The sequence below is a fragment of the Pogona vitticeps genome, chromosome 3 (assembly GCF_051106095.1).
Source record: "Pogona vitticeps strain Pit_001003342236 chromosome 3, PviZW2.1, whole genome shotgun sequence".
NCBI lineage: Eukaryota > Metazoa > Chordata > Lepidosauria > Squamata > Agamidae > Pogona > Pogona vitticeps.
The window spans coordinates 103,804,777-104,076,830 of NC_135785.1; the positions used below are offsets into that span (position 1 = coordinate 103,804,777).

Below are 272,054 nucleotides of genomic sequence, written 5' to 3' on the forward strand. Positions count from 1 at the left end.
AAAGGACTCTGAGAATTTTATCTATGCCAGACACTTGATCCAAGCCACTATATCCTACCCTAGAACATATCCAGCACTGTCTTGTGACTTTGCATTGCAGAGAAGGTCAATAGTACCAGGTAATCTGTCTTTAAGGAAGCTTTCCCATCATTTGGGCTCACTGAAGAATCCCCAGTAAATGCCAAGAAACCCAGGATATGCTGAAGAAAACGGTGAAAAACCTCTGTACCAGATGAAACATAAAGTGTTAACGGTTTTGCTGGATCTGAAAAAATAGAGCTAAAATACACATGAGTCCCAATTAAGGTACACCAGTAGAAACAAATGGGATGTTATTAGTAATACATAATGTAACTGCCATAGATTTGCCATTGGTTTGCTTTAGTTGGAATTTATATTGAGTTAGCCCATGAACAGCTCAGCATAATAGCAGATACTAACAATTTCAATGCTAACAGAGTGGCTGCAATGATATTAATAAAAACGATGTGCAATTTTTAAGTGGAATGGTATTAATTTTGTCCTCATAAAAGCAGCCTGCTTTGCAAGAAACAATGAAAAATTTCCTCGGAATTTCAGGCTAGACCAATAGCTAATTATTTAACATTTATAACCCTACAAACTCCTTTTTTGTTTTAGAGCATACATTTGCAAAATTAAATGCTAAGAAAGCTGTGCGGGAAAACTGTATTATTTTATTAAATTACACATTTTTTTCTGGCTCTATCAGCAATTGATTGGATTTAAAACAAAATGTCATGAAAATAAATTGGAGTAATGGCATGTATTCCTCCCCCTCCATTTTCCATCCAACAAATGCTATTATTAAATTTTGTGATAACTCTGTCTTCAGTATGTTCACACTACAAAGTAATTACACTGCTGGAATTTAAGTCATTATTTCTGCTCTTGCCTGAGGAATTTTCAGCATACATAATATTCATAAGATGCCAGGAGTCTGGATTTCTCAACTTCATCATTGTCATAAATGGCATTTTCATTCATAATTTCTTGACCCTCTACAAATTCAGGTTATGAAGGACTGTTTTATTTTTCTAGTCCAGGGGAATTTGAGACAGGAAAATGAAAGCAAAAGAGTCTTAAATATATTTCTGTTCAACTTTTAACACCTTTTACATGAGAAAAAGTATTGTTTTGTTGTCCCCCACGTCGTAGCACAGTGGTTCACAACCTTTTTCAAGTCATGACCCCCTTTTCTAATAGCAAAGTAACTTGCCCCCCCCCCACCATGTTTGCATAAAAAGGCATTGTTAATGGGTTAAGGTCATATCCCTCCTCAGAAAGTAGGGGCTTCTTTCTTCTCCAAAGGATCTGTTTCTTCTTCATACACGTTAACTTCAATATCTCATTCAGAAAGGTCAAGGATGAAATTACTTAACAAGGGCTATAACACATATAAGGCAAGCCATGAACCCACCCACCCACCCCCAGAAAACTTCCTGACCCCCTTGGGGGTCACAGCTTCCAGGTTGGGAAACTGCTATAGCAGAAGACAACATGGAGATAGCCATGAATAATTTAAGGTTGCACTGTAAGGTCACAACCTGTGTAGAGTAAGAAAAATGTAGACGTAAACATTGCTGCTTCTGAGGGCAATAGAATTTGAAACAGCACAGGGACAAGGGATGGAGAACAGAGATCTGGGTTTGAATTTTAAAAAGACAAAGCTGGTAGCTAGATGAGCCAAGAGTCAAACAAGATGAGATTATGAGCTTATAATTACAAACTCTGCTTTCCCTCTAAGGACATTCGTGTCTAAACTAACGCCTCCTGACCCAATCTGTGTCCAGATACGTGTTACATGGATTGGGACTGTCCTGCTCAAGCTGTTTTGGAGGCGACCTGAACCAGTAATTATGACAGGAGTATTAGAGGTTAGATATTGTAGAATGAAAGCATGTGAAATACAATAAGCACAGGTATTCTCCTGTTTGTGTGGGTATTTGTTATGTTTCAGATCAGTGGTTTTTTTTTTTTTTAAATCCACAATGGAGGAGTGCTACACAGCACAACTTTTGGAATGACTTTCTTGGGGATTGGCAGTAGTTCTGTGTTTACTGCAGCTTGCATTTCTCTTGCTTTCATCCTATCAATATCCAATGCTCCTTTCTTAATTATTTTCCAATAGAGTTCCATCTTCTTCTCCTCTTTGTATTTATTTATTTATTTATTTATTTATTTATTTATTTAAATCTCTGTGTTGGTCTTTATGCTTTAGTATTTATTTATATAATTATTCCTTCCATACTACTTTCACTTTATTGATTTAGTATTATTCTTATTAAGCAATGACACTTCCCTTACTGCATTACATGCAAACCCTATTTTCGTCTCGTTTTTAAAGTTATGGTTGATTTTGATTTAAACCTGTTACCTGAGGGGTTTTTCTTTACACAGTATGTGTTAGTGCTTAAGCACCACATACAAATCAGTAACAGTACTCTAGTGCAGAAATGCAGCACACACCGGCAAACACTAAACATATTAAAGCAAACTTTAGCCATCCCTATTCTACATCTCTCTGCGTAAAGTCAGGAATCACCAACTCGGAAGAGGCTGCAATGATCCCAAAAAACATGTAGTAATGTGGAAAAAGTTATGGCTAGTTTGAAAGTATGAAAGTGAATAGCACAAACTTAAATGGATTTATTTGCCTGGCAAGAATAATTTTCCCTGAAAAGGGCTACTATACCTCCAGATTTCATGACATTTGTGAAAAAGCCATTTTAATTCATGAATTCACATCAATGAGAAGAATGAAGATTCTGATTTCCAAATCCTGATGTAGATTTGATTTGAACCAAATACATCCTGTACTTGAATAGCCAAATCACATAATAAACTGAATCAGAGGACCTTTGCTATTCAATGATTTTTTTTTAATATTTCACTGATGCTGTTAAAATTTCTATTAATAGTAATAAGCCAGGTTTCTAACTGTCTGAATAGGTTTTAAAATTTTTGTTTTACTGGGTAAAACATTTTAAAAATAGTGTTGGTGCTTACTTTTGGCAAACAAGCAAGAGTCTTATTTAGACATATTTTGAACAAAGGTGCCTGAAGAGAAGTGTCAAAATTGCTGATTCAAACAATCTGCTCTGACATTTTCGCTATAATATGGGACCGGTGAAGCAAATGTAGTGTGGAAAAGATTGTTGGCAGTCTAGCCACTTCACTGCTTGTTTGAACAGCACCCTGCTATGATTCTGAAACTACTGCTTTTGTTCTGAAGGCATCTATCAAGATTTGAGATATGTCTTCCCCCCCCCCTTTACTGCCACCCCAGAAATGGCTTGCTGCTTGGAATCTCACACAGAGCCAATATCATCTCCCTTGTTCCTTTTGCCTTTCAATATAACACATATATGTCTTGTCTGTTTGTCATGCCCTGGTGAAAACAACAACTAATGTTTTGATGATTCATGTTACACAGTGGGTGGTTAAAATTTCCAGAGTTCAGTTTTCTTCTGACATCCAAGAGGAAAAATTATCAAAACACAGAAGGCAGTCTTTCACACAACCTGCCCCATTTCTATATCCTTTGCTTTATTCAAGCCTGCATTTAATATTTTCTTTCCTGGCATCATTAGTCCTGCTACCACCAGAAAATAGAAGTGTGATCCTAACTCCAGAGAGCCACTAGGAGTCTGGAATAGGATAAGGCCTCTTCTGCCAGCAGAAATTCCCTTGTATCCAACAGAAATGTCATTATGCCAGCATAACCCCACTCTGCTGGCTCATTATAAGGTCAAATAACATATTACAGCAAATGTGTATCTCATCCTCTTAAAATGTAATCCCTTCAGAGATGCAACTCTTTCAGTCATGTACCCAAATCACCTGACATGCAAATGAGCAGTCTAATTTCCCAGCTGACAAATTACAAAAGAAATATAGGCTAATTTGCCAAATGCAAATTTAAGCAAGGTAATATTAGACTAAACACACAGTATTTTCCTAATTAAGGCAGCTCTGCTCCCAATGATGCACTCATTTGTACTGTCTAGTTTGGCTCTCCAAGATCTGCCAGAAATAATGCTGTGTTGGCTCAGATCTACAGGAAAACTGAACTCTGGAACTCTTAGCCACCCACTGTGTAACATGAACCAAAAAGGAGGTGGAGAAGGGCAGAGTGAGTGAGTAGATGAGTTACAGCAAGTCCAAACTTCCTCCAGCCCAGGGACACAGCCACTCTGCTGGCCTTAATGTTATGCCGGTGTGAATATAATTGTATGGGGTTTCCAATATTCCTAGACTGGAATTAATTTAGTACCACTTCAGCTGGCCTAGTGTCAGTTCATCTGGCCCTTAGCCATCTTGGCTAGTTAGGATTCCGCTGTAAGATAATGCTTATAATAATAATAATTATATATATAATATATATAATAATATGTGGACGCAGTGGCATTCTTCTCTGTATATAAGCCTGTCTTATTGTTCTGTTTTTTGTCATCACACTGTTTAGCTTTTGATTGTACACAGTATCCCAGTGCTCACAAGGCATTTTCCACTTTCACAATGGGGAAAGGTTCTAGGAACAGAAGTCCCAGCAGCAGCATGCGACTGGGTTTTGCCTTCCTTTGCAAAGAGCGATCACTGGCAATTTTTTACTGCTGCTGTTTTTTAAAAACTGGAATGTAGATCTACCACCCAGACCCAGCCACGAAAGGATGGCCCTGGGGTAGAATCAATTATTTACTATACCACATGAACTACACACTGTGGTAATATACGTATGCATATGTGAATAGCCAGAGATCAGAGAATATAACTCACCAGTCTTACGAAGACCAGGTCAAACAGGATCCGTTAGTACTCCTGTTCCAAGAACACTGATGCTGACAGAGAACCAGTTCAGGATGAGGCAAGCCCTGGTGGTGTTTTATGGAAGTCACTTTGTTCTTGCTCATCAGAAATCCTCAACAACCTAACTGCAAATCAAGCAAACATCTACAGTAAACATGATTCAATATTCCCCCCCCCTTTTGCAGGTTTTTCTGTAATATTTGACTAGAAGAGAAAAGAGTAAGTAGGGCATGTGATACCCAGTCATATTTAAACATATTATTTATATGACTTAGTACAGTAGTTAGTAACCTTTCCTTTAGCACAGACTTCCTTTAAATATCTTTCGTTGTCACAGACCACTAAGGTGTAATTCAAGATTCAAAACCTCAAAGTGCATCAAACATTCATTTAAAGTTTTCTCATGGTCTTCAATGCATTTCAACCAATCGATATAATGAGATGTTATACATTTGTTTAAGTTGTCAATTACTTCTTAAGCTGTATTGTGAACCAATGAGGAGATGAACAGTAAGTATGTCTTCGAAAACATTTGTCTCGTGCTCATATCTAATGCAGCACAGTAAGATCACTTTGTTTGTGATGTCTGTGCTTTTGTCCGATTGCAGTGCAAGGTGGGGGGGGACATGCAAATTCTTTCTAATAATTGTTCCTTGATATTGGCTGACAAACTGTCGATTTGCTTCTTAACTATGTCATTTGACAAAGGTACTAAGGAAAGGTCCTTGGCAGCTTTTGAATTGATCAGTGGAGAAACCATGATTTTTGCAGCAGGTAATATAAATTCTTAATTCTGATTTGCTGCCCCCTGATATACTCAAAATGAGAGCGGATTGGTGAGCACCAATCCTGGCTGGGCTTTTGACAGCTGTGGACAGGTCTGGGCTGATACCCAAGGCCTGGACCAGTCCCTAATCCTTCCCATAAATAAAAAGGATGACAGGAAATCTCTGGACAACTATAGACCAATTAGATTGCTATTGGCAGTGACCAATCACCTACTGAATCGGCTTATTTCCTGGACACTGATAACAATATTCTAGGCCCTGAACAGGCTGGTTTCTGGGCAGGCAAATCTACAATAGATCACTGTTTGGTACTGTCCCATCTTATAGCCAAGCAGATGGCCCATGTTTTGTGGCCACCAATGACCCCTTACTTAGGGGTGTCTTGTCTGATTCTTTATATTATCCCAGTTTAAAACTATACATACAAATGCCTCGGACCATGGGCATCTCCCTCAACCACCTGGGTGCTCTACCTTTTGCTCAGTCTTATAGACCACTCAAAGAGAGACTCCTGGATATCGAAATGCAAGAACTCTTTGCGGCAGTCCACAAAGTATGCTCACCTTTAAATCTACAATTGTCATTATATATCATTAAATTAGCCTGTTATTTACATCTCATAAAGAGCCCACATGAACGGCGGGCCTTCACCATAACTAGATGTAATGGACTTCCATCCAACATCTTATATGCTGGATTTAATTTGCAACCTCTGGAAACACACCTCTGTCCTTGCAACTCCGGGTCCATAGAGTCCCTGGGGCACATGCTTCTCTACTGTACCATGTACAATGACATTCACTCGTCAAACCTGGAATTGATCCTTATTAGTTTTACTGGATGGGAGGAGGAGGCAATCTTGTACAATCTTCTGCTCGGTGTGAATAAAACCTACACAGACAGACGGCCACATTTATTAATTAGTACAGCAGCAGAGAACTCAATTTTCAACAAACCCACCTGTCTAATCCTATTGGATACAATTAATTATTCCTTTCTGTATAAGTTACAGATTATGAACAATGGCTAGGTGTTACCTTGAAACTAACTATGTACCATTACATTCTGCTTGTATTGAGGCTTTTTGATCTGTTTCATATGGGATATATATCCCCCATCTGTTTGAAGACTGCTGTTTGCTGTACATTGTTATGCCAATAAAGGTTATGATGATGATGAATTCTTCAGCTATTGTGTGTGGTTTCCCACTTTTTGCTATTCGTTGAGAAATTTCAAATGTAGCCCTCATTGTATTTGAACTGTTACAATCAGTTGCAGTTTTTTTTAAAACCCATTTTCTTACTTTCCTGAAGCTCATGCTCATTACTTTTGAAAAAAATCGATGTTGCTGTATTTGTGGCATGTTCTTTATGTTTAGTATTGAGAAATCTCTACAATGTTAATGCTTTCATGACCTCATTGGACAATATCTTGTAACATGACACACACTGTGGTAGTTGCTTGTCTTCAGGCCCTATACCTGTGAAGCCAGTTGACAGATATTCCTTGCTATAATGGTGACACTTTTTAAGATGACTAGAAGAAGCATCATTTTGCTTTGAACAGAGTGCACCCTCCTAATAGCATCAGTTCTTTTATGTTTCAGATTCAGCCAGTGATTCATTCTGAGGCTCAGCCAAAATGTACTGTTATGAAATTTACTGCAATATTATTGAAAACTTTACCCAATAACCAAATTGTTTTATTGGCAGGAATCAAAGAAGAAACATGATCACAAAGTCTGCCCGAACAGCCACTCATACTGACTGACTCTGACTATCTCTTCTCATGGCTTCTGACTGTCTGTGCAGTACTAAGAAATGTCATGTGCTGTTTCTCAGCCATTCACTGTCATTCACATGTGCAGAAATATCAAACAGTTATTTGCTAACAGTTATTTTCATAACTGATTTTTGGAGTGGTTTGTTTTTAATGGTTGGGTAGAAAAGCCAAGTTCCACACAAACAAGCAAAGAAAATTAAGATTTTGTTCTAGATTTCCTTTTCTTTCTTTCTTTCTTTCTTTCTCTCTTTCTTTCTTTCTTTCTTTCTTTCTTTCTTTCTTTCTTTCTTTCTTTCTTTCTTTCTTTCTTTAACTGGAAAAGATCATAAAATTTCTTCAAGCCTTCAGAGTCCCTTTTGTGATGACATTGTGGCCCCCTGTGGCATGTGGACCATAGGTTAAGAACCTAGGGCTTAGTACTTAAATGTCCTCTGAAGATGCCGGCCACAGAGACTGGTGAAACGTTAGGAAAAACCACTTTCAGAACACGGCCAAGAAGCCCGAAAAACCCACAACAACCAATAAACAACATTCTTTTAAACACTCTTGTTTTATTAAAAACATATATGTTCTACTCAGATTGGTTGATACTGAGTCCAGTACCTGAGCACTGACTATGTGGAGAGTGGTATAAGGGCCTGAGCAAAGGGTTAAAGATACACATGCACGAGCAACTAAAGGTTGATGGTGGCGAAAAAGGAAGAGAGTAAATTAATGAAGATTATTAAAGAAAACACATTTATTCCTGTGGTGATTTCAAGAGACCGTTACTCAATAGTCAGGCGACATGAGAAATGGAGGTTTGTCATCAGTATCAGAGAAAAGGGGTGTGACAGGACCAAACAGCAGAACCCTCTTAGAAATTGAACCAACCACCACACACATCAGAGACCCACGGAGACACCCCTTCACCTCAAAATGTTTCCAGAGACCACAACTACATCTATTTTTCTCTGTGTGTCTTTGTCTAAAAGTATGATTTCTTCACACAGTTATCAGCTCATCTTCAAAGCACTCAAGACACATTTCCAGTCATTTTCTTGCTACCTGGCTCAAATAATTTCCTTTACAAAAGATGTGACTGACCAGTGAGAAATATTACTAACCAGTCATACTAGACCTTGCACACCTTTTCCCAATCCCCAATTCATCCTCAGAGGATCAGATAGTAAACTAGCAATAATATGAGCACTCAAGTAGTCCCTGCAACAAACTGTTGCAGTAAGGGTGTTATTCACCAGGCGGGTCCTCTTCCTGGATATCCATTCCCACTCCCTGATTTCACCACAGTTTTTTTAAAATCACTGATTAAAAAAAAAAAAAAGCTCAGTGCTCATCAGGTTATCTTACCTCCTGCAGATACTCCCTCCTCAACAAATCTTGGTGTTTGGCCACAGCAATGGACATTTCCTCCAAGATACTAATAGTTAACTACATAAAACCGGTCTTGGGGAAACATGTTTAGTATTATTACTTGGATAATGTAAAGAATGACATTTTAAAGACAGCATATTAGATCACTGTCCAGTAGAGGGCAATGGCACAATACAAATAATTAGTACAGTACTGTCAATACTCTTCGTTATTCTTTGTTAAACCAAGGCAGCTCTGCACCCACTTTCTCAACAACCTGAATGAAATTTGAGGTTTCTGCTTAAATACGGAGCACACAGCTCCCATGATACTTCGTAAATTTGTAGTTATACACATTCTCAGACTGTTAAGCAATTACATTTATACCTTTTATAAGGGTCTCTGTGATACTCTGAGGCTTCCTGGGTGGATAGAGTGAGGGACTAGGACTCCAGACACCTGTGTTCAAATCCCTGCTGGGCTACAGAAACTCACTGGGATGTGTGTGACTCTGCTGAAACTTCTCGTTGTGTATCTCACATATCTTGAAAACCGTACTTTAAAAAGGTAAAGGCAAAGGTTCCCCTTGACATTTTGTCCAGTCATGTCTGACTCTAGAGCGCCGGTGCTCATCCCCATTTCCAAACCATAGAGCCAGTGTTTTGTCCAAAGACAGTTTCCGTGGTCATGAGGCCAGCGTGACTAGATACAGAACGCTGTTTACCTTCCCACTGTGGTGGTACCTATTTATCTACTTGCATTTGCATGCTTTCGAACTGCTAGGTTGGCAGGAGTCAGATGTGACTTGACATAAGTCATGATGTACCAGAATTTGTGAAGGATTTTGTACGGTTGTAGTGTTTTTTTTCATACATTAACATTCTTCTACAAATTGAGATCAGCCCATAAAACTAATCAAATATTGATTTTGACGCCACCATAAATGGTCATAAAATTATATTTATCCTGGAGCTAGTAATGTGCCTTGGTGATATCCTTTTAAAACAGCAGAAAAATCACATGATCAGAACTCTCCTAAAATTAAGGAACATGGAAAGAGGATTTTAGAGATATAGAAGATTTTTAAAAAGTTTTCTTTTGATCTGTTAATAATTTTCTGCTTATATAGATGCTATCATATATACATGGAAGTAAGAATATGAAATCCTTCAGCTGTATTACTAAAATGAAATATAAGGTTTAGAAAAGGAAGATTGAAAAATAAGAGATTTGGCTGCAAAGAAAGAAATAATCTTTGCTTCTAATGTTTTGAATCAGTAAGGAACAATATAAGATACAATCAGATAATGCACACAAAAAGCGGTTCGAAAGCATGCAAATGTGAGTAGATAAATAGGTACCACCTCGGTGGGAAGGTAAACAGCATTCCGTGTCTAAATCACACTGGCCATGTGACCACGGAAAGATTATCTTCGGACAAACGCTGGCTCTATGGCTTGAAGAGCGGGATGAGCGCCGCCCCCTAGAGTCGGACACGACTGGACAAAAATTGTCAAGGGGAACCTTTACCTTTACCTTTTATGGTGTTTTACATTTATTGATTACCTTCACATTGAGTAAATGATTTCAATTACTGAGATATTTTTTATAAAGTTTCTTCTGCAGTATTTGAATATGTATATATAGGTTTGTAAACGCAACATATTAAGATGTAGAAACAGCTAGGAAAAAAGGAATCATATTGCAGTTTTTGATTTGGCATCTTTTAAAATTAGCTAAGAATTTTTACAAATGTTTAAGTAGCCTTATCCATCATATGACGAAGAAAACCATGCAATGGACTGTCAGATTCCTTACTTTACTATTTGTTTGCTTGCACATTTTATGAGAATTTCAGACTTATTCTATTTAAAGATTTACCTTTATCACCTGCCAGATCTGTTGGGTAATGAGTAAACTCTCTACTGCTGGATTTGTTGTTCTTACATGCCGTCAAGTTGCCTCTGACGTATGGTGAACCTGTGAATGAGTAACCTCCAAAATGTTCTCTTCTCCACATCCTCGATTAGTTTTTGCAAACTCAAGCCTGTGGATCCTTTAGGGAGTCAATCCATCTTGTATTTGGTCTTCCTCTTTTCCTGGTGCCATCCACCTTTCCCAACATTATCTTTTCCAGAGAAACTTGCCTTCTAATGATGTGCCCAAAGTAGGACAGTGTCAGTTTCATAATTTTTGCCTCCAGAAGTAGTTCAGACTTGATTTGGTGTATGATCCACTTCTTTGTCTTTCTGGCAGATCAGGGTATCCTCTGGAATCATATTTTAAACAAATCATTTTTTTTCTTGTCAGTTTTCTTTATTGACCAGCTTTCACACCTGTTCATGGTGATCAGAAATACAAGAGTGTGAATGATCTTGGCTTTGATCTCCAGTGGAAACACTTGATGTTCTTCTCTAATTTCTTCATGTTTGATCTTCAGAGTTTTGGTCTTCTTCTTTAGATTTCTTGGCTGTAATATTTAATTTTTTCAGTTTCTTCATTGTCAATGTTAAAGTTGTGTAGTTATTCTACAGTTATGAATTTTGTTTTCTTAATAGTTCCCTCCCTCCCCCCCAATTACTGAAAGTGTGTCCTGCTTTGCTTTTAGAGTGGCCATCTTAAAGAAAAAGGTTTGTGGCAATCATAAATTAGTCTTTAAAAATGAATACATTTTACTTGTTAGAATGCTTGTTTTAATTACAACCCACCTGAATATCGTATTTGTTCAATCAGATTGCTTTTGTAATGGCTACAGCTAACCAAATCAACTTGTCATGTAATGCACCCGATGAGGTGGCAGTCCCTGAAAGCTTAAGCCAAACAAAAAAAATTTGGCCCTCAGGATGCTACTGCAGGCTTCATTATTTTAATCCAGTCCTGTGTAGGTTTTCTTCCTTGTTAGTGGAGCTTTCTGTTTACGTGCCTACAGCCAATTGCGTTTCTTTAAATCTGGGTTTTCTTTTGGATCATCTTTCCTATAGTACAGCTAAAGCCCTGTAGTAGCCAGAGCTGTATGTAGCCTTGGCACCCAAGGCAAGCAGTGTGAAATGTGCCCCCAAATCAACATTGTAATTCATGGTGTGAAAGTATAAGAGATAATTTCTGACCGTCTTGCCAGCATCTCCCATTCTCCACAGATATCAGCAGCATTATCAGAGCTACAAATACAAATTGGAAGTGTGCTGCATGCATTCATGCACACAAACATACACCATTTAGGATAGTATGTATATAAATAAGCTAGCTTTCTGCCTCTCCAACCCAAAGGCCTGGTCTACCAAGAGCAAGATACGTTTTCTTCCAGTGGAGGACATTTGTTCTGTCAATGACACAGTTAAACTGGACCTTCATCTATGCACTGCTGTTGGAATTAGTGCAACCTCACATGCTGCCTTTAGTAGGTGAGTCTGGGAGGGACCTTTCTGGCCTGGGGTGACCTTTCATCTATCCAACAGTAACCAATTGTTCCTTCCTTGTCTCTGAATTCAAAGAAAGGTACATCGCTGTACTAAGATCTCTTTCTCTCTCTCCTTTGTCTCTTGGGAGCAGTTAGTCTGTTGAAGCCTGTTGCTCAAAGCAGTTATGTTTTTATCTTGCTGCTCTCTGTTCACTGTAAGTAAATGAAACCTTTTCTTCTTTCTCCTCCTAATAATATCTAACAGTGAGTTATTGAGACAGTAAGTGCCAATTGAAGTAGAAAGGAGGTGGATTACTTTGGGGAACTTGAAGCTAATTTTGCTCTATGAACCAAAATTCAAAACTCTGCAACAACTGTATCTCGGGATTGACCTGCCCTCCACTGCCTCAATGTGGAATGGTATACTGACCACCTTTTCTCTGCTCTTGTCCACTAGTGTGGTGTACTGCAGTCTTTCTTGGAGATAGAAAAGGTTGCCAGGCCAATCTTGGAAGTCTAGAGAAAAGGACAGACCTTCTAAATTTGGTTTACAGGGGCTAAGCCCCAGTTGTTCTGTCTGGTTATAGCTTTGGTAGCCTTAATTTCCCTTCATTCAAGCATTCACTTGTTTGAACTACTGAGGCATCAGCATTTTGCTTTAATTTGTTTTGTGATTTAGTGGTATAGGGGGAACTGTGTGTTTCTATGGCGCCAAGAAAGATTTCCTTTGCAGGAAAGGCAGTTAGTTTGCTTTTCTAGGCTAGGCAGGATGAAAAGGTTTAGGAATGGGCGTATGGCTGATCTATTTCATGGGCAAATTCAGTGGGTTTTAAGTCTATGATAGCCTAAATATGACTGGTTCCCCCAGAGTTACTAGCAGCTGAGGTCAATTCTACCACATCAAGCCATAAATATTATTAAAATAGCTAAAATAGTCTAAAATAAGTACATAAAACCTACTAATGCAAAGTTTCTTCTATCCTGCATATCTTTGTATGTCTATATTAGTAACAGTAGTTTATGGTACAGGGAAAGGTTATTAGGTCAGGTGGGGGAGAGAGCTAAGTCTTCTATAATTTAAAAATGTTTCCCAGCCTGATCATCTCTTTGCTGTAGGCTACCAGGAGGGAATCTGTATTACTAAAAATAGACAGAGATTCTTAAAACTGTAAGGCTATGAAAAATTACAATGCAAAATGAACATATGGACTAGAATATGAACAAATGAGTGTGTTGTGTCCTAGTGGGTAATTAAAACCAACACGACACTAATGTATTCACAGTGTGGATGGAACAGTCACAAATCAGAACTTGGTAAGTGCAAAGCACTTCAACACTTGTGTGTCTTCAGCCATTCCCCCCCTTCCAGGGCATCTGTAAGCTCCCCTGTCTTCTGATGCAAAGCCCACGCCACCCCCCTGGTGATACAGCTCCTGTCTAGTCAGTGATCTCAGCTCTGTCTTGAAAGATTCACCCTGTCTGAAGGGAGAGTCATAATTCAGGCTCCCTATTAGCTTAGATGTAAGCCAGAAAGCAGTGGATGACAGACTGTGCCAGTTATGCTTGGTGGCTTTATGATATTGAATGACCTGTCAGCCTCAGACATTTCATTGTAGGGCAGGGGCTGGCTGCAAGCCACAGTCCCCACACTGAGAGTTAAATGTTTTCTGCTGTGAGCCAGGACTCTTCTTCCTGAGGCATGTAATGCAGTAAGGAGAACAGAGGTAATCCCAGGCTCTTCCCATTTCAAGTATAAAAAAATGGATAGTGTGGTTGATTTAACATTTGTTCATTTCATATCCTCATGGTAAGGGTCTCTGCAATTTTGTTGACTAGTATTTCATCAAATACAAAACAGCCATGAAACAGTTGTTGATTCCCCCCCTCCCCTTTGTCCATCACCCCGCCTTCACTAATACAGCCTTTATTGTTTGCAAAGGCCAGGAGGCGATAATATAAAGAGCACACATACTGGATTCAGTTTCAGAAACTAGGAGGGTTGTGGACTGCCTCAGGCTAGACTATTTCCAACGTAGTCCACTCAGCTCTGACATGGGGCATGTCAGATTGTGAGGACCACCCAGCCAGCTTCCTACCATGAACAGAGAGATATTCTAGGGAAAAGGAAATCCATACGATTTAGTTCATATCGTACGACATTGTGCTTATCTTCAGGATTCCAGATAGTTATTCCTGCTTTTCCCCAGGACAAACCATGTCACCCCTGTCATCTCAGACTGTCACTCAACAGTCAAGCCACCACAGCGCACCCAAAATCTTCACTACCTGTAGTCTGTTTAGGGTTTTTTTTCTGTCTCTCATTATCTGCTCCCAACCCTCAACATTCCATCCCTATAAATATATTTTTAATAAGTCTCAAAACCTCAGGTTTTGCCTAATATCTTTGCTAATATATTTTTCATAAATGACACTATTTTTGGCTACATAAGGATCACAGTCAGAGAACTGAAACTGATGTATTGGTATTACGTTCATGGATATTGTAATATACCATAATTAAATCAGTCTTTAAAAGTAAATAAATATACCCTTGTTTTTCAAGCTCATCAATTACTCAACAGCCTAAATCCAACTCTTAATCCAAGCAGAGCAGTCCTACTGGCCAATAGGAACTTGTAATACAATCTGTATGTAAGGTCCACTGATTCAATAGCTCAAACCCTACAAAGGTAAACTGGGTGTTTACTTTTGGCAACCGTACAGCAGGTTTCCTTCTTATGTGGGAAGAAGGAAGAGGAGGAGCTATTTTGATTTTCTATAAATAGTTTATGTCAGCGACACCACAAGTACCACTATGAGAAAAGCAACCGGTTACGACCATTGGGGGGGGGGGAGAGAAAAGGAGGAAGTGATATGTGTGCTGCTATAAACTATCCCCTACCATTCACCCAATTTGTCTTTTTAATGGATTCAGTATCTACTAGGTGAGTTGTTTGACAACCTCAACTGCTTTATATTAACCATTAAGTGTGATGTGGGAGGAAGGTGTTAAAAAGGAATTGCAAGCTATCTACCCATACAAGAGGTTTGGAGAGTGGCTTCAAAGCATTCCATTAAAAAATAGATATGGTGCAAAGAACAAAAGTAAACAGAAGAGCTGTTTAGTGCGTGCAGAATAGCCCAGTGGGGGCATTACCTCTGAAGAGAACTTTAGCTTGGAGACACAACATGGTGTTGATTAGTGCAAATAAACCTCTAAAAGAGGCACCTTTTTAGCAATTGCAATCAGAGACTGCCACTGGGGCTTCAAAAGCTTCATTAGCAAAAAAAAAAAAAAAAAAAAAAAAAAAAAAAAAAAAGGGGGGGGGGTGGAATCTCCCAAACTGAGATATGCTTTTCAAAATACCAAAGTCTAAAGTACCTACTTGTTCATATTTGGTCATTCTCTTGAAATAGAAAAAGCTAAGAAAGATGCACATTTTAAACAAATCGTGAAAAGTGATACTCTATATTTTGGAGAAGAAAACATCACACAAAGACTATGTAATAGACATAAAAATGTTTCTAAAAGTACAAATTTTCCTTTTGCCTAAAATGTAATACTGACTCTAACTCCCATAGATTTCATTGCAGGACTGGAGCGCTGCTGGAGAAGGAGGACCTTGGTGGCGCACAACACAGGGTAAGTGGCCCAGCTGGCCTGGGGGCTGGAGGGAGGATCCGTGCAGTACCTGTGGTACCACTCCAGTTACTTTGTACCAAGAAGCACAATTTAAGTCATGCCCATCTCTGGTGGGAAATAAAATAAACAGGACTCAAATAGCCCTTTCAGTTCACCCTCTTGGTCTGAAATAGAGTACAGCATGTAAAGATCAGGATCTGTCAGAACACAGGAAGGAACTTGTCTTACTGTCATAGCATTTTTACTTGTGGCAAAACATCAGAGGATTGTTAATACAACACAATAATACTCTCTGTGCAGATTTGAGGGTTTTCTTCACTTGAAATTTCTGTGTTCTTTCCCCTCGTCCCATGCCTTAACTACCCATTCAAATCAAAAGAAAGAAAGAACAGGCTAGTCTAGTGGGTGGGTGAATGCATGAAGAAACAGGACGATGACTGTAAATAGGTTTTGACTTTATAATAGTGCATTTATCACTATATGAAGACCCGGTGTGGTGTAGTGGAGTGTTGAACTAGTATTCAGGAGACTTGGGTTCAGATCTCTACCAGACCATAGAAACTCATGGGGCAGCAATGGTAAACTACTCCTTGAACATCTCACATACCTCACAAACCCTATTAATGTTGCCATAAGTTGGAAGGGACTTGACAGCACATAAAGCCCAGCATTGTATAACCAGAATCATTTTAGACTGTATGAGCAGAGATGATCAATCATTTAAATATTCCTCCTGGCAAATTCTATTTTGTGTCCCCCATTCCCCATTGGTTGAGAGAATAGTCATGCAACCAGACACTCAACGGGGAGCTGCCAGAGTAAGGAAGCACTTATATGATTATCCTTCTGCTCCGAATAGAATAGAGGCCTATGTACTGTACTATGTTTCCCTGAAAATAAGACAGGGTCTTATATTATTTTTTGCTACAAAAATGCATTAGGGCTTATTTTCAGGGGATGTTTTATTTTTTTCATGTACAACAATCTATGTTTATTCAAATACAGTCATGTCATCTTCTTCTGGTTGCTGCACAATGGTGAAGGGCGGGCTTTCACTGAACTGGGGCTTATTTTTGGGGTAAGGCTTATATTACCAGCATCCTGAAAAATCCTACTAGGGCTTATTTTCAGGTTAGGTCTTATTTTTGGGGGAACAGGGTATTTATTAAATCACTGGGATTCAGTTGCTATAATTACACTTACACAAACTACACAGAACATAAAGGGAGAAAAGAAAGTAAGTACAATAAAACTCAAGAAATCTGGGTTGCAGAATTGCTCAGTTCCCAAAATGCTTTGTTAAAAAATATGAGTACTGTACTGTATTCCACAAACTTGAAAGTAGGGTGTAATTATCTCTCCCGCACCCTATTACAAAAATATATTCCTAAAGTCAAATTAGCAACAGAAAAACGGTTTATGTGATATTATGATTCTAATCTTAGTTGCATCATTCTAATCTGTTAAATTATAGGAAAAAGCTTTTCCTACTATTTCCCCTTTGAAAATTTGTCACAGTGGTCAATCTGATCCTGGTAAAGCAATGTGTGTAATACACTTGCTCACCTAAATAATTTGCAGCTCCTGCATTCCCGTTGTTCCTTTCTAGGTCAAACAATTTCCCTTCTTTTATTCCAACTGCATTCCAATCTCAATACAAATTATGATACATGTTGGTCTTTTCGCCACAGAATGTGACAGTTTTAATCAGTTCTACAGATGACAGACCTTGGTTGCAGTTTGCTGTGCTCCAAGAAGTCCAGCAAAAACAGCAACTAATGTAATCAAAACAAATTTGTAGCCTGGGAAAAAAAGCAAGGGAAGAGGTGTGATGGGAAGTTAAAAAAATAACACAATCTATGTTGCAATGCTATGTTGCTGTCATGTTTCTGTATATTCTAGCAGAGAACACAGGGATAATATTTATCTTAAATTAGGACTTCAACTATTACCAGTCTTTTTGTCAAGATCTAATATATGCTCCTTTTGTTGTGTTTAATATATGCAGTGAAAAAGTGGGAAAGTGATGTCCATTCTCGTCATGAAAGAACTAAACGTTGCATGATTATGAAAGCAGCTTTAAATCAACTTTTCCACAAAAACAAAAGAACCCTACACTACTTTATCCTATCTGGATTTCTCTCATAGTATAGACAAGAGAATATTGCATATGCTTTAATCTAATTATTGTCAAAAGGCCTTTCTGTCTAGTATTATTAAGATATATACTAGGTGGGAAGCAAGGAATTTTGCTACTGCATTTCTTTGTTCAGTGGCACCAGGAACTTGGGGTCTGAAAATAAAAACAAAACCCCCAAAATTGTTTCTTTCACCAGGGCTGACACCAGACTTGAGAAGGCTGTCGGGATGTTGCTGATGCCACTGTTGCCATTTCTGTTTTGCTCCTTTCCCATCGCTACTGTGTGCTGCTACCAGTCACTAAACATGCTATCCCCAGATGCATTTATCTAGTGGGTGCTAGTATAATGGAAGGGATAAGAGCTAAGGTATTGCTCAGATCTGGGAATCTGCAATTTTAGTTCACAGTACAAATCAGGTAAAAGAAGCATCACTCATTACATGTGGGGGATCTACGCAGATGATTATTATGTCTGAGAGCAATATGCTCTTTTGAGTACCAGGACTGTGTGTGTGTGTGTATGTGTGTGTGAGAGAGAGATAGTGCTCTAAGTCCATTCAGTCTAAGACCTGAAATTTGGCATGCATACTACAGGGAACCTTAGAATGTGTATCTCAATGTATTTTTATTCAAAAAGAGGATTAATTCAATTACCTTCAAACTACTTGTAGCGTGCAGTATCACACTGGACTGGAATCTTATTTATTTATTTAATAAAGCTTGTATACTCCCCAAAGCCTATTCAGGGTGGTTTACATAACATAGGACATAGAACAGATGATAAAATATAATAACATAATAAACCAAAAAACAACTAAAAGGGCAATTACCAAGTGACACCTGAAATAACATAAACTTTAGCTAAATTACAAAAGACTGTAGCAAAATATAATAAATATAATATAATTAAAATATTGTATTGTAAAACACTGAAATAAGAAAAACAAAAAGCAACAAATGGGGGACAAGATAAACTAAGAGAGGATGTTGCCTCCCTAAACAGTTCAGTTTTCACTGGCTCTAAAAGTTGTGGAGGGGAGAGTGCTGTTTAATTTCTATAGAAACCGTGTTCCACAAAGAGGGTGCCCCTCTTGAAAAAGTCCAGTTTCTAATACGTGTTTTTGTTGCTTCTCTTGGGACAGGCACCCTCAGTAATAAAGCCTGAGAGGAATAGATTGGTTGGATAGATATTCTTGGGTAGAGATGCTCTGACAAGTAGCAAAGTCCCAAACTATTAAGAGCTTTATGCGTATTAACTAACACCTTAAATCTGACACAGAAGCTAATAGGAAGCCAATGGAGATGAGACAGGATTGGGAGAGACATGATCAAACCTCGTTAGAAGACAAACATCAAGCCCCTCAGGCCTAAGAAGGCTCTCAAAAGTAGAAGACCTTGAGATTTAATTTAAATACTTATGTGCTGTTTGAGATGGGGTACAGCCAGCCTACTTAAGCCTTCAATATCAGCCTTTCTCACTGCTAGAACAATACACATCTCACTTATTAACCCATCTGTCTGGTGAAACTTCTCTGTTCCTTTGTGATTAGATTCGTTACATATATCTGGAGCAGTTCCTCTTTTTTGGCAGGAAACAACAAGGGAGACTCCTTTTGAACGTTACCAACTTTATAGATCTTAACATTTGGAGAATCAACAATCACTTCAACCAGTTCAAATAAACTAATATTGTGCAACTGTCCATAATGAGGTAACAATACTTCTGCCTTTGAGTTGATGGGGTCTAAGAAGGGGCTGGTCCAAACCGTTCGCGATCTGTTGGTTTCCTCAGGGGTGTACTTCTCACTGCACAGATGGTTCCACAATAGGGATGTCTCGCCCAGTTGCCCTCCAGAGGAAGATGGCTGAATGAGGAGTCCGGCCAGACCACCTTCTTCCAACGAGCCTGTCCTCTCGGATACACCACCACTGTCCATTCTAATGGATCCACTGGTATCTCTTTTTGTTTGGCGACGTCTGGATTAGGCAGCAACCCTCCGGTCTTTAGATTAGGAAAATCCTCTAGTAATCCTCTCGTTCTTTATTATTCAACTTCCTTTTCTCCTTCTCTCTCATCTTTTTCCTCCAGTGCTCCCGGAATTCTAAATTGTCTCCTCCCACACTGATCCTTTATATCTTCTTCCCATACTGGTAAAATTAACTCCTCCCTTCTTCCCCCTCTTTCTCTTCTACCAAACAAATCCCAGTCTTTTCCTCTTTCTCGCCTTCTTCTACATTCACCCCTTTTTCTAATGTCTCACTCTTTCCACTTCATCCCTCACGGATATCTTCTATTGAAGGGACGGCTCACTCTCCACTTTCTCTTTTTTTCTCTCTCTCTTTCACATCCTTTACTCCAACTTTCCTTCACACTCTCAGTATAGACCTTGGAGCCAAGGTTATACATTAGTGTATTGTAATAATAAAGACCCCGGTTGTGAAAGTACCCGTTTGGTGTGTGTTGTCTGGAGAGCAGATTTTTAGAGGAACTGGAGCAAAAGCAGGTAAGCTCACTTCTGTATTAACTTGGAATGGCTTTTTAAGACTATTTACATTTAAGCGTCAGGGTATAATATTTGATGCTTGAAAATCAATCCATTACTTAGCATGCAAGGATCACATTTCTCTTCGTGATCTGAGCACTGCACAGTTATCCTGGAAAACACAAAAAGCCATAACGGCATGTAGGAAGAAACATGCCCCATGCTGTACATAAGCTAAGGTTTGTTTAGTTATGAGTGCAGACTTGGCTTCTTCCTTACTAGTAATATTGAACATTTATCTAGTGCTTTCAAGAGTTTGAAGCACTATCCCATTACAATGCAGTACAAAAAAGTCAGTATTCCCATTCCTATGCAGTAAAGGGATGGCAGCAAGAATGCCGCCTTAGGAAACTGAAGATAGAAACAAAATTCTAACGTGCAGCTTCTTGATTCATTGCTCATTCCATCAGCCATAATGCCTTCATACCCTACTGATGTTTCTTTCACAGACTGACTGTGAAACACTATATTGGGGTGGGAAAAGTTTTGCCCTCCCTATAATTTGGCCTGCTGTTCCAGCCAACCTGGCCAATGTCAAGGTGGATAGAGACTAAAACTCCCAAAGGGCTAAACATTCCCCACTCCTAAAATGAACCACTGGTCAGGACATAGTCTAACCTAGGCACTTTAAAATAACAGAATAGCCCTTCACCTATTTGCTCTTGTCTGTAGGCATCCTTCAGCCCCGAGAGATTATAATAACATGTCTAGAGTGGCTGAGAAGGCCAATTTGAGAATGACAATCCCTACTACACTGAAGACAAATCCAATCTGTCCCCTGTCCAGCTCCCTGGTTTTTCTGGTTTTGGGACTGCCTCTTTGCCTCGGCCTGCTGGACAAGTGTCTCTTCAAATTGGGAAAGGCCATGCTACACCACCTGCCTCCAGGCTGAATGCTCAGATGTCAAGGTTTCCCATCTGTTGAGGTCCATTCCTAAAGCTTTCAGATCCTGCTTGCAGATATCCTTCTATCGCAGCTGTGGTCTCCCTCTGGGGCGATTTCCCTGCACTAATTCTCCATACAGGAGATCCTTTGGAATCCGGCCATCAGCCAGTCTCACAACATGCCCAAGCCAACGTAGACGTCACTGTTTTAGTAATGTATACATGCTAAAAATTCCAGCTCATTCTAAGACTACTCTATTTGGAAATTTGTCCTGCCAGGAGATACCAAACATGTGTTGGAGACAACACATATGGAACATGTTCAGCTTCCTCTCCTGCCATGCACAAAGGGTCCAGGACTCACTGCAGTACACAAGTTCTATAGACCTGGATCTTGGTATATGCCGTCAGCTTCTTATTAAACCATACTCTCTTTGTGAGTCTAGAGAAAATGGTAACTGCTTTGCCAATGCATTTAGCCAGCTCAGCATCTAGGGAGAGGGTGTGGGAGGTTGTTGAACCAAGGTACACAAAGTCATGAACAACCTCCAATTCTTGTGTGGAGATGGTAATAGAGGGAGGTGAGTCCATGCCCTGGCCCATGATATGTGTTTTCTTCAGGCTGATTGTTAGTCCAAAGTCTTGGCAGGCCTTGCTAAAACGATTCATGAGTTGTTGGAGGTCTTTAGCAGAGTGGGCAACAACAGCAGCAGCATCGGTGAAGAGGAAGTCCCGCATGCATTTCAGCTGGACTTTGGTTTTCGCTCTCAATCTAGAAAGATTAAAGAGCTGTCCATCTGATCTAGTCTGGAGATAGACACCTTCTGTTGCAGTTCCAAAGTCGTGCTTCAGCTAAAAAGATCTCAAACAGTGTCAGCGCAAGGACATTGCCCTTTTTCACACCACTTCGGATGTCAAAGAGATCTGATGTTGAGCCATAAAAAACTACAGTGCGCTTCATTTCCTCATGAAAGGACCTGATGATGTTAAGGAGTCGAGGTTGACATCCAATCTTGGAAAGTATTTTAAAAATGCTGTCCCTGCTAACCAAATGAAGATCTACGAAGGCCACAAAGAGTGGCTGTCATTGTTCCCTACATTTCTCCTGCAGCTGTCAGAGGGAGAATACCCTGTCAGTGGTGGATCTATTAGCTCAAAATCCACACTGTGATTCTGGATAGACTGTCTGCAAGCACCTGGAGTCTCTTCAGCACAACACGGGCAAGCAGCTTCCCTACAATGCTGAGAAGAGAGATGCCATGGTAGTTATTGCAGTTGCCCCTGTCTCGTTTGTTCTTATACAATGTGACTATGTTCGCATCCTTCATGTCCTGTGGTACTCCACCTTCCCTCCAGCAAAGACAAAAGATTTCATAAAGCTCAGTGATGATGATCTCTTTACAGCACTTCAGCAGGGATGTTATCCTTCCCAGGTGCCTTGCTGGAGGTGAGGGAATCCAAGACCACTTTTATTTCTGCTAAAATTGGTTTGTTGTCCAACTCTTCGAAGACAGGCAGGCACTTTATTTTATTTAGTGCCTCTTTGGTTACTACATTCTCTCTGGAATATAGCTCAGAGTAGTGCTGCATCATGGCCACTGGTCCCATTACCTCCTGGCAAATAGAAGGGGAAGATATAGAGGCAGTGACAGATTTTACTTCATGTCGGATGCTGCATTTGGATGAGTGGTCTTGTTGTCTGTTCTTCTGACGTCCCTCCTCCGGTCAGGTAAGCTTGTTAATACCCATTAATGTACATTCACAGAGACCACAAAGAAGAAAGAAAGGTTACTTACCTGTAACTCTGGTTCTTTGAGTGGTCATCTGTGAATTTATACTTCCCGCCCATCCTCCCCGCTGTCCGTGATGTCTGTTTCATTTTATTCAGTGGTGGGCAGTTTGGGAACTGAGGCACTAGCCAGGATGGGCAGACCACATGCCCTAGGGGAGCAGTCCTGGCGAATGAGTGTTAAAGCTCTAGAAGATTCTGGAAGCCTCTGCACAAGCGCAGATTAACCCATTAGTGTGAATTCACAGATGACTGCTCGAAGAACCAGTTACAGGTAAGTAACCTCTCTATATCCTGCCATGGGACAGCTTGGGCTGGTGCTGATAGTGAAGCAGAAAAAGGAGAGGGCAGATGGTGTGTGAAAATTTCCCTATTAATGATGCACACCACAACTTTTCCTGACATGCTGCAGCCTGATATAACTCTCATGGGAAGCAATACAGGTATGGTGTTACTTTTGAAAGATGCACAACAATAGATTGGTGGTACCTATTTATCCACTTGCATTTTGCATGCTTTCGAACTGCTAGATTCGCGGGAGCTGGGACAAGCGATGGGGGCTCACTCCATCATGTGGATTCGATCTTACAACTGCAGGTCTTCTGACCTTGCAGCACAGAGGCTTCTGCGGTTTAACCCGCAGCGCCACCACGTCCCTTGGGAACCCCCACCCTAAATGGTGTCTCCTAGGTCAGGTATGGCCTTAAATACAGAGAGAGCAAGGTTGGAGAAAGCTGGACCATGGAACTGAAAGGAAGTGACTGCTTCACATGCCATGGAAAAGAAGACATGGCCCAGAAAGGAACTGATGGATAGTTCAGTGGTTTAAGTCTCCGGCTGCAGAGCCAGAGGTTAAGAGGCTTCTTTTCCATGGCATGTGAAGCAGTCACTTCCTTTCAGTTCCATGTGCCTCCTCGACAGGACCTGGACTCAAGGATCTATTGGGTCCCTTCCAGCTCTACATTTCGGTGACGATGATGATGACAAGCAGCAGGCTGAAGGGTTAGTGTTCTTTTGTGCTTCTGCTTTGCAAAACAGTGATTATTTTTCTCCTACTGCAAAAAAACAAGAAAGAAGCCTAGCGGCACTTGGAAGGCAAGTTTTGTTTGGCTTTGTAAGCCTTCAGGCGGACTGGAGTCCACCTGAGGAAGGCCACGACAGTTTATGCCAGGTCACATTCGCCGCGAAGGCGCCGCCCAACTTCTACTTTTTCCAAGCGACGAGGCTACCAAAGCCGCCCCGGTGGCGAGTATTCTCGCAAGCGAGGAAGCAGCCGCGACGAGCGACGTAGGTGGGTTTCACACCTTCCTTTGAGCGCACGCCTCCCCCCCCCACCCCAAAGAGGGAGGGAGGGGAAACCGCTGCCTCCCTTTGTGAGGGGGCGCGGACACGCGCGCCTCTCACGGAGCCGCGCCCGCGGCGGCCCTTCTTTCGCTCCAGCACCGCGTCGCGGGCGGACAGCGGTTTTTTTCCCCGGCCCCTCCCCCAGTCCGATGACCTCAGCGCGCCCAACCAGTGACAGAAGCGGCCTTCTCCTCCTCCTCCTCCTTCTCCTCCTCCTCCTCCTCGCAGATTCTGGCCGTTCCTCCCGGCCGAGCTTCGTCTCACTCACGTGATCAAGCAGGTATCGCTGTCTCCCCTGGCCCCGCCCCCTGCCGCGCGACCACCTCCCGTTCAAAATCCTCCCCGTCACCCGCCCCCGCCCGCTGGATTGGAGGGCAGGAGAAGGCACAAGGTCTGTTCACCTGCTCTGAAGGCGAGGGGTGGGGAGGGAAAGGGAGCGCTTGTTTCTATGGCAACAGACTGAGGGGTGGGGAGGGGTGGGGGGTTCGCCAGGGGACAGAATACCGGAAGGTGGGGGAGGAAACGGTGGTCCTGAGGAGGAGGAGAAGGCCAGGCTGGGCATGCCTGTCAGCAAATGGGCCTGTGAGAGTTTTCCGCAGGGGTTTTTTTTTTGGTGGTCCTGAGGTTGCTTTGTTTAGTCCTGCTGCTCCCGAGGCAATAAACTTTTTTTTTTTTAAGCAGACACTTGAGAGGTCATGGTGACAGTTTATTGACTTCTGTCTTGGAGACATCTTTCACCTCTAGTCATAAAGCCCCACAGATTAATTGAAAGAGGCCTAGTTCCCTCGGGGAAGGGTCACCTGCAGGGCGAGATGGCCTTCAGGTTGTCCTTAGGGAAGGAGCCTGTTTAGGACAGTTGTTTGTCCGCATCATTATTTAGCTGAAATGTTTTATTTGAGAGTTGGAGTTGTAAGGATGGAGACAAAAGCTGCCAGGTTATCTTTTATACAGGCCACAGTGCTCAGAGCTGCTGCCCCTGTTTGAATGCTATTTAGAGAAAGGAGAGAATGTTAACTATGATGGACCACATATGATGTAGTCTAGCCAGGCATGTAACCTAAATGGATGGGGTCATCTCTGCTTTAAAAGATGCGTAAATTTTGTACTAATTTAATATGGCTGGGATGTGGCTTAATGATTCAGGGCCTTGCAGTTCTTTTCTGCATCATCTGATCCTTGCAGACTGGCTGCCTAAAGAAAGGGAGCTAAATAGATGGGGGAAGGTATATAATGATACAACCACTAATTTAAGATGGTGAAGAGACAATACATTTATTAGGTGTTTGTTCGAGAATACCTGCTGGTGTGCTTGTGTACATGCTTGCGTTGCAGAGATATATTGACATGTATGAAATATATTACTTGCTATTTCATGCCATACCATAAATTCTTATGGAAATACTGAAATATTTGAAACCTGTATTTACCAGCTCTGTCTTACAAATGTGGGCAATAATGTCATCTGGTGTATGCAGATTGTGTGATTTTATATCCACTTTTTTCTGAGAATTTTTTTTATTCCAATGTAAGTGCTAGTGTAACTTTGCTTCTGTTCTGATACAGGATTGTTGAACAATATATTGTTGAACAATATAAGGGCCTGTGAGGAAAAAAGTTATAATACAGTACTGCTTTGCAGATAATTCTACTGATCACAGAACAGGTAGAATTACCATACCTTTGTACAAATGCAACCTTTCCTAATATTTCCAAACACAGAATTTGCCTCTTTTATCATGACCACACATGAATTGACATTTTCAATAAACTACCTGCCACCACCTCAGTTTTTTTCCCCTGGAAGGTCATAGCTTGTCCAGGTGCTGTCAGTGTGTATGCAATCCTGCTGTTTTGTCAGTACCCACAAATTATATTTACTTGCATTTAAAGTGGTGTGCTATTTTGTTTCTCATTCACACAAATCCAGAAATGAATCTGCACATTTCACAAAAATTAATATTCTACTGATCAGATGTATAACTCTGTATGAATAACATGTATGTTATTCTAGGTACCCGATCAAAATAAGCATATGGTGGTATTTGTTTATGTTTTGGTGAAAGAAAACTGCTACTGACATTGGCCTTTTCAGTGTAATAGAAAACATTGGGTCTTATAATGAATGAGTCAAAACCTGGAGTGAGTCTTGAATTTCTGCCACTGCTTTACCTTTTCATGTACCAGAAAATGTGATCAGAAGCTTCCAATTTTAAACTAAGCACAATTCCCCATGACATCCAAACTGAGAAGAAAGTGATTGGCTTAAACTGTGGTTAGTGAGAACAAGTTGGCCTCAAAACTTTGTTGGCCTCAAAACCCTCTAGATTTTTCTTACTAATCATAGTTAAGCAAACCACAGCTTCTTCAATTTAGACATGTGGTTTAGTGTAAAAATGATCTCTGTTTCTGATGCATGAGGAGAAAGCACCGAGTATCTTAGCCATAGGCTCAAGCAGAGTCATTTATGTGGCAGAAAAATGTTTCCCATTATACATGAAACATTATGCTAAAATCACTAGAGTATTTTGCCCTGATATAGCCTAATCTTAAAGAACTATTTGGAAGAAATCACTTATTCATAGAATTTTTCTCAAATAAGTTGAAACCATATTTCTGACTGTTTTTGCAAAATTCTTTTGTAATTCATGAATGGATATTTAAGTTGGGAACAAAAATCAGTTATTTTTATGGAATAGATTCTCTCGCCCCTAAACCTCCTTATGCTCCCAAAATCTGTTTTGGAATGTTGGGACACCCTGGGGAATAAAAAGAAAATTATATAAATGTTTTATAATGAAGAAATATATTATTCCTAACAGTAAGGTAGTGCTGTTATCAGAATTTTTTTAATTGGTTGCATGGAATATTTTGGAACTGTTGCCATTGCTATAGAACATGCTTTTTTGCGTTCAGTTCTGAAAAAGCTAAACTTTCCAAAAACATGCACCAGGGCTTTGTGTAAGGAATTGTCCAAATTCCTATCATTCAGGGAAACACAGTTTTCCTGACTTCTCTTAGTCCGGGACCAGGTTTTATGCAATATTAGGTGTTCTGTGTATGTGTGTTCTGTGCCTTCTGAACTGACCTATAGTGACCTTAATAGGGTTTTCAAGATAAGTGAGATATTTAAGGAGTGGTTTTACCAGTTCCGTTCCCCTAGTGAACTTCCATGGCTGAGTGGGGATTCAAACCCTGTTCATAAGAGTCCTAGTTTATAATTCTACGTTGCATTGCACTCTGAATCCTATTAGGGGCTCTGGGCTCACCTTTATTAAAAGATTTGAAGGGATCCAAAGGACCACAAGAAAACATATTCTGTGGTATTTAAATTATCTGCAGTTCCTTCATCTTAGAGCTTAATGTATGCTTTAAGCCCATGTATTCTACTCATTATTCAGATAATAAGCAAATACAGTGATTGAAGTCCTATTAACAGGGCTCCCTGTGTTTGGGTGGACACAAATACATGAATGACTTTCCATGATGTGATTTTTTTTTTGTGGAAAAAATCTATATGGAACAGTGCGTCCTGTATGGATTTGTCCTCCATTTGTTATGTTGACTATGTGACAGTGAGACACAATGGGTGTATGCATTTATAACAGCCAGTTAAACCTGCACTTTTTATCATACCAGAAGTTAGCATATTGTGAAAATACAGCCTTAATGAAGCCTGCTGTGTTTCTTTCCCTATACTCTCAGTTTAGACGTTCTCAGATTTTCCAGAGGCATTATCTGTCAGTCTGTGTGGAACAACTGATACACTTAGGAACCTGGTTTTAGGGAATTTATTGACGTATGGTGTGTATAGTTGCCTTGTTTGACCTTAGTTCAAAAAGGATTAGATCATTCAAAGATTAAACCTTGTATCTAAAGGCGTTTGTCACAACCTTCTCCTTTGGAGGGCATAGGCTAAGAACAAGATGCTAAATGCAAGTTACACGTTGATAAGATCTTCTGTGTCATCAGATCATGTACTGAGCAGGGTGCAATTGAGTCTTGCATTACTTAGTAGTTTTAAGGAATGTTACTAATGCACATAACACTCGCAGCTATTTGCTGCCTCACTTTACAGGAATCTTTATTATTTAGTAAACACATTCACCTTCTCTGCTCTGTTCTCTTGAATAAACCAGAAGAGATTTTTAAAAAATCAGTAGTGATTGCATATGTCTCAGTTTGCTAAGTTGCTAAGAAGCAGTGAAAATTACGAAGCAAAATGTATGTCCTTCATAAACAAATATGATTCTTGTTTACTATACTTGACTATTTCTGCTTCATGTTAACAGAAGATTGAACCTGAAGAAATAGTTAATCACTGTCTCCTTGTGTGCAGTACTAACGAAGGTCTCAGAGCCAACACTGCTGAACAACCTCTATCAATGTCCCTTCCACTACTGCTGCTATGCAGTAGCAGTCCCTCTGTCCCCTGTCACAATTTTGCCCCGCCCCCCAATTAGGATTTGGATTCAACCAAATCTCTTCTTCTGATGAGACAGCTAATTCATGGAGAGAGTGAGTGCATCTTAGTCTGGTCTCCCAACTTTGACCCTTCTACCTTGGAGGACTCTAGTAGGAGACTAGACTCTTTATGGGGTTTCCAGGTCATATGATTCTCTGCTTCTGTAACATGCTTATACACCCTTATCACATAAAGCTGTGCATCCAAGCAACATATTCATGGATGTTGGTCGATAATTATAATACTGTATTGAACATGAACAAGTCTGTTGTTTGTAGGAAAATTATCTTATCATGGCAGCAAGATTTTCTTGAAGGTGGTTAATCATGGTATTTTGTCTGTAGAGGGATAAAGTCTGCAATTCTGTTGTCATGTCTCATGTGGAATCTAAACTCCAATATGCTTTATAAGCAGTTTGGCTACATGAGCCAGTGGCATTACAATCTTTGAACTATTTGCCTTAAGTCCTTCTTTTGTGCTATCTTCAACTCATCATATTTGTATCTTTTTAGTAATGCAGTAAAAGTATTGCCCAGCCATAGACTTTGTTTCTGGGACTAGGTCACATGACTGTTTTTTGCATCTGAAATCTTAGTTGTTATTAACTATGATGTTTCAAATTCTGACTTCTTGGCTACTTTACATGACTTGAAAAAAACTAAGAAATGTGCATCAGAATCAGATAATTTCTCTAGTGTGTTTGAGCTTCTATTGCTGTTTCTCATCTAGGTTTATATTTTTTATGAAATGTTCCTTTAGGTATGAAAATTACGTTATTGTAGGACAGGTGCAGAGTTTAACATTGCTGCTTTAAAAAAAACTTTTTTGTAATTGTAAAAGACTTTTGGTTGGTAGCACTATGGAACAATAGACTGTGCTTGGAAACTTGTGTCACTGTAGTATCTGCTGGGGATAAATTAAGGATTAAGCAGGAGCAATGACAGCACTTTCTTCCTGAAACACTAATATTGCTGAATTAGATTGCAAGTGTAGTTTCCTGCCCGTAGGAAGCTGTGCACTAATAATTCTTGTTAGAATCAATAACTCTCACTGGTAAGTGTTTCTTAGGAACTGGCTTTTTGCCATAAGGACAAGATCTTGCTTCAAGCATAAGTTCCGTTAAAAGAAAAGCTTTTAATTGCAAGATATCCATTCAACATTGGCTGCTTTTAAAATTCTTTTCTAATGCTTTATTTCAATAGATCTTGATCTAAGAATACAAAAATGAGTCACTTGCGGCTGATTGCTGCTAGCCTGAAACATCGTGGCATTTGTTCTTTGGTGAAGAAAAATGTAGACAGAAAAATGCTTCTGCCAAGTCGGAGTTATGTTTCATCAGGACTCACAGAACCTTTCTTGAGTGGAAGTAATTCAAGTTACATTGAAGAAATGTATTATGCGTGGCTTGAAAATCCAAAAAGTGTGCATAAGGTAATGTTGGAGGTGGGGAGGTTTACGTGTATAGTATATATGTATTGATTATGTAGATAAAAGTTATTGGGGGTTTTCTTCACCAAGACATCTGAAATATGGTACATATAATGGCTCCCAACTGTTCTGAGTAGACATCATATAATGGGCTTGTAACGTTTCCCCGTTTTCTACTTCATCTCTTTGTGTATCTCATGCTTACTGAGAAATAAGGTCAACTGCATTCATTGGAACTTATTGGGCTAATAGTTGGGAGAGTCAGGTGGTGATTCCCCATGACCCATGAAGCCCACTGCATGACCTTAAACCACCCGTACACTCTCAGCCAAATCTGCCATACATTGTTCTGAGGATAAAGTGGCGATAATGGGGGTAGGCATAAAGTCATGTAAGCCATCTTGAGCTCATTGGAGGGAAGACTCATGTAAATGTAACTAACAACTAACCTACTGGCTAAATAGTCCTTTCTGAGTGTTTTTAAATGAATTAATGAGTGAGCAAAATCATTTCTGCAGGTATTCATTTGCATACACTCAAGGGTTCGTTTTTTTAATATTTTAAAAGAATATTGCAAAAAAACCCAAACCCACTTCTTTGAATGAGGAACATACCACCCTTCCCCGTAAGATGTAGCTGGGGAGTGTGGTTAAAATCCAGTGTATATTGTATATTGATAGTAATTTGTGATGTTTGTGTATTTTTAAAAATTGTTTTGTCATTGTACATTTTCTTGGGTGCCTTGTATTAGGTAATTAATAGAATTTATAAATAAATGGCTCAAGATTATAAACCTAGGATATATCAGGTAAAATTCAAAGAAACGAAACAAAAGACAAAATAAAAAAAGACAAAGCACGTGACACCTTACAGACTATTATATTTTAATGTGAGCTTTTGTGGATATGTCCACTTGTTAAGATATATGGAAACAGAATGAAATGTTGGATGAAATATCAGTTTCATAAATAGAAAATTCTAAATAGTCACTGGCTATAGGAATCTTAAGTGTGAAGTACATCGAAATGCAGCAATTCATGGCTCTGTTGTAAACATTCCTCCAGTGAGACAGAAAACAGAAACCAGGTCTGAGGAAGGATGAGGGAGGAAAGAGGTGTGTGTGGTGGTGGTGGTGATGGTGGGGTTGAAGGCTGGGTATTCAAGAGTGGGGGGGAGAAAGGATATACAAAAGTACATATAAAAGTGAAAGAAGATGGCCGAGGAATCATGTGTGTTAATGTAGGAAATATTGACAGTTATGAGTGTTAGTGCTGCAAATTATATAAAATTCTGTATACTGTATTATAAATCATTCTCAGCAAGGCCTATAATCACATGGAGCTTCAGGGATAAGCAACATTCTGTCACCAAGCCTAGATTACTAGATTTATTGAGACTGTTAACACAGAGGATTCTGTTCTGCCCTTGTACTTGAAAATAATTTGTATATGAAACCAAGTAGTGGTACAGTTCTGCAATGGATGAAAGAGACTAGGAGTGCAGAGGCTTGTATGAAATAAGCAAACAAATTATGTTTAATAACACCATAAATACATCTAACTCTATTAACATTTGCTTTTCTGACAGAATTCAATTATATATGTTATGAACATTTCTGTTCTGACATATAGTTGCACCTTTATGTTCTCATATTTGTACTCATAAAATGATAAAATATTTACCTAATGATGATATTTATTAGCCATGTTAGCAGTGTTATAATTCATAGTGATATGCTTGATCTCATATCCTGTAATTTCTGGCACTGTGAAGACATGTTTGCTAAATTTTGGGAATTGTGTCTTGAGAGATCATTCTACAAAAATAAGAATTAAATTACCATGTGCAGAAATAATTATGTGAATACAGAAAATAAGACATACACTTTTCCAGTGCCTGAATCTCTCTTGAGATCTAATTTAGATCTGTTAAAAGATCTAATTAAAATTATGTTTTGGTATACCTGAAAAAGTTGTCCATGTGAGGTTCCATATGCTCAAGAACAATTTTAAATGAATCAGTGGCATTTGATGTATGTAGTATTAGCATTTGCAGCCTGTAGAGAACTAGCATGCTAATTAAGTGCACATCAGAGCTGGTACAATGTGAAGTTTCCCATGCTCTGCTCAGGTTCACAATATACTTCCCACATCACGTTTACCAAACCATAATTTATTTAAACTATTTATGTCTCATTTTTCTGGAAATGTACCGCCTTCCAGAGTGGCTGAAAGAGTTCAATAAAAACAGTAAAACACAACAGTCAGCCAGTTACATAAAACAATGCCACTGAGAAGGAATTGTAAACCAGGTAAAATAAGCATTAGGGAGAAGAAATCTAAAAAAAAACTTGGACCAAGAATTTTGGTGTCAGGGAAAAATTTCTTGAGAAAAACATTCCATAGTTTAGCCAATATAACCAAGATGGCTCTGTGGCACATTCACTGTGATCTGCTAAAAAGCCTCTAAAGAAGATATTATTAGGCAGGTGAGTTCATGATTAGAGATGGGGGTATTCCTATTTGTATACGAATGTGAATATCTCCACGCAGCTGAACTCAATGAGGGTCCAGCCCCTGGGGCCAGACCGTCCACTCACATGTCCTGTGGCAGCAGCAGACCCACTCAAACTTCCAATCGCACCTGGAGTTCCACTCTCTTCCTGCTTGGCTGACCACTCAGCATCCGTGCAGGAAGACTTGCCCTTCCTCCCCCCCCCTTCGCCTGGAGTGGCCAGCTCAGTGGGAAGAGAGCGGTGGGTGCTCCAGGCACACTGAGAAGGATGAATGGAGCTGCCGCCTCCCGTGGATGCACGAGTGGACCCCCCAGGGGCTTGACCCTCATTAAGTCCAGATGCGCGGGGATATTCATATTCATATATGAATACGAATACCATACCCCCATCTCTGTTCATGATGGAGCTTCCTTAATGTGCACAATACTGCCATCTTAAGAGAGTAGGAATATATAGTGAACACTGACAGAGGATATAACAATTATTTTGTAAAACATAAGACATAATATTGAGATAAATGTGTTGTTGTGTCAGAAGCTACTTGAGATAGGATAAGTTATTACATGCTGAGATAATACTTTCAGTTGCTGTTAATAAATTAGTTATCAATTCTTTAATCCACATTCTCAAATATTGATAACAAAGCGATCCCAGGATTCAATTCTATGTCTTTTCCACATATATCATTTAATTCTTTAAAAATTTGTTTCCAAAATCTTTGTACTTTTTCACATTCCCACCACATATGAAAGTATGTACCAATTTCCTTCTCACATTTCCAGATAACTAGCATTAATTTTAATTAATTTTGTTGGTGTTAAATTCCATCTTAGACACAGTTTAAAAATGTTCCCTTATTCTCACTGACATAAATCTTAAAACCCTCATATTCCACATCTTCCTCCATTCTTCCTCGTTTATCCTTTTTCCAAGGTCTTGTTCCCATACTAGCTTCATCCCTTCTTTATCATTTTCTTCTAATAATAGCTAGACAATGGAAATCAAAATCTGAATTTCAAATGGATGAATGGTATAATGAAATACGGAATATAGCTCTAAATGATAAATTGACTTGTAATATAAAGGTTAAGAAAGGAGAGTTGAAAAAGAATAGTTTTTATGAAATATGAGGCAGATTCTTAAAGTATGTATTAACAAGAGGAAAGGGGAAAGCTCCAAATCAAGAATCAATTCAGTTCTGGGGAAGAGAACAATAAAAGAAGAGGAAGAATATAGATGGAAGAAGAAGATTATAGCAAGAGATCCCATCTACGGTGGTGGGGAACACAGTTATATTGTATTTTGATTTGTGTACTGTATTTTATGTTTATGTGTATGTTTTAGATAAATATAAATAAAATAGAATTTAAAAAAGAGATAATACTTTCAGTATAAGTTGTATGAATAACAGATTACAAAAAAAATCCTTACAATGTTTCTTTTCAAATGTAAGAAAACAGCAGTCCCAAACATTTTATCAAGAAATAAGTCCCAAAGAGAACAGTGTGTGAGTAAATTTAGCTGACTGCCAGAGATTGAGAGTTCGATTCTCCACTGTGCTGCTTGCGAATAAAGCCTGCCTGTGTGGCCTTGGGCAAGCTGCACAATCCCAAGAGCCCCCCCAAAAAGGAAATGGTAAACCACTTTTGTGTATTCCCTACCTAAAAGACCCTGGAAAGGGATGTCATAAGTCGGAATTGACTTGGTTGCAAGCTGTTGTTATTATTGTTGTTAAATGAGTTTACGATTAAATTTTAATTGTCCAGCAACAATGTTTCCTCTCTGTCTCTCTGTTGTGTGAAGGTGCTCTTTGCTCTTTCTATGTTCTTCCCTAATAATTGTTTGCTCCACTAGTGCAAAGTAGCATCTGAAACAGCTGTGGGAATGAAATGACACAAGCTCTGAGAAAAGTGTCATTATTTTTGCTCATAGAGAGGTGTCAGGGCAATAGATCACAGGCAAAAGGCTTGACAAGGCTTTGTTATTGCTCTCACAAGATTAATTGAAAAATATCTTGGTTGCCTATTGAGTACATAGTAGTTGCCATGTTTTCTAGAATGCAACCAGTCTACCATGATTGCATAATAACTTCCATGATTTTCTCTGCTTTGAGATGAAGATTGCTTTTCCTTTTCCTTTTTAGAAAACGTTACATTCCCTGACAATACTAGAAAACCACCCCCCTAGGATCATAGTATTCTACTAATCATTTTAATGGTGGTGGTAGAAATAGTTATAATTATAATTATGATAAAAATGGCAATACTTTTCTTCCATTAAGTTGTTTCTGTCTTATAATAATTCTCTCAGGGTTTTCAAGGTATCAAGTGATTAGAAGTGGTGTAGCAGTCTTTTCTTCTGGTGACAATCTGGGACGGTGCAGCTTGTCCAAGGCTACACAAATGTACACATGACCCTATGAGCCATATATACTCTGGGTGGTCTGGCCTAGCTTCTCTACCAGACGACATGGTGGGAATTTGAATCCCAGTTATAGCAACAGTACTTCAAGATGTGCTCAAAATGTGATAGCCTCAGTTAGTCGTTTTTGTTTCTAGAGAAAGTTTAGACTTGATTTGTTCTAGCACCTATTTATTTTTCTCTTGATCTAGGCACCCATAAAGTTCTCCTTCAGCACCATGTTTCAAATGAATCAGTTTTCTTTATATCAATTTTCTTCCCTGTTCAGCTTTCACAAGTTTATGTAGTAATTGGGGATATCATGCCATGGATGACCTTGTTCTCCAAGACACATCCTTACATTTCAAGATCTTTTCTAATTCCTTCACTGCTGTCCTACTGAATGAAGGACTTCTTCTAATTTCTTGACTGCAGTCTTCATTTGAATTGATGATTGAAGTGAGATTTGGAAAATCTTAGCAGTAAAGTAATGTATTTCTTCTGCAATTATGCTTTTTGTCTTCTTGATATTCAGCTGAAACCTGCTTTTGCACTTTCTTTGTTCATCTTCATCAGTAATCATTTCAAGTCATTGCTGATTTCTGCCAGTAATGATTTCACTTGCATATTTTAAGTTATTGATGGTCCTTGTTTTTCACCACTCCTCCTAAATTTAATCCACCCTTCTTCAATGTGGTTTCTGTGTGTCACACATATGGGTTAGTCCTGAGCATGCACAAACCATTTCAGAGTCTTCTGGAACTAAGGGAGAGCATTGTGGCAGAGGGCCTATCTACTTGTTAGCAGAAGTGACAACACATGACAACCTCCTTCCCTCAGTTGCCTTCTTTGTTATCTCTTTGTTTTCTTTGTTATCTCTACTGACGTTGACTTTCTTCTGTCCTTGACAACTCTTATTTATTTATTTATTTATTTATTTTATTTCTATCCCGCCTATCTGATCGTATTCGACCACTCTAGGCGGCTTACAGTAAAAACAATATTATAATTTTTACAACATTATAGGTAGGACATAGTAAAGATAGAGAACAAATTAGAAGAAAGAATCGTCAAGGGTTTTCTGTTGGGAAGGCCTGCCTGTACATCAGTGTTTTTAGTTGTTTCTTAAAAATACCCAGCGAGGGAGCTGCGCGAATCTCATGGGGTAAGTTGTTCCAAAGGCGAGGAGCCACCGCCGAGAAGGCCCGGTTTCTGGTCTTTTCCTTTCGGGCCTCTCTCGGCGTTAGGCTCCTCAGCCTCACCTCCTGGCTCGCGCGAGTGACACGGGTAGATCTTGGTGGGAGAAGGCGTTCCGCCAAGTATCGAGGTCCTAAACCGTTTAGGGCTTTATAGGTAAGCATTAACACTTTGAAATTGATGCGGAATGAGATGGGCAGCCAATGCAATGCGGCCAGAGTGGGTGAGATATGTTGGTATCTTCTCAGTCCACTGAGTAGTCTGGCCGCAGCATTCTGCACCACCTGTAGTTTCCGCAGCAATCTCAAAGGTAACCCCACGTAGAGCGCATTACAGTGGTCTAATCTTGAGACTACAAGCGCATGCACCAGAGTGGTGAGAGACCCCACATCAAGGTAGGGCCGCAGCTGGGCTATCCGCCTAAGATGGAAGAAAGCGGAACGGACCACGCACGCCACCTGGGTCTCCATAGTGAGCGCTGGGTCCAGATGGATCCCCAAGCTGCGGACCCCATCCCTGGCGGGCAGAGTCACCCCCCCAAAAATGAGGGAGTTTCCCATATCCCCAGGTGTGGGGGCGCCCACCCTCAGTACCTCCGTCTTGTCCGGGTTCAGCCTCAGCCCGTTCTCCTGCATCCATTCCAATACAGTCTCCAGGCAACGCCGAAGGGACAGAACGGCATCTCCTGCAGTTGGAAAAAAGGAGATGTAGAGCTGTGTGTCATCCGCATATTGATGGCACTGTGCTCCACATCTCCTGATGACCCCCCCCCCAGCGGCCTCATATAGATGTTAAACAGCATTGGGGAGATGATCGACCCCTGTGGGACCCCGCAATTGAGGCTCCATGGGGCCGAGACATTCTCCCCAAGCTGTACTCTCTGGGGACGGTCCTCCAAGAAGGAACGGAGCCAGGCCAATGCCAAGCCACCTATTCCCAACTCAGAGAGCCTCCCCAAGAGGATACCGTGGTCAATGGTATCAAAGGCCGCTGAGATATCGAGGAGGACCAGCAGAGACACTTTGCCCCTATCGGCCTCCCTCAGTAGGTCATCACACAGGGCGACCAATGCCGTTTCTGTTCCATGGCGCGGCCTGAAGCCCGATTGGAACGGATCCAGGGCATCTGTATCATCCAGGAACGCCTGAAGCTGATCGGCCACCACCCTCTCGACTACCTTGCTTAAGAAAGAAACATTGGCGACGGGCCTGTAATTGCCAATTTCGTCCGCCACCAAACTAGGTTTCTTTCTTATGGGCCTAATGAGTGTTTCCTTGAGGGCAGAGGGAAATCTGCCCTCAAGGAAAGACCCATTAATTATTACAGTAGCCCATTCCGTTGTTGAGGGCCTGGCTGCCTTGATTAGCCAGGCCGGGCAGGGGTCCAAAGAAGAGGTGGTGGCACGACAGCGATCAAGCGTCCTGGCCACAGTGTCGGGCGATACGGGCTGAAAGGAGTCAAAAGACACCGGGCAAGGCGGAGCGCTGGACATCTCAACTCGACTCACTGTATTCAAAAAAGGAGCAAGGTCCCGGCGGAAGACCTCCACTTTAGATTTTAAAAATGCTGCAAATTGGTCCGGGGTAAAACTAGGGGGAGGCCAACTCCGGATAGGTCGCGTACTATACGGAATAATTCCGCCTGCTGGTTGGACGCCTCACTTATCCGGTTAGCAAGGTAAGTTCTACTGGCAGCCTTTACCTTAGTCTGGTAAAGGTTAGTCGCGACCTTAACAGCTATGCGATTGAAAACCGTCGGGACCTTTCTCCATTTGCGCTCTAGCCGTCTCCTGACCCGCTTCGACACCCGAAGATCCTGGTTAAACCAGGGCGCCGGGCGATCTCTGCGGCGGAGAGGGCGTTTAGGTGCGATCGTGTCTACAGCACTAGCTGCGACGGTGAACCAGCCATCAACCAGAGCCTCGACAGGAGCGCCAGCCAGGTCAGCCGTAACCCCTCTCATGGCATCCTGGAATCCAATCAGATCCAGTAGCCTACGAGGGCGGACCATAACAATAGATCCCTGCTCCCTGCGAGGGGGGAGAGCCATCTTGAGGGAGCATTTTATTAGGTGGTGATCCGACCATGACAAGGCGACCGACTCAAGGTCAGTCACCATCGGTCCACTCTCACTCCCGTTGGTGGAAAAAACCAAGTCTAATGTATGGCCGCCCACATGTGTAGGGCCGTTGACATGTTGGGACATGTTCAAGAAGGCCATGGTCTCCAAGAACTCTAGAGCTGGCCCAACGGGCTCTGCCCCCGCATGCACGTTGAAGTCCCCCAAGACCAATAGTCTCGGGGAACCCAGTAGTGCCGCGGAGACAAAGTCCACCAGCTCCGGTAGGGAAGTGGCTGGGTCGCGGGGAGCACGGTAACCCAACTCTCTGCCTCATCCTTCAGTTCTTCATCACTTTTACTGGCTTCCAATCTGCATCTCTCAGCACCCATTGCTTCATCTTTCAGTGACCAATACAATCACACACATGGCTTCCAAAAGCCTCCTTTAAAATATGTGTCCTCTGCAGCAGCAAGTTTCCCCAAACAGATAGTTACATCTAAATGCCTTGTTTGCTTTCGAGAGGGCAATATTGTAAAAATAAAAGTACCATCACTGCCAAAATCTTTCCAAGCCTGCACTTCAAAATGTAGACATTGAGTTTCCTTTTCAGGAGAAGGCTCTAAAAGCCTTCACTTTTTGCCTCTCCTCATATGTACTACTTCCTCTGAAGACATCTCCTCCACAGATTTCAGCCATTTCATCTAAGAACTTCTACCAGTTCTTTCTTTGAGGAGGATGAGCAGTTAGTTGCTGATTTTGGTGCTATAGACTGTATAGATATTATACATTTAGTTGCTTTGAAAAACCTAGAGCTTTTTTACCTACCTGCTGGGAAAGCAGTCAACACTGATCACATCATAGGAAAAGGATACTCCATACAATTTGCTACAGTTCCTCCTACTGGCCACCTTTGTGTCATCCCACAGTGTATGAATAAAATTCACAGTGGAAATCTCACCCTTCCATCCAAAGGAGTGATAGAGTGGCTGTACCCCACAATTTCTTTTCCTAGTATTTCATTGTTGCCACAAATGACAGAGATTGCTGCCCCATTCTTGACCTTTGAGACATCAGTGCCGTCATTATCATCCCCAAATTCCTTACAGTGATTCTAACTCTCCTCCAGCATGGGAACTGATTTGCTCTGGTAGAGTTCCCGGATATATACAGTAGGACCCCTGTATCTGTGGGGGATTAGTTCCAAGCCCCACAGCAGATGATGACTGACAGTTTATGGCTGTAGTGAACAGCCCAGCCCTCACCTGTCAGTCACCGCAGAACCTTGAAGAAGGAGCCTATGAGTGGACGGAAGGCGGAGCCAAGGGGGGAGGGAGCTGGATCTAAAGGCTGGTATATGGAGTCTGAGAGAGCTTCTGGTAGAGAGAGACTGTGTGAAACTTAAAAGTGAACTAAGAGTGAGATAGAGATCTGTAAGAACGATGAATGGAACAGAGAGTTAAAAGAGTTTAGAAGTTGTAAGTAATTTGATTCAAGTATAAGTGATTAGCAACCTGTGATTTATCCATTGAATATTAATCATATATTAACTTCCCTGATCTAATAAATGACTTGAGTTTTAAAAGCACACCTGTCTCTATGATTAAATGGTGTTAAAGTAGTAATACCTGGTGGCAGCGAAGAAAGAAGAGCAAGAACCTCATGAAGGCCTGGGGGGATAGGGGCTTCAGTGGAGATCACCACAAATTGGTGATCAGCGGCAGGATCCGATTTAATCCAGTAATGCCTAAGAACAGAAAGGTTCCCAGAGCAGAAAATATATTTTAGTCAGGGGATCTGAAGTGAATGGAGTGGATAACTTCCTAGAGCTTTTCAGGGGGAAAAGCTTAGTGGGGAGGCTCCTAAGCAGAAACTGGGACCAGTTGGCTAGCTTGTCCTGAGCTCAAAGGACAGAGTTCTGAGGGACTAAGAGGATGCCAAGGTCAGAGAAGCTGAGGTGACTCAAATCAGCAAAAACTGGAAAGAGTTAAAGCTAATATTTCTGTTTATTTGGTGCCTAGAGGCAGTGAGAAACTTTGTCTCAGGAAAAAGGCCTGGCTGGGAGCCAGAGGTCTCAACACAGTATCTTCCCAGTGAATATTGGCAGGGGAAGCAACTATATTGCTCAGACTTTAACTCACAAAAAAAGGAGAGAGAAAAAATTGTACCTTTTAAATTTGAGGCTTGTAAATTGAAGCAGAAGCCTAAATAACTAAACATGCCTTCCATGCGGGGGAAAAAGGCGGCATAGTTGCCTCTTGAGGGTGCAGATGACTCAGATCAGGAGAGGGAAGAAACTCAAAAAGGGATTGCCTCAGAGGGGGAAATGGAGACCTCAAGGGGGGAAGACAACTAGAAATTAAGGCTAGAGCTGAGGAAAAACAGCTAGAAATTCAGGCTTGGGCTGAGGAAAGATAACGGGAGATAGAATTGGAAAAGATAGCCCTGGAAAAGGAAAGCTAAGGAGGTTGGAGCTGACATCCCAGAGTAGCAGCAGCAGCAGCAGCAGCAGCAGCAGCAGCAGCAGCAGCAGCAGCAGCAGCAGCAGCAGCAGCAACAACAACAACAACAACAACAACAACAACAACAACAACAACAACAACAATAATAATAATAATAATAATAATAATAATAATAATAATAATAATAATAATAATAATAATAATAATAATAATAATAATAATAATAATAATAGCCAGTCTAATTCTGAAGAGAGACATCTGTCCAAGGCAGACCTTAAAAGATTCCCTGTATTTAGAAAAGGAGATGATCCTGAATCTTCCATGATTCTGTTCGAGCATGTGTGTGAAGATTTTGAAGTGAGGGGATCATAACATATGATTGTAATGAGGTCCCAGATAAGTGGTGAGTTAGTGGATATATACACCCAGATGCCATTGGATTTAGTGAGCAATTTTGAAGAATTAAAAAAGTTGGTATTCTCACGGTTTGGCATCAGTGCTGAGCATTTGGGACGAAAGTTCAGGGCACTGACAAAAACAAACAAACAACCCTGAAGAATCCTACTCTTAATTGGGGGCAAACTTGATCAAACATCTTGATAAGGCGGGATATATATAAATAAATAAATAAATAAATAAATAAATAAATAAATAAATAAATAAATAAATAAATAAATAAATAAATAAATAAATAAATAAATAAATAAATAAATAAATGGCTTCAGCAGGAAGGAATTGAAACTGTGGAAGATATTAAGATCATGGGGCTACAGAAGTTCTATTCACTTCTACCGGGAGACCTGAGGTACCTAGTGAGAGATAAAAAGCCCAAAGATGTTCAGGAAGCGGGAGGAGTCACACATTTTATTTCACACATTCAAAACCCAAATTTTTCTGAGGTAAAAGTTGGGAGAAAAACCTGGGAGGACAGTAAAAAGGAGCACAAAGGTTACTTCAAGAACCAGCAGGCAAGTGGCGGCCATTTTGTAGGCAAGCCCACAGAACAGAGCCAGCCAAAATACAAGAACTGGAAAGGGAAAGGAGATAAGACTCCAGCTTGCTTCTAATCTTACACTCCAACTCTGGCACTGGTAGTTTGCCTGCAAAGTTCACCTAATTGTAATTCATATTCCAGGATACAGCTGTTACTTTATGTAGATTCTTCTTTGCTGAAACTCCTCTGAACAGTCATGCAGACTGACCCCCTCTCCTCCCATACCACTCATCACCAGAGCACACATCAAGCCATGAGACAACAGTGCACATTATATTGTCACAATACCTTGGTCTCCATGACAGCCTTCATTCACCCATCTAGTTCACCTCTCCAAGTTTCTGTCTCTTACACTCTCTGGACTTCCTCACTTGAGGCTCACAGCAGGATCCTTCCACTCTCTGCCTCTTTATGTGGTATATCATTCCTCTTCACCCTGACTGTAGTAGCCTACTGATAGCATTGCTCTGAGCTACCCTGACTCATTAAAAACCCGTCATTACATTAAGGTATGAATCCAAGAAGCAGGGAACAGTTCATAACCAGAAGTTATTCAATAAACTTAATTGTTGTTTTTTGGGGGATTGGGCATACTAATGTATGTATATGTACCACAACAATTGGTTGGGAGGGAAAGTCCTCTAATTTATTTGTGAGCTACTTGTGTCCATAAGTAGTGCTAACAGAGTTTAGGGAGGCTGTTTTGGGTTTTAAATATTTGTTTTCTTTTAGCTTATTAACTAAAGTTATTAAGTTAAAAACATTCTATTTTTAATGGCCCCTTTTTTCTTCTGAATGGATAAACATTCGGTCAACTGGGTTTAGTACCAGAAATAATAGGTTAATCAATTACATTCTTTTCTCTCTTTCTCTCTCTTTTCACTTTCTCGTTCTGACACTGTTTTATTTCTCATTTCTCTCTCTGCCTTTCTCATATTCTGCCCTATTTCTTTAAAAAAAGTGAGAAAAATGATGTCACTGCTAGTATAGATTGCCTCCCATCAGACTGCTGGTGGAAGTGCCTTGCCTGAAAATTTTGGAGTAAACTTTCCTCTACTGTGGCCATGAGTCACCCGGCTACTGGTGTGACTGGTATCAGGGCACCATTAAATTTAGGGTTATGCCAGTTTTCCTGTTGATTCAGCTGATTTTGACACATCTTTGAGAACTTACAAATAATTGAAAAAGTGTTATTCTTTCTAACAGTATTTTTTGTTAGTGAGAAGCAGATGAGAGTTGTAGAAAACAGGTTTTATCTTTGTATTGATATGCTTCATAGTGGCATTGATAGATGTCTTTTGCTTTGCTGAGTATTCTGAAATGTTCTACCTTTTCGCCCTGAGGATTTATAAATAGAGATTGGGGTATTCGTATATGAATATGACTATCCGCCCACAGGTGCAGATAACAAGGGTTTGGCCCCCTGGGGCCAGACCACTCATGATTCTGCCGCTGCCTTGAGCTCCACGGTGCCTTCCTATTGCTTCATTGCTCATGATGGATTAGCCAATCCTGGCAGAAGGCGGGATGACAAGCCTCTCTGCCAGGTCGCAGAGTGGCTAATTCATTGCAAGCTCCAGAGCGATAGGAAGGCTCTGTGCAGCCGGCGGCAGCGGCGTAACCATGAGTGGACAGTTATCTCCACCTGTGGGGGGATATTTGAATACAAATACCCCCATCTCTGTTTATCAACTCATAAAGCTGAGTCATTTTAAAAGTCAAATCAGTATGTATTTGCTTACTACCAGTTCTGTTTGCCACCTATCAAGAACTGTGCATATTTCTCTATGCAGTTAATCCATTATTTTAAAATATGGCATAGATTTTAAGAATACTGTATAGCACTATGAATTAACAAAGAATCTACATGAATCTATTTAAACAATACAGTGGGGTCTTGACTTGAGAACTTAATCCGTATTGGAAGGCGGTTCTCAAGTCAAAAAGTCTGTAGGTCAAGTCTCCATTGACCTACAGTGCATTGAAAACCAATTAATCCCGTAACAGGCCGTTTTTGTTCCATTTTGGTTTTTTTCTGGTCTGTAAGTCAATTCTCAGGCTGCAAGTCAAACCTAAATTTTGCGGCCAGAGAAGTCTGTAACTCAAAAGTCTGTAAGTCAAGCTGTCTGTAAGTGAAGGGTCCACTGTACGTACATATAAGAAGGGAATGAAACATCACCATTTAACAAGTCAAGTCGAGATTTCATTAAATTTGCAAAGGAAATTAATTTTTCTTCTTCTGACAAATAAGCACAGATGATCGGTAGGTAGCACATTTCTCTAGAAAAGTTCCACCAGATTGAAGTCTTGGTCCTTGTTTCCATTGACACTATTTTGTAGTTGGATTTCACTTGAAATACAGCCTCTGTAATTATCTTGATGGTAAGGGGGAACATTTTTCAGCCATATGGAAAAATCTTTAGTTAACAAACACCCTTTTTGGTTTTGTCCTAAGTGAATCTTCAAGTATTGGGTTTCCTCAAGCCATCTGCTAAAGGGCACTTTCCTGCGGGGTGGGGATTCACCTTGTGGGTGTATAACTTGGATGTCTGAAACCTAATCTTTACCAAACCTGGACAGACTGTAGGGGAGAGCCAGGGGAAACTTTACTTTTATTTTGGTGTCTCTAGGTGCCTTGGGGGAACTTTCCTGGGGGCCCCTACTTGTTGATGTATAATTTTGACATCCCAAACCCAAACTTCACCAAATCTGCAGGGTTTGTAGAGGTGGGTCAAGGGAAGCTTCCCAGTGAATTAGGTGTCTCTAAGTGCTTGGGGGGGGGCTGTTTTATAGGGTTAAGAGGAAAAAAACAAATTGACATCGATTCATTGGTTTGTCAGATCACTATTTTTCTGATTCGTGCCTGTCTCTAGTCATGATTAATCCTTCCATTGGTTTTATTGAAACAGAAGTATTTCTAACTTAGTCTGGATTCAAGCCATTGACTTTGCATCTGTTGAAAGAGGTACAAGATCTGTGTTAAAATTCTAAAAAATTGCTTTGTGTGTTCATCAAACATTAAGAAGAAGACTAGTGCATATACCAGGTTGGTATCCTCCTTTGTATGTTCTTCTCCTGTGTATTTACTGTTAATGTGTGATTTGTGATAATACAGTGGAACTGCTTAAAGGCTTGATAGGGATAGTGGACTGAAGAAGAGTAAGTTGTAGTAGGAACAGAATTTTGTAACTGCTGCATTCATTAATGTAATGAGTAGGCCTTAGAATTATGCTGCCCCTCTCCTCTCCCTCAATTTCGTTTACACAGTTTAATGCTTACACTAATCCTGGGACATTTGGGGTTTAGCTTTTGGATCTTAATGCTGTTGGATTGTGTTAGCAGTGGTTAATATTCGTAGTATTGCTCACAATGATTACGAGAAGAGGCAATTTGAATTTAAAAAGTTGAGCATTGGGAAAGGAAGCATATAGTGCCAGAACATTTGATCCTAGTCTAACCCCAGCAGAATATTTTACCTGTACAGGAAGGCAATAACTTTAGTAGTTCAGAAGGGTCTTGGTAGAATGTCCAGGTGTTATATTAATAACAAGATGGTGATGTGGGATAGTAAAAAGAATTGGAAACAAGGGCCTGAATTTATTACCTTTGTTGTGTTGCTGGCTGAACTTGATTGTGGCCCTCTTTTCTCTCTCACTCCTTTTTTTGTCATTTTGTCTAGTCTTGGGATTTGTTTTTCCGAAATGCTACTGCTGGGGCTCTTCCTGGACAAGCCTTTCAGACTTCTTTACCTGATATCTCAGATGGGAAAACATCACTTATCCAAAGCCATGGGCTGACTCAGTCACCAGGTAAAGCTGAAAAACTGGTTGAGGATCACCTGGCTGTGCAGTCATTGATCAGAGCATATCAAGTAAGTGCATTTATTTTTTATTCATTATTTATTTTTTTTCATAGAATTCATATTCTTTCTCCCCAAAGTGAGGTTCAAGTGAATTGCAGTTACATGTTGTTTGCACAAGATGTTTCCTTATAACAGTGTTTTGTAAAGAGAGATAAGTTAGGTTGTCCCCATTCACACAATTGCAATTCCCACATTTTACTTTTGGAAAGGGATTTTAAACTTGTGTAATGTAAATATGTTCATTATGGATTAAAGGTCTTATTGTGAGAGAGACAGCTCTAATGAAATGCTTTTGTGACCTTAATTCTTGGCCCTTTTAATGAAAAAGAGCCTAGAATCCAGATTTACCACCATGAATATGTAATCAAAAAGCTAGTTTTTTCTTCCTTCAGTATTGCAGTGTGTAATTGCAATAGAATGATTGCTTATTCACATTTTGTATGCATTTGAAATATTCTTGGTGTATGAATCCCTTTGATACTGCTAGATCAAATTATCCTAATAAATTCTTTATTCATTTTGATCTTACGGAACAGTTACAACTAGATATTGCCAGTTGAATGATTTACATATGTCCCTCTCAGTAAATGTCTTCAAAATAATTGAACAGTTTGCTAACTGTTGAATGCATCATATTCTGTTGCTAGCTCTGTATGATCGGTGTGGTGCAGAACTTGCTGTAACACACTGTTTTTAACACATATATATCTTTTGTCACTGTGTATACTAATTGGAGAGGTTTTGGTAGGCAGATACTTTTTTAAAAAGTGGTTACATATCAGAGCCGAAAACAAATGGCTTGCCCTGTCTTATCTATTCAAAAGATGAATTAGCAGAAAATTGTTCAACATGTTGTAGTAAATAAAGAATCATTGTTTCCTTTGCTTTAATAATTTTTCTTTTGTCCATTCTGCTTGGTCAGGATAAAAGCTGATAGAAAATGAAAAAGCAAACGAAATTCTTAAATTCATTTAAGAAATACCCCCCTGGTTTATGAATGTGGGATATTTTGCTTCTGTACCCATGCCAGGAAATGGCCCACTGCTGCTGCACAATATTGTTGCTGGCAGGAAAAACAATACAAAACTTTATATAGCAAAGGCAGCCTTAATATTGACCACACCAATGTCAGCAGTCAAGATGATCTTCAAGGTACTGTCTTGTTGGCAAAAATAACCAAGAGGATTTTGCCCATTGTATACTTACAAAGCAGTCTTCACTGTAGTCAGGGAAGAAGATGGGGGTAATTGTGTCTGATTTTAATAGTTCTTTGAATTCCCATTGACACCAATGGGCGGGAATTTGTGTTTGCTACTTTTAGTAAGGGCCCTGGCAATTAGTGAATTGAATGCAAGCCATGCTCCAACTACCAAAATACCCTTCTTCGAAGCTTCCATTGACAGGAGCATCCCTGGTAATGGCATTCCATTTATAGGGCACGGCAGGGAATGCTCTTTACCACATCCCAATTAAGATTGCCTTCTTAATTTATCCAGCATCTTAAAATGATGCATTGTTTTACCTGAGTGCTATTTTAATTTATTTTAAGATTGAATTGGCTGCCTTATTCTTTCATACTGGTTTTACATAGTATACTGCTCTAAACTCTACTGTGAGATACAACAATACTAAATGATTTGAAGAAATAAGAATCTTACTTAGAGCCAGAAGTTGTATGGTGGGCAAATTACTATATTCTAAAATACTACACATTTGTGGTATCTTTTAAATAAAACCTGCTGCTTGAATGTTGTTTTCTTCGCTAGTATGTTGTTTTAATTGAATATATAACCTTCTAGGGAGGTGCCTAGCTGAAGAGTAAAATATTATAAATAGATATTTCTGGAAGGGACTATTAACTTCATTATAATGGTGATTTTCAGGATAGCAACCTTGAAGAAATATACAGTAATAGGACTCCTGTATCTGGGGTGGGATTGGTTCCACAGTCTACCATGGATGACTGAAACCACAAGGGAAACTTATATACAAAATACAGGAAGGTAAGACAAAAGCTGCAAGGGGTCAGGATGAATGAAGGCCACAAGGAGGCACCTTTGTATGTTGTATATAAGTCTGTGGCAAACTGCAGATAAGTGAAAACATGGATATTGATCCTACAGATACAGGGGTCCTACTGTAATTGAAGGAGTGTTCTGCTAAGGAGGCCCTGTAAATTGCAGAATATATGTGCAGAATGTTCAGGGTGAGGGTTCCCTATTGGACTCAGGTAGTCAGATCTCTAAGAATTCACTGTGGTTGTGTGAACTGAAGAACATGGCCCAGAATATGGGGAAATTGATTGTTTGGCTGGAAATTATTGTTCTCCCTATTCAGCACAGCCAATGGTGAGGGGTAATGGAAGTTGCAGTCAGGCAATAACCAGAGGATCACATATTACCCCTACATGACCTAGAACATGGCCAGGACTCCCCTGTATCTGTACATTGTAGGAGCAAGCCTGGAGCAATGGGAAAGCTGTATTTTAAGTATGTTTGAACATATTTAAAAGTACAGGCTCCTGTACTTCGGCCATCTAATGAGAAGAAAAGACTCCCTAGAAAAAACCCTGATGTTGGGAAAGTGTGATGGCAAGAGGAGAAGGGGACGACCAAGGATGAGATGGCTGGACAGTGTCTGCGAAGCAACCAACATGAATTTGACACAACTCCGGGAGGCAGTAGAAGATAGGAGGGCCTGGCGTGCTCTGGTCCATGGGGTCACGAAGAGTCGGACACGACTAAACGACTAAACGACGACGAAAAAAATTATTTTTATAAATTGCTGCTCCCCAAAGATCACAAAGCTATTAACAAATAAAACTAGCAATACAAAACATAAGTAGTAGTGAAACAATATTATCGAAACTAAAATTTCAGAAGATCCCCCCTAGTAGCAAGACTGCATAATAAAGGCTTCTCCATAACAAAAAATCTCGAAAGTCTCTTTCAGTCAGAAAGAGAAAATATCTGCTTAAAACTGAATATGAAAATACATTTCAGTAGATATGTGGGAAATGCACAATTTTGACAGTTCTTGTAAGATTAAAATGACTATACTCCTTATTTTCAGGTTATAGGGCACTACAAAGCTCAGCTTGACCCTCTTGGGATTCATGACGTTTCTTTTGATCGTTCCATAAACGAACTGTGTAATCCCACAAGCATCGGTGAGCTCTCTCCCCTTTGATTTTGCTAGCATTATTTTTTCTTCTTTGCCTTTCCTACCTCCCTTCTTATACACTTCAACCTATTCAGATCCGTGGACACCATGTGGCTCAGTTGGATCCCTTAGGAATCTTGGATGCCGACTTGGATTCATTCATTCCTTCGGATTTAATCACCACTATAGATAAACTGGGTGAGAATTTTCCACTCTTTTTATAATAAATTAATATGCACAGTGAGGGGAGTGTCTCGTGATTAAATGTAACAGATAGCTAGATGAACATTGCAACACTACGTATTATTTCCTGAAGTAAGGTAGGCCAGTCTTGAATGAGATAGTCCTCTAACTCTGTGTATTAATTTATGGTACACTGTTGTGTCTGTGCACAAGAAGCCTGTACACGTGGCCTTTTATCAGAATGGCATTTTTTGATACTCATGAGAAGAAAAGGAATTTGTATACAGAATATTTTCAAGAATGTGGCATGGATTTGAAGGGATGCTGCAAGGTAAGTAGGCTGAAATAGGAAAATGAGAAGACAAGAACACAGAAATCCATGTTTATTCATGCCATGTCTATTTAACTGAGTAAAATTTTAATTGGTCATCAGATGGTGTTTTTACATGCCTCTGTGTCTTGGCAAATTTGTTCTCAGGATCACAGATATCTCTGCATGTATATGAAATGTATTTACTTACTGTTTAGTCTCAGGCAATACAAAATATATAATACTTTTCCGTATTTGTGTTGTGATTAAAAGGTATTCTTTCTAGACAGGATCCAAAATATAATGTGTGTTTGCATACATGAGTGTGTGCATGTGTGTGCACATAATCTCTGATTTTTTAATTTTCTTCCTATCTTGTTGATATCAATACATCACAAGAGTTTTATGGCTTAGATGAATCAGACTTGGATAAAGTGTTCCGGTTGCCTACAACTACATTCATAGGAGGAAATGAAACTATGCTTTCTTTACGAGAGATCATCAAGCGATTGGAGGTCAGTCATATATAGTGTCTTAAATGAGTGCAGTGATTTCCTTTTGCAGTCTTTACTTTCTGAAGGTGAACAAAGTACAGCCAGCTTTGAAAAAAAGATATTGATTTTATTTTTTAAATCTGTCAAATAAGATATTCAAAGATATCTTGACGTTAAAAGAATATTCATTTCCAAGACAGGGGATTGTCCACAGTGAGTTTTCCTTTTATAAGTAATGCATTGTAGATTGCAGATTTTCATGTGGAAAACAGTAGAATAAGTACAGAGATCAGTTATCTGGCGTGGTACTGTTTATACATGTTTGTTTTTAATTCTCCAGTTAAGAGTACCTTCTACCCATGCTGTTTTGAAATATATTAACTGAAGATGCCTGAGATTGGATCTGGAGACTCATATCCATAACACATCGCCCATCATTAGAGTTTAGTTCATTCTTGTGGTTTCTGTGTGTTTTTAAAGATTTGATTCTTTAGGAAATTCCAAAAATATATGATTGATAGCATGTGTAGATTCATGATGCTATCCAAAATATTAAATGTGGTTTAGAAATCAGCATTGACATACCCTTGCTGCTTTTGCACTCTTGTATTTCTAGCTCTTAACCAAAATTTGATAATATTTTTAGTTATTGGCAAACTATTATGAGGGATACCCAGTGCGGAGTAGTGGATAGAGTAATAGGACTCAGAAGGCCTGTGTTCGGCTCCCTGCTAAGCTGTGGCAACTTAATTGGGACGTGCAACGGTAAAACTACTCCTTAAATGTTTCACTTACCTTCAAAGGCCTGTTAAAGTTCTTGTAAATCAGTTCTGACTTGAAGACATATAAAAACAACAAACATTACTATTGAGGTTCTTCGTAGTGGTCTCTGTGAATGCACACAAATGGGTTTATCCTGCGCCTGCACAGGACATTCGGAAGATTCTAGAGCTTAGAAAAAAAGAAACAATTAAGCTTCTCTCCCAAGGGTATATAGGCTCCGCCTCCTCCAGCTTCCTTTCAGTTCCTCTTTTTCTGCTGTACCGTTAGGACGTTTGGAACTTCAGGAAGGTTTTAGCCCTTTGGGCTCCTTTTTCCACTTTTATTCTTTGTTTTATTATACTTTCTTTTGTTTGTTAAAAGTTAGAGCAGGTGTAGTGCTTTTACCCCATCTCCTACGCTTTTCCCCGCCTTCCCCCCCCGCTCCGCAACGGATTCCCCGCCATTTTTCCTTCTGTCTCTTCTTTTTCTCATATGGCCCCTCAGGGCTTCAAACAGTGCACTGTTGGTTTGAGAAAAATACCTCTTACAGACGGGCATGATCAGTGTTTGTTCTGCCTGGGGGAATCCCACCGCGCCCAGTCATGCAGGAGCCTCTCTAAACAGGCTGTTTAACTCTGGCTTCAGCGGCTTTGCTCCTTTCTCTATGAAAAGACTCTCACTATGGAAGCCACTGCTCTCCCTGCATCGACTCTGCAATCGGAGACTCCTAAATCTGCTCCCGGCATGGTTGAGCAACCACCACCTACCTTGGCTCCTCCGTTGGCCAAGCCAAAGGACTCAGTTAAGCCATCAAAGCCTGTTATTACCAAGGCTCCATCACAACCCATCATTTCTGCTAAAATGAAGAAAGACAAAGATTAGGCTAAGAAGCTTAAGAAGACGTCATCAGCCACCCCCTTGTCTCTCCCAGCAATCCCCATACTGTTTGAGGACTCTTCAGTAGAGGGTGTTGGGCTTTCAGACGTGGAGGAACAGGCTATCCCTCCAGCCCAAAAGTCTCAAGATATCATGAGCATGTCTCCAAGCTCAGGCCATCCTGGGGCTGTCGAATCGTCCAGCCTGGCCATTGCCCCTCTCAGCCCTCGATCCTCAGGGCGGGCAGATACGGAGACTCAACCAGAACACTCCTAAAAAGCGTACGGAGAAATGCAAGCATGTCTCCGTTTACCAACATCAGCATATTGAGGGACGGTACCATCCTCAGGGTCAACCATGCGGTCACCCATTCTTCATTCCGTACCAACCTTATCCATACCATGGATACAGATACCCCGGCGACTACAGCGGATCGGCTTGCCCGCAACCACCATGGTACCCATCCACGCCTATGCCATTGGATGCTCACCTGAGACACCAAGGGGACCTAGCTACAGCCCTAGCCCCTCCTTCTTGCAAGAGACTGTCACCCTCAGAGCCTGCCTTGAAGCGCACTAAACACAGCTGAGGCCATCCCACGGTACAGTCCACTACACTGTACTCCGGCCCTGAAGGGCACGATACAGAACCCTTCTCTCAGTCGACCCAGTCAGATGTTGAGCCAGCACTGCGAGACGTATCGCCTCATCGTTCCCCTTTTCTTGCCTCAGAGTCATTTCATGACGGTGGCGCTTCGATTTCCACCGACTCTGATGCTGTGGATGAAGGCATTGCAAGGATTCCATTTCAGGTCCCTATGGAGGACCTTACCTCCTATGCACAACTTATCATAAGGATGGCAAAGATGCTACTCCTTGATGCAGAGATACCACAACAGGAAAAATACTTTATTTTCCACGATATGGAGCAGGACAAGTCCTCTCCACCCAGCCTGAGCCTCATACCAGCGTTTTTCGATCTGGTCAAGACTTCCTGGGACAAGTCTCCTTCGACTCTCCAAGTCCCGCGTAAAATTGAACATCACTATAAGACTCATGGAGCAGACTCAGAGTTCCTCTCCAAGCACCTGATGCCTAATTCCATCGTTGTTGAGGCCATACAGTATAAGTCTCGTAGTAGATAGATGATCACCCTGGTGAACAAAGAAGGGAAAAAGACTGATTCTCTCGGTAAAAAAACTTTATCTCTTGGCAGCACTGCTGATCAAAATCGCAAATTACCAAGCAGCATTCATTCATTCATTTATTGCATTTATATGCCACCTATCTAGACATAGTCTACTCTAGGCGGCTCACAACATATATGATAAAAACAATTTAAAATATACACAATTAATACATAGGTAAAAACAAAGCAATATAAAATATAAAATATAAATCATAAGTTTACAATTTTAACAATTAATTAATTTAATGAAAGAACCATGAAGAGTGCTTACTCTTACCAGAAGCACCTCTGGGACAAGATCCTTCCTGTACTGCAGTCACTTCCCGATACTTCGAAAGCTGAAGTGCTCAATATCTACAAGGAGGCGAACACCCTTATCAGACAACAGAGGGTGGCGGTGAAGCACACAGCTGACACTGCCTCCAGATCTATGCTGATGACGGTAACCCTCAGGCATCAAACCTGACTTAGGGCCGCCAACATCTTGGATGACACCAAGACAAAGATCGAAGACCTGCCATTTGATGTGACAGGCCTCTTCAACTCCAAAACTGATGATATCATGGAAAATATTCATAAAATGAGAAAGACAGCCAGGTCCTACGTACCTTACCAACCGTACTGGTACCAGAAGCCAACTTACAAAAAGGCGCAATATCAATTGTCTCCACAGTACCAACCCTTTCAATATAATAAGCAGCAGGACCGTTCCTTCCAACCATCGCAGTCAAACCTCTGACTGCCCAAACAAAAGTACCAAGGACCAAAACAGTCCTTTCACAAGCCTCTCCGTAGATGTAAGCAATACTCCTGGTTGCTCTCCAAACCTCATCAGGCTGTCCCCATTCCTCCCAGAATGGTCCAGAATTACAACAGATAAATGGGTCCAATCCATCATCGAGAGGGGCTATCTGATAGAATTTTTTGAAACTCCTCTGCCGAATTCCATCCTGGCTACCCCATTCTCAGCCCAACTACACCAGGAGATACTGTCACTTCTCTCCAAAGGCGCAATAGTCAGAGTTCCACCTACTGACTCACAGGGGGGGTTTCTTCTCTCGGTACTTTGTGGTCCCCAAGAAGGATGGAGCTATCCACCCCATCATGGACCTGAGAGAGCTTAACCAATACATGTCATACAGAAAATTCCGTATGTTAACTCTCTACTCCATTCTCCCTCTCTAGTCACAGGGAAACTGATTCGTCACCATCGACTTAAAAGACACTTATTTCCATGTCTCCATTCATCCATCTCACTGCAAATTCCTTCGGTTCAGGTTCCATTACACCACCTACCAGTTTGTCGCCCTTCCCTTCAGGCTTTCAACGGCCCCCAGGACATTCACAAAATGTATGGCACCGGTGGTGGCCTATCTGCACACCAAGGGAGTGAAGATCTTCCCTTACATCGACAACTGGCTACTGGTCGCAAAATCTTACCAGGAAGCCATCGCAGCCACCAATACTGCCCTCGATACTTTAAACAGACTCAGCCTCCAAATCAATCAACAAAAACCACACCTGGTACCTTCGCAGGTCGTCAGTTACATCGGGGCGAGACTCGACTCCAACTGAGCACGGGCGTTCCTCCCCACCCAGAGAATTGCCAAACTGCAATCGACAATAAGTCGAATCAAGGCCATCAGGCGTGTAACAGCACTGGATATCCAGTGTTTACTGGGACTAAAGGCATCTACAACATCGGTGGTCCTCCATGCCAGACTCAAGCTCAGGCCCCTCCAGTCTTGGTTCCTTCACCAATTCAGCCCCTTTACAGACTCCCCTATGAGGCTACTACGCATCCCCTCATGCATTCTGGACAGTCTCCAATGGTGGTACGCTGCTCACAACCTGTCTACAGGCAGACCGTTCCAAACCCTGTACCTGTCTATACAGGTAACGACAGACGCCAGCCCCTCAGGGTGGGGCGCCCACTGCCAAGGGCTGTGAATTCACAGACTGTGGACAAAGCTGCAAAGGAAGTGACACATAAACCAACTGGAAATGCTAGCCATCATCAACGCTTTTCAAGCGTTCCTCCCAAGCATCCAAGGGAGAGCAGTGCAACTGGTTATGGACAATACCACCACTATGCACTACGTGAACAGGCAAGGGGGGACACGATCCCGACCCCTCTTGCATCTGTCAGTGCAACAATGGGATTGGTGCCGTGCCCGCTGTATCTTCCCATATGTGATCCATATCAGCAGGCTTTCCTCCGAAATGTACGAATGGTCACTCAACGATTCGGTGTTCTGAGATATCTGTCGCCGGTGGGGTCAGCCCACCATAGACCTATTTGTGTCCAGGACCAACACCAAATGCCCAAGGTACTGCTCCAGGGCAGGCAGAGATGCCCCATCCCTAGGGGATGCATTCCTAATACTGTGGACTGGGGAACTAGCCTACCTGTGTCCCCCAATACCGATGATGTTCAAGACGGTAGCAAGGCTCATATAATACCAAACAGACGCGATTGTGATCACCCCTTGGTGGCCACGACAAAAGTGGTTTGCACACCTGAAAGAAATATCGGAAGAAATATTCCACTAACCTCCAATACCAACACTCCTCTCGCAAGACGAAGAGACCCTGCTACATCCAGCTATCCGGTCTTTTCACCTGACGGCGTGGAGAATAACCCATATTTCTGTGCAGTCTTAGACCAGGCCAGGAAGCCGTCCACTTGTCGCCTATACAGTAATAAGTGGAAGTCATTTGTGCGGTTTGCCTCTGATAGAGGACTCACCACAGTACTGTACTGACCTCCCTCTTGACTGTACTTACCTTCATGTTGCATCTCTTTAACCTGGGACTTGCTCACTCAACCATTAAAGTGTACGTCTCAGCCATAGTGGCCCACCAACCTCCCCAGTCTGCCTTCGCCAAACTCTTATCTCAAGAAGTTCCTCAAGGGTTTGCAAAACATCAGGCTGCCTTCCCACCAACCTATGCCACAGTGTTCGCTTCGGCTGGTCCTTGAAGCACTTACCAAAGCACCATTTGAACCGATGGCAACTTGCAATGAGAAATTGCTTTCCCTCAAAACTGCCTTTCTTGTGGAACTTTCGACATTCTGATTGGATCCTCCATACCTTCAAGTCCATTCTGATAAAGTCACGCTTTACCCAGACGTGTCTTTCCTTCCCAATGTAGTGTTGGAGTTTCATCTGAATCAGCCCGTCATGTTACCGACGCTGTTCCTGTCTCCCTCCACACAGCTTGAACGAAAGCTCCATATCTTGGATGTCAGGAGTGCTCTCGTCTTTTATCTCAACAGAACGAGGCACTTCAGGAGTTCTCCTCGTCTTTTCCTCTGCTACCATGGGCCTAATAGGGGCAACCCTGCCTCTCCACAGACTATAACAAGGTGGATCATACAAGCGATGCAGCTGGCATACCAACTCGCGGGCCAGCCAATACCAGAACGCTTGAGGGCCCATTCTGCTCGAGCAGTCTCCACTTCGACCACTCTACATAGAGGTGTCCATATACAAGACATCTGCAAAGCAGCTACTTGGTCAAATCCCCTGATGTTTGCGAAGCACTACCGCCTCGACGTCAGGGCCAAGAATGACGCTGCGTTTGGAAGGGCTATCCTGTCATCTCTCCTATTGTGATGGCCCTCCATCCGGTGAGTACTGCTTGCTAGTCACCCATTTGTGTGCATTCACAGAGACCACTACGAAGAAAGTTAGGTTACCTACCTGTAACTATGGTTCTTCTAGTGGTCCTCTGTAAATTCGCACATCCCTCCCTTCCTCCCTGCTGTCTGTCACGATACCGTTCTATGATATCTATTCCATATGGTAGCGACAGACTAAGGAACTGAAAGGAAGCTGGAGGAGGCGGAGCCTATATACCCTTTTCAGGGAAAGCTTAATTGTTTCTTTTTTCTAAGCTCTAGAATCTTCCGAACGTCCTGCGCAGGCGCAGGATAAACCCATTTGTGTGAATTCACAGAGGACCACTAGAAGAACCATGGTTACAGGTAGGTAACCTAACTTTCTTTAAAAAAAAAACAGTTTGTAAACCAACTTGGAGGAGATTTTAATAGGAAAATGGAAGATGAGGAGGAGCAGTGTTCAACATTGCAGCCCGCTCCAGCTTAGCACTAATGAAGTGAAGCATTTGTGTTAGAATTTAGGAGGAGCTAGTTGCTTGGTGTGGTGGGTGGAGATGAATATTATCTTTTAAGCATAAAGCAGATGATAAACTATACTTATTTTATAATTTATTCTGCACCCTTTTTTAATTACTCTAAAGTTATCATTTTCCCACTCAGAATACATATTGTCAACACATTGGACTGGAATTTATGTTTATAAATGATGTGGAGCAATGTGATTGGATCCGGCAGAAGTTTGAGACACCAGGTGTCATGAAATTCAGCAGTGAGGAAAAAAGGACATTGTTGGCTAGACTGGTGCGATCAACAAGGTATGCTTGAAAAGAATGTTATGCATTTCTTGCCCACTTTGTCTAGCAGAGCAAATCTGAAGTTTTATCATAAGGAATTTCATTAAGTTAAAAAGAAACAGCGTTCTACCTGATTCTCAAGGACAGTAAGACAGTGGCCAACATTTTATTCAGTTTTTATACTGGTGTAATGCAACTGATATAACTGTTGGTGGCATAGGTATTTGCTGTTGCATACTGAGCTCTGCAAGTTCTCAACATATGGCAGTTTGCTGCCAAGGTGTACACCAGTTGGATTGTGCTAATAATGCGTACAGTAGCAGAGCTGCCTGGTTCAGGCCTTCCTCTGCACCTCACACCTCTGCCTCACTGTGCCCCAATATGGATACATAATGTGGATAATTGAAGAAAGGCCTGACTAAGCTGCCATCCTCTCCAGTGGGGAGACAACTTGAAGCAGTTGCTGGAAGGCATCACAGACTCTGGGCCCAGAAGAGAGATCCATTCTGTATAAAAGGCATATAAAAGGGCTGGGGAGAGTGCAGGACCAGCGTGTGGGGATGTTGGGTAAGAGGCAAGAGCCAGGCGAGGTGTGGCATGGGCTATATAAGGAGAAGACCACCTGGGAGGAGGAAGAAGAGCTTGATAGCAGTGAAAAGGGGCTGGGTAAGGCTGGTCAGATGCTTTATGGGCAACAGATGGTGTGTTTGCTATCTTCCTCTGGTACTGGGCCCTGAAGACCATGCTGGACTCCTAGCAGTCTTGGAGCAGAGGGAGAATCACTACCCTGACTCAGAAAAGGTGGTGACATTGAAGCAGTAGGCCCAGTGGGCAAAACATCAAGATTACTAAGATTGGATACCCAAAGGTACCCCAGAAAGAACTGTTTGAACTGGGCAAGAGAGAGGTGCCCAAGTGTGGACTGTGGACAACACAGGAAGAGTGAACAAAAGTTTAGGCAGGAATCTTAGCTGGAGGGATTGCAAACCTATATACAATTGTCCTCAGTAAAGGATTAAACTGAAAGCACCCTGGTCAACCATTGCTAATGTCACATTCCCAAAGACCATTTGATGCCCTCTTACTTGTGGAAGACCTGTGGGATCACACTAAGTAATAGGATTTTAGGCAGTGATTTTAGTGCAGGGCCTGGGGCAGACAGAATAAAAAGAAAGGAAAGAAATCATGCCATTTATTTTGGTTTCCCTCCTTGAAAGAGCCAAGAAGTAAAAAGCTAGTGAACAATATGGCCATATATGGTTAATTCATTAATATAATGAATATAGCATCAATTAATATAACAATTATAATTTTTCTGCTGTAGAACACTTGGCTGGCGACTTTACACTATTACTAAAGGATAACATTTGCTTTCCATGGCAGTGTTTATTTAGTGAGACAGTAGTAGATCGTTTCTGCCCGTGTTTAATTAAAAGAGAAATGAATTTGAGGAAGATACTTTTTATAATCGGGTTAACATGGCATTTGAATGACAGGTTGTTAACAATGTGTCACAGAGATTCTTTTCTCATTTATCTTTCTGATGTAAACAAAGCAAAATGAAGCCCAGCGTGTACTGCTGCTTGTGTTTAAAAAAACAGGAAGAAGTCTGTTAATATCCAGTTCATATACTAAAAATGCCAAGTGGTTGAATTAGGTGAAGTTCACTTTGTATGTGTGTGTGGCATTTTGCAGTCTCTCCTGTTTTGGCACTGTAGATGTTGTCAGGCCCCAATCTTTATGCCAAAAAGCCAAATCAGTTTTTTATTTGACTAGAGAGACTTGGGTTTTTAAAATTCAGATCATGCACATCGCCCATGTCTTTCATAAATCACTTAACTTGCATATTCTGAGGTTAATATTTGAAATTTTGCAAGTCTGCAAAAGTAAAGGACAAAGGAAGAAAGAAAAAATGTGTCAACTATCAAGGAGAGAAGCAGTATTTTTGCTTGTTTTCCCTCCAGTCAATTAAGTCTTTCTCTTTTTTTTTTCTTTGCTATTCCATCCTGGTAATTCTCTCTTTAAATTAATTGTTTTAAATTGTAATTGTAGTTGTAATTTTATGATTTTATATATTTTTATACTGTTTTGTTTTATTTTGTAAGCCGCCCCGAGTAGACATGGTCTAGAGGGGCAGGGTAAAAATCAAATAAATAAATAAATAAATAAATAAATAAATAAATAAATAGGAGTCCACATCATGTTTTCTGTGAGTTACGTGCAGACCTCACACCATTTTTGTGCCCCCTAAGACCTTCCCATCCCACCACTTCAAAAGCCACCAAAGACGAGTGGCCAGGTTTGTTGGTTTATACATTATTTGCCTTGACTGAACAAGAAAACCTTCAATTGAAAGTCTTTATCAGTTTTCTTTAATATGTTCATTGGCAATTGCATGTTAGTTCCTATATAGGACTTAGTGGTTAGGAACTGTTTAAACATCAGAGAGCTACAGAAAGGAGATTTTTGGATGCCTAAGCAGCCCCTAACTGTTGAGTCATACAAGAGGAAATAAGAAAGAGTTGGTATAGGATATGCAATTAAGACTTTCTTGTTCAGTTCTAATAAAAGCAGTACTTAGTGTTTACCCATAAATAATGTAAATTTAAATAAATATAAAATAGCTGCTACAAAGCTAGGAAAGTAGCTGGCAAGCTGTGCCACCTATTTTTGGAAGCAAATAATGCTGATTTTAGCAGCTTTTTTTTAAAAAGAAGAAGTTTGTGGCGCCTGAGCTACCAGCCAAACTCAGAATTGCCCCTTGTCTCCTGTGAGATGGATCACTCCTATTTTAAAGGGACATGAGGATTGTAAAGGAGAGTACATAAATCTCTTAATCCAGGTTTGAAACCACTTTAGCTGCAGTGTCAAATCATGGTTTAGGAAGAATTCCAGCTGGCCTTAGCTTAATATCACTGCTGACGTTTCCCTTAATCAGGTTAGATGTTGAGGGAGAAGATTTCTACAGGAATGGGTTTAGAGAGCTATAATATTCTGCTTCCTGATTTGCAGAATGGTTATATTTGCACTGAGTTTATTCTTTGAGGAATTTGGGACCAGCACATCAAATACCTTCCTTACCTGGACATTGAGGGATGTTTATCAATGAAAGAGGTTTTTGTTTTATAACTTACTGCCTAGTATGTGCTCCTTCCTAGCATAACAAGGAACCTAGATTCTAAAAATAGTTGTTAGTCCTTCGACTTGGTTTCTGGATGTCACTTTGAAGTGCTGGAAGTAGTACAAGGAGAGACTGTGCCTCTGGACGATATATAACTGCTTAAAAGAAACAAAGATATGTCACTGTAACTCAGTCTCAAGTTCAGCCGACAAGGTGTATTACAATAAAAGTTGCTGCTACGTATTTCTTTTGTCTTGCTGTATCTGTGTAGAAAACATCTCAGTGAAAACCAATATAACTACATGCTTTGATTTGGCCTATGCCAGTCCTGGACCATGTCTGCTAGAATTCCAGGGATAGTAGCTGCTAAGTCAAAGGAGAAATGTTAACTAATGCAGTCTTTGTTCATAAACAGATTTGAGGATTTTCTTGCCCGGAAATGGTCATCAGAGAAACGTTTTGGCTTGGAAGGATGTGAAGTAATGATCCCTGCTCTTAAAACCATCATTGATAAATCTAGTGAAATGGGAATTGAGCATGTTATATTGGGCATGCCTCACAGGTAACTGCTTGCCTAATTGAATTCAGTGATAATGATCACTTAGTTGAGTGCATTAGCAATGTACTTATCTGGACAACTTGAGAACATTGTAAGAGATTGCTAACACTCTATTTTATAATGTGTCTGTAGAAAGGATTAGGGCCAAACTGCATACTACTAAACACATCTTTTAAAAAATATACATAGAAGCAGGTCTTTATTAGTGGCTCATGTGAACCTGCTAAAAACATGATATAATTAAAGCAAAAATCTAAGAGATTATCTCAGTGATTTCTCAGTCTAAATTGGATTGTAAAACTAGTGTTCAAATGGGAAGCCAGTGTTCATTTTAAATGTACTATGAGATCAAGCAAATTTATTTGCATTGGTGAAGTGGTAAATTCTGAAGTACATGTACTCACTTTAAGTGCATGAGAGTCCAACATAGCCATGCTCCCAAGGAGAGTTTGAAAATGCAACCCACTGAGTTGATCTTTATCAGCTTATAATTTACTGGAGAATTTTTGGTTATTACTTTTAGTTAGTATAGTAGCAGAGTATGAGGTAGAAAACAACAACTCAGAAATGAGGAGAGAATGAGAAATGAGCTCAGTCTCATCCATCCACCATCCCTCTCCCGCTTGGTTTCTTTTCCACATAAACTAGCACTTTGCATGATAAAATCACTTTATAGGTATTAAAGTAGAAAAAAAGGTATCTTTACTTATAGCTACCATTTGTAGTTACAGTCCAAGAAAAAAAATCAAATGGAGTCTCCACCATGTGGAAGAGACCCTCTGTGCTTGATTAATTGGAGGTTAGTGGAAGAAGGCTATTGGAAAAACAATGGAAGCATGCAAACAAAGAGAAAGATGGGATGGGGGTTTGCCTCAAATGCCAGAGGCAGGAAAAGTACTTTACCAATCAAGTTAGTGGCAAAGGACAGCCACATTAGACTACAAACCACTCTCCCATTGATACTCAGTGTTACTGCATGCAAGACTGCTATTATCTCAACATAATGAAATCCTTCAAAAAGTCTTTGGTTTATAAATGTGGAATATTGCTTCTGTGATCATGATTACGAAATCCGGGAAATATTCATACCTTGCCTTGTAGTGTCATGCCTGTGTTGCCAACTGGAGAAAGGACACATGTCAACTGTGGAGATGGTCTACACCAGCCATTCTAAATGGGGACCATATGTCCCCCCTGGGGGGCCCTGGCACATTTGAAAGGGACCACTGATTGGAAACAATTCTTCACACACTTACCATATAAGGTTCGCTATGCAACTTATACAATCTTGATTTGGCCTATATTTCTTCCATATTGTTTTTATGGCCACAAAATGTTTATGAATGGCTGGTCTACATGATTCCCTCTTGTGCTTAATAGTATTCACGAACAATCAATTAGCAAGAGAAAATCCTAGAACTTCATTCTTTTTTTCATCAGTTAACAATATCTCATTCTATTATTTGCTTGGGACAAAAGCTGTGTGAATGACTAGAACAGCGTTGACCCTCCCCTCCAAGAGGCTTGTGAAGTGTTTTATGGGGGGTTGTTGGTCACCTTAGAAGCGTTGTAGCCCTTGTCAAATAATTTCTTCTTGACCTTTCAGAGCAGGATATTAAAGTTAGCATGTATGTGCATGCATGAGAAACAGGCTGTTTGGGGGAGAAAGACACTTCTACTTTCTGAAAAATAGTGATCAGTGTTATTTTTGTTGTTGTTGTTTAGTCATTTAGTCGTGTCTGACTCTTCGTGACCCTATGGAGCAGAGCACGCCACGCCCTCCTGTCTTCTACTGCCTCCCAGAGTTGGGTCAAATTCATGTTGGTAGCTTCAATGAAACTGTCTAACCATCTCACCCTCTTTCATCCCCTTCTCCCCTTGCCCTCACACTTTCCCAACATCAGGGTCTTTTCCATATCTTCCCCTTCTATTTTCCAGGAGGTGATGGGTGTCACATCCACCCAGTGTCCTTTGTTTATTTTCCCTCTAAACACAAGTCCACCCTCTGGATGCGTTTCCTCTTTTCACGCTGCCCCCAGGTATTATTCCCTTAAAACCAAATATATAGAATGATCTTAGACATGTGCTACCAATACAACAGATTTGATAATATAGATGTTATGCAAGTCACAGGAGTAAATCACAGATCTTTAGAATTGTTCTTTTAATTTCATTTGCTTTTACATTAGTTTGTATGTGTATTTCTTCACTGTTACAATATTCTCTGACTATCTATTTATTCACTATGCATCTGAACTCTTTCCTATTATTTCTAGCCTTCCAACTTTCCAATCTTTGTCATCTTTCTCAAATCAGTCTCCTACTTCTCTCTCTTCAATTCCTTATCTCAAACCTCTTTTCTCCAACTCTCCTCTCTAACTGTCAAACTGTCTAACTGTCCTTTTGGTTCCGCCCCTCCTGTCCTCTCATAGGCTCCTGCCCTTGAGTCCCCCCCCCGATGGACAGGTGTGATGTGGGGGTTCCGCTACAATGGGATCAGTGGCCATGATCTTAGTTTTTTTGATGTTGAGCTTCAGACCATTTTTGGTGCTCTCCTCTTTCACCCTCATTAAGAGGTTCTTTAATTCCTCCTCACTTTCTGCCATCAGAGTGGTTTCATCTGCATATTTGAAGTTGTTGATATCTCTTCCGGCAATCTTAATTCCAGCTTGGGATTCCTCCAGTCCGGCCTTTCGCATGATGTATTCTGCATATAAGTTAAATAAGCAGGGGGACAATATACAGCCTTGTCATCCTCCTTTCCCAATTTTGAACCAATCAGTTGTTCCATATCCAGTTCTAACTGTTGCTTCCTGTACTACATGTAGATTTCTCAGGAGATGGATAAGGTGGTCAGGCACTCCCATTTCTTTAAGGACTTGCCATCGTTTGCTGTGGTCCACACAGTCAAAGTCTTTTGCATAGTCAATGAAGCAGAATTAGATGTTTTTCTGGAACTCTCTGGCTTTCTGCATAATCCAGCGCATGTTAGCAATTTGGTCTCTATTTCCTCTGCCCCTTTGAAATCCAGCTTGTACTTCTGGGAGTTTTCGGTCGACATACTGCTGAAGCCTACCTTGGAGGATTTTGAGCATAACCTTGCTAGCGTGTGAAATGAGTGCATTTATTCAGAACTCTCCACTATGACCTGTCCGTCTTGGGTGTCCCTGCATGGCATAGCTCATAGCTTCTCTGAATTACTCAAGCCCTTTTGCCATGACAAGGCAGCAATCCGTGAAGGGGGGGGGGACTATTTTTTTACAACAACAAAAATACCAGTGTAAAGATATAATTGCTGCTACTTCCAGAAGAAAGGGATTTTGACTATGATGTTTCACTTTGAGCGAACCTTAAAAAGGGGAAGGAAAACAGAGGGGAAAAAAACCCCACACCATAACCCCCCAGGAGGGGGACACGAAAACAAACAGCCTGCCTCTCCTGCAGCAGGCATAAGTAAAGTTTTGTGCCGGTTTCTGAGGGGAATCCTCTCTGTGTGACGGTTTCCCCCTTCCTTGGGTTGTGCAATGCCTTCTGCTGCCTGGTCCATCTTTGAAGTCCTTTGCCTTCTCTTCTTCCTACCTTTAACCTCCCGCAGCCTGTTTCCTCCTCAGTTTTGAAGAGGTGACAGTGGATTTGGTGGCAGGAGCAGGGAAATCAGCACCAGCATTGATGATGTTGTCATGTCAGGGAATGACAATGACTTATTTCTGCAAATATGACCAGGGAGTCACAGGTTACTTGGTTATTATAAAAGGGTGTTGTGCCATCAAGTCACTCCTGTTAAGGAGCCTTGTTCTTAATAGCGTTGTTGTTAAAGTATGCGAGATGTTAAAAGAGTGATTTACAGTCACATGCATTCAGTGAGTTTCAATGGCCAAGCAGTGATTTGTAGTCAGGTCACCTGAGTCTTAGCAGGATGTTCAACCCACTTGGCTCTCTTCCATGTAGTATTCAGGTCAAATGTTCTTTAAGAAACAACAAAGGGTTACATGTCTAGGTGCAGAGAGAGGACTAAAGGAAATATATGGATACTTGCTGCAAAACCTGGTTTTAAATCACTCCCAGGTATGTGTGATATTGGCCTTTCTTTGCCAAAAGATGCCCACTCAGGGTTTACTTGCATCTTTGGGAAAAAAGGACAAATGACTTGAAATTAAAATGTCTATCTGAAACTTTTGCATTACAGAAACTTAAGTCCGTGTAGACTTTAGTGTTCCATCCCCCCCTTCCTGAATTTGCTGTTTCATTAAAAAACTTATAAGGCAGGAAATAATGTAAATTATTTCCCTAGCCTTGTTCTTAATACAGAAATATATGCATTATCATCTTGTGTGAGGCACGTTGGTGCATTTCAGTTTGAAAAAAAAAAGAGAGCAGGAGTTGCAGCTTCCTTCTGAAACTGAAATCTAAAATAAAAGCTACCCAGCTCCATACACTCCTGCAGTCAGATTGAGGACCAGTTCACACACATGTATGATTAATCATTTGGTTGAATCAACCACAGTAATTTAATGATTACAAACAGAAGCTTGATCATAATGCCTAACGATAAGTTAGACATCCATGCGTGAACAGAGGATGTTTTCTAGGAAAGCAATGAATCCCAGAGAACTTGTCAAAAAACGTACATTATACCGTATTTGCCGGCGTACAAGATGGCTTTTTTGGCCCAAAAAACACGTCTCCAAGTGGGGGGGGGTCGTCTTGTATGCCAGGTGCACTTCATTTGGGCCAGGAAGGAGCCGCCGCCGCCGCCGCCGCCGCCGTTGAGTGAGTGACGCGCGCTGGCCGGGGAGGAAGGCAGGCAGGCAGTCAGTCCAGATGGAGGGAGGGAAGCAGAGCCGGCCATGCCTGAGCAGCCAGAGCCCGCCGCTGGGCTGCCCGCCGCCCTGTGCCACTGAGCCAGCTGCTCGCTCGCTCGCCCGCCACCCGCCCGCTTCCCCTCTTCCTCCTCCTCCTCCTTCTCCTCCTGCCACCCACCCAGCCGCTTCCCCTCTTCCTCGCCCTCTCGCTGCTGAGCCAGCTGCGCGCTCGCTCGCCCGCCACCCGCCTGGCCGCTTCCCCTCCTCCTCCTGCCACCTTTCGCCCAGCCGCTTCCCCTCTTCCTCGCCCTCCCTGCCGGCCATGAACTTCCAGGGCGGGCCCGGGCAGAGCCCCAGGCAGGCGCCGCAGCAGAGCCGTCCACTCTATATTTTGAGTGGAAATCTTGGGGGATTGTCTTATATGGCCAGTTGCCTTGTACGCCGGCAAATACGGTAATTGCTTTGTGTTTGGGCAAGCTGTGGTTAATTTGTGTCTTTTTGTGAATGGTGGTGAGCACAGAAAGAGATCCTGTGTAGAGCACCTTACTGCTGACTGTCATCGGCATTCAAGCTTGCCTTTGCTGTAACTTGGCATCCTTATTTCTGCTGGCATAATATTACAAGGCAATGTCAGACCCATTTCCTATTGTTTTGAGTTGTAGTCACAGAAGCAGTATCCCACATTCATATACCAGAGGGTTTTTTTAAGTGATTGATTTCCCTGGCTTTTGAAAACAGAAGTTTAACACCCAAATTTACAATAAAAGAAAAAACTGGAAGGTCTAGCTACAGTACTATGTATACCAGGAATTCAGTAAGGCTTTGTTTTGAGTGATTTTGTGCAAGTTTCCATTGAAGGTTTTGGCACTTATGTATTGTCAGGCCAAGAAGATAATGTTTCTGGATACTGTTTCTGTGTGTGATTATGCCTGCTGGCAAAATGTCAAACTCAGTTCAGTGACACCTATTCCTGTGATAAAGCTGCCTTCTTAATACACCCTCTTGCTCAGAAGTGATCCAATTTACTTGAAAAAGACTTATTATTGAGTTCTTAATGCAGAACTGCAGACTTAAGTTTTATCTTGTGAGTAAGCTTTGTTAAACTGCACAGGATTCACTTTAAAGTACACTGCCACTAGCTAGCTGTATTTAAATATCTGAGAAGGCGATAGACAGACAGACAGACAGACAGACAGACAGACAGACAGACAGACAGACGGACAGACGGACAGATGGACAGATGAAAGAATTGTTTCTTCATAATGGTTTCTATAATTCACACAATTGGATTCTGTGCCTGCATTAACACTCTCCATGGAACGTTCCTGAACTTTAACCTTGAATCTTCTTCCCCTTGTTTTTGCTGTGCATACTCTGCCCATTTTCCTCAGTCCCTTTTTGTCCGCAACAGCAACATCTTTGGATTGCTCGGCAGGGCAAGTAATAATTACTATAAATAGCTTCTAAAAACTTACCTCTACTTACTTTTTCCTTTGTCTGTTACTTAACTAATATATATATATAGTTCTTCATCATGGCCTCTGTGAATGCACACAATAGGGTTTTGACAGAGACTGCGCTGGTCCTCCCGGAATCTTCTAGAGCTTTTGTAGAAAAGTAACAAAGTTTAACAGTTGGTCAAGATGGCGGCGCAAGTATTTGCAGTGGCTAGGCATTCCAGAGATCGGTCCTTATTATGGACTCTACGTGCTCAGGCACAAGTAACTTACAGTCAACAAGAATTGTTATCTATTGGCAGAGACAGTTGCAACTTTGAATCGAGGGTCTCAACTTACAACATCCCAGCTGAGCTTTTAAGACGGCCTGCATATCGGGGGGTTACTCCCCCTGCTCTCCCTGTCAGGAAGAAAAGAACACGAAGAAAACGCAAGCAGAAAAGAGGTTGCAGGGCTGGTCTACGAGTGAGGTTAGGCAAAAATCCTCACAAGCCTGCATTGCCAAGTCTTTTTGTCTCAAATGTTAGAACTCTACCCAACAAGATTGAGGAGTTGGAACTTACTATCTCCCTACAGAAAAATATTCGAGACTGTTGCATTATGATCTTTACAGAGACATGGCTTGATTCTTCCATCCCAGGGGAGGTAATTGAACTACAAGGACGCAGAGTACATCGAGCAGACAGGTCTATTGAATCTGGGAAGAGCAGAGGTGGAGGGGTTTGTGTTTACACAAACGATAATTGGAGCACAGATGTTAAAATAATGGACAATCACTGTTCTCCTGATTTGGAGTATTTGGCAGTGAAATGCCGCCCCTTTTACCTGCCTCGTGAGTTTAATGTTGTTATAATAACAGCAATATATATACCTCCTGACGCTAACACAACCACAGCTTTGAGTTGTTTGTTAACTGCTATCAGCAAACAGCAACAGGCCTACCCAGATGGAGTGCTGGTGGTAGCAGGTGATTTCAATCAAGCCAATTTAAAGACCGTCCTCCCTAACTTTTATCAGTATGTGGACTGTCCCACTAGAGGGGAAAATACCTTGGATCAGGTATATTGTAACATCATGCATGGATATAAGACGAAGCCATTGCCTAGCTTGGGACAGTCAGATCATATATCTCTTTTTTTGATTCCATCGTACAGACCCCTTGTTAAAAGAATCAGACCATCAATTAGAGAAATACAAGTGTGGCCAGTGGATGCAACTGAGCAACTTCAAGATTGCTTTAGGAGCACTGATTGGACACTGTTTGAGGAGGACAATGTTGATACTTATGCCTCGGCAGTACTGTTTTATATCAAAAGCTGCATCGATGTTATTACTACCACAAGACAAGTACGAGTGTTTTCTAACAACAAGCCTTGGCTAAATAGAGAAGTGCGCCTTTTATTAAAAGCCAGAAATGCTGCTTTTCATTCTGGTGATGAACTACAGTATAGAGAGGTCAGAGCTAAACTGAAAAGGGGCATTAGGGATGCCAAAGCTATGCACAGCCAGAGAATTGAACAACACCTTGAAAGTTCTGACACTCGCCGAGTGTGGCACGGCCTACGACAAATCACTGGTCAGAGTAACAAAAACAGTCTGTGTAGCAGCAGTGATTTTTTGGCTGAGCAGTTAAATCAGTTTTTCAGCCGTTTTGAGGTGGAAACAGGAACAACCATTATTCCAGCACCTACTGTCCATAATACATCACTAGAATCTACCATCGACAGACAACCATTAGTACTGCAGATTTCAGATGTGAGACGTGCTTTCCAGAATATTAATATTCGAAAGGCAGCTGGACCAGATGGAATCATGGGACGAGTTTTTAGGGGCTGTGCTGCAGAATTAGCTGGAGTTTTTACGGATATTTTCAATCTATCCTTGTTGCAGTGTTCTGTCCCCACTTGCCTGAAGACATCTATTATAGTGCCAGTCCCGAAGCAGTCAGCTGTGGTATCTCCCAATGATTATAGACCAGTAGCTTTAACATGTGTTATTACGAAATGTTTTGAGAGATTGGTGCTGGATTACATTAAGGCTAGTCTTCCACCTTCTTTGGATCCATGGCAATTTGCATACAGGAGAAATAGATCTACTGATGATGCTGTGTCCATCGTACTCCATACTGTATTGAGCCACTTAGAACAACAGGGAACTTATGCGAGGCTGTTGTTTGTGGATTATAGCTCTGCTTTTAACACCATTCTACCAAATAGGTTGTTTTTAAAAATGATCAACCTGGGATTACCTCAGGAGATCTGCATGTGGATAAAGGATTTTCTGACAGATAGGCCACAGTCAGTAAGGATGGGATCCCACCATTCTTCTACCCTGGTACTAAGTACAGGAGCTCCCCAGGGCTGCGTGCTAAGTCCCTTCCTCTATTCCCTGTACACACATGATTGCACCCCACTATATAACACCAATGCAATTATTAAATTTGCGGATGATACGACAGGGGTGGGACTCATAAATAAGAACAATGAGTCTGCTTATAGAAAGGAAGTACAAAGATTGATACTATGGTGTAAAGAAAATAATCTCACACTTAACATAAAAAAACCTAAAGAACTCATAATTGATTTTAGGAGGAAGAGAAATGTACATTTACCACTGTACATAAACGGTGAGGAAGTGGAGAGAGTTGGTAGTTTTAAATTTCTGGGTACTTACATCTCAGAGGACCTCTCATGGACTATAAATGCCAACATGCTAATAAAGAAGGCACAGAAGAGGCTGTATTTCCTGAGAATGCTCGGGAAGTTAAATTTATCACAGCATTTACTTCTGTCCTACTACCGTAGCACCATTGAGAGTGTCCTAACTTATGGCATTCTGGCATGGTTTGGGAGTAGCTCTGTAGCGGACAAAAAAGCTCTACAGAGAACCATTAAAACTGCCCAGAATATCATCGGGCTCCAGCTACCAACCCTGGATGACATCTTCACATCCCGCTGTCTGAGGAAGTCACACAGCATCCTGAGAGACTCTTCCCATCCTGCTTATAACTTTTTTGAGCTGTTACCGTCTGGCAGAAGATATAGAACAATTAAGACTCGGACCACACGTTTTCTAAATAGTTTTTATCCTAGAGCTATAATTGCAATTAATAATGAGCTTAAAGACCACCAGTAGTGAATAATTAGTTGGACTGTGTTACTTGGCCTGAGGTGTAGATGTTTGTATTTTTAGTGGGGGACTTCTAGTGGGTGGGGAGTGTTTGGGGAATGTTATGTGTGTGCATGTGTCTGGTCTCTGGGTGTCTGTGAATTTCGTTGTATGGTATACTGTGTATATACTTACAATGACAATAAATTATATTATTATTATTACATTATTATTATTATTAATATATATATATATATAGTTCATCATGGCCTCTGTGAATGCACACAATAGGGTTTTGACAGAGACTGCGCTGGTCCTCCCGGAATCTTCTAGAGCTTTTGTAGAAAAGTAACAAAGTTTAGTGCTGCCCCTATTGCGCATGCTCCACCCGCCTCAGCCTTCAGTTCCATTTTACCACCTTCAGGCTTGAAACCTCTCGATCCTAGAGCTCTTGAATTTACATTTCTTGACTGATTTACGGACCTTTGACGTGTTTTTTTTCATTCGGATATTCGAACTCTCAGTTGCCCTTGACAATCGGACTGTCTGACGACTCTTTGCCTTTGAGATTTGGACTGATTTTATTGGACCATTTTGTTTTCCTGCCCTTTTTCGGCTGACCGCTATACTGCCTCTAGCCCTACATTTCTTAAAGAATTGGACATTTCTTACTGTCACCAACTCTTTAACCGTGAGTCTTGATACCTCAGTTTTCGCTCTACTTTATGTCCTGATCTGGTTCCTTCAGTAGGTGCGTGGCGTATTCCCGAAAATTACCATTCTCTGACAGTCACGACCACTGCCTTTTCTGTTTGGGAGAATTCCACCAACCGCACTCTTGCAAACATTGCAGAAAGGTCACTAAAGCCGCCTCAAGGCTCGACAGCAGCGTTTAAAACTTTTTCTTTGGGATAAAACACTCTCGGCATCAAGACGCTCCAAGATGGAAACCACTCCCACTCCATCGGCTACCCCATGTTCGGAGGTCTGAATTGCTTCACCACCTCCACTCTCAAATCAAAATCTGTTGACAAACCTGCTAAGAAATCCACGTCAACCATGAATAAACTTACCTCGACGTCGAAATCCACTTCGAGCACATCTTCAAAGGATCGTGCAAGACAGATAAAATCATCGTCTAAAGATAGGAAGGACAAGTCAAAAGACCATAGAAAGCAGATGCCTCCAGTTTCAGCGTCGCTACCATCTCCGATTTTAGAGGACTCGTCCTGGGATCGAGAGTCCTTTCGGAAGCCGCTGCCTCCCTTCCACCTCAGCAGTTAGAGACCTCGTCTGCCAAACTTGAAACTATCGACCATTCCCTGACTCCAAGCCAGCTAGTACGCACTGTTGCTAGCCTGGCTACTGCCCCCCTAAGCCCTGTCTCTACCAGGTGGGCATCACCGGCACTTTCCTCGCTGGCTTCTTCCTCTTCGAGGGTACTTTCTCCACCTCGAAAGAAGGTTGCTAAAACTAAACACCTCTCGCTGGATTGACGCCAAACATCTCAATGTGAGGTGGTTCTTCTACCCAGTCTTTGCGACGTTGACACAGATCAAAGTACGACAACCCGATTTATGTCGAGGTCAATCATAAGAAGTGCCGACGTCGACTTGGACACCGATTTGTCGAGTGGGGAAGGCTACCGAAGGAAGAAAAAGATTCAATATGTCTATGTGTCTTTATCTTTCTCCTCTTCTTTGTCTCCACCCTGACGTCGACGCCAAAAACATGTTGACATCGACCCCAGTCAAGTTTCTAAATGATTGGACAAGAGTAAGGATGTACTTACAAAGGCTTCACACTCGACATCGAAGATAGCACACTCGAGAATCCGCTCAACCTTCATGCCACAAAATTCAGAATTGGACAACAGAAAACATAAAGGGAAAAAACCTACACTATTACCTTCTGATGCTGATCAGGATGAGACTCTCTCCTCTGATTTGTCGTGCCAAGTAGATGAAGTTTCCTCTGAGGCTTCAGGAGAAATGCCTGTAGGGGGAGATCCCTTGGAGTCAGATGCTGGAGACCCTCACCCATCTTCACCCTCAGAAGATTTCTCTTCTTATGTACAAATGATTTCTAGGTTGGGAAAGACTCTGAAAATGCAAACCGTACAACCTCCACCCCCATCTGAAGATCTCACTTTTGGGGACATTAATCAGGAAAGAACTCCTCCACTTAGCTTAGCATTCATTCCAGCTTTGATGGACCTTATTAAAGACTGCTGGAATCAGCCATCTACTTCTGCTCCGGTAGCTCGTAGAACAGAGAACGTATATTGCATCCATGGAGCTGATACTACTTTTCTAGCAAAACACCTGGTTTCAAATTCTTTAATTGTCAAATCAAATTCATCAAGATCGTCAGGAAAGTCACATGTCACCCCTACTAATAGAGAGGGTTGAAAGCTGGACGTGCTGGGTAGGAAAATATACTCCCTTACAACCTTTTTGCTCTGTGTGGCAAATTACCAAACAGCCATGGCGGCTTACCAGAGACAACTCTGGTCAAGAATACTCCCTGCCCTTCAAGCAGCTCCAGATGACACCAGGCAGGGCTTTCTAAATACTTATGCGGAAACTCTCACTGTCTCTAAACATCAAAGGTTGGCCTCCCACCATTCAGCAGATGCGGCTTCAAAAACACTTATGTCTGCCATCACCCTGAGACGACGCACCTGCCTCAGGTCTTCAGGTATTATAGAAGATGTTAAAACACACATCGAAGACCTACCTTTCGATGCGAAAGGTCTCTTTAACGAAAAGACTGATGATAACCTGGAGAACCTGCACAAGATAAAAAAGACTGCTAAATCTTATACTATTCAACAGCAACCTAAATACAATAAATATCAGTGGCGTAATCAATACCCAAAACAATATCAGCAACCGGCTTCTCAATCTTACTGTTCTTTCAAGAACCAGAACCAGGCAAGATCCTCCCAAGCTTCATCTTCTACTTCTGCTTTTCAGCCACAATCCTCTTCACAACACCGTCAGTCTTACAAGCCACTGGCTAAAAAATCAAAACAGTATCTTTGACTCCCACACAAGGTTATCTGAACACGATCATCCTACTTGATTAGCACCATATTTTCACAACTGGGCAAACATCACAAAAGACTCTTGGGTCTTAAGTATTATTCAATTTGGCTACCGTCTGGAATTTACAGAATTTCCTTCTCTAGGACAAATCAAGCTTACATCCTTCAGTCCTCTTCTAGAAGAAGAGATTCTCACTCTTCTCCAAAAACAAGCTATTCCACAAGTTCCAGTGCGGGACATAACAAACGGATTCTATTCCCATTACTTCGCCGTGCCAAAAAAGGACGGAGGGATCAGGCCCATTCTGGACTTAAGAAAGTTAAAAACACTTACCTTCATTCACGATGCTTTCAGATGGTCACATTAGAATCCATCCTTCACCTGCTAAGACAAAAAGACTGGTTTGTAGTAGTAGATCTCAAAAATGCCTACTTTCATGTAACCATTCATTCATGTCACAGGAAATACCTTCAGTTCATTTTTCAAAACACCATTTACCAATTCAGTGCTCTTCCGTTCGGGCTGTCCACAGCTCCTCGAACATTCACGAAGTGCATGGCTCCAGTAGCGGCCTATCTTTGTCTCCACGTTGTCCATGTCTTCCCATATATAGAGGACTGGCTAGTGGTATCCCCATCAAAATGAAGGGCACTTTGAGACACCAAGCTTGTTCTTCACACCCCGAGAGACCTTGGACTCTCAGTCAACCACAAGAAGTCCCACCTTGTGCCATCCCAGGTGGTAGACTATGTAGGAGCAAGGCTGGACTCTCTCAGGGCTCGGATATTCTTGCCACCAGATCGCATAAAGAAGATCACCAGAGCTACTCGCAGATTTTGGCCACACTCCAAGGTCTCAACGAGGCATGCTCAACATCTGCTTGGCTTCATGGCCTCCACAACATCTGCAGTAGCACACACCCGCCTGAAAATGTGATCCTTTCAAGCATGGTTTCTGGCTCTTTTCAATCCTCTTCAGGACAGTCCACAAAAGTGGTTGCTCGTCACAAGGGAACTAGTGAAACAGTTACAGTGGTGGACGTTCTTGCCACATCTCCTGGTCGGCCGACCATTTTGACCTCTGCAACTGACAGTTCAAGTTACGACAGATGCAAGTCCCACAGGGTGGGGAGTGCACTGCGGATCTCATCGAATACATGCCCTATGGTCACATCACAACAGAGGCTTACATATCAATCATCTGTAGATGCTGGCAGTTGTAAAAGCCCTCAGAGCATTCCTCCATCTAATACAAGGTCATGGTGTACAGGTGATCACGAACAACACCATGACCATGTACTATATCAACAAACAGGGAGGGACTCGGTCCATGTCCCTTCTCTTTCTCTCAGTGCATCTATGGGAATGGTGCTACCACCATCAGATTTTTCCAGTCGCCCTCCACGTCTCAACAATAAAGAGCTCGTAGACAAACTGAGCCACCTCACAGCACAAACCCACGAGTGGGAATTGGATAAGGAAGTCTTCCTCTTGCTGTGCCGCAGGTGGGGATCCCCAGTTGTGGACATGTTTGTGACTCAAACCAACAAGAAATGCATGAGGTATGCCTCGTGCGGGAAGAGGCATGCATTCACTCGTGGATGCTTTCATGATCCCATGAGGACCCAATCTTCTTTACCTCTTTCCTCTGATACCACTTATCCAAAGGACACTGATCAGGGCTCGTCAACTGAAGTCCGATGCAATTTTCATTGCACCATGATGGCCTCGTCAACCATGGTTCTCCACCCTCAAAGCGATGACAGTGGATGTGCTCAAACTACCAAGCATCCCACACCTTTTCATGCAGGACTCAGGCCACATCTTTCATCCAGACCTCGAGTCATTGCATCTGGCAGCTTGGAGGATCACCCATCGATCAAAGAGGTCCTGGATAAAGCTAGGAAGCCATCTACCAACCTCATCTACAGATACAAGTGGAATAATTTTCTTAAGTTTGCTCAATCAAATCATCTGTTTCTTTGCCTACTTACTCCAATACTTATGTTATTTGTTTGACCGGTTTGGCATTATCCACCCTTAAAGTCTACATCTCTGCAATTGTTTCTTTCCAACCTCGTGAATCAGATTCGGCTCAATTTTTCTCCCACCCTACTCTCAAATCCTTCATGAAGGGCCTATCAAATATTCGACCACCCGTTAAACCTCCTGTACTTCAATGGTCTCTTCAACTTGTTCTGCGCGTGCTTATGCGCCACCCGTTTGAACCCATGTCATCGTATGACATTCGGTTGTTGTCCTTGAAAACTTTATTTTTGGTGGCCATTATGTCTGCCAGGAGAGCGAGTAAGCTGGCAGTTCTCAGATCTGATGCTTCCTATCTTCAATTCTTCAAAGATAAAGTTACTTTATACCCGACATTTCTTTCTTACCTAAAGTTGTATCAGATTTCCACCAGAATCAACCCTTCATATTGCCAACCTTGTTTCCTGAACCCACAACGGACATTGAGCGCATGCTTCATTCTCTGGACATTAGAAGAGCCTTGGCATACTAACTTTCACGAACTAAGGACTTTCGTACCTCACTGAGACTATTCATTTGTTTCCATGGACAACGTAAAGGTTCCCTATTTCCTCTTCTACTGTCTCCAGATGGCTTGTCTCTGTTATTTCTCTGGCCTATGAACTTCTAGGCAAGACTCCTCCTGAAGGTCTTAGAGCACATTCCACCAGAGCTGTTGAAACATCTACAGCCTTGCTACGTGGTGTCAATGTACGCCGAGCAGCCACTTGGTCCAATGCGTCAACCTTCGTGACTCATTACAGGTTAGACCTCTGGGCCAAGGAGACAAACTTTGGGAGAGCTGTGCTGAGCTCTGTTCTACAATAATGGCCCTCGTTCCGGTAAGTGAGCTTGCTAGTCACCCTATTGTGTGCATTCACAGAGGCGACGATGAAGAAAGACAGGTTACTTACTGTACCTGTAACCATGGTTCTTCAAGTGGACCTCTGTGAATTCACACATCCCACCTAGCCTCCCCACTATCCGTCACTGACTATGTCTGTGCTAAGCTCAGGCTATTGTGGTGGATAAATGGAACTGAAGGCTGAGGCAAGTGGAGCATGCACAATAGGGGCAACGATAAACTTTGTTACTTTTCTACAAAAGCTCTAGAAGATTCTGAGAGGACCAGCGCAGTCTCTGTCAAACCCTATTTTGTGAATTCACAGAGGTGCACTTGCAGAAGCATGGTTACAGGTAAGTAACCTGTCTTTTATGGCCTCAGTGCCTTTAATGAAATATTGTTCTGGCTACGCAGCAAAAATACCTCAGGCACATAGAAATGACCAATGTTTATTTTGCTTAGGAAAAGCTAATTTAGTTAACAATTGTGTAATCTGCAGAGGATGTACTAAACTGACTCTGATAAATTGCCAGTTGCTTTTAAAGTCATACCACTGGGAAAAATCCTTGAATACAGCAGACTCTTTAAATGGGAGCACTGTTCAAAACTAAAATGCAAGATGAGATTGTAAAAGAGTGTATGATTAGGTGGGCACAAAATATAGGGCATAATATTGATACTGATTAATGGTTGCAAATATGGAAAATAATATAAAGCTCACAAAATTGGTACATTTTAAGGAGAACATATATAAGATGTTTTATAGGTGGTATATGACTCTGAAAAAACTGTCAAAGATTTATAAAGAGGTGTCAAATGTGTACGGGAAGTATAAAGCACAAGAGGGAAGCTTTTATCATATGTGGTGGACTTGTAGAGAAGCAAAACAGTATTGAATAGCAGTACATACTTTGTTACAAAATATTGCTTTGTAATGTTTCATTAACCCCAGAATTGTTTTACTGAATATTATACCAGATAATATAGATAAGACAAAAAGTTATCTAGTTACTGTATATATATAGTCACTGTAGCCAGAATTCTTTATGCTAAGAACTGGAATAAATTGGAGATACCGAAACAAGAGGAGCTCCTGGAGAAGATTTGGGAAGCGGCAGAAATGGATATATGTACTATCAGAAGAGTTGAAAGACTGTCCAATACAAAAGGCAACTGAACAATGGGATTTATTATATAAATGGCTCGAGTCAGTAGATTAATTCTATGTTAATCAAGCTCTAAGAAGTAACTGCAAGTAGGTATCTGGAAGGACAATCAAACTGTAGAAAAGTGAAAAGTGGACTTTATATTGTAACACGTACAACAGGATTTGATGACAGTATATTTTATGTTCTCCTTCTCCCCCCTTCTCCCCTCCCACATTCCCCTTACCTTCTATATTCCTTACCCTATCCCCAGCTTAAAAAATAAAAATACAATTTAAAAATAAATAAATGGGAACACCACAGCCAGTTAATATAAAAACATTTTTTTAAAAATTGAATCTGTATCTAAAAATTTACCAACTCAGGCACAGACAACTGTGGCAGAGGACAACACCAGTTCGTCGACTTCAACGGTAACTCTGAAATCAACAACAAAAATCTGACTGTCATAATGAAAAAGTAAAAGAGCTCAGCAAATGATAACTCATACAAATGAAAAAAGTCAAAGAAAAAGGATAAGCCTTTGACATCTCAGGTACATCTGCAGTTGTTGGTACTGCAGACAGTGGAATTTGCCACAGACCAACAAGATGAAAGATAAAATTTTGGTTCCCTTTCAGATGAAGAACATTCACCAAAGCTCCTGACTTCAAGAGCTTTGCTAGTGCAAAACTTAACACCCCTCCAAAATCAACATGGAGAAGAGAACTGAAATCAAGGACATGCACAAGATTTATCACCTCCTCCAAAATCTTCATAGAGGGGAGATAGGAGATCGAACTCACAATTGATGTGAATACCACACTGACAATCACCGTGATATTGCTCTCATTCAATGGACTCTCAATATTGTGCAGACCTATATTTTGCTCCATTTTTTTTGTCTACCACCGTATCTATATAAAAATATGGGCTGGCATTCTCCTGTGGCTTATATAGAAAATAGGTCATACTTAAAAGAAAGATCCCCATGATACTGTGGTCAGAAAAGTCCATTTCAGAAAGGAATGCACTGCCAAACAATGAATCAATTAAAATCAAGGTTTCCTTCACCTTACAAACAACAGTAAGGCAAAAAGAAATTGGCCAAATCACTATCACATCATTCATTTGTTAGTTCTCATTCAATATTGAGACCCCACCTAAACAAATAAGCAAAACCTACACCTTATAAAAAGCAACTACAGTGGCGCCTCGCTTAGCGATGTTAATTAGTTCCAAAAAAACATCGCTATGGGAAAACATCGCTAAGCGAAACACCATTTCCCATAGGAATGCATTGAAAACCGGATAATCTGTTCCAATGGGAATGGATTACCATCCTTAAGCGAAAATCGCCATAGGAAACATTGCTAAGCGAAACGCGGTTCCCCCATTGGAATGCATTGAATAGGTTTAAATGCATTTCAATGGTTTTGACAGGTCCGTTTTCGCTATTTCTAAAGTGTTTTAAAATGTTCAAAAACTGTTTAAAATGCTTGGAACCTGCTGTCAAACCTACAGTTCAATGCATTCCAATGGGGGGGGGGAATTCACCAAAAATTAACGAAGACTCAGAACAAAGTCAAAATAAGTTTGCAAAGGTTTTACAGGGCGCACTAACTATTCCAAGCATTTTAAACAGTTTTTGAACATTTTAAGACACACTTAAAATAGCGAAAATGGACATCGCTAAGTGAAACAAGGGGACCTAAACTGTCATCGCTAAGCGAAGCAAGGTCCCGAACATCGCTATGAAAAATTTCCCCATAGGAAACATTGCTAAACGGAGTGCAAGATCGCTCCAAAAACCTCATCGCTAAGCAAATACATCGTTAAACGAGGCACTCACTAAGCGAGGCACCATTGTACTCTCTAATTCAGATATCAATGGCAGTTGCAGAAGCAATAGCCTCACAGTTATTTCACTACCACTAGATCCAGATTTTATACTTACAACAGTAGTGATACAGTGTCAGGTGTTGGCATCAATGAGCCTCTTTTACCTTTGAATACTTCTATGGGAATGATGCATTATAAAGCACATATTTCCAGTAGCAAATCATGTCACTGGGGAAGACAGTTAAAAGATTTGTTGAGTAGAACAATAACAAACACACGAGTAGGAATTGTCTCAACAAATATATGTAATATACACACAGGTATATGTGTGATGGAGAAAGCTGAAAGCAAACTTATTTGCTTCTTACAACAGGAAATGCAAGATGTTAATGGGCATACAGAAGGAAGCATTCTTTTGGAGATGTGTTCACAATTTTTGGGAACAGAGGCCTTATGTATATGTTTCCCCCATTTCCATTGATTCATCAAACAATAGTCAAGATCAAACAAGACAAATCAGATGTAATTCTGATAACTCCATGGTGGCCATGCCAGCCATGGTTCACTACTCTGTTGCTGATGGCAAAAGACAGAATAAAATTATCAATGTGTTACAACTTCCTAACATGTCACAAGAAATCAATACAGCATCTGGATATAGAGCAACTGAAGTTGACTGCATGGAGAATAATCCACAAATACAGTATATTCAGCAGGAAGCATGAAAACCATGGCTACAAGAGGAAGAAATCTATGGAATATACATAATCAATGGCCGGGTAGGTGGGGCTCGTCAGCCATGGAAGGCAGCCCATCTAGGAGAAGGAAAACTCCAATTTCAAACCTCCACTGCCTTGTGGCTATATCCACTCATGGAAAAGGCTTCAGGAGTTAACCTCGAGGCAAAATCCGGAGCTGGAGTCCCAAAGGCAGCATGTGTCGTTCTGCCAACTCCTGCGACATTGCTGGAACCAGTTGTATTGGCTCTTGCCTTTCCATTGGACTATTTCAGCAATGTGGAGAGGGGGGATTTGCAGCTTGGGTAACAGCCTATCCTCCATATTACCTTACCCGGGCTTCATGCTCTGGAGAGGACACTCCTCGATTCAGAGCATGTTACCATAGTCTCTCGAGACTGAAGGATGCCTATGATGATGACATAATCAATGGGAGTAGTAACCTAGCTTCGCTATATGTTACTCTTACATTTCTCATCCACCTAAAGCAATTGGGATTGTCTGTTTCATCTTTGAAAGTGTACTTACTTGCAGTAGTAGCTTATCAACCTGAAAATCCTCCATCATCGCAACTATTTAGAGATCCAGATTTAAATAAATTCTTAAAGGGGTTGAAAAATACTCTGATGTGAAGCCACCAGAAACACCTTGGCCCCTGTCTTTGATGTTGAGAAGCTAAGTAAAAGAACACAGATTCAAGATTAGTGATTTTCAAAACAACATTCCTAATTTCTGTTACTTCAGAAAGAAGACCAAGTGAAATTTCTGTGTTGAGATGTGGTCCACCATATATTCAGTTTAGCAAAGATAAAGTGATCTTATATACTGATATATTCTACCTCCCAAATGTAGTGATCATTTCATATGTTTCAACTGCTGATATTACCAACTTTTTATGCATCACAGCAAAATGACTTAAAAAGGACTATATACCTTAGATGTGAAGAGGGCTCTAACCTTCTATTTATCAAGAACCAAAGAGTTTAGAAAGTCATCTGAACTCTGTGTGTTATAAAGATCCTAAAACAGGTGGTATAATATCTTCATAGCATTTCCCTAAATAGGTGGTGAATATGATAAAACAACCTTATGACATTGAAAAAGTAAATTTGCTGTCAAATATCAGGTATTCCAGCTAGGTAGATGACTTCTTTAATAGCATTCATGAGAAGGATTGATATACAGAACACCTGTAGAGTTGCAATATGGTCTTAAACTTGGACCTTTGTAAATCATTATCGACTTAAGAGTTCAAGGAGATGCTCTGGAAGGTGCAATGAAGAATGTTTGCACAGGTACAGAACCCAGTTGTGTGTTTGTAAATGACCACTCGAAGAACGACAGTTGCAAGTGAGTAATCTGTCCTTCAGATCTCTGTGATCACAAAACAGTCCAGTGGAGCTGTTTATATCTCTGTGTCTCTTCTCTCTTTTCCATTGTCTCACTTTTTTTAAAAAAAACACACATTTTATTAGTTTTTCAATCTATCTACATTGGTTTGTGCTTGTCAAACATCGTGTTATATGTTTTGCTTACAATTATTTGTTTTTTTACATCTCAGTGTCTTCCCAGTTATCCCCCAAATTCCAAACTTCTTTCAAACATTCAAACCATTCATGTACATATTTTGATGTATAATACGGCTACTATCATAATATTGCTTTCATAGTATACAATATTCTCAAGGTCTTCTAATAGCATTCTTATTAAAGGTGGTTCCAAATCCATGCCCCAGCTTTATATCTAGTTTAGTTTACCTAAAATGAAAAACCACCATATTACATCTTTACCCTGATTAGGGATCTCTTATTTCAATTTAATTCTCCTTTTTAATATAAAGGATATACCCTTTTACAATTCTTGATATTAAATATATACATGTTTTTTAACATTAAGGGGCCCCTTCTTGTTTTTCCCTTTTTATCTTTCTAAGTAATTCCCTCTCTCATTTCTCTTTTTTCACTTTGTGTTTCTGTGTCTCTAAGCATTCTGCCATCTTTCATGTACTCTGAAACCATTTTGTACATCTGATTTATGTCCACTAACTCTTTATGTACTTGGTCTATGATCTTCCAGGCTTTTTTTGTTGTTGTTAATTTTGCTGATTTTGTCCCTTTGTCTTCCTCTGATCCAAGACTGACATTTCTCTTAGGTTAATTTCCTCCAGCTCCTGTTTTGATTGGCATACATCATCTGGAACACTCTCATTTCCTTCTTTGTTGTTCCCTGTCACTTGTTGACTATAATTCTTCAGATGTTGATTGAATAATTTTGCCTTTTGGTAATGGGATCTCACTATTTCTAGTATTGTTTGAAGGGCAGCTTTTGTTTCATCCCAAAATTGTCCTTGTTGTGCCATTCTGTTCCAGCTGCCCAAGTGCTTAAGCCAAGATTCGAAGTCCCCAAGTCTCACAGTCCAGTCGATGATTGTATCTGTATCCTAATTGATCCCTGGCAGATTGATGCCGGCTAAACAGATATCCAAGTTTCCAGAGTCATTTCAAAAAGTCCGCTTTGGCTAAATAGGCCTGAACCAAATGTAAACCCCCAAAGTACCAGGGTAGAATGCAATGTTTGCATCCGCGGCCTGGTGGCCTAATTCCACAGGTTTACGAATTCCCAAGGCACAGTTTTTAAAGGTCCACTTTAGGGTTTATTTTTCCAGCCAGGCATAAAAAAAATCAAAAAGAAATAAACAGATTTCCAAGCTTTAAGCAACAGTAGAGTACTCAAGGTCACTTTTCCTGGGCTTTATGCCAAAAGACTTCAAGTAGCCAAAACAAAGTCCAGATTTATCAAGTATAACTTATGAGAAAATTTCTTAAGCTTTATAACACCAAATTATAATATTCTTGAAGTATATTTTAAATGTATTTGAATGAATAGTTAATGTTCCATTAATCTTTAAATTATTTTCTTTCCATCAGCTATCCCTCTCTCCAGATTTTTTGCCGCTTTATAATTACTGAGATTGATAGCAGGTTCTTTTTTCTGTATATAGGAATTGTCTTCTCCAGGGGTAATCATAAGCAATTAGTTGTAAAAATATATCTCACCCGATAGTAACACCGATGCCAGAAAGCTAATTCTTGCCTCTTTTAGCCGGCTGCCGACGACCTGCAAGCGAGCCCAAGCTGCTTGTTTCTGCCTGTTGGCTGATTAGGGAGTTTCCTGGATCAAATGGGATGACCTCCATCCCCCCCGTGATCAACAGGCTTCCCCCCCAGTTCACCACCTCTCCGGGGTGGTTCCGACACCCTGGGGTGTCCCAAACAGGTCAAAATTCAACCCAGGGGACAGAGCTCTGTCCTCCTGCTGCTGTCTCGTCGCGACGTCAAGCCGGAAGTCCATTGTCTCACTTTCTATTTTGCTTCCTCTTCTCTGTCTGGCTACTCTCTTTCCCTTGGTTCTGTCTCTCTTTCTCTGCATCTCTCGAACTTTGTGGTTCCTCTCTCAATGGTTTCTTAATTCTATTCTGCTGCCTTTCTATTTGAAAAAGGTAGCAAATGGGATCAGGGAGAAAAAAGGGAACGTTTCTTTAAAACAAACTATAACATTAAAAGTATCTGTCCAATCTTTTTCACATTTAGCAAAGAAGAAGTCTATATGGTCTCCAGTCAGTCTGTCAAATGTGGTCCTAGTTCAACAATCTGTTAAAAAGTCTCAATGTTTTGTTTGAATTGCTCTCTCCTATCAGTAATGGCTTACAGAATGCTGTTTTAGCTGGGCACATGATATAAGAAATGTACCTCCAGTACCCAAATCTTTATTGAGATATGCAGATAAGCATAAAACAGTGAGCTAGCAAAGGGCAGAGTAGTGGTTAGTAAATGTGACTTCATCTGCAGAAACTTGGGTTCACATCTATTATCCACCATTAAGTTTAGTAGGAGATCCTGGGCTAAACTAACACTTTCTTGCTGTGCTATTACAGACATAAAATATAATATATACTGCAGGTCAGAGAAATAGTACCAAGTCCAAACGGTTACCAGCAGAGTTAAGAGGGAATGTTAAGGAAAAAAACCACTTTTCTTTAGGAACTGAAAATATTACTTAAATGAAAAAAGAAAGGTACATAACTTACACAAAATGAAACACATGCAAACACCCTACCTTCCTTCCTTATTTTTGTTTTATTGTGAGGCAGTGGAAGTAGAGCTAAAATTTTAAGGTGCTATCTACGCAAAATTGATGAAAATAAAATTTGTGGGGGAAAATAATGGGCAATATAGTCAATATGTGGAATGTTGTAATACTAAACCACAGCAACAGAACTTTGCATTTAAGCATCCACAGAAATGTGTATGTAATTTTATATACATATATATGATTTTGCTCTCTGCATTGGTAATTAATTTCTGGTCTTTTTGTGTGTATGTTTAATTTCTCCAAGAGGAAGGCTGAATGTGTTGGCTAATGTTATCCGAAAGGAGCTGGAACAGATCTTTTGCCAGTTTGATCCAAAGCTAGAAGCAGCTGATGAAGTGAGATAAAACTCTTATTTTATGTTATTGTCATTTCATACGTATATTCTGCAATTACACATCTGTTGAACTGTTGGGATAACTTGCTGCAAAAGTGTGTTTTTAATACAGTCCTTCACCGGATATGAGTAAACACACGCATGGTACCATTACCAACACCCCTCCAGAATGCAGTTGCTGCTGAGCTTGGTGACTCAGCTGGGGAGAGAGAACTTTTCGCCAAGGAGGCAGATCCTGTTGCTAAGTTTTTAGAATTATTTTTAATCTTGAATAATGTTTACTTTTTTAAAATATAGTTTTGCATAGCATTTTAAGCTTATTGTTTTGCAGTTTTAATTATTGTGAGCCGCTTTGGGTCACAACAGACTGTGATTTATGGCTGTGGCGGTCTGTGGCCTGGGCCGGACTGGACCGCGGAGACAGATCTCCCACACACACCCATGCACTCTACTCACACAGCCCCTTTGCACATGTGCATGAGTGTGCACATGCACCCCTGTGAGCATCTCCCTTTGCGCATGTGCACAAGTGTGCCCACACGAGTGCCCTTGCTCCTTCGCATGTGTGTATGAGTGTGTGCACCTGCACGAGCATCCCGTGCCTGCATGCAAGTGAGTGTGTGCCTGCATGAGCACCCCCACTCCTTTGTGCATGTGCGCGACCATGGGGTGGGATGCCCCACCTTCCCCACACACGGACCTGTCCTCTCCCTACCGGTCCACGGTGTCAAAAAGGTTGGGGACCACTGTTCTAAACCATAGCTGGCTAGTTTAGCTTTAAACATACAGTGGTGCCTCACAAGATGAAATTAATCCATTCCACGGTTAATGCCCTCTTGCGAAAATTTTGTTTTCTGAAGCAAGTTTTCCCATAGAAATGCATTGAAATTTAATTCATGTGTTCCTATGGGGAAAAAAGTCAGAAAAAAGTCACTTACCTGGTAGTAAGACTGAGTAGACCAAGCCCCGCTCCTCCTTGGTAGCCTGGGAACAGCCAGACTCTAGCGCCGAACAGCTGACCGTCGGGAACCAGCAGAGAGGCAGCAGCCATTTTGAAGAGGCAGCAGCCATGTGGCTGTTTGGCGCTGGAGTCTGGCTGTTCCCCGGGCTACCAAGGAGGAGTGGGGCTTAGTCTACTTGGTCTTACTACCAGGTAAGTGACTTTTTTCCCCATAGGAAAGCATTAATTAAATTTCAGTGCATTCCTATGGGAAAACTTGCTTCGCAAAACAAAAAACTCACAAGACCCATTTGCAATTTTTTCGTCCCGCGAGGCATTTGTCTTGGAAGGCACCACTGTACAAACAGATCAGAGGCTAGCTAAACAAACCTTGGCCAAATCTAGCCATACTGGTGGTATGCATGCATGAACTTTGATACTTGCTTTTATTTTAGGGATCTGGTGATGTAAAATATCACTTAGGAATGTACCACGAGAGAATTAACCGTGCAACAAACAAAAAGATCACCCTGTCACTTGTGGCCAACCCATCTCATTTGGAAGCAGTTGATCCTGTTGTACAAGGAAAGACCAAAGCTGAGCAGTTTTACCGAGGCGATACTGAGGGGAAGAAGGTAGATAATAATGCTTCCTTAACTTAATTTTTAATAATCTATTTTACAGTAATTTTCAATTATTAAAAATGAGATAGACAGTGTCAGTTTTCAAACTACATTTTTGCTTCAGCTGAGCTGATCCTGAAACAGTTACGTGAGACCTTGGGATAGGCCCATTCTATGCATTAGAAAGCACTATGCATTAAAGTGGATGTCTCTTACGTGTATATAAGATCTTTATAGTACAGTGGGGTCTCTACTTAAGAACTTAATCCGTATTGGAAGGTGGTTCTCAAGTGGAAAAGTTCTTATGTAGAATCTGCATTTCCCATAGGAATGCATTGAAAACCATTTAATCCGTATCTGCTCTTTTCCGTCCATAGAAACTAATGGGAAGCTGCTATTCCGCCTTCTGCCACTAGAGGGGGATATTTTTTCTTTTTTTCTTAGGTCAGGGAACAGTGTTAAAAGCACTTCTGACGAAGCTAATTTTGAAGCAATGGACTGAAAACCAATTAATCCGTTCTGGCTGTTTTTTTGTTATGTAGAGGTGCGTTCGTACATTGAAGCATTAGTTCCCATAGGAACTAATGCAAAGCTGGTTAATACGTACTCTACCACTAGGGGGAGAATTTTTTTTAACCTAAGATGACCTAAGGTTAAAAAAAGAGCAGGAAAGGTTTTTTTTCCTGTTCTTATCTAGGATTTCTGTTCTCAAGTAGAAGCAAAATTTAGCAAACGGAGCTGTTCTTAAGTAGAATTGTTCTTAAGTAGGGACGTTCTTAAGTAGAGACCCCACTGTACTGGTCATAAATTAATTTTGTTAAAGTGCTCTTTTGAGAAGTGGCAGGAGCATGGCATAACTCATATCCAGCAAAATGTCTTGCTACCAAGTTATATTGCAGCAGATGGTGCGCACTCAGCACCTCTCAGTTGAGAGGCCAGAAACCCCCTCTGGATGTCAGATCTGACTCAAGTAGCAACATTATTGATACTTTCATTTAAAATGTGTCAACTGATAGTAACTAGACACTTTATTTTTAAATTCCTGACCGTTTAGGTTATGTCTATACTTTTACATGGTGATGCCGCCTTCGCTGGACAAGGAGTAGTTTATGAAACCTTTCATCTCAGCGATCTTCCATCATATACCACCAATGGGACCATTCACGTTGTGGTCAACAATCAGGTAAAAAGTAGAGCATATCTGGAGAAGTCTGCATTTCATTAATGTTCTGTGGCATGTCTTTCTGTGGTTTTGATTATAGAGAGTACAACACATGATGCACTTCCCAACCATTGAGCAAAGGGTCACACTGTGGCCAGAGGCAGGCTTTGAGAGAATAAACTATAAAAAAATTAGAGAAAACATCACAAGGGATTGAAAGTCAAGCTTTTTGCTGTTAATGCAAAGTCAGTCTCAGTTTGGAAGGCAAAACATTTTATTATATTCATCCAAAATGACCAGGAATTGCCATTTGCTGACCTTAAGGCTTATTGTCCTCTTTCTCCAGCATCAAAAGAATACTGCTGTCATGGCATACAACATTTGACTAAACTTGCTTGTTATGAATATGTATGACTCTACCATATAACTTGTCTATTGAGCAAAATCTGGATTTCAGTGCTTACAACAAAGGAGTGGGTGGGTGAAGGGAGATATTGGCATTGAAAACTACCTCTGAAGTCTTGCATTTTAGATTGGTTTTACTACTGATCCACGAATGGCTCGCTCATCTCCATATCCAACGGATGTAGCTCGGGTGGTGAATGCACCTATTTTTCATGTGAATGCTGATGATCCAGAAGCAGTAATGTATGTGTGCAACGTAGCTGCAGAATGGCGAAACACTTTTAATAAGGATGTTGTTATAGATTTGGTAAGTGTTGTCATTTTTTACACAAGAGGTGATCCAAAATGTTGCATAGTACTTTCCTTGGATGTTCATAGTGAGACTTTTGGGGCACTTGCTTTACAACACAGCCCTTTAGGCCTCTCATAAAAGAACTTCAGGGGCTCCAGTGGGCAAGAACTGGCATGGTCCTTTACATACACGGTGATGTCTGAATTAGGTGTACACAGTGACATTTGAATCTTGATCTTTGTACAATGTCTGAAATAGGTTTGAGTATGATGATATAATGTTAATGACATACTATTCCTTTTCCTTAGCAGCATCTAGAAATCAGTCAAAAGCGACATCCAGCACTGATGTAATTGAACATTGTCTGAAAAAGTTTATATTGAATGTAATGATTTCAAATGTAGACAGTGAAATTTAATTTTGAGAAATGGTTACTCCTGGAATTTCTTTTCAGTATCAACTTGTCAAATGTATGTCAAAGTCTGTTTCAACCTGGCTTCACCACATTGAAGCTGTGGAACTAGTTTAGCTCACTGCTGCTGGGGATACTGACAGAAAAAAAATGTTCCTTTGTAAGTGCCTAACTCACTGTTGTTCCTGCATGCTACAGTAAAACCAGTCTAGAATTCTTGATAGAAAAAAATGTATTGGAGTCATGTAGCGAGATATTGTAAAGCCAAGTCAATAGATGTACAGCTGGTAAAAAATCATAGTAGTTACATGAACAAACAGTCTCCAAGACAGGATTGGCAGGTTTAGGAAGCACTGAGACTTCTAAGAGCTAGAGTACTGGAGTTTGTTGAGGCATCCAAGCTGAAACCCATAAATATGGCATGTAGTTAGACCTTTCTTATAAATGTTTTTGCTCTTTGTGTAATACCTGAGGCATATGTAAGATACAGGGAAACGAGCATTTGCTCAAGTTCATGTCAAATGTACTCGTCAGGTTTTGAAGTGTGTGTGACGCACACACACATGCACACGCACGCACACACGCACACATGCACGGGCACACACACACACACACAAACTTGAGCAAATGCTCCTGTTTCCCTATATCCTACATATAGGGAAACATATTGATGTATACAAACCTTCATCCATTAGGACTTTCTTAAATGCACTGTGTGAGTTCTGGAATATTTTATGACACCATAAGGATTCTAGAGTTTTGAGGATTAGGGACAAGGTTAGAATTTGGATTAAATATTTACATATTTAATTCCCTGAATCCACAGAATTCCAGCCTCCACTTCCTGAATGGGCTAGTCAGCAGCTGGAGTAAATTACTTCGACTTGTTTTCTGTGGCAAACACCAGTAGTTCTGTTGGGACAATCCATCCATCCATCCATCCATCCATCCATCCATCCATCCATCCATCCATCCATCCATCCATCCATCCATCCATCCATCCATCCATCGTTTCCTATGGGCGATTTTTGCTATACGATGTTTCAGCCCGTGCTTCGCAAGATGGGTTTTTTTGGGGACCGATTTTTGCAAGACAACGATTTTAACAGCTGATCAGCACTTCGCAAAATGGCTTCCCTATGGGTGATTTTCGCAAAACGATGATGATTTGTCCCCATTGGAACGCATTAAATGGATTTCAATGCATTCCAGGACGATGTTTTCGCAAGACAGCGATTTCAATGGAACAGATTAACATCGTCTTGCGGGGCACCACTGTATAGGATTGCACTGTGCACAACAAACACACACTGTAGCTTTTGCAGTTTTATTAATTTTCTGCTGTCTGACTGTGGTGGTTTCTGTGATCTGACCACACATACTGTTCTATGATAATGTAAATAATAAATGTTACAGCAGATACAGAGGAGGAAAGGCTTTGTGTAACATAACTGTTTTTGCCAAGCAGAGAGTAATGTGTGAACCCAGACAAAGAAGAAAAATCCTATTGTTTGAAATTCCAGCTTTTTTGGATTCTGCCACACCAGACAAATCTGTGTGCATATAACTTACTACTGATTGAAATATAGAATAGTAACTCTTGGTATACGTTCATGGGAGAATTGCTTTTTAAAGCAACATCACAGCTAAATTATACCTCACTACATATCTCTGTTGCCACTTCTTAAAAATAAAGAACAAAATGCTGGCAAACATTAACTGTAATGCTTCTGTAATTGTAGAAGAGTCTCCATAGAAAGCCATGAAGACTGTTGATTATGTTTAATCAAGCTGATTAAAATAATACTTTCTTGTTTAGGTTTGTTACCGAAGACGAGGCCACAATGAAATGGATGAGCCCATGTTCACCCAGCCTTTGATGTACAAGCAGATTCATAAACAGATCCCTGTGCTGAAAAAGTATGCTGACAAGTTGATAGCTGATGGAACTGTCACACTACAGGAGTTTGAGGTATACTGTGCCAGAATGTTGTGATGCTGGTTTTTGTAATAGTTCTGCTCCCTACCCCCCCAACCCTGTTATTTCGAACAGCTTGCTTATTCTTTGAGCTAGACTATTTAATTAAACACATTTGTATGCACTTAAGAAATAAATCAGAATCTAGTTCTGATGCTTTAAAATAATGATTCTCAGGAAGATTCATTGGATATCTAAACAATTTCAGATGGGTCAATAAATAGAAATAAATAGAAAGAAAATAAATAAATAAATAAATAAATAAATAAATAAATAAATAAATAAATAAATAAATAAATAAATAAATAAATAAATAGAAAGTGAATAAATAGAAAGAAGAAAAGTTATGACAGACATCACAGCCAAAATCCTGATTGTGTAAAGTTATTGTCATTATTTATTTTATTTATTTTATTTATTTGATTTATACCCCGCCTATCTGGACTACTCGTCCACTCTAGGCGGCTGTGTCACTGAATTAATTTAGTGTATTCTGTGGGTTTCTTTTTCTCTTTCTTTTTCCTTGTGACATGGAGTGGAAGGCTTGCCCCCCCCCCCAAGCGGGGGTCTCTTGAACATCCGGGTGATTACAGGTAGAGGGAGATATGGTGTTGGCACAGCCCCTACTCGTGTTGGAACAGTGAGCAGATGCTTGAAGGCTGTTCACTGTTCTGGAGCTGTGACCAGTCGTCAGTCTCGAGGTAGTCAGATCAGCCAGCCCTCCACTCTAAAACTGGTGCTGTTAAATGCCAGGTCTGTGTTCAATAAATCCCAGATTATTCAAGATCTCATTCTGGAGGAGGATGCAAACCTGGTGTGTATAACTGAGACCTGGGTAGGTGGGGAAGGGGAGTTCCCCTGACCCCTACCTGTCCCCCCGGTTACCCAGTCCAGCACCAGGGTAGACTGGAGGGGCGGGGAGGGAGTAGCCATTGTTTATAGAAACATTCTAGAGGTTACTAGGCGCTCTTCAGTGGTGAAGCCAGGTCTGGAGGCCCTCCACGTGTTTGTTGCGGCCAGGGATGGTATTGGGATCTTGCTGGATTATGGCGCTCCCCGCGACCCAGCCACCACCTTACCGGAGCTGGCAGACTTTGACTCCATCTTGAACTTCTAATTTGTTGATTTAATTATGTGATTGTTTTATACATATTTTGATAATTACAATGATGATTCTATTTGATTCTATTTTAATGATGTTTTATAATTGTTTGTAAGCTGTCCCGAGTTAGTGGTTGACCTCAGACAGTGGCTGACTACTGCTTTGGGATCTATTGTAACTGAGGAAGTCTTCTGGAACCTCAGGATAGGGACAGGGATGTCAGTGCCAGAGAATCACTGCTGATGGTCCCAATCGTGGCAGCAGGACCACTGGAGTGATTTTCAGGCATTAAAGGCTCCCCATCCCCCATTTTGAGGCTCCAAAGGTTTCCCTGGAGGTGTAGAATAGGAAACATTTAATAAATAATAAAAGCCCATGGCTGACAAGGTCATCAGCTTGCACAGGCGCAAATGTGTGCAATAGGATTTAGGCCATTGTATTGTAACTGCCAGGAAGCAGAAGAGGCATTTGTGAAATTGTTCTGCTTTTGATGCCAAATTATTTGAGTGGCCTTGAGTACTATGCATCTCAATTTGGAGAAGGTGAAGGGCTGTACTTCCAGCAGCAAAATGTCTTACGGCGTCCCTTTTTGTTAAAGCATAAGAATGATTCTGTCTTAAGGACTGGATAAATACAGAGACCAATATATATTTATAGGAGTTAGTTGATGCTTCTTACCTCACTGAGGGCTGAGAAACACTGACTAAAGGCCTGGTCTGGATTGAACAGGGTGCCCTGAGTGTGAGATAATCAGGAAGACATTGGACAAAGCCAGCTACTAAGCAAACAACTTGTCATGAAGGAAGCTATAGTAAGTCCTTTGTGTGTGAAATGAAACTATGGTTAGTCGCTTATAAACAACCCACAGGATGCTAACCAAACATTAACTCAAACCAAGCCTCTGTCTTGTTTTAAATAATTTTTTTCTTGTTTCTTACTCTGTATTAGAATATTAATGCATTCTTGATTTTCTGCAATGGATAACGAATGCATTGTTCCTTCAGTGGACAGATTAGGATTTACAATCTAATCTGAGTTGTAGCAGTACCATTAGAATGTCCTTTTTTAGTTTAGAGATTCCCCCCCAAAGAACAGGTGAAAAGTAGAAATGTGAAAGGGAAGGGTTATAAGAAGGAGAGAAGTCAGAGATGGAGGATACAACAAAGAAAAAAAACCTTGTGGTTCCAAACATGTTTCTATCGATAGTTGACGCTTGCTGTAGTATACAGAAGGTTGAACGCTATGACTTTTGTGGAATGATAGCTGTAATTAATTTCATGCATTGATTGCACTATGGTATATGATTTATTTCCTGTTCTACAGGAGGAAATTGCAAAATATGATAAGATATGTGAAGAAGCTTATACTAGATCTAAAGATAATAAAATTCTACACATTAAACACTGGCTTGATTCACCTTGGCCAGGTAGGAAGTGTTATTGCAAATGACATTGTGTAACAGTATTTTTGCTCATATTTTCAAACAAATCCTTTTGATTTAAGAATAATTAATTCTGGATTGTGGCAATTGGTCTCTGAACTAAAATGACTTCTGCAGTTTGCCAGGAGTAAAATGTGGTGGCTGTTTTGATGAGAAACATTTCAAACTGGAAGTGCTTTTGTGGTGGAAATGTCTTAAATTGAGGGGCTTCTTCTTTTTTGCCTGCACATTTTAAAATATCATAATGCTGCAGCTGTCTTGCCCCCCCCCTGTTATATTCTTTAAAAAATCAAATTATTTTATTGATAAATGTATTTTTAAAAATTTGTGAGAAGGGCAGGGGTTTTACACAACAGCATTTTAAAAGAGAAAATAGAAAAGTTGAAACTGTGGCATAAAACATGAATCTCCTACTGAAATCATTTGAAGTGTTTTACTTTCCAGTTCCTCATGAAAATCATAGTCTGATTTAAAGATTCATCTGAAATGCCTATCCCAAAATTGGACTGAAGTAGTCGAACCTCAGTTTTGTATGTTGAAATGCATACTGAGTCTCTGTATCTTCATAACTCACTAAAAATGCTATTAATGCTTTGGATTTGTATATTATTTTGGGGTATTAAAGCCTCTTCCAGTTTATGATCTCTGTCTTTGCTCCAACCTGGTAGCATGCAGTAACTGACCACAAGGCATCTGCAGATGATTGTTTGATGGGTTAGTGCTAGAAAGAAGTATGAGAGGATGACTAAAGTAGACTTACATTTGTTACCAACAATATGACCAGATCAATGAACGGAACAAGGTGTCGTGAGCTCTTTTCACAGCTATGCTTTCCTGTGCCCTGTTCCCACCTGTGTTGTGGGGATTATATATTATATTGTGGTGACATTTGCAATGCATTTTAAAAAGAAAACATGGAAAATTCTTTAGAAGAGGAATGGAAATGGAGAAGGTAGACTCCTCAAAGAGAAGTGGTCTGCTCCTGATCCTAATAGCTTTTATTAAGTATCCTGGTGGTGGTGATTAGAGTTGGGGGATGGGTACTATGACATTACCACCACCACCCACCCATCCACTTGCACTGTACAGAGAATATTCAAAAGAAAGGAAAGGCAAAGTAATATATTTTCTACATTCCTGAAGAGACCTTTGCAACCCACAAAATAGCTGCAAGGCTTTCAGCCAGCCTGAAACTTGAACTTTTTAGCACTATAAAGCACAGATGGAAAGGCTTTAGGAGAGTGGAAAGAAAAAGGTGACTCCCATCTCCCTACAGGGCTCCAAATATTAAAATATTTTTTTCAGAGTTCCTGAAGTCCTGGAACAGGAAAAAGTCCTTTTTGGGGCTGGAAGTACACTTCAATGTATTGTAGGTCACCCTTGTTTATTTTGAACAGTAACACTTGTTCTTACTTTTAAAATATAAATTGGGTTTCTCTGAATGGGCAAGATCTTTCCACTTCTTTTCTGGTATTTTCTATATATTTTCTCCTTTTCCAGGTTTCTTTAATATCAATGGAGAACCAAAGAGTATGACTTGTCCTTCTACGGGCATTCCTGAAGATACGTTGAACCATATTGGAAATGTAGCCAGTTCTGTACCCCTTGAAGGATTTCAGATACATGGAGGTGAGAAGAGCTAGTTTTGTGTTAGGAACACTCATTCCTTTGCTCACAGGAGATGCAGTTGTTGTCCTCTCCCCTAAAATGTTGTTGAGTTACACATAGTCCAAGTGGACTTCTTTTACAGCTAGCATAGGAGTTTTTATGGTTGACTTTTCCTTCAATTTTATTAAATGTTAGTACAAGCAGTGTTAATGAGATTAGCAAGTTATCATTGTTCAGGCTTGCTGGACTGAAGCAATAATGAGTTTACTCTTAAGTTTAATGGTCTGGCAAACATAATCCAAATCTTGAGAGAAGCTGTGGTACCTGTATTAGTGTTAAATTAATAGTATTTGAATTAATTTTAGAAGCTGACTTTCCCCATTGAATGTGATTAATAAGGCAGCTTCCATGTTGTTTAGGAATCATTGCCTATCAACTGATTTTACATGATTTAACATTTCCACTGGATCTATTATAGTCTTATATAGTTACATATTTATGTTCACATTATGTTATGAACTATACATTGTGTTTTATGATAATGTATTCTTTAAAGAAAAATGAATTCATGTGATGGCCTTAAAAAGTTTACTACTAAAAGTAAACATGGAAATTGGGAAAAAGAGTTCTCAACTGAATGAACCCATGTATTTTTACTGGCACTTGTATATTTCTACAGAGGCATGTTATTCTGATGGCCAGTATCTGACTTCTCCTGCCAGAGCCAATAAATTAACTCTGTCTTATAATCTACAGCCAGAAATGGTTCATTCTCAAACCCGTGTCTTCAAAGTCACATTATGCCATGCTAATGACAAACTACCAGATGAGCTGCATGCAATTTGAATAATATGTTTGATGATCAAATCTGCTTTTCTTTTATTTATTTTCCCTCCTCTGAGATTGATCAACAGGGGTTTTATGGAATTAAAATTCCCAAGAAGCTATTACAGCAGTGCTTTCAATTACACATCTTGAATGTTTTGTGTTCAAGTGGCATGTAATTAACATAAATGTTCTTATTAAATCCAAATATCATTACTCATTAAGAAGTATCTGGAGGCTGCCTTGTATAAAAAATATAGCTTGTAGTTCTGTCCTCTATAGCTGTGCATTTTGATGTGCAAGTATTTTGTTAGATATACATACACATTCCTGAGACACTGAAGAGTAACATGGTACATAGAGTGAACCATCTGGTTGGTGCTTTATGGACATCTGTAAAACACTTGAGTTTTAAGAGGCAGTTGTTAGGGTAATGGGGGCTTAAAACTATCCGCCATGCTGCAGTTTTGAAATTGCCTCATTCATGGGGGAAAAAACGAAATATTGCTTGCTTCATGAAATAGCCAATGCCTTCCCAAAGTCATTCATCTTTCACAAAACTACCTAAGCTGTTTAAAGCCTTATTTGTGAAAAGCTTTGTAGAGCTCTGCCTGTTTCATGAATAAGACAAACCCTTTGCTTCAGTTATGAATGACGCAAGGATTTGCTTATTTTGCTGTTGTACAAATTAGGCAGGAGAGGTTTTTAATTTTATTAATATGCACTATTATGTTCTTAATTTCACAAATAATACAATTCTGCTGACATATATGCAAATATAATTTTTTAAGGTAATACAGAAAAAACCAGAAAAATGAAGCAAAATGAATAATGGAAATTTATCTGTGTAAGGCACTAATTGTGTATCTAAACATTCAGTCATATGCCAGTGATGTGAAAATTTTGATTGAAATTTATATTACTTTTCAAAAATTAAACATGTTAATAACTTTAGGTGTAAAACCATTACTAATGGGTATTCATTTTAGTGGATTTTAATGTGTGATTACTGAGTAGGAACTTTGAAAATTGCAACGATGTCAATGGAGGAAATAATTGATAATGGGCTAAAATAGAGATATAGGTGAAAATGAGTTGTTTGAAGCATTATTAGTATGAGGGCAGTGATCACAGTCTTGAAGTTCAGTATAATTGCCTCAATTGCTGTGGTTAACAGGAGCATTCAATATAGGAGTCAAAAAGATCCAGACAAGGTTATCCTTTAGTTTTGTAGGGTTTTGTTTGTTTACTGTCTTCTTTGTATTTCCTTAATGGTCTAGATTCTGGTTTTGAAGCAAAGATAAATGAATTGGTGTCTCATAATAGTTCCTGATAAACTGTTGAGATTTACAGGCACAATTTCTTTCTTTTTTTTCCCCTCCCATTCCTTCCGGGTTCTACCCAATAAATAGGACTTTCCCGAATTTTGAAAGGTCGACTGGAAATGACAAAGAACCGAGTTGTTGACTGGGCCTTAGGAGAGTACATGGCTTTTGGGTCTTTACTGAAAGAAGGTATCCATGTTCGGCTAAGTGGGCAGGATGTAGAAAGAGGCACTTTCAGGTAAGCCATGTGTTCCAACTGCAATTTATTTAGTAGGAAATGCCTTGCAAATTTTGCTTAGCTCTTTCAAAATTGTAGCTGGACTTTTTGAGATGTTTGATCTAATTGTGAATACAGTGGTGCCTCGCACAACGAGTGCCTCACACAACGATGAATTCACACAACGATGCCTTTTTCTGTTAAATTTGCTGCCTCACACAGTGATGTTTCCTATGGGGGGTTTTCACACAACGATCTCCCTTTTCGCTCCTGTAAAAGTATCTTACAGTGTTTGGACGCTGTTTTAAATGATTGCAATGGTTAGTCCACCTCCTGAAACCTATGCAAACTGATTTTGGTGTTGTTCTGACACTTCGTTAATTTATGATGATTTTTTGAATTTTCTCCATTGGAAACCATTGGATGGTCTGTCTAATGGTTTCCAATGGAAAAAACAAAAAATCATCATAAATTAACGAAGTGTCAGAACAACACCAAAATCAGTTTGCATAGGTTTCAGGAGGTGGACTAACCATTGCAATCATTTAAAACAGCTTCCAAACATTGTAAGACACTTTTACAGGAGCGAAAAGGGAGATCGGGAAGAACTTTAAAAGGCAAACGGAGATCAAAGAGCCCTTTCAATCAAAAAAGGTTCCCTTCTACAGTTGTTATCTTTTAACCTCTGACACACTGTTGGTCCCTGGCTTTATGATATTAGCTAGTGTCTATTTAGAGTTGTGAGCAGGCCTTGCTAAGATGCATCAAAAGAACAGAGTTTCTGTCTGCAATTTGTTCAGCTTCAGCAGGTGTGCGCCACAGAATAGCTATTATCGGGGTAATAGCCCTTCTTTCTTTAGTGGTGGTAGAGCTTGAACATATTGGTGTGTTTCACTCAGTTAGTCTTGCTCAGGGAGTTAATGGATTATAGTAATTACTTCAGTCATCTCTGTTTTGATAATGTTCCTTGGTGCACCATTCTAATGCTGATTAATGGAACTCCAGAGGGCTCTAAGCAGTGAACGTGTGAGGGGTGGGCAGTGAAGAGGATTCAGATCTTTCAAGGCTTGGTTGCAGGAAGTACTCAAGGAAGTGGAAGCTGACGCACAATGCAAAACTGCACACATCTCAGGGCCATGAGTAATAGAACTTCACAGCTTAATTATAATTTGAGGGGAGGCAGCCCTGTGGGGTAATGGCTTCCACACTTCATACTATATGGAGCATAACCACATCCATCTGAAGTCTCATGCATTATACAAGAACAGCTCCGGTGTGAACCTACAGTGGCAGAGAAAAGGTGTCAAGTGGTGATCAGAATTGAATGCTTGGTATTGAAGAGCTTTAATATTTTACCTCTCCCCTTAAAAAGTCAATTCTAATAAAAATTGTTAACCCACATGATCTCCTGGGTGTAATGAATAATACCTTTCTTTGTGGCTAATACAGTACTTCTGATTTTTAAACATTAGGTATTAGCTTAATCTTACATAAGAAAAATGGGAGAGCTGTTGCACTGCAGTCTTTAAAGTGTGAATTGTAAGTCAAGAAATTACTAGTTTGAACATATTAGCCTGAACTCATTAAGTGGCATTAAGCTAGTTGCCATCCCTCAGCCTTAGCAGTCCACCTGTAAAATAAGGGTAATAATGCTGAACTACTTTGTTGAGTTATCCTAATCTGCAGTAATCATAGAATCATAGAATAATGGAGTTGGAAGGGACCTATAAGGCCATCGAGTCCAACCCTCTGCTCTGTGCACAACGTGTTGTGCATAAATCCTGCTTCTTTTTCCTACGAATATATTTTGATTAATTCCTTGTGTCCTAAAAAACTTTATAGCCATCGCCACCATGTGCTGCATGATCAAGATGTTGACAAGAGGACTTGTGTTCCTATGAATCACCTCTGGGAACAACAGGCTCCCTACACTGTATGCAACAGTTCTCTTTCGGAATATGGGGTCTTAGGTGAGTTAAATATACTTTTTTCCTTACCTTAATTTTGACATTACATGGAATTACACAGTTTTACTGGCTTTAATTTACTGGATTTATGTCCCATTTTCCTTTCAAAGTATGACACTCAAGGAAGCTGGTGTTAGTCATTTCACAGTGGACCTCTTTTGAGCTGATTGAATTAATTTTTGAGCTAATTGAGCTGTTAAATAGAGAACAGATTCTTGCCCTTCTTCCATTAGTCAGAAAAAAAGATACCTATTGTGTGATCTTTATTGGGATTTGAATATAAAATGTATCTAGTGGTCACTTGATCCCATGTATCATGGGAAAATAATATACAAGGAATTAAGTATTTGTGTACACCATGGGTTGTGGAACAGGGGTAAATTACCCCGTGGGGTAAAAGTGAAAATCCTGGGGGTAATGAGCAGAGTGCTACCCCCTCCCTCCCTCCCTCCCTCCCACCCCCACCCTCTGCAGCCAAACTCAAATTGTAAACCACCTCGTCCTGTTACTTCCTTCCTTGCAGCAGGGGACTTCTAAATGCTCCGTTTGTTCAGAGATCGGGGAGATAAGCTTCCCTAATAGGTTCCAGCTGGGGATTAGCCCCAGGCAATCAGCCAATCCGGGGCTTCTGAATGACTGCTTCCTCCGGAAGTGGATGCGAGCTAGCAGAAGGCGGGGAAAGGAGCAAGCAAGGGAAGGAGGGAAGAAAGAAAGGTGCGAGAGACCGAGGACTTCATCAGGCTTATTTAAATGTATGTAATTGGAGAAAATGGAGGGAGAAAATGGAGGGAGGGAGGAAATGGAGTGTGTGTGTGTGAGAGACAGACAGATAGACAGACAGACTCAAAACTGAAAATGAACAGGCAGTCAAGCAAAAGAGAAACTGAATTAAGGCGGGGGGAAGGTGGTTTTTTTAAGGTGCTGTCTGGGTTTATCATTGCTTTGCTTCCAAGAAGCAGGCATCTTTGAATTTTGTGGCTGCTGTCACCCTCTGCAGTGATCATGCAGCTCAAGAAAGTAAAATCTGTCACTGCCTCCATATCTTCCCAGGATCTTGGGGTTTTTTTTATGTTGAGCTTCAGAGTATTTTTTGCGTTCTCCTCTTTCACCCTCATTAAGAGGTTCTTTAAGTCCTCATTTTCTGCCATGCTTTTGCATAGTCAATGAAGCAGAAGTAGATGTTTTTCTGGAACTCTCTGGCTTTCTCCACAATCCAGCGTATGTTAGCAATTTGGTCACTAGTTCCTCTGCCTCTTCGAAATCCAGCTTGTACTTCTGGGAGTTCTCAGTCCACATACTGCTGAAGCCTACCTTGGAGGATTTTGAGCATAACCTTGCCAGTGTGTGAAATGAGTGCAATTGTATGGTAGTTAGAGCATTCTTTGGCACTGCCCTTTTTTGGGATTGGGATGTAGACTGATCTTTTCCAGTCCTCTGGCCACTGTTGAGTTTTCCATTGATGATGATAAAAAAGCACACTGGTCCTTTGATACTGGGCTGTGGCACCAGGGTGGGTGACATGACCTTTAACCTGGTTTGTTCCTTTTCACACACCACACATAGAATGATTAAAGTGGTAGGGAAAGCCCCCCCCCCAATTCTGCGTTGCCTGTCTCTAGCAAGCATGTCATTGCTAGCACCACTCTGGCAGCCACTAATGATCCTCTGCAAGTTAGCAAAAATTTAATGCAACTTGCTAGGCACATTGGACACCTTACTACTCCCATACTACACCATGGCTGGAGTGCAATGTGTTCCAGCAAAAATAGTGCACATCTTTATCAAATTTGGTGCATCCTGCTAGTTCGGTACACAGCCTGTGTAGATTCAATAATATTTTTAATTCCTTCCTTTCGAATCAAGGGGGTAATGTCGGCGTATATAAATGTTTTGGGGGGTAAAAGGTAAAAAAGTTCCCTGACCCCTGGTGTACACAGTATCTGTACCTACTTAGCTGTAATGACTGTACAAGAACAATGGTTCCCAACCTTGGGTCCCCAGATATTCCTAGACTAAAACTTCCAGAAGCCCCCACCACTAACTATGCTGTCCAGGATTTCTGGGAGCTATAGTCCAAAGACATCTTGGGAAGCAATGTATTAGAAGATCCATATCCAAATTTCAATTCAATCATGATACTCATTGAGTTGATCATATAGTCCTAGCCTAATTTGCCTCTGGGTTTTTATGAGGAACATTGAATATTTTCTGATGTTTCTTGAAGAAACGGGGAGTAAATAAAATAAATATATTGGGTTTGGATACATAGTTCCAGTACATAGTGAACTGCTGCTTAACAAAAGGGAACTGAGATGATCCAGTACACAGAGCATATTGTGACTTTAATATATATATGTTTTGTCAGTTTAAGTGAACATTTATTTTGATATTGTAATTCTGTTCCTCACTCCTAAAATTCTGTTTTGGCACTGATTGCTTAATGGTTTGAGGTGGTAAAAATGTAATGGTTAAAGCTTCCACCATCCCTCTGATTAGTAGTAATTTTAAGCAGAGGTTCAAGGAAGGAGAATGATCATTTTCCATTTTGAATGAGTTAACACATTGAAAGAGGAAGGAATCACTATAAACAGATGTTAAGGTTTGTGATACAATTGTGCTTATCTTTCTTAGGAGGTAGGTCAATAGCATCTTGGCCAAGAATTCCTGCATCATGCTTTACACTATCTCTTTTCACCTTCTTCCATTCTTGCTGACATATGCAGGTAAACAAAGCTATAATAAGAGAGAGAAATTAAGCCCTGTGCTCAGACATGTGCTGTCATGAACAAGTAATGTGACTCGCAGTCATTTTGGGAATTCCCATGAGTGTTTTTTCAGACTGGAGCTAATTAAGTAAAAATTAATTGAATAGCCCTGCATGACGAAGCTCCAAATTGTTTTTCTGGCAGGTGCAGAAGCAGAGAGCTGGCACCTGTTCAGAGCAGTTAGCCCAGTGCTGAATTACCAAAGTACTGTATAATTTGCCAAAATATTATTCCAGTAATGCTAAATTGGGGAAGGGATAAAGCCACTGTAGTCTCATTGCTAAACAATGTAAACAGCATTCCTATATATCAGGGGTCTCAAACATGCAGCCCGGGGGCCATTTGCGGCCCGCCCGATGATAGTTTGTGGCCCCTGCCTTGCCACAAACTATCATCCAGAAGTGGCTCTCTGGCTCTCTTTCTCTGTCTGCACCCCCAGCACCAGCCTGGCCAGCGGCTGCCTCAGCGCCCGGCAATGCTTCCTCCTCCTCCTCTTCATCCTGCTTCAGCCACCTCGGCTCTGGAGGCTGCCTGGGCCCTCCTCGCAAAGTTTACTCCCCTGTCGTGGTGGGGGTAGCTGCTGCTGCTGAGTGTGCCTTTTTTTGAGGGGGGCCCTCAGAGGAAGATTGCCAGGTAAATTGAGTTTGCGACCCCTGCTGTATATGATAGAGAATTTTTTTTTATATATACCCCGACCATCTAGACCAGGGGTGTCCAACCTTTCACCTTCACTGGGCCACATTAGAAGATGAAAATTTGGTTTGGGCCGCACATACATTTGGTTTGGGCCGCATGGGGGGGGCAGCCCTAGCCGTCCTCCGCAGCCCCACTCCAAGCACGCTTACCAGCAGCTGCGATCTCAGACAGCAGAGGCTGCCAGCTTCGATTCCGGCAGCTTTATGGGGCTGGGAGGGGGTCCACCTATTGATGGGGATGGTGCAATGCAGTCACGCAGCCCCCCTGTCCCCTCCCCTCCCACTCCTTCCTTCCCTCTCTCCCCCTCTACTGTTGTGACATGCCCTGGCCACATTCCGGCCGCAAGCGCCGGCAGTGTAACTTGAATCTTTGGAATTTCTTTAAAAATAAAAAATTGCACTGGGCCGCATTACGAGCTGACCTGGGCCGAATGCGGCCCTCAGGCCGTAGGTTGGACAAGCCTGATCTAGATCGAAGTCTACTCTGGGCGGCTAACAACACTCCAAATAATGATAAAATAAAACAAAACAAGAACATTAATACAATTGAAGATGGTGAAATAAATTAGGTGTTGACAGGAGGGAAGGCTTGGCTGAAGAGCCAGGTTTTGAGTTTGCTCTTAAAAACACCCAGCGAGGGAGCCAGACAAATTTCTGGGAGGAGATTGTTCCAGAGGCAAGGGGCCACTGCTGAGAAGGCCCACTTTCTTGTTCTTTCTTTTTGGGCCTTCCTCGGCATTAGGTCCCTCAGCCACCCATCCTGGCTAAAGAAAGTGATTTGGGTAGATCTAGGTGGGAGGAAATATTCTGCTAGATATTGAGGTCCTAAACTGTTTAGGGTTTTATATGTCATCATTAGTAATCTTAAATCAATGCGGAAATGGATGGGCAGCCAATGCAAGGCCGCCAGAGTAGGGGAGATATGTTGCTGTTTTCTAACCCCAGTAAGAAGTCTGGCCCCCGGTTTCTGCACCATTTGAAGCTTCCGCAAACCATTCACCTGCATCCATTTCAATACGGCCTCCAGACAGCGCTGAAGGGACGAAATGGCATCCACTGTTGTTGGGGAAAAAAGGAGATGTAGAGCTGGGTGTCATCAGCGTACTGATGACTTGAAGCCCCACACTCCCTGATGACCTGACCCAGCGGCCTCATGTAGATCTTAAACAGCATTGGGGAGATAATCGAGCCCTGCAGGACCCCACAATTAAGGTTCCAAGAAGGATCGGAGCTAGGCAAGCGCCAGACCACTGATCCCAGCTCGGAGAGCCTCCCCAGGAGGATACCATGGTTGAAGATATCAAAGGCAGCTGAGATATCAAGAAGGACCAGCAGAGACAGGAAGAAGTTCAGTTGCTTTTCTTAATTGTAGCTTGTGTATGTTACTTAACTTAGAGGGTGATCAGATGGGCATTTGTCCTGCTGTTTCCTCCACTGTAGGGATGGTTTGATTTGCTCATTTTTCCAGCAGTCGCATGATGTAATTACTGGAGTGAACCAAACCATCCCAGAGTGTCCTTTCTCACACTTTTCTGAGCCCCTGTCAGGAGCTTCTACTTTTTGCATTGTTCTGGTTTGGTCCATTTCCAGCATTTGTGATCACTGGGAACAGCCTAAAAGTGAGCCTTTCAGCTGTCAGTCTTCTTCTGTTTTGTATTTCCAATAGTGTGAATTGATTTAATAAACCAACCACTTCAGGATATCTGCAAATTGAGCACTTCCTCTACTCTTCAGCAGAGGGGCAGAGGAAGTGATTTTTTCTGGTACATCATCACTGAAGCACTGCATCACTTATAAAGAAATTTTAAAAATTCTTTGCCTCTTCTGTGTTGGATAAAATAACAGATTTGTGTGCAACCTAATACTGGTTCAGTCTAACATGATTATGCCAGTCTACTACCCAATTAGAGAAGTTCTTTTTCCTGCCTCTTCCTGTTGTTTGCTTTGCTTCTGTTTTTTTCTTTTACTATCTCTCTTCCCTGGCTTTTTACCAGAACATACTGTACATGTAAGTTCTCTGCTCCTGACCTGCTCCATATGGTGGAGACCCATTTTCTCTTTCGTTTATACACCTGAATTTAAGTGACAATCATGACTGTAAATAAAGATACTTTTTTCTACCTAAGATGTTTTTGGAGTGATTTACATTATATGAAGCACTATTGTGAAAGGGATTATGGCTTTGAGACTGGAGCTACCCTCTGATGTTTTTTCTGGGTAATTTGTAGTTGTTGCTTTTCATTTTAAACTCTGCTAATTATAAAAGTATTACCAATTTTCTCAACCAGTCTATTATGACACAACAAAGAAAATATATATTGTAATGTTTTATAAGTGAGGCAGTGCATCAGTGATGGTATACTAGAGTGTGGAAAAAAATCACTTGCCCTGCCCCTTCTTCTGAGGAGAAGAGGAAGTGTTCAGTTTGCTGATATCCTGAAGTAGCTTGCTTATCAAGACACTTCATAGTACCAGAAATTCAGAATGGAAGGAGCTTGACCAAATCAAGTTGCTTGAGTTCCAGTATGCTACTTAGAAATGAGGATTGCACCAAATAGCATATTGCACCTCCACCTGATCCCAAGTGATGTTTTTTAGCCTGTATCAGCCTGCTCCAAAATGAATAGTGTAGATGAGCCCTTAAATTTGCTAGAGGTGTGTGGAAGCCCCCAACCTGATATCTACCCAAATAAAAGGCATATAGATCAAGGTCAAACTGTCCTGTACCATTTAGGAAACACACTGATTCACTCTATCTCCAGATCCATGATATTATCTGTGTGTTTCTGGACCTTTGTTTTAGGGTTTTTTGTCCAAAAACATACTCCTGGGGAGGGGGCTGCAATCCTGGTGGCTATACAGCACCCTAAATATATGACCTAGCCACTCAAAGCCTATACAAGAATCATTCTTCTACAGCTGAATACATTAAAGCCTAATAATATAATAATATTTCAGTGCAGTTTAGTAAGAGCCAGCATGGTGTAGTAGATAGAGTGAGAGATTAGGGCTCAGGAAAACTGGGTTCAATTCTTTGTTCAGCCATTGAAACTCACTATAGAATGGCAATGGTGCAACTACTCCTTGAAAACCCTATTAACATTGCTGCAAGTCAGATGTGGCTTGATGACACAGAAGAGCAACATTTTAGTGAACTAAGCTGAGCGAGAGAACAAATAAAAATAGGAGTACTGTATTCCAGCACACAAAAAGCCTATCTAAATAGCTCTATTTTTTTTTAATCTTATAGTTTCATGATGTGGGTGATGATTGCAAAGGGGACGTATAATACAGATACAGAGACAGAGGTTTATTGAGAGATTTAGTTGTCACTCATTTTCTCCTTTGGCGCCACTAATGTTTTCTACTGTATTTGGAAGTTGAGTCATGGCAACTGGACTTCTTTCTTATTAGGTTGAATTGTTTCACTACTCATCCAAGTAGCTTCTTCAGTCTGAGGAGAGTTGGTAGGAGACCCCTGATACATCCTCTACATTGGCTTCATTTTCCCCTAGTCTGAGTAGGCTTGTTAGATGGACAAAGGATGGGAGGGGATGAGTGAAAATCTCACTTCTGCAGTCCTCTTCCAACCATTGTCATGTCGTTAACAGTCATTAGCAGTGGTCTTCCGGTGGCTGTGATCCTGGGGACAGATGAAAGGGAAGCATGATAAATAGGAGACAGATTGTATTTAAGGCTAATGGTTGTTGTGGGTTTTTCAGGCTCTTTGGCCATGTTCTGAAGGTTGTTTTTCCTAACGTTTTGTCAGTCTCTGTGGCCGGCATCTTTGTGCTCTGTATCTAAGGCCTCCACCCCTGCTGAGTGAGGGATTTTCTATATGTACATGTATGGCCTCCCTGACCCCTGTCGCAAACCACCTGTCTTTTGGGTCCAAAATGAGTACATCCTGGTCATCAAATGAGTGTCCTTTGTCCTTCAAATGACGGGACACTGCTGATTGTGATCCTGAGATGTTGCCCCTCCTGTGCTGGTCCATTCTCCTGTTTAGTGGCTGTTTGGTTTCTTCAGTGTAGAGCTCTGAACACTCCTCTTTGCATTGGACAGCATATGCTATATTGCTCCTGCTGTGTTTTGGTATCCAGTCTTTTGGTGTTTGTGGGTTTGAAGTGCATGGGTATGTGATGTTTCCCAAAAGTCATTCTGAACTTTTCAGACATACCTGCCGTATAAAGAATGACCAGATTCTAAGACTCTGGGTCTCAGACTGTTCCATCGTCCTGCAGGGTTGGGATATTGCCTTGTTGAAGGCCCATTTTGGATATCCACAGTCCTTAAGAGCTCTCTTCAGAGGTTCATCTTCCTTCCTTCCTTCCTTCCTAAGCATGACTTTCACTGCAGTCTTTGGCTCTCTTTCTGCATTCTTTACTCTGGTTTAGCTTGTGTCCCTGTTTTAGAGTTTGGCTTTATCTTACAGTACAGAGGCTATATGTACTGCATCTCATGTGTTGCATTAAATAAGTAACCTTCGGATTTGAGACAAGGGAATTGATGGACAGGGTTGGGGTAGAGGCTAAGTGGTCAAGTAGACAGAGCAGGTCTGGCCAACTGTTGTTGTTATTGGTGTTGTTTTTGCGTGTCTTAAAGTTGCCTTCCACTTACGACAATCCTATGAATGAGTGACCTCCGAAATGTCCTGTCATCAACAGCTCTGCTCAGCTCCTGTAAACTCAAGCTTGTGTGTGTGTGTGTGTGTGTGTGTGTGTGTGTGTGTGTGTGTGTGTGTGTGTGTGTGTGTGTGTGTGTGTGTGTGTGTGTGTGTGTGTGTGTGTGTGTGTGTGTGTGTGTGTGTGTGTGTGTGTGTGTGTGTGTGTGTGTTTTAATGGAATCAATCCATTTCATATTTTGGCTTCTTGTTCCTGCTGCCTCCACTGTCTCCTAGTATTAATGTTATTCTCAGCAAGTCTTGTCTTTTCATGACACATCCAAAACACAACAGTATTAATTTCTTCATTTTTGTTTCCAGAGAAAATTAAGGCTTGATTTGATCTAGGACTTACTGGCGAACTGCCCCTTTGTAATTTTTAATCTGATAAATGAACTTTATTGCTTTTGTTTGTAAGAACACTATAAGTTGTGTTTGTCACAGAAAGCTAGTTTTTGTCACACTTAAAAGACTTAGGGATGAAGGAAACAATGTTCAGACAGAGAAGAAAGTTACAACAAGTCTGAGGCTTGGTCTTCAGAACTTTTTTACTTTCCATAGTGGAATGCTGTGAAAACTATGCACCTGAATGTGTTATGTTCATTTATCTAGGTTGACTGCTTTGTTCAATGTTAAGTGGTTACACAAATTCTCTTACATGTCAGCTGAGTAGCTTTCTCTCATTCCTGTGTTCTTGTTTGCTAGGGATGGTTTACTGAAAGTGCTTGTGATCTAGTAGGAATCTTAAGTTTTAAAGTTCTGAAACTTAAGTACAACTAGGTAGTAATTAACATCGCTGTGCTGATATTTCTGAAAACCGTGGTAAAATGGCTCTTACAGCTTATGAAAGATGTGATTCTCTATAGCAGAACTACTTATTCCCTCTGTTTCCAAAACCATGCATTGCTAAGGCATAGCAAACTTTATCTAGATATTTGCTTGTTTATTCAATGATTGATGTATATCTTGCTAACTGATATACAAGGTGTCATGCTGGTATGGTTAGCATTTTTGTTTTCTTCCCCAGATTGTGTTAAGCAACAGTTCTATCACACCCTTATTGGTCTTCATTGAAATATATTAAGAGTAGGAGGAGGAAGTCTGCTCAGTGAGCTAAGACGTACAGTAATAGTAAAATAAGTGGCACACTGTCATTTTGAAACATTTTCTTTTTCGTTTGCTTTTTTAAAATCATAGCTTGGGAACCCTTTACTAATGGAAAATCATGTTGAATTAAGCTGCAGCTTCACTTATTGAAAGACTTAATTGAAAGACTTTTGTTATTTCTGACAGTCACGCAACATGCTGTCAGAGGGAGGTGGGAGAGACAACATAACAAGTGCAAACTGACACTGTTTCTCAACACCTCTCTGTCTGCTAGAATGACGGATGGAAACAAAGACAGGAGAGAAAGACCAAAGGCTGGGACCAATCACCCCTTCCTTTTTGGGAGATGCTAGTATCCAAATGTTTCCAAGCATATTGGTAGCTCCTTAAAAATTTTCCTGAAGGAGAGCACATGTATGATGGAATCGCTTAGCCTGTTAGATCTTAAATTGTTTTAGTGCAGTGAATGTATATGTAAGTTGAATAATTCTGACCTAGGAATGGTAGGCTTCTTTATACTGTATATCAGCTCTTCTCTTTCCTGTCTGCCCCAACCATATTGCTTTATTCTTAATAGCATCTGCTTGGAGGTCCAACAGCGTTCTTTCCCCTCTTTTGAGAATCTTCAGGCTGAGGCCATCTGCTGCACATAATAATTTCCACTTGTGGAGGTCTTTCTTAAAACTACTCCTCTAAATATATATCAGCATCCAATAGATATGCCTAACATATGCATATTCCTACATTATATATTATGAGCAGAATGACTTGGAGAATCTGTCCATATATAAAAATCCAAAAAGAGAAGGGAGCGGTTTATCTTTATTTCCAGCCAGTAGTTGGGAACCGCACTGCTGTAACCTCAGTGGTCTCTCTTGTAAGTTGAGCAGCAAGTGAGAAAGAGACTGCATGTATTGCTGATTTGTAGAGGTAATTTAGGTCTGCAGGTCAATCTTTTAGGGTAGAGTTTAGCTAGAATTTAATTACTGAACTCTTGAAATCACTGGAGAATCCTGTGAAATCTTTTATTCAAGTACAGATTTTTATCATACCATGGAAAACATTTTTAGACCATAGTTTCTGGACTTCTGAGAATCCCTGACCAGGCATTTGGGAGGATTCTGGGAATTGTAGTCTGAAAAAGTAACTAGCTGTAACTTTCATTTTTATATTTGCAAAGTCAGGTGTTCATGTTCTAGTGCAGGAGTGGATATGTGAATGTGTTGGGGAAAATGAGCCATCATGTATGTGTTTTTAGCCATGTCACCTGGTCAGTAGAAATAATTTAATGCATATTTCAAAACAGAATTGGACTCAAGCCTTTCTAGGAAGGCTTTGCTGCTTCCTCGTTTGTTTCAGGAATTCCTCCACAATATTCCAATAAAAGAGGATTTTCACATAAAACAGCATGGCTATGAGGATTTTTACAAGTATTTTTCTTTTCTTTTTTTTTAAAGAGGAAGAATAGCAAAGTAGTGTATGAATCTCTGTCAAAGAACAGCTCATAGAGGTATTTTAAATAAGAATTTTAAAGACCAGTGTTTCAGGTTTTGTAATTTTCTGGGAAAAGGAGAAAGAAATTAAGAACATATGCTGGAGTTTACAGATGGGCTCTTCACGGAGTTCAGCACCATAGATTCCAAGCAGTTTGCTGAAATATTTTAATCAAGATGTGGCTAAACATCTTGCGTAGAATTAGCATAAGGATAGCTCATAAACATTCACACTCTCTGCAAACACAGTCTGTGTGTGCATTCATGTATAGACATTATAAGTGCCACATACCTGCTGTTCCTGCACATATTCAGTCTATTCAGCATTTTTACTGTTTTTAAGGAAAATTATGTTCCTTATTTTCAAAGTTTGTGCTTTGTTGCAATTTGGAGCTTATTTTGATGACCAAACATGTCAGTAAACCAAAGGGGCAGGTAATCTATATTTTCTTCTCCACTTCTCCTGTATTTTTGCAAATGTGGATTCACAGAAACTGACCAATGGTGCAAGTCCCTGGTGCAGATGCATCTCCAGCATTTCCTCTGAAATTGGCTCTGATATGACATACAAATAACACATAGAGCACAAGGGGCTTTTTACTTTTTAAAAAACAAACTCATTCTAGACTTATAAGAGAAAAAATGGAGATGGGGTTGTGGTTGCACTTGCGATTGCAGTAATCTGAGATCAAGGGATGGGCATCTGCAGCCCATGAACCTCTGGAGATTGCAGATCTCATGATGCATAGTGCTGAATAGCCAAAGTCGCTACATACTAGTTCCTTTGGTCTTTATATATATTATTCAGTTTCTTTGTTTCTCTTCTTTTGATTCTTTATATATGAAGGAATGAAAATAAGAATTTAGATTTTTTTTTTATGTGAAAATTACATTTTTTCACTGTGGAACTATTTCATAGCTATATATATGTAAATGTAATGTCATAAAGGAGGGTACCATACATGTTAGAAATTCTTGTCCAAAATTTATATAAATTCCAAGAAATAAACTAGACCTTCAATAAATTTCCATAGGCACAACATTGCAGAATATGCTGCAATTCCCCCAGTATAAATCACAAATGACAGGTACAAGAGACCTGTCAGTGACTACTTGCTGGTGGGTTTGAAGCAGTCACCTACTGTGTGCAGAGCATATAAAGAGCCAAGTTGTCCTTCTTTGACCAGCATGACTTTCCTCATTAAACCTATGAATGCAAGTTTCAATCACAGTTAGAAACCGAATCTAGAGGCTACATTCTATGTTTATTAATAACTTCTCCCATGGTTGCCTGGTATGTTTGCAAATGTTATTCTTTGGGGAACAGTCAATCCTATTCATTGGTATGGCATATTTAATGGTAACGTAACAAGCGATTATAATTAAATGCCCAATAACTGCAGTTTTGCAAATGAGGTTAGAAATCAAATTGTTAGTTTTAAAAATACTTTCTGTATTTGTAAATCCCTGTGGACAGGATTATTGATAATACCGAAGGGGTTTGATAACAGTCAAATTAGAAATTGATAATTGGTGTAATTATGAACAATATAAAGTCAGAAAAAGAAAATACATCTTTTGCAACTGGGGGGGCAAACAGATGTTATACCATGTTCTTAAACAGCATATGAAAATGGGATATACAATACTGCTAATAGATTCTCATGATAACAACACACATCTTATCCCAGCATCTCATCTATGAAATTCCATGAAGAAGTGGGTTTCTTTCATGCTACCAAAAAAAAAAAAAAAAAAAAAGGAAAGGAAAAGGAAAAGGAAAGGAAAAGAAAAGAGTGAGATCTGTGGGTGGAAAAATGCAGATTATTTCTCAGCGTTTGAAATGTTCAGAAATATGTCTCACAATTTAATAGTGTCCCTCTATTTTAGTGTAATTTGATTTCTAAAAAGAAGCAATGGCATGGGGTAATGTTATAAATCATTTTGGAAGTGAAATGTGCCAAGATACAACAGGAAACATGATGATTAGGAAAGTACCTAATTATATGAGCTATAATGCAATAAAGAGCTGTCTGAATTCCTTCACAATCACTAAAATTGAACAGTGTAGTGAGCATCTTAGTGACTCAGCCCATATAACTCTCTCCATATTTAAATATCCAGCTGTATACTCTATGCACTTTAATTTCAGTTGTCTCAATCCAACATGGTCTTTTGCCAGCTGCTCGCCTGTTAGCTTCTTTAGCAAAAAAGCTCGTAGCAACTCTTCTTTCATTTATCTTACAATTTAAGTTATTGCATCTCCTTTCTGCTTTCTCTGCCCAAAGGCACTCACAGTGATGACATGCAATGTTTCAATTCACAGTAATACCTCAGAATTTAATTTAAATTTCTAGCTGAAATCCTGTTGCTTCATGAAGCACTAAAGTAGGTCTGTTGAATCAGTGAAGATTTGGTGAATCAACTTCTCGGTAAGTTCCACTGATTCAAATGGGCCTACTATACTTGTGACTTGCTTTAGCATAGTAAGTCACAGTTAGAATACTGTAGGTCTATTTGAATCTATGGAATTTACAGAGTAATTGACTCACCAGATCCCCACTGATTCAGTGGGCCAACTCTAGTGCAAGTTACTGGGCTAAGCAGCAGAATTTCAGACAATAATTAAAAACAAACCAGGAGCTAGCGACATCAGGCTGGTCAGAGGAGTCAGTTGTTTGAAACATTTGACCTTTCTTTTTTGATAATTAGATAGGAAAACTATAAATTTTACTTAGACAAAAGGGGAGTAATTCTCTAGAACTCTCTCTGTATGTGTCCATGTGCAGTTTCTTCCTTGAAATAATGTGTGTTTAGCCTTTGTGACTACAAAAAGACAAATCTAGAAAGTGTCTGCAAAATGCAGCCACAGTAGCTGAAAACACTCACCAGGGAGTGGTCCCATAGGAGCTACGTTTACCAGATGTTGCTTCATGCTTTGAAATGCTCCAATAAATCTCTGTGAATATACACTCTGATCAAGGTTGTTACCCCAGCCTGTATCCCTGCTTCCTTTTTCCTCTATGAGAGAGTGCAGCAAATTGAATTTTATGAAGAAAATCCAGCATTTAAGAGTTAATGCCTCAAGGCCAGGCATTCCTCATTTGCTTGACTGAGGAGCCGGCAGCAATTGCAGGAAAGCAATGTTAGTGGGGAAAAAGGCATTGGCACCACTCTCTTTCTCTTTCCTTAAACAGGTGGGTTATGCAAGCAGACGTGGCAGGCAAAAGGAGTGGGCAAGACTAAGTGGGCAAGACTTTCCACTGAATTTAAATGCATTTTCAAAACTGTATTTTAAAACATTTTAATGCAACACTTTGAAGCTGTCTGTAGTTCAGTATGTCCCTTCACCCCCTCCAGGACCTATTGTGTCTCCAAATTCCAGCAGCACAGAATCAAATAAGTTACAGCGATTTTGATTTTCCAGTACAACTCCATTGGAGGCTAACAATCTGAACTTACAAATCTGTTCAGGTCCATGGTACAGATTGAATGATTCGGGCCCAAATCCATCCCAAAGTATCAGATTGGTTTCTGCACTGAAGTTGGATACCTGTGTACACCTTTATGTACTAATCAGTGAACGTTACACTAAGAAAAAAGGCAAAAATTGTCATGCTTAGTAAACCAGTGGAACCAATGGGACAGGAATGAACATAATTCCTTTGCCCAATCCACTAGCTACATGGTGTTGATTGTTCTGTCTTCTCTAGGAAGTGATGAATATGACTGTCTAACTAGAGAGTAAAGTTGTATTTTCCTGTGTGAACTGTGGCTTGGATGTAAAAATATACTGTACAAGACATGGACAAAAAAGTCCTCAGTAATTGGACAAAGGCTTTTGCATATGGGGAAGTGTGTCACTGAAGCCGATGTGATGTGATATTATACCCCAACTAAAGGTACTTATCTAGATTGCTCAAGAATATGGGATCTGCCTTGCTCACTTCACTTGAAGGTCTTCAGTGTAGTGATGCATGTTTATAAATTTATACATGTCAATAAATTATATAAGGAACAAAATTGCATGATAGTTTTCATGGTGCTCTAGAAATGCTTGTGCTCTTGCCTGTCTCCTGAGCTGTTTAAGTGCAAGTAATATAATACAGGTGGGGACGGATGTGGTGGCGCTGCGCGTTAAACCACAAAGCCTCTGGGCTGCAAGGTCGAAAGATCAGCAGTTCAAATCCAGATGACAGAGTGAGCTCCTGTCTGTTGTCCCAGCTCCTGCCAACCTAGCAGTTCAAAAGCATGTAAAATGCAAGTAGATAAATAGGTACTACCATGGTGGGAAGGTAACGGTGTTCCATGTCTAGTCGCGCTGGCCACGTGACCACGGAAACTGTCTATGGACAAACACTGGCTCTATGGCTTGGAAATGGGGATGAGCACTGCCCCCTAGAGATGGACATGACTGGACAAAGGGGAACCTTTACCTAATACAGGAAAAAGGATAACATGAGGGATAAGGAAGAAGAGATGTTTTGTCTAATAGCTACCTAAAGGTGGATAATTAAAAAGAATCCAGGAGAATATTAGATATAATTATGCTTTCATGAATTCTCTGGCTATGCTGGAGTGGGACAACAGAACAGGCTAGTGATTACAGCTATTGCAGCTATTTACTATCAATTTGCTGCAGCAGAACTGTTATACAAGATCTATAGTATGGTAGTCAATTTACATTTGATATTAGGTTTTCTATTTTTTGTTACCAAGTATTTAATGTCCTAATCCCTCTTATAGAAGTGACATTTTGCTAAATAATTATCTAGACTTCTTTTAATAGAACGGGGGAATATTTTGTTTAGATACTGAAAAAAAACATGCACATACGTAGCAAAGGGTTCTATTTAAGGGATGATAAAAGTAGTAGGAATACAAAACAATTTTTGGCATGGGTTTCTTTAAAAAATATCTGTGCTGAAAGTGGTAAATAAAGACATAACTGAGAAAAGATGGGATTTATTCCCAGAACTGACGTTTTTATTCATTAATATGGTGGTCTAGACTTTTTCAAATTAGTTTAATAGTTGTTTTCAGAACTTTAATGCAGTTGCTAAGAGTCTGAGCCATAATATTTCATTCTTGCTATAGGTTAATAATACTGGCCTGCTTACACAGCCATTGTAAAAGATTATTGAGATAATGTAGGGGGAATGCTTGCAACATTCAATGCTATTAAATGTTAAGTATTTTATTCTTACTATTTCTATCTTCTGAGCAGTAAGCATTTATTATTTATAGCTTTTCATACTTCTATAAGAAGGAAAATGTTTTCATTAAGACCCAAGCTATTTGTATCATAGGGAAATTTTTCTTCCAATTGCATTAGTGGAAAGCAACTTTTTCTAGCTTTTGATAGGATATAGGAACTCTGAATTATGGTGGATCCACTGGTAGCATTTTTAAAGAAATCAGTGTTGATAAATCATCCCATTTTGTCTCTGTGACTTTTGTATCTATATAGACCTTCTGTTTTGGAGCTGGATGCAATCAGTATACAAATGCCACTGTGTTAAGTGATAATAAGTTCAGTCTTTTCCTCTAATTCAGATATAGCTGAGGAAGCTTGGAGCAGGTGCTTAGAATTAGAAATGTGATGGCTACCAAACAAGTTCAGAACAGTTGAGATGCAGGTGCTATTAGTTAATGATAGATCAGGGAAATATAATTTGAACTGATTGGTGGCATTGCATACCCTCTTCAATATCAAGACTGTAATAATGGGGGTGAGGAGATTTGCTCTGCGATTTTGCAGTTGAATACACCCTATCTTAGCAGTGCCTTTCACTAGCTGTGGCTAGTGCTGCCTTCTTGGAGAGAGCCATCCTCCCTAGATGTAGTTATCCCTATTCTAGTAAAGCCACAATGTGGTTTCCAGTACATTTATAGGTAAATTCAAACTTATAGAGGTTTCTTAAACTGTTGAACTATCTATTGCAATATTACATCAACTGGCAGTGGCTATCCAGGTTTTTAGTTAGGATTAACCTTGCTTGAAATGACTGGATCAAATTTGGGGTTGTTGTTTTTTTTGCATGTGAACCTAGTGCAGTGTTGCTGAAATATAGTTCCTTTCTGATAATAGAAGATAGTTATCTATTAGGCACCAAACAAAGTTTTTCCTGATAACAGGCTTTTATTGGTATTTAGAATGCATTTTATATTGTTTTTAATTTCTGTGTTTAATATTTTTGTTGCTGTCTGATGTTGATTTGTCTGCTGTTCATTTTCCCCCCTTCTGTTTTGACTTTGTTTTGAGAACTACCTTGAGAGCTTTCAAGCCAAAAGACAGGATGTTTTTTGAATAAAATAAATGAATTGGAGACTATGTGTGGAAACAGAATTTATTCACTGAGTAAAAATGGAAGGACAGAAAGGGAAAGAGATTGGAGACAGATTTTATTTAAATGAAAGTGGAGTGGAACATTTTTTCTAATCTTTTCTCCTTTAGTCAACAAAGCTTTTCAAATGTGTGAAGTGCTATGAGGGCCATTATAAGGGGCGTGGTGGCACTGCGGGTTAAACCTCTGAAGCCTCTGTGCTGCAAGGTCAGAAGACCTGCAGTCGTAAGATCAAATCCATGCGACGGAATGAGCCCCCGTCACTTGTCCCAGCTCCCGCCAACCTAGCAGTTTGAAAGCATGCAAAATGCAAAAATGCGAGTAGATAAATAGGTACCACCTCGGTGGGAAGGTAAATGGTGTTCCGTGTCTAGTCACGCTGGCCATGTGACCACGGAGGATTGTCTGTGGACAAACGCTAGCTCTATGGCTTGGAAACGGAGATGAACACCACCGCCTAGAGTTGGACACAACTGGACAAAAATTGTCAAGGGGAACCTTTACCTTTTACCTATGAGGGCCATTACAGTATTTGTTTCTTTTATTTTCTTTTTAAAAATGAAAGAGAAAAGGAGGAAAAGAAGGTAAAGTTGTATAGTATGGTTTCCTTGGACCTTCTGTTTTCAGTTTAGAGGTTTGCTGTAATGGTTCCAAAGACTAAAGTATGCAGTAGAGTTGTCCTACATCATATTCAATAGAAAGAGTGTGTGATATGACTTAATGTCAAATGTATTAATTATATATTTTTCTTCATTCCTTAGGATTTGAGCTTGGCTTTGCAATGTCAAGTCCCAATGCTCTGGTGTGCTGGGAAGCTCAATTTGGTGACTTTCAAAATACAGCACAGTGTATAATTGATCAGTTTATCAGCTCAGGACAGGCTAAGTGGGTTCGTCACAACGGGATTGTCCTACTTTTGCCTCATGGAATGGAAGGAATGGTAAGGCATTCAACAATGAGAAGATTAGTGCTCAGTGTGCATGAAGCAGGAGAGGGCAATTTTCATGGGGGTTTGACAGCATTGGGATTGAACCCACTACCACCACCATCACACTGCTGTGGCAGTAAAGGGGCAAAGAAGGATGTGATTTCCTTTTGAGCGAAGGGAAATGCAGAACACATCTCTTGCTTAAGATTACTAATGCTTCTGGGGTTCCTAGTTCATACGAAAGCAAGGCAGTTGTGGAATGAACAGTTTGTCTTAAAAGCATATTTGGGTCTTGGGTTTTTGAGTGTAGTTTTTTTTGCTATCTCACTAATGAAATGTAGTGATTGAAATGGGAATGAAACAGTTATAACCTGCCTTTAAAACTAAATGCACAAGGAATTTATGTCTTGTTTTGCAGATGGGTATTGCTTACAGAAGGGTTAATCAAGTTGAATAGAAGGCATGTTGGTACTTGCAATAGTTGATGGTAGAAATAAATATTTCATGGTAAAAATACAACTGTTTCATGCTGCTATACAGACACACACTTCAGTAGTAGGAGCTGCTGGAGTCCATACAAAGTACAGGGTAGTGGTGCTGGTACTTGTAGCCTACAGACTGCAAAAAGCAACTATTTTTCACAACTGCAGGCCTTTATGATTTCTTGTATAAAGAAGCTCTTTTGGTGGAGCTTTCAAAGTAAATAAACGTGGTAATGGGAAGTAAGAACCCCCAAAGTCTATGCTGCACACTTGTGAAGAAACTCATTGATCACAATGCGATTTATTTTCAATAATAATATGCATTCACAGTTTGCTTCATACATATGCTATTATGTGTTGTCAAGACACATCTGATTTGTAGTGATTCTAATTGGGTTTTCAAGATAAGTGAGATATTTAAAGAGTGGATTTACCTGCACCACCTCCCAATGGGTTTCTATAGGGATTTGAAGCTAGGTCTCCTGAGTCCTAGTACACTAGTCTACCTACTATACCAGGGGTCCCCAACGTCCAGTCCGTGGCCCGGTGCCAGTCCGTAGCCTGGGCCAGACTGGACCATGGAGACAGATCTCCCACCCACCCCCCGCATGCACTCCTCCCTGCACAGCCCCTTTGCGCCTACACACATGTGTGCGAGCCCCCGCAAGCGCCCCTGCCCCTTCGTGCATGCACGTGAATGTGCCCGCACGTGCACCCCCTTCACACATGCATGCGAGTGTGTGCACGCTCCCCCCAAGCGACTCTGCCCCTTCGCGCATGTGTGTGAACACCCCGCCCCTTTGCACATGCGCACAAGCACACAGACCCCATACTCCCCCAACCAGTCCACGGTGTCAAAAAGGTTGGGGACCACTGTACTATATCACACTGGCTCTCCTTGATGTGATATATCTTTGTGGCAATAAGTTGTAGTATTACTAAATCTGTGCTGGATATGGTGTAGCATTTTCTGTGAGGCAGAAGTGTGATATTGGTACTTGATCATTAATTTGTTTCTTCTGTATGTTAACAACTCTAATTTATAGTTCAACTTCTATATATAGCTCATTCAGATTCAGGCACATAATATCCCTTTTTTTGAAAGGAACTTTATTTAAATTGTGTTGGAACACTTTGAGACTAGGTGATGTGGGCTCATGTACTTCACTCTGCTTGGCAAATAGCCGGTAATTTTTTGTATGATTGACAATTATACTTGTGATCCAGATTGTCCACAGACTTCTAACTGAATTTTTCTGTAACTGATACAATTATCAGGGCCCAGAACATTCTTCAGCTAGACCAGAGAGGTTCCTTCAGATGAGTAATGATGATCCTGATGCTTTCCCAGTAAGTAGATCTATTGATTTTCCTTTCCACTAGCCACTTGTGATTCGATCCCCATGTTATTCATCTTGGTAATATTCCCTGCGGGATAGTTATTTTAATCCTCCATCAATAGAAAGATTAATTGTACGAATCTGATACCCTGTTTCCATGAAAATAATACCTAACCTGAAAATAACCCCTAGTATGATTTTTCAGGATGCTCAAAAATAAGCCCCAGTTAAGTGAAAGCCCACCCTCCACCCTGTGCAGCAACCAGAAAATGACATGACTGTATTTGAAAAAGCGTAGATTGTTGTACATGAAAAAAAAATAAAACATCCCCTGAAAATAAGCCCTAATGCATTTTTGGAGCAAAAATTAATATAAGGCCCTGTCTTATTTTCGGGGAAACATGGAATTGGGGTCAAAAGTACTCCAGGAAAGCGAAACAGTATTTATGTAGCAACACGATATATGCACTTAACAGTTTTGCAAACAAGAGATAAAGATAATCAATTTGAGTATCAAATATGGAAACTGAGGGCCATTACTTCTTGTTTAGAAAACCCGATGTGTGAATTGATAGCCAGTATTCTTACTTGAAAGCCATACCAATAAAAAATGAGGTGGAAATTATTAAGCATGACAATATTGCCAAGAAAGATCAGATGAGATCAAGTTTAATACGGTCATAGACCAATATCCAAATGTTCCAATAAAGGTACAAAAACAGCAAAACATATATATAAAAAAGAAAAATATATATACTAAGTTATAAGCATCCTAACAGAGTACTACCTTAGGCAAGAAAGAAACAGTGATGCCATCACTGAGATCTTTGTTTTTTCTGTAAAATCATGCAGTTGTGTCTGAATCTTTATGGTCAATAGCGGAAATCACAAAAACTATAGAAATAGTATGTCAGGTTGACTGATCACACAGTTCTTTAAGCAAAAAGGAACACATTACGATATTACCATATCATATGAAGTAGGTATAAAAGGTATGGAAACAAACTTAATACTGGGCTAAGCAGCTATAGATCTGTCATGTTTCTAGTAATTATAAACAAACATTTCATTTCATTTTTACTCCTGGCATCTTATTTGCATGATATTTTAGCCTTGTTATTGCTGTTGGAATAAATCTATCAACAAAGATGTAGGAATAAGAAAGCTTTTAAATTATTATTTAATTAGGAAGAAAGTCTCCTAAAATATCACATTACATTTCTCTGGTTACTGAGGTTGAAGGCCACCTAGAACATCAATTGGCGCAAAATTGGCTGACAAATTCCCCTCAATGCTGTCATGATGTATTTAATGACATCTGTTGATGGAGGGTTAAACTACATTTAAAGTGAAGAATTTTTGCACTTTCTTTCCTCTTCAACCTGACTTGATTAAATTTAAGGTACAGATTCAACATTCACAGAGGTATGTGTATATCTTGTAGTCTTCCCTAGCTTAGATAGGGTTATGATGGAAGGTATTCTTAAATAGTTGGTTTCATATCCTTAAGTAAACTGGTTTGACATTGACATTTCCAAACTTGTGCTAATGCCATTTGTTTTTATCCAAATATAAAAGGATAGGGAAGTTAAATGGTCGTAATATATGGAATGAACATAATGCCTCTTTTTCTGATGTCTCCTTCAGAAATTTGATAATGATTTTGAGGTTTCCCAGCTCTTTGACTGCAATTGGATTGTGGTGAACTGTTCAACTCCAGCCAGTTACTTCCATGTCCTCAGAAGACAGATCTTATTGCCATTTAGGAAGCCTGTAAGTAGATGAACATTGTTTCAATCACAGGCTTTTTCTGTGTGGTAGGATGAATGATGAAGCCTGTGCTAAAGAAATAATAAAGGCACTTGTTTACATAGTCCATAGGCAGTTTTATATTTTGTGGATTAATCTATGTATAATTTTAATAATTTTATTTTCCTTATTGAAAATGTTTTAGGCTGTTTTTCCCCAGCAGCTTAGAAAAAATACACTCAAAATCTGTGAGAAAATAATTATATATTTTTTTCAGTGGGTCAGAAATATGAGGAGTGAGGAAATAGTAGTAGTCCAGGAGTGGAGAAGCTGTAGCCTTCTGGATATTGGCAGACTCTAGTAACCCCTGTCGGTATAGCCATTCATCGGGGTGTTGTGTTGTAGGCTAAAAATCCTGTATGAGGAGGACCATAGCTTCCAAAAACTGCTGGTGGAGTTTTTTGTTGCATGTCTTTTCCAAATTAAACACATGCTGTTTCTTTGGGGATAATGGTTTATTATTTTTGGCTTCTATGAGAAATTATGGCAGGCTGTGATTTCCAGAAGCTTCTAAAGATAGAGCCCATATCTCCATTGATTCTGTTAGAACTAAGACTCTTACCAAATTTGCACTGCTTGTCTCACTATTGCTTGATGCTCTTAGTGTATGTGTTTCATATTGTTCATTGATTTGTTTTGCTTTTATTTTTTTCTTTATTTTTTATTGTTTATTTCTATTGTTATATATTGCATTAGCCTTACCTGTCTTTAACTACCTGGAGTGGTGTCTTGCACCACTTGAGTGGTATAAAAGTTGAAGAAATTAATAAGAGGAAATTTTAGACAAGAATATTGTATTCTGGTTCATTTCTATGCACTTTATAGAAGTCAGCATCACTTCCTGCTTATGGTATCGAAACATGCTCAGATTTCTCATAATTAATATTTTGCAGCTAATTATCTTCACACCGAAGTCTTTGCTGAGACATCCTGAAGCAAAATCCAGCTTTGATGAAATGCTATTAGGTAGGTTCACTTGTAGATATTATTTTTAGAATTTTCAAAACTTTCTTTCCCTTGCTTTCTCTCTGACTGACTTCTTTTCTGAAATTAAATTACCTTGTGTTGCACAACATTACATTATGCAACTGGGTTTTCCCCTGCAATATGGGAGACAATCAAGATGTCTGACTATAAGCCTTCCATAGCATCTTCTTTCACGTCTCCTCCTTTTGCTCTCCCCAGGTCACTAGTGCCCCATTGTTTTTTCGCAGTCAAAAGGGCTGCAGGGTTCTCCTCCTCAAAAGGCCTCCTGTACCTAGGGTGCATTTTTGTGGCATATTAAAAGAACAATGTTTCCTGCAAACAGAAATCACAGACAAGATTTATAATGAAGTCTTCTTTCCAATCCTGGACCAGCAGAGGTTTTTGAGTGCAACCCAGTGAAACCTGTTTTGGAGTGTAGGGTAGACAGCAGTCTAGTCTACCAAGAATGTTGCTCTGCTTGGTAGCAGTACAATATACAGTAGGTTGCTCAGGGGGCTCAGTCTGACCCTGAGAAAAATGCAGCTTTTGTGGGGTTTTTTAAAATTCTCTCTATATTTATATAAAATCCTGTAACTTAGCTAGAGTAGTCCTGTTCAGTCAGTGGGGACTTGTTCAGTCAACTCCTCTTTACCATAGTATGGTAAGTCACAAATGGAGTAGACCCATTTGAATCAATGAAACATATGGCAGAGTTGACTCACCAAATCCCTATTGATTCAGTGGTCCTACTCTTATACAACTTACTGTGATAAACAACAGAATATCAGCCAGTGTGATATAAATTCTATGATTTGTGTTACCTCATGATAATATCTGTCTTAAAATATGAAGGTGGTTCTCCTTTGGCCCAAGTCGTCTTAGTTATCAGGATACACCAGTAGATTCAGTAGCATGCTCTATTTTTCTTATGCAGACTATGCAGTTTATGTGTAGAGCACAGCTAATAGTTGCTGTGCCCATATGTTCAGATTCAAAATGGCCCCATGATCTTCCAGATGAACTTATTTTCAAGTTAGAAATAAATTGATCTAAGCATCTGTGATTCATTCATTCATCAGTTTACAATTTAATTATAGGGATAATACATTTAATGACAGTGAAGATAGTATTCAATAACCAGACAGCCAGGGCAACAAGTATGAGAGCCAGTACTGTCATATACTGTCATGTTGCTTCTGACTTACAGTGACCCCATGCATCAGTAACCTCCAAAAGATCCTATCATTAACAGCCCTGTTCAGTAATTGCAGACTCAAGGCTTTAGCTAGCTTTATTAGGTTAATGCATCTTCCATTTAATCTTCCTCTTTTTCTGCTGCCTTCAATTTTTCCATGCATTATTAGAGACCCAATGCATCTCCTTTAAAAGAGGTAACATATTGCTCATTGGCCTGGTCCCAGACAATAATTTGCTGAGTATATTTTGGACCAAGTACAATTTCTGAATGATCTGAAAATGCAGTTCCACACACAATGTATGTTGGCAATCTCAAAGCGTTGTTGTCATTAGAGCATGAAAAACTGTGCCCACAATAAACAAAACAACAGAGAACATCGTATGGCCCTTTACACAATCCAAATGTGGAAAAGGTGATACCTTTATTTAGACCACTAAAAATCAAATGTTCAATGCAAACTTTTGTGAATACAATTCACTTCCTGGGGCTTAGTGTAGAAAAACTATGAATGAAAATCCCAAAATGGTAATGGCAGAGATCCACCAGGAATGTTGCTTAAGGTGAGCTGACAGCTGGTTTCAAGCAGTTTGGGGTAAATATTTTTAAATGCCTCATCCCTGGTGCTATTTGGTTGGAATTTTCCGCCAGGATGGGAGGTAGCCCCTGATGTTTCCTGCCTCAGAAGGACCACAACTAATAATAAACAGTGCTATTTGCCAGAACAGTCACTGGTTTTCCAAAGCCAGGATCTAACTGTACCTCCAAATTTTGAAGCAGATTCCTAAGCAAGAGTGCATTTTCACACAGGACAGACTGAACACCACATTTCCTGAATAACATGTGCTAGTCTAATTAATCAAAGGAGGTCCAATACTATGGAGAGGAAGAAATCACAGTGAACACTGGAAACTGGTTCTTCTTCGTGGCCTCTGTGAATACACACATATGGGTTTAGTCTGCGCCTGCGCTGACATTCTCGGAGCATTCTAGAGCTAAAAGTAACAATTTTATGGTATGATCCCCCATGAGGCACAAGCTCCTCCCACCCAATATTCCCCTCAGTTCCTTTTTTCCGCCGTGCTGTAAAGTTCTACAGAGCATAGAGCAATTTCCACAGGGGTTTTTCCCCTTAGCTTATTGATCAATTCCCTCTAAATGGGATTCTTTCCCTTCTCAATTATCTAATCTATGATCCCCCATGAGTTGTTTTCTTTTTCGCTTGCCAGCTACTTGGCTTACCCCCCTCCCCCACACACACACTTCAACTGTTTGCTTCTTTCTCCTTTCCCGCCTTTTTCGGCCTACTCATTTTGACTCTCAGGCACATTAATGATTTTCTGCCTGAGTAAGCTACATCTTACCCAGATAGGTGCAGGCCGCAGTAGGGGACCCGACAATGCCAAGGAGTCCTTAAAATCGAAGTCTACATCAACAGAGGAATCCTCGCCAGAGGCTAGCGAATTTGCCTCTGAGGAGACGATGTGCCAGCTCTACCTGCACAGACTTCGGATCGCCTGATAGCCTCTCTGCTCCAACTGGCCATTCAGTGACTGCGCTACCGTCCAGTCCGGCCGTGGCCCTTTTTAGCCCTAGATGAGGGCGGGCATTTGACGTTCCAGAGTTGGAGCTTAAGTCTCTCTATCTCATGAGGAGAAGAGAGTGAAGAGGAGGCATGTCTCACCACACCCTCTCTATGAGCAACCATGAGAGAGACTGGTGAATCATCGATGGGGCTTGTTCAAGGGACCCTGCAGGAATTAGGGCTCTGTCGCCCTGTCCCTTGGAGAAGAAGGGCCTCCTGTTGCCCCGGTCACCTTCCCTGACTGTCAGTGATTCCTCCTGACATGGGAAGCGCCTCTGTGTGTGAGTGCCACACACCAACCCTCCTTTGTGCGCCTGCTCATGTAGCTGCGAGTTCTGGAGGGAACTGCACACCGAGGCTGTAGATGTGCCAGCAACATATGGTAAGGCTTGGGTTTCTCTTTGGTGATACAATGGGCCCCTTCATCTCCTGTGGCTAGCCCTGCATGTCAGTGCTTTGCCTGTCTGGGGTAACGCCCTTGGGTGTTTGGTATATTGGGCCTGATTTATCAGAGGCCTTGTTCACGTGGCTGCTATTTCCAAAACCAGGTGCCGAGGCGAAAGCTTTCTGGCAGCACTTGACAGCCCTAGTTTGCCTCTGAAAGGGGGGGCTGCAGCAACTCCCACCACTAACCCTGCTAGTCGGTGATATTCCTGCCTGGGGTAGCACCTGCAGGTGGCTGTTAATTTGGCACAAAACAGCCCTCTTTATCAATGGGCTCGCTCACAAAGTAGCCTGCGGCCCTGTCTTAGCTGCCAGTGCCTGCATACGCTCATAAGGAAAGGACTCACAAGAGTCCACCCGAGAACCCTGCCGCTGTCTGGTAAGTCTGGATAATTTTCCTCAGGTAGGTCCTGTCACACTGACAAGGTTGCGTAGGACCAGTCCCTTTTGTTTGGGATAGGAGCTATGAGCTCTCGGCCACCATCACCATCCCGCTCTACCTGGCATCGTTCTGAGCCATGGGCTATGGACTGCTTTATGCCTCCACATGCGCTTTACAGATGTAGTGCTCCCTCGAACTCGGCTCCGGCATCATAATGTTTGGAGCCTTGATCAAACCTGCTGTTAACCCATTCAGGTTTGAGACTCACATGAGTCACTGGGGGGTGGAAGAGTTTCCAACCAATCTTCCTACACCCCTCTCAGTTGTCACAGATGGTCACACTCCTTTACTGTCAACAGATGAGTTCTATGGTCGGCGTTGTTATTTGTTTTTGGTCGCCGTGTAGCCACGTACTCCTCTGCCATGAGGGCTTATTACCACTTATGGAGTTTTGTTCTGCCCACCCTGCAGGTAGCTCATGTGCACACTTACAGTTCAGGCCTTCCGCATCACTGGGAGGCACTGTTGCAGGTGCATCATGAGCGCACTGCTGCTCGATACGCCTGAAAACCAGTGTCTAAGCAACTGACAGGTTAGGACCTGCCATTTGTTGGTGTATGGCTTTTTAGCCAGAAAAAGGTTGTTATTCTTGATAACCTGTTCAGGCTCTAGAAGGTGACACATTCATTGTGCTGTAACATCTGCAAGAGCCTGAAGATGTTCCCATCAGCCTATGGCATTCCGGGAACGTTAAAAGCCTCAACCCCAAAGTTACCAGCCGCCACCCCTAGACATGTGGGGAGGCAGTGCCTTGACCGGCAGAACTGCTGGTAGGACTGCAAACTGAGCGGGCTCTTTACTTCTCTGTTGTTGACCAGTCAGTCTGTTTGACTTCTTTCTATTGTAGCTACCAGCTTTGCCACTATCTTCAATGTACATTGAACCCATTAGGATCGACCTCAACATGGAAAAGATTTTTGTTCTTTTTCTCTACCATACAACACTTTGGCAGGAAAAGATGCTTTCCAAAATCCAAACCATCTCGTGTCAAGGCCCATTATAATCGAGCACGACCGGTCCTGGCTTCGAATCTGCCAATTCTGGACATAAGCTCAGATCTCACTCCTTGAACGAATCTCCCTCCAATATGATGTGATCCATTATCATCCTCTGTCACCTTCAGTGTGCTTCTTTTCATTCGCACAGCTCACTTCTCGGTTCACCGCATCCCGTCTATTGGAAATGGAGGAACCGCCTTTTCCAGACCCAGCCATCATTTAGCTGAGCACTTACACTAACTATGCTGAAGCTAATAAAGGATGCTTGCACCAAGCCACTTCCTATTAAAGATCTAGGAAGAATGTATCACAGGTACAAGGTACGAGGAAATGACATAGAAATTTTGGGATGACTCCAGTCCCATTTCTATCATCGTAGAACAAATTTATCCAAAACAAGAAATGATTTCCCTGAAACCTACTAATAAGAATACGGAAACATTGATGTCTTTGGCAGGGAGACTTATTCCCTTCATTCACTTCTGCTCCATGTGGCCAGCTATCAATCACAATAGGCGCCTACCTGGAGCAATTTTGGTCTCAAATTCTACCTCTCTTGAAATCCATTAAAACAGAGCTTAGAAATTCTTGCTCTGAGACCACGACTCTAGCAAAGCAACACAGGATTGCTGCTTGACATGCAAAGGGCTTCAACTACTGTCGCATCCTTACTATCTATAGAAGGCTCACCTAGTCACGATCCACTGGCTCATCAAGGACACATAGGACAGAATTGAATGTCTTCCATTACATGGTACCAGTCTCTTCAGTCTTCGACTGGTGACACTAGAAATATTATTATTTACACAGAATAGGAAAACAGCTAAATTATATATGGGCCGACAGTCCTTTCATCCCTCTTTCAGTTCTACCCATAGTCCTTTCAACCATATCTGGAGTTTCAGCCTCCCAGACATTTCAGTTCATACAAGACTGTCACCACATCTCTCAAGGTTACGTTATATAATTGTCTTTGTAACATTAGACTCACTCTTTTTGTCTATATCCTCCAGGAAGAGACCTCTGCCTCCTGGGCAAACATGCCATAATCCAAGTTCCTACATCTGGCTTATGCATGGCTTCTACTTCTGTGCTATTATATACATAGAAAGGACGGAGGCATCCGTCCCATCCTTGGTCTCAGAAATCTTTTCATGTGTATTCTACCGCAAGTTTCAGATTCCAGCCTCAACACTATTATCTAATCAGTAATTCCTAAGGTTTCACTGCCATTCAATTTTTCAACATTTGCAAGGTCTTTCAGATGGTACAGGACATCAGTTTGATAATAACCTTCCCCTGCGAGATATGGACATCTACCTGTACTGGTACCATAGTGTATGTTTTTCTTTAAAAAAAAAAAATTATTATTACTAGCAATCATCTCCCCAAATTCATGACCTCCACGGCTTCAGTGCTAAAGCAATCCAGACTCAGCCTCGAACCACTCCAATAGTGGTATCTTTTCCTTTTGACCAACTAGAGGATCCCTAATCCAAGTAACTGCAAATTCGGTTCTATCACCATTGGAAAGTATCAACCTTCAATGTATTCACTGGGGTCCGTACGCCGACTACAGGTTTTATTGCTCCTGTGCAGGTGCGGACGGAAACACTGTTGGGGACATATTCATATGGCAGTGGACAGGGAATTTGCCATAACTCTTCCCTCCGATACATTTCATTCTACGGAGAATCTTCCATCACCATCATTCCTAAAATGTGATCCAAATACCTCCTTGAGGTACTTGGTCCTAGTTCGCCTGTCTCAGATCGATATAGACAGACACATGTCAGTTCCCTCTGGTTCCTCACCTCCTAACTTCCATGAACTTGGCAACCTGGGAAATACTCCCACTTTGGCATCAGTGCTCGATCGAGCTCAAAAACCATGAACTCGATGTCGATGTGTAAATAAATAAATCTTTATTAAATATACTGAAACAAAGAATTACCTTACCAACTTTCTTAGAAACTGTTGCCTACTTGGCTTTCTGTTTATGCTTTAAAATGTTATATATCTGCTATTGTTGCACATTAACCAGATTATTCTGGTAGGTAGGACTTTTGTCTCACTCTAGGGTCAAACATCTTTTCACAGGACTCAGTACCATCCGTCCTCCATGTAAACACATTGTTCCTCAATGGTCTATAGATTTCTAAATTCACTCATGTGCCCGCCATTCGAGCCCATTTTCTCTTCAAATGCCAAATTACTTACTTTGAACAGCCTTCATAGTGGCTGTCATATCTGCCAAGGGAACGCGCGAAATAGCTGGATTGTGATTTGATCCACCTGTTATTCAATTTTCCTGATAAAGTGACTTCCTACTTTAATGTCTCATTCCTGACATATTCGACTAATTTTCATGTTTATCTATGCTTCATCTTACCATCATCTTCTTTAGAGCACATGCTCCACAATATTTATGTAAGATGCTCACCAGCGTTTTCTCTGGACACTACCAGAGCTTCTAAACAGATGACAGGCTCTTTTGATGCTTTCATTCTTTTCATTTCAAAAGTCCAGTTTCTTCCTATCCATCTCTAGATCGATGGTCCAGGCTGTATCTATGGCTTGCCAGCAGTCAGACGAGTCACCGTCTAATTAGCTTTAGCCTCGCTCCACGGAGTGCTGTCTACCTCGGCTGCATCCAGAGTAGAATCGAGACTCTCGACATCTACCGTGCACCAATATGATCCATGCCATCTACCTTTGCAGAGCAATACTGGCTACACGTAGGTACATGCAATACCACTGGATTTGGCAGAAATGTGATGCCATCCTTCCTACCGTGACGTCCCACCTGCCAATAAGTAAGCTTGCCAGTCACCCATATGTGTGTATTCACAGAGGCCACGAAGAAGAAAGAAAGGTTACTTACCTGTAACCATGGTTCTTCGAGTGGACCTCTGTGAATTCACACTACCCACCCATCCTCCCCTCTGTCGTCACGGGTATCTTATTGTTGTATAACTCTCATGCCCGGCGGACAAATTGCAGGAACTGAGGGGAATCTTGGGTGGGAGGAGCTTGTGCCTCATGGGGGATCATACCATAAAATTGTTACTTTTAGCTCTAGAATGCTCCGAGAATGTCAGCGCAGGCGCAGACTAAACCCATATGTGTGAATTCACAGAGGTCCACTCGAAGAACCATGGTTACAGGTAAGTAACCTTTCTTTTTTCATTGTTTACTACAACTCCACTTGACCTAAGTCTGACTTTCAACAGACCATGAATAGACAATGTCCCTTGGAGTAAAACATTTGTGTTGTATATCTAGGGACCAGATTTAGGCGTATGATTCCTGAGGAAGGACCCCCAGCTGAAAGTCCTAGTGAGGTAAAACGAGTGATTTTCTGCACTGGGAAGGTTTACTATGACCTTGTTAAAGAAAGGAAGAACCAGGATTTGGAGAAAGAGGTGGCTATAACCAGATTGGAACAGGTAAGAGTGACAATTTTGTTATCTAACTTGTGCATGCCAATGAGGGACAGGTTTCCATGTTTTGAGAATTAACAGTCATAGCCCTTTTATGTTAATAAGAATGGCAAAGGTATTTGCATAGTGCCATAGGAAATTTAATAACATGACAGTATTGTTTAACCAAAATAAGGGGCATTTAGTAACTGGAGCATAAGACTGTGAAACAGGCTACCTTGATTGAAATCTTACCTGACAGAATTGGAAAAACATTTCTCCCTTGTTCATGAAATAAGGATAATATTTATTGGTCTACTATCTCAAAGGGGATATTCTGATGCTGCTGCCTCCACATGATGGTGAAATGGTGCCATTTCCTTCATTTAGAAATTATAAACTAGAATGTGTATTGACTATAATGTATAGTTGATCTGAAAATGATTCTCTTCTGCTTTCATTCTGCCTCCTAATGTTAACAGATAATGTACTGTAAACTGGAATTGTTTTTGGCTTTGCTTGTGAAAATGTCCTGAAGATTCTCACATACTCTGCCATATACTTTGTTCAAAGCTGTTGTGGCAGAGTTTTGATTCCTTTTGATGTCAGCAAGGGGTCATCTAAGTCTAAACCAACAATAAGATTTCTTGCACTGAAGTAGAGGTTGAACACGTGCTGATGGTTTCTGCTTTTGGTCATTGGTGTGACTTGTAACAAGGGAGAGAAAAGTAGCATTTACCTTTAGATCAGGATACTCTGGGATACATTCCCAGTTTGGAATGTACCGTAATCTACATACAAAATTACTACTTTTTCAAGAAGTATCACACATGCTAGCAGTTAGCTATGTATTTCCAGTCTGTGTCTGCTTTGCATGTGTCCCTTCATAAGGTCATTAATTTAAAGGATTGCTGTTTAAAAAAATCCACAAGAAAGAATAAATTGAAATACGTGTTTTAACAAAACTTGTCACAACGTGCCCATATCTAAATATATTTTATCATACAATATACTGTACATTTTGGGTTTTTTAAATTAAGAATTGTATCATAATATTTGGAGTAGTGCAAAATCAGAAAGATAATTGTGTTCCAATTTATGTACTTGTCTGGAACATTCATCTCATGTTGATTAGTTTTGAAACAGAGCAAACAAAACTCTTGAAGATTTCAGAAACAACATGTACTTTTGAGAGCCAAGATATATTTGTTGCACTCTATTGACATATATGTATTTCAGAATTCTTTACATTTTTCTCTAGATCTCCCCTTTCCCTTTTGATTTGCTCAAAGAGGAAATTGAGAAGTATGCCAAAGCTGATCTTTTGTGGTGTCAAGAAGAACACAAGAATATGGGATTTTATGATTATGTCAAGCCTCGTTTCCGTACCATTGTGAACCATACTCGACCTATATGGTAAAGTGCTTGCATTGTTCTTCTTTCCATGTGGAACAGCTTTGGTTTTTTGGATTTTTGTGCAGTGCCAAGAAGCATCCCAAGATTTAGATTTTGGAGAGAAGGCATTGATTTTTCCATCTGTGCTTCCCGAACAAGCCAGCATTCTGACTTTTGAGTAGCAGTGGTTTCAGAAGTAGCTTTATCCAAAGTATGGGATTCTGGACCTTGGACAATGGTTCTCTGTCTTTTTCGGATTATTGAGAAGAGTAGCTATGTTAGTTTGTTGCAGAGAAAGCAATAAAGAGTCTTGGGGTGTTTTAAATACTAAAACACACAGATCTTGACATACCATAGGACCACCTTGTCTGCGGGATCAGTACCTTGAGTTTCACTTATTGACTGCCTGAAAATATTAAATGGCACCCCCTGAAATTTGTGTTTCCAAGGTTTATTACCAAAATTGGCCACAAGAGGGAGCGAGAGACTATGCTATATATATATATACAGTGGTGCCTCGCATAACGAGCGTACCGTTTAACGACGAATCCGCATAGCGATCTATTTTTTTAGATCGTTAATGCGATTGCATTGCGATGTTTTAATGGGTAAAACATCGCATTGCGATGATCGCTAAGCGTTTCGCTTACCGATCTTCGCATTGCGATGTTCCTAGAACAGCTAATCGGTGGTTCCAAAATGGCCGCCAGGTGCCCAAAATGGCCACCGCAAGTGTTTTCGCGCCCTACCCTCGCTTACCGAGGGCGCAAAAATGGCGGCGCTATGGAGGAACTTCGCTGAACGGTGAGTTTGGGCCCCATAGGAACGCATTAAACGAAGTTTAATGCGTTCCTATGGCTTTTTCCATTCCGTTTAGCGATGTTTCCTCATAGCGACGATTAATCCGGAACGGATTAACATCGCTATGCGGGGCACCACTGTAGTGTGCTACTGTAGTTAGTGCAACTTAATATGACAAATTGGCTGAACTAGTTTTTCACAGTCTAGCAAGTAGATAACATAAGCAAGTAAATTGAGCCAACGCTGTCTACAGCAAGAAATTACCAGCTTCTCTCATATATAAACAACTATTCTTAAATAGCTGGAGCAAAAGTGCTTTTTTAAAATTGTAATTGTATGTAGGCTTCCAAAAATATCTTTATTGCATTTTTGTCATCTTACCTTGTTATCTTGTCTGTCTCCAGGTATGTTGGCCGTGAACCTGCTGCTGCTCCAGCAACTGGCAACAAGAACACTCATCTGGTGTCACTCAGAAGATTTTTAGATACAGCTTTCAACCTGGAGGCATTTGAAGGAAAAATGTTTTGACTTTAATATAATGGTCCCATCTTCTCCATCTGTAGTTTAGCATTTATGTACTATATCTTAGAAATACCATGATCCTAAAAGGAAATTAAAAATAGTGGGAAATTACTTCAGAATTTGTAGGGACTTTTTGCAAATGAGCTCATCTCTCTTAAACTGTTGTTTTAGTGTGAATTCTAAGATTGCCTCTTAATTCTCCTCCAGTTAAATGATTTTATGGATTACAGTGCAGCTACCTCTGAATGAAGACACAGAGTAAATACGGTTTCCTTCCTTCCTTCAGTTTATATTTTGAATGAACCAGTCTCTATATTTTAATGATTTTTTTTACATCCCAACGCTAGGAGTAGTAGAAATAATGCTAACAAAGCAGAGTGGTACACTAGAAATATTCCAAAAGTCATTGTTAGATGGCAAGCTCCACAACTGCAGTTTTCCATTAATTTAGACTATAATTTTATAAAGCTGGAATGAAGAGACTACAGTGAAAATCTTATAGAAAAGCAACAATCTTATAATATTCTTCTGTGTACTTTCGTCTTATACACAAATTGTTGTGAGAGGGATTTAAGGAGGAGTAGAGAGAACCACATATGCTTCCTTGAGTTCCCTAGAAGAACGGTCAGGAAAAAACATGAAAAATACATGTCCCTAGTATCAGTGAGAGAGAAGATATATTCCCTAGGAGCCCATTTAGGCAGTGGGGGAAATTCTGTCAGCCTATAGGTAAAAATCCAAACGTTCAATTTCCCAATAGCCATGTGATTATGTCTTTAAAATATAGGATTGTTAAACTCAGATTGATGGGTCTCTGTGGTCCAAAGGTGAACAGATTGAAAGGAGCAGCCACATTTACCCTTTCTGTCAGTCTCTTCTCAAAACCAATACCCTGTGTTAATGACAGATGTTAGAGCAGGAACACAGACCAGGATCTTTAAAATACCCTTTTTCTCCCCATTAGGGGCTTGGAGAACTTTGGAGAACTTTGCAAAAGAATATTAGGGTGCCAGCAAGAGCTCCAGCCCTGCATTATACTTGCCTTTTGATGCATTTAGTTTGTCACGATAGGAGTTGGGTGATGTCAGTAGGTGCAGCCTCATTGGCATTCAACACCAGTCCCCTTCCATGGCCTAGCATTCATTTTATCATTGGTGAAACAGCAACTGACATCTCTGTAATTCACACTGAGGTCTCTCTTTGTCCTTTTGCTGCTGCTGTTCATAATATTGCAAAGAATTACTTTGCTATTTAAAACTCATGAGCGTTGCACAACAACTGAGCACATCCAGCATTAGGTTTATTTCTGAACTACTTGAAGCATTCTTCTTGAAGTTCTCAATGCTGCAGAATAGTCATAACAGTCTGTACAGTGGGTATATATAATATTTGAATTCTATAGGCGATGTTACTACGTCTGTTTGGTCTGCTCTTAGTCAGCACTAAAATATATTGGCATTTCCAGTGGCGTGTTCCATGTTCATTTAGTTTTGAATGCAACTAATGAAATAGTTTCATTTTCAGTGTTATGCACACTTAACCTGAGCACCATCCAACACAATAGAACTTCCTTCTGAGCAAACACACTTAGGCTTATGCTATACACAGTCCAAAGTCAAAACATTATTTTTTAAAAAACAAATTATAAATTTAAAGGAGAAGGTCTGGGTGCAGTTACTAGGTCTATATATTTTGCTCTGTTTGTACAAGGAAGGCCATTTCAGTGTAACTTGAAACATTTCCTGTCTCCTTTTGAATGATAAATGCTCTTGTGGCTAGAAACGCAGAAATTTAGTGACAAAAATTAACATAAACATAAAAGTGGGAAATGGCAGGCTTCCATTTTCATTGTTGTTTGTAGAATTTAGCATTATATTTTAGAAAATAAATTCTGTCCAATAATGTGAGAAATAAACAGTAGAATGAAAAGTCTCTTTTATTTATGGTTGTTTTATGACAGCTTCTCTTTGGGGGATAGGCATTAACATCCTATTTACAAAAAGGCTGCCATCTACTGGTCGTCTTGTATTTTTCTGTTCCTTTCATTTGAAAGGTATGGGATTTAATGTGGAAGGAACTAGCTGTTGGAGTACAATTCCTTGAACAAACTCTGTTGATCCAGGATTGTGCCCAGAATATTTTTTAAAAGCATCAAACAGCACTAGAAACGGGTTTGTGCTCAATCCAAGAGGATGCAGTTAATCTCTTAAAACAGTCTCTTGAGTGGATGCAGAGCAGGAGAGCAACTATGGAAGTGTTTCACTCATTCTGGCAAGCTCCCTGTTGTGTGTCTGATTGCATGGCCACTCTTGGAAGCAGTCCAGACCAAACACATGATGAGGAGGCTGCTAAAGTGGGGTAAGGGCTTATATGATTGTACTGATCCACCTTTGCTGATGCACATATTTAATAGAGTGACTAACAAAACAGAAAAAATGACATATTATGGCAACAGGTTTTAGCTTCTGTCTTCTGTTGCTTTGAATAAAGTTATTTTATTCTGAGCTAAATATTGGTACATCTCAGACAACATGGCAAAAACCTGCTACCATTTTCTTTCTTTCATAGCAATTGAAGAAGACAATGACTGAAACATGTTGCCATAATATAAATTTTTTAAAAGTCGTTTTACTGCACAAATACACACGCAAACACATTTCCTTTTTTGACTGCATATTTCTGTTTTAATTCTTTGGAAGTTCAACAGGTTTTCTGGTTGGAATCATATACAAAGTTGTCAATGGCTGCTTATTTGGTTTAAACTCTAGGTTTTTGCCAGGTTACCTGGGATCTACCAAGATTCTGTCCTTAAGATTGCATTTAGTAAGTTATGTAAAATAGCTGACATAGCATCTGGAGGTAATTACTGTGCTATAGTAATTCTTGGCACATAACTTTTGTCTTCACAAATTCCAAAATCAATTTTCATCATACATACCAGCATTTTACAGGAGTTAATTTCATCCCGTTTTTAGTTGTCACTTGCTGTATGATGATTTAAAGAATCCTCATATATTTTAATGGAAAGTTTTCCATACATACAACTTCTTAGTTCAACATAACAATGATTCAGTTCACTGTTGGATAAGTATTTCTGGAAACTAGTCTTTGGACACAATAATGGAACTTAGCTGACAACTGTATATGTGCCTTCCTTTCCTCACATCAATTAGTTGTCTGTAGATCTTTCCTCATTTGAGTCAGTGGGATAGATTCTGCTCTGTCAGCTTGTATGGATAAAGGAGAAAATTCAACAGAAATAGAAACTACTGAAATGGGAGAGCATATACCCCACTGAATAGCTTGGATGTAGCCAGATCTATGACAAGGAACAAGTGCTTTTCTCACCACTCATTCCCTGCTATATCCATCCTATGATTTTAGTTCTGGACTGGTTTTTCATCTTGTTCCTTCCTCAGATAGATCCATTAAGAGCATTTTACTGCATTGAAGAAAGCAAATACTGTATTCCATGTGTTTTGTGTCCTTCCTATGGTAAATTTCATAACAGGCGAACATATTTGATGAAACTAGGGTGAACTACTATGAAAGTTATTGTGTTCCATTAAGTGATGAACAAGATGATTCATGAAAAGTGACACATCATTTCCCTAATGCTGTCACAAGATGCTTTAGGTCAGTGGTGTCCAACCTTGGCCCTCCAGATGTTCTTAGACTACAGCTCCCAGAAGCCTTCACCACCACCTCTGCTGGCCAAGATTTCTGGGAGTTGAAGTCTAAGAATATCTGGAGGGCCAAGGTTGGACACCACTGCTTTAGGTACTGCATCTAAAGATGGACGTTCGATACTGGAACTTTAAATTTTCACTCAGTATATATTACAAGCATTTTTCTTTATGAACCGGGACAATCAGCCAGTGAATGTTCTTGACTGCTGCTGCAAACCTACACCTTTCCTACATCTAGAAGCCATTTGAAACGTATTAAAGTTGAAAAGAATATCCAAAGGCCAGCATATCATCCCTTGTATTACTTGTTCTTTGACATAATATGCATCAGAACACGGCCAAAGAGCCCAAAAAACCCACAACAACCATTAGATCCCAGCCGTGAAAGCCTTCGTGAATATATTGAATGTTAAAAATACTTATCTGTCAGTAAGTGTCCAACAGTAGGTTTGCAAATAATATAAAATATGGTTATTAATGAAGACCTATCACACAGTATTCAGAATATCGAATTAATAAGACTCATCTGGTAATGGATGACTTCAAGCTCACAATGAATGTGATGTGCCCAAGATGAATTTTCCAAACAACATGTATTTTCAAGTAAATTGTGACTTACTCAAATTACTCCAATATATAGAATGGAGAAGAAGATACAATAGTGTGCAATATTTCAGCAACAGTTACAATGGCAACATGGTCAATATGGGATGTGAGGATGCACTGAAAATGGAAATACCTAGTGTTGAAAAACTACAAAATGATGTTAGGAGAGGTAATTCTACAATGCACTGTCTTGTCTCTTCCTTTATAATGGTATACTTCTTATGAATGTCTTGCCATGTACTTGACACAGGATAGAGCTCAGTGAAGCAAGTATTCTGTTAACAAAGAAGTCAATGATTCCTCTGTTGACATGCCATGTTGTATTCCACTTCCATCCAGTGTCTGTCCTGTTCACCCTATTTCTGCCACTTAGAGCAATTGCTAGTTTGAGAGATCAGGAAAGTACAATATATTACATTATCTTCTTGTGTGAGAGTTTGACGTGAAAAGGGGAAACAACTGTAATTATTGTGTTATTCTGCCATTAGGCCCACTTGGCTGTTGATTGCTGCACAGTTGGCAAATACCTAAGAGTTTCCCTCTCCCACTGCAAATGGTTCCGAGGACTGAGGGAAGGCACTAATGACAGATTTTCTTCAACAATAAAGAATACTTCAGATCCATTTTGGCAATGAGAAATGTGCCTTAATGAGACAATTAGCCAAGATATAAAAGCTATAAAGCAATTCAATTAACACAATTCTTTGTACATTTTGTGGGACCTCTTGGAGATTTAAAGTTCTTATTTGAGTGAACATTGTTGAACTGCCTTGTTAGGAATTGTTTCTTTGATGAAACACTCCTCAATATATGGGATCCGCCACACAAAAGAGTCGGTATAGTAGACAAAACTGAGCAGTTCTGAGTTTGAATCCCCATGTGGCCCTCATCAGAATGCCTTTATACTAGTCACTCTTTCTCAGTTTTATCTACCTCCTGGTGAGACAGGGCTGTCAATGCTGGCCAGAGCTCCTTAGAAGAAAAATGGGATAAAAATGAATGGAACAGAATTATTTTAGTTTGAAATACTCAGAATATTGAGTATTTCAATATTTCAAAACTGTCACCGAATATTGCACTGGACACTATGGCAGAAATCTGTCTGACAGTACAGTAGAACTGCAGTATCCATGGGGGAATTGGTGCCAGAAAGTGTGGATATAAAAACCTTAAATGTAGCATAATCTCAAGTTCCTTCTATTGGCCAGTTCTGGCAATATACCTTGGAAACACATATTTCGGGAGGGGGGTGTTATTTAATATTTTCTGGTAGCCGATAAACAATGGGTATTGATCTCACAGATATGGTGATCCTACTGCATATAGGATTTATTGATTAAAATATAGGTTTAAAGCAGCTATATTTACATATATATCCATATCCTTCTTTCCCTCCTGGGATAAAATGATCATTAAGCATTATTAACTGTTTACTGACTGAGATCCAAAGAACACAAGTGTCTTACACACCCAAGGAAGGATGACACATAGGTTTCTGAAACAGCAGACTCCCCAGTGTCAAAGTTCTTGCAAACCACAGGAAGCTTCAGAATTAGCTTTAAAAATTACAAGGACCATGACGAAACCACTGGATGCTCCTAAACTAACTTAAAGTTGTCACCAACTACTTCCTTTACTGTTTATATTTTTACCAAATTGTGCCAAAGAATATCCACTGGTTTATTTTATAATGCAGATGTTTAGCATCAGGACAACCTGCTAGTGAAATATTAGCTGGATGTTTCATATTTATGTTTGTGAGTCAGACTGGGAGATCCTTTTGCATAGCCCAAAATGAGTAGACCAGGTACACTGAAGTAACAGGAGCACTTGGGAGTCAATGTGCATGATTGAATTTTTGTGGTAAAAGTCCCAGAGAAGTTGAGATTTTCATTAAGTGTTGCTTTTTCAACGAATCTTTGTTCCACTTATTATATTGATCACAAAATGAATGCCTTTTACAAACACTGCATACAGTGTTGTGGACCTGTTTTTCAGTTATTGTACTCTCTAGTCATTGTTGTCCTCCCAAAGATCTGGGACAGGAGCAAGAATTTCTTGCTGTTGATGGTTACTAAGCACAAGACCGGTTCTCAGTATATTCTCAGCTACATGGGCGTTTGTGACATACTGTAGGTGAGTTATTTGCATAGAGTTTCTCTGGGTGCTGTATTTTATTTCCATACCTGCTATTTAAATAACTGGGAGTGGCTGAAATCCTGTTGCTTAGCATAATAACTAATTTTAGAGTAGGTCTATTGAATCAGAAGGGATTTGGTGAGTCAGCCCCTCTGTACATTCCAGTAATTCAAATGGACTAGAGCACATCCATTTGAATCCATGGAACTTACAAGGTATTCACCAAATCCCCCCTGATTCAACTGGACTAGTGTGACTTACTAGATTAAGTAGCAGGATTCTAGCCAATTTTGGCTAAAATTATATAAAACATCTGACAGGGCTGGGAAACCTTTCAAATATAAACCCCAAACCTTTTGTGTGACTGCTACAATACAGTATCATAAACAAGCAAACTTCTGAGTCTTGCAAGACTTGGAGGCTCTCTTGTATAGGATATTTTCATGGTGCAATAGAGGTACAGTATTACCAGGATTTGTTTTTGGATTTTGTCCATAACTGTGTTTTATTTTTTTTAAATGGATTTAAACACAAGAGCTCCATACTTAGAGAAAAAGAATATGGACTGTTGAAATGGTGCCCATTTCTTTTAAAAATTAGCAAATATATTACTGTGTCAATGGTGATGACATTTCAGACATTCATTGACTATTTCCCTCTGAACGGACAGTTCCTTCTGGACAGTTGTATTATATTAAACTTTGTCACTTGGACATATTTTTAAGACTTACCTTTTTAAATCTCATGCATGTCTGTTCAGAAGAAACACCAACAGAATTCAGTGGTTCTTATCCCCAGCTACGTGTATATAGGACTGGAATTTTCTGTTTCCTGAGGCATATCTAAACTTGGGCATTTATCACATACAGGGATAGAATTTTTTTAAACAACCACACTGAGACGTTTGCTGGAATTCTAGGGCTTTACTCCCACCACAAACCCTCTCAGATGTTCGATAACACTCCAGCCCATTGCACTCCATGCCGGGTGCCTCTCAGGAAATTTATGAAACACCGGGGAGGCTAGACCCCCATAGAATTCTAGCTGGGGCAATTCCAGCAGACGTCTGCATGTTGCCATTTGAAGCAATACAAAAAAAAAAAAAACCCAAAACCATCTCTAATCACAGACAATCACCAGCTCATCTTTGAACTTTAAATTTCTGTTTACGACACAATGGCCCATATGATATTGCTAAGAGTAGCTGAGTCTAACCTAGTTGGTATTAGTCACAAGACACCGGCCATTAATTGACACTGTCCCCCTAGTAGCAAGCATCATTTGTCACCATAGATTATGGATAGATTATGGATCAGACATTCTTTAATTTAGGACGTTTTAAGTGATTTCTTTCACAGATACACTAACAACCCAGTTGTATGCATTGATAGAAGGAAGCCCCCTACATTTAGTCACAGGTGCACTGATGCATATTATATCTGACATAAGTATTTATGATACACTGTAATTTCTAATGTAATTGTTTAGATTTTCATTGTGATGTCTTGTCATAGAATTCAGGTGCTTGTGACTTGTTGGCTCCTTTTGTTTTGGCCTATGACAAATATGAAATACACACTGTCATCTATTAAATACCGTTCCTTGACACCAAGTGCTGTCGGGTTTAAAAATAATAGCAGTGCTGTAAGATAAGGTCAAACATCAAGTTCAGAAAATAATACAGGATGTGAAATAAGAATAAAAAGCAATTGCTGAATGTTCAGTAAATATTAAAGTATTCAGAGAATATATATAAAATTTCTAAACAAAGGAGGCAGAATCAAATGGGGGTATTGGTGGTGTCAGATTTGTTTCTATCCTAATATATGCTAACAACCTTTCAGATTTTTCTGATGGTTTTACCAGACTTTCCCAGAATGCAAAAGGGGGGGAACTAAAGACACATGCAGCCTTTATTGCAATCATAGCCCAAAGATAAAAGCAATTTCCCCCTCATAATGTTTAGTCTTAGACTGAGGTGGATAACATGACCAGTTTGTTTATTTATTTATTTATTTATTTTATATGTGTTGGCACATGTTCTCTCTGTAGTGTGGAATGTTGCTGAGGAAAAATAAATGGATGCTGTGTCAGCTTCAGGCCCCCCAAATGAGTTACCATTATGGTTACCTTTTTTAAAAAGGAAGTCTTAAGTTTTACATTGTCAGAGTAGCTACTGTTACTTTTTACTTTTTTTAAAAAATCTGAAGCTGATGGCATGTGGTTCAAAACACACTTCTCCCATCAAGCTTCAGTGCCCAAAGCAGAGCATAAGGTAGCAGCATAAACCAGCACTTGAAATCCTGTTTCTCACTGCATAGTCAGCTGAAACCTTTCTAACTATAAAAGTGAACCAATTTTTTTGCTGCAAAGGGAGTGAACTTATCCCTCATCAAGGTGCAATCATACACCTACCTGAATCTTTGGTACTGGGAAAAAATAATTAATTATAAGCGAATACGTATTTGTTACCAGTTATTTCTAAATTTTGATTCTCTGTTCCCAGTACAATGTTGTGAGGAATGTGATGTCACACCTTCTGGGTTTTTGTTTTGTTTTTGCCAACATTCAAAACATAAAGTGGGGTAGATGGCTGTTTTTGCTGACTAAGAACTGACAGCACCATCTCAGATTGTTCAAAACAATTTGATCCTCCTTTTTGTGTATATATAGATATAGAAATCTTTCTCTTTCTCTGTTTTCTAATTTCTTGAATGTAAGATATACTAGCTGAAATCCTGTTCTGTAAGTTACTCTGCATAAAGCTGATGCTGTCATCTGTGATTGTTTGGAAATAAAAAAATGGCAGACTTCACCCTCCTGGACCTGAGGCTCCTATGGAATTCTTTTCATTGTAGGGAAGTCATTGGAGGTTGTGAGATGGCACAGAAGTTATTTATTTATTTAATTATTTACCAGTAAAGCTATTCAGGCTGTGGCAATTTTCAGAAATTAAAGATTTCTCCCTGTCCCATTGCCCCAAATGGTTTCCCCCTGGGCAAAAGGGATTCCATGACAGCCTTGGGACTTTTGGGACAGAGGGTCAGAAATTTTTGATTTCCCAAAAATCACCTTGGCTGATGACACCATTAGCCATTTGCAACATGGCTGTGCAAACAGGATTTCAGTAATTCCAACACAGGGCAGTCATGAAGGCTAGAAGTTTGCTTTAAACAAAATGCAAGAAGTTTTTAAACCATGTCACTAGCAAGATGTTAACCAATTGGGCCTTTCCCCTCTCTTATTAAGGCAAAATTCAATACAAAGACTTTTGTTTAGCAGCAACTATGTGCTAATTACAGAACCCATCATTTGTCAGTTTTGTCTGAATTTTTGTTTTGCTTGGCTTTGTTTTGCTTTTTAAATAGCAACTCCAAAGCATCATAAGTACAGATGGCAAGTGCTGTTACTTCATCTAAATTTTGTGATAAGAAATATTGTGAGAATGGAAGGACAGCTGGCTGGTTGTTAGCAACAAGATTAAAACAGCACAATTGTAATTTTATTCTATTGAGTGATGCTACCCAGACTATTGGAAGACAGACATACTGGGAAAATGGATACCTGGCTGATAGCAAACATATTAAACCAGCACAAGAGTCATAATTACATCACACTGATTAATGGTGCACTGAGTGATCTTTACATCACACTAAAGAATATTAATTTGAAATGTTAATTCAACATTATATGCAAAAGATGAAGACTAGAGATGGGCACGAACTTTGGTTCAGAGGTTTGTGCCAGTTTCTACGCACGGCACCACATGTTCCCTTCTCCTACCTCTCCAGCTGGATTCCCCACTCGCCAGCTGATGCGCAATCATCTCCTCCTCCTCCTTGCCTGGTTGACCAGTCTTTGGCAGGAGCACAGGTTTCCCAAGCCCACCTCCTTGTCTGATGACCCACTCAGACAAGGGGGCAGGACAGGTAAACCCATGCTTCTGCAAGGGACTGATTGAACAGCCAAAGAGGGGAGGAACACACTTCAACTGGTAAGGGGGGCATTGACCAGGGAGGTGAAGGAAAGGGACACCTGGCACCTGTGGTGCTGTATGTACAAAGCAGCACAAATCTCCAAATTGAGATACATGCCTAATGGGGACTCTAAAGCCTAGTGGTTAAACTATTTCTATCACCCTGCAGGCTAAACCTTGACACCAATGGAAGCGGAACATCTCTGATAAGAGTGGAAGAGATCCGTAGACACGATGACCACTTTCTTCTTTAAAAGTACAACGATTTTGACTCCTGGACTTTGTATAAAAATGTTTTAAGGCAGTCTGTTTCCCAACTTATCTTTTTGAAGGCTTTAACTCAGCCGTTCTCAAATGAAGTAAAGATCATCTGAGGGATGCAAACTATAGAAATCTATCCCATCGAACACTGATATTTAAATGCTCACTGTGATACTGGCTGGTAGATTCCAGTATGTTATAGCAAAGCAACATGGCTTCATGAAACTCTGCTGTAGGCATGAGAAGATAACTTAAGGATGGTTACAAATTTGACTTCATTTAATGCTAAAAATGTCTGACCCTGTCAACATCTCACTTGATGCTGAAAAAAGTATTTGATAAAGTTAACTGGCAGTTTGCAGTTTTGAAAGAATTTGACTTTTCATTGGAATTTTTGAAATGTACTTGAATATTTTATCTCTCTCCTAAGTAGAAAGTGATTACAAATGGAATATTCTCAATGTCTGCTTGTTTGTTTGTTTAGAGAGTGGTATGTGGCACAGATGTCTTTTATCTTGTCAAATATTCAATTTATGTTTGGAAAAATTTAACATGTGCAGTAAGATGAGATTCAACAATTTCAGAATTTGTAAATGCAAACATGAATGTGTTACAGTACAAATATATGCTGAAATTTTTTTGTTCATCAGAAAATCTGAATATTGTATACTAGAACTTCCTCCCTCCCTCCCCTTAAAGAGAAAGAAGGGACAAATAGGGTTGCTTGAGGTGTGATATGGTCCATTTTTGCATGCGGATGCAAGGATTGCCCCAAATGGCATAGTGACCCTGTTTTGTCTAGAAAAAATTGGCTGTCAAGTCACACTCTTAGTCTACACACACACACACACACACACACACACACACACACACACACACACAAAATACTTGAGGATGGAAAGGAGTCCCTCTAAAGTGTACGACAGATGGCCATCAAGAGCAGCCAGTGTCCCTTCTCTATGTTAAAATAACTGCTTGTTCAACCTTTGTGCTTTCACCCATGCTTGCCATGATATAAGAGGGCCTGGTAGAAATACTCTGAGAAGCAGGATTTAAGACATAATGACCAGTGAAAAAAATTTATCTTTCTTTCTTAGATGTTGTCAAATCTCACAAAACATGACGGTGAAGATGGAAGGGCATACTTATTTCATTTATTGTATATCTGGGTAAAAAAAATAGCATCTGAGTCTTTATTCAGTAAGCATTTAAGACTGCTATTCTTGCTGCTTGGCAGAGCGGGTCCAATACACCTTCACCTCCTTTGAGAGAAAGAGAACATTTAGAAAACAAATGGGACTTGTGGCAAACTGTGGATTTCCACCCCCATTTTCTCATTTCTTAAAAATAAGAGCATTCCTCAACATATGAATAGATCCATAGTGAACCCAATTGAGAGCAGACCGTTTTGTTGGCTGTGAGATAGACGTGGTGACATCTCTTCCACTCTGTGTACAGAAGCCAGCTGGACCAGCTGGTGGGCCTTATTTGACCACTGACGAGGAGACAGTGTTTCCTGCAAACCACTGAGAGGAGAATGGGTTGTGTGGAACACCTAACATTGCCCTTCAAGAGAGGAGGATGGCAAGCAACCCCCATAATTATATAGGGGGGCTGCTATGGCTGTCTCCCAGCATCTGCTGCCTGAAGTGATTGCCTTGGTTTGCCTAATGGGAGGGGAACACACCTATGACTCCATTTGTTCTTACCAAAATCCAGGTCATTGATGTTGCACTGAAATACCGTCTCTCCATTCACTATGAGCTGCACTTCATTCCAGTATGGTATTTGTTCAAGAATTATTCTGTGTCCGTCTGCTTTCAGCACAGCTATGGAAAAAAGACAGGTATACTCTGAAAGTGTTAATGTTGAGGATCAAACAATAGCCCAAATGAGGCAGTCGCCTTGGGTGGCAGGGTGCAAGGAGTGAGAAATTCATGGCTTCTCTCCTCTCATCACTTTAGTAAAGGCAATTCAAAGGGTGATTAAGAAGGCCCAAAACATCATTGGCTGTTCATTGCTCTCTTTGAAAGAATTGTATCAGAACAGATGTAAGAGGAAGATATCTAACATGCTGAAAGACTCCTCTCATCCGGGACATCAGCTCTTTAAACTATTACCATCGAGAAGGAGATTAGGGCATTGAAAGCAAGGACAAGTAGATTCAAGAACAGCTTCTACCCAAGTGCAGTATTGAGTTTAAATGCGGGGTCATAAGTTTTTGGTGGAATTTTAATTGCTGGGAGAAACGGGGTATCTATATTTGTATGGTGAGTGTTGTGTATATTTTAACTTTTTTTTGTAGTGGTGTTGTCCAGTTTTACCTTGGGGAAGAGCACCTCATTTCATTGCACCCACTTGTGAGTGCAATGACAAATAAATTTCTTGTGTCTTCTTATGTCTTATGGTAAGAGCCCCTCTTTAGCTTGAGGTGGGGGGGACCCAACAGCCTAAAAATTATTCTGGCTAGATGAAGTTGCATGATCTGAAGCTAAGTTAAAGTATGAAGATGGCAACTACAGGTCTGAAGAAGTCGCCTGAAGTGTGCTGGTATCAATTCTGACCTCTTGGGATGCAAATCCATTGTCTTTCTCTCTAGAGACAAAGGACAGCCAGTCACTCAGGGTGCTCACCATGATCTTTCTGTTGCCTTGCTTTCTTTTCCATGTTTCTGAGCCCCTTCAGATTTGCTCTGCACAGAGAAATTTAGCAGGGGGAGGTATGAGCGTAGAAACTGGTCAATAGGATCTGAATACGAGGATGCCTCACCTCCAGACCTTTGAGCTAGCCAACTCATATCAGAGGCTACCTGTGTATCTAGTGTCTAGAATAAGAGCCTATAAATCGTTTTTATGGTTTAAGGTTATTCTTAAAGACCTAGAAATAGGGTCAGTTAGGCATGTTCATGGGCTTGCATATTGTTATTAATCAATATAATAATGTGCCATCAAGTCAAGTGTAACTTACAGCTGGCAGTCTTCATTTCTTGTCTGTTCTGAATCTATGTATCTTTGGAAAAGGTCTTGTTTCTTATGATTTAACATTTGTGAGTGCTTTGAAGTGCTAGCATGTATCCACTTTGTTTAAAGCAGCCTATGTTTCACTCCACTCAACTGTGCCTCCTTGTTTAATTGCTGAATTTTAATTTAAGTTCTCGAAGAGCTACAGGAAGTCTACCAGCAAGGTGCCCAGTTAATGAGGCTAGCCTCTCTTGAGTTCTTCTCCCCCCCCCCCCGCAAATGATTTGACAATTATGAAGGGACTCCATTGCCCGCTCTTTAATGCTCTCTGGAGAGGTTGAATGGGCAAGTGTGATTTGCAAAATGCAAATAGGAGGTGGTCTTCTCCTGGGCTGCCACATTGTTGAATTATACATAGTTTTTCCGCGTGGGTGGCTTGTGTTACAAACTAGGGGAGTGGGGGGGGAAGCATTTCCCCAAGGTGTGGGGTGACCCCTCTTTGCTTGGATTATGGGCCATCTTTGACTTCTCACCCATTTTCCCAAATGAATTTATAATCCAGTAGGAAAACAAAAGGAGCCCTCATGGTTATGGGCTAGCTCGGATTTATTATTTTTATTTATTTATGTTATTTATATGCCATTTCCCCCCTCATAAGGATTTATGCGTTTGGCTGCAACACTGCATGAAGAGATAATAAGGCCATATATTCAATTTTAATACCAGTCTATTGTATACAACCTGGACTGTTGATTGGATGCAATTGTGGACTGGACAAAGGGTAGCCAGACTGAGATCCGGTCTGACCAAGCAAGAAATTACCAACACCTCCTTCCACACACTCATGTCTTCTGACCTGTTCTTACTGTTGGGATAAAATGGCAGAAGGATCTTTATATATATTCAAGCTAAAGTCACATGGTCTTTTCACCCTGCAGCTGCTACTCCTGATGCCACCTCAAGCTCCCTGCTGCCAGCATTACCACCAATTCCACCTTGTGACATCAAGTGGGTTTGACAGAGGAAGTGGAAGGGAGAATGGAAAGGAGGGGGAGGAGGATGAGAGAGAAAGCAGCAAGAGGGGAAGGTGGAAGGGTGCAGGGAGAATTGCCTGGGGGAGCAGGAGGCGGGCAAGAGGGCAAGTGAGGTTGAGCCTTGTTGTGCAGTGGTTAAATGACAGCCAAAACTTATGACTCAGTTCAATCCCCAGAAACCAGCTTGAGGTTCACTCAACCTTCCATCCTTCCAAGATTGCTGGGGGTGGGGGTGGAATGTGTAGCTTGTATAATTAAATTGTAAACCACCTAGAGAGTGCTTTAAGCACTATGGGGAGGTATGCAAGCAGCACATTTTGCTTTTTGCTTTTCTTTGGCGAACAAGAGGGTGAGACCAGACTGGTGAAGGGATGAAGGGGCAAGAGCCAAGGGGGCAACCAGTGAGAGGGGTGACAGGAAGGGTGGAGGGTAACCTGGTGAGTGGCTGGGAGAGCATTGAGCAAATGGGGCAACCAAGTAAGTGAAGGGATGATTGGGTGGGCACCAGCTTTTTCAGCCAGCTTGGTGCTTTCCCTCCTCCCAATTCCCCTTATTTGGCAACAGGAATTTTAAAAAGTAGGTGAGGTGTTCCACATATATGGAACTGACTCCAATGAATTGATCCTACACCCGCCCTGCCAAAATTGAACCCCTGGCAAGGGAGCAGAGAAACGTGCTCCCTGGCACAGTGCTCCACATGTTCACATATCTAGTGTATACACTAAAATTTATGTTGTGTTTTTATTAAGAGAACCCAATAAAAAACCCAGTGGGTTTTTTTTTTGTCAGTGGGATTGAGCCCTTAATTCCAACCCCTCCCTCCATTTCTTTTCCTCAGCGTGGAGCTGATCTGGCCAGGCATGCTAGGTACCTTGCAAACCCTCCAGTCGGAAAGTCCTGTGTTCCACCATACCGCAGCTCTTGTAGGGCCCATATTTGATTGTCACCAGGGCATCCTTTGGCATTCCTGAGACCTCTAGCAAAGCCTTAAAAGGAAGTGGATGGTCAGCAGCCCCTGGAAAGCTTTGAAAGAGGAAGAGGGTGGACTTTGGCTAAGCTCTGCCTTTTTAAGTAAAGGAGGGCAGTTACAAGCACTCCAAATGTGCTTCAGGAGAAAACTGCCCACCAGGCGATTACTGACTCTCCTGCTCAGGGCATACTATTGTGTCAGTTGCATCATCCACAGTAACCATGGTGAAGCATGTAAGTTCATTCTCTTGGTCATTTGATGTCACAGAGGAAAGCTGCTGATACTCAACTCTGTGGTGGTTAATTTTGAGAGAGAGAGAGAAAGGAGCATGTGCTGTGGCGAGGGTGTGGTTTAATGGACTTTTTAGGCTCTGTATATTTTTTATTTTAAGACAAAAACAATTACAACAACAAAATACAAATAATAGTGCTGTTTAAGACTACATTCTAACGTGAACCCCATACCCACAGGACCCCATTGAACAATTTTTATTGCAGATTTCCTTTCCAAAACTGTATATATTGTTGTTTAGAGGCTTTCCCCTTTCCTTTCACTAATACAAATTCAAGAAATCTACCCCAAATAGTATAAAAATATTAGAATTCATTTCCCTTCTTTTCATCTTAAGTTCAGTAGTCAATTTATCATTTAATGCAATGTCCCATACTTCACTATAAAAGGTAAAAGTAAAAGTTCCCCTTGACAATTTTTGTCCAGTCGTGTTCGACTGTAGGGGGCGGTGCTCATCCCCATTTCCAAGCCATAGAGCCAGCGTTTTGTCCGAAGACAATCTTCCAGGGTCACATGGCCAGTGCGACTTAGACACGGAACGCTGTTACCTTCCCACCGAGGTGGTCCCTATTTATCTACTCGCATTTGCATGCTTTCGAACCGCTAGGTTGGCGGGAGCTGGGACAAGCGATGGGCGCTCACTCCGTCGCGTGGATTTGATCTTACGACTGCTTGGTCTTCTGACCCTGCAGCAAAGGCTTCTGCGGTTTAGCCTGCAGCGCCACCACATCCCTTCATACTTCACTATACCAATCTTCTAATTTAATATCATTTTTTTTGTCTTTCCAAAATCTAGCTATTAATATTCTAGCACTTGTCTTAAATTGTTGGTCAATTCCTTCGAGTAATAATCCAAATCTACATTGTCAAAAATTGACAATAAACCAATTTTAGCATTAAATTCGATACCTTTTCCAAATATATCACATATTTCCTTAAAAATTAATTTCAAAAATTTCTCAACCTTTTTGCAATCCCACCACATATGATAATATGTACCAATTTCCTCATCACATTTCCAACAAGCTTTGGGGTATGCTGAATTTATTATATTCAATTTTACAGGAGTCAAATACCATCTTAAACAGATTTTTTTTAAAAAAAATTTTTCCTTTATTCTTATTCTTATTCTTTTTAGGCTCTGGAATATTCCAAAGACATCTGTGCAGGCACAGAAGGAACTCATTGGTATCAATTTACACCAATTGAATACCACTTGAAGAATCGCAGTTACAGGTAAGAAATCTGCACATTTTTCATGCTCCTCCATGAAGACTGCCTGGTGTGATTTCCTAGTAGCCTTCACTCTTGAGACAATTTTCCAGATTCCAGACTCCCTGCCTACCTTTAAGAGGTTGTTCAAGACAGTGCTCTTTACAGAGGCTTTTAATGGCATCTTCACATGAACCTGCCTACTTTTCTGTGTGTCCAGTTGTGGGTTGATGTTCTTGGTTCATTTGCCTTATGATACAGGATTTGATTTGATTTATTCTTGTATTTTCATTGTATTATCGTTGCTATTGTTTAATTTATTGTTGTACTGCTTTGGCCTTAATTGTTTGTTAACCACCCAGAAGAATGCTTTGCAATTACTTGTGTGTTATAAAAATCTAATAAAAAATAATTGTATGCACTACAGGGCAATTCAAGAAGCCCCCAGACACTCTTGGATCAGATCATATGCCACACAAGTCACTGAAGTTTGCTTTATTATGGATTAAAAATGCTTAAATGTGAAAAAAAATGCTTGATGCCAGTTTGCTGTAACAAAAGAAGGAAGCGCCAAAGTAGAAGAAGATTGACAGCGGAAGACTGAAGCCTCACTGAAAACCAAAACCTCCACTGAAAATTACAGTTGTTTTGAGAAAACTCGGATGGATCTCATGAGACTCTAAATATTCCCATCCACTCAACCAAGCAGCCATTTTGCATGCAAGTATGAAAAGAGAGGGTGCTGCATCTCTTTTAAGATGGACTGTGTTGGGAGATTTTCTTCCTTTTTTCCTTCAAGGTAGCAAACTGTGGGCGAGGAGCAGAATGTGTGGCTCCTGGGGAAGGAATGAAAGAAAGAGGCTGGTAGGAATTTTGCCTACACACTGAAGGGCTACTGCACTCCCAAAACAGATGGTGCTGTGCAGCACTCTCTAGTTCAAGGGGTAGCCTTTCATTTTCCTCCTTTGCAGTCCCTCTCAAAACTGGAAACATGAAAACATACGCACGGACCTAAGAGCAACCTGGTTCAGACCATCTCCAAACCATCTAAATTGTACATCAATTATAGTTGGATACAGGCCCAATCAGATGTTACTTGTACATCCCTGCTTGTAACTAGTCCCAAGCTCTATAAAAGCACAGACCTCCCCCCAAATCACCGTTCCCTTTCAAGCTCTCCCCTCTATAATATACATGTGAATACTGGCTACTGAAAAAGCCAGATCCCATTGAATCTCAGAAGAGATGAAGCTCAAGCAGTTGTTTTGTTCAAAATAAAATAAATCCATACACATCTTCTGCCATATATATTTTTTATTGATTATAGATTTGTAATCACTGTATTTTGAATTCAGAATATCCTTTACAGATCACTTGGGTGTTGTCTACCAGAAGAGTTTATATATATTTTAAGCACAAAACATATAGTCAGGCTAGAAACAAAGAGGAGAAAAATACACCTTCAATTTGCCATAAATCTATACTATATTATAAAAATAAAATATCGCTAAAATATTAACTTTAAATATCATGTAGCACACAATATAAAAAGTAGGGATATATTGCCATTAAGTGTTATATCAGTAATTCTATCTCGGCAGCTTACCGGAATAAGTCCAGGAGCAAAGAGGTCTCATATATGCTACTATTATGAAAAGAATATTACTTTGTTTTATTTATGAACCCTGGTCAAATGAGACACGGCACTAAGACAAGACAGTGAGCATGTCTGATTCTTCCAGTATAGACAGCAGCTATCTGGACTGAGGTGGGAAGAGTAGGATCCTTTGCACACACCCCAGTAACATCCTCACCCCCCCCCCATGAATCCCTTGAAAACTTCGGGAAACACTCTCACAATCTCCATTAAAGTGCTTGATTTGGCTCATATTGCGTGTATGTGTTTATACATGTATACTGCATGAAACAGGAGTTCTTAACGTGAAACATTGCAGCTATTAAGTCAACAACCATGGATTATGCAGAGTGTTCTGGTATTTCCATTCTTTGCATTTCAGCTCTTGCTGGTTCACTCAACAAGCCATATAGTAAACTAGATGGCTGGTTATATTTTTTCTCTTGCTCTCTCTCTGAGGAGTTCAGGGCAACATTCATGACTCTTCTCCCACCCTTTACACACAAACACATGCTACACTTGGAACCACCACCACCACTTGAGGATAATTTAGCTCATGAATGAATGACTACCCTAACATCACCCAGTACAATTTCAGGATTTGAACTCAGGACCATCCAACCCCAAGTCAAGCAATCTGTCTGCTACATGCCACCACTATCACCCTGGTGGCACCAGACCAGGTGGTACATTTCATGTGCCTGGATTCCTGTGACACTGCGAAGGCAGCCTGAGGAAATGTATATCCAGTGGTGCTCTGCAGCTGTTGGGCTTGTAACAGGTGCTTATTTTTGCTGCCAAGGCCCAACTTTCCTTAGGTCAAAATGTTCAAGGCAAAATAAAATTCATTACAAATATTTCTTTAGCAATGAGGTGACCTCTCACTCCTAAATAAATATACTTCTGAATTCCATCTGTGCACGAACCCCCTCAAAGCTCCTGTTGTGCAAGGCCTATTCTGCAGTTGAGTAGCGGAACACTTGTGTAAATATGCTATTCAGGTTGCATAGATAGACATGCTGTGGTTATATATCAAAGGTGCAGAATAACATTGCATTCTACTGCTCTAATACGACTAACTTTATATGGAGTTACCAAGTACTAATCACTCCCTGAAATTCACATACACAGACATCGCGTCACAGAGTTATGACATGATGTGACATGATCACAGAAGAGTTCATAGATATATTTGTAGAAACCAACCACACAGCATGAATTAGCCACACAGAAAAGTGTGTTTTGTCCACGTTACAGACATAGAGTAGAGACACTATCTAGTTTCTATTCAACCAGAAACTAGTAGATTGTATTGGGTAGAGAACATGCACTTCACAAGTATTTCAACATCTCAATTTTAAAGTTTTTAGTGATGTGCTGTTTTACTGTCAAGCTGTGTTTCCATTTCTAGAGCTTAAATCACTGGATAGACCTGGTACGGCCTGTGCTGCTACATTAGCATTTAACCTGCAATGTGGCAAGGAGTCTTAAAAAAAAAAGAAAAGGCGGAGGTACAGCATTATACAAGGCAACATTTCCCTGGTGTTTAGTCGGTCAGCCACAAGAATGACGTGACAAACTTCAGCTATCGAGTACCTTGCAGGGAGCAAGGTAGAAAACGGCAATCATACATAGACATGTCCAAAGATACTGTAAGAAAGACCAGTTTCAAGAGGAGCAGCTCTTTAAACCAATCTTCTGCATCTTTAACGTGCTGCACCGTTCTTTGTTGTCTCAGAATACAGAGGGTTGTGTGCCTATGTCCAAGAGTATAATAGGACATTTATATTGACAGCAGGGGGTTATCAAGGGAACATGGAAAGCACCCAGACCGTGACCACAGACCCATCAAGCTTAACATTCTCAATTACACTGAGGGACAGCAACTCACCAGGGTTTCAGGTGGGTTTCTTGCCCATTCCTATTGGTGGAGATGCGAGGGATCAGGCCCAGAGTGTGTTTGGCAGGGGAAACATATGTTCTGTATTTGGGCTATGCATTTTAAGTGGTCTACATGCCATCTGATGCACAGCACCTCCCCTGCTGCCTCCCCCCAATTGAAATTAGATGTAGTAACAGGTTAGGACAGCGATGGTGAACCTATGGCATGCGTGCCACAGCTGGCATCCAGAGCCCTCTCTGTGGGCACGCGAGCCATGCCGATACCACCACCCATGCTGGCCCGGGGAGGGGCAGGGTGGCACTCGCTGTCGGGCTCAGATCGAGCTCACTGCACTTCTTCACCCCCACGAGTGGTGCTGGAGGAGGCGATCGGGTGGCGGCAGCAGGAGGAGGACGCAAAGAAGGAACTGCACTCAGCTGCCCCTCGCAGCTGCCCATTGACTGTGCCTCCAGCACCGCAGGAGAACGGGCAAGTGGGGCAGAGCACAGCCCAGGAAGCCCAGGTGAGTGTCCTGCCTATATTTGGGGAGGGGGAAAAGGCACCCCTTGGCTGCCCTCCGGAGGATGCCCAGTGATTCGGGCACTTGGCCTCAAAAGGTTTGCCATCACTGGGTTAGGATATTTCTCTCCATTTAGGGGAAAAAACCTGAAAAAATTATCTATCCCTAACAGTGAAGAAAATATGTTTCAAATGCTGTATTACCTGAGGACAGTTTTTTTTAAAAAAGCAGAATTTCATCTTCTTACTAATTGATAAAATAATTAATGAGAGGTGATTCAGAAAGGCCCTTTAGCTGCATGCAGGTCAGGGCTCCTCTCTCTTCAGCCCTCCTGAGGCATTCAGGCTGAAGGTTGGTTAGGCCCATAAGGAGGTGGAGGGCCACTCACCTTGCCCCCCCCCCGTTGCCCTCTGCATGTGGGGAGTGATGTTCTGAGGAGCTGAGTCTCCTCTGCTTATGAAATTAGGAACACTGATTTCTTCCTAGCCACAAAGAGATCCTGCTCCACCACAAAGGAGCCTCTGCTGCACATTCCCTGTCCTCACATATTTAATCACCACCCATTTGAAATGCCTGATGAGGGCTTCTGTGCCTTTTAGCTTTCTCTAACAACAGTTCCTCATGCTTTAAAAACATTCCCACGTCAGTTTTTCATTGAATTTACCTCAACATATTGCTCTCCAAATGTTTGGGATCAGAATTGCAGATAGTGAGAACTGCAGTCTAGTACATCTGGGGGAGACAAATCTCCAACTTTCTTCCAATACAGTACAGTGTTGCATGGGGCTATTCGCTTTTGAATTTCAGGAGAATTTGTAGCAGATGATGGTGAGAATGAATGGAAGGCCTCGCCCACAGAACTGTACAGCTCAGTGGGGATTTGAATCTGGGACCATATCCAAAGCAGTTTGTCCATAGTATCGTATCAGGTCTCAAGAGATCAAGTGGTATGTGGAGCAACAAGACTGGAAATGTATCTGTGTGACACAGTCACAGCAGTTTGATAGCACTTCAAATTGCCAAGGCTCTCCAACCTATGGAATCCTGACATTTGTAGGTTGATGAGATACTAAAAATTTTCTGCTATCATTTGGGATACGCATTAGAGCATTAGAACAAAGAATTCTCATTGAACTGCAAATGCCAGGATTCCATGGAAGAAAGCCCAGACTGTCAAAGTGGTATCAAACTGTAACTTTCTTCCACAGCAGCCATGTCTACGGTAGTTGTACCTCACTCATACCTGAGAGGTGGAGGGTGAGAAGGTTCATGGTGGGAGCCTTGAAAGGGTAAATTGATAGAGATGTTTCCACAAGGGAAGATTTGGCTTCCAAGAAATGGGAGCATGCCTTGGCCACTGTATTGCAACTTACCTGCAATATTCATAAAATACTATTATTTATTTAACTGCATATTTCCAAACATGCATTGAGATGACTTGTACATGGTCCCATTTCTCATTAATTCTTGTGCAAAACCAAAACATTTGCTTTTCAGACAACTGTAGGCGTGGGCGGTACCTTTTATTGGACCACAAAAGAATTAAACAAATTGCAAACTTTTGTCGATAAAATTCTACGTTTTCAGGCTTAGTAGTGCTGTAAATATTTAGTGGTCCAATAAAAGGCATCATCCACTCTTGCATTTGTGAAACCTTGGGGAACACAAGGACTTTTCTTTGTTCTTTCTGGATATACAAGATTTCCTTTTTAGGTCATCTTGATAAATATCAGTAGAAATCTAAGCTAAAGGAAAAGCTTAGGGCAATTTCTTCTCTACAAATAGGCCAGCCTTCTCTCCAGAGGTGCTTGGCTACCACTCCCATCACCCACAGCCAACAATCTGGCTGGGGTTGATGGGAATGACAGTCCAGGATTACCCGGGAGGTGCTAGGTCCAGAAAGACTGAACAAGGGTCTTGTCTTCTGCTTGCTTTTGCCCAGCAATGTTATTCAACCTTAAGAAGCAGCTGCAAAAGAGAGGAAAGGGAAGGTTACAGTGCACACCCAGTTACTGCTTACGGCCCAGCTGAGATGTTGAAGGTGCTGCTTGTTTAGCTGGGCTGCTTGTCTGAGTCACGTTGCATTTGTGGCACAGCTCTTTCATATCCAGGAGACTTTCTCCCACGGCTTTTGCAAATTTGCTGGAGGACGTCTCTTTACAGTCTTTAAAACTTGAAATGCAGAACAAGATGTGCTCTGGCTGTGGATTGTAGCAGGCACCATAGCCATTCGGGATCACAGGCCCGTAGCAGCAGAACATTTCCATAGTAGTTGGAACCTGTTTGTTCAGGAGCAAAGAAAGACTGTTGTGTTAAAGGTCAGCGGTGGTGTTAAAATAACCCAATGACCATAAGTATATGGTATAATATGCTGCTTCTTGGTCTGAAGCAGAACACACACAACACACACACACACACACACACACACACACACACACACACACGGCTAGGAATACACACACACACACACATACACACACACACAGATATATACACACATACATACATACATACATACATACATACATACATACATACATACATACATACACACACACACACACACACGCACGCACGCACGCACGCACGCACACACGCACACGCACACACACACACAAATATATATATTCCTTCTTGGGAGGAAAGCAATGACAAACCTTGGCAGCATCTTAAAAAGTAGAGACATCACTTTGCCAACAAAAGTCAGAATAGTCAAAGCTATTGTTTTTACTGTAGTGATGTATGGAAGTGAGAGCTGGACCATAAAGAAGGCTGACCGCCGAAGAATTGATGCTTTTGAATTGTGGTCCTGGAGGAGGCTCTAGAGAGTCCCCTGGACTGCAAGGAGAACAAACCTATCCATTCTAAAGGAAATCAACCCTGAGTGCTCACTGGAAGGACAGATCCTGAAGCTGAGGCTCCAATACTTTGGCCATCTCATGAGAAGAGAAGACTCCTTGGAAAAGACCCTGATGTTGGGAACGTGTGAAGGCAAGAGAAGGGGACGACAGGAGATGAGATGGCTGGACAGTGTCATCAAAGCAACCAACATGAATTTGACACAACTCTGTGAGTCAGTGGAGGATAATACTCACAAACATGAACTGCAGTAGAATGTTGCAGTGTACCTTCAGCCCTACCCAAGAGAGCTGTCATTGAGAGTACTGCCTAGGCAGCTGTCAATATTCTCTGGTGGAATAATACAAGTTGTATGGGATCAGTTGACATCCCATGTCCATCTTCTTTCCTTCTGAAAGTTTTCAATGGATACTCCTGCCAATTAGGCAATCAAATTGTGGGACAAAGGAAATATGTTTTTCCTAAATTTCCCTCTAGGCACACAATTCCTTCAAACCTCTGTCCCTGCACAATCAAATTTGCAAACAAAGCCTTTTTGCAATTGCAGTGACCAGCCAACCAGAGCAAAAGCTAATTTGTAATATGCAAAGGGAGGGAAAGCGCATCTTATACAAGAAACAGACTTTGTTTTAACCTCTCAAGGAAGCTACGCTTCTAATGATGTGCTAAGAATTTTATCTAATTCAGACCTGAATTGTTTAGAATTCTTGACCATTGTTAGAATGACAACCATTGTTGTTTGGAGCCTGGCCAGTATGATTTCAATAATTTGGCCATTTTAATTTATTCCAAGTATTTCAAAGTTGAAGCATTGGATCCAAACGTAGGTATATCTAGAGTAGTCTCATGGAAACTGAGGGGCGCAGTCTCTATGAAACTGTTTGGATCTACCCCAGGTCTTTGTGTGTGCAAGCAGCTTATTTGTCATCATGAAATATCCAACATCTACAAAATTCAAAGAATTTTTTTGTCTATTTCATAGATTTTGAAAAAGAAGTAGCTTTTAAAAGCACAGGATTTGCTCATTATTTCTTTGTGTGCTGGCAAGTTACAAGTTGCTTTCTTACTCCTGAAATCTGAATACTGAATAGGTATTGAGACTTCACTCAATTTATTAGACAGGCTTTTGTAAATCTCAAAGATTTATTTGCCAGGGGAAAATCTTGGAATTGGTATGTTGGGATGGAATCTATTAGCTTAATCCCGTACCCTTTTTCAATGAAAGGTTTGGTTTTCCCAGTCAGGTTGTAAAAAGATGAAATACATTATACTAAAGGAAATATGGTGTTTGTTAAGAAATTTGTACTTTCCGTCTTTTGTTATAAACAGGCTTTCAAAAAGAAAAGAAATGAAATGAAAAGAAAAGGCATCTAGCACTTTCAATGGCATTGGACAGGCCATTAGTCCCACTAATAGAGTTACAATTTGTCAGATAAATTTGCTGTGCAACAGCCGAAGACCATAAAGCTATTCAGATTCACTTTTTGCCCACGGATAGTTTCTTGGAGAATTTATGTAGTGGTATTCTGGCTACGCTCAGTCATGTCTGAAAACCCACAGACATCACGACAAGATCAAATGGCCGAGTAGATCTTTATGTTTGTGCGCTGCATTAGAAGCCTCTCTTCTTATGACAAAAGCCCTTGTGGTCTTATGTTTTTGTTATACCACTGCAACAAACTGAATAGCAGACACAGAGTGATTATTTGTCAAAAATAATTTGTGAACCCAATTCATTTTTTAAAAAAATTATTTATTTCCAACATATTTCTGAGCAGTGATTGTTACTTTACTTAACTCAATTACTTTACTTACTTACTGGTCCTTTAATTAATTTTAAATGATACATTTCTCATTTATTGAAATGGTAAGTTTTAATTTCAACATGTAATAAATTAATTAACAGGTCAACTCTGTGATTTCCCCCCTTTACATTTCTTTTAATTAACTGTTTTTTTCCTTTAACAATGTAGTGTTACAGTATTAAGTTCCAACACTGGTCTTTTCTTGCTATGCCATGTAGGTGAGTCTACATTAGTATGGAATTTGGAGAATAACACTGAAATTGGCTGAATCATATTCTGAGGACTGCTATACAGGAGACAGGAATTGCTATGGGATTCCTTTGCAACAGGGTCTGAAGCAGAAGGAGGTGGAGCTGGACGTGGGAGAGAAGAAGGTATGTTTGATACAGCTATCAGTTTTGCTTAGAAGATGAGCCTATGAATACTGGTTTCTTTGGGCTCCCAAAATTGCTCTCACAGTGCTTGGCAAAGATCAAATCTGTATTTGTCATGCAGATAGTGGGTGACTTTGATCAAATAATCATCCTTAGTTTTCCATCTGTAAAAATCAAGAGTTGTGATCCATTTAAGTGACAAGGTTGTTTTGAAGACCAGTGAGATAAGACAGTATAGGGCTCTTTGAAAATTCAGATTGCTTTGTTTAACAACAATTAACACTGGTGTCATATTCTTCAAATTTTTGACAGTAGGAATGATTATTTACAGCCATTGGTTTTAACAATAGGAGTGACCCTTAGCTTAAATGTGTATCGGATCCCAGCCTTGCACAGATACACACAGCTGCTCCAGATTTGTGTATTATTTCCAGAGTTTGGGGTGAGTAACAATATGTCCCTTTCCAAATAGGTTTGACAGGCCCCAGTGCTGGAACACTAAGATACCCTGCAAAGATGTCGCTTATTTATGCAGGGACATCACCAGGTTTTAAGAGAGTCATTCATTAAAATCTGCCAAATTGTTTTGATAGATAAAAATGTTTTTGCCTGGCACTTAACTTTCAGAATGTCATCCACCTACTGGTTAATTATGGATGGTCCTAAAATGATATTATGCTCACTCTTCTTAAAAGTAACTTCTGAGCTTGCTCCCACATGAATGCATAGGATTGCATCCCAGTCTCATGTGTATGGTAGGACAAGATAGGTATGTGTCAGAGTGCCAGAAAATGTAAGGAAAGTAATTCCCACCATTCACACATGGATATTTCTGTATACTTTTCTCCATCGTTCTCTGTGGTTCCCTTGAGATGATCAGAAATGAACTGACACACCTCAAATGATCAGGCAGATTTGACAAACATGTGCTTAAGCACAGTCAGAGCATTACGTGTAAAACCAACTAAAGAAAGATGCAACAGCATATACACTTTCTGCCCAAAATCTATCTGTTTAAGCAGTGCTTGTGGAAGGGTGATGACATCACCCACAGGGAAAGATTTTTTGGTAATTAGAGACTTCCCACTTCTTAGCCACAGCTTGTCAGACTCACAAGTAATCTGTTTCACTGAGTCAAAGCCATGGAAGCCACAGGACAAAAGGTGGAAGTTTTTAATTACCAAAAAGTCTCCTCCACCAGTGATACGATCATACCTACACAGGCATAAATTATGCAAGAGGATTTCTGTAACATTCAGAATCTTAGGACAACAATTTTCATTTCTTTAGGTACGGAGTTGTAGATCACTACAGACAGGATAGTGCTGATATTTGATAGCAATCAATGGATACCAGTCATGATGGTTCTGCCAGGATCACAGGCATTAAGTGTACAAGTACCACATGATGGGGACTTAAAGAACAGCCAAAGCTGGAGAACAGTACTATGTTCTGGTGATCTTCCATCCAAATACTAACATATTTGGCTTATGAAATCCAGAGAGATTAGCCTGGCTTGATAGGTCCTGGGTCAGATCCAGCAGGACTCTCCATATGCTCTTTTTGAGAGACTACCTGTGGCCTGTTGTTCACCAGTCCTCTTTTTTTGCCACCCAAATAAAAAACCATTTGCTATTAATCTGGTTTGTCAAAAATATAAGGAACAAGAAATCAGTGCATTTTGGAGAGCTGTTGGAGTTGCTAAACCAGTACAAGGTATGCCAAAGCTTGTCACTGATTCATAACATCTGTCACAGAGAGAATAATGGGGATCCCCCCCTTTTTAATGACTAATCCCAATATGAATTTCACTCACCTGGCTGGTGGACAGAATAAATCGATTACTTGTCAAATATGTTTCATCAGTAAATATGTCTGGCAGTTCCTTGAAGTGTTCTCGGGCCATCTCTCGCAGGCCCAGCAAGTGATTGTCTATCGCCATACCAGTAATAGCCTAGGTGACACAGAACAAAATGGGGTGTTATTCAATATGGACAACACTGTAGATACATCCCGCAGATACAGTAGTTATCACTTTTAATTTGCCAAAGTATGTTTGCGTGAAAGCCAGTTTGGTTAAAGGAAACTTTTAAATACCTTCCAGGGAAATCAACACATCGGCTAAAATCCTGTTTGCGTGCTAAACCGCAAAAGCCTCTGTGCTGCAGGGTCAGAAGACCAACAGTTGTAAGATCGAATCCACATGAGGGAATGAGCTCCCCTCGTTTTGTCCCAGCTCCTCGCCAACCTAGCAGTTTGAAAGCATGCAAATGTGAGTAGATAAATAGGTACCACCTTGGTGGGAAGGTAAAACGGCATTTCCTCGTCACACTGGCCACGTGACAATGGAAACTGTCTTCGGACAAGCGCTGGCTCTATGGCTTGAAAACGTGATGAGCACCCACCCCTAGAGTCGGACATGACTGGACTAAAAATGTCAAGGGGAACCTTTACCTTTACCTTTAACATAAAATTATGCCTGTGTAGATTTGCCAGCTGTTACACCAAGGCAGTGGGGAATCACATAAATCTATTGCACTCATCTGCATTGTTCCCATTGTGACTGTTGTGTAATGCCCCGGCAGAAGGACGTCATGGATAGCATATCTATAATTTTGGTGCTACGTATTGTAGCTACTGTGGGGGCTAACACTGAGTTACATGTAGCTATGGTACAGGATTTCAGCCATTGAGTCATACTGACACTAAACATACAGTACTTTCTTCAAGATGACTCTCATAGGATATAATCTAATGTTAAGAAGGTTCAGTTCAAAACCTTTTCAACTTCAACCCCTTACCTACTTTTCTGGAAGTAACACCCACTGAATGCATTGAGACTTACTTTGAAGTCAGTATATACAAAATAAGTTAGTGGCTGAAATCCTACTGTACTTGGTGTAATGTAAAAAATATTCCTGTAGAAGTTCACAGCGGTTGGGGAATTCTGGAAACTGTACTCCAGAAAGTAGCTTATCCAAGCTCTGATTCCAATCACATGTGAGAAAACAGGAGATATTTTTCTGGGATGTGCTCCTTTGTGAATTATTATCTTTTTTTTTTTTTTTTAAATCACACCTTGTTGCATTATTTGTTATTTCGTGCATTATTTTTTCCTTTACTTTGTGGTTCCTTTGAGGGGAAAAGTATTGTCCAAATATGTAAGAAAATGGCCAAAAAATGGGGGAGGGGGAACAAAACCCCTACAATTTCCCCCAAATACATTTGCCTTCTGAAAGTAACTAGAAAAAGCAACAAATAAACAATACTCATTACATTGGGGGAAAAAGTTACTTGTTGTTTAGTCATTTTGCAGAAAGACCTTAATTGTTATGTCCCACACAGAATGCGACCAAAGGGGAACAGACCCAAACTGCTCATCCCTGCTCTCCCCTTCATTGAGTAGGTATAAACATGTGAAGCAGGCTACATTCTTTCAGTAGTCTGTGCAACAATCCTGTACAGCTGGGCTCTGAATTGATATTTCCATATTACAAAGGGAGACCTTGCCTTCGCATACAAATTATTGCTTTTTTGATGGCCTTTGGTGTTTAACACTGATATTAAAAATTAGTGTATAAGGAATGTTTTTCATCAGTTTTTAAAACAATGTTCCACATTTCAAGCGACGTTTTTAATCTATTGTACATTGCTTTGGGACTCGAGGGGACAGAAAAGGGACAAATATATGTTTTAAATAAGCAAATAAACACTTAAGTGAATTGATGGCAGAGGCGGAATACGTGCAATGTTCAAGGGAAGTGAAATGGTTCTGCTTTTTGCTAATACCTAGCAGGTAAATTATGCTAAGAGCAAGAATAAATAACCTTTTGTGGCTCATTAGGAAAACAGATACCCTAGAGACTAATGCTGTCATATCCATTGGGGCACATATTCCATGAGTCATGAGGAAGGATTGTAAAACCTAGGAATGGCCATCATGATTTCCCCCACCCCCACCCCCATCAAGAGGAATGGACTGAAAGATCAATGGAAATATTTTGCTATCCAACTTGATTTATAAGGCTCTTAGCAATGGCATTTCTCCCCCCAAGGTAGATTAATGTCATGTCTGAAGAGAAAGAGACTGAGATGGGCTAACAAAATAAAGGGTGAGTCAACATATGTGGGGGGCGGGGGGAGAGATTCTAAATTAAATTTTGGGGGGCTACAGTTTTAATCTGGCAGTGCTGTTTCCCTAACAAGGGGATAATTAAATAACATTAAACTATGCCTCAAGGCTTCTTGTTTCTTTTTAAACAGATGGGTATTTCTTCTTTCTTAAGTGCAATGGTATTGGGTTTAGGATTGCCAACAAGATAGAGAGAAAACTTGGACTGTTTTGTCTACTCTCTTGTGTCTTGAACAAATGTTTGAAACGTCAGAATCAGCAAAGAATGGAGAAGTTACTCTTTTGGATTATTAAACTCACTGGCCATACTGGCAATGGAATTCTGGGAGTTGCAGGCTGTAACATTCCCAAACTCAAAAATTCAGCCTTAGAAGAGTTTCAATGCATGGAGATAACAATGACCTATGCATTGTTTTTGGTCAATGGACGTCATTAATTTTTCAGAAAACAGTTTCCTGAATCCCTCAGAGGCCATTATCACAGGGAAATTCTGGAAACTATAGTCCAAAAAGTAACTCTTCCAAACTCTGTTTCCAATCATATATGGGAGTCTTCTGAACCTAGTTCAACGTCTGTAACTTTAATTTTGTTTCTGGATCTGTGAATTTATGATCATTGTCCTTCCAACTGTTGAGCAATAATTTTTTAAAAATAAGTTCTCTTCTAAAGATAACTAGGAAACAGATGATCAAAACTGACAGAAAATTCATGCTCTAAAATTAATTTCTTGTGTCTAACAGAGAAGGTGCCATTAATTAGTAATTATTTCAGCTTGAGTCCTGCTCTTATTGCAAAGAACAATGTTTCCGGGCAAAATTCGAAGTGCTGGTTCTAACCTATAAATTCTTAAATGGCCTGGGCCCACGCTATCCCATGGATCTCCCTTTATGAGCCTCCTCGAGTGTTAACATCACCAGGAGAGGCCTTTCTCTCGATGCTGCCACCTTCACAGGTGTGTTTGGTGGGGACACAGGACAGGGCCTTCTCTGTTGCTGCCCCCAGATTCTGGAATTCTCTTCTACAGAAGATTAAATTGGCTCCTTCTTTACTGTCCTTCCACAAGCAGGCAAAGACCTTTCTCTTCAGGCAAATTTTCCTTTAGTGACTGGCTGCCTGAGTATGGTTTTTAAATGGATCGTTTTACCCTACTGTGTTTTGGTGTTGCTTATGTTTTTTAATATAGCATGTGTTTCATCCGTTTTAGTCTTTGTATACTCAGTGCTGTTAGCTTTAAATACTGTCTTTTAATGACGTAAGCCATCTTGGGTCTGTTTTAAGGAGAAAGACAGCTAAAAATATTTTAAATAAAATAAATAAACATGGATTGACTATCCCTTAAATCAGTGGTCCCCAACCTTAGGCCTCCAGATGTTCTTGGACTACAACTCCCAGAAGCCTTCACCACCACCTCTGCTGGCCAGGATTTTTGGGAGTTGAAGTCCGAGAACATCTGGAGGCCCAAGGTTGGGGACCACTGCCTTAAGTGATAGTGCCATGTCGTGAAGTAAAGTAAATGACCTTACAGTAGTGGTTTGCAATCTTGGATGCCCAGATGTTCTTGGACTACAACTCTCCAAAAACCTGGCCTGCACAGCTGGTGGTGAAGTCTTCTGGGAGTATTAGTCCAAGAAAATCTGGGGACTCAAGGCTGAGAACCACTGCATTATAGCAATAGATAGGGCAGGACTACTGATGCTAAACAAATGTGAACTCAAACAGTCCTCAGGATAAAAGTTCATTTGAACTCTCTGTCTGAACTCAAAATATAAACTTAGGGTAGAGTGTATCCAGGCATTTGTTTTTAAATCCTATTGAAATCAATGAGACATAAGTTAGTCACAGCTAATATTTCACATTGATTTCACTAGAGGATGCAAGTGCCACTAATTTAATTGGGGTCTGACTCATGGTTTCACATATCAGAAACCAAATACTCATGACCCATCACCAGTGAAAGTGACTGTGAACATCCAAAAATACTTCACTAATGTAAAACGGCCTAGTGAATTCACGTATGCTCTTTTGTCGTTATGATTTTGTGAGAGTTTTCACAGGAAAATATTCATTGTCATATTTTGTCATATGACAAAATGGCACGATGCAGTTCCGGGCGTCAGCTCTAAATTATTGGTGGGCACAAACATTTCACCTGAAGCAGAGTAAATGTCAGCAGTTTATTAAAGCTGACTTAATAAATGGTTACTGCTCTCCATTGATTCCCAGTGTGGTGTAGTGGATAGAATAATGGATTAGGACTCTGGAGAACAGGGTTTGAATCCCTGCTTAGTCATGGAAATTCACTAGGGAAGTGGAATTGGTAAAACCACTCCTTTAAATATCTCACTTACCTTGAAAGCCCTGTTAGGGTCACTGTAAGTCACTTATGACACAGAACACAGACACCCATACTTCAATAAAAATCTTCATATTTCATGCTCAGCACTATTTTTTCTGTTGTTCATTAGGACAAATTATATTCCCACTAATAAACATATTTCTATGCAATGATTTTGGGAACCAGTTTTACATTCAAATCACAATTTGCACATGAGAGCATGTTCATCATGAGGTCATGCTCATATGTGATACATATGTACCCCTGAGGCATATAGAATAGTACATATTCTGGCTTGGATAAAGGTTCCCCCCCCCCAATCGCCTGTATGCTTTATATTTTGTGGAAATATTTACAGACTGAAACAGATAATTGTGTAATGATAGGAATGCTGTAACATAGCATCAGCACCTATAAGAAAAAGTTATTAATTTTATGACTATATCACATCATTAGCATTTTATATACAAGAAGTTTTTTAAAAACCCTACATTTGAGTTTCAGGCTCAAATAATATTTTGCTTACCAATATAGTATAATTAGTCTGAGCAGTTATTGCATCCTTAAGCAGCTGCATTTTCTCAGAGTCCTGTAGACAACAAAAGGGGAAAGAACAATTTTTAAAGGAATATTTCCATAATTGAATGGAATTAGAAATACTTTCATAATTGAATGGTTCTTATACACCATTAGGTTACATAAGAACACAATTACAATGAATGTTTACTCAGAAGGAAGCTCTAATATGTGGCTCCCCCCTCCCCAGTTAGAGATGCTTTAATATTTGGTATTTCTGAACAAAGTTTTGGCAGTTCCTTTTAAAATGAGGTCTAATAAAGTAACCTGAACTGTAACCTGTACGACTGTCCCTCATTCTATTTTGCATCTAATGGGCTGTGTTTTTCCTCCTGACTTTTTTTTGTTGGTAGTTTTATTCTTTGATTTTTTCAATATGTATTTGTTGCAAAAACGAATGCAACTGAAGAAACTTGACTTAATTTGATCTGCCAAACTAATCTGACCCACACCTTCCACATTAATGCGCTGATTGGAACATAATTATTCTTTTAATTTTCTGCCAGTTCAAATATTGCAAAGCAGTTCTTGGCTCAAAAAAGTTCCATAATGTATGTACGGATGAATGTTTCAGGATATAGTGCACATGATATGTGCCATCATATCATTTCTGACTTGCAGTGACCCTGAATTAATGACCCCACTCAGCTCTTACAATTTCAAGGCCATGGCTTCCTTTACTGAGCCAATCCACCTCTTATTCAGTCTCCCTCTTCTCCTGCTGCCAAGTTTTTTTAAGCATTATTGTCTTACCAGTGAGTCTTCTCACGAGGTTCCCAAAGACAATAGCCTCAATTTTTCAATGTTTACTCTAGATATTTAACCTTGATTATATCTAGCATCTTTTCCCCACTACAACTTCAGCGTATCTGTAATACTTTCTTCCAACACCTTATTTCAAATGAATCTTCACAGAGAAGTCATGAGACTGCAACATTTTCCTCACTGACAAGGAAGGCAAGACATTTCCTGCCACTTTTGATATAGTTCTTGCATTGCTGAGAAAATTATTTTCTTTTCTTTTTTTAATGTCCATTCTTGCACAAAAATATGCATTGCACACACTTTCATAAATTGCATGAATTACTCAGAACAAGGATGCTTTCTGTTTTGCTTAAGAATCTGAAGCACTGGATGGGTTGGTTGTGCCTTTCTTAACAGTAAGCCAGTCCTTCTGTGTTTGCTCTCTTTGAGTGTCTCTCTGTGCATAGCTTCTGAAAGGGAAAGGGTAGTAGAAACATTGCTTCTATATCATAACAACTTTGAAGGGGGCGGGGAGAAAACTTTCTTTCCTTCCTCCTTGGAAGGAAACTTGTGGGACTGTAACATTTTTCACTGAGGCATCTCATCATGTCACACCAGCTTAAATGGACAAGCCTCCTCAGGTATTATGGGACTTGTTGTTTTAAAAAGCTAATGTTTCCCACTTCTCTGCATTACTCTTGTAATGACAAATGTGTACAAAAGTAACAACTAGTGCCAGCACTTGTTTTTTTTATAAAAACATTCCAAGCTCTGCTACAACATCCCTTCCACCTTTCCTGGTAATATTTGGTAAACTTGATGAGTTGACATCACATTGTAATTTCCTCATCATTGTTAAGGGACTGATAATGAAGTGGAGTGAGTTAAGGACATTTGCAATGTGACCCTGCTGTACCACAGATTTGACACTACTAAAATTACGAGGGAAGCAGAGGAGGAGATGAAATTGTCCTGCTTCTAAGTGTTTGAACCATTCTAATGATGCTAAGGTCAAACTACATTTTACTTTAGAAACACAGCCGGCAGCTATGTCTAGCTATCTCATTTACTCCACAATATGCACGGCCAATCATATTTGGCTGGGACTCAATAATGGTCACACACTGTGATTTTTCTTGCTTATAGTTTGTCTCTTTTTTGGCAGCATAAATTGCAGATGAGCTAAGGGTCAGGGTTGAGGACTCGAGTCATGGGACTCCCTTTCAAGTCGGACTTAAGTCACACTGGTGACTTGAATTGGTGCCCCCCCCCCAATGATTCAGACACAACTCGCAACTCAGAACCCACCCACTCCTCCCTTTTTTTTCTGGGGAAAAACACTTATTTTTAATAAGGACTTGGATTTGGTGCTTGGGACTTGGTACCAAAGACGTGGACTTCAGACTTGGCCCCGAAAACTTGCCAGCATCTCTGATAAGGGGTAGGATTTCATGCTGAGGCTGCTATTGGGTGCAAAGCCATGATTCCCACTTAAGACCTTGAACAAGATCAAATATGCCGCGTATATTTTATGTTAGAAGATGTAGCTACTAGTTCTAGCTTTAAAGTGATGTGAACCCTGACTTATGTGTTACTATACACTGTCTCTTCAACACTTTTCCAGCATCCTTGAAGAAACTTATACATTACAAATTTGGTTAGAACAGGATGATGCAAGGAGAGGTGGTTTGTGATGAGAGTGTGGGGGGGGGAGCAGTCCACCCCAAAATAGTGGGATAAGGTGCTCCCCAATCAGATTATGAGCTGCACTCAGTTATAGATAAGTCGTCACTGACTTTAATGAAAACATGACCATGCCACATCAGATAAAATGTTGTTTTGATTGGCTAGTTGTTTTTAACTTCCATTCAACCAAAACAAAATCTTAATTTGTAATCCAAAACATATCTGTTAGGGATAAGTCCCACTGAAATATGTGGGACTAACTTCTAAGTAAATATCTTTTGGATTAGACTGTTAAATAAGCTTTCAGAGATTCTACTTTCAACTTTTTTTTTCCTGAGACGCTGACCTTAACATCCTCAGATGTAATTTCCCAGTGAATAAGCCTCCAATTAATTCTAACCATCCATCAAAAAATAAATTATTTGAGATAACTAAGGGCCGAATGTTTTGTTTATTGATAGGAAAGCTTGCTTTCAGCCCATTGACTTAAACAAGGTTGAAGCTATAATTAAAAAGTGCAGATGGCTGGATCAGCCTAGTTTTCGATTGTGTCACTTTCTCATATGCCCATCCATAGGACTGGCCCATTTGTGTTCTGCATTGGACCTGTGCATAAAAGTATAATTTAAAATACTTTAACTAACTAAATAAATAATAATAAATATTTTGAACTGATTTTATATCTGAAGTTCTGCGAGAGCATTTACTTCCCTATCCACACAGCCTTCTGCTTTTTGACCTGAGCTGCCCATTGGCCACCATGCATAGTTCTGATTTAAAGCCAAAGACAGACGTTGGTGTTTCCTCTTTGAAAGTGAGATGAAACGTCCTGAGCAGCCCACTCCTCCTCCTGTCTTCTCTGCCTACAGCTTTCACCCAGTGATGTGGTGGATCTTTAAAAAATTCCAGGCCTGTTGGTAAGAGAGAGAGAGAGATCATCCGGCCAATAGAAGTGAGGACAGGGCTGCCTCTGTCCAGCACTGCTTGAGAAATTATTCCTTCCAGGTGTAATGGAAGTAGAAATGTTCAAAGGGAATATTTTTTAAAAAAAATGGCTTCAAAAACAGAAAGAAAGCTGGAAGAGTTTAATGAGTTTAAATGCTAGGAGGAGACATGGGATAATTACCACAGAAAAAAACTGCAGTGGGAGACAGTACAGAACCCAGCTGAAGGAGAGCTCCCTGCTGAGGTCACTTGAAAATTGAGCAGTACTGAATTACTCTGCTTAAGGGCAAGTGCATGATTCATTAGGAATGTGCACAAAGGATGCTCTGGAGCATTTTCTTTCTTCGTTAATAAAAGCATCTCTGGGAGGCTAGAGCTCTGAGAGAGAGGTGTATGTGTACTTTCCCCCTGCTTACTGCCATTTCTCTGTACCAAGGTCTTCCTCCCTTTCCTATTCCAGATGCACATTTGTGTTAGGAGCTTTCTGTATGAGAGAGAAAAAGAGAAACGTGTGTGTGGGTGTTTGTGCTGGTATGATTTAGACCTGGGGTGGACAAGTAAGAGGCCACCTTTCTCCCTTCCCTCTGGCCTTGGAAGGGTGCCCTTGCCCTTTCGTCGAAACAACACTTCTGGTATTGGGAAACGGAGTCCTTGGTGCCTTTGAAAGATGTGGGAGGTGAATAGCGTTCAAATGGACAATGAGGCCTTTCAAGAGTGTGATCCTCCAGTTTTAGGTTTATGTTTTTCCAAAAGGGGAAACAAAAGGTTAGGCCTTTTCAGAGCAAAACATAAATGAACAGATGGTAGGTAGCAGGATAGTTATTCACATACTTGTAGAGATGATTTCTTATCCACCATTTCTTTCGCAAAAGCCAAAGCTTCAGGAGTGGCTGATCGGATGTTGTCTACTCTCCCATCTTCAAAGCGGCGTATGGATGCACTTTCATAGGTAGAAACAAGTTTCCCATACAACCTACAGTGAAGTGAAAAATGTACAGTGATTCTGTTTCTCCTGACGTGTTAAAAAAGCTGGAAGAAAAATAAGCTATCTGGGTTTCTGTCTTGCAATCTTGCTTTTTATTTTGTATCATATTTCATTTTTATGCTAATAGAATTTTATATGAAGAGTTAGACTTGACAGCCCCCCCTTTTAAAATACTGAGATCAATGACCATGTGCTTGAATTTATTTTAGTTATGTGCCACTTGTAAATAACTCCTTTAAGTCTGCCAACAAGGGTACTAAAATGACAGTTTGCTATAAGCTTATGGAATTGGAATGTTTCATTTTCTGCCATGTAGTAATCCCATGATACAATTAATTGTTCACTTGCAACCAGTTTTATTTAACAACAGCAACACCACCAAAATAAAGCATGGAAAAGTTAATTCAACTCACAGCATGGTTAGAGCCAGTTGTAAATAACCAGTTAATTGTAATTTTTTTTGCAACAATAAAGGTATAGATTCTTTATGAACCCAACTTGGGGGAAGGCACAGGCGCAAATGGGCTGTGCGGGGGGGGGAGTGTGTGCAGGTGGGTGGGAGGGGAGGTCTGTCTCCGCAGCCCAGTCCAGCTCAGGCCACGGACCGGCATGAGCCGTGGACCAGGGGTTGGGGACCTCTGCTATAAAGGATCGAACAAATGGCACACTAAAAGATGGTAAACAAAGCATCATCACCAAAAACATGTTCAAAGCAGTAAGGCACAATGATCCATTTAAAACCCCACCCAGGTAGCCAGTCATTAATAAAAATTTTGCCTGAAGAGAAGGTCTTCACCTGTTTGAGAAACTGATGAGGTAAACAGGTATGTCTTATATCACCGCCCATTGGCTTGTAATCAAAATTTTAAAATGTAACAGAAAGTAACTGAAAGTACCTATGCCTAATACTGTATATTTTAGGTACAGTGGTGCCTCGCATAGCGGAATTTAAAAAGCCATAGAAACGCATTGAACTTTGTTCAATGCGTTCCTATGGCTTGAAAACTCACGGTTCAGCGATGTTTCTTCATAGCGCCGCCATTTTCGCGCCTTCGTTAAGCAAGGGCAGGGCGCGAAAATGCGGCGCGGACCTTCCGGCGGCCATTTTGGAACCGCCGACCAGCTGTTCTCCCCGGCTTCGTTATGCGAAGATCGCTAAGCAAATCGCTTAGCGATCTTCGCAAAGCGAAAAAACCCCATAGGGGCCATTGCTGAGCGAATGCTCCAGCGATGGCCCAGAGTGCCTCGTTAAGCGATTTCATCGCTCAGCGAGGCACTCGTTAAGCGAGGCACCACTGTATTTCTATGTTAAAACAAAAAAAATTCTTTTTAAAACTGCAAGTATAACAATTAGTATTTGCATATTAAAATTTTAATATTTCTCATATTTTTAAAATATTTGAATATATTGCACACTTCAAATTTGATGCACAAATGAATGCTAATCATTTCTCACTTTTAAGTGTGATAGTAATTAACTAGTTTCTCGGGCCTTAGTATTATCACATTAGGTTATTTTGTTGTTGTTGTTGTTGTTGTTGTTTTGAAATAGCTTTCTAACTGCCAGTTTTAACTCTGAGTGGACAAAGCCTGCTGGGTGGGAAGCCAGGCCTAGGAAGCAGCACCATGGCTACCTTGCACTTGTACAAAGGGTGTCCACTATCTACCGTGTTCTGCAACTGGATAAGGGAGAAGATGGATGCAAATTTAACGAACCAACTTTCCACAGCCTAGAGAAGTGTACAGTGTGTTCTGTTGACCTGCATTTGTTATAATACATTATCCATTAAATTCATAGTGAGGTAAAGGATGAAGGACTTCTTCAGAAATCTGTTCTCCGTGGCAGTTCTTTCTTAGCTTAAGTCATCCCCTATACTCATTGGAAGGTTGATGGTTGGCAGAGACTCAAGACACAGTGTGGACTCTTTTCCAGCTGTGAAGACACACTTCACCAATATATTGGCATAACAACCCCTCTTTCTCCTCCATCAATTGGAAACATCAGGGTCTCCTGAAGTATTTCTTTCTACAAAGGCTAAAATAAGGCTAGGTTCCTATGTTTTCATCAGTTTTATGGAAGAGATTGTGTCTGTAAGTATAGATCCTATGGGGAAAAAAAACCATTACGGAGAACTATCAGCAAGTGTTGAAATAAATTCGATTATAACTTCTTCAATGCTTGCAAGCAGAGCATTCTGGGAACTGTAAATCCAATTTCTGATAGCTATGTCTGGAAACACTGTGGAAAACTAACGTGTTTGTTTCCATTAAAATAACCAGTAATATTTTTCTCATGCCCATTGAAGAGACCTTTGAAGCTGTTTATTCACCCAGTGATTGAAGCAGGGTTATAGGGGTTCAGCTGAGCACCTAAATTTTGGAGAATGTCCTTTATTCACCTTTATCTCCACATTCTCTTCTCTACCTTTTTAATGCCACACTGATTAATGTTTGCTGTCTAATAAAGCTAATTTTTACTTGGCTCTGGGGCCTCTCATTTAATTTTCCCCCATTAGAGTCATGATGCTTTAAGCATGGAATGTTTTTGCTACTGCTCAGAGTCTAATGGCAACAAGGAAAATCTGCCTCCATCTATATTCTGATTTGTCTGCTAATGAGGCCCTATTATTCTTCAGCTTGTTAATGCAAAGTGGGTTTCTGATGACTGATGTGGGGTGGGTGTATTGTTTTCGTCCTTGCTCAACATAAATAGTTTGCTGCTGCGTAAGCATTAAACATCAACAGCAGTCCAGAAGTGGAAGGACTACTGCTGCTGCTAGTGACTGCACATCTGGGCAGCTCAAACTAAAGACAGCTGGCAGAATAGCTCAGTGAATTGGGCGGCTGACTGAAGAGCCCAAGGCCAGGTCTTCTATTCACCGCTGTGCCTCCTGAGAGAACAACCAGCCTGCGTAGCCTTGAGGAAACTGCACAGTCCCAGGATGCCCCCAGAATTCCTTAGGGTCACATGAGGGCTGTTAGTACAACCAACAAATCAGCACTGCAGATCCAGAGATTCAGTTGCCAGGAAGGGAAGGGCATGGGTGCCCCCCCCAAGGCCAATGGCTGTCTAAAGTCTCATGGCTTAGGCGGCTGGAGGCTGGGAGGGTCATCTCAGTGTTAACTGCTTGGGAATGAGAATGGGCTGTCAACGTGACAGCATGGACCTGGGACCTGGGACTCACCTGATGGGGTTCAGGGCAGGGGTATGCAAGTAGTCCTGCCATTGGCCCCAGGTATCCACACTACAGTAAGTCCCTTTGAAGGATTTGGGAATGTTGACAGTTAATGAGTTAATAAAGTTGGGAAGGGTCACTTCACAGCATGCAAATATAATTATTATTAGAAACTGGGTGCAGTTATGATGGGAGGCCTGCATTCAGAGTCTGGCCTGCAACCAAATTGATATAAAGGAAAAAAAAAGTGTGCTATTTATATACTGCCCCATAGCACTTAAAGCACTTTCTGGGCGGTTTACAAGTTAATTATGCAGGCTACACATTGCCCCACTCCCTAGTGGGTTCAGTACTCATTTTACTGATCTTAGAAGGATAGAAGGCTGAGTAAACCTTGAGCTGCCTATCTTGGATTGAACCCCAGGTTATGAGCACGGTTTTGGCTGCAGGACAGCAGTTTAACCACTGTGCCACAAGGCTCATTATATAAAGTAACAGGAGAGTTAATATGAAGCCAAGCACAAGTGCGAAGGATGAACTCCTCCTTTGTGCTGTCCACCCACCAGTGTTGTACTGGAACTGAGGCTCACAGAGAGGCTTTCCTTCTTGAACACAACAAAAAGAAGAAGAAGAAACTGTTTGGTGGCATGTTTTAAGACCAAAAAAGTATAATTTCAGTATTGCCAATGACCTCCATGACCTTTAAGACTTAGCAGATATATTTTAGCATGAACCTTCATGGGTTAAATGCAGCTCTTCAGATGGATGGAGTAGCATTGTGTAGCTCTTTCCTGCTACCTTTGACAGCTTATGAACAATCTTACTATACATTTACCATTTTCTGTACCCTATGTTACTTTGACCCACAAGCATGTGGATGTGACAAACCCAGACCTACTGGGATCTATCACACAGTTACTAAGCTGCCACCAACCATTCCCTATAATAAGTCACACAGACCAGGGATGGATTTTTAAACAATAAAAGAATAAGGTTTATTTTAAATACAAACAGGGTAAATAAAACAATCAGGTGAATAAAATAAAGTAACGTGGCTTATTCTCACACACACAAGCATACAGTTTGGTTCACCTAGAACCTTTAACTTAAAGCACAGACCCTGAACCTATCAGTTCTGGCTAACCAACAGACACCTGAACCTATCAGGTTGGTACTCTGACACACAGAAGTACCCTGTCTGACACACAGACTCCCACAACAGCTTCTTCTTCCCAGCTGCTGCTTCGTCACAACCCAGTGTCTCTCAGTCTGTCCCAGCATCCCCTCTTCACCACACAGGCATCACATATTTATACAGTACAGCCCCTCCTCCTGATGTCCCGCCTTCCACTCCCCATAGGATGGAACTTTCCCTCCAAACCCATGACAGACAGGTAACATCAGTGCTGTTATGTAACACCTCCCCTCTTTAAAAGTTGTTTTGTAGGGGGAAAGCTAAAAGTGCTTTTCACCAAAAAAACAACCTGCATAAAATACACAACAACATTTATACATACCATATAATACTTACATATACTTACACTCCAAGTTAACCATAGCAAATATGCATTTAAACATTTTACCATATACAGTACATCAATTTACCTTTATTAATACCAACCAAATTCAAAACCAGGTACATTTTAACTTTTTGTTTTCATTATATACATATAGTCCATGTTCTTTCGCCGTCTTCAGTCTTCAGGTCTTCTTGATAAGGCGTCAGCAACACAGTTCACTGACCCTCTGACCACCTTCACTTCAAAGTCATAGTCCTGTAAGTTCAAAGCCCACCTCATAAGTTTGCTATTGTGGGTTTTCATTGTCTTTAACCATTGCAATGGTGAATGGTCAGTACACAGAACAAAATGTCTTCCCCAGATGTAAGGCTTGGCCTTCTGGATCGCGTAGACTATGGCCAAACACTCCTTCTCCACGGTTGCCAAATGTCTCTCACCTTTTTGAAGTTTCCTACTCAAGTAGGACACTGGATGCTGGTCACCATTCTCATCCTCCTGGCACAGAACTGCTCCTACCCCGCTGTTAGACGCGTCGGTGTAGATGATAAACTCCCGGTCGAAGTCTGGAGCACGCAGGACAGGATAGTTGATTAACGCCTCCTTCAACCTCTGGAACGCCGCCTCACAGTCGCTGGTCCACGGGATGCGGTCATCAGCCTTCTTCCTCGTCAGATCGGTCAGCGGAGCCGCAATCTCGCTAAACCTCGGGATGAACTTTCTGTAGTAGCCCACCAACCCAAGAAATGATTTGACTTTTTTCTTGGTGTTGGGTCTAGGCCAATCTCGAACAGCTTCTATTTTGGCCTCCAGGGGTTTTATCATTCCTCCCCCTACCATGTGACCTAAGTATTTTATTTCTGGGCTACCCAGCTGACACTTGCTGGCCTTTACTGTTAGCCCTGCTGCACTTAACCTCTGCAGCACTAACTCCAGGTGTATCAGGTGATCTTCCCAGGTATTACTGAAGATCCCTATGTCGTCAATGTAGGCCACTGTAAAGTCACTGAGCCCTGCCAAGGTCTGGTCCATCAGCCTTTGGAATGTGGCTGGTGCATTTCTGAGACCAAAGCTCAGGACTCGAAACTCATAGAGACCAAAAGGGCTGCAAAAGGCAGTCTTTTCTTGATCCCTGGGATCAATTCTTAATTGCCAATATCCCTTTACCAGGTCCAATGATGAGATGAACCGACAACCCCCTATGGTTTCAATCAGGTTGTCTAGCCTGGGCATTGGGTAGGCATCAGGAGTGGTTACACGGTTTAATTTCCTGTAATCGACACAAAACCTAATGCTCCCATCAGGCTTGTCCACAAGGACTATCGGAGAGGACCAAGGACTAGAAGAGGGGACGATTATGTTCTCCCTCAGCATTTCGTCCAACTCCTTCCGCACCTTGTCCCTATAGGGTCCCGTTACTCGGTATGGGGATACTGCCTGCGGGGGTGCATCCCCTGTGTGGATCCGAGGCATCACTCCCTTCACTATCCCCGGCTTGCTGGAAAACACCTGTTGATATCTACCAAGCAGCATTTCTAGTTCTTGCTGCTGGTCTTGGGTGAGTGCAGGACTGATCTTTACCTCCTCTGGGTTGTATTTTACTTCCCCTCTACCCTCCCAGAAGGGTAATTCAGCTTCCTCACTCTCAGCTGCTTTTATCGCGAATAAAACCCTCTGTTCCCCTCTATAGTAGGGTCCTAGGGCATTCACATGAACCACCCTCCTTGCTTGGTTCTCCTCCTGCTCTATAAGGTAGTTCAGGTCTGACATCTTGGAAATGACCCTATATGGTCCTGCCCATTTGAGCTGCAGTTTATTCTCTCTGCAGGGCCTAAGCCAAAGCACTTCCTCCCCTGGGTCAAAGTGCCTCTCTCTAGCTTTGTGGTCATACCATGTTTTCTGTCTGACCTTCTGAGCTTGCAGGTTTTCTGCTGCCAGCTCTAGATTTCTCCTTAGGTCATTCATCAAGGTGTCTATGTAAGTCACAACGTCTTGTGGGTCATCCTGGGTGACCTGCTCCCAAATTTGTTTGATCAAATCAAGGGGCCCTTTCACCCCTAAGTGTGCAGCAAACATGTCAGAGTGACCCCTTTGTAAGATCTTGGGGCGATACTTTTCAGGTACCACCAGCTGACTTCTGATCCCATCTCCCCCTTTTGAGATATTCCTCAGGGTTTCTCTATCTAAAATCCCCTTCTTCTCCAGAAATCTCACTGGGGTCTCAGGTGTTAGCTGGGCGTCAGTCACCTGTTCAAAACACTTTTGGAGAGTGGCGTCTGCCTTTTGCTCCTGTCCAAACCTGCTGTCTGTGGTTAAGGTTTCCACCACAGCTTCTGAACTCCCCTCTGCTTCCGTCTCTGGCTCATCATTACCCCCCTGAACTGTCCCCGTGGTGGCTTGTGAGCGTGTAATCACTAGCACCCTTTTCACATGTTCAGCCAGGTCATTTCCCACGAGCACGGCTGCTGGCAGAGTAGATGAAATCGCTATCCGCCAATCTCCCCTCCAGCCTTGAAAGTTGACAGGTACCTCTGCTACTGGCAGAGAGATTACCTGCCCCTCAATACCTGCTACCTTTATGCTCTCATTTGGGATTATAAGCTCCCGGGGAATGATATCGGGATGGCACAGGGTTACCTGGGAACAAGTGTCCCGCAGCCCCCTATACTGACGGTCAAGTATTCCTACGTCCACCCCGGCTGTCTCAAACAGCTGAGAATCTGTTTTTACCAGCAAGCAGCGCTTTACCTCCCCAAGAGGACCATTTTCCTCAGCCTGATCAGCATAGGTAGCTGTTCCAGACTGAGTAGTCATGGCAACAGGCTCCCTCTGTGACAATGAGCTTTGCTCTTTCTGGACACAGAACACAGCTTTTGGCTTGGTCCCACTAGCATTCTGAGGCACCATTCCTTTTAGCTGCTTTAATTTCTCACACTCTGAGATTAGATGACCCTTTCCCTGACAGAAATAGCATTTTCTGGTATATTTTGATTCTCTCTCATCTTGTTTCGGTTTTCCCTCCAAATTCTGAGGGCTTGGTTTCATGCCTGAGGGCTTCCCTTCACCATGGGCCCCTCCCCCTTGCTGGCTTTTCCCTGGTCCCTGAGAGTACTTGCTGTAGGTTTCTTTGGGTTTACCTACAGATTTCCCCTCACCCAAGGGCTTTCTTATTTGGGAGATAAAATCCGCGATTTCTGCGGCTGCTGCCACAGATTTCGGTTTCCTTTCCCTCACCTGGAATTTCAATTCCCCCTGCAGGACTGAATAGAACTGTTCCAGGGCTATCAAGTCTTTAAGCTGCTCATAGGTCTCTATTCCCTCCTGCGATAGCCATTTCTCAAGCAGCCTCACCAATTGGGCCCCCACTTGGGTAAAAGTTTGTTCTGGTTTTTTAGTGAGGGACCTGAATCTTTGTCTCAGCTGCTCTGCATTTATCCCATGTCTTGCAAACACCAGTTTTTTAAACTCTGCAAAATCTTTCATCAATTCCTCAGGCATCTCGGCATAAACCTCAGCCAGGCTACCACTGATTAAAGACCGCATGATGGTCATCTTCTCAGTTTCCCTCACTGAGAAGTCCACAAACGCTCTTTCCACTAAGGAAAAGAACACCTCAGGACAATCTCCCTTGTGGTACACAGGGAATTTCTTCAGGTCAGCCTTAGACAATTGGCCTCCCTCAGAATCCCTATTATTATTATTGTTCTGGTTCAACAGTTCCAGTTTTCTTAATTCAAACGCCATTCTCTCTCTCTCCATTCTTTCTTCAAATTGCCGCTGTTTCTCTCTTTCCCTTTCCTCCATTTCCCTCACCCTCAGTTCATGCTGTTGGGCTATGAGTATTTTTCTGAGTTCTGGGTCTTGCTCTCCTGTGCTGTCACCTTGCACTGAGCCAAATTCATCCTCAGAACCTTGGTCAATCTGGGGGTCTTTCACTTCACTCATGTCTGCTACTTGGCTTCGAGTCAAGGGCATAACCCCCCCTCAGAACAGGCTGCTTTAAAAAGTCAAGCCTCAGAATAAAACGACCACTTTTTTTTTTTCCTTTTTGCCTCAGAACCAGCTCTCCCTAGAGATTGCTGCTGTTCTTCAGCACTACTTGCAACAGTATCGAGTCAGAGCCTACCCCCCTCTGCTGGGCCTCTCAGCTGGCAAGCTAGCTCGCTGTTGCTACGCAGATTTGCCTCAGCTTTTTCCCGCCAAAACTAGGCTGCCTCAGAGCACCTTAATCTAAGTCTCCCCAGTGGGCACGTTCTTCTACTAGCGCACCTCCCCGTGAGGTACACCTAGAAGATTACCTACGCGCCTCAGACTGTCCCTGACTAGACCCCCCTTGCTCTGGGCACACTTGCCAAGGCTTTGCTGGACCACTGGACAACTGGACCAGTCGTATCCCACACGCTGGACACCAATCAATGTGACAAACCCAGACCTACTGGGATCTATCACACAGTTACTAAGCTGCCACCAACCATTCCCTATAATAAGTCACACAGACCAGGGATGGATTTTTAAACAATAAAAGAATAAGGTTTATTTTAAATACAAACAGGGTAAATAAAACAATCAGGTGAATAAAATAAAGTAACGTGGCTTATTCTCACACACACAAGCATACAGTTTGGTTCACCTAGAACCTTTAACTTAAAGCACAGACCCTGAACCTATCAGTTCTGGCTAACCAACAGACACCTGAACCTATCAGGTTGGTACTCTGACACACAGAAGTACCCTGTCTGACACACAGACTCCCACAACAGCTTCTTCTTCCCAGCTGCTGCTTCGTCACAACCCAGTGTCTCTCAGTCTGTCCCAGCATCCCCTCTTCACCACACAGGCATCACATATTTATACAGTACAGCCCCTCCTCCTGATGTCCCGCCTTCCACTCCCCATAGGATGGAACTTTCCCTCCAAACCCATGACAGACAGGTAACATCAGTGCATCCCTAGTGGGTTCAGTACTCATTTTACTGATCTTAGAAGGATAGAAGGCTGAGTAAACCTTGAGCTGCCTATCTTGGATTGAACCCCAGGTTATGAGCACGGTTTTGGCTGCAGGACAGCAGTTTAACCACTGTGCCACAAGGCTCATTATATAAAGTAACAGGAGAGTTAATATGAAGCCAAGCACAAGTGCGAAGGATGAACTCCTCCTTTGTGCTGTCCACCCACCAGTGTTGTACTGGAACTGAGGCTCACAGAGAGGCTTTCCTTCTTGAACACAACAAAAAGAAGAAGAAGAAACTGTTTGGTGGCATGTTTTAAGACCAAAAAAGTATAATTTCAGTATTGCCAATGACCTCCATGACCTTTAAGACTTAGCAGATATATTTTAGCATGAACCTTCATGGGTTAAATGCAGCTCTTCAGATGGATGGAGTAGCATTGTGTAGCTCTTTCCTGCTACCTTTGACAGCTTATGAACAATCTTACTATACATTTACCATTTTCTGTACCCTATGTTACTTTGACCCACAAGCATGTGGATTCCACATAAGGCTCGTCTGTTATATTCCATGGCTGGAATCATAACGGATTCATGGAGCATAACTAAGGAAAAGCATAAGCAAGATGACATATCTGGCTTGTTGTCTGTTGCACTCCCCAGTTTCGCTCTGTTTAGGACCATGGTTGCATGCCTGCTAGTGCAACGGCCACATAATGAATAGCAAGCCAAAAGAGAAAAATGACTCTGTGATTACCCTCACACATGTGAGTTTGTCTGGTAGGATTTTGGCCCATGAGTTGCAAGAACTGGACTGTAATCTATGAATACTTTCGCTAAAATTAATCTTTCAGTCTGAAAGGTACAACAAGACCCTTCCCTTCCCTTCCCTTCCCTTCCCTTCCCTTCCCTTCCCTTCCCTTCCCTTCCCTTCCCTTCCCTTCCCTTCCCTTCCCTTCCAGTTATGCTGAATTAAAGACTATAGAAAGGCTATCTCTTTGGAAATCATCCATCATAATACTTCTCCTCTCTGTCTCCATATTTATAATAAAGTTTTGATATGAGATGATTATTTTCACTAGATGATTCAATTACTGGATGATGAAATTACACATTATATGCAAACAGTATTGCAGGGGAGTGAGGGCTTGTACGTTGAAATTCCAGGACTTCATGATTAGCTGGGACAATTGCATCAACTGCCACCCAGACGTGGGTTGCTGGTTCTCTCTGAGCATAAACACAGTACTCAGAGTAGCTGGGAAGAAATTGGATTTTCCTGGCAACAACATATTGTGATGAGACATCCATCTTGTAATGGAATCTATTTTACAGTGGCTTGGCCTTGAAGGGGAAGTCAAGACCTGCTCCCAGTGAAGATCAACACTGCCAGAACTGGTTTACTGATATGAATCAACACCACTGTTTGCATTATTGGGTTTTCTTTGTTAAGGTTGGCCAAGGGGATTGTCATTATGGGAATAAGAATTTCAAAATTTGCTACTGCATCACACTTCTCTGACTTTTCAAACTGCTTAAAAAAAAAACATTTATTTCTCTGAGAGCCATAAGCCAAAAGTTACTGGAAATCAAATAGTCCTCTTCCCCAAGCCAGAGGAATAATTAAAACAAACGCATAGCATTTTGGAATGGAAACGTGTAGGTGAAGGTTGATTCCCCGCCCCCTTTAGAAGAAACCAGGAGCACATGGCTACCTTGAACCACTGTCATGTCTTAGTTGTGCCCTACAAGTTATAGCCAGGGTGGAGAAACCCAGGTTCAAATCCTTCAAACTTAGCTGGATGACCCTGAGTGAGCTGTTACCTCATGGACTTACTCTGCCATGCAGGGCTCCTGGGGAGGATGGGAAGAGTGAAACCATTTTCACTGCTTTGAGCTCAGTAGTGTGATAACTCAGGTTTGTGCCAATTAGAGCTGCCCGCTCCAATCACTTACCTATCTAGATCAGAACTGCAATGGGGGAAGACAAAGGCTTAAAGACTCCAGGTCATGATGTGTATTGCCATTTCAAATCTGCAATTTATGTTTATTAAGATATGACTAGTTTGACCACTTCTCTCTGGAAGGTAAACATGAGAATAGGGTCCTTGTGGAATGAGAGAAGGCTTCATCACTTTGCTTATACAGTGGTGCCTCGCTTAACTATTTTAATTGGTTCAAAAAAAAATCACTATGTGAAAACATTGTTAAGCGAAACAGCATTTCCCATAGAGATGCATTGAAAACCGGATAATTTTTATTTTATTATTTATTTATTTATTTGATTTATATCCCGCCCATCTGGTATATTTATACCACTCTGAGCGGTATAAATATTGGAACGGATTACCATCCTTAAGCAAAAATCGGCATAGGAAAAAAAGTTAAGTGAAATGCGGTTCCTCCATTGAAATGCATTGAAGCCTATTTCAATGGGGGGGAAAATTCACAAAAAATTCAAAAAGACTCAGAACAAAGCCAAATTAAGTTAACGAAGGTTTTATTAGGTGCACTAACGATTCCAAGCATTTTAAACATTTTTAAACATTTTAGAATATTTTTAAACTAGTGAAAACGGGGCTGTCAAAAAAAAAGTTAAGCGAAACAAGGGAACCTAAAACCAAAAACGTTAAGCAAAGCATGGTCCCGAAATCGTTAAGCGAAAATCGCCCATAGGGAAAATCATTAAACGAAGTGCAAGAGCGCTCTGAAAAAAATCGTTAAGCAAATTTTTCGTTATACGAAGCAATCGTTAAGCGAGGCACCACTGTAGTTCTTTGTTTGGGGTTTCTGGCAGCCATGGGGTGAAGGGAGGCCCCTGAGAGTCAAACTACAAAAGACACCAGCTTTGGAATTACAAGCTGATAATGCGTTTTCCGTCCAGGCATGTAATTGCTTCTACACTTTGTGCAAATGAAGCCTGTGTTTACTTCATGGTGACCAATCAAAAAGGGAAACAAAAGCATGCCAATTAGTGAGATGTGAAAGGTGAGGAAAGATCAAGGTAGAATACACAAATGTCTTAAGGGAGGTTGGCTTCTAAAGGCAGGTTCATTGTATCATCTACTTTGACCTTCTGATACTATTCAGTTGTAGATTTTCCATAACAGCTTATCTGATTTGGGTTTGCCTACCTGTAAAATGCCAGTTGTAGTGCCACCTGGACATATGCATCTGGGCTCATCTTCTGTTTCTTGATGAACTCTTTCCCATAGTTTTCAAATTTATATACAATAAAATCTAGATTCTTCACCATTCTAGAAAATGAGCAGAAATATCAGCAATGAAAATTGGAAGTAAAAATGTGATATATAAAAAAGGACTCCCCTTCCACCACTCTTCAGATGCATGTTCCAAAGCTATTATATGTTTCACTGTCATCTTTGGGTACTTCCCATGGCCTCGAATCCCTTGTTATCTCGTTTGTTCAAGCTCTGCATACAAAGCCATATGATCCCTCTGTGAGATGGAAAATGCAGTTCAAGAGAAACAACCCTTGTAGTGGTGATATGGAAATTTGAAGGGGGGGGGAGCCTTTACACTGCAATGCAAATTGCCTACACAAATGAGTTGTTTCCTGTCACTTTTCTCGATATATTCTCTTCACACTCTGAAGGCCAAGATGTATTTAGTGGTCTGCTTAGAGGACAGCTTAGGTACAAATAGAGGATACTCTTTGCATAAAATGCAAAGGAAAATGCTGTATCCAATTTACTTCCTGTCATGTTTTGAGCAACTATTTATGTGACAGGAACATACCCATAATAATATGTATTACATTGCCACAGTGAATGTAAAGACACAATCTTGTGAGAGACTCATTCTTCTTCTTGTTGATGTACTCTAGCCCCTGTTTCTATATTTATGCTAAAGATTGGATAGTATTATTCTTTAGGCCTCTGACGTTGCTTTCCCACAACAGGGAATATAGCAGCAGCATAGGGTGGGAACAATTTTGATTGGGAAAATTGTAAGGTGGAGGATTGAGCTCCAGATCTCTCTTTAGGCTGCTGTTGACCAAGAGCTGAGATTAGATGCCATCCTATGTTTTCTTACCCAGGAACATATACCACACATATGCAGCTTATCTCTTGTGTGAGAGAGGCCTCCAAGGCCAAGTTGACTTGTTCCCAGATACTATACTAATTGGGAAATTATTTCAGCAGTGTGAAGGGAGGGGGGGACGACAGAAAGTGCTCTTGTCCTTATGAACATTCAAGAGAACCTGAAGCCTGATTGGAAGACCATCTGCAAGGGTCTAGAATGGGATGTCTGCTATATAAAGAGGAGTTCAGAAGCTACTACAGTGGACTTAGCTTACCTCTCAGGAGATGCTATGCTCAATTGCTCTCCAGCTCAGTGTATGCTTCAAAACTATGCCCATATGTGAGTATTAATCTAGCTTTGCTATTTTCTGGTGTGTTCTCTTGATTACTTTAGCTATGCCTCAATTGTATTTATGCTCCAATTGCTCTTGGAAACTTTTTGGAAACTTTTTGGAAACTTTGACTATTAACTTTTTGGAAACTTTGACTATTATTAATTATATATATATAAAATCTCCAACCAACCATTTGGGCTTTTGGCTCAGAGAGTTTGTGACACTAAAATCAGGTCTTGACTTGACCAGCTACTGGCAGTGTTATCATTTTGTGGGTGTGGGGCAGCTCTACCTTGCAAGATGGGTCGTTTGTTTCTAAGTGCCCAGTCTTGTGGATTTTTGGACTTCTTGGAAGCATTGCCAAGTCTGGGAAGACTGGGGTGTTGGGTGGCACCAATGCCGGGCAGGTTCCATAGCCATCACCTCAACTTACTCACTCAGTTCAAGACAAGCAGGACAAAGGGATATCCTGAAGCCAAATGAGGTAAACTAAAGCAGACTGACTGACTCAAGATGACCAAATGTTTCTTTTTGTGTGGCTCAGTCCCAACCTGCTGCTCTAGCCACCACACTATGTCTATCTCTATTTAAGGAAATGTCAGTCAAATCACCCTCTGTTTGTAAAGAGATTAACTAATGGGTTAGTTGGTTGAATTTAAATGAATGTACAGATCAAATCCTAGTACAGGTACCCTTCTGAGATGGTGAAAGAATTATGAGATAATTTAATATACAAATGCTAACTTTGTTGGAAGACAAGCCATTATTCATGTTTTCGTTCTCATTCTTTCTCACAACAACATGCCAGAATCTAGGAAGCCTTTAAAAAATGAAGCAAGCCCCACAAATGAATCTCTCCTCTCACTGATTAAAATTAACTCCTATTCATTAATCAGTTGAAGTATAAACTGATTAATCCACTATTTTAATCAATCAGCAGCCTTAATATCTTTATTAACAAAGGTGAGGTGGAAAACTGAATGTACCTTTGAAGTTTTTCTGAGGCTGATGCCAAATGTCCCCGAATTTCTGGAGAACATTTCCACCGTAGTCTCCTTGGAGCAGGAAGTTCACTCACTGAATCTGCTCTGACCAACTTCTTTGCACCTTCTTTCCTGATTTTGTTTATTTTTTTAAAAAAAACTCAACAAAGTTACCGAGTTACAATCCATTTGTAATTAATGAGTACCTATCTAAACAAGGGTGCATCCTGCTGGGGGAAGTTGGAGCAGTCTGGTTCATGCTTAAAAGGTTCTTAACTTTAGCGTGATCTTTTAAATCTCAAACTTGAGTGATCATTCCACTCACTCTGGAAAAGTTTGAGTTGGGAGTTGCCATACGAAAAGACAACTGACAAGTCATGTTGAAATTAATCACAGCATCTCCTTGCCTAATGCTCATGTAATCATTGGTAAATTCCTAGTGGTTGAATCAGGTTGCTCTTTGTTGGTTACATCCACTGGACAACTAAGGAATGATGGCTACGCCTGAGCCCTCAGTAGACCAAATTTCTACTTCACTACAACTTGCATCATCCCCAGTCAACAGCAATCAGTATATTCATACTGACCACATTGTCCAGTGCTTTCTTTTTCAGTCTTGACCTTGTAACCAACCAGAGACACTAATATATTTTGTTGTTGTGATTGTTGTCATTGGTATGTTTGCTAAGCAAGAATGTGGACCAGTTTAATGATCTCCCCATATTATCTAGACCTTCAGAAGGTAGTCTTTTTTCTCCTTAACGCCAAGACAGAAAACACAACTTCCATAAATTGTTTCAAAAGGTGGACACTACATAACATCCATTTGCAAGTACTCAGTTTTGCTGTTCTTAGACTTCTGTGCTGTTTTACATAAAGCATATTTTACACCACCACAAATTATGTAGGTTTGCACTGAGCAACCTGCTCAGTGCTCCTAGAAGTGGGAATGTTTAACCACTTCTGAGTATTTAACACCTTAAAAAAAACCTATGAAAAACAGCCAGAAGAGGAACTGTCTTGGTGGTACACTATTAGTATTATGACATTGAGGTATAATTTAGTATCAAGAAGTCAGTCAACAGATGAAACATCCCAGACTAGCAGAAGGCTTGTTTGAAACAATAGGGGAGAACAAGCAGACTCAACTTGGACTCTTTGGAGGGGAGGGGAAAAGTGATGTTACAGGCATAGACAATTGGAAGTGACTTACATGTGTCTGAGGAGATGTTCGATGCACTGTACCAGGACGATTCCTTCAAAAGGGGAATGTTCACACACTGTTCCACAAACTCCATCTCTTCCCACAACAAGCTAAGCAATGAAATATGTGTTGACAGAAATGTCACATGAATGGCATAATGTTTTGTGTAATGAACATTGCATGGAGGAACTGCACCACCTATCTCATGCTACTCAGTGACTGGCAAACAGAGTCATGCTATATCAGGTTCCAGAAGGAATGCACAACGGTAATGTCTGGTAGACACCAATATCCACCATCTATGAATATGTCAAGTCTATTGTTAAATACATCAGTTGGGATTCATCATTAGGGACTATCACTAGAAGAGGTGCTTGCATAATACAAGGATACCTGCGAGTGCACCATTTGTCTGTGTCTGACAGAGAGTATGTACAGAGGAAATGTTTGCTTTTTTCCTCTAATTCTAGTCAATGAAAGCCAGTCCATCTAGTGTCCATAACAGAGGCAAGCTTTGTGTTCAGACATGTGAAGGCCAAGTATGTTAGATGCTGATTAAACAGGCATTTCTGAAAGACACGTTCAGGCAGAGAGGCCTAAAACTTGCAGATACAACCCCATGAACAAGAATGGTAACATTTTCATTCATCCTGGATTAGGTTATAAGAGCTATCTTTCCCTCCCATTATGATCATGTTTGGCCAAGAAAGCTGTGGTCAATTCCAAGAGAGATGATGGAAATCACTATCTTTGGGGGAGGCGGCCAAGTTAATCTATTCTAGCAAAACCAACAGAGAATCTTGGGACACAGGAAGGATCAAGAATCTAAGCTTTTGTAGACTGCAATTTGCTTCGTCAGATGCATCTGTCTTTCTTGTGAAATTGCAGGAAAGCTAAACTCAGCCAGCGAAAACTGAAAAGAAGGCTGAAATTTTTGCAAAATGGAAAGGATTAAACCAAAGGGGAAGCACATGCATTTGGAGCGAGGGCACATTGTTATTTACAAGGATACCATTGTTTGAAGAAAAGGAACCTTATTTAAAACTATGGTTAGGTGGCTTCCCATAAATAATATCCCTCTCTCCAATATGATATGCTTTTTTTTTTGCATTGATTTTGCTTCAGAAAGCAAAATTGATTTCATCAAGTAGCTCCTTCTATCAGCTGGGTAGTTGAGCTTTTGACATTCACACAGGTAGATGAAAATATAAACATCTCACAATCCAAAAAGAGCAGGGCTCCACAAGTTAGTTAGTTAGTTAGTTAGTTAGTTAGTTAGTTAGTTAGTTAGTTAGTTAGTTAGTTAGTTAGTTAGTTAGTTAGTTAGTTAGTTAGTTAGTTAGTTAGTTAGTTAGTTAGTTTACAGTATTTTTATCATGCCTTTCTCCCTAAAAAGGACCCAGGTTTTGAAAGACTGAAGCTTAGCTGGGCCTAGGAGTCATGCCTAGAAGTATCTCAGTGGTCTTCCTGTTTTCCTATGTCTCCCAGCTCACAATGTACTTAACTTTTGGGAGTCTAAGACTGCTGCCTCCTTGAAATTAAGCTGAAATGATGTAGCCCTTGATGCTTCATTCAGACACCCATTCCTAACTTCCTCTCCATCTATCAACATCTCCTCCTCACCACAGTTATAGTGCTGGCTGAAGCAAGTTGTTTCATCCTGCTATATGATATAGCCAGCCTTGAAGCAGGGGAGTAGCTTCTGTATAATTATTCTTTACTGTTGCATCTTGATGACAATCCTGATGTGCACAGAAAGGGATGTAAAGCCAAAGGGTCTTGATTTCTCAATTAAGACCAGCCTACTCTTGAAAAGTTTCTATTAAAACAGGTCCAGTTTAGCTCACAATTATGTATTGTTATCTTTAAAGTCCAGTATCCCACCTCCACCCTTGGGAGAAGTGCAGCCCAGCTCCTAGGGAACACAGAAGCCTGAGTGGGGTAGCAGGTGATGTCTACTGAAAGCTCCAGCTCCATCACAACACTGCGCAACAGTTGTGAGTAATTGTATTTCACTAGAATGAAAGGCTGTAACCAAAAGGAGGAATTTCAGCTTTCAATAAACTAGTTAAATACTAACTAAATCTAGCCCTTCCATATAACGACTGAACCAGATGTAAAACTCAACAAAAAAGTTACATCGAGTCTACACAGACCTAACCCCCTACAGGAGGGTTGTTTTGCCACAAACGTTAACCTAAGAAAATTTAAATGTCAGAAATGCTCCACCAGGTATTAATAAAACATTACTAAAAGTACTATTTCCACAAACCAGAAAAATAAAATGAAACCCCTAGATTTTGCCCTCTTTGCTTTCTTATTATGGATACTGGAACTGAACATTTTCCATTTGATTTAATTGGATATGGATATAAATATTTCTTCCTGTTGTGCACTGGAGGCTCACTCCCAGGAGTGGGAGGGGGGAATTCTATGCAGGCAAATAAATTATATGTGGAGGTGGGTGACATTTTGCCACTCATTATGGAATAGAGCACTGATTTAAAAACATACACAAGGAGAAAGCTTGCTCCTGCGAAATCTTGTGGATAGTCGATCTCTCTAGTGCACAGAAGAAGACTGCATTGGAGTGTATGAATCTGTAGAAGAGAGCAGTGTGTGTCAAAGACGGAAATGCTAGCTTTGATAAGAAAGAAGGGTGTCTTCCAGGCATCCTCTATTTCAGAGGTGTACAGGTGTACAGTCATTCTGACCCTGAGGGCCACATCCAGTGTAGGGAGTGGTAGGGACTGTGTAAGCATGCACATGTGTAAATATGGATTGTGTATTGAATGTACATACAAACAAATGCAGCTGTGGGGTATCTACTGAAGCAGAATGATGAGTGGAACATTTAGGTCAAATTAGAAGAGGTTTAATTATGGGGTAGAAAAGGATAAAGGCACTTAACCTTCATCTGTAGGTTCATAGTGGCTGCTTTGAAGGAGAGGTCATGATTGGGTTAATATTGGAAGGAATCAGTGGGGGGCGCCTATGAGTTTAATCAATGACTCAACCATATTTTCCCATGCAATTCAATTCAAGGAATATCTGATGCAATAACTCTCTCTCACTCTCACTCTCTTTCCCCCGATTAGGGATGGGAAACCTTTGACCCTCCAGACATTGGTGTACAACTCCCACAATCCCTTACTGTTGGACATGCTTTCTGAGGCTTGGGGGAGTTGAAGTCCACACCATCTGGAAGGACAGATGTTCCCCACCCTCTAGAGACTTTTCCTCTCTCCATAGTTGGTGCTTTTGCTTTCCCTTCCAATGTTTGACAACTCTTGGATGCATTTTATTGTACAGTGGGGTCTCGACTTACGGACTTAATCCATATTGGAAGGCGGTTTGTAGGTCGAAAAGTTTGTAGGTTGAATCTGCATTTCCCATAGGAATGCATTGAAAACCATTTAATCTGTATCTGCTCTTTTCCGTCCATAGAAACTAATGGGAAGCTGCTATTCTGCCTTCTACCACTAGAGGGGAATATTTTTTCTTTTTTTCTTAGGTCAAGAAAAGTTCAGGAAAGGAGGGGGGAGGCAGGGAACAGTTTGCAAAGCACTTTTGAAATCTTTTTTTTCAACGAAGCCAATTTTAAAGCATGTTTTAAAGCATGTTGTGCTGATTTTTTCAGCACAAAGACACACAGGCAGGAGTCTGGAACTCAGCCTTTTTAGGTGCTGAGCAAGCCTCCGGAAGCCTCTTCAGAGCCAGCCGATCAGCTGTTAAGCGGGGAGAGGAGGGGGCAGGAGTAGAGAAAAGCACAAAATGGCTGCCAAGCTCCCTTCTGGGTGTTGGTTTTTATCTGTTTGCTGCTCTTTTTCCTCCAGTTCGGGGGCTATCAAGGCCTGGTAAGTGACTTTCTTTTATTTATTTTTAAGTTTCTGACCCTTTTTTCCCTTCCAGAAGCCTCTAAGGGGAGGGAGGGGGCACTATTTTTCCTATTCGTAACTCGAGGGAAGTTCGTATGTCGAGTCCTTATTTCCCTATTGGGCAGGTTCATAAGTTGAATTGTTCGCAAGTAGGGTCGTTCGTAAGTCGATACCCCACTGTACCTAGCCAGGCAGTGAGCTCTTGAGCATCGGTCAGTCCTGCAACATGAGGAACCATGGGGAACCAAGGCAACATCTTACCTGCATGGGCTTATCATACCAGCGGTTGGCACCATTTTTGTTATAGCCTCCCCCATGTAGAAGTTTCAAAGCCATGCTAGTGTCATTGAGTTCTTCCCCACTTGGGCTATCAAGGCATACTAAGCACAAGCTTCGTTCAATCATATCAAGCGAGTCCCGATTGGTTGAATCTGGTGGAATAAAACAATTGCTATAGTATAATAAATGACTGTCATGTTGCTTTGTTTCTTGAAGATAACTTACTGTTATACCCTTTCAATGTTCTGTACACGAGTCTCTCCTGAGAAGTATTCCACCTCTACTCTAGGGGCTGCTGGGAAGAAAAAGACCATGAGGGCCACTAGCTGTTGATACCCTGACAAATTTTGTTTCTATTTCCACTAAGACTACAAAAGCCAAGGCAGTGACATTAAACAGTGTAAGGCTAGTGAGAGGAGGTGTTGGGTTTATGAAATCTCTCCTTCCCAATCTTCCAAATTTATCTGGACAAAGTCTAAAAAAATAAGCTCTGCTTTGTTGGCTAATCTTGGGGCCTGTGAGATTGGCAGAGGCAGGGAGAGGGTGGAGGAAAGTGGGGGAATACCTGGTTTGTGTGTGTGCAGCAGTTGCATTGGTTTTGCATAGTGAACCTATCTGTTGTGTGTTTTCTTTCATGGAGAGAGAAGCAGCTGGAGGTGGGTGAATTTACATCTGTCCAGTAGCAACTAGTTATACAAACGATTGGGTTCATAACTTTCTGGCAATGATTTTTGCTCTCTCTAAATTTCAGATTGCCAGCCATCCTGCTCTACTTATGACTTTGCCTACATCTCTATAACGTAGGTAAAAGCTGAAAACCACAAAGCTGAAACCAAGTCTGGGGCCCCCAATGCCTAATTTGTTCTGGGTACCTCTTTATAGCTATCGGTCTGATCTTTATTTTATTGCAGCCCGAGCTAGATCCATAGTGGCAGGTGACTACAGTTTTGGGGTGCTGTGAATCCACTCTGGGTATTAGTTTGTGACCCTTTTAGGAATAAGGTTCAGCACCTTGGATAGCTCTTGTAAAGTGCAGATTTCAAAGACATGTTTTGAAACACTCTTTCTTGAAGAGGTGTTGACCCTAGGAACATGAGCCTGAAGGAAGGAACGTTGAACCATCATATCCCATCCCACTGAAGATGTCTCAGAAATGTTTATGGATCAGAACAAAATTATCCTTCTAGCTGGGCATGTCTCTGAATTTTTCAATGCAATTTTCAGCACAAAAGTCGCATACAAATGTGTCTGTATTTTTAAAGAGAAACCAGCACATGTAATGTGTAGATAATGGGGAGTTGCATATAAAAAAAACAGATTTTTATGTGTTTTAATTCATATGTTTTGATTCACACCTTGATGCAGAAAAGTGACAGGATGGGCTTCTGACTGAATATCTGCCAAACTAACATCAATCAGAACTGATCCATCTGCCCTTTAAGGAAGTAAAGCTGCTTCCACTTCATATTGCAGGTAGAGACTCAAATGATTAGATGCTCTTCTATATTAAGAACAAAAATGTTTCATATTTTTAAAGCTAGCATGTCAAGAGGATGTCTAGACTAGAATCCTCTTCCCTGACATCTAGTTTTGCTTATACAAGATACTTATTTCAATGAGGATTTTAATTATGGAAGTTTTCATTCCTCCCCATTACCCCAGTCCTACAATCTAAAGTACTGCAATCTGAAGCCTCTGTGTGTTTCCTCTCTCTCTCTCTCTCTCTCTCTCTCTCTCTCTCTCTCTCTCTCTCTCTGTGTGTGTGTGTGTGAGAGAGAGAGAGTGAGTGAGTGAGATGCAGGTCTATTATATGACGTCCACAGGCTTTTTCTATATGAGTGCATAATGGGAAGATTATGAAACCTTATATTTGTATGCTTCCACTGTATGCTTAATGCTCTGAATATTTATGTTGTGAGCTGGGCTTTATGGCTATTGTTAACAACATTTGATCAACAAATTAAATTGGACGTCAGTATTGAAAATGGATGCAAAGATGGGGAAATATGGAAAAATACAGAAATGGTTAGATTTTTCTCTTGCTGACCTTCAACCAGCACTGTTCTGGCATCAGCCCACTCTGTTCTCCCATCAGATGTCAAGAGACCAATTGGAGGCAGCCTCTCTTCTTCATTCTCTGACATTTTGACTATCTTCTGTAACTGGGTGAAAAGATCCCCCTCACTGAGACGGCGGAAATTAATGACAACATCCAAAACAAAAAACTGCAGGGAAAGAAGAATACATGAGAAGAAATGTTGTAAATAATGGCTGGACCGCAATGAACCTTCTAATAAATATTATTGTATAAATTCATAGTGTCTGATCCCGATTCTATATTTTGCAAGAACCAACAACAAAGCTTTTCTTGAGCTGTACTGCCATTGGAGGTGGGGACAAACTGTGCTCACCTCCCTTCTTCACACATGTGTATACAATTCTTCCCCTAGCATCTTGTGCATAGGGAGATAATATGTCAAGTAGAAGGCTAAGCTGCTCAGGGAACATATTGTTCCTGTTTAGACATGAGAGCAACCAAATATCTAATGCCCTAGCTACAGTTCTAAGTGGTACAATCCAGCAAAGTCTTCTTCATTTTAAGAGCAATTTTCTTCACCTGTCAGTTTTACTCTGAAATCCTTCACAATGGGCCTTTGCTCACACAAACTATGATTATCTTTAATATCTGAGCTAGTTTAGTGGGAAAACTGGGTGGTGGCAACCCAAGGGAATGATTCTAGGAAGAGAGTAATGAGTTAAAGAGTCTTCCTTCCAAATATTTAATTTGCTTCATGATAATTGTATTACTGCTGCATGAGAGTACAGTAACAATCTTGTGTTGGCAGAGCAAATCATTCTATATAAAAGGTAAAGGTTCCCCTTGACAATTTTTGTCCAGTCGTGTTCGACTCTAGGGGGCGGTGCTCATCCCCGTTTCCAAGCCATAGAGCCAGCGTTTGTCCGAAGACAATCTTCCGTGGTCACATGGCCAGTGCGACTTAGACACGGAACGCTGTTACCTTCCCACTGAGGTGGTCCCTATTTATTTACTTGCATTTGCATGCTTTCGAACCGCTAGGCTGGCAGGAGCTGAGACAAGTGACAGGCGCTCACTCCGTCATGTGGATTCGATCTTACGACTACTTGGTCTTCTGACCCTGCAGCACAGGATTCTGCGGTTTAGCCCACAGCGCCACCACTAAATCATTCTATATGCAACTCTAAAAATAGGGGCAGCCCAAACAAAAACTTATAACTGTTACTCTGGGCTTCTGATCAGTACCAGATTTGGAGTAGTTGTAGCTGACAGTTGCTCTTGCTATGTGCCAAATTTTGAAAAGTTTGGCAAAAGTTTTCAAGTTATGATTTAAAAAAAAAACAACACAAAGCTGCTTTACCTCCCTTGTTCAGAAATTAAATGAGCATAAACATATCCAGATTTAAAATAGATCTTGCTTATCTCAAAAGAATGGTTGGTCCCACCTGCATTATTTTATTTTATATTTAATTTGGAAAGATCCAGGCTGCAGGGGCTGAAATACTGATCCTCAGGAAAGCACCTTCAAAAGGAAAAAGCAGCCACTTTGTTATAAGACTGAGCATGTGTACTACAGACTAGTCAGCAAGAGCTTTGTGAAATGAAACATTGTATACATTTGTAGGTGAGGGGAAGATATTTAGAGAGAAAGATTACAAAAACAGATTGAAAAGACAGGTTTTCTGTAGAGTTTTTTTTTTCTCTTTTTAAACAGATTTACTGTAAAGAAAGTAATGGACTAATAGTCTTTCAGAACAGGGGATATTTTGCCATGTATCTTCAGTAAATATTCTCTTAGGATTTTTGAAACCAAACAGTGACATCACATAAGTTTTCAAAGGGGGAATCAACTCCACACCTGGTGCAATCTGAATTTTTCATCCTATCAATCAAAATGAAAGTAGCTAACTCTTGGCAAATTTTAACTCCTTCCTGATCAAACGGGCTTATCAGAATCATGTTTTCAAGAAGATTCTGCTCATGGTTGTAAACATAGAGGCAAAAAAGAATATTTATTGAAAAATATCTGTAGTTTTATAAGAGGTAGCCATGTTAGTCTGTGCTAGCATGTCAGGCAAAGACAAAACAGAAAAGAAAAAAATTAAGAAGACAAATACATTGCGGCAACTTAAAGACCCAACTACTATATTTTAATGTTAATTTTCATAGTCTGAAGAAGTGGACTTGTCCACAAAAGCTCACATTAAAATATAGCAGATAGACTTTAAGGTGCCACAATATTTTGCCTTCCTTATTTTTTTCATTTTTGTTTTGTTTTTGCATGAAAATATCTGGTTACCTCAGAAGCAAACTGAAACTGGCTCTCGTTCGGAAAGGTTTGTAGAAGATTTCTGTTCACACACCTGATTGTTACAAGCAACAATTATATGTTCTGGTTCTGGCATGATATTGCTTTTCTGGGCCACAAGGGTATCTTTGGTATGTCCTGGAAGACGATAGGAAGAAAAGAGTCCATAGTATTGCTTCATACAGAGAGGATGACCAGACAGCTGTCCACGAGCAAAATCAACAGGTATAGCATGGCTGGAGGGACAGAATAAGAGAAACAAAGCAAGGGAGAGGGAGAGGGAGAGAGAGAGAGAGAGAGAGAGATAGAAAAGAAAGAAGTAGACAGAAGGGAAAAGAAATCTAATCTGACCTTTGTTCTCTTTGCAATTAGATTAGATGCACAACACAGCTAGAATAATACCAAAATGAGATTACAAGGGAAATAAATGGTTTCCCATACAAAATTTGAAATGTGTGATTCTTGACATACCTATCTAAACATATTATACAACTGTTTGCATTCATTAGATGAGCACTGAAGATGCAAGTAGTTGAGGATACAAAATAAGGACTGAAGCATGCATTCTTTTCCCCACCATTCTCTTTGGATAAATTCCACTTGAACTTCTGATCCCACTGCTGAAAATATGAATGAGTTGTCATGGACTGTAGATGCCCCACTCTCCAGCAGGACTGGGATCTCCTGTGAGGAGAGAGGGAAGGTCTGTGTCTCTGTAGTGCTGGGAGGAAATAACTGTCTAGCTGGTGGTTTTTGTTGATCTTCCAGATATGTTGAACTTCAACTCCCAGAAGCTCTAGCTGGTAAGGGGATAAAGGACTTGAAGACCAAAACATGTGGAGGGAGGGGGGTTGAAAAACAATGGCCAGAAACCTACTGGTGGTTTATGCTTGCAGAAGGAAACTGTGTATATTGTGGTAACAAACTGTTGCTCATTGAAGAGATGTTAGTTGTGTTCCCGGATGCATGCCTGACTGTGTGACTGGGCATGCACCCAGGAATGTAACCAGCACCTTATTAATGAGCAGCAATTTGCTACTGTTACTTGCCTGATTTTCCTTACACAAGTGTAAATTGTCTGTAGGGAACTGTATGCTTAGTTTGATGTTCAGCTCCCAAGATCTGGCAAATGCTATGACAATAAAAACAGATACAGAGCTATGTAAATATTGAGCAAACATAAGAAAAAATATTGGGTAGACTGATTCACGTCTGCAACTTTTGACACTTTTTGTAGCAGGGCAGAAAGGAAACTGGTTAAACATGATTTGAGATCTTGATTGACTAGCAATGCACAAAATAACAAATGAGTTGTGCAATCAGTGGAACAGTAACAGCAATAGTAACTTGAGAAGTAGTGCCTAATTGCAATTAGTTCCTTTTTAAAATGTAATGTTTTGAGCTGTGGTTTCTGTACACCTCACAGTTGCTCTTTTCTCCAAACACCAGATCATATCTAATGGCCCACCCCATCTTTTGACAAACTTCTGGGGTCTGCTGAGATGGCTTAGGTGGTGGATCTAGCCAACTTGAGAATGTAACTAAATGATACCCAGGTTTTATGTGAACAAAAACAGGGTTGTGTGAGAGCCATTATGGTGTAGTAATTCGAATGTTGGACTGGGACTCAGCAGACCTGGGTTTAAATCCTTTCTTGGTCATGGAAACTCATTGCACAGGCCAACCACCTTGAAAACCCTACAAGGTGTGCTGTAAGGCACACATGACTTGACAATCCACAACAACAACAAAACAAGGCTATAAAGGTTTATTTTTAATAAAACAAACAGGGATTAGCTTCTTGGTGACAAAGAGAAGGGTGAAGGCCATCTGTCTAGTCTTCAGGCAGTGGTGAGATCTCTCCTCAGTATGGATATAGAGCAACTATTTCTGAAGGAATGTGTTTGAATGACTGAGTTACAATAAAAAATCTCAAAAATGTGAACTACTAGGTGCTACTGTGGGCAACAAGTTTTGTTGCTGTGGATAAATGCACATAAAGGATGACAATATATTGAGTAGATGCACTTTGGATGTGCAACAGTATGATGAGAAAGTCACCAAATCTGTCTGTGTTTAGTCCATTTAATTATATAAAATTAAGACCTATCCTGGGCCTTCAAATATGCCATCACAACACTTTACAGCCAATTTTAATTTCTTATCTGGCAGAGGTGCTATTTAGCTAGCTGTTTGTCTACTACACTATGGTATCAGTCATTTAAATGGTATGGTTTCCTCTTCAAGGAAGTCTAGGAACTGTTGTTCTTTGAGAGAGCAAAGTCTGGCATTTCATCTCTAAAAGGGACAGTGCCCAGGTGTTGTGACATGATTGATTGATTGATTGATTGATTGATTGATTGATTGATTGATTGATTGATTGATTGATTGATTGATTGATTGATTGATTGATTGGACATGTCTATTGCCCCATTTATGTACAACATTATTCTGGGTCATTATATAAATCAGAAAAATGTATAAAATGCTTGAAAAATCGGCAGAACCCTCTTGATGCAAGACATTGGAGCAGGGGGGCAGGGGAGGAAAATTCAAAAGAGGCTGCCTTCGAAGGCTTCTTGAAAGAGAAGCATCTTCAGCAGCCTCTCAAACTAGGAAGTATGCCTCAAAAGTTCTGAAAAGGTCTGCAGAGAGCAACAGAGCTGTTATTCTCTTGTTTTTCATATGTATTATAGTAGTGGTTCTCAATTTTGGGTCCTCTGGGTGTTCATGACTTCAAATCCCGGAAACCCTAGCACAGTGCTCAAGATATTGTAGGGTTAAGCTGGGGAACCATTGTTCTAGATTGAGCTCTAGAAAGATTATATAAGAGAGGGTAGTCTACAGAGAAGCCGGCTAATGCTTCAAGTTTCTTTCAGATAGGATAGCACAATTTCCAGGGCATGGGAAAGTAATTTTAAAAACTTGGGTGGTTTAAATATGTCCTTAAATTTAAAATAGGGTTTAAATATGTCCTTAAATTTAAAATAGGGTCTTAAAAGGACCTCTCTATGTGTCCTTTATGCCCCAATGAATCCCTTATTCTCATCACAGAAAAATCCAGATGGCTTACGTGTCCAGCAGAGCTTTATAATCAAGAACTCCAGAAATGAGATTTGCAGCAAACCTGTAAGTGAAAGAGAGAAGGAGCATGCATCAAGCATAGAATGACTCAAATACAGGTGGGCCAGGCCTGGCGTAAGACCTTTTGCTACCTGAGGCCACAGCTTGGCAAAGCTACTTTTTGAGATTGTAATGTTCCCTTCCAAGGCTCTGTTCACTCTGATTTAGATGCCAACGGGGAGAGCATTTAAAAAGAAATACATATCTGCCATCATGTCTAGTTTGGCTTGGGAAGTAGGTCTCCAAATAGCTTTTTAAATTAATTAATATCTGGACATTTTTTTTGCTTATGAGCTGGACAATAACTTCCCCATTTCCCCTGCCTCAACTACTCCATTCTCCCAGTTTCTAAACAGTGTTCCTATCTGTGAGGAGAGGTTTTTTTTCTTTTTGTTTTGTCACACAACTGTCCGCTTTGAAGAGATGCAAAACACACTTGTCTGGAAAACAACTGTCACAATGAAGCTATTCATTTTAATGAGAGGAAGTATGTCAGTTTCAGATTAGATGGCTCTTGTGTTAAGTCTCTGTGCCTTATCTATGCAAAACAGAATAATTCTGATTAGTATACAGACTGCCTAGCTTATAAAACATTTTTAAAAATGGCATTTGTGCTTTGTGGCCAAAAATCCTAATGTGTAATATTGTAAAGAAATTGCACCACCAGTTTTTATAATTTTCTTGTCATCTGTCATGCACCTGGATGTACACATGAATATGTACTCATGTATGTCCAGGAACACAACAGACAGCTGGAATGATTGAACTGCTGGATAACTCAATGTTTCAGGCATCGGACTATGGAGCCAGAGGTTGGGAGTTTGATTCGCCGTTGTGCCTCCTCGACAGGGGTTGGACTTGATGATCCGTAAGAGTCCCTTCCAGTTAATGAGAAGAAAAATGATGGACTGAATGGGGGAACCTGAAGCTAATTGTGCTCTGTATGTGCCCACTGCAGTGCAGGTAGAGATTTTTAGCCAAAAATCAAAAACTCTGCAATAGGTTTTTGGACAACAACCCCACAATTCTCCAGGGAGCATGGGTTGCAGCCTAAAAACACAAATCTGCACAGCTCTAAGACAAATGATTAAATATAAGGTTCAAGGTGTAAAGATTATTAGATAAATATCTCACAGCATAAAAAAGTTATCCTAGTTTCTTAAGGGGATATTTTGGATGATAATATATTAGTTACTGTTGTTTTTTTTAAACTGTAGCTTCCAGAATCCCCTAAACATAGGATACTGTGAGATGTAGTCCAAAAAAGCTCTCATGCAAAAGTAGTCATGCTTTAGAGTACATCAGAAGGAACTGGTGGAAGTTAAGATAGTCAAGACTGACTTATTGTAGTTGGCTTCATGTAAAATTACACCTGCAGAAGTTGCAAGAGGCTATACCCAGCCAGTCTGCATTGTGTGCTTGGCTGCACAACTGATCACAGAATTTCCGTGCAACACTACCTATGGAACCGTTTGCTGGATACAGCTTCTTCCTCCATGAGAATTTCACAACTGCTTCTACAACTTCACGTTATGTAGGTGTAAATACACAACAGGATTTTGGCCATTTGTTTTGGGTGTTGATTCTAAGCATGACTAAAGAAGGGGCACATCCAGTTGGTTTGGACTAACCGGATCTTTATCACTGTAGTAACGTAGAAAGATGATGTGTGGGAAATTGAATTAGTTCTTTCCACTAACCACCCACTATTCTAATCATCAAAACAGACAGTGTCTACAACGGGCTTTGAATACTGCACACCTTTTCTGGATGTCCACTGCTTTCCCCTTCTGCTATCTCCTTTGTTCCTCTGAAGCTCTGAAGCACAGGACTGTTTGCCTTTGCAGTGCAAGTACTGTATCTCATATTGGATCTATTGGCATGTCAGGCTTTGTTACAGTTCAACGAGTTGTAACTGTAGCTAAGGCAAAGCTGTTCTCTCATTGGGCACCATCTCCCTGAAGACTGTGTGTTGGAGAAAAGCATGACATAAGCAGTAGAAGCAGTTTCACATATGTTCTGTCTGCTAGAACACTGTCATTTTATGTCTCTATAATATGGCAAATGTATATGTGAAATGCATGACCTTTGACGTCTATTTCCACATGATGAAATATAGAACCATTCTTTGGACTTTTTCTACATGCTTTGCTCTCCAACAACCACAGTTAGACTACTTGCTCTGAAGTGGGCTTTAAAAGTAATTGCATCCATTAAATGTTTTCACATATTCATGTGGGGATGTGAAGACTAAAGGGCCTTAGGCACTTATTACACCAAGGAATATGACCAGGTTAATAACACCAAACCCAACATTTAATTTTTTGAGAAAAGAAGGAAGAAGTGCGGATGACAGTTGAATAATCAGTTGCTCAAGCAGACCAATTTATATAAATACCTTGGAGTAACACTTAAAAGTTCAGGGACAGGGTCAGATCACTTAAAATCTGTAGTTTTGACAGTTGAGGTATCTGCCAATACTATTTATTTCTTCTCTTCTGGACCAGGTGGGAAAATTGTGGCATCTTTAAAACAGCAGTATAAGGATAAACTGCTCCCCTGGATGCTCTATGGAGCCCTTGTATGGGCTCTTTCAAATATCACAGTAATGGAATTTGTCCAACACAAATTTCTAACCAGACCACTAGGGGTATCAAGATCTACCTCCAAGGATATAGTTCAATCTGAGACATTATGCTATTCAATAGGTACTTCTTGCCAAGAAAGCAGCCATTTTGTTTCGGATCAAGATGTTATTTTAGATGGCCTCCCTCCCCATTTTATTGGTCTGTGAAGAAATAGGAAGGAACTTCTGGGCAGCTAAGATATCTGCACTAAGCTGGGCTGTTCTCTAGTCTTCCTTCACAAAAGGACATCTAAGGCTGCCCAAGAAGATATTATTAAAAGACTACATGGTGTTAATATCCAGCTACCATGGCGTCTATAGCTCGTTGTCACTCCGATACAAGATATAATGACTTTTCTTTCCCATTTGGAACGGTTCCCCCATATTTGTTCTTTATTAACTCACATGAGATGAGACAGCCCTTGACCAAATGCAGATTGAACTCTCTGCAGCTGAAAGAGATTCAGGGATGTTATATGGACCACTTTCATGCAAGTAGATACTGCCCAGCAAGATGCTCTAAGATGGAGAGCATGGTATATTTTTGAATGGAATGTCCTCTGTATGATGATTTGAGGGATCAATATATGAAACCTTAACTATTGGCATCAGGAACAATTCCCCTCTATGTACAATTCTAATTTTGCTTGCTGACACAGACTATTATATGACCTATTGAATTGTCAAGTTTATTAAATGGGCTATGGAAAGACAGAACTCACTAGCAAGTTCACAATATCCATTAGTTAACCTTACTATTTGATCCTTGTTTGAGAATAATAATTATTTTGTTATTTACCCCATTGTCCATACCTATTTATATATTAGATGTTAACTATTATATATGAGATGTTAACCACTTTAAAGAGTCATTTCAATTTCTGTTTGTGAGTACAGCCTGACTGGCTTTGAAGCAATAATAAAATATGTAAGTAATTGTATCAGTTAAATTTGATTGGAGTACTATGATATTAAAGATCAAACATGTGAGATAAATAGTCAGATTTGTTCTGTTGCTGTCCCCTGTTGTTAATTCTGCTTTGTTTTCATTTGACACCTCTTTTGAATTTTATTGTAAATGCTATTTTCTATGCTCTTATATTTTGTGGCTTTATGCTCTGTTTTGTGAACTCTGCAGCAAACTTTGACTATTGGACAGAACAGGAATGTACAAAAGAAGGAAGGAAGGAATCTTGTGATTTAAGGGATGGGGTTTCCATCCTACACTCTGCCCCCAGATAATTAGATGACCATAACAGAACATGGAAAAAATCCTCTTATTCAGTGCAGTCTGCAGATACTTTACCTTAGCTGATCGTTTGCATCTTGGAATTGTTGGTGAGCAAAGATAATTGCCGGGCTGGAATTGACCGGAAGAGCCAGTCGGTTGTTGAGGTACATGTCATCCAGCCAGTAGTTTAAAACCTACAAAAAATAGTCATAAATGACTGCATAGGCAAAATATGCAAGACACGTCTTCTGTCCTTATTTCTCTGGTTTTAAAAAATTTTTATGCATCAGCTGAAATACAGTTCCTTTGAGAGTATGTTTTTCATTGCTGTAAGAACAGCCGCTGTAAATAAAAACCTTCCAATACATTCCCTAGAGTGTCAGAGTCAAAACCACACTCAGAAAAAAGACCAGTTTTATATCAATCATTGGTGGCTTCTTTTTAACATTTAACAACCTCTCTAAACAGGAAGAAACGGGGGGGGGGGAATCCCACAACTCTTGTAGATCATTATGGATCTTGATTACTGTTCTCCCTCCCTATTAATCTGCTGTGTGGTATTATATTCATATGCATTAGCTGGAGAACTAGGGGCACATATAACCCAGTTTATTTAATTTTAAGAAACCAGTAACCTGCTGAAACTTCTGTGGGGCAGAATGTTCCACCAGCATAGTAAAGTGGAACCACACTGTTTGTGTAAGTGTTGTCATTGTACAAGTTGTGACTGCCAGAAGAAAAGCCTCCCATTGCTTGAGCAACCGCAACGCTTGTGCAAGTGGTAGCCTCCCGTGTTACTATGCTGGTGGTATTTTAGTGAAACCTCAGTAGAAAACTGGCCAGAGTGCGAAACAAAATGCACACTCACTTTGTCCCCAGAGAACAGGGTGGGTGATTTGATGAGATTGGGAATAGCCTCTCCTCTGAGGTACTAAGTATTTTCTTAACTGGAGCTGGATTGGCCTGTCTGAACATTCTCTATTTGTGTTTATTTACTTCCTGGGTTTAGGAATTCTTGGAAGTCTGGGGAAGTTCTTCCTCCAGCTCCACCACTACCTGACCTTCAGCCGGGCTCAGTCTGAACCAAGTACTTTACCCACACCTTTGCCTCCTTCCGAGATGATACACGCATAGCTAGCTACGCAGTGTACTGAGAGACTTGATACTCCTGCCTGGCATGAATACTAAGGGCTATCTGGGATTGGGCATCTCAGAGTGACTTTGTTTGAAAAACACATTGCTTCATTTTATTTATTTTATTTATTTATTCCTTCGATTTATACCTCTCCCCCCCCCCCAGCCAGCGTCTACTCGGGACGGCTTACAAAATCATAAAATATCATTAAATAACAATCAAACATCACAATCATAGTCAAAAACAATTTTAGTCAGTTGGACTCCATCTGCAGCTTGCAATACCTGCATTGGTAACCAAATGGCCAACATCACCACCCTGCCATAACTATTTCTCTTTCAGAAAAGTTTACCATGTAAAAAAGCTTCATTAACCTGCAACCCTAGAAAAATAGCTGAAAGTAGAATGCTATTCTCATAGCCCTACTTTCTCTTTGGGCCTTCCTGTTTGCTGCTATATTTTCCTTCGTTCCAGCCTTTGCCTCTTCTAGTCATTATTTCCTCATAGCGCCACTATTTACTCATATTTCCTCATGTCCTCATTCATCCAGCTGGCCTCTGGACTACATGTTCTTCCCCATATTTCTGCTTTCCCACTCCGCCAGGAATAATCCATATCTTGTGGAGGCTTCCATTTTTCTCACAAAAGTAGCACTGTGGGACAGTTTTTCTCTGTAGCCAAAGGTTCCTGATGCCAGGACAACTTAGCCAATCCCAGAGGGAATGACTGAAGGAGGATGAAGAATTAAATATAACCAGGCAGCATTTTATTAACCTATGCATAATAAAAACATTTGAAACAAAATAATCATTTTTACCCAGTTACTCGTTTTTTCACGCCTCTCCAGCAGCTTTTGCTGTAGGAATTCTCCTTGGCCTCCTGGTGCTCCAAACTTTTCTACTATGACTTTTGTTTTCTTATATTGTTCCTCTGGCACCAAATGTTTCATGCACTGAAGGTACATCTGCAATGTCTGTTGCAGCGGTGGGACTGGAAGTTTGGGTAACACCTAATCAATGAGATACCAAGTAATCAATAAGTACATATGGTTTTAATGTTTCGTGAGAGCTGTGTTAAATGTTCTACTTAGGTCTTCATATTTGTGTACAAATACTTTACAGTTATTCTGTACTATTTGCTATATATTACTTGATGTTGGAGTTATAAATAATTACATTATTTATATTAGATGCAATTAATACATTTATTGTATTGTGATTCACATTATTGTATAATCTGTTAAGTACATTATATGGTGTTTCTTTCAAGAGTTGAAATTCTTTAGAGGGCAGTCTCTGATGTAGATGTGTAGAAAGGAAATTGGCCAACATGCATTCTTTTGTCATTGGTTCTATAGGGTCAAATTTCTTTTTTAATGGACAAAAGCTCAAGCCGTTCAACATTTTTGGCACCTGTGCATGGAGACACCCAGGACCTCATTGTCTAAGTGGAAGTCATGTGATCCTCACTTTTGCAACAACTGCAATGAGAACTCTTTTGCTACTATACTTGCTCATGGCACTCATCTCCCTCACAAGAAAGGCAGGATCATCATCAGCATCATTGTAGTAACAGTAACAATAAAAGTAACACTAGTTAAGGGCCGAAGCATGAGTAAAACTAATTTAGAATTCTGGGTGGAATTTACAAAAAAAATATGGAAAACAAATGTAATTGCTTTTTTTAAAGCAAGGAATAGTAACATTTGCTCAGAACATTGTTTGCAATATTAAATTTATTTATTTTATTTATTTATTTATTTTATTTCTATCCCGCCTATCTGATCATATTAGACCACTCTAGGCGGCTTACAGTAAAAACAACAATGTAATTTTAAAACTTTACAGCAGAAACTTAAATAAAAAATAATAATAATAAAGAACAGAATAAGAAAAAAGATCGTCAAGGGTTTTCTGTTGGGAAGGCCCGCCTATACATCAATGTTTTTAGTTGTTTCTTAAAAATGTCCAGCGAGGGAGCCGCGCGAATCTCAGGGGGCAAGTTGTTCCAAAGGCGAGGAGCCACCGCCGAGAAGGCCCGGATTGTGGTCTTTTCCTTTCGGGCCTCTCTCGGCGTTAGGCTCCTCACCTTAAAGAGGAGAGGAAAGCCAATTTAATCCAGTGATAGGTACCTCTAAGTTAAACATGCTTTAGATAACTCTGTAAAATGCAGATTAGTTTTTAAAAACGAAACCTTCATAATAGACAGCCTTTATTTTTGTATATTCCACACTGGAGTTTTTATTCTCGTTCACATGTCATTCCATTTTTCAAATGGCAAATTCATGCATCTATGCAATTGTCCATTTGGCATGAAGAAAGCCATTGTCAGTTCTGGTGCTTGGAATCCCTGCTCTCCAACCCCGACTTCCACGTAGCTCTTGTTCCTTAATCAATATTTGAACTTCATGTTATTTCCCCAAAACAGTGACTCACAATTTCATCTTGGCTCTGAGCTTCTTTCTCCTTCTTCTCTGCGGCTTTCTCTAGAATTGGCATCTTTGTGTCTGTTTTGTTGTTTCTGATAGTGGAAAAATCTAGAACCCTTGGAGATGATCACAGAGTCAGACAGTTTTGATCTAGGGTAGAAAGAGTGGTGGTTGAGAGAGAAAAAGAAATAAACTGTCTTGAATCATGGGCTTTGGACAATCTAGTGTATTGTGTTCCTGTGTGAACTTACAACATTTATTCAAATCTATGTTGGGGGAAATGAGATGGTAAGAAAATGGCAGCTATATTCAGCTTTTCACAGTAAGAACATGGCTTTAGATGAGACACACACACATAAATCTTACTTTCTCTCTGTTTTAGATTTTACATGTTTATGTGATGAATTCTTTAGGACTTGGAGGTATCATTTTAGATCTACTATTGCTGCTTCTGCTACAATGTGTAGTTATCAGTTTTAACACATAGACCAAAATACAATATGTATTGTGCTAGCATGCCTCTGGAATCTTCTTCTTCTCTTCTTCCTTCCGCAGCCCTCTCAGCCATCCAAAAATCTTTTCTGTGTGATTATCCAGACATCCTTTGCAAACATTTAGGGCATGTATGTGCGAAGGGGGAGTTGTTCCCCCAGTTCTACTGATGGCAGTCCTTCTATCAAGGGAGATACATTGTTGGGTCTGGTCAACAGGTACATAAGTCATTTTTTTCACACATAGATTGAAGTTGTCATGCTTTCCAAATGATGATTTATCTGTGCTGTTTTATTATTCCTGTTGGCGAGATGTGTCATGCTGTGGAGATGCCACATTTTACTCAAGAGTTGCTATTGCTTTGTGTACACCACTCTTACGGTGTACACAAGAGTGGTGTACTGCTTCAAGAGCAGTTAGATCTGCAGATGACGCATCCAGATCCTTATTGCCATGTCAATATTACATAAGTGGCTGTCCATGTGCGGAATGGAATGCCCTCTTCCTCTCCAATTCCCTACACTCCAATAACTACAAACTGGCTCAAGAATGTCCAACAGCCTTCCACAGCAGACTTCAAATGTGCTTGGAGGGAATGCATCTGTGGGGATCCACTGTGTCCTTAGCATCTTTTCCCCAGCAGATGGACATCATTGAGTCTTGAAAACATTGTACATATGCATGGAAATTTCTAGTTTGACCAGGACATCGCTTTGGGGAAGTGGGGCACACTGTGCTACTGTTCTACTGTGGGTGGCTTTGAGGGCTACATGAAGACATCCATGCCTGAGTTGTTCTGAAAATAAGAACCTGAAGAAAGAGGTTGAATGAATGAATGAATGAATGAATGAATGAATGAACAAATGAACAAATATGAGAAGAGAATGTATGGCTCCTAACCAGTGATATCACAAGTATCAGCCTTTCAATAAGTGTCTGTAATTGACTTTGTGCAACAATAACATTCCATTCAAGTTTAATGGAAGTGCTAGGGTGGAGCAAACAGAATCCAGGTTTGCTAATCGGTACCAACGGAACAATGTGTGGTTAGTTCTGTCATGTAGCTAGTTAATCATAGGCAGAGATATGAAGCCCTGCCAAGCTCATTTTAATTAGCAATTTGCTTAGGATGTGGAAATGGATTTTCTGAGGTGAAAGGTTAATGCATCAAGTAACAGCTCCCCTCCACTCTCTCGTTAGACTTTGCCAAATATCCATTATCCTTTATGCCAGCATAAATTCACAAAAATGCTCAAAGTGAGCTTGAATTTTATGTTCCACTTCATGAACGCTGTGCAGCATGCTATTTCTTTAACAAAGACATTGCCTTCATCAGAAATGCTTGGGCATTTCTGATTCCTCTGTTTGCCTTCTGACTTAATTACGCCTTCCCCCATCACTCACTGTGAATCTCTCATTGCTCTCTGCACTTTTCTTATCTATCATAGGTAAACTGACAGATCCCTGGAGAAGAAATAAATCTTGTTGAGGTTCTGTGCAGCACCTGGCACCTGACTAAAAGGAACTGCAAGTATCTGTGTTATAATGTTCCAAATATCCATGTCTCTGCCCACTCCCCCCCTTCTGGTTCACTGGCCAAGAAGCTGAAAAGCTCTGTGCGAAAAAAATATGTAATGGTCCTGGGCCTTGAATCTGAAACATGGAGGAGGTTTAACTCCAATAAGGTTGATGCTACATTACAAAATATCATATTCTAAATTGGAGCTAACCTGAAAACTCTGCTAAATTCATAAGAAGCTAGCTTATACTGCTTCAGACCATTGTTCCATCTGAGCCCTGGGAGGACTTCTTGGCAGTATTTCCCCAGGGTTTAATCCAGGATTCTTTCGGGAGATGCTGGGGCCTTCTGTGTACAACGCATGGGATTTACCAATGACGTCTAGCCTCTCCTGAAATATTTTTTTGAGAGATACAACATGATCTTTGTCAAGGGGATTGATCAAACATAAGGCTTAGCCCTGTCATGTTTGCTTCAAGCAGCTGATATTGGGAGGTGGCAGAAGCAAGATGTTAAAAGAAAGACCATCTGTTTGATTGTTTCTTTGTGCTTTTAACTCACATATCATCCCAAAGCGCTCAAGCATTCTCTGAGAGGTATACAATATAATTATGCGAATAAAACTTTGTCCACTAGTGATCTGGGTACTCATTTTGTTGATGCAGTAAGATGGAAGGATGAGCCAACCTTGAATCTCTTGGGATTGAACTCAGGTCAAGAGCAGAGGCTTGCCTGCAGTACTGCAGTTTAACCACCATGCCATGAGGCTTATAGATCAGCAGATCTGCATGGTGACTCCTATATCAACCTGCAGCCATTGTAGGTGGTCCAGGATCCAGTTGGCTGTTAGCAATGGAATGGAGGAATGGGTTTTTCTTCTTCTTCATTGGTCCAGGCAGCCATATACCTTGGGCTGGCCCTGACCACACCAAAATTCATTTTCATATCCTGGCACCAGAGGGAGATCCTGTGTTATAAGCAACAAAGTGGATTTGTGCCGCCAGTCGATGCCCACAGCTCCACCTGAAGGAGTCCATCACTGCCCTCTGAAATCCCCTTGAACCTCCAATCCAACTCTTTCTCACCATTACTGCATGTCAAGTACACAGGCAGTCGGAGTAACGAAATAGTATGAATGAATGAATATAGCAGGACTCTCCTTATAGTTTGGAAAAGTTAGATTTCTGGACTACAACTACCCAGAATCCCCATCTAGGAACTCATGGAGTTGTAGTCAAAAATTTTTTCCTCAGCCTCAGCTTGTCCTCTGGGAGCTTGTGTAGACTGGGCCCGGAGGCGGGGCAAGGAAATGGGTGGCATGGCTAGTGTGGGGAGGACCATTCAGAAAGGGGTGCCTAGAAAATCTTGGCCGGGCACTTTGAATATGAAACAGGCAAATCAGTGGGTGAAGCCAAAGCTAAAGATGTCAGTAGGCATCAGCTCTGGTTTAATTCTTCCCTCTGACACCCTCGGTCCAAATGTCAAATGACATCTCCTTCCTCAAGTCCTTCAGGTTGCAGAAGGGAGACGTCAGGATGCAGAATGGAAACCACTCAAGGCCTGGCTTTCTTCCACCAGTTGCCAAAATGATTGAAAGAAGATGGGGGACATGAAGAGTCCAATAAGTGCCGACTGCTTTGATTAGACTGGCTTCCCATGAGCAATGCAAACACTTTCTGTGCAATTCACCCCTTGGTGTGGAACGTCACTGAAGTGATCCATCGGGTGTCGCCATCCTTTAAAGTGACAGCAGGAACATTCACTGAAGGTAGAGGACCAGGGAACCCTTTCCAGTACAGACAGAAGAGATCAATCTGAACTTTCCATCAAGGGTGGATCCTAATTAAGAACACTTGTCAGAGAGGAAATGCTGAAACCTTCCTATACTTGTTTTTTTAAAAAACAAACCTGACACTGGAGCTCAACCAATTTAAAATACAGTCATCACAGTAGGGGCACTGCTTTAACAAGTTATTTTTCTTGGACTACTGCTCCTTGAGTCCCCCAACCAGCATGGCAAGCGGAGGGTTCTAGGAGCCATATTCCAAAAAACAAAAACAAAACAATTTTTTTATATTACTATGAGTAAGCAGGACATACTGTGAGTGAACACCATGGGGTGACACTGTCAGTCATAGTTCTGACGGAGGTGGTGCCGGTGGTGGGGGAGAGAGAGAAACAGAGAAAGTATGCGAGAAAAACGTATTTCATTGCAATTTCAATTTAAGATTATAGGAAATGGGGGGATGTATTAATTATCATTGTTTTTAGTGTGTGTGACCCTCTTCATGTTAATTTCAATAACTGCCTTTGCCATAAGCTACACCCAGCTTGTTGAGTCACACTTTTTTTCTGGAAATACCCCCTCCCCAATTTTTTAACCTCAGAGCACAATGACAGCAAAAGAAGTCTTAAAGCCAAGTTTCTCCTCTCTTTGTATCAGAGTTGGTACCCATTCTTAAACAAACGATGAATGGATGAAAGAACTAAAATCCCAAATCAGACTGTGCTGGCTCGAGAGCTGGAAGCTTTAAATAAATGCTGTGCTACCAGGACCCATCTTTTACTGTTGGGCAGATTGGGGCAGCTGCCTCTGAGGACTAATTCTGGGTGCCATGGAAAGGATGGCCACGCATTACCTTATGATTGTTCTGTTTTTACTGCTGAAGAGGAGGTGATTTTCTTGTAGGATCTTCTATACCAGAATGACTTGTCCAGTCTCACACATGGCTTTGCTGCATCTCAGGCAGCACAATGTCTTGGTCCAGCCCCTGAGTAATGACTTGGAACAATTTATAGGGACAATATAAATGTTTAATTTTTGCGGAGCAGGATGCATTCAGTAACATCTCCATTTTATCACTATACAGCTGGATTTTGTTAACAAAGCATCTTGATTCATTTATCACTTGTCCCAAAGTCATATTTCTGTGTATGTGCCTGCATGCACGCGCATGTGTTTGTGCATATACAAATGGCTTGGTAGGACTAGTCCCTTGATATCGATGTTGTTTGCACATGAGTTCCTTTTCATTTGGCAACACTGACCCTGGAGTTCTTGCCATCTGTCCTTGCATTATCCTAAAGGTAGACAGAAGGTAAGTACTCACTGTGAATTTCTACAGCAGCAAATGGTCTGTGGGACTGAGCTGTGGAACTGAGGACTGACTGGGAGAGGAAAACTTGGATTAAACTTGGGTAGTATAGGCTGGTTAGTTGGTGAAAGTTAGATTGATCTGTAAAGAGGAGATGGTTGGAAGTCATCTTAAAAATCAACTACAGTTTTACAAGATTCCTTAGGTATATTTTGTTGCTGGTTGTTGTATTTAGAGAAATATGTTTGTGCAGAAATGAAGATTCATTTTAAAAATGTTTATGTTGAAAATCAATAACTTGCTATTTTTGAAAGGCATAATATCCCTTTAAACAAAGGAAGAATGATTTTCAGTATACAAAAATGTAAGAAAAACCATACTGGGTCTGCTCAAAGGCTTCCACAATTCAACTTTCTTACCCCCACAATGGCCATCCATTTGTATATGGGACCCCAACAAACCTGCCTTGACATTTAGAAGGTTGAGACATTAAGAAAGTGGAACTGTGGAAGCCTTTGAGTAGACCCAGTATGGTTTTTCATACATTTTTGTATATTGAACATCATTCTTCCTCTGTTTAAAAGGATATTATGTCTTTTAAAAATAGCAAGTTATTGTCAAGGCAGCAGCATCCACCATGTCACATTCCTCAGCACCTGATATAGGGGGAGGTTTTCTGGTACTGGAAGTGATGTATGGCTAGTGGCCATTGATGGCCTTCACTCCTATTAATTTATTTAATTCCCTTTTCAAAGCTGTTCATGTTTGACACCTGTCACTACTATATCCTGTGCCAGTGAATTCTACTTGTTTATGTACTGTGTGAAGAGGTACCTTGAATTCACTCAGCTCCAGTGGTTCTAGCATTACAGGGGGAAAAGATTCTCCTTGTCTGCTTTGTCCACAACTGTCATGTCTCTCCTTATTCAACCCCCTTCCCCTCTGAGCTAAATTACCTTGAACATTGTAACTTTTTTCCTCATAGGGGAGTCATTTGGTTGCCCATTTCTACACCTCTGCATAGAAGTTAAAGACCTGTAAATACGTCTACCTGTCTGTCTGTGTTGTAATATCAGGAGGAAAGAAATGCAGTAACTAAATTAACAAACATTCTATTGATTGACACCCCCTATTCATGCTTCTATGGTGTGACAGCTGTAGGGAAACGGCTTTCATCACTGTGGTAGTAGATCAACATCCCAAAGATGATTGTAAAGGTTCCTAGAACTTGTGGCTCCATCAATATCAGCATCACTTCTCCATGAGTGTCACATGAGAGGCAGGCATGTGATCTGGGTAATACATATGGTAAGCACTTTTGTACATCATCAAATGGAAAGTGGGAGCCTTGGGAAAGTGGGTTCTTCACCCCTTTGCTTTTCTTGGAAGTCTGCACACTATACTGTAGAAATAATTGATGGAATTGATGGCATGCATGCACGCACATACACAGTTTCTTCACCCATATCTCAGCATGTACAAACAAACACACTTCCCTGCACATGCCCACAAACACACACACGTCTCAAGTATACTCCCATCTCCCAGTGATCTCCGTTGACAAAGCTGTTTATCTAACATGGTCGATTTAATAATAATAATAATAATAATAATAATAATAATAATAATAATAATAAGAATAAGAATAAGAATAAGAATAAGAAGAAGAAGAAGAAGAAGAAGAAGAATAAGAATAAGAATAAGAATAAGAATAATAAGAATAAGAATAAGAATAAGAATAAGAATAAGAATAATAATAATAATAATAATAATAATAATAATAATAATAATAATAATAATAATAATAATAATAATAATAATAATAATAATAATAATAATAATAATAATAATAATAATAATAATATGTGCCATCAAATTGATTCTGATTCATAGAGTACTGCTGTCTTCTTCTGGGAGGCACCCTGGGCTGTGCAGCTTGTCCATAGCAGTTAGGGAACAGTTTCTCATCTCCAGTTCAACCTAACTTACCAAATGAGCAATGGGGGAAAAGGAGTGTTTGTGTGTATCGCCAGCTTCAGATTCCATACAGAAAACTGCTGAGATTCCTATGAAGATCTGAACCCCATGATGGCCTTTAGTGAACGATGGATCTTTCTTTTCTGGCAGGTTGTAGATGAAAAAGGCAACTTTTTTGGACTACAACTTCCAGAGTATTCCAAGCAAACTCTGTCTGGTAATCACTTCTGAGAAGTTTAGATAAATGTGTGATGACTCCACATGATAATCATGGACAAAGAAAGGGATCTCTGCATCCCAAAATAAGCATTGAATCATCTCAGATCACATGCACTTACATTAAGCGAAGAATCCTCTGAGAGGAGACAACATTGTCTGGCCCAGAAGTCATTTGTACGTGCAGTGCATTGTCAATCATGATGAAACCAATGGCAGGCATCTCTAGAACTTGAACCTTGTCAGCTCCCTTTCTCAGGTCTGCCTGGCAACAGACCTTTTAGAGCGGAACTGTACACTGTTGTCAGCAGGATTCTCTCTCTCTCTCTCTCTCTCTGTCTCATTCTGGAAAAAGCATCTTGTGCATTGTCCATTCTGTAATACATGACAGATAACATTTCCCCATGCATGGGAGTAACATGATTTGGCCAACTGGTTTCCTGGGCAATATTGCTGCTTGAAAACCACAATGAAATCTCTTTCCATTCGTTTTTCATGGAGCAAAGCCTTCTTATCTCAATGGGTCAGAAGCCAAAAAGATTATGTTTGGGAGCTCTGAATTCTCCCTGCTAAGCAAAGATCATAGGGAAGAAGAGAAGAGGGGCTTGGGTTACCTTTAAATGCCGAAGCATCCCTCAGATGGCCTGGGGCCACCAGTCTGTTTTTGATGCTATTTGGTGCCTTTAGAGCAGCAATTTTGCCCATAAAGACAACTGGCAAAATCACATTACCGCCACAGACAGGGAAATATTATCTGTTATGCATTACAGTACTTTTTGTTCCTTGTGTGGCATGATGAGCACTGGATGAGTGTTCCAAAGAGTTAAGAGACCAGGAAAAGGAGGAAGAGTAACCTTTGATCTTCTAGCCCTCTGAAGTACTGTATATGGGAAGAGATTCTGGCTGCATACAGTCTAAGTTTGCTCTAACCACTAGGGTGGGAGAGGGGGGAGAAAGAGGAGCAGGATCTGAGCAAGGATAAGCAAGGGAGAGAAAGATACCCATTTATGGCGGTTCTTACTTCCTGGGCATAGCAGAGCCTCAAATTAAAACGAACCTGGCAGCAGCACTTGCTAGCGATCAACTCTGAACGGGAAAGAGGAACCTGTTGGGCAGATGGAATGTGCAAACTTTAATAGAGGATGATGTGGTGGAGATGTGGTGGAGCTAACCAGCAGCTGCTGGGAAGGCCAGGCTTCTGCTGGGATCCAACAGGGATGACACACCGAGAGCGATTCAACGCCTTTGGAGAACGAAATCAAAGCGGTTCAGCCGTGAGACTCCCCCCCCCCGCCCTTGGTTTCTGGACTGCTGCCCCGGAGGAAGCCCTTTGGGGACTGTACTGCCCCCCTCCTCGTGGACCTCTGCTCCTCCTCGCTCTAACCGTGGGTAGGCATACCTCAAGTGCTAGCCAAGCGACAGAGAAGAGTGGGGTGGGATCCTAGGCAGGATTACTCGGACGTTCAACAGGGCACCCTACCAGGTGCCTTGCCCTCCCGCCTATGAAGGGCAAGGCAGGGTTTCAATGTGGTCCCAGCTGAAGGCGTTTCCTTGATGGTGGGCTGTGAATTTGAGATTCCCGATCGCTTTCTTTCTAGGGCTCGCGTAGAACTGATTCAATCAGCCAATGTGTTTCCCCTGTGGGCATGCCCTCCCGCTCGCACTGCTCCCCGACTCGAGCCGGGCAGGGGGCGGCCAGAGTGAGGCAGTGAAGCAACGATACTAGGGAGCTTTGACCCACTCCATCCTCACCCCTCCCCAGCCCAGAGGTTTGGTAGCAACCGGCACCGGGATCCACCGCCAGCTTAAGCCGAAGCACGGCCAGCTGAAAGAACGGAGTCCCCGCGAAAGAACAAGCGCGCAAACCAGCTGAAACCTAGTTGGGTGCCCTTCCTTCTTTAAGCGCGTCTGGAGTCATTTCGCAACCCCCTTTTTTTTGACGGAAGCAGAAGGGGAGATCTCGCCTGGGAGTCTTCAGAAAAACCCTCTCCGCACGCCCTCTCAACAGCTGGCTTCCCCCGGCACTTCACCTGCCTAAAGACCTATCGGGCGCCTTCCAGATGGGTCGGACTGCGGCTCCCATCACCCCCAGTCAACGCAGAACAACGCCGAGCCCAGTGCAACGTTTACAGCGCAGATCGCCCGTCCCTCCTTTCTTACCTGGAGCGCCTTCGCAGCGGAGGATGGCCAGCAGCGGGGCAAAGTTTGTTTGCGGATCTCGAAAGGAGCCGGGCGAGGCGAGCCTGGAGGCGTCAGGCGGGCTCCCTTTTCCCTGGCTTCCAGGCGCCGGGTGCTGAACCGAGAAAGGCGCTCAGCTGCCTCCGGTGGCGCTGTCCATGGTACCTCAGCGCCTCCCCATGCGCCGCGCCGTGCCTTCTGGACCCAGGCACACGCGCTGGCGCTTGGACGGCTGTCCTCCGCCTACCCACCCACCCCCCATTCGGTCCACCTCCTCCCCAAAGCCCCCCCCCGGGGCTGGATCGTCGAAACTCCTCCCTCCCTCCCCGTCTTTCCTATTCGCGCAACCTGGGGTGGGCCAGGACTGATCAAGACCGGCGAACTCGACGGCGGCCAAAGGCAGCTCCAGGAGCGGAGGCGCCTGTCTTTCCTGTCCTGCTCTCCCCCTCGCTCAACCCAGTCAAAAACGCCCGTTCAGGCAGATCGGAGGTGGGACAGCGGTTGGCTCGGATCCGGGTATAAAAGAGCAAAACGCAGCTTGCGAACCACACAGAACTCTTCGTCGGACGAATGGGAAAGGTGGCGCTTCATCAACCAAGTCTATCCCTGTTGGAAGGGGTTGCCTCCACGGCCCTCGCACTACTCCCCAGCCGTGAAAGCGAATGCCATAACAAACATGTACGATTATAAAACGGTTTGTAAGTACTGTAAAGAGTTTCTCTTTGCTTGGTCCACCCCTTTCTCCCAAGCAATACGTCAAGGGCACGGCTGTTTTCTTTTCTTCAATGAACAGCCGAAGTTAGGCAGAAAAGAGACCCGACCAAGGCTGCACAAAAAGTGAGTGGCAGAGACCTAAGAAGTCCTATTGACCACCACCACCCCCAAGGTAGTAAAGCTGCCGGACGGGGGGGGGGAACACATATAAACTCCCCAAACCTGGTGCCTTCCAGAGGAATTTGACCACAACTCTCATCGTTCCCAGCGAGCAGGTTAAGGTGTGCGGGACAAGGATGGTCATCATCCGTCACTTGGGGAAAGCGCCGGCCGGGAGAAGGAAGGATAAGAGAAACTTACTTCTCCCCAACCCAGTGAGGGTCTTCGTTCTAGGCAGGTCCCGAAAGTTTGTTGCCCGTTCCTACACGAAGGTGAAGTCCCGCAAAAGAGCAGATTTGAACCCGGAGAGATTGCTGCTCCCCCCCCCCCCCACAAATCAGGGCAAGACAGCAAAGAAAGCCGCCCTCCTGCACACGCTTACTTGGAAGTAGGTTCGATTGAACTCAATTCCGTGGACTCTCGCGTGGCGGGTTACTTTCACCCCCAGTTACAGCCGCCACTCCCGCGATCATCACATCCCCCTCCCCTCCCCCAGAGTTTCAGATGAGGCTGTTTTTGGAACATCAGCGTTCGTCAGGCAGGCGAAATCCCCTCAGAATTCACGAGCTGGGGAGCGGCGGCGGCGGCGGACGACGACACTGAGGTGTGTTTTGCAAGGTTCCAGGAGGTCACACAGGGCGCCTTTTCTAGGCTCTGGGATCCACGTCGCCAAAGCCACAGCTACGGTGGATCGCCAGAAAGATCGAGACCCGTGAAGTTGCCGGGCCTCCGAACACAAGAACCTTCCGATCTTTTGTCGCCAGCAAGGAAACGGGATGTTAATGGCATCATAAATCCCTCATCCTTTGTGGCTCGCTCCCTCGTGTATTTACTCGGCAGTAAGTCCCTCCAATTTAACGGGGCGTTACTCCCGAGGAAGGCGAGATGGAACATCAGCCTTAGATTGAACATCTCGCCTACACGAGCTCTTTTCTCACGTTTAGGTGATAAAGGAGTCGGTTGGAGATGAAATTTCGTTACTCGATTCTTTCTTTCTTTCTTTCTTTCTTTCTTTCTTTCTTTCTTTCTTTCTTTCTTTCTTTCTTTCTTTCTTTCTTTCTTTCTTTCTTTCTTTCTTAAAATCTCTTCCTTGCCCCCATCCCCCTTTTGTAAAAAATTATTTTCTAGTTCTTTCGGACGAGTAATCCTCTTGATTGCCTTATAGTACCATTAGAAATGCATTCCGAAAGAAAAGCCGTCCTTGGGCACCCCCACCGCCAATAAACAAGCAATAAGCTCGCCCCCCTTAAACTATGGATCCCAAAAAAGAATGCTTCCTTAGATATGGCTTTAAACCGAATTATACAGGGGAAAGATCCTGCTCTCAGCGCTATGGGGGAAAAAAAAGACTGCATCGCGTTGAACCAATTGCTAGAGAACCCGGGAGTGGGGGGCAAGATCAGGGACTAGACAGTTTTAGTCACACGGAAAAATAAAATGTTTGGCTTTCCGCCTGAAACGAAATTCGAGTTTGGGAGTAGACTCCAGCTCTCTCGTATCAACTTCCCTGGGATTAAACCTCGTTGAATTTAATGGGATTTAGCTCTGAGTAGACTGGTATAAAATCGTGGTGCAACTGACGAGATCCTACGTGTGGGTTAATTTTCGCTCAGCACATCCTGAGCATGATCGCAGTCTTTCCCGCATCCTCAAGTTGGAGGTCCCCAAAATGTCGTGACTATCCCCCTCCAGGTTGCCTTTACTTCCGAGTCGACTAGACTGAAAACGGAGATTGTACCACGGCAAGGACTACACGGGATCGAAAGAGATCAGGTTTTCCTACAGGGATCGCCAGCCGTGATCTCTAAACTGTCAGCGGTTTCCACGTTCAGAGCCAGTACGCCAGACCATAATACTTCATGGGAGGAACTGTTATGCGAACTCTCTATTCGTGGGCTTTCCGAACCCACCCATCGGGCCACTTCGGGGACTAGGAGTCGATAGATCCAGCGCCCTCTAGCTTTGTGGGACTAAAACTCCCACGAGCCCCCCTGGTCGGGCGGGGGATTATGGGAGCTGTAGCGCAACATATCTGGAAATCGACACAAACTGCGGGGGAGAGTGCGGAAGACCTTTAATGTGATCCACCGAGACTCTTCCGGTGCACTAATACTTCAGGGATGAAAAGGGGATGAAAAGGGTTATGCTCAGGAAGGCAATGGCGACAGAGAACGGTCACAACAAAGTTCTAAGCAGGATAGGGTTTTCCCAGCCTGACAATTACTGAACCCTGGGACGACCAGAACTTCATGCAACCAACCCGCCCCCCCCCCCCCAGTTCCCAGTGACTCAAGCCTAGATGTTTTCTCCTGTATCAGATTTATGAGGACCTTAGAAGGGGAGAGTGGCCGAAAAGCTGCCCTGCAACCCCTTAAAAAGCAGTTGTTCAATACGGAACACCGGAAGGGAAGGAATGGTTTAGGTGGTGCCCTCTTATACAAAACACCTATCGTTCATTCTCTGGTTCGGAAACCGAGATGAAAGAGCGCTGTTGGGAGCTTAGCCATAAATACTGAAATGACAAGGAATTTTTGGGGCGGGGGGCGGGGTGGGACAAGGGATTTTTTTTTAACTGTAAAGGGAACGATAATGACAGTCTAAGGCAACGGAATTATTTGATCTGTCGGCCGTGATAAAGACCACTTTCTGCAAGGGAGGGTTTTTAGACCTTGAAATGGAATTGCATTGTGCTTTCTCTAGGTTTTTTTTGGGGCTGTGATCCTATGCACTTTGTTGCTAGCAACCGCAGCCGAACTCAAAGAGACCTATGTGAGAGCAATGGCAGGCGGAGAGAGGACATGAAAACAGCTGGAGCGCCGACAATAAAGAATGAAGTCCCTTGAAAAGGAGCTGGCTTTGCTCAGGCGTCAATGGAGCAGCAGCTTGATTCCCAGGAATCAAGATGAGAGGCACGGCTTGAAGCCGGCTGAGTCAGGAACCAGTCCGACCAAGTGCAGAGGGACTTGCTTCTCAGAGGAATGCAACCTCACCGCGCAGTCCTGTCTAGGCTTTCTCACAACCCCCTGTTTTAATGGGGCTTATTTGCTATTTACGTATGGCTGGGGTTGCAGGCAGGGGTTCCCAAGAAATGGATAATCTGAGCGCTAGACGAGAAGGCAACCTGGGCATTTCTCACCACTTTGGGCAGCTGAGGGACGAAGCGGGGGTGGGTGGGGCTCATCTCAAAATTGAGAGGGGTGGAGGACGTCCAGAGCTAGTTTTGCACATCGTGGGGCTTCCACTTTGTCCGAAGCAGGGAGATTTAGGCCAGTATCCTTTTGCTAGTCCCAACGAGAGTACACTCATGGACTCAATGGGATTTAGGTGCGTGTTGAGTGACCATTGAATAGCTGATCCGGTTGACCTATTCTGGCTGGGACAAGTAATAAGGCAGTAGCCACTGGGCTGAAAAGACTCGCTCAGACTCAAGACTGGGAGCGGCGGATTTTTGAAAACAGCCTTGCCTTCAGAGCTGTATCGGGGAAGGGAAAAAAAAAAAACATCCTGAGTTTCAAAGAAAAATTTAACCAGGTGATTGGAAGACAATTAAATATTTCTCAGGCTGGGATCCTGTGCACATTTGACCGGGGGAGGGAAGCCCTTTGGAATTTATTGCAGCCGAGCGGCTGAGTAAATTGCACATCCTGCCGATGAACGGAAATGAACGGGAGACATTTAAGCGGATACGATTTCCCAGGGATAGCAGCAATGTTTAAAGGTGCTCTGTTTATATCCCACCTTGCCTGTTTTTGTTTCCTATTCTTTCTTTCCCCCTCTTTCCTTCTTTCCCTTTTCTTTTTTCTTTTGTAAGGGCAGGGGGAGAGAGGCCACGATCCCTGTTGCAGTTTGTTGGAGATGTAACCATATTTCCGAAACTGCTCTTTTCCGACAAGAGTTTTATTTCCGATAGTTTCACAGAACGGCTCTTACACACGCACGGCGTTAAAGCTCTGAAGAATTCGTCCGACGATTGGCAGACAGAGCATACAGGCGATTCACTCAAAAGTACATCTTGAACAACGCTAGCAGTGTCTACTCAGAAGGAAGCCCCACTGAATCAGTGGGGCTTACTTCTACATAATCTGGCACAGGCTTGCATTCCCCACCCCTTGCTTAAGGCTGCAGCCCTCTCCACATTTCTGCAGGAGTAAGTCTCACTGGGCTCAGGGGCGCTTACTTCTGAGGAACTGTGCACAGCATCAACCGTAGTTGGGCTGCATCTCTGATTTTGACATGCAAACAACGAAAGGAAGACAGCACTTCACCCGGAAGGTCATTTATTCAATCCTACACCAGTGCAGCAGAGTCAGATTAAAACATGTTACCATATATTGCATTTATCAGAATAGCAGCACAACAAGAGGAGTGGAAATGGTTATAGATCCCCTCTTTCCAAGAAGTCACATTACATGTCTTCAGTGCTTGGCTTTAAAATATCCAACTAATGGAAAGTTTCCAGCGAGGTACCTATCCATCCATCCATCTATCTATATACACGCGCACACACTTTTTTCCCCAGTTCCAGGACCGGCGGCTGGACTTTCACAGCCTTCTGCATTTCTTTTAATTTTTTAACACATTTCAGTATTTTGTTAAAAAAAGCAACAACCAACCACAGAGAGGTAAAGAAGTCAGGCTGATTCACACGTGCATCATTTGATATCTGCAACATCTGTTGATGTGAATGGATCCTCACGAAGTCTAACACCAGACACCACTTTCACCCAGTCATTTCAAAAACACACTGGGTTGGCTCCAGAGTGTCAGGATGAGAGGTGACCAATCAAAATCAATAGGAGAAGTTGGGCATGCCTCAGTTAACTCCCATTAAAGTCAGCGGGTCTACTCTAACTGGAATGAAGCCTCGACCCAACGCTTTCCAATTGAGTCAGTCCATGTGTTCATTCACAAAGCACACCATGATCAAGCGCAGAAAAATCAATGCACATGTGAACTGGTTCCAAGTGCAGCATGTCTGAGTGACAGGAAATCAAGTGAGGCAGAAATACTGAAATTTGAAACCAGCTCACAGGTGTGTGTGGACTAGCCCACAGACAACCACTACATAGCTAGAAAACCTCTTGGCACAACAGACTTTGTTAGAGGGTTGATTTTTTTTTTAGGGGTTCATCCCCCTTTTCATTAGAAACAGCCATCACAGACTTATACAAATACACCATTCCTGTATGAGATAGTTATTTGGAGCTTTTGTTTAACAAGGTGTTTAAAGTAATACCTTCAGAGAGAAGAGTGTGAGAGAGAGGAGGAGGAGAGGAGGAAAGAAGAAGAAAGCCATCACGTCAAGACAAAGGTTAAAGTGTAGTATATTGGCACATTGGGACATGAAGGTAGCAGTCAAAGTGCGTTCGGTTCTCCCCTCCGGGACATTCTACCCACCCTCTTAAGTATAGTCATAATCTGAAGAGTCTTCTTCAGATGCTCCCCTGAAGTCTCTATGGAAAGTATCTACACTATTTCCTTCAGTGCCTCCTACAGGACGGGGGTTTCTCCCCTTGCCTCTGCGCTCCTCCATCTTAATGGTATCGTAGAGTCCCTTGGGTTCCTCATCCAAAAGAATGTTCCTTTCTGAGAAAGAGGGTTTGATCTGGCAAATGTTTTTGAGGAGGAGGAGGACGGGGGCGTAAAGTACATTGGCGAGGCCCATGCCCAAGTTGAGCTGGACGAAGCCAAAGGAATGGACAATCTCCCCTGCCACGATTGGCCCCAGGGCATATGCCACAGAGTAGGAGATGTCTGCGATGGCATAGACGCTGCCATAGACGGACACATAGCGGACATCGACCAGGAAGGCAAGGGTAGGCAAGAGGGCGGTGTCCACCAGGGCAATGCCAAAGCAGATGCCACACAGAGGGATCATGAGCTGTCCAAAGTTCCGGCAGGCGGGCAACACACATGAGCTGGCTCCTATGATGGTCATGCCCAAAGCCCCATAGAACCACTGAAGGTGGGGGTACTTGTCTGCCAGCTTGACTGTGACATAGACTCCCAGGACATGGGGGATAAAGGCTGGCAGCCACGTGAGCCCCATCTCCCACTCGTTGGCATTCATGGTCTTCATCATCCAGTTGGCAATGGTGGGCTCTAGGAAAGCCAGGGGGATGTTGCAGGTGGTGAGGGCTCCAGCCACCACGGCGATGTAAGGGTCGATCATGAGTCTGTAGATGGGGGTGCCCACGGGCATGTTCTCCCGCGCCCGGTCAAAGGGCTTGACGACTAGCAGAAGGAGAAGCCCGTCCACGAGGCAGATGCTGGCCAGCACTAGAAAAGGCACCCTCTTGCCCGCAAAGTGGTACAGGATGCCCCCGAAAGGGGGCGCCACCAGGCTGCCGAAGGAAATGAAGGCCAAGGCGATGCCCAGCGCCCGGTTGCGCTCGGATTCCTCCGTGTACTTGTCGGCGATGAGGGCGATTCCCGACGTGTCGGCGAAAGCGGAGCCCAGGCCTTGGAGGCTGCGGGCGACGAAGAGGGTGCCGTAGTTCTCGGCGAAGGCGAAGATGAGGGTGGAGAGGAACATGACGCCCAGGCCGATGAGGAGCGGGAGGGCATAGCCCACGCGGTCAATGAAGGTGCCGCTCAGCGGGTTGACCAGCAGCTGCAGGATGGCCTTGGAGGCGAACAGCACCCCGATCTTGATGTCGTCGTTGTCGGCCGGATAGCGGGGCCTCAGCAAGGGCTTGCTGGCGTTGCTGGGCCAGCCGCCGCCGCTCGCCCCGCTGCTGCCGTTGAGGGCCGAGACGGCAGGGGGCTGCTGCTGCTGCTGCAGTGGCGCCGCCTGCTGGTGCTGGTGCTCGGCGGCGCCCATGGCGGCGATGTAGTCCGGGATGATGGGCACGATCACCATGTACAGCATGTTGTCCAGCAGCAGCACCACGCACACGATGACCAGCAGGAGGCGCCGCTGGCGGTGCGTCTCCTGCAGGGCGCTGCCCAGCGCCTTGGTCCGCTGGCCCACCGCCTCCGACAGCTTCTCCACCGCGGAGCGGGGCCCCGCCGGCCCGGCGCCTTCCGACTCCATCCTCCCGAGCCGGTGGCAGCTCGGCGATAGCGGGCGCGAGGGGCTAGGTGGGCATGAGGCGGCGGGAGGAGGAGGGGTGGGTGGGTCACACGACGGACAATTGGGGGTCAGGAGAGAGCGGAGGACCACGTCCCGCGGAGCTGCCTGCCCAGGGCTCCTGCTCCCTTCTCCAGCCCTTTCCTCCCTCCCTTCCTTCCAGCTCCACTCGGTCCCTTCCCCCGTACTGTCCTCCCTCTACTCCTTTCCTTTTTGTCTTCTTTCCTTCCCTCGCCTTTCTGCCTTCCCTTCTTCCCTTCCTTCCTTCTCTCTACTCGTCCACTCCTTCCTTTCTCTTCTTCCAGGTCTCTGCTCTTTTCCTCCGGTCCTGCTCCAGATTCTCCCCACCGCGGGTCTCTTCCACCTCCTCTTCCCCCCCCCCTCCCGGCTTCCTCACAGCCCGGGCAAGCCCTCCTCCATCCTCGGACTCCTGTTGCTGCTGCGCTCCCTTCTTCCCTGCCTCCTTTCCTTGGCAAGAGTCCGTTGACCCTTCCGAGCGTCGCCCTCCTCCCTTCTTAAGCACGCCGCCCCCCCTCCTCCTCCTCCTAAGTCGGCGGCGGCGGCACGGCTCCTTGCCAACCCCCCCTCCCCGCCCTCCGGCTCCCCCGCCTCTCCCCGGAGCCCGGCTGAGGCTGCTTCTGCTCCCACACGAGCACGCGATCCCTCCGCCCTCGCCGTTGCCTTCTCGCTCCTCCGGGCGCTCTTCTTCGGCAACTTGGCGCTGCCCCCACCGCTCCCAGCCCAAACCCCGCCGCCCCGACGGCTGCCTTCTCGGGCCGAGGCGGCTCTCCTTGGCGTTCGCTCCCCTCCTTCTCCCAGCGTCGGCTTTCTCCTCCTCTCTCACTCGGTCCTGAGTTCGAGGGCCGCTCCCCGCCTCTGCCTCCTCCTCCTCCTCCTCCTCCTCCTCGCCCCGTTCTCTCCTTCGGGGCTCCCAGCCCCCGGCGAGGCCACAGGGCTCAGGCGGGTCCTTGGACGAGAGGCGCCGAGAAGGGAGGAGGAGGGCACCCGAGGCGAGTCCGTTTCTCGCTGCCGCGGCTTCCCCGTCGGCTGCCAAAGCGGTGAGGCGGCAGGGACCGAGGGCTGCCCATCAGGCTAGCGAGAGGTATGGAGGCAAGGATCTCTCTCTTTCTCTCTCTCTCTCTCTCTTTTTCCCCTCCCTCCCCCCTCCCCGACCCGCCTCTATCTCAGGGAATCTCGGCCAGCCCAGCTCTTCTCCTTGGCCGTCTCAGCCTGGCGCTGCCACCGCTGCGGAGGGAAGAGTTGCCCGCTCTTACTTCGACGGCCTCTCCTCCCCCCGCCCCTCCGACGGCTTCCTCGCTCTGTCTCTCCTCTCGCCCCCCCCGCGCGCAACACCTTCTCCCCCCCCCCCCGCAACCACCACATTGTGACGCACAGTTAAGCGCTGATCCCCAAGTGGTTCCCGGGCCAGCTGCGTCTCTTTATGCTAATTTAACACATGGAGGAGTCTTAGCCAATAGCTAAGAGAGAGGAGAGCCCGCGCCCCGCGCTGCCGGCGGCTCCCTCAGAGGGAGAGCTTGCCGGGCGCGGCGTCTGAAAGGAAAGCGGCCGCCCCGAAGCTGGGATGGGCTTGGGACAGGCACAGTCCCACCCGGGGCAAGTCTTCCGCTTCCACCCCCCCCCCCCCACGCACAACTAGCTTCCATATAGATGGTACAGGCTATAAAAAGAGAGAAGGCTCAGGGGAGCCAGGGGTGGGGGGTGGGGAGTTCCTACTAAGAGCTCAAGTGGAGCCTCCATGTTCAGGAAGAGTATATCCTTGAGAATTAAGGAGAAACAAAAGGAAGGAGGATCTTTGCCTTCCGGCCCTGCTTAATGGGTGGTTCAGGGCCAACAACTGAACGCTAGACCAGCCAGGGCCCTTTGTTGTGATACTGCCTCCCTGGCTCTATGAGCTTCACTCAGTTCCCTCCTTCGGTAACAATCATCTCCTCTTGTGTCATCTCCCTTCTAATGGGTTCTCGAGAGCAGGGTGTCCTGCTGGAACTCCACAGATGGAATAGCAGACTCTTAAGAGGCCTGAGCGCGCGCGCGCGCACGCACGCACACACGCACACACACACACACACACACACACACACACACACACACACGGGTGAGGATGAAGATGATTCCCACATCTGGGGAACCATGAGTTCCCTACTCAATGGTAAGCTTGAGCCTTGGGTCCATGGGACCCATTTGTGGCTGATGGTTGCTGCTTTTGTGCCTGCCTCTTTTTCCGTGACTTCCGGCGTTCTTCCAGCCATTTCTGCACTTCCTTCAGGAGACCAGACAGAACAATTTCTGTGACTGATGTGAGAAGAAGCGGACGTAGACCTTCACCCTGCCACAGCTTCCAGATAACTCCAGGATGCATTTTAAAAAGGGAGGCTTTCTGCAAGTTATGCAAGGGTATCCTTGGTGTCATGGAGGAGAGGAACAGAGAAAGCCTGGAGGCACGCAGAAGGATGCTTGCTGAGCCAAAGCCATTTGGAATCTAAAGCTTTTGGTGAGGGCAGCCCGAGTCAGAGGCAGAAAGCTTTTTGCAACGAAGCTGTAGGCTAAAGACCAAGTTAGTTATACCCAAAAGCATCCCTTAACTTTTAAGGCACTTATTTCTGTGCATCTCGAGGCTTCTTTCCAGGGCTGGCCCAAGAGGTTTTGCTGTTTGAGGCAAAGTGTCTCACAGTGTGCTCTCCACTCACTCATGTTAAGGTGCAAACTGCTTAAGGCCAATCAAGTTATTTCGCACATGTGCATGAAACATTTCCCATCCTGGCACTAAAAACACAACATCATCATCAGCAGCAACTTATATAGGTAACACTTTGCTTCTCTTCCGTGAAACCTCACATCTGTTGTTTGCAACCATCTGCCTAATGGTGGAGGCAAATGGCTTCTTTTCTTTCTTACAGTTGGTGTCTTCCTGATTTTCTTTCTCTGGTTCATGAAATCCTTTGCCAATCATGGCATTAGGGGGTCTTATCTGACTGGTATTTGACAGGAAACCCGATAGTCCTAGTTCTTTGACCATACTGCTAATAAGCTGGAGACTCTTTCCTTGCAAAGTGGTTCTGGGTTCTTTCACTAGCAAGAGGTCATGGCTAATATTGGAGCTGAAACTTTTATTTGCAAATATTTTCCAAAATTACAGGAGCTTTATTTAAAAAACGTTGAATGTGAAACTTGAAATCCAGTGCTCAAATTCAAATCTTTTAATTGTTTTTGACACTTTGGGCTTACTGGCATCTTTTGGATTCTGGATTGTTTCCTATCTTGGACAGAATGCAAAACCACACAGTCATCTGCCAAATCTATTTCATTATAAAATGCCTTTCAAAATTAGGTACTGAGCTTCATCCATTGTGTCCCAAGACATGAAGAGCCCACTATCTCTAATCTGGGAAATTGGGGAAACGATCCTATTTGCTGATAGTGCAGAAAACGTGGACTGATGGGCCTCACAGAGTATGGCAGACAGAATAGGGCTGCCATTGTCCATCTTAGCTTCTGTTAGGAGAAGAGGAAGCAAGTTTTAATGGTACACAAAACTTCCAGTAAGGAGAATAGGAATATCACTGACCTAAGTAATATAGCAATGCTGGGCAGAGAATTATGGAGGAACAGCTTTTCTACAAAAAGTGGGTAGAACAGTGGGACAGTGGTATAACATCATATTTGTCCATGGGTAATATGTGCACATATTTCTTGTGTCCACTGTGGTCTCTGGTCAAACAGACGATGAAGATTTTTCAAACACAACAAGTCCTATTCGAACAGATATGAAGAGTAGAAGCCTATTGTACTCTGCTTTAGCCAGGTGTGAATTCCACTGTGTTTCCTGGGGTCTGCTCCTCAGTAAATGTGCCTAAGATCACAGCCTATGTAGCTGATGTAGAAGAAGCCTAAAGTTAAGGATTATGTGCTATGGAAATAAACAGAGTTTGGGAAATTGAAATTTTTCAGATCACAACCCCCCCATGGTCATGCTGGCTGGGGGATTCTGAGGGCTCTAGTAGGGAAAGTCTTTTCCAATCCCTTCTATAAAGTTATGCACTATAATATATAGGGCTGGCCCTTTACATGTTGCAACCTTAGGCAAAGGATAAGAAGGTAAAGGGAAGAATGCTTGAAGGCTGCAGGTTAGTTTTGAAGATGCAGGCTATGTTCTGTGGCACACATGGCTGTGTCCTGCAAGAGTCAGGAAAGAAGAAGATGCTCAGGAGGAATAAAGAGAGTATTGCTTCACTTAGTTTAATGGGAAGGAGAGCTGTAGTCGTGCAACAGAGGCTGGTGTCCGAATGTTAATGACAGAAAGGGATGCTGCCCTGATATTGCAGTGTTTAATGGCTATGCTAATTCAAGGAAATGCTTTAAAAAGTCTGTTGAAATGAATTAGCCCTACCAGTAAATTACACCTATTTCTTTTCATTAACATAGAGCTCCAGACCATCTTTATTTGCATACACTGGCAGCCTGCCGAGATGGAAAGGAAAGTAATTGGTTCAGGCAGCTCAGTGTTCCTTGTTGGTCCTATTAAAGTAAATCTTTCCTGAGCAGAAAGGGCCCCTGACTTCTCAGTGGGCCACTCAAGACACTCAGAACCTGGGTGTTGCTTTTTGCCAGGCAACCTGGTCTTCTTTGTGTGTGGTTAGGCTTAATAAGAGCACTTGCCTATGCTGGGAGCATTTGGCTTTCAGGACATCTCAGCTCATCTGTGCGTGGGGCATACAGTGCTTGGAAAAGCTACCTTTTTCGACTATAACAGCCAGATCTCATACGACAGTACTAAAATGAATATGTGAAGCAATGACTAAAATATGATTCCAGATGTATCTGAAGTGTTTTTTTCTCAATGTATCTCACCAATATTCATAATCACTTTGCTAACATTAAAGGATGTTCATCTATCTCAATGGTTCCCAGCCTCATGTAACCCAGGTGTTCTTGGACTACAGTTCCCAGAAGCCTTCACCACCAGCGGTGCTGGCTGGGGTTTCTGGGACTTGCAATCTAAGAACACCTGGGTGACCCAAAGTTGGAGACCAGTGGTCTATCTGATCCATTTCTTGTCCTGAAGAGATAACCAAGTTGCACTGGGACTTCTGTAATAAGATGCTGTGGAACTCATGAACTGATCTGTAAATGTTGCTTCGTTCCTCATTTGTTAAGAAAAAACATCTCAGTATTTTTCCTATCGCATTCATAAGGAAATGTATAGATATTGGAAAGATCACAGTAAATGAGCAGAATAAAATTCTTAATGATCTGCACTAGCTCCAATGACAGAGTATTTCCAGCATGAAGACCAATTATATCTGCCTGCCACATAGCTGTTACCATATTTTTTGCTCCATAAGATGCAGTTTTTCCCTAAAAAAGTGGGGGGAGAAAGTATGTGCGTCTTATGGAGCGAATACTATTTTAAAAAGGTTCAGCCGCCACCACCACCCAGAAGCCTCCCAGCACCATGCCGAGAGGCTTTTGAACCAGCACCAGAGGCTGCCTGCTATGGCAGCCACATTGGACCTCACTACTCTGCCATCTGCACTGCTGGCTTTCCAGGATCTGCCTCCTGGAGCCCACCTGGAAAACCAGCAGGGCCAACAACAGACCTATGGCAGTAAATTTAAATGGCAGAGGATTGTGAAAACAGCCAAGGACCACAGGGGAAAGAGTGATTCTAGAAAGACCAGGGGAAACTGAAAACACAGTCCCCTACTACCACAAATTATGCAGTTGATTTTCCCGCATTTGGGAAAATCACAGGGATCAGCACACCCGAAGTGCAATGGATGAGCCTCATCCTGGGAAAACCACTTTCATGATCATGGTATCTCCCCTGCCAGGTATGAGTTGGAGTGGCCGCTGCACCTCCTGCCCCCTTCTGTGCCCTGCCCCCCCAAGGCATGGTGACCCCCCCGCTGCACAGCCCCAGTCCCACCAGAGGCCAAGAGAGCTCCTCAGTGTTTTGGGGTGCCCTGTGGGACCTCCATCAGGGGCTGGGTGTTCCTCCCACAATCCTCCAGTGCACAGATATTAGCATACCTAATGTGCGGGGAAGGCAGCGAAAGTGGGAAATTCAAACTTTCAGTTAGCGAAGAGGCTACTTGTCTGCTTCCTTGCTAGTCCAAGCGGATGGAGAGCTGGAAGAGAGACCTGTGACTGCCTGGTATTGTCATTTTAAAATGTAAAATTTAGTTTAAAAGCTGCTTTTTTGGGGTTAAATCGTGCTTGGGTGAAAAGGTGCTCCATTTGAGTCGAAACCTGCTTGTGTAGAAATGTGCATACTTGCTTTAAAAGCTGCTAGTTTTGCTTTAAAAGCTGCCCGGGAAGCCTTTCAGACCAGTGCCAATCAGCTGTTAGGCGGGGAGAGGGAAGGAGTGGAGAAGAGCACAAAATGGCTGCCAGCTGCCTGCTGGGTGCTAGCTTGTAGCTGTCTGGTGCTCTTTTTTGGCTGTTTGGGGGGGCTACCAAGGCACTGTAAGGAGCCGGGCTCAGTCTACAGTACCTGGTAAGTTGCTTTATTTTAATTTTTTAAAAGTTTCTGACCTTTCGGGCCCCCCCCCATAGGAATGCATTAATTAATTTTCAATGCATTCCTATGGGAAATTTGGATTTGACTTACCAACTTTTCAACTAGTTCTGGGCATCTAATAGAGAATGTATTTCCAAAGGGTGTTGCAGCAAGGAAACTAACTGTGCTTTATGAGCCAAAACACAAACTTGGTTGCTGATCACAAATTAACCCTGCATACATGGGAAAGCAAAATTCAGTCTTACTTTTAGTTGTTTCCAAATCCTTATGGTTTGATGTATCTAAATCAGAACAGGGCCAGGAAGTCTCAGAGACAAGGCATAGTTATTTGGTTAGTGTTTTTGAACAGAGTTCTTGCCCATAGCACATACTACATTTGCTGATACAGTAGTTTGAAAATTAAGAAAGTTAAAATTCTTCATGACTTCTAACTGGATTACAGTACAGTGGTGCCTCGCTTAACATTAATTCATTCCAGCAAAATCGCTGTACAGTGAAAACATCGCAAAGCAAAAATAAAAAACCCATTGAAATGCATTAAAACCCGGTTAATGTGTTCCAATGGGCTAAAAACTCACCGTCCAGTGAAGATCCTCCACCGGGTGCCTGTCTTGTGAAAACACAGCGGGGAGCCATTTTGAGCACCCGGTGGCTATTTTGAAAACCCGATGATCAGTTGTTTTGATCATCGTAATGTGAAGAATTGGTTCCTGAAGCAGGGAACTGATCTTCGCAAAGCGAAAAAAACCCATTTAGACCATCGTTTTAAAACATCATCGTAGAGCAGATTTGTCGTAATATGGGGCAATCATCACGCGGGGCACCACTGTACCTGCTTCTTGATTTCAGCTACTATAGGTTGTATTCAGTTTTTTTGGCTCACCAAGAACATTGTTCCTGGCTTTGTTTTGCCTAACCTGTTGTGCCTTGCATGCTATAAACGTTCAATTATGTCAGAAAATCAAGATTTGGTCTGAGCATGTGCTACTGCAGGTGAATGGGATCAGGTTAGGCTTTGTGTTGCCATTCTTTTGCATAACCTAAAATAAATAAGGAAAACTAGCTGTTAAATAGTTTAATTCCACTATTTATCCTCCACACAACTAAAAGGGACCTCTCAATGCAGTGCCAAATCAGACAAACAATTTCTAACTTAATATAGGCTTGAGCTGTAGCTAGGCGGAGTTGCACAACAATCTCATCTGTCATTGAGACATTTCTATAAGCATGGGGAAGAGGTGGATGAAAGGAAATGTAAAATATAGGTAGTGTGGTATAGGTCTTATCACTGGCTGATAATGGTCTATATGTACTTGAATTAAATTTATGGTACACAAATTTATGGTACATAAACTAGAGTACACAAACCTTTAAGTCTCTCCATTTGTTAATGACACTGGTAATGGTTCTTAATGCCACTGTTGACTGCTGTTCACTTTACACGGTTCAAATGTTATTCTGTTATAGTTTATTAAATATTTTATTACACTATTTGGTTCAGAATATGTTTTCCTGTTTTCCTCCTCTAAAAATTAGGTGCGTCTTAAGGTCAGGTACGTCTTATGGAGTGAAAAATACGGTAATTCAATTCTTTTAAAAACCTATGATTTACGAATGTGGGATATTGCACTTCTGTATCCATGATTCAAAATGCCAAGAAATGGCCTGATATTGCTGCACAAAGTGACACCAAGCAAGGAATATCCCAGAAACTGACTCCTTTTTTCGTCAGTTAACCACTTCTCATCCAAACACAAAGCAATTGTCAAGGCTATTTTGCAACAAGTGTGAACAGTAGTGAGCAGAAGAGGGTAACCTGTAGACTAGGGGTCCTCAACCTTTTTCACTCTGTGGACTGGCTGGCGAAGGTGGGGCACCCTGTGCTCATGCACATGTGCAAATGAGCATGCACGCGCATGTGCAAACGGCAGTGTGGCGCTTGCAGGGTGCACTGGAGCACGTACGCATGCACAAATCAGCTGTGTATGGGGTGGAGGTCTGTCTCCACAGTCCGGTCTGGCTCAGGCCACGGACCAGCACAGGGCCGTGGACCAGGGGTTGGTGACCTCTGCTGTAGACCATCTTGACAGCTGACATTGGTTTTGTCAACATTCTGGCAGTCCTTTGCTGTGTAAAGCTTGATATCCTTTTTTTTTTGTGCTGGCAACACAGGTACAATATTCTACAGCAATATTGATCCACCTCCTGAAGTTTTGAATTGTGGATACAGAAGTACAATGTCACACATTCAAAATCAGAGGGTTTTATTTTTTTTAAGAATTGGATTTCTTTGTATTTTAAAACAGAAGTTCTTGTACCCGTATTCTGTACAGAAATTCCAACAAAAAATTCCCTCATGTAGAATTACCCAGTGCTAGAGGATCCCAAAAGATGAGTACATGTTCTGTTCTATGGCTGCTGGGAGAGGCCAGAAGCAAGAACAGCTTGGATGCGGCTGTAGTCCTTCTGTGCTGAAATATTTTGAAGGGCTGTTTTGGTATTAAGGAATCAGTGAAGCAAAAGTGTGAGTGTGTTCAATGCATACAACATACACACCCTTTAACCTCCCAGGTATACTCCTTTTGTCATGCCTGCTCTGCAGAATGCAGACTAGAAAGCTACCTTCAAATTTTGGAACCTTTTATTTGGGGTAGGCAACCTGAGGAAGGAATGCTATATGAGACCAGAAGCCCTCTGAACATGTCCAAAAGATGTGCCCTCATCTTTTGAAATAAAAAAGGGAGGAGGGGTGGGAGTTAGCAAAGATTGTCACTGGAAACCTAAGTTGAAATCATCCATACTATGTGAATGACAGGGAATAAAACTCCCTGAAATGTAGTATTGAAAGAGAGCCTTTCAGATACCACAGAGAGCCAGAAAGGCAGAAAAATGGGTGCTCAGTCAAGTCAAGCCTGAACTTTCACTTGAGCAAAAATGGATAAACTAAGCCTATCACACCATGTACATATACTGAGAATACATAACTGATCAGAAAAGTCAGTATTACTGGAGAAAGGGAGGCAGTGGAAAGAGAGGAAGACCTGATATGAGACAGATTGTCTCAGAGAAGGAAACCAAAACTATTTGCAAGACCTGAACAGAGCTTACTGGAAAAGACAATATTGCTGGGAAGTGGAGGCAGTGAGAAGAGAGAACAACTGAACACGAGATGTCAATAGATTGCAAGATCTGCACAGAGCTGGTGTTGGTAGGACATTTTGAACTCATTAAATAGTTACCACATATCAGAAGTGACATGGCATATACCATATTTGGAAGTTTTTTCCTTAGTTACTAGAAATTGTATAGTGATGAGTGGAATGGCCGAAACTGGGCCAAGATATAGGCACCAAAGCTCTGCTAACATTGAGTAAGACCATCCCCAACCACAAAGAAAAAAACAGTAATTTCACAGCTTAAATGAGCAAGCTTCTGAATGTTTGTTCTCTATTTTTTTAAAAATATAACTAGACACAGAATCCGTTTCCCAGCACAAATGCCTGTTTGGCTATGAAGGAGTTTAAAAGTTCTCTTGATGAGAGTCAGCTAATTGAGTCCTGAGTGAAAGGATGAAAAGTTCAGATTGCCCCAGATCTGGAGTGGACCTCTCCATTGAAAACTTGTGTCAGGAACTTGGTCTCAGAAATCCTGAGAGAATATTTACTGAAAGCACTCAGGGCTGGGACAAACACAGCTGCTCTCTGTTTTTGTAATGCAGAAATACTTCGAATATGTCTTCAAATTGTATGCTAATTCCCTGAAGGTACAAGTTCCCGCCAACCTAGCGGTTCGAAAGCATGCAAATGCAAGTAGATAAATAGGGACCACCCTCGGTGGGAAGGTAACAGCGTTCCGTGTCTAAGTCGCACTGGCCATGTGACCACGGAAGATTGTCTTCGGACAAACGCTGGCTCTATGGCTTGGAAACGGGGATGAGCACCGCCCCCTAGAGTCGAACACGACTGGACAAAAATTGTCAAGGGGAACCTTTACCTTTACCTTACATAGCAAAATGTTCCCCTTTCTGGGGCACTGGCACCCTATTACTTTCTTTATTGCAATCCTTTTTAAAAAAAAAACTCTTCAAAGAAAACCTATATTTTCACTGTTTTTGTGATTTTTCATTTCCCTTCCTGTTCCATCAAGCTGCAACAATGTATCTATTTTGGAATGCTCTTGCTGGTAAGTCTGTTCTAGCCATGCTTAGTTGACAACAAAGTCATTGTTTCATGCTTTTGAAAGACTTTTTTGATGATCACTATTTCAGCCCCTGCAGCCTGGATTCTTTCTTAATTTAAAAACAAACAAATGGCTGGGGGCAACTATTCTCTTTCAATATAAGCAAGATTAGTATTTTCAATTTATTTTATCTGTTTAATTCTGAGTACGTTTAAGGTCACTTATTTTTGCATGGGACAGGGAGTAGAACATTTTTACATGTTCAAAATCGTAACTTGAAAATGTATTCTCGAAGGCTTTTGTGGCCGGGATCTGATGGTTGTTGTAGGTTTTTCAGGCTGTTTGGTTGTGTTCTGAAGGTTTTTCTTCCTAACATTTTGCCAGTGTCTGTGACTGGCATCTTCAGAGGACAGGAGTTAGAATTCAGAACACAGACAGAGTACTAACTCCTGTCCTCTGAAGATGCCAGCCTCAGAGACTGGCAAAATGCTAGGAAGAAAAACCTTCAGAACACAGCCAAATAACTTGAAAACCCTGTGACCAAATTTCCCCAAATTTGGCACAGAGGAAGAACAGATGGTCTGCTACATCTTTTCAAAATCTGGTGCTCATCTGAAACCCAGTTTAAAAGTGTTTTTTTTTTGTGCTCCTTCCATTTTAGAATTTACTTGTAGAATATTAATTTGCTTAATAATATCACTGCACTCTTATAAGGGAGAATCTCAGAAAAATGTGATGCCAGCCATAATTTACCAAAACAATCCTATGTCCATATAGTGGAGATTTTAGACAGTTGAAAGCGGGGCACTTAAAGCTCTCTGGCTGGGTGGAGAAAGCAGTCAGCTTGGCCTTCTTTTTCATTCATTTTAAAAAAAATTAATGGAGAAATCAAACAAAGTTTGGTAATGTTCTTATGAGCAAAAATGAAATGAAATTCTCTCCCATATTTCCTCTGGAGGCTTCACCAAAGAAACTTAGTGTGTGCGTGTTTAAAGTCAACATTGATGGAGGACATGCTCCCTATTTGAGATTTTTGTCACATTTGCAATAAATGGTAATGGCTCTGTGGCTGCAACGGGGTGCGTGGTGGGCAACAGGGGGATGCGGAAGAAAAATTGCTGCTGTCTCCTTGTTGCACCGCAGCCAAGAGTATTGGAATCTTGGCCTTGGCCTTGATGATGCACTCTATTTGATTAAAGTTTCATCCTTAATCAAAGATAAAGCCATTTCCCATCATGAAAATGGAATCTGGCTGCATTGGGAGCTGGGGTGGGAGAGGACGGGCCGTGTCTGGAAAACACAGAGGCCACTTCTCTTGTCTCAAGGGGACCAAGATGCCATTAATTATTATTATTAGCAAGGAGAAGCTGGGGTTACATTTGCTAAGAGAAGCATAATAAATTTAGCCCTCTCACTAAATCAAATAAGATGATTTGGCTAGATATGATGCATGAGTCATCAGGACGTGGACTTCGTGGAGGGGGGCACAACTTTTGCAATGTGTCCAAGAGGATGTACGGTGTCTGAAACAGATATGATATTGAGGAGCCTTCTGCTGCGTCCTTCAAGTGGCCATGTGTGTAAGCAGGCCATTCATAGTGGGGTACAAGATGGCAGGGACCCATGATATGGGAGGAGCTAAGAAGGGGCCCTCTGAGTTGTTTTTTTGGGAGGTGGGGGTTCATCTCACCTTAAAAAGACCTGGCATGAGCAGAGCCTGAAAAAGTTGCTCTTTGTACTACAACTGTCAGAATCCTCTAATGAGCATCATGATCATCGTCATTATCATGTTGCACCAAGTCAGTTTTAAGTAATGAAAATCCTTTGTTTTCCAGGGTTTTCCAGCTACAGAATGCTAAGAAGTAGTTTACCGTTCCTTTATTCTCGTGGTTCCCTGTGACTGTGTAGCTTGCCTATGGCCACACAGGCTGGTTCTTCTCCTAGGAGGCACAGTGGGGAACTGAACTCCCAACCTCTGGCTCCACATACAGATACTGAAACCATTGAGCTATCCAATGAGCATGGACAATGATTATGCTGGTTAGAGGAGTTTCTAAGAGTTGTACGTTCCCCAAATACCGTTTCCAGATTCTGGACGTTGAAGGAGCCATCACAATATGTTGATGAGAACTTGGTGAAGGTGGTTTATTGACGAAAATTCTTATTTTAAGGGATAGTGGAAGGAGATTGCCCGGGTAAATGTGTGTGGCTTGATTGAGAGAATAAGGTAGACTTGAGAGAAGGTTGATTCTGTCATCCTTGTTTGTGCCCCAAAATTTCTGAAATGTAATGGCCAACTGTTGTTTTCTAGCCCCCCAGCCTGCAAAACTATCACCCCTCATTTTTTGGTTAAGCATGTTTAAAGACACTTTGCTGCCTTAAAAAAACCCAGCAAACCTTCCTGAAGGTAGCAGGAGTTGAATCTTGCTCACCACAGTAGTCACACGAAGGACTATTTGTACGCACTGGTACAATGTCTTGTGACCAAGACAAATTTTTGCAAGTTTATTCCTTCCTTATGGTAAGCACTGTAGAAAGTTGTAGGAAAACTGTGTGAGTTTCTCTACCTGTCCCCCAAATCCTGGATCCTAACTGCAGCTTCAGCAATGGCAGGATGAGATGTCCTTCATCAGATCACCAGCTGGTGGCGCTCTGCACTAGCCCTACCCCAACTCGTGCTTTCCCAGCCATAGGTAGAGTCCAGTATGTCTCTAAGGAATATATCATTCCAGTCCTAGGGACTCTGGGGAGGAACTACGATGCATTTAGGGGAAAAAATGGCAGTGTGGTGCAGTGGTTAGAGAGTAGGACTGAAATTTGGAAGACCCAAGTTCGTGTCTCCACCCAGCTATGAAATTCAATAGGTAACTCTGAACTAGCTGTTCTCTTTTAGTCTAATCAACTTCACAGGGGAGCTGTTGTGATGATAAAGTAGGGAGGAAAAGAGCCACGTATGCTACTTTAGTTCACTGGAACTAAAGTAGGATGTTGTTTTTACGTGCCATCAAGTCACCTCTTACTCATGGCAACCTTTCAAATGAGCTATCTCCAAAATGTCCTGTTTTCATCTGCCCTTCTCAGCAGCTGGATAGAAAAGCAGGATAGAAATATAAACAATAAATGAATCAATACTCAAGAGAGTTGTCCATTGGTCTGCATACATTCTCCAAATTAGGCTTTGGTAGCTTTCATGCAACCTAGCTGGTGCTACAATCAGTTTTTCCATATAAGGATGTAAAACAGGACATTTCAAAGGCACGTCCACTTCAAAATTTGCCCAACCTGTCAATTCACAAGTGGAACTGCTTTCAACAATAATGGAAGTAGATAAAGAGCAGCTTGTCTTTGGAAAAAAAATTTTTTAGAAGCCAACAGTGATATTTCAGCAGCAATTCAACTTGCAGCCCAACTCTTATGATTAGTCCAGGCCAGCACAACCCTAAGATAGCCAGAGCAATGATTTTTGCGATCACATGTGCAGCAAAATAATGTCCTTCAGTCAAAGAGCACCACGACAGACATTTCACAGATCTGCTGACACATTGTTAAATCCCCACTGATCACAGTCTGTGATACAGTCCCCCCCTACCAACTGGGTAGGAAATGAATGGTTTTACAAATGGCATTGGGGGAGTTATCTCCATATCACTGCATATCCAACAGGCACAAGGATGCTCCCCTGCACACATGTGGTGGCCCACAATCCTCTCTAGAAATGAGTAAAAGCTCAATAGCTGGCCCATTTCAGGAGCTGAAGCGGAGCTGGTCGGATCTGCTTGGACTACGAACACATGCCATCTGCAAAGGCAGACTTTCTTGACAGATGCACAGGTTGGGAATAAAGAATGAACATCCCACCTCAACCTTTAAAATATTTAGCAGAACAACAGGAGTCTCCTGGGAGGAAGAATGTCTGGTGGTTCCCATGGGCCCCCAAGGAGGAAGATTTACATTGTAGGTGGGAAATCTCTGGCCAACAAGCTAAATTCAGGCCTACAGTCCTCTCAGTCTGAACTCTTCCCAAATCATGCTCCATTCTTACAACCATTCCCCTTCCTGACTCACTCCACATTCTTAACATTATTTACTCCATCCTGTTTTATTTTCCCGGACCAGAATTTATGGAAGGAACATTGCATGAGTTGAGGAAGATGACTGGATCCACTGTGTACTGACCGATGCCAAAAGTCACAACTGTAACCCCACCCACTTACAGTACTGACTCCACCTACTCCTGGAACCGCAAACTCCCAATACAGTAATGTAAACCTCAATTGGAAAATTGCTTCCAGAAGCTCACTGAAGTGTCTCTTGTTGGGTGAGAAGAACAAGAGGTTTGTCAAGGCAGAAGGCCAGCTGCTCCAAAGCCATAGCAAAACCATGACATGAGATACAGGACAACTACACACAGTTTGTGCCACAGAAAATCAGCCAAGTAGAGAGCACAGAGATGGGGAACAGGAAATGGGGATCCACACACTTCAACACTGAAAAGCCTGTTGTCAAGCTTACCTTTCAGATGTTTGTCCAGCAGCACAAATGATGTCAGAAGCAAAACAGGGAAACCAAACAGGATTATCATCACCCCACCTAGTAATTTATAACCTCCTACATGGCATAGAGGTTCTCTCTATAAGCAAACACACCAAGAGGCAGGGCAGACTTGATCACCACACAGAGTGAGGTGGCTGTCTTGGGCAACAGACACTAGGGATGGCAGCAGCTGGCCGCTGTTCACTCAGAATCCCTTTCATTGGTATGTGCCTCCTGATCCATCTGGCTAGTCTCAGGTCATAGATGGCTGCTATCAAAGGCAGGGGCAAACACACACACACACCCAATTTGGGGTTCAAATTGTCTTGGACCACAGGCTGCACTTGCTTCAGGTACAGTAGAATATGTTGTCCTGCTCGTAGCAGCGAAGTAAGATTTCACAAAAAGTCTAGTCAAGGCATGAACATGGAATGAGAGACGGGTGGCACATTCTTGTACTTTGCCTCAGGAGGCAAAATGTCTCGGGTGGGCTCTGAGAGAAAGACATGCCTATCAGCCTTTGGAATCCATTCATTGACATGAGGGTTGAAGTAGGAGGGGGCTTGTAAATGAAACTATACTGCATATATTTGACAACACACAAAAGGTCAAAGGCTTGGGTCCTGGGTCCTAGGCACTCAGCAGAATGAGTCGTGAAGAAACTCATCCATAGGGGTGCCTCTTTGATAGGATGGTGCCAGGTTCCTTCAGAGGACAGTGAGGGTGAGGATGAGGATGATGATAATGGCAAGAATTTACATTTATGCTTCACCTTTTCATCAAAGAGCTTGTGGCAGTCCTCCTCATTTTTTTAAATATATATATATATTCATGACAACTTTGTAGATTATTCTGAGAGAGAAGGATGGGCCCTGGACATATCAGTAAGCTTCACAGCCATCAGGTGATTTGAACCTGGATCTCTACAGCCTTGGTCAAGCCCTCCAACTACTACATCAAGGTGGAATACCCATCAAAGACTTTCCCAGACCCATGTTCTCCATATGTTTTGGACTTCAGTGTCTATCAGCTTCAGTCATCATGGTCAATGACAAGCTGTTGTGAGGGTTGCAGTCCAAAACATTTGGAGGGTGCTCAATTGGGTGAGGCTGCCCTGCCCGGTAGGTTTGTCTGTTGCCTGACTGCTAATGCTGGCAGACAACACTGCCCTTTCTCTCTGTCTCCTCCCTTCGCTTCCTGCGGCATGGTTCATCCCACCCAGCTGTTCCTGGCAGGTGAGGAGTGAATATGAGCTATTGGGATCCTACCTTTTTACCTTTCTTTGGCACTCAGGTTCCCAGATGTAGCATATGATTCGGGAGCATAGGCCCTGATTCAGCAAGGCCACCTCTAGATAATTTGCTGTCCAAGGTAGGATAGTGCCCCACTCTCACTACGTATAAGAGGTGGATCAGATTCAAAGTCACACCTTACTTCAACACTGTTCAACCAAGGAAGTTCTTCTTTAATTTTTTTTTAAATTAGTAAAAGAAAAATTACAACTAACACAATTAAAACTATAATACAAACTCAATGGTGACTACACACAATACACATTGAACTTTCCCTACCTGTGCCACCTTCACCCTTGGGGCTGGGTGACCAATAATATAAGTTTATACCTCTTTTCACCCCATACCTCTCCAAAAATACATTGAATATTTTGCTGGCTTAGAGCCTTTCCCCATATAGCCAAGGAGGTCTTCTACTATGGCTTAGAACAGCTAGCTTAGTGAGCAAATAGCAAGCTTACCAAGAGGATGATGGGTGAGGAGGATGGACAGAGGGGAGCTAATGTCAAACTCAGAACATGCTGCCTGAAGCAACTGTCTTACTATTCCTACAGATGGGGCCAGGCTTGAGATTATGGTCGGAGCCCCAGAGAGATGCAACAGCGAAGAAGACCATTGGCTCTTCTCTTTGGAAGATAACTGAAGGGAAGATCACAGTTCAGGAATCAGGGAAGTTACTTTTTCGGACTCCAAATCTCAGAATTCCCAAGAAATCAGGTCCATGATTCAAAATGTTGAGATCTTATATGGTGAAAACAGGTGCAAATCTCGATCTGCTGCTCTCACTGCCATAGAGGAACTGTGGTAAAGCAGTCAACATTTTATGGAACGGCGTCAAAGACAGAGTGAGGCCTGAAGGAACAGCCATTCTCAATGGGGGGGGCGGTCATGTGGCCCCTGGCATATTTGAAGGAGGCCAAAGACTGAAAAAGGTGAGAAGTTTCTGAAAAAAAAAAAGTTTGAGAATGGCTGCTCTAGACGGCTTCTGTGCCTGGGAGATGGACAGGCAAGAAAAAGGTGCAGCCCTTGCAGGAAAGTTGCCCAAGGCTATTTCTTGCACGCTACAGGGAACAAGTTTTGGTGTTAAGGACATTGAGTGATTCATGGGGATACAGTTGCTGACATCTCCAAAATACCAATTTCCTTAATAGCTTTTGGACTTAATGTCTTTAATAAAGATTTCATCCTTTTAAGGAGCTGGCAACATATTTTTGGCATTCATATGAAAACATTGTTGTTCTTTCTCTGTAGGACCTGAAGGACTTTTTTCACATACAAGAAGAGAGGAGAGGAGAGGAGCGGAAAGAGGCTTCGTTGTCTAAAACAATTGCATTGGGAGTTTAAGGAAGAAGAATCAGGCAACCAAAGAAAAGATGGCACAAGACGTAGTTTAGTGGCAGAGACTAAGAATGAAATACAGTACGTCTTGACTCAAAAATGTTTGAATTCATATTCTATGAATTCAATACATATATAATGGCTTTCCCAAATCTGGTACTCTCCATATTTTTTGGACAATGGATTTTGGTTTCTTCTCCCTCATGAACTGGAGTGACAGGTTCTGCTCTAATTCTGGCTTAAATACTGAACTTGTAGGAGAACCTCATTTGAACCAGGAGCCACAAAACACATTCCCATTCCAAACTACAGTGGTGCCTCGCAAGACGAACGCCTCGCGGGACGAAAAACCCGCAAGATGAATGGTTTTTGATATAGCTGTGGTGCCTCGCAAGACAGCTTCTTCTATGGCTGTGCTTAGCAAGATGAATGTTTTTCGCAAGACCAATGCCTCACAAGACCAATGAATTATTTTTGTCTTGTGAAAAGTGGTTTCCCATAGGAATGCATTGCAATGCATTCCTATGGGAAACCGCTTTTCGCAAGATGAAAATTTGGCAAGACAGCGCTACTCGTGGAACGAATTTCATTTGTCTTGTGAGGCACCACTGTATTTGTTCATTGCAATGTTTGCTTTCTATAATAATCATCATAATTGCATGGTTATTCTTGAGTTCTAATTTATGGTGACCCTTTTCAGTGTTTTATAGGAAGAAAGTACTCAGGAGTTTACCATTCCCTTCTTCTAGGGACATCCTGGGACTGTGCAGTTTATACTACTAATAAAAAGAGTGTCAGTGAGCATCGACAGGATTCCCTTTCATTGCCTAGTACCTGCAGTTTCACCTCACCCATCTAGAAGGAAATGGGTGAAAAATGAAGAGGAAATAGTATCCAGAGAGATGTGATTCAACACCTTTCACATGAGAATTTAAAGACTGGCTGTTTAACAACCTTGTTCTTTTCCAGATATTTTGGGTGAAGCCCCTTTGCCCCCAATCTATACTAGCAGGAGAACAATGGCTTTTGTAGTCTAACACAACCGGGAGACACCACACTGGGGATGACAGAGCTATACAGTTTGATAGATACATAATTTTGGGTACCGGTCTCTCTCTCTCTCTCTGTATTGTGCAGTTTGTTTTCTATGGGACCGTTCCATATCATATGTGTAACAAGTCCTTCCTTGATGTCGTTCAAGCTGACATGCACCTGCATCTCCATTTTATTCTTAAAACAACCCTAAGCCATAACCAAAAGGAATGTGGTGGTACTGTGGGTTAAACTGCAAAAACCTCTGGGCTGCAAAATAAAAAGATCAGCAGTTTGAATCCACATGACAGAGTCAGCTCCCGTCACTTGGCCCAGCTCCTGCCAACCTAGCAATTCGAAAGCATGTAAATACAAGTAGATACATAGGGACCACCACGGTGGGAAAGTAATGGTGTTCCATGTCTAGTTGCACTGGCCACGTGACCACAGAAACTGTCTATGCATAAACACTGGCTCTATGGCTTGGAAACAGGGATGAACACTGCCCCCTAGAGTCAGACACGACTAGACTAAATATCAAGAGGAACCTTTATCTTTACCTAAGACGTAACCATGCGTGCAAATGGTAGAAGCAGATGTACTTCCATTTCTGCATAGTTCATCTGAATCAAGAGTGAGTAAGACCTAATCCTCCCAACGTTGTTGGACTGTACCTTCCATCAGACCTAGCCAGCACAGCTAGTGATGCTGGATGATGGGAGCTGTCATCCAGCAACCTCTGAAGGCCACATATTTCCCCACCCCAACGGTAAAAAACATTCATCAGTAAGGAAGTTTAAAGTTTGTGATATATTACATTAGAAATAGATGAAGTATATGATGGCTAGAGGATTTTTTTAAAAATTGTATTATTTGGGTTAAATCAAGACAGTAGGAATATACTTTTCAATTTTCAAAGTGAGTGAATCAAGCAATTGCATTTCTCTTTAAGAAAGCATTTTGTATTAGTATGCATTATCTATATTTTGATGTAGGGGCATGACATCTATATCTTTGTATAAAAAAAGCTGACATATTTAAGGCCAACTAAGGGAGAGAGCCTTCCGTCCTTCCTAAAAACCCTGTGCCCTCCTGTTTGCAAAGCACAGCCAGAGAATAATACAAACCCCACTAAATTGCTGGAAGATGATTTAATGAAACACAGGCACAAAGGGGGAAGTACTAAATTAATTAGCCAAGCGACTACAGAAACACAAACCGAGATCTCCTCCATTCAACCCCAGCAATCTAACTGGGGTGCCATATACACTTCCCACTTTCCCTAAACTGTTGTCATCAAAGGCTCTCATCTCATGGAACTCATCTCCAGGCAAGGTCTGCCTGATGGCCAGTTTCACATTTACATATTCATCACCCAGGGGCTTTATCAGCCATCACAGAAAGAGAAATCATATGTTGAACAGCAGAGATGGAATTCTCACATCACTGGATGTGACCTCAAAATGCCATACTTTCCAAAGTCAGTTCAAGTGCTCAGCTGCTCCACGCAGAACCACCATGATATGAGAAATAAAGGTATGGAGCAGCATGTATAAACAAGCTCACAGACTTGAGTGTTGCATTGCCTTTTGACTTGATGAGGTCTGATCCTCTTTTGTTTAATAGTTGGCTTTATTTCATATGTGAAATATCTCAGACAAATGCATCCCAAATGGTACCAGCTGGTGTCACTCATAAGTGCTCATGCACACCTGCTTGTGTGCGCACACACACTGAATAGTGAAGATGGAGGGGCTTCTGACTGGGCCCGTTGACCATGTGGACTGTGTAGGTCAAAGAAGACTTACCCAGAAGTTTATTGAGCTCACTTGCTCTTAGTCCCTATCAAATGGGAGCAGGAACCTATTGTCACTAGTAAATAGTAAAGACCATGACATGCCATTAACAGTAAAAAGTCCCCACCCCCAACTCTGAACAAATCTCCTTGCAACATTTGAAAATGTCATATGCCTTTGAAAAGACTTTTTTAAAAAAGCTTTTTAATTACTCCTCATCATGATGGCTAGGGTAGGTAGGGAGGTAGTATTTCAACAAATCTGGGTTGGGGGGACCACCACCCCCCTTTAGGAAGGCAGCCTTGTCTTCTGGTCTGCCAAAACACCAGAGTGGAGTGAGGCATCTTGACCAGATCCAGCCAGCTAGTATTAGCATATGCAGAGAACCTAGAGTGGCCGGACCTCACTGGACATGATCCAGGATCTCCACAGACCGGGAGATGGTGATGTCACTTCCCTTTTGGGCCCTGAAGGCACAGCAGGAGCATACTCCCCCCCCCAATCCTTATTCATTAGCGTTATCCATGGCAACACAAAGGCTGTGCTTTTATTAGTATTGTAAAGCTAGCAGGTTAGCTCAGTGAGTTGGCTACTTGGCTGATAAATGCTTGCTGTCTGATAAGCTAATTTTTACTTGGCTCCAGGGCCTCTCATTTGATTTTCCCCATTATAGTAATGATGCTTTAAACATGGAATGTTTTGTTTCTGCTCAGAGTCTAATGATAACAAGGAAAATCTGCCTCCATCCTTATTCTGATTTCTGCTAATGAGACCCTATTATTCTCCTGCTTGTTAATGTAAAGTGGGTTTAGGACTGATGTGAGGTGGGTGCATCATTTTCTTCTTTGCCTGTCATGAATAGTTTGCTGCTGTTTACATTCAATAGCAACAGCAGGCCATAAATGAAGGAACCGCTACTGCTGTAAGCTGTTGGGCATGTTTTGGAGCCCAAACTAGACACAGCCAGCTGGGTAGCTCTGTGAGCTAGGCAGTTGACTGCAGAGGGTTGGATTCCCCACTGTGCCTCCTGCCAAGTAAAGCCAGCCTATATGGCCTTGCGTGAGCTGCACAGACTACTCTCCAGAAGAAAGGAAGGATAAGCCACTTCTGATCTGGAAAGGATTGCCATATATTGGAGTCCAATTGACAGCACGTAATTATTAGTAGTATTTAAAAGAAAAACTGTGTGCCAGAACACGATGGTCTTGAAAAGATCCCAATGCTAGTTAGGGTTCTGGGACATTATCCTAAAAATGTAGCTTTTCCAAACTAGGAGGAATCGTATCTGTTTTCATATCACAAGGCCAACCAGAACTCACCTTGGTTTACTCTTGGGCTTCTTGCTCACCATCAGGTCTCAGGTTTTCTTGCCCAGACATTGTCTGTTCTCCATCGTGGAGTAGCCAAACCCTTCTTTACTCACCTATGCTTTCTGAGACGAAGTCACGGGTCTCAGGCTGTTGGTATTTATGCATGTTATCTATGCGTGCAATCCTGTATTTATAGATCAGCATCTAGAATCTCTTGCCCTGACCATGTCTCTCTGAGATGCCAACAGATTTTCCTGCCTAGAGGTGATTTAAACCCTTTATGTTGACAATTGGGTTTCCCAATTAGCAAGCCATGTGGGCATTCCAGTCATGCTTTGTACACAGGAACAAATGTTGTAAATAAGTGATCTGGAAATGTGTGCAAAGCCCTTAGCAAGGTGACAGTTAGCAAAGTCTCATGTACAAAAAATCCACTCCAACCAGCTTTGGCATCCGGAGGGCTGTTAAAGAAGAAATGGAGAACTTTTATTGCCTGTCAACTCTGCCATATCATTATGTGATCTAATGACCGTCCCATGGGCGCAGGCACCTCGGAGATGTGCCGGTGACCCAGGTTGCAAAGGGTCGGTCGCGGGCCAAGGGAGCCGCTGACGCAAGAACTGGACACTGGTGTGCTTCTAGACACACCCAGGACTTCTGATTCATTTTTTCCCAGCCTTTCTCAACAAATTCATTTTAAACCTACAGAGTCCCTTTTATAAGGAGAGTTTGAACTTCTGGATCACCTCCTGGATATTTGCCCAGTCATCCTTACCACACGGATGGGGGTTACAGTCCAACTCGTTGCTGTTGTATTTACTGATTGACGCCATCTCTCCTCTCTCTGCAGAGAGAAAAGTCATGTGAATTGGCAGAGCCACCTTATGATCTGCCTAAGATGCAGGGGGAAATTCTGCCCCTCCCTCAGTGAACAGTCCTAGTAGTCAAATCCAGCCAGATTATGGTACCTGAGGCAGTAACTCTCATCCTGGCAATGAATGCAGAATAATAACAAACAAATTGACCAGTAACTTGCTGACCTTCCTTGGTTTCTTCATTTCCGTTGCCTTGGCAATGTCCACACTCTGCCTCACTGGCCTTATGAACTGGGCTTTCTTGTCTTGCGTCCACCTCCACCTCTTCAGTGTAATTTGGGTTCATTTACCTTCTCCACCACAAGAAAGACCTCATCAACTGGGAAGTTGTTCTTATTTTAATTCTGCTTATATCTGTTTGTGGTGTTCAGATTGTGAGTGTCGCAGCTTCACCACCGTAATATCATCACCCATAAACAAGAAAAAGATGTCAGCAAACCTGGGATAACTCTAAAATTTGCAGAAGTACAAGGATTTTTTTGTGCAGGGGATTTTTAAAAAGGGAAGCCTTTCAAGCGCCTTGCAAGAACAGAAAGAGCTTGGAACAGTTTTTGTTTGTTTGTTTTGGACTATAACTCTCAGAACTCCTAGTCAGCAAGGCTAACTGGCTGAGGATACTGGGACATGTAGTACAAAAGTAACTTCCCAAGCTGTGGGACTGAGCCTTTCTTTGCTGAGAGAGACAGGGTAGTACAAATCTGTTGCCTCTTTTGGACTTCTAGGTGGCTTTCCGTCCTAGCACTGGCCATCTATGGTTTTCTTCTCCACAAGGTATTTTTTCTTAATAGAGTGTCTGGGTTTGAGAGTTCAAAACACTGAATTGCTTTGGTTTTTGATCCTGTTTGGATGGCCAGTTTGAGTAGATGGGGGCTAAGAAATTGCCGTACTAATCTGAAAATGGGAAACTCTTGATTTGTGGGCAAACTTCTGAAATATCTCTGTGTTCATTTCCGTTCCTTATCTGGCTGCCCTGTGTAAGAAGGCAGAGGAAGAGCAAAATGAACTCCTCATTCTTTTTTTTGTACTTTTTATTTTTTATAAGGGATAACAGAAAGGAAAAGGGAATTGTGATTGATGAGGAAGAGGGGAGACAATAACATACTTTCATCCATTCTGTACCTATTGCCATATCAAGATTTTAAATTATTCTATTTACTCTTTTCTGCCTTCTAGATTCAGTTCTCCTTTCAATATGTACTGTTCACAAGCTGCCTGTTGATTCTGTCCACTTGTTAAATAGATCCCATCTTTCTGTTGCCTTTTGCAAGGGATAGTCCTTCATGACTTCTGATAAAATGTCCATTTCGGCTATTTCCCGTATCTTTTCAATAAGATCTTCTTGTTTCGGTACCGTTGATCTTTTCCAATTTTTAGCATATAAAATTCTAGCTGCCGTAACTATGTATATAACTATATAATTCTTTGACTTATCTATATTTTCAGGTATCATACTCAATAAAAACAGTTCTGGGGTTAATGGCACTTTACAGAGCAATATTTGTTCCAACATTACAATGCACTCTTTTCCAATATTGTTTCGCTACTCCACATGACCACCACATATGATAATAGCTTCCCACTTGTGATTCACATTTCCAACACTTATTTGATACATCTGTATACATCTTTGACAATTTTTCTGGGGTCATGTGCCATCTATAAAACATCTTATATATATTCTCTTTAAAGTTCACCGATCTTGTAAGCTTTATATTATTTTGCCATATTTTCAGCCATTGATCAATATCAATGTTATGCCCTATATTTTGTGCCCACTTAATCATACATTCCTTAACCATTTCATCTTGCATCTTAATTTCCAACATATAATTATACATTTTCTTAACAGTTTGTTCTTTTGAACCTAATAAAAGTTTGTCAAAAATCGTTTGCTCTAAGTAGAAGCCTTCTATTTTATCTTTTGTATATCTAGATTCTGAACTCCTCATTCAAAGCACTGTCTGCAGAAGGTCCGCTTGGCCCCTCCTTCAGGATCCAATGATACCAAGGCATAGAGACATGTCCATTTATACAAAGTGCTGGCATAATATGAACTGATCAGTCAAACTTGCTGTCTTATTATTAGTCAATCTTACAGTATCTCATTTTGGGCTCCACATTTCCAGACTATTTACAAAGGCAACTGCACTGATAAACTGTTGCCGAGAACTCTGGACTGTGTGTAATGAGAGGCAGGTGATCTTCATCCAGATGGAACTGTAACTGGTATATCATCAGAAACTAAAAGTACCTCAGAGGACACCTATGGTTTCACCTGATCCTTTCAGGCACAAGTGAGAAACTGGTGGTCTTTCAGCTATTATTGGCCTCCAGTTCCCATAAATCGCAGCCAGCTTTGCTCATTGTCAAGGATGATGGATGTTATAGCCCAACTACATTGGAGGGCTCTGCAATCCCAACTCTTGCTATAGGATAAGTCTTCTCCAGAAAAACCACCACACCTCTGGACAAATGGCACCCCAAGACAATGCCTAGGTTTTCAGCCCTCATCTCAACCCTTTCTCTGCCAAGATATGACAGAAAGTCACTCAGCTGCTTTAATTCTACTCCAATAGGCAGTCCAGATGACTAATTGTCAATGGACGATATAACTTTGCTGTTAATCAATAACAGAAATACAACAAGAGCAGCAGCAACAACAGTCTTCAAGCAACAATGCAAAAATCTTAAAACCTCTTCAACTATATTTGTATTTAATTTTATGTAATTATATACAAATTCATATACAGTATAGATTTACAGTATAGATATACAGTATAGATTTAGATTAAATTATATTATAATTTATATTTTGGCCAGTAGAGGGCACAAGGAACTTTTATAATATTGATTGATTGATTGATTGATTGATTGATTGATTGATTGATTGATTGATTGATTGATTGATTGATTGATTGATTGATTTGATTTGATTTGATTTGATTTGATTTGATTTGATTTGATTTCTATACCACCCATCCGGCTACCAAGAATTCTCTGGGCAGTTCACAACAGAAAATATAACAGGAATCCACATCAATCAAACAAATAATAATAATATCACGTCAGAAATAAAGAAGAATAAATATACACTAAATATTATATATCACTTATAAATATTATGAACTTAAAAGTAACCCACAGAAACAACAATGAATAAAAATGGTCAAGATGGCAGAATGACTAGCTTAAGGGTTGGTAGATGCTCTGAATTCTGTTGATGGCATATTCTCAGAGGCCTGTCGAAATATAACCAAGTTTTTAATGATGATAACCAGGGAAGAGTTCAGGCAGATATGAGGCAGGAGTTAATTCCACAAATGCAGTGCGACCACCGAGAAGGTATTTTCCTTCTGGACCTCTTACTCCGCTGCCCCACCTGAGACAAACAAGTAGGGTGGGCAGAACTCATTGGAAGCAAGCGTTTTGTCAGGTATCAAGACTCCAAAACCAGTTTAACATCCCATACAATTATTATTATTATTAAGATGATGATGATGGTGATGATGTATGGGGAGGTTGAGGGTTACAGGCATGACCTCCAAAGCCCAGAGATGGGTGAGAGCAGCCTAGGACTCATGATGGTGTCCCCACTCTTGTCTTGCACCATTCACAATCTTAGATGTTGACTTGCTTGGGTGGACATCTCTGAGTGCGTTAGCACCACAGCCAGAACTGTTGCAATGTCTCTGATGCAGAATCCAGTGAAGGGTATGCCTCTGTGAAATACCCTTTGAGAATCCCTCTTTCCCTGCAAGATGGTCTCAATGGAGATCAGTCCAGTACCTTCCCTGCTGCATTTCCTTTAATCAATAAACGATGCAGTAGTTGATTGTTTGAATAATAACAGATACAATTTAGTGCCCAAGATGCGGGATGTTCTTCCTCCAATAAAAGGAGCACACCAAAGTTTAGCTGTGATCCATTAATTGTCCTTTTGGTTCTGTGACACCGTGTGGCCGAAAAATAGATTACACGGCCTCCCAATATGGAATGTGGAAAACAATTTCTTTCGTGATAACCCAATTTCCTCTTAGATTACCTTAAAATGTCATGAGGGAATTCAAAAAGAAAGAGTTACCTGATGTGTGTTTGGCTGAGAAAACTACTTTAACCCAATGTTCAATTTTGCAGGTGGATTTTGGTGAGTCTGTAGATTATCTTGACAGGTGGGGAAAGGTCAGGTGTCCATGCTGACTCCTTTAGAAGGATCAAAACCATCTTTGAGAGGGGGAGGCAGGGGAAACGATGACAGATGAGGACACAATTCCTACTTAATAATTCACTCACGGAAGCCAGAAGCCTTTTCATATGGACTGTTCTCTGACTGAGCTTGTCTTCAATTGTCTTGGTCATCTAAAATTTCACACATCATTTAGAGTTTACAGATTGCTTTGTTAGGGGTATCATTAATAGACAAATAAACAAATAAAATCATCTATCTGATCCTGGAAAGATGAGTACTACACAGGCTTGATTGGATGTTGGTTACAAATAGTAGTAGTAGTAGTAGTAGTAGTAGTAGTAGTAGTAGTAGTAGTAGTAGTAGTAATCATAATCATAATCATAATCATAATCATAATCATAATCTTAAAATAGCCAAACATTCAGTGCACATGTGCTGGAAAATAAATCTCACTACATAGAGTTCAGCTGTCACACAGAGGAGCAGGTTGAATGGTTGCTGTCAGAAGCCAACTTACATGACAGACACCACCGCTGGACTGAGTGGATTATAAACGGGAGCTGGGAACCTTCTATCCATGAACCAAATGTGGACCTTCAGGTATCTTCTTCCAAGTCTCCACACTCCCACAGCCTTGGCCCTTCACTGATCTCACTCCATGTATTGTCTTCTCTGTCCTGTCTTACCCTACTTTGGCAAAGCTGGTTCAGGAACTCTTGGACAAGTTGGAGAAGAAGGATGAATGAACACAAATATCTCTTTTTGTCTACCTTACCGAAAAAAGGTTGCCCCTCCCGTTCTTTGCTCCGCTCCCTCTGCTTTTAATCCAGTGCCATCCTTTGGTGGAACATGGGCTCTGGTAGGTTTTAGCCAATCTTATGCAGATGTAACAAAGCAAAGATGTGCTGCATTTGTGCACACACAGCCCAAGCTGTGGAAAGCTCATGGAAGTTAATGGTGTGGCTCCATGGAGAATGTCTAAAGTAGTGGTTCCCAGCCTTGGATGTTCTTTGACGATGACTCCCAGAAATCCTGGCCAGTGCAGCTACTGGTGAAGGCTTCTGGGGGCTCATGTCCAAGAACATCTGGGGACTAAAGGCTGGGAACCACTGGTCTAAATGATCCAATCATACCTGAGACATGGGAATAGCGAAGCGTCCTGCCTGCAGGGAAGGCTGGCCCAGAAATATCCTCTAAACTCTGCATGTGTGCATAAAGTTCTCAAATGACACTTTTGATTGTCTCACAAGACAAATGTGTCTGAGAAACTGTTCAAAAATTCTTGTTGGGGCACCTTATCTACCAGTTGGTTCATTTTACTACTTTGTACAACAACAGCAACAACAATCTTAGAACTGCAGAGCTGGGAGGGACCCTATGAATCATCAAGTCCTTCCCCTGTGAAGAAGGCACAGTGGAGGAATCAAACTCCCAACCGCTGGCCATGCAGCCAGATGCCTAAATCACTGAGTCCTCTGAGTTTATACATGGGGGAAGTATTTTTTTTCCTGGCATGAAGTCGAATTCCAATGTTGGAATCTCCTCAGAGATGCATTCTAGCAACGGGATGGGACTAAGGATGAGGAGACAGAACAAAGTCAGTGGACACAGGGTGTAGTTCTTACTGATCTGGATAGTTCTCCATGGAGCATGCTAAGTGTAGCACTATTCTCTACAGGCCTTTGCAGGAGTAAACCACAGGTCAGCACTATTTCTGTACAAGGCATAAGCCCCACAGGAACTTTCAGGCATAAAAAAAAAGCTCAGTTTGATTATGGGATCTCTCTTTCTCTCACCCCCACACCCCCACACACCCCCACACACACCCACTCACCCGCACTCCCACATCCCCACATTCCCCACCATCTTCTTGAACTCGGCACCAAAGCTGTAATACATTGGATATATATGTGGTTTAATTTATTTCCGTCTGGTGCTATGATTAACATGAAGCCTGTCATAATTTAAACTGTACCCTGTTAAGCAGGTTCTGTCAGTCTAATGGGAACTGATGGCTGGGGACAATTAAAAGAATTAACCCAGGGAAGTGTAGATCGATGCAGTCATATGATGTATCACTTAATGTTCTGATCAGTGCACTATGAGGGAATGCCAGGAAACAATAAAATTTCTGTTTTAAAATGTTACACACACACACACACACACACACACACACACACACACACACACACACACACACACACACACACACACACACACACACACACACACACACACACACCTCTTCCAGAGGTATCAGACAGCCAGTCACTCGGGCTTTCAAAGGCTAATTGGCTGTAAAGACAGTATAGCTTTTGGCAGGCAAATGGATGTATGTTTTTCTAAAATGTGACACGTCCCACAGTTACATTTAATGAACTCACCATCAACAGTATGGATTAAAGCTGAAACAAAAGTGCTACCTCAATTTTTGTTCTTTTTCCTATTGTGTAGATATTTATTGAATTATTGACTATTTGCCAGCAATGCACTGATTTCCACCCACCCTCCCATTTCTGTGTTTGACTGCTGATAATATTTGATTCAAGACTGGACAGATGAGTTTGGTTTCCAGGTTTCTCAATAGGACTGAACAGCATCCTGTAGACGGTCCCCTTGTGGATTTGTGTGTGTGTGTGCGTGTGTGTGTGCGTGTGAATTAGAATGGCCCAGAGCTGATTACAGGGTACAAGACCTCTAGATTTGTATTCTTTTATAGCTATTCATGTTACTATTGATACAGTTTGACAATTTCACAAATGTATATAATTGTTGGCTGTGGGATTCTGGCAGTTACCATTACCATCATCCTTGCCCATTGGCTGAGGCTGATGAGTACCCCATCCCTGGCTTAGATTTTCGCCCTGTAAATTAGATTAATGCACGGAGCATAGGTCTCTTCATATTTGGCAGCTATCAAAGCTCTGTAGAATTTCTAGATACAGGGGCAGTATTCTTCTGAAAGCTAGATTTAGGGCCCAAATAAATATGGGGTTTTTCTTTTAGTCTAAGTCTCCCACGGAGCATGTGGCCTCTCTGCTGCTGGAATGAAGTAACGGGAACTTTAGCTGGAATGACTAAGCAGGATTTCTCTTCTCTTCTTCTGTGTATACAGTTCTGCCTTTCCGACAGGTTCCTTGGTGAGACCATTGGGCACAGATGTTTGCTTTTTCCGGAGGTCCCTTTGGGAAGGTTCTGCTCAATGACCTCTTTGCCTATATCAGTCCCTCCCTGAGTGACAGAGTTATGTTTAGCAGACGAGCGTTGTGCCAAGAAACAAAACAGCACCGGCCTCGTCCAACGCCTGCAAAGGTTTGCTTACCCCCCAGGGACTGCTGCAGTGCAGTTGTCAGAGGTGTGGAGATCATTCTGTGTTCCCACCTGACATGATCAGCCTTCAAGGTTACCAAAGGATTATTTAAAGTTGACTTGGCACAGCCCGCTTTGCCTTGCAGTCCTGTGAAAGAAGGGAACCTTCTTAAGATGGAAGGCAGCAGCAACCTCTCTATTTCCAAGAGAAAACAGGAGATGCTCATGGTTGCAGTAGGCAGCATCTTTGGGAACAAATAACATAGGGACGCAGCCGAGTGGGTGGTTGGGTTGGAAGGAAACTGTCAGGGGTTCATAGTCCAGATGGAGAGCATATTTCAGTTTTGGAACTCATAGATGATGGATTGATTAAATGGATGGATGGATGGATGTTGGAGAAGTGACTAATCTATCACCCGAACAATTCCCAGAATTTTCCCAGCTAGCAAGATTATAGTCTTTGAAAATTAGCTGTTTCTATGCGGTGAGAAGAAAACTAGCCAGTTTGAACCTACTTGTAAAATGATGTAATTTTACGTGGCATCATGGAAATTCAGAGATAGAAAGATGTCCATACAGCCTCTGGAATCTTCCTTTATAAAAGGATCAAGTAGGAAGCGATGCAGAAGATCTGTGCCTGAGATGCTCGAGAACTAGTACCAAGCAAGACAAACTTTCATGTAACATTTCCTTAAGCTGTGCAAAAGAGAGGGGAGGGGGGAGAGAAAGGTATTCTTCTGCTGGTAGTGAAGCTAGTGGGTTTTAAAATAAAATAAAATAAAATGACAAAATTAGAATGGAAAGGAGGGGGGTTGGAATGCTAATATCCCCTCCTCGGTATTGTAAGCTCCTTGTCCTTTTTGCCCCTGTCCTTAATAATTTCCTCCTCTTTTTTGTTCTGTTGTGGATTTTTGGTGGAATGGTTTCTCCCTCAATTCAACCAAAACTGAAGCAAAAAGAGAGGAGAAAGCAGGCTTACTCAGTGAATAGAAGGCAGTTTCCTTAGAGAAAGGTGTAAGTCCTGTTACTGATATACCAAAAAGAAAAGAAATGGCTTTAACAAGCCTTTCCTTAGATCGACATCCTTGTTGTGAGTATCTGGATGGCAGACTAAATTATAATCTCAGATGGGTTCCTTGGCCAATGTGGTCAGAAGCAAACCTTGTGGTTTCTGAAGGGAAGACATAAAGGCCATTAAGTCTGCAAAAAGAACAAAACAGGCTGTTCATCAAGCTGACAGAAAAATCACAATGCCATTGCTCATGAGACTTATAGACATGCTTTCAACTTTAAATGTTACTTATGATGCTTGTAGAAAATACCAATTGTGTATTACATATAGTTATGAGAGCCAACATTTGGCTTTTCCATTCAAAGCTGCATTTATTGTGAGATTCTGAAGTACATAAATATTTACTCATATGCTTAAAATAACCTTTAATGTTCTCTTTTTCTCTCCCTCTTGAGTTTTAAGTGAATCCCCAATCTTCAAACCACCCCACCCCTCCTCTCTCCTCTCTCCCCCCTTCCATCATTGCCCAGGGTTTTCTGTCTCTTGAGGAATTTTTACAACTAAGCCCTAAAACAACATAAGCCATAAATCACTGCATGTAAATGTAATATACATCCAGGACCCATACATCCAGGAGCCAATGAATATTTTGTATGAAACTGGTATTTCACTCAACATTTCATTTTGTTTCTTTGGATTTTGCCTAATAGTAAAACAACGTGTGTGTGTGTGTGTGTGTGTGTGTGTGTGTGTGTGTGTGTGTGTGTGTGAGAGAGAGAGAGAGAGAGAGAGAGAGAGAGAGAGAGAGAGAGAGAGAGAGAGCGCTATGGTGCATCTTACACCAGAGAGCCACCCCTGTCCAGTATATACTGTGGCAAACACAAATTTGCTCTTAAGGAAAAGAGGAAATAGCCATTAGAAAGCCATTGAATGTTTCCGCTCAAATGCAGAAGACCCATCAGTTCAGCACCAAGAGATGACGGACAGCGCTTTTACTAATATGTGAATAATTTGTGCGGGTGTATACTGCCACCTGGTGTCTTTAAGGTATAAGTACAGGTAAGAGTTTTCTACCATGTTTGATAAATTGGATTTTTAAAGCACGCCATTTACTTTAGGATTTATTTCTTTATTAATCACACATTTAGAATGCTTTTAATTTTACAATGTGTCCACGTGATTTACAAGGAAAAACCAGATAAAACATTTATAGCATTGCCCTAAATCGGAGGCAACTTAGCAGTGTGAGAAATGCTCACACCCTTGTTACTTAATGCAGTAGCCAGACAACCACAAATACAAGCAGTTCTCCTTTATTAAAAAGCACTTTTGTAAAAGTGGGTGTCCCAATTGAGTAGGCACACACATCAATACAGGTAGCATGATATTTATCCCCTATTCCAGCTGCATATTCCCTCCCTTGTTTCCCCATTGGTAGGTACTCCAAGGTGTACAGCCTATTTGGTGAACCTAAACCAATCACAGGAAGTCCCACCTCCGTTTACATCTCCCCTCCTCTCTTTACCGAGACCCCAGATTTATTTCTATCCCTATTTGATATAGGGTCACTTTTCCTAACTTCTCTATGGTCATTCTAACTGACCCAATAAATTCCTTCATTCTTACCTAGGCCTACTCGCTCAATCTTCTTGTAGGGTACCTCCCTGATTCGTATTTTCCTCTTATAATTTCTCATGACTTCTCTAAATTCGTTGTGTCGGCTAAATAATTAACAAAGAGTACATACTGGTTGTTTTACCATGTCCATTTACTCAATCATCCTGTCCTTGCATGGACTTGCAAAAGCAGCACTTACCTTCATCCTTTTCTCTCAATCCCTCCTCTTCTTATGGTTGTTGTGGGTTTTTTGGGCTCTATGGCCGTGTTCTGTGATTGATGGGTGTCATTAGCTGTTCTTTTTTGACACCCATCAATCACAGTGACAGATAATCTCTCCCCCCCTTATCACAACAAAAACACGCTGATCACCCCATCTCCTGAAAAGGACAAAAGCTGTTCGCACAGCTATAAATACTCGACTATCCAACAAACAGCAACAGAGCATGGACAGAGTTCCTACTCCAGCCCTCTGAAGATGCCGGCCACAGAGACTGGTGAAATATCATAAAAAACAACCTTCAGAACACAGCCAAAGAGCCCAAAAAACCCACAACAACCATCAGATCCCAGCCGTGAAAGCCTTTGCGAATACCTCCTCTTCTTATTTCATAATTGCTGTCTTTTGCATTTTTCATTTTCTTTTATTGTTTCTGCTCTCAAAGCGTGATAATTTTTCCTCTGTTTCATTCATAGTCTCCTTCTCCATTTCTGGTATTCCGTATGTCACCTCTTTTAATATCATCATGGGAACAAGCATGCCCCCTTCGGCATCTCTCATACATCCACATAAAAGGGGTCCAGATTGCATAATGCAATAACATATTATCCCAATTACTATTATCATTACTATCCTCAGAAAAAGTGACTTCGGTCATACCACATTTGGTAGCTAATTGGTCAACCAGGAAATGGATCCCATCCTTCTTCCCTATGTGGTACTTCAGGTACTTCCTCCATTTGACTTATATGTTCCTCAGTTTGATTCCCGTAATCAGGTACATACACACAATACTCCTTCCAAATTAACTTGCTCATTCCTCCTTGTGTAGCCAATGTTATGTCCAATGCCTCCCTGTTTTGTAGAGATAACTGTCTCAAGTCACTCAGCTCTAATTTTATTAGTTCCAAGGTTCCTCCTGTTTAATTTATTAATATTTCCACTATCACTTGCATGTGGTACATGGCATGATCAGGGGACCTTAGACTGCCAAAATGTGCCAATGGACTGTAATACTTGACATCCTTCCTCATGTTTTTGGTAATTCTGTTAAAATTTGGAAAGCAGACATTACCATGGCTATGTAACAGTTCTCATTCTAATTGTTAGGTGGGATGGTAGGCTCTCTTTCCTCACAATGTGGGAAACATATTGCTACATAGCTGTTTAATAAAAAGGTAAAGGTTCCCCTTAACATTTAGTCCAGTTGCGTCCAACTCTAGGGTGCGGTGCTCATCTCCGTTTCCAAGCCATAGAGCCAGCGTTTATCCGAAGACAGTTTCCGTGGTCACGTGGTCAGCGCGACTTAGGCACGGAACACTGTTACCTTCCCACCGAGGTGGTACCTATTTATTTACTCGCATTTGCATGCTTTCAAACTGCTAGGTTGGTGAGGAGCTGGAACAAAGTGATGGGAGCTCACTCTGTCATGTGGATTCGATCCTATGACTGCTGGTCTTCTGATCCTGCAGCACAGAAGCTTCCGCGGTTTAACCCACAGCACCACTACATCCCCTGTGCTGTTTCATAATCCATTGCAAATAGTATCCTGAGATATTTAGGTTGCATGTATACTCTTTTATATTGGACCAACCCCCACCCTTCACCTTCCTCTGCCCAAAACAGTATGCACCCTGAGTACCATATACAATTCCAAATACAAAGCTTAACATGATCAGTAATATTAGGTCCGTAAGATGTCAACAAAGGATCCAGAAGCTCTTGCCCAAACACTTTCCACCTCTGTTCTTTAGTCCAGTAACAATTATCACTTCGGTGTACATTGTGCTGTTTGGCACATGCATCCATGCAATTCTGTCCTTATTCAAAGTTCTTGAGTGAGCTTTGTTTTCCTTTTATCCTCATCCAACTTTTTTCAACTGTTCGGACTGCTGTCTCAGTGATTAATAACACTTGAAATGGGCTTTATCAGTTATTTCAAACTGTGGATGTTCCAGCTCTCCCATATAGGGTAGGCCTATCAGCATTCCATATGGTGATAAGCTGATATCTTCCAGAGGGGCAGTTCTGATTCTCAATAATGCAATTGGCAAGCACCTTATCCATGGTAGCTTTGTCTCCAGCACTAATTTTGCTAACTGCTTTTCCAGCATTCGATTCATTCACTCTGCACACCCAGAGGAGGGAGGGTGCCATGGAGTATGAAATTCCCCTGTTATCCCCACACCATCTATTATTTTATGCAAAACCTTAGAGGTGAAATGACTTCCTTGATCTGAGTACACCATTTGCACTAACCCATATCAAGGTATTATCTGCTCTAATATGATTTTTGACACTCCTGTGGCACTGGCTGATGCCATTGGATGATATTATTATTATTATTATTATTATTATTATTATTATTATTATTATTATTATTATTATTATTATTATTATTATTATTATTATTATTGTTGTTGTTGTTGTTGTTGTTGTTGTTGTTGTTGTTGTTGTTGTTGTTGTTTGTTTGTTTGTTTGTTTGTTTGTTTGTTTGTTTGTTTAATTAATTTAATTTAATTTAATTTAATTTAATTTAATTTAATTTAATTTAATTTAATTTAATTTAATTTAATTTATGCCCCGCCTATCTGGTCCACCGGACCACTCTGGGTGGCTTCCAATATAAAATCAGACTTCCACTCATCCGGTTAGATGATCTACCAAAACCAGTAAATACTTCAGTCTCCCTACTGGTGATAATTTTGTGAAATCTCCCTGGTACTCTGAAAAGGACAGAATCCTGGTTGTCTACCCCCTTGTGGCAATTTTTTCAGAACCTTCTTATTTATTTTCTTGCATATTAAACTCCCTTCACACACTTGTTCAGCTACAGTGTATATGCCTACACAGCCATATTTCCTGAGAACGATATCACAATAGCTTGAATTCCCCAGTGGCTTCACTGACGTAAGATGGTCATAATTTGTCTCATTACTGGTTTTGACAACACTTGTCAACCATTCAGGAGAACCCATTTCCCCTCCTCTGTTTTTATTGCTCACAATGTCACCAATTCTCTCTGTTCTGCTTCAGAGAATCTTGGCTGTATTTCAAATTCAGGGATACGGGGGGTTAAGTTATATAACTCTGTCTCCTGTGGTTCCAGGGCAGCTTGTTTCGCTGCCTCATCTGCAAATCTATTTCCTCTCACCTCAAATATATTTCCTGTTTGGTGCCCATTCATATGTACTACTCCTATTTCTTCTGGTAACAATAGAGCCTTCAGTATCTGCTGTATTAATTCTTCATGCATCAAGTCTTTTCCTCTGCTGTTCATCAGGCCTCTTTCTGTCCAAATTTTTTCCAAAGGTATGTACCACTCCATAAGCATATTTTGAATCTCTGTATATTGTCCCATACAATTCACATGTTTGTGCTGACCAGTTGTTTGACAGCCTTCCAGATTCCACAACACTCTGGCTATCCCCTTCTATTATAGCATACCCGTTATGCCTCTTCCCTTCCACTTCCCTAGAGGATCCATCTATAAATAGTCTTATTCCAGTATGCAATGGGATGTCTCCCATTGCAAATCCTGTCTTACTTTAGTCTGATAATCTATTATATCTAAGCAACTGTGCTCCAACTTTTGCTTCTTCCTCACTCTTACTGAGAAACATAGCTGGATTCACACAAGTGTCTGCAGTAAACACCAAATCACCCCTTTCCATCAAAATCACCTTGTACTTTAGTATCCTTGAATCTGCTAACCATCACCCTACGCTCTGACTCAATGTTGTACAGACCTGGTGTGGTGTGCTGATGATTAATGCTCCTCCAAAAGTCAGCTTCTTGGTTTCTTCCACTAGAATAGCTATAGCTGCTACTGACTGAGGCAGAGGCAATGTCAACATGATTTCCCACCAGAAGAGGGCGCAGAAGCGGTCTTTATTGCTGGGGAGCAATCTCACCAGTCCCTTTGCTCTTGCTTTCGTTCTTCATCAAACGACGACGACTGGATTTCAGCCCCTATTTTAGAGCATTACATAAATTCCGAGAGTTATTTGATTTTTATTATTTTACAAAATTCAGCTTAAAATACCATGTGTGCAACTCCCCACATGTCTGCTCAGCAGTAAGCTCCAATGAAGTCAATGGGACATCATTCATTACGGCTGGTGAGAAATATAATAATGTCATTGCTTGTTGTCGCATTAGGGACAATGTCCTCTCTTCTCTGGTAGATGCCACCTTCTTTAGAAACCCTTATCTCAAATGAGAGAATGAGTAAGAAGCCATTGGGCTAGAAGAGGCAGAGCAACTTCATTTCAAAACATTGCCAATAGACAGGGTATGTTCATCAAATGCACATAATAAGAACCAAGCTTGCGTGAGATAAATGTGCTGCACTCTCTCCATCACCCGAACTCAGTAAGGGGTTTCATGTGAGTTAACTAGTAGGGGTGCAGAAAACAGCTGCTGCCATTGTGTGCATTTTTAAGAAGGCCCAATGAACATGTATCAGTTGACAATATTGATGGGAGATCTTGTGTATTGCTGAATCAGTTTGGAAACTTGCTGGTGGAGGCTTGGAGATTTAAAGAGATCAGTCATTATTTTTAAGATTGTGGAGAGAACACACAAAATTCCCAATATGTATTTCTGTCCCTATATTTGTTGTTGTTATGTGACATCAAGTCATCTCTGATTGATGGCGGCCCCATGAATGAGTGGTCTTCAAAATGTCCTGTCCTCAACGTCCTCAACAGCCCTGCTCCGCTCTTGTAAACTCAGCTCCCATAAAACATATAGACATGCACATATACCATCCCTGCATATGCAAAGTATGTGCAACCTGGTTGACACGGTCTGCTTGTGCACACTTTACTGCATTTCTTGAGGAATGTGCACATTGATCATGCGATGTGTGAGAACACTTGTTCTCACTGTTGCTCACAATGTAGAGCAATGGGGTTTTGTGATCTCCAATGAAGCCACAATAGATTGTGCTTCAAAAAAGAGATTACCAGACTTTCTAGGCGATTAGAGCTCCTTGGCAAGGCCAAGGGGTAAGATAATCACCCAGAAATCCATAGCAGCTCCTGCCCAATTGCTTAAGGATATTGTGAAATTGTCCTTTCTAATTCTGAAGGATGCAAACCCATCAAGACTGTTGGTTAAATGTGGGGCTGAGCCAGCTGAGACCGGCATCCTCATGAGGGTTGGTCCTCTCTGCAAGAGAAAGGGAAACCCAGTTTCAACACAAAATCTACCTTGCCCTTCTTCTTAGTGTCAGACCAAAGGCCATGCCGCCATAACTGAACCGAGAGTGATCTAAAGACAGGATGATATTAAGCATTCTTATAGTTTTCTTGTACCATGATTCTAAATCCATTGACTTAACAGTAGATCCTACTGGTTTCAACAGGATATTTATTCTAGCAAAGATGCTCAGAAGATCATTAGGATTCTTACACTAAAGGAGATACAAATAAAATGTCTTATTTCAACATTCCTATCCCTTCTTTCAGGGCTAATCTTCCTAGAGAGATTTATGTTATGCTAATTAAAATATTATAACCATTATCATCATGTGCCAGCAAGTCAATTCTGACTTATGGTGAACCTTTTCAGGGTTTTCCAGGTACAGAATACTCAGAAGTGTTTTAGCATTGTCTTCTTCTGGAGGTGCCCTGGAGTGTGCAGCTTGCTGAAGGTCACACAGGCTGACTCAACTCAAAGGAGGCAAGTGGAGAACTGGACTCCTAACCAGATACCTCACTCACTGAGCTAGCTAGCCAGTAATTAAAATATAAGGAACCGTGTAAAAATCAGGACAATATAATTCAGAAATCACAGTGACCACTGCACATGTGAATAAAAAACAATTTTTTTAGACAAAGCGTTAAAGCAACAGCACTTGAAAACACTCAGGACCACCTCTAATATTAATGAAATGCAAACTGAAATACAAAGGTGGGCAAGGCCTGTTGAACAATTGGAAGTGTAGGGACCATGTCCATTCCTTGTGGACGGAGTTCCATAAAAATTGGTGCTGCTACAAAAAACGCCATATCTGTAGCATCTGCCAATATACAGTATCTTCTTGTTAGGCCTCAGAATACTGAGTAGTCCGACCTCTATGCAGTGAATGGACGAGTGAACTGAGTTCGTACGCAGTGAGGGTTGAGGTGCAGGCAGCCTCAACAGGAGGTTACATGAGTTTCATGCACCTTGGCTAGTGGGAAAGTATAGTGCCATTTGCTATAAAAGATGGGGAAATGGCTCGAATGCTTTTCACAAGAACTCAGCCAACATGGCTAGAATGTGTCTACACTTGAGGTGAAGCCTGAAACCTCTTACTTCAAGATGATTTTACAGGACTGCAGATTCAATTTTGGAATTGGAACAAGAGATCCTGGCCTCAACATCTGGCCAAGATTATTTTCAAGACTTTTCTCAATGTTCTGCAGCTCCTGCCTCTGTAATGCTTGGCCTGATGAAGAGTCCTTCAGAGCTTGATAGCCTGCCTATTCCTGAGATTTCATAGGTAAACATATCACTCTCCCTTGTTTTTGAACTTTGTACAAGGACCACCTGGTTTATTTTCTTCTCTCTCTCCTTTTACTGTATTTTTACTGCTATCTGGGTAACTCTGTGACTTAGGTTTCTGGCTCTGCAGCCAGAGGCTCAGGGTTCAATTCCCCACAGTGCATCTTGCAAGCAGAGCCAGGTTGTGTAGCCTGCACTGTCCCAGGATGCCCCAAGAAGATGGGAATAATAAACCACTTCTGAATATTGTCTACCTAGGAAACCCTGGAAAGGGTCACCATAAGTAAGAATTGACTTGACAACACCTGATAATTATTTATTATTGATTATCCAGTTATTGTAGTCTGAGATAAAGTGGCAGAATCATGCTGTTGATGCATGTATATGTGGAGACTTTTGCTAGGAAACTGCCAGGAGGCATATTAAGAAGTGAGGTATCAGGAAAATGTTTATTACTGCTAGCAGAGAAAATCAATACATACACACCTAAGGTGTCAATGTAGAAGTCCAAAGTTCCAGAATGCATAGGGTAGATTTACAGACAGATACACAAAGCACCATAAATGAGTAATTACAACTGCTATTCCAGCTTCTTCCTTCCTTCCTTCCTTCCTTCCTTCCTTCCTTCCTTCCTTCCTTCCTTCCTTCCTTCCTTCCTTCCTTCCTTCCTTCCTTCCTTCGCCTTGGTTGTATTATGCAGCACCTGCCCGATTTCACAACAAGCACACACCTAATAATGCAACCAGGGCTTCCTTAGTTAATGGCAATGTACTGCAGTTTTATTCAAAGGATAGGATACCTATATTAATTGTACCCTAAGGCAGTCCCCTGGACTGCAAAGAGAACAAACCTATCCATTCTGAAGGAAATCAACCCTGAGTGCTCACTGACAGGACAGATCCTGAAGCTGAGGCGCCAATACTTTGGCCATCTGATAAGAAGACTCCCTGGAAAAGACCCTGATGTTGGGAAAGTGTGAAGGCAAGAGAAGAAGGGGACGACAGAGGACGAGATGGTTGGACAGTATCATTGAAGCAACCAACATGAATTTGACCCAGCTCCGGGAGGTAGTGGAAGATAGGATCGCCTGGTGTGCTCTGGTTCATGGGGTCACAAAGAGTGGGACACGACTTAACAAGTAAACAACAACAACAAAGGCTTCTTTGTTCCTATATGTATTCACACTTTGTGAGGAATGGCTATTTCCCACAATACATTTAGCTAGCTATACTAAGGTACTGTATGTTGGTTATTTCTAGTGCATTTCTGTAACTGCTAAATTCTAACACATAAGGCAGTATCTCAAAAGTTTCAATGAGGAGGATTCTCATCATGTGCATAGGTCACACTGCAATGAATTGACACATGGGAGGTGCTGGTTGTATTATGCAGCACCTGCCCAATTTCACAACAGGCACACACCTAGTACTAATTCCCTCCAGTCAATTAAGTCTTTCTCTTTGCTATTCCATCTTGGTAATCCTCTCTTTAAATTAATTGTTTTAAATTGAAATTGTAGCTGTAATTTTTATGATTTTATATATTTTTATACTGTTTTGTTTTATTTTGTAAGCCGCCCCGAGTAGACATGGTCTAGAGGGGCCGGGTAAAAATCAAATAAATAAATAAATAATAAATAAATAATGCAACCAGGACTTCCTTAGTTAGTGGCAATGCACTGCAGTGAGGTATGCAATTTAACTTATGTACATATAAATCACCCACAGGATTCTGGTCTTCAAGAGTCATGAGTGGAAATCCAATAGAGCAAAACCCTTTGTGGTTTGTATGAGAGAAAACAAGACCTGCAGAGCTTCCAGCCCAGTTTACGGTTGATGACCTAGACCTGTGTGATGGTGGTAGGAAGTTGGAGGTGCTAGAAATGATGATAGCGAAAGTGAGAAAAAAAATTGGAAAGTGTGGCTGGTGCGGGAGGACAAAGTGGATTCATTAAGATGGGAACGGAATGGTGCCACTCAGTTCTTCCAGGCTGTCAAACACAAAGGTGGAAAGACAAGTATTATCCTTGGACAACCCAGTTAGGCCATCCTTGTGCCACTTGTTGGCCACACTTGTCCTTGAGACTTCTCTCTGTGTTAGTGTCCTATATTTTTCACACTTCTCCAGTGCAGTTTGAACACACACACACAAACACACACATATACATGAAGAGAGAGGGAGAGAGAGAGAGAAAGACTTAATCAGCTAATTGCTTAAATATTATTCAGAGGAGGCAAGACTAGAAGTGTGTTTTTATACACTGGATTAAAAGGGCACACACAAGCTGCTTTTTTAAACTGTTAAATTTAATTTTATATTCAAGAGGAATGACTTCCATCCCAAATCAATTTCAATCAAGAGAAGCAGGCAGTAGACCATGTAAATGTATGACAAATCAATTGTCAGAAAAATTGAGCTCTTGACACAACTTTTGGGGGTTAAGCACTATGTTGTTCTGTTATACAAACTGAAGTCATGTCTGTCCTTTGAAGGCTTGATTATGGAACATGGATAGGTGTTGCTAGCTTGATAGTTATTGGTAAGTGGTACAGCATCTCCCAGTAGAAAGTGGCACTGTAGAGTATTTCTTTTCAGGAGCTCAGGCTAACTCTCTTACTTCCACTAAAGCTGTCAGGTATTTTACTGTTCCACACTTCTATCATCCATCCAACTAACACAATTCTGGTATTGCCTCAATTTTCTCTTTTTTTGGCACACCTAGCTAAACTGTGTCTTGATCATCTTCACATGGTTTTCCCAAGCCCCTTTATTTATAGTTATTCAACACTTGCGAGAGAATTAATGCCATATTTCCCATCTCAATTCTGGTCTTCTACTTTGGTCTTCAAAAGAATGAGGTCACAGAATCCTAAGGTAAGATCTGCATTATTTCCTATCCTAGTCACAAGAATGGCCCAACCAGTCAGAGATCAATGTAAGAGCCAGTTTCTCAGCCCTTTTTGTAAAAATTCCTGGAAAAAATCACTGAGAAGGTGTGTCTGGGTTTTGTTCTCATTGTTGAAAAAAATATGCCTTCAGCTGTGCTCCATGTGATCATGTCTCTTCTCCCACAGAGAATCACATCTTTTTTTTTTTTCTGGAAAGAGAACAGGAGGTGGGAAGCCCAGCGTGCAGTTACATCATGCCCACAGGATGAGATTTGCAGGGTTACAAAGGTCATGTTGCAGGTGAGTAACTGTCTCCTTAAATTAGTCACCTGGCTCTTTCCTCATGGTGCTTGTTGACTGAAACTCACTTAGCATCCGATAAATGTTCAGGAAGGGGAAAAATTATCTTATAAATTCTTCACCTTTGAAAACTTACAACAAAACCTTCTCATCTTCTTACACCCACTCTTTTTTTTTTTTGCACCAGCTGGTATTTTGAAGAATAACCATAGTCACTTGTTGAGTCAATGAAGAACCTAAGAAGATTATGCTAATATGTTTCCTGAAGAAATCAGAGCAGAGATAGCCACTTAATTAGCTAATCTCTTCAAAACCTCCCTTAGGAAGTTGGAATGGATAGGAAATCACCAATGGTCAGGACTCACCTTAAGAATGTGATGTAGTCTGCTCTCTTTGCAGCCATATAAGAAAATTGGGTCTCTCTGCACGTTTCACACATTTTTTATTAAAAAAAGGCATCCAATAAAACAGTGATGTTATATTACTCTTGAGAGCATGTTCCAGAGTTATTAAAATCAAGCAGCTGACAATGACCAGCTCTGGAGGTATGTTGCTGGCAGCCATATTCTCCTCCTACCTCCCACTGTATTTAATGGTAAGGAAATTGACTTCACAATTGCTTGGGATAGCATAGATTTTTCCCAACAGCTGGACTCCTGTTGGGAGAATAAGTGTTCGTACACTTCTGCAGTTATTTGACTATCCCAGGGTGACTCTAAAACTAACCCCAAACTGCCCCATTTTCAACCCAATGCAGGCCAAATGCTGTTAAGGGGGCAGTTGTGGTGGTGGAGATTTCTCACAGGGGAGATGGAGATCTGCCACATCAAATTGCCCCTCAGTCAGACCGCTAAATGCCTGGCATTCTTATTTCAGTGGATTTATTTACTTAATGGGCATATATAATTTACAAAATCAAAACAGGTGCTTGTGCTTGATTGTCTGATATCCATGGCATTGCTGTAGTGATTGTAGGCATTGAATATGTTCAAAAATAAAATCATTGTTTTATTTTTTTTAAAATCCAAGGTACTTTTGAAATTAAATCTTGAAAGTATCCAACAATGAACCTTTGAATCTTGCACGGACTCTGCCTCAAATCTTTGCCTACTCTAACGTTAGTAGGTTCATAAAAAGTGGATCTAATTCACAGTGCAATGCTTCTGGATAGGAAGGACTAGCTGGCTGCACGCCATTGCCCCGGAGATGTCCAAGTGCACTCACATTGCTTTCCACTCTTTGGGGAAGCTCCTCCTATGTCCTTCTATTTGAACCCTGACTTAAAAAGAACGTTGTCTGAACACCAAACAGAAATTTGCAGCCAGAAATAATATATTTAGGAAACTGGCTGGGTCAGACTGGAGTGCACACCCATAAACAATAAAAAACAACAGCTTTCTCCCTGTGGTACTCCGCAGCAAAATATAGTAGTGCTATATGGCAGTGACCCCCATATAGCAGATGTTCTTGGACCACAACTCCCAGAAGCCTTCACCACCACCTCTGCTGGCCAGGATTTCTGGGAGTTGAAGTCCAAGAATATCTGGAGGCCCAAGGTTGGGGACCACTGCTATATGGTATAAATCAGCATGTGCCAAACAAGTGGATGTCATTCTTAATGAGTCATGCAGGATTAATTCTGACTGTCTGAATCTTAGGCCCATTGAGGGAGTCTCTTATTTGACTGGCATGACCCCTCCAGACATACATCGAGAGCTGCTAGTGAATAATGAACAAAACAAGCTAAATCAGTACCAAACCAACCCACTTCATGGATACCAACCCCCTAGATGATGGCTAGAATGTAGGAAAAGTTTTCTGTACATGTCTAAATATTAAACCAGAAGAGGCGAGGCTAAATCTATGGAGAACAAAAACAACACACCTTGTTGAATTTATGAATGCCGAGGAGTGACTCCTACATGGACAAGACTCTAGCTGGACTATCTGGAAGTCTCTTAATAGGATTCAAAGTGAAGTAGAAAGATAAAAAAAATAAGCAAATAAAATGGGGCTACTTAGATGCAGGACAATTTTCCTGTCATTGTGGAAAAATTCAGTCAATATCTGCACAGAATTTTTAACCAATGCTTGGTACACACAGGGCAGAAGAATGGGGAAAAAGATAGTAGCATAGAATTACCACTTTATATCCTGGGGGGATGGAAGTTTTACACACACAGACACACACACACACACACAGAGAGAGAGAGAGAGAGAGAGAGAGAGAAACACACACACACACACACATACATGTTGTGGTGTTACAAAAATCTTTTGTATAAGAGAAGAAATTATCTGGGCTGATTTTTTTTCTGGTAAAAAATTTGGGCCCTTCTAAAACAAAGGAACATTAAAACATGCATGTGAGTTTAGTGCAAGTGTATTTTGTTATGGATGTTCTCCAAAAGTTAATTAATCTTCGTTTTTCCTCCCATTAGTGGTCATTATAATTCACATGTTCTGTTTTGCTTTCATTCTCCACCCACCCTCTTTCTTTTAAGTGATGACTTCATCATGAAGACAGTAGTTACTGTTGCTTCCATTTTCTTTTTCTTCATTTTTCCTCATGTGATCCTAGACCATGAAGGATTTCGTACTAGAGGTGGTAATACAATTTGACCACATTTTCTGGCCCACCTGCCCTGGTTAGCTGTCACCTCCCGCATTAGATTTAAGACTCTGATGATCACCTGCAAAGCTCTTCACAGTCTGAGAGCATGCTACTTGTTGGAGTGTCTTTTCCCAATGTCATCTACCCATACCACTAGGCCTTTCCAGGCTTTGATCCTCCAAGTGGCCACTCCGCAGGAGGCCAGGAAAACATCTACCAGAAGCAGGGTCTTCACAGTGGCACCAACACTCTGGAATCAACCCCCAATGTTTAAAAGGCACTTCAATGCTCATTCTTCTCCATTCCAATATTTACTTTTTCTTTTCAGACACTCAATTGAATTAAGTCAATGTGAAGTACCTGAAAAGCCCTGGAGGGAGTTTAATCTTCCTTCTCTAAAAGGTGTGGTTCCATTCTGTTTTTCCAAATCCTTTTCCTTGAGCACAGTAACAGAAAAGGCTCTCTTGCAGCCTCCAAAGGCTAGCACATGAGACAGTGTGACTTCTATTAAAAACCCTGTCCAGTTTCTAAATTGGTCAAATCCTCTCTTTGTGCATCACAAGCTACCTGAAAGAAGCAGGTCACTGTTACGCACTCAACAGGGCTCAGAAATGGTAAAACATATAGGAACCGAATAGGCAGGTTTGATTATCTCAAAAATTGGTCCATGGAGAACAGGCCTTTTGAATGGATCTCCAGATAACTCTTGTTCCATCTCTCCCTCCCCCAGTGTTACTGTTGTAGTCTTGTCTCATTTTCAGAGTTTTGAAAAGTTCCTTTTTCTGGGTCTGTAAGTCCCAGATTCTCTCAAGGATACTGGATGAGGCCAATCTCCTTGACGGATTTCTGGGATCTGTAGTCCATAAAGACAACTTGGTTTTTTTCCTCCAAACATGCATTCCAGAAAGCTCCTTGATACACAGTTGGCCTTCAATCATAATCACAAATTATTACCAATCTCCTCATCCCCCCCAGGAGTTTTCAAATCAGCCTGCATTGGAGCAGGTTGTCCAAAATGAGCTATGTACACCATAAAATGCTTTCACACACCCCACCCCTTAGATCAAGGATCTACCATGCAGGTGAACATGCAAGATATTCTCCAGCGTGGATGAGCAGATGAGGACCTATGAGTTAAGTACTCATGGGTAAAATACTATCAGAGGAGAAACAGAACATTGGAACTTTCTCCTTGACATGCAGCTGAAGAATCTTTTGTCCTCCAGATCTTGTTGAATTCCTGCTCCCATCATCCCAAATAGCATGTCCAATGGTCAGGGGAGTTATAAGCGAAATATTATCTGGAAGGCTATGGTGTTCCCTGTTCTAAAACCACGAAAACTTTCAGGAGTACAAAGCAACAGCAATTCTTCCATGACTTTCTTTCCAAATTGGGCTGCAGTGATGGGTTCTGAGATATGGTCAAAACCATTTCTAGTGACACGATTCTGCTTGGAGAAATACTATTGAATAGATGAGAAGTGTTGGCTACTCAGATGTTTTAGAATATGATGCCATATTCCCTTACCATTAGCCTTGTGGGCTTGGAACTATGTAAACTGGAGTCCAAAATATCTGGGAAGGCTGGTGGTTCCCCACTCATACTGCAGAGTACAGTTCATATTTTATTTCTGATGAGGTAAAACAGTGAAGGCCAGGAGCAGGCAGCTTCCTTGAGATTAGGGGATGTTTTCACCATCCCTCTCACTTCCGAGGGCTGTCCCCAGCCACAACTTACTCCTTGCAAAAGATAAAATGACTCTTTGTAGTCATGGAAATGGCCAACTGTGTTGCCCTGGAAACTAATGGGGAGCACAATTGGCTTTTAATAGGTTGCTCATAATGGCCTTTAAAAACCAGAAAGTAACCAGCTGAATCCTTCTCAGATTTTTTAAAAAAAAGACTTTTGGGGGGAATGTTGTTGAAAAAAAAAGGTTCCAGGGCAAAACAGCCTCTGTATAGAAAATGGTGGCCTTGCTCAGAACCTTGGTTCCAACTCATCATTTTGACCACAAATGGTGGAAGCTGAAGGGTGGCTGGAGGATCATGGAATCCTGGGACAGTCCTATGCAGCCTACAGGCTTCACGTTGCTGACATATGGTAAAGGAGGTGGTTGCACTATTGTATGGACCCTTTAGATATACTTATTTCTGGAGGGGGAATAGGAAAGTTTGATGCAGAGAGGAGGTCTTTCATACTGTTCGATTTTCAAAACTATGAACCTCTAGAAAGAATTATAATTAAAGCAGAAGGCATACTTTTCTGGCTTCCTGGTTAGTGGAACCAGGTTATGTTCTTAAAAATGAAATCCCTCTCCTACTGTTATTTTAGCTGTATTTAGTACTATTATTTAGAGAGATCCAGACTCAGGGCCCACAGCTGCTCAGTCTCCGTTTTGTAAACTGGTGTTGTGCTCTAGTTTTGAATAGGCTGCTGTGGGTACACAAGGCAATTCTGTGCATTGTCTTCCTTAATCCTTTTCTGGATATCTAAGAGGCTTAAAGTATAGAGTGGAAAAAAAGAAAGCATTGTTTTATACTGACCTTTGACTATGCCACCGTAATCGCATTTACATTTACACAACCCCTCAAGTTCCATGGAGATTTTTCTCACACTGGGATACCATTGTAGGTCATTCCTTCTTTCTTTTTCTCACTTTTAGTAATGTAGCACAACCACTGTGTCCACAGATGGACTAGTCACCCACCATTTTCTACTGTTAATTAAAGCTAATGTTCATCAGGTCCCTCATGACCCCTAGCCATAGAGAAGCTGCTCTGGTTCTCAATGTAACGACAAACTTCTGTAGCCATCATATTAATGGCTCCCTTCACAGGGGAGATTGTTGTGCTGGAAAAGGGTCTACGTACATTAAAACCCTTTTCTTTGGTGTCTCCACATGGTATTCAATACAGGGACAGGCTGGGTACTAGTTGTTCCTCTGGAGTGCACCAGAGGGAGAAATTCTAACAAAGCCTCTGACAGAAACCCAGTTATCCTTTGAAATTCACACTTCTCTCAATTCTGCAATGGACGTCTCTAATCAGGTGTGTACTAACACATACATAGGGCAGCGTCCATGATGAGAATATATATATATATATATATATATATATATATATATATATATATATATATATATATATATATATATATATATATATATATATATATATCAGTGAACATATTGTGAAATATGCATTTTTAGCAAAATTACATGTAAGAATAGTATTGTTATGTGCCATCAACTTGTAACTGACTAATAGGGCTTTCAAGGTAAGTGAGATATTTAAAGACTGGCTTTACCAGTTACACCCCCCCAATGAATTTCCATGTCTAAGCAGGAATCCATATAGAATTTAATATGGGTAGAACAGATGATATCACTATGCAGAGGTGGGGAGATGCAGATAGTGGTCACATCACATCACATGCTGCTAACAACATTAAAGACCCTATACCATGGTTTCAGTTTTCAATAGAAAACAGGGGAAGCTAGATTGTAGAGCTACTACTCTACTTTTTCTATTGTGTTCTCTGGTATCTGTTTAAAATGTTTACTCACATTTCCATGTTGCAGCAGCTCTGTGAGACATAGCAGCACAACCGTAGCTTGGGAATTCAGATGTACTGCCAAACTATTGTCAAGATCTCATGTATTATGGGAAATATTGCAGTAAAGGGGTATTGAAATAATTGTTTTATAATTGTTTTATAATATGTAGAACATTGTAATGTGCTGACATGACTAGCAGGTGGTGTTTGCAGGTCCTATGATTTGCTCTACTCTATTTTACTAGACCCCTGTAGTTTCAATCAATTGAAATCTGTAGGCTATGTAACTTTAAGTCAAAATAATAATACTCATCATCATGGTGACGGCTTGCCAGATTCTGATTTGCAGGAACTGCAATGTCAGAAGTAGTAAAAGCAATAGTAATTTCTATTATAAAAATTCCCCTCTTGAATCAGGACCCCATAGTTACAGGTCCAGCAAAAGAGAATGTGGACAGTTAAGTGAGGATGGGTGGGTAAGACTTTTTTTCCTGTGTGCTTATGTGATTTTGTAATTGCTTATGCACTAGTTGATTA

General features: G+C 41.4%; 4 protein-coding genes, 1 long non-coding RNA gene and 1 other non-coding gene across 11 annotated transcripts; 2 read left to right on the forward strand and 4 right to left on the reverse strand.

Annotated features, from left to right (window-relative positions):
• Window positions 1-24,603: 24,603 nt before the first annotated feature.
• On the forward strand, window positions 24,604-134,062 carry OGDHL (oxoglutarate dehydrogenase L). 6 transcript variants are annotated; one of them, XM_078391018.1, is made up of 24 exons: window positions 24,671-24,770; window positions 30,155-30,383; window positions 45,686-45,877; window positions 48,941-49,037; window positions 49,126-49,228; window positions 49,923-50,038; window positions 57,129-57,283; window positions 60,799-60,945; window positions 84,348-84,438; window positions 85,833-86,012; window positions 87,055-87,183; window positions 87,695-87,874; window positions 90,091-90,243; window positions 92,675-92,777; window positions 94,293-94,421; window positions 96,638-96,788; window positions 98,610-98,737; window positions 116,566-116,744; window positions 118,493-118,564; window positions 120,202-120,327; window positions 121,257-121,329; window positions 129,279-129,442; window positions 130,677-130,831; window positions 132,016-134,062. In XM_078391018.1, the coding sequence occupies exons 6-24, from the start codon at window positions 50,003-50,005 to the stop codon at window positions 132,137-132,139; spliced, it is 2,475 nt and encodes an 824-aa protein (XP_078247144.1). In that variant the 5' UTR covers window positions 24,671-24,770; window positions 30,155-30,383; window positions 45,686-45,877; window positions 48,941-49,037; window positions 49,126-49,228; window positions 49,923-50,002; the 3' UTR covers window positions 132,140-134,062. The 6 variants fall into 6 exon arrangements, with proteins under 6 accessions (XP_072851174.2, XP_078247143.1, XP_078247144.1 ...); XM_078391019.1 differs by lacking the exon at window positions 24,671-24,770 and adding an exon at window positions 24,839-24,881; XM_072995073.2 differs by lacking the exon at window positions 48,941-49,037 and having other exon boundaries at window positions 24,604-24,770.
• Window positions 134,063-142,712: 8,650 nt separating this feature from the next.
• Window positions 142,713-150,564, forward strand: LOC144588340 (uncharacterized). Its single transcript, XR_013543853.1, has 3 exons — window positions 142,713-142,799; window positions 149,198-149,295; window positions 149,699-150,564. It is a non-coding gene; the product is annotated as an uncharacterized LOC144588340 (long non-coding RNA).
• Window positions 143,948-148,240, reverse strand: C3H10orf53 (chromosome 3 C10orf53 homolog). The gene is made up of 3 exons (XM_020796839.3): window positions 147,670-148,240; window positions 144,514-144,633; window positions 143,948-144,066 (listed from the first exon to the last, which is right to left on the reverse strand). Exons 1-3 carry the CDS (start codon window positions 147,761-147,763, stop codon window positions 144,002-144,004), a joined length of 279 nt encoding a protein of 92 aa, XP_020652498.2. The 5' UTR covers window positions 147,764-148,240; the 3' UTR covers window positions 143,948-144,001.
• A 4,185-nt stretch (window positions 150,565-154,749) lies between the features above and the next one.
• CHAT (choline O-acetyltransferase) lies at window positions 154,750-214,554 on the reverse strand. Its single transcript, XM_020796826.3, has 15 exons — window positions 214,465-214,554; window positions 205,013-205,155; window positions 203,395-203,586; window positions 201,518-201,636; window positions 197,536-197,589; window positions 194,518-194,698; window positions 192,164-192,341; window positions 190,099-190,268; window positions 185,969-186,069; window positions 184,759-184,887; window positions 182,526-182,648; window positions 169,597-169,738; window positions 165,341-165,403; window positions 160,164-160,301; window positions 154,750-155,588 (listed from the first exon to the last, which is right to left on the reverse strand). Exons 2-15 carry the CDS (start codon window positions 205,073-205,075, stop codon window positions 155,319-155,321), a joined length of 1,923 nt encoding a protein of 640 aa, XP_020652485.3. The 5' UTR covers window positions 205,076-205,155; window positions 214,465-214,554; the 3' UTR covers window positions 154,750-155,318.
• A 5,061-nt stretch (window positions 214,555-219,615) lies between these two features.
• SLC18A3 (solute carrier family 18 member A3) lies at window positions 219,616-223,759 on the reverse strand. The gene has a single exon (XM_020796831.3). The coding sequence runs from the start codon at window positions 222,389-222,391 to the stop codon at window positions 220,757-220,759; it is 1,635 nt and encodes a 544-aa protein (XP_020652490.3). The 5' UTR covers window positions 222,392-223,759; the 3' UTR covers window positions 219,616-220,756.
• Window positions 223,760-228,120: 4,361 nt separating this feature from the next.
• Window positions 228,121-228,284, reverse strand: LOC140706291 (U1 spliceosomal RNA). The gene has a single exon (XR_012085931.2). It is a non-coding gene; the product is annotated as a U1 spliceosomal RNA (small nuclear RNA).
• Window positions 228,285-272,054: the final 43,770 nt, after the last annotated feature.

Excerpts from the sequence above, each read along its gene's own strand:
- C3H10orf53 (XM_020796839.3), bottom strand. The coding sequence starts at position 147,763 with ATGCCAAAGGATGCCCTGGTGACAATCAAATATGGGCCCTACAAGAGC. Across the intron at positions 144,634-147,669 it reads CCGACTGGAGGGTTTGCAAG|CTGTGCTGAAAGCAGACGGA; the intron begins GTACCTAGCATG and ends TTTTTTCCATAG. Across the intron at positions 144,067-144,513 it reads CATCAATGACCTGGATTTTG|GAGGTGAAGGTGTATTGGAC; the intron begins GTAAGAACAAAT and ends TTTCTCTCAAAG.
- CHAT (XM_020796826.3), bottom strand. The coding sequence starts at position 205,075 with ATGCCAATTCTAGAGAAAGCCGCAGAGAAGAAGGAGAAAGAAGCTCAG. Across the intron at positions 192,342-194,517 it reads TTGTTGCTTGTAACAATCAG|TTTTTTGTTTTGGATGTTGT; the intron begins GTGTGTGAACAG and ends CTTTCCCTGCAG. Across the intron at positions 155,589-160,163 it reads TTATTCTGTCCACCAGCCAG|GTTCCAACTACTATGGAAAT; the intron begins GTGAGTGAAATT and ends CTGAACAAACAG.
- OGDHL (XM_072995073.2), top strand. The coding sequence starts at position 30,177 with ATGAGTCACTTGCGGCTGATTGCTGCTAGCCTGAAACATCGTGGCATT. Across the intron at positions 121,330-129,278 it reads CTTTGATGAAATGCTATTAG|GGACCAGATTTAGGCGTATG; the intron begins GTAGGTTCACTT and ends TTGTATATCTAG. Across the intron at positions 129,443-130,676 it reads CTATAACCAGATTGGAACAG|ATCTCCCCTTTCCCTTTTGA; the intron begins GTAAGAGTGACA and ends ATTTTTCTCTAG.
- SLC18A3 (XM_020796831.3), bottom strand. The coding sequence starts at position 222,391 with ATGGAGTCGGAAGGCGCCGGGCCGGCGGGGCCCCGCTCCGCGGTGGAG.